The following is a 288,358-nucleotide window of genomic DNA, read 5'->3' as shown; positions in this document are numbered from 1 at the left end:
AATGAGGGATTTACCATATCCTTGGCTTGAGCAGTTAAAGTCTGGAGTGATGAGCTCATTTGTACCATTAGAAACCTGAACTCCAAATAGTGCCTCCTCCCATAAATGGCTCACAGACCTCCTCATTGGCTGCCTTTCATTCTTATTCTAAAGCTCCGGTTTACCCTCCTACTTATGTTTAAGACCATTGCTAGGGGCAGACTTCCATCATGTTTCTCTCATAAAGAAGGGAAATATTTGCCTCTCAAACAAATCATAGATTTAGTCAACCTGGGTGACTTAACCACAGCTATTTCTAGGTCTTCAGAAGTCATCATTATCATCATACAAGCCAATTCTCCCCTCAGGGAACTAGGAGTAAGAATTGGGAGAATACATCTAAAGAACATTTGTGATGACCAAAAACTTCAACTTTGTACCACCCTAGAATGAGTTTCCTAACCCTCCTACACACACAAAAATAAATAAATAAATAAATAAATAAATAAATAAATAAATAAATAAATAAATCCAAGGAGAACTTAGTGCAGCTTTCTCTCTGTCTTGGTCCTTGATGTCACTCTTTCAGGAGGTTGTAAGGCTCTCATATGACTAGAACTGAAGGCTTGTTCAGAAAGCCCAGATGCTGTGTGTGTGTCCACACACAGAATCCAGAGGCTAACCTCTGAAAAACCATCCACCATATTTTGATGTATGTTCTTTCTTTTGCCTGGGGCTTTTATGCATTAGTCTAAACTAGTAGGCCGATGAGGCCCAGGGATCCACCTGTCTCTGTCTTCCCAGTACTGAGATTACAGGAGCACACTCCATGCCTGACTCTTGTATATGGGCTCTGGGGATCAAACTGAGGTTCTTGTGAGCACAAGGCAAGCACTTTATTGACTGAGCCACCCCCCCCAGCCCCAGGAAGCCAGGATTTTTGAAGGTATATAGTAAATTAGATTCTTTGCAAACACATCAGGGAAGCTGAAAGCTGTTAAAATCCATTGGCTTTATTATTTAGAAAATATTTGAATTACTCTAGTTTTTTTCCTTCATTAGATTTCATAATAGTGGACACATTTGTGTTCTGTCCCACATTATTTGCTTTTTCTAAATACACTTTTTATAGTAAATTAAGAAGTATTTTATTCAATAGAATACTTTCTGCATTTCTAATGTGAGTATTTTTCCTAAGGGAAAGTAGTATTGTCAAAGTTGTCTTCATGAATTGTGCTTACAGTCAAATTAAAAATGGCACTTGGAGCTCAATTACAAAATTATGGAAATCAGAGACTTTGAAGGAAAAATAGTTCCTAGGACAAAAAAAAAAGTCATGGGAACCTATAGAGTTTGGACTACATGAGAACTATGAAAAAGATATTTCTTCTTCCTCTTATTCAAAGGCTGAAATGAACTCAATGCAAAAGTTGATCCATCTGGTGACAAGATGCTGTGCCTACATAAGTGCTGTGGGGGAGACAAAAGAAGCAGAAATCCCAGTGCGTGTCCACCAAGACCCTTGATGCCCTACCTGGGAAGCAACCAGGAAAAAGACGAGGCTGCATAATGTGATCCAGTCTTGAGCTTCTTAAACTTCAGTGAACTTACAAATCACATCTGGATTTTGAATTCTGGGGCAGGGCCTGAAAGGCTGAATGTCTAGCAAGCTCATAGTTCATGCTAAGTCTCACACTTTGAATAAGAAAGTCCTAGCTGTGGAACATGCTGGGATTCTATATACGAAGCTAAATATGATGGACAGAATAGAGGTGAGCATGTTGAGGGGTATGGAGATCTGGAAAAACGTTCATCTAGCAGAGCCAAATTCCAGAAAGAAAGAACTATCAATTATAAAGGGCTCATGTATATGCATATATATGCATATATACATATGCATGCAATAACAATTAGGGGAAAAAGAGGCCATGAATTTGAAAGAGAGTGGGGAGGAGCAGATGGGAGGGCTTAGAGGAGGAAAGAGAATGGGGAAATGTAATTATAATGGCAAAAAATAAAGGCCTCATTGGAGGAGCCAGAAAGAATTCTGGTGTGGGATAGGAATATAGTGTCCTTTGATTTAGTTTTGTCCATGAAATTCTGACCAAATCTGTGAAATGTAAATGGTTTCTGTTCCCACTTAACTAGTGAGGGTCCTAATAATATGTGTGCATCATCATAGGGATGTTAGGCAATACAATCATCTCTCAGTACACACAGCGATTGATTCTGGGATCACCCACTTAAATATCAAAATCTGTTCATGAGTCAGACCATTATGGGTAGGTGTAATAATGACATAGTATTTATATATACATATCCTTCTATATACTTTAAAGCGTGTTAGATTATATATAATACCTAATATGGTACAAATACTGTATAACATAAAGAAATAATTACAAGAAAAGCATTAGTATATGTTTAATACAGATGTGATCATAGTGTCACTACACGGTACAGGTCAATAATAACAGTAATTCTCTTTTCAGTGCTAGAAAATAATTTAATTCCAGGGCTTCTTGCAAACTTGGATCATGTTCTACCACTAAGGTACATCCCTAGCCCAAATTTTTATTTTTATGGGTACCTCCAGTCTGTAGTTAATGTAATGAATGTGTTGGAAACCTTCAATAGGCTCCTGCGGGCGCGCGCGCGCGCACACACACACACACACACACACACACACACACACACACACGTTGAATGCTTTGCAACACAAATACAGAAGTATTACCACAGGCCTTACTACCCAATGGAGACTAGTTATAATTAAATGAACTTCTGAACCCAAATAATATTTGGTGGGGAAACGTTTACCAGGAAAGATAGTTTTAATAAGCTGCATTTCAACTTTATAATACACTTTCAAAAAAGTTATGTGACTTGGGAAATTATAAAAGAGAACCAAAGAGAGAGCAAAAATTACTTAAAAGACAGAAAACCTTTGCTGCCTTTTTTTCATAACTGTGCCTCTATTCAGCCCTTGAATAGGAATTTGAAAGCGAATTTGTTTCTTTATGTTTATTAATGGGAAAACTAACTTTTTCCTCCAGCACACATACTTAAAAATGTTGAGTAAAGGTGTGGAAAAAATACTTTTCCAAATTATTACCCTGTGGTGTTCACCAACCTACTCCAAAGGGGAAGGGTTTACAATGGTTGAAAAACAGTGTTTTAGGCAGGAAGAGGGTTCGAGCAATAGCTATGGTGCTATTTGCTTAGAGTTGGAAAAGGCTTGTGGAAAACCAGGTTGCCAGGGCAGGTTGCAGCCAGATGGTAGAGAATCAACTGAATGCCTAACTGGACATCTGGAGAGCCCTCTGTAGGTAAGCATATTTTTGACTCATTGATGAAATAAAATGTGAAAAGGGCTGTATTGAAATAAATAATTGGTAGTTGGCACTTGTTGATGCTGGCTGTGAATCATTCACCCACTTGACAGCTTCTCAGGCATTTCAAAGGGTGGTTCAGTGGAAAAGGCTGTCCAAGTTCAAGGTAAATGTTAGAACTGCTTGTTGAAGAGAAAGCCCGGCTCATCCCCAGGACTTTGGGACAATCCCCAAACCACAGATTTCTCAGAGTGCCCAAATGTCTCAGAGAGTAAATGGTGCTCCAAGGAGCAAAATGCCTAGTGGGTCCCCCTCCCCAGAGATGGTGGGTGTCCATATTTTTCTCATTAACTTATTCATGACACAAAGTATTATGTCTTGCTGAGAATGGTGGAAAATATTTTACTGAAGTCTTAAGTTGGAAAAAAATTAAGAGACTTTTATTCCCTCTTTATGACCCCAAGCCAAAGAAAAAGTTTGTCACTCTGAATGTTTATGAGATGGGCAAGCCAGAAGAGCAGACACAGCCAAATCCCTCTGACTCATTACTGAGCTGTAGGAATAGCATGCTCAATTAGTGGGTAATATAATTTACCCAACCCCCAGGGTAGAGGGGAAAGTGAGGTGGACACAAACATTTTCAAAGTTATAGATTTACTCAAGAGAGCAAGATAACCCTGTGAATGAAGCCTGGTCTACACGGCCATCAGTCACTTCTGAGATCCAATAGGTCACTTGTTTGACCCTACTGTCTATATAACTAAGATGAGTAATGTGTTAGCGATGTGGGAAGCCTCGGATCATAAAACCAAAGGGGAATAAATCACCCATGATTGTCAGGATATGCAAGACATGGAGATTTAGAGCTGGGATCCCACTAGGCTGGTTATTGCTCTTATTCCTTGAAGACATCCATTTTTCTTTGTGTGCTCAGGGTAATTTCAGTTTTATGCAATATGAACACCAGTCCTGGACTGATTTTTATCTGTTCCTTCTGAGGTCAGGGCTATTAGTGATGGGTACCATCCCCATGTACATTGAGATGAGATTGACTATTGCCTTCTTCCTGTCTGTTTAGATTTGGAATTCTTTAGTATATAAATTGGGCAAAAATCACAGAGATTTGCATGCTAAACCTCTTGTCTTCACCCATGCAAACCTCTTCCATCACCAACATCCTGCATCACAGTAGGACATTTTTACTAAATGTAAATTTTGATAAATTTACATTGACATACCATCATTAAGAGTCTGTAAAGGTGTTGCACACTCTCTGTTTTGACAAATATATAAGCACAGTTGCAGCACTATATAGAATAGTTTCACTACCCTAAAACTATCTGTGCTCTACCTAGTCTGTTTTAATACTTGAACAATTCTGCTGTTTAACTCTAACTTGTTCATTCCTGATTTTCTTCATGTATTTCTTAATTCAAGGATGTTTGCACACACTCTTTGTGCCAAAAGATGTGTAAAGCATAGAAGAATATCTTGTTTTTCAAGACTCTGGCTTACCCTCAACAGGCTTTCAGTACAGTCAGTGTAGGAACAATCTGAACAATGTTGGGTTCTAGATTATTCCACAATTTCCCCACACAAGAGTGTATTATAGGGCCTGAAGAGATGATTCAATGATTATAAGCACTTGTTACTCTTGCAGAGGACCCAGGATCAGTTTCCAGCACCCACATGGTGACTCACAATCTTCTGTAGCTCTAGTTATGGAGTATATGACACCCTATTCTGGTCTGCATGGGCACTAGGCACACACATGGTACATATAAACTCATACAGACACACATATACACATAAAATAAAACAAAAATAAATAACTCATTTTAAAAGTGTATTATGGGCTACAGGATGGTATAAATCCTCTTCAGGGAAAATTGAATCTCTCTTTCAGTCTGGACTGCACAAAAGCTTCTTGACTACTATATGGTGTGAGGGAGGAGTAAATCTGGTGGAAATTAGTTTAGACAGTTCTTTTCCTTGTCATTCTTCAGGAGAGATAAGATTTATGTCTCTCTATAATGGCTTCACTGAATCAACATTAGGCTATTATATGTGTAGCTTGGCCAGACTACACAAATGATGGAGGAACTGGAAGAATCATGCTATCTAATATGGTAGAGCCAGTATTCACTTTAGACAGAACTGCCAATGTAGGACAAGAACAGCTCTGAATGTGAACTTGAGTTTGGGGTTGGGATATATATTGCTCAGAGGAAATGAAAATGATAGACTAACTCATGCCTAAAAAGAAATGAAATATGCTTAGTACTATATCCTTGAACAGGTATGTATCTTCCAGTTTTTTATAGTTCTACCTTAATGTGACAGAATAATAAAAGGCACTGGTTTTTGTACTCTATCTTATCATGTGTTTTTCTCTGTTCATTTTCCTATTTCCTCCCCTCTGAGAAAATCATGTGTCCCCTTGATTTGGAAAGCAGGAGAGCAACTCAAGCTCATTGTATGGTATGTCACTGAAACACTGGAAAAGAGAGAGGAGTGATGTCTGCTATTGTGTGGGTGATTGAATGTCATTATCCTATACATATAAGTTTGTCTTTGCAGTGGTGGTATTGAGAGGTATTAGAGGAAATACAGAAGATATGCCCTAGTGGGAACTCCTTAGGTCACTGGAGACATGCTCCCAAAGGAGACTGGGATACTCTCACCTGTTTCTCTCTTCCTCTTTCCTGGCTTCTGAAATGACTACTTCCTCTGACATGTGCTCCTACCATAGTCCTCCATCACCTTCATCAGAGGCCTAATTAATAGGCCATACCATCATTCATTTTATTCCTCTAAACCATGAGTTAAATAAACCTTTTCCTTACATAAGTTATTTTCCTAAGGTGTTTTGTTATAGTAACAGTAAAAATTTAGTCAAGGATGGTGAATATAATGTTATAAGATCTTTGCATTTGGAAGAGAAAGACCCACTGAAACCTAGAAGAGAGTCACATTTTGTGGCCTCTGACAACAGAGAAGACTTACTGTATTGGTTACTAATGTCAGCTTGACAGGATCTAGAATTACATAGGAGACAAACCTCTGGGCATTGCTGTGAGTGAGTCTCTGGGTCGGACTCATCGAAGTGGGATGACCTACCCTAACTGTGAGTGGCACCGTTCCATGGGTTACAATCCTAGACTGAAGAAAAAGGAGAAAGTGAGATGGAAGTCAGCATTCATCTCGCTCTACTTCCTGACGATAGATACAATGAAAGCCAGTGCCTCAAGCTCCTTCCATCATGCATTCTCCTACATGGCAGCCAAAAAAAAAAAAAAAAAAAAAAAAAAAAAAGAAAAGAAAAACAAAACAAAACAAAACAAAACCAGAAAACAGAAAGATATGTAAAATACCTGTACTGTGGGAAAGGCTCCATTCAAGCTACAAATAAAAAAGACTGTGGTATTATGCCCCTAAGAAAGTTTCCACTTGCCACAAAGGCTTCCTTTCCAAACTGCTATACTGCAAGCATATGTGATGTGAGGAGAGGCCAGGGGAAGCATGAAAGCTAAGAGGAATGATCCTCAACTGTGTTTTTCAACATAATGGGGACAACAGGAAGACTGATGATTGTCACAGGCTTAAGGAAGGATGAGTGGAAGTGACCATAAAAGAAGTAGAGAGCTTCTTTATAAGGTGATAGAAGTATTCTGCAACTAGATAGATTGGTCTTTATACAAAGTTGCAAAAATAAACTATACTATTGTACACTTAAAATGATTAAATGGTAAATTTTGTTATCGGATTTTGTCCCACTTAGAATAAACATTTTTATTTTAAAATGGGATAGCCTGAGCAGTATTGCTTGCCTTGCTACCTGTTTATTAAAAGTGATTGTATGTTACTGGGTTTGTTTTTGAAAACATCTATTTGTGTGTGTGTGAGAGAGAGAGATGAGGGGGCATCTTAGTTACTTTGTTGTTGCTGCAAAGAGACACCATGACTAAAGCAATTTATAAAAGAAGGCATTCAACTGGGGGCTTACTTACAATTACTGAGGGTAAATCCATGACCATTATGGTGGGGAGCATGGCAGCAGGCAGGGGCTATAGCAGTAGCTGAGAGCTCGTGTCCATATCATCAAGTAGGAGGCAGAGGCAGAGCTAACTGGGAATGGCATGGGCTTTTGAAACCTCTAAGCCCAACCCCAGTGACACATGACCTTAAAAAAGTCCACACTTCCTAATCCTTCCCAAATAGTTCCACCAACTGAGGACCAGGCATTCAAATAAATGAGCCAGTGAAGGGGGTCATTCTCATTCAAACCACCACAGGTGGTTCTCTACTCTCTTCATGTGGGTCCTGGGTATCCAACTCAGGACATCATGATTGGCAACAAGGGTCTCCACTTACTGCATCACTTTACCAGCTCCAGATTGCACAAGTCTTTTATATTAAATTAAGGTTTCAAATTGCTGATCTTGAGATCAGCAAGTAATCTTAACTTTTTTATTTAGAATAAACTTTTTGTAAATTCACATAATAGCTTTCTTTGGGAAAATAGGTGGATATTTTTTAGAGGGAGTAAGAAACATAGAGAGTTCTATGGAGTGGAAAAATCATCATGTTTGAAATTTTCCATTATTGTGTTACTTTTGTTGCAGAAAATAATGCACATGTGAGAGTGTGTGACACTTTGAATGTGCATTTCTGCATACTTATAAAAAACAAAGAAATGTTTAAGGCTAAAGATAAAGTTCAGTGGTGAGAGAGAAACCCTGTCTCAGAAAACCAAAGAAAGAGAGAGAGAGAGAGAGAGAGAGAGAGAGAGAGAGAGAGAGAGAGAGAGAGAGATTACCTAGTCCTAGGTTCTCTCCATAGTGTGCCCCCTCTACTCACAAATAAGTCCAGTTAAGTATCTTCTAAATGAAGAGAGCTTCAAAATGCTCTTTTCCTTGGATTTTTTCCAGAATATCTTAATATTAAAAGATGATAAGGTAGCCGGGCTGTGGTGGCACACGCCTTTAATCCCAGCACTCAGGAGGCAGAGCCAGGCGGATCTCTGTGAGTTCGAGGCCAGCCTGGGCTACCAAGTGAGTTCCAGGAAAAGGCGCAAAGCTACACAGAGAAACCCTGTCTTAAAAAACCAAAAAAAAGATGATAAGGAAAATGTCAACAAAAATCTTCATACAATTGACACAATAGTTGGTTTTATGTGTCAGCCAGGATATAGGATGCCATTTCTTATGAAATGTTGGTGAGGCTGTATCTGGATTAGTATTTAATTGGTGGGCTCTGTAAAGTGATTTGCATTCCCCAGTGAGGAGATCACCCAATCCAATGAGAAGTTAAGTGGAGTTAATTGAAGGAAAGGAGAATTTGGCCACTTTCTGTATGTTTGGTTAAGCTTTCACATCAGTTTTCTTTTGGCTTTGAACAGGAATTTACACCTCAGTTCTACTAGATTTCAAACTCATGTTAGAACTACACCATAGGCTCCCCTAGGCCTCTGGTTTATAGACAGAGCATGGGGCTGCTCATCTTCCATTTTAGCTGGAGAATTTCTCTCCAGCTCCCACCAAGTCCCACCAGTCCCAGAGCCCACTTATAAAATAAACACACAAACTCTTACATTATTCAAACTGCTTGGCCATTAGCTCAGGCCTATCATTGTCTAGCCCTTACTCTTATATTTAGCCCATTTCTATTAATCTATACTTTGCCACGTGGCACGTGGCTTATTGGTACCTTACATCTTCCTTGTCCTGGCGGTGGCTCCAGGCAGTCTCCCCCTCTGCCTTCCTGTTTCCTCTTTTCTCCTTTCTGCTAGTCCTGCCTATACTTCCTGCCTGGCCACTGGCCAATCAGTGTTTATTTATACAGAGTGATATCCACAGCACTTACCCTTTTCTTCTTTTTTAAAAAGGAAGGTTTTAACTTTAACATAGTAAAATTACATATAACAAAACAATTATCGAGCAAGAATTACAGTTACAATATTAAAGAAGATAGCCTATCTACCTTATATGTAAGTTTAAGGTTTTATATCTAACTTACCTTTTATCATAACTAAGGAAAATTGTAACTATCTAGCTTTAACTACATCAAAGACATCAGAAGGATATAATATTACCTGAGAACTGGGAGAAGGGTGTAAGCAACTTTTGGGAGTCTTGTAGGGTAAACAGAGATAGCTGGCAGCCTGGACAGTCACCTCATGTTCCTTTGTAAAGTTGGGGCATCTGTCTTTAGCCCACAGGGCTAGAGGCTCTCAGTCATTCCTTTTAGTGTCCTATAGAATGTCTGGAAGTCTCCTCTGCAAAGCAGGAACCTGAAGGACCATCTTGTCAAGCAAAGTTCAGTGGTCATCCTTCCATGGGTCTTGTATGTCCAGTCTATCAAGCAGTGCAGGCAAGAACAGTTTCTTGCCCAAATGGCTATCTTTGCCAAGGTGAAGATAAACTCCATATGGAGTGTCTTTGATGCCCATCCTCCTCTCTGAAGTAAATCCGGTGTTGCCAGGAGCAGTCATGTCTCACTGTACAGAAAGTCTAAATTTTTAAAAATATTTTAAATGCCATATTCTGTAGGTCTTTGAAATATTTGAAGATTACTTACCTATCTGAAATATATCTATGTATACCTAGAAGACAACTAACATGGCCATAAGTATGATTATCATAGATGACTAATTATTAATCTACTTAATTATCCATTCTAATCTAAATGAGTTACACAAACATAATACCTCAAATGAGAATAGAAATATATATAGTATAACAAAATTAAGTTTAAACTTATATCAATAAACTAAAATCTATACCAATATAAAACATTTTAAACAAGTTGTTGTTCTTTAATAGTAGGTTTATTAATCTACCCTTTTATTCTATCATATCTATATCCTATATATCTATATCATATCCCCTTTTCTTTATAAAGAGATTGTATTTATAATCAACCTGTTTTAAATAAAAATATTGTTTTTTCTCTGTCCCTCAACAGAGGGCTCTTTTGATATTTTGATATGGGACAAAAGAATCTTTTAACTATTTATTTTAGGAATATGTCTGGGTTTAGAGAGGGAGTGAGCCGATTCCATCTGCAAAGCCAGCTTGGTATATTTGGGAATTTGGGCGTAGCTTTTCTTACTACTTCCTGCTGGAAGAGGGCACTATACCTTATGGGGACACGAAGAAAATTTTAGGACTATGGAGTATAGTCCGTGAGGGTGTATTGTCTGGGCCAGTCGCCTTGAAATGGTTCTGGATGTTGGATCATCTGGGCCATGGTGTCATCGGAGACCTTTCAGGTGGTCTTGGCTGGTCAAACCTGATATATCTTAATCTGGAACAAATCCATAGCCTCTGGCTTTCTGTGGAAACAAAAGCAGAGCCTCCTTTCCAAAGCAACATATCCTTACATCCAAATTTTCAAGTCAAGGTACCTTTAAAGTATACATTTTGGCTTAACTCAACAGCTTTTATAATCAAATGTTTTTCTTCAGTGAGGAATATCAAAGACAACATAATCCAGATTCTTTTTGTGATAGTCATCTTTACGTGGCTTATTACCTTTACTGTTTTTTAAAGATTTTATTGTTAAAAACTATTTGTTTATATAACTATATATATTTATTTTTCTCTCTCTTTCAAGCCTATGTACGTTTTTTACATACGTTGTAAACTATTCCATCTGAATCAGTTTTATTGTGAACCTATTGCTTTAAACTGCAGCATTCTAGACTGCTGGCCCCACCCACTTCAGCTTCCCAACTTGGTGGTGGTATGTTTTCCGCCAGCTCTGGGAGCCATCAACTCTCAGAAATAGTGGGTCTATGCTTCTATCAAAGCAGTATGTGCCGGGCGTTGGTGGCACACGCCTTTAATCCCAGCACTCGGGAGGCAGAACTCTGTGAGTTCGAGGCCAGCCTGGGCTACCAAGTGAGCTCCAGGAAAGGCGCAAAGCTACACAGAGAAACCCTGTCTCGAAAAACCAAAAAAAAAAAAAAAAGCAGTATGTAGCCCAGAAACCTCTTTTTGTTTTGTACTAGCAAAGGCTAAATCCACCATGCAGCTTAATGTGCCACTTGCAGAGGCCTCATTCCTGCCATAGAGCAGGTTGAGTGCACAGGCCAGGAACCCGCCATAGTAGATAGTAGGTCAAACACACAGGCTGTCGCTAACTTGAAAGAGACAACTAGGAACTGTTTTTAGCTCCATTTTAGTATCTTTTTACTCAGGTTTTAGGTGGAAACTCTTGCCAACAGGTTGCATGCCATTTTTATCTGGAGAATTTCTCTCCAGCTCCCACCAAGTCCCACCAGTCCCAGAGCCCACTTATAAAATAAACACACAAACTCTTACATTATTCAAACTGCTTGGCCATTAGCTCAGGCCTATCATTGTCTAGCCCTTACTCTTATATTTAGCCCATTTCTATTAATCTATACTTTGCCATGCGGCACGTGGCTTATTGGTACCTTACATCTTCCTTGTCCTGACGGTGGCTCCAGGCAGTCTCTCCCTCTGCCTTCCTGTTTCCTCTTTTCTCTTCTCTGCTAGTCCTGCCTATACTTCCTGCCTGGCCACTGACCAATCAGTGTTTATTTATACAGAGCAATATCCACAGCATTCCACTATCACATGAGTCAATTCCTTGCAATGGGAGATATAGACATCTTTTTTTATGAAGGTACCTATATATGTGTCTATCTATCTATCTATCATCTATCTATCTATCTATCTATCTATCTATCTATCTATCTATCTATCTATGTATCTATCTATTTGCCTACTGCTCATTTACCTTCTTATTCTTGGTTTGTATCTCTAAAGAACTCTGATACAATTGATACATGGTACTAAAAATGTACAGTTGAGTATTCAATGCAGCCAATAATACACTTCTTTTTTAAATCTACATACTTCTATCAGTTACATTAATAGGCATACCCAGCCATTCACAAGTATTTTAAATGTTGTATGTATACGAACATTTGCCTGAATGTGTAAGTCTGTGCACCACATGCATGTATTGCCTATGGAGGTTACAAGAGGGTGTAAGATCCTCTAGAACTAGAATTACAGACAGTTGTGAGCCATCATGTGGGTGCTGGAAATCAAACCCAGGTTTTCTGGAATAGTAGCCAGTACTCCTATCCACTTAGCCATCTCTCCAACCCTCAAAATAAGTTTTAACAAAATTAACTGAATCTGGAAACAGACTTTCAAAGCATATTTTGACCAAGTGTTAAACCGGAATTTTCCAAAATGCAAAATATTCAATCATGTTTGTAGCTAGAGTTTTTCTACCTTGCCCACAGTCAGGACAAATCTGTCACCCGCCAGTCCCACAGCTGCTCAGACCCAACCAAATAAACACAGAGACTTATATTGCTTACAAACTGTATGGCCATGGCAGGCTTCTTGCTAACTGTTCTTATAGCTTAAATTAATCCATTTCTATAAATCTATACCTTGTCATGTGGTTTGTGGCTTACTGGCATCTTCACATGCTGTTTGTCATGGCGGCGGCTGGCAGTGACTCCCTTTCCCTTCCTGTTCCCTTAATTCTCCTTTCTGTTAGTCCCACCTATACTTCCTGCCTGGCCATCAGTGTTTAATTTATTGACCAATAAGAGCAATAGATTTGACATACAGACCATCCCACAGCACATGTTTTTCTCACAAAGTTAAATAGGATGATGCTGCTGGTGGTATTTCTTCAGCTAGTAATAATAAGGTTTTTTTTTTTTCCAAATGGAGTTTATTTCAGGTATGCAACATTCAGAATCAATCAATGTAATGCTTATAAGTAGGTAGGTAGATAGATAGATAGATAGATAGATAGATAAATAGATAGATAGATAGATAGATAGATAGATAGATAGATAGATAGACAGATAGATAGCTGGGTAGACACATATATAGGTACCTTCATAAAACAGATGTCTATATCTCCCATTGTAAGGAATTGACTCATGTGATTGTGGAAGATGATCAGCCCCACACTCTGTCTATAAGGTTATAACTAACATAAGAAAAACTACATACAAAAGTACAATAACTATATACCATATATACAGGTAATAAATACCTAGACAATGTCTAGTCCATTTGTATTTGACAAATTCAGAGAAAATAATTCCATTATCTATCCTATTTTGGTAAGACCAAAATGTACCTAATTCACTTTCTATCCTAACTAATCTTCAACCATAAGTAACTAATCTTCAACTTTAACTAACTAATCTTCAACTCCCTCAGAGACCCAAGAATATTACCTAAAAAAAAAATCAATAAGCTGAAGCATAAAAATCACATGAATATATCAACAGGTGCAGAAAAATCAACTGACAAAATCCATCACCTCTTCATAATTACAAGCTTCTATCTGGGGCTGGAGAGTGGCACAGCAGTTGGGAATACCTGTTGATCTTGTAGAGAAACCAAATTTGGTACCCTGAATCAACATGGCAACTCACAAACATTTGTGCCTCCAATTCCATGTAATTCAAACCTGTCTTCTGGTCTCTAAGGCTGACAGGCACATATGTGGTGCACAGATATGTATATGGGAAAACACTCATGAAATACAATAAAAATAAATAAATATAAAAGTTCAGTAATCTAGGAATAGAACATAATTTCCTCAACTTGACTTTTTCAAAAAAAAAGTCTACAAAGAAAACTGCTGCTAACAGCATCCTTAACAGTGGGAAATTCAAAGCTGTGTTGCTAAAATCAGGAATAAGACAAGGAGGTACCTCCTCACACTCAAGTTCCATATAATTCTGGATGTCCTCGCTGATGAAATGTTATAAAGAAAATAATGAAAAGACACAGAGTTAGAAGGAAGAAATTAAACTGTTTTCAGAAGACACTTGTCTATATAGAAAATCAAAGGAACTAAAATAAATAAATATTCCCAGAACTGTGTTATTTTAGCAGGGCTTAGCCATATAAGGTAAACATACAAAAGTCAATCCCTTTTCTTTATCCCAGACAAGAAAAAATAGAATTTAAGTTTAAAAGCACAAAATAATTTATATTAACATCTCAGAAATGAAATACTTAGGTATAAATCTAACAAAATATATAAAAGATCTAAATAAACAGACATAATTATAAAATACAAAACAATGAAATGCCTAGAACAGCACAGGAGAAAATCTAAATGACTTGGTACTTGGTGGTGACTATTTAGGAACAACATCAAAAGCATGATCTCAGAAATAAATAATTGATACACCAGTCTTCATTAAAATGAAAAATCACTGCCCTGTCAATGATACTTCAAGAGAACAAGAAGATAAGTCATAGACTGGGTGAAATATTTTTGAAAAAATACATAGCTGGTAAAGTACAGTTATCTAAGTATTTTGTGATTTTCCTTGGGAAGATAAAAACAAGGGTGTATTAATACTAAGTAGGTCACAAATGGTACCTCAGATAGGGCACTAAGGATAGATTAAAGAAATGATCCCATTCAAGTGAAATTAGATAAAAAAAATGATTTTAATTGGATTTGCTTACAGGATCATGAGTTTACTTACAGGAGCATGGGCAGCTACAAAGAAGAGTATCCTCCCACTCCCAGAAATTGTTAACTATTTATACACTCTCAAGGTGAGGTGGTACCACTACATTCCCCTTCCATTCTATGAATGAATGTTACTGGACCCATCTTGTTAGAGTCTATGTAGGCAATCACAGCTGCTCTAATTTCAGGATGCTAATGGCTACATCATTCCTATATGAAAGAGTTCTACAACACTCTACTTTTCCCTTTGTTCTTACATTCTTCTGTGATGTCCCCTGAACCTTGAAGAGGCTGATATAGATGTATAGGTATTTTCTCCTATGTAGATCTAAGCTTTGGGCCAATATGACGCCTCATTAGTCACTTCTTCTCAACACTGTGATGCATTATGAGTCTGCAGAGTACCACCCACTGCAGAAAGCTTTTCTAAATAAGGCTGACAGCAGTAATGATCTATAAGTATAAGTATAAATGCTTAGAAAGCAATTTGGTAGGCATATCATATCCACTTAACAAAACAATGGTGGTAGTTTTCCCCACTAGGATCTATGATCTCCCCAGCAACAGGTGTTTGTTTGTTTGTTTTTTACCTAGTTTATAGTACCAAATGTGGGTTCCTTCCCATTAAGCTGGCCGGAAATTGAATTAAAAAGCAGTTGGGTACACCTGTAACAGTTTTGTCATTTCTGCATTAGTGATCACATCGTTCCTGTCATGTTAGCAGTGTGCACAGAAGATCCCTAACTGAGCAGGCCTGCTGGTGGTCAGTCTCCCCTAGCAGCCTTCAGAGTGATTCCAGCACTACATAAGCCAGCCAGCAGATAAGCTTCCAAATTATTCCCAGCTTGATTTATTTATGTTCTGCAACCAAAGTGTGTGGTGGTGTCTTCAGCAATAAGGTCTTATCATATCATATGTTTCCGGAATGCAACCAAGAGCAGTGGCAACAGCCTGAATTGTTTGGGGAACCTCTGGGGTTTCTCAACTAAAAACAGCTCACTGGTGGGTGGCCCACCCCTTGCATTTGAATTTTTGTTTAATAACCTTATAACCTCTGAGAGTGTATTTTTCCTCTCATAAGAGATATCTTCATTCAAACTCTTTAGTCATTGGTTCAATGTTTATAGCCACAGGTTGCTGTAAGATTTTTGTCAGTCCCCTTGTCTGGTGTCATCGGCATCTCACACAGCCATAACTCTCCTAAGAAGTTCTCGGCAGTGCCCGGTGCTTGCACTTAGTGCAGATTGAGCTCCCCTCTGCACTCCTTTAGGTGTGTGTACTTGTACCTTTTTAGATGCTTTCCTAAATCTGTGAGAACACTTAGATATTAGGAGATTATGAAGCCTTCTCTACAGAAATAGAAGGATCCCCGAAGTGCCAACTCCTTTTGGCTTCAGTAGCTAAGGATCCGGATACTGAAAAAAAATTACCAGGGTCCAATACATCATGAAAAGATCTCATTGCTTCTAACAATTGTTTCCCCAAAGGTGCCATGTGCAGCATGTACAGGAGGCCCAACTTATTCAGTTCTCTATAATTCACGATTATTCTCCATGAGGTGTTTGGTTGCCTTATCCTGGAGCACTGCTACAGGGTTGCTGCACACCACACCACACACACACACACACACACACACACACACACACACACACACAAACACACACACACACAGCTCTTTTGCTACACAGAGCCTATGTGTGCTGCTCAGCATGGTCTGGGGTCAGAGGGAACGGGGTACCGATTTGCCTGACATGCTGGCTTCAGTTCCTAGGTTGTCCCTGGGCCAGGCTGCTGCTTCTCCACTACTTACATCTACCAGATAAAAAGGTCATAGTCAGGATGAAAAAATCTCTACCCCTGGTGTATACAGCATACTGTAGTTGAATAATTGCCTACCACTAGAACAGGCTTAATCAAGCACACATACTGCTCTATCTCTACATCCATCTAACTGATGTCCATTGCCCCTGATGTTCCAGGAGGCCATCTGGAACCAAGGTACCTGGCCTTGGTATTCACCCAAACTCAAATGTTTTACATCTCAATAGGGTTCAGTGAGTCCACAATTGAACGTAGGAGCCTATCTGCAGGAAAACTTGGTCATCCTATGAGGCTGAGGCAATTCCCACAACACAGGATCTTTTGCTTCCACAGTGTAAGACAAAAATGGGGGCTAGCTGTACCTACTTCTTTGGTGAACTAGCTTTCAAGCTTTAAAGCCTTTCTGAGGCCCACAAACAAAGCTTTTGGCATTTTGTCAGTGTTTTTCACTGGGAACTCTAGCCTGGTACAAGCTTTACATCATTTGCTTTTTAATGGCTGAGACAGGCTTCTCTAGCTGTTGCTGTTATTTTGTTTTCTCTTTCCCTCTTGGTTGTGTTAGCACTCCATGAAATCAATTTACATTTCAGTCTGTCACTCAATTTTACATAGACTTTTCTATTTCTTAAAGATCATGACCCACCATGGGGCTCAGCAAAGTCATTAAAGCTTCATATCCATCCCTAGGTCCCAGAAAAATGAACTTTCTCTTTGCTCTCTGGTGAACATAGTCTCACCTGATCTGGTGAACTGGCATCATACACCAGCTCTCTCACCCCATTCACTCACTATCATTTCCATGTAGTTTTTCCCCTTCAATACTCAATTTTTCCTATGAGTTCCAAGCTTTTGTATTCCAGGAAGGGATATTTTGCACAGGTCTAATCTGTATTCCCTTTTCCTTATGCTTCCCCCATGCCGAGAGACACACAAAATGGTGGGCTGGAAAAATAAAAGCACTTAGTCCTCTTCCAGAGGACTTGAGTTCAGTTCCTACCACCTATGACAATTGTCTCACAGCCACCCGTAACTCCAGTTCCAGGGTATCTAACACCTCTGGCCTCTATGGACACTTACATTCATATCCACATATCCACACACAGACACACATACATTAATGTAATTAAAAGTAATAAAAATTTCCTTAAAAGAGAGAGGGGGAACTACTATAAGGCTAGGTGTAGCTAGAGTTTTCTTGCCTGGCCCACAGTCAGGACAAATCTTTGTCACCCGCCAGTCCCACAGACACTCAGACCCAACCAAGTAAACACAGAGACTTATATTGCTTACAAAATGTATGGCTGTGTCAGGCTTCTTGCTAACTGTTCCTATATCTTAAATTTAAAAATTTCCATAAATCTATACCTTGCCATGTGGCTCGAGGCTTACCGGCATCTTTACATGTTGCTTGTCCTGGCAGCTGCTGGCAGTGACTCCTTCCGCCTTCCTGTTCTTTTTTTTCTCCTCTCTGTTAGTCCCGCCTATACTCCCTGCCTAGCCACTGGCCAATCAGTGTTTTATTTATTGACCAATGAGAGTAATTTGACATACAGACCATCCCAGAGCAGCTGGGATGTTCCTCTTGTAGAGGAACCAGGTTCAGTTCCCATCGTCCACAGGGTGGCTCACAACCATCTGTAACTATAGTTCCAGGGGATCATATTCCTCTTCTAATCTCCACTGGTACCAGACACACACATGGTGCACATACATATATTCAGACAAAAAAAAACTCACATGCATAAAATAATCTAAAAAGGGAAGCCAGTACCTCCATCATTTCCTTTTCTTTATCCAATTTACATAAACAAATCAGAGAGTAAGTTGGAGAATGCTACCTGAATGTTCTTTTTTTAATCATAATTCCTCCCTTATGTAGACAAGTTCTTTCTGAACAGAGAGCTGAGCCTCAGTTGCATGTCTTATCAACTAAAGCAAGGGCAATGCAACTTCTGCAATAGCTTTCTTATAATTCTATTCCATACATGCTGTGCTGGCTAGTCTTAGGTCAACTTCATAAATGAACTAGAGTTATCTGAAAGGAGGGAATTTTAATTGAGAAAATCCCTCCATAAGATCTGGCTATAAGGTATTTTCTTAATTAGTGATTGATAGTGAAGGGCCCAGCCTATTGTGGGTGGTGCCATCCCTGGGCTAGTGGTTCTGGGTTCTACAAGCATGGAGAGCATGCCAGTAAGCAGCACCCCTCTATGGCCTCTGCATCAGCTCTTAACTCCAGGTTTCTGCCTTGTTTGATTTTCTGATCTGACTTCCTTCAAAAATGAATAGTGATAGAGAAGTTTAAGCCAAGTAAACCCTTTCCTCCCCAACTTGCTTTTTGGCCATTATGTTTCATTGCAGCAATAGAAAACCTAACTAAGACATATGCTATTTTCAAGGATTGCAGCATGTTCTCTGGTCCTCAAGTCATCATTGAATTATACCTGCATTCTTTTTGTGTGTTACATCACCTATTAACTGCTTACATACCCTTACAGAAGGATACTACTGCCTCATAATCTCTCTCCCACTTCCATGAAAGAATGTTAGCAGACCTGATCATGTGACAGTCTTATGCAGGTAATCATAGCCACTCTGCTTTCAAAATGATGATAGCCACATCATGCTCAGAGGAAAAACTCCCACAACACCAAACTATACAAAGAGCTCTTAAAGCTCAATAGTAACAAAATTAAGAGCAGGGTGGTGGTGGCATATACCTTTAATCCCAGTACTCAGGACGCAGAGGCAGGTGGATCTCTGTACATTCAAAGCCAGCCTGGTCTACAGAATGAGTTCCAGGACAGCCAAGACTACACAGAGAAACCCTGTCTTAAAAGAAAGAAAGAAAGAGAGAGAGAGAGAGAGAGAGAGAGAGAGAGAGAGAGAGAGAGAGAGAAAGAAAGAAAGAAAGAAAGAAAGAAAGAAAGAAAGAAAGAAAAAGAAAGAAAGAAAGAAAGAAAGAAAGAAAGAAAGAAAGAAAGAAAGAAAGAAAGAAAGAAAGAAAGAAAGAAAAAATTAACCATTTGGAGGAAAGATATGAACAGTAATCTTAACAAATCTAACAAATAAAATATACCAGTGGCAAAGTAACATATAAGAAAATGCTCAATGTCATGTATCATTTGGGAATTGCAAATTAAAACAAAATGAGGTACTAATGCATCTCAGTAAGAATGGCAAAAATCACAAATATTGACCACAACACCAAATGCAACAGTGCATACTGACTGCTGTTGAAAATATAAAATGATACAGCCACATTAGAAGACATTCCATATTATACAGTAATTGCAGATGAGTATGTCTTTATATTTATCTAGATCAGTTTTCTCAATCTTCTTAATGTTGTGACCCTTTCCTCATATTCTGGTGACTCCCAACCATAAAATTATTTTTGTTGCTATGCTAACTGTAATTTTGCTACTCTTATGAATCATGATGTAAATATCTGATATGCAGATGGTCTTAGGCAACCCCTGTGAAAGGGTCATTTGACCCCCAAAGGGTTCATGACTCACAGGTTGAGACTCATTAATCTAGACTCATAGACTGTATGCCATCAAGAGTGAACCCAAGAGTAAACTATGGACTATTGATAGCATGTCAATGTGGGTTCATTGGAAGTTTACAAATATTTCATTCTGTTATAGAATATCCAAAGTAGAGAGGCTGTCTGGAGGTAGGAGGTAGGAGGTAGGACCAAGGGGTACATGAGTTCAAAGGTAGTCTGAGTTACACAGTGAGATCCCATCTCAAAAAAAGAAAAGAAAATCAAAAATTAAAATTTGTTTTGAAAAAGTCTATATATAGTAGCTGGAAAGACAGCTCAAAAGTTTTGCAGAGGACCCAATTCATTTCCTAGCACCCTGTTCAGGAAACTTACAACCACCTGCAACTCCCACTTACTGGTCCTTCCCTCTTACTTCTAGAATCATCTGCCACAAGGAGCCCTTATGTCCAGGCTCTTGCCTCAGCCCTGATTCTGGAAAAACCTTTTATTTTTATTTTTCAATTTTGTTGTGATCTTAAATCTTCTCTACAAAGTAATTTTTTAAAGAAACATAATGACTATAGACAGAAATCTGAGGAAGTAATATCTCATATTTATGTATAAATCATCAACAAAGTATTTAAAAAATGATCTTTATCTTTCATGAATTTTGTACGTTTTGAACATAACTACACTATCCTATTATGTATATTATAATAAACCTGAAATAAAATGATTAATAATTTTTATTTATGTCTATGTCACCCCTTTAGACTTTCTTTATGTTATATAGTCTATATAATTAAGCAGTCATGTAAACTGAAATATCAGAGGAATGGAACAAGCCACAGCCAACCTCACTTTACCAACTCCTCAGCCACCAGAGAGAGCTACTTCCTATATACTCACACCTATATACCTTTCTGTGCCCTGCCATCTTACTTCCTCTCTCCACCCAGCTACATCACTTCCTCTTTCCACCCAGTTCTATCACTTCCTGTCTGTCTGTACAGACCTCCAGACCTCTATGACTAGCTAGCACTGGAATTAAAGGCATGTGTCACCATGCCTGTCTCTGTTCCCAGTGTGGCCTTGAACTCACAGAGATCCAGATGAATCTCTGCCTCCCAAGTGATAGGATTAAAAGATGTGTGCTAATTTAGAAGTAAATAAATATACATGCATTTGGCATGGACTCAAGATTCTTTGAGAAAGTTTCAAGTTCTACCAGAAGCAGAGCTGAGGCAAAAAACTGGGTGTAAGGATTTCTTTTGGCAGATGATTCTAGAGAGTGAAGTACCGGTGAGTGTGAGAAGGAAAACAGAAAAGCCAATGAATTGTTGAGTTGTTTACCACCATGAGCAACTAAAAAGTGCCTGCTCTTACTAAAGATGCTCTGATGGACAAACAAAAATACCTCATGAGTATATCTTGAAATTATGAGAACTATTGGTGTCAAATGAAAGGTGAAAATGTTACCTCTACCATTGCCCCCACATCCAGTCTGCCCTGTGTGGAAGAAGTTCCAGAAAGCAGGTGAAAGCTGCTTGTCCTCTGAACAGGGACTTTCTTAGTGTACATGGAAAATTTCTATTGCAATGGATGTGATACAAAGCATTTAAGGTGTTTACTATGAAAAGTCTGTTTAAACAGACATTTGGAGATGACTAGTTTGTAGCATAAATGAAATCTGAAGTTTCTCTACTTGTTAATGGCAGTATATTCATGCAAATATCAAGTATAGGATCACACTAATAATTGCATGCTTTTTATTCATATTTATCCTTCTATTTTCTAGTGGCTTTGGGGTGTTTTCACAACAAACTGAACTAGGTAAAGATCTCATATCCTTTTCTTCCTGGATGAGCAAGTGATTTGACTCTTTTCAGTCTCAGTCATCTGTATATTGTGGATAATAATGATCTCATGGTCTAAAGATTAAAATGAAAACTGGATGTGGAGGCACACGACTGTCATCCTAGAATTTGGGAAGTAGAAGCAGTAGGGTCAGAAGTTCAAGGCCAGCCTCAGCTGGTATCTAAATAAAGTCAACATATTGTACTGAGTAATTTGCCTTTTAACATTTTAAAGTTTCAAAGTTCCTCATGTGTTTTTTCCTTTCAGCTTTCAAATATATGTGACTGTTTATTCTGGAAAATCCCTGTGTTCTGGATTTTGCTGTTTGTTCCTCCATGGTGTCCTTTAAGATGTGCTCTTCTTATTTTGTATGATGGATAGCAGGTCTTAAGGGTTTTTTTTTGATAAGTCTTTCATAAGTGGAAATGTGAATAATGTAATATCTGTTGTCTCTTTGTGATGTCAATAGACAATGATGATCAAAGCTTAGATCCATTCATTGATTATCTGAGACTCACGCTCTGGACCACTCATAAAAATGCAACATAAGTGCTCATCTTATGTTGCTTATAAGTTGACTCTTTTAGATACTCATTTTACAGATTGGGAATCCACTAAAGGGTGAGTTAAAGCAGGACATTTTTCCTTATCCCAATAGCCTTTTGGTCAAGACATTTCAATCTGTTCGAATTCATTGGAACATCCTCCAACTCCAAATTCAAACCAAATTTAGCTTGTTGTACACAAACATTCCCTTGGGATCTGGAACAAATCATTAAAAGTTAAGTATGTAGCATGTTTTCTAGACTATTTATATACATTACTGACAAGGTAGCATAAAATGTTGCCGCTTTCCCACCCATTTCATAGCTTTCTAACGGAGCTATTGTTGAGGGGCAAGAGCTTCACTGTTGGGTAAGTCCTTATTTCATGTCTTGATTAATAATCTAACAGTAAATTAAACTAAATACAAGTGTGTGGTCACTGAACTAAAAATAAAGGCAGGTTACACAAAATGAAGACAGTAGTAGAGACATGTTCTAGTATTGTGGGCAAACTCATTGCACAATGATCTGGTACCAAAAGCATAAGCCAGAGGAACATGTAGAAAAATACCTGGCCCATTACATGGAATAATATCTGGGCTATGGAAGCTATGTGTATAAATATCATATAACAAAAAAGTGAGAAGAGATGGTTCTATAAATGAAAGAACTATACATGTCTCATGCCATTATTTTAAAATACAAGAATAAAAGGAGAGCAAGATAAACTAAATTATAAGAAAATAGATACAAGAAAGTAAGCTTCAAAGCTTTGTAAAGAATTAACAGAATTTCCATTGTAAAATTTCTCATAGACAATGTGTGAGTAACTGCTGTTAACTTTAAAGAGTGTTTGATTAGTTTTGTTGTTTTTTCTGTTGTTTTATAAAAATATTCTTTAGTTACCTGGAAAAATCTTACTCTAAACCACAGATTTGTAAGAGGTACAAGCTTAGAACTCACACCCAGAGAAGGAGTAGGAACTGAGTGGTCACCAAACAGGGGTATTTCAGAGATGACAAGCATTTACAAACTCCATTAATCCTGGCAATTTAGTGAATTGCAATTAGAATCTCCATTTTGTTGATGAGGAAACTGAAATTCAAAGAAGCTAAATGGCTTACCCAAGGTCCTTTGGCTAGTAAGTGGCAGAGTCTGCTTTTAAACCATGTCTGCCATCCAAGCACTGATATTATTATACTCATGTAATTTTGGAACTAGCCAAGGGTATGGCATTTACAGAGCAATTTCCTCTAAAAGGCCATCAAAAGCCACCATAGATCTTGCTCAAAGCTCAGAAAATAAGCCAAGTGCTCTTAGCAGCTATATTCTACCTGCCTATGGCAGATAGTATAAGCATTATATTTGAATGATGGCTTTGCAGTTCGGTTTCAGATCTATTCACTTTCCATTTGTGACCTAGGAAACACAATACTAAGTCTACTTAATATTTTCCACAAAACATTTTAGATATGATAGAAACCAAATACAAAGCTGCTATAGAAGATGAGGACCATGGCATTAAAATCTCCCAATAAAACCAGGGGTAAAGCTAGAAATCAGGCAGAAAGAGATTAGAAAAGATAGTTATACAGACTCGATACAACAAAATTGATGCAATAAACTGAAAGATGGCATGATTGTCTTGCACATGACTAAAATATTTGTAAACTCTCTCATATGTTAGCCAGGTAGCTCTGTCATTTAGTCAAGGTCCAAGGGAGACCATATGTTTGAATGAGAAATGGTCCCCAAAGGCACATCTGTTTGAATATTTGGACCCCAGTTAATGGAGCTGTTTGTGGAGGTCATGGAACCTTTAGATAATGTAGCCTTGGTGGAGGAAGTACATCACTAAGGGTGGGCTTTGAAGGTTTTTAGCCTCACCCAGTTCCTGTTCACTCTTTATCCTGTGTGTGGATGAAAACATGATTAGCCAGCTTCCTGCTTCTGCTGCCATGCCGTGCCTTTTCTAGTTTGGTGGACTTTATCCCTCTGAAACCATAGGCCAAAGTAAACCCTTCCTTAAGTTGCTTTTAGGCTATGGTATTTTATTGTAGTATCAGAGAAGTAACTAATATACCATAGAATCGGGTATCTTTTCTGTTCTCCATCATGGGGCAGAGTCAGGGGAAAAATGGAGATCTCATGAAGGAACTCATTTGTACTCTCTGTCTCAATATCTATATGGGGAAAAATGGACAGACTAACCTAGGCAGCCAAGGTTTAGGAGCAGCTCACAGTGAAGATGCATTACATTTTCCAAAGCTATATACACTGTCAGGTCCTTTGGCATCAGGAGAAAAGAAAAGATTGCCATTCACAGTATAGTCCTTAGGATCAAGGCTGAAGAAATCCTGGAGAAAGATCCTGAAGGGCAGGATGATGAGTTATGAAAATAAAAACTCAGATACTGGAAATTTTGGTTTTGGAGTCCAGGAACACATTGATCTTGGCAACAAATATGCCCTGAGCATCAGTTTCTACAGGCTGAACTTCTATATGATATGTCAGGTTTTAGCATTGCTGGGAAGAAGCACAAGACAGGCTACATTGGGGCCAAACACAGATTCAGCAGACAGAAGAGCCATGTACTGGGTCCAGCAACAGTATAATGGTATCATCAGGAGAGCCATGTACTGGGTCCAGCAACAGTATAATGGTATCATCTTCCTGTCAAATAAATTCTGTCCAAAAGGCCAATAAAGCTCTCTCAAAGAAGTATAAAAAAATTTCCGAAAGCCTACATAAAGTAATACATGGATGACTGAATAGTTTTACTATAAAATCTATGAAGGAATATGGACAAAATTGGGGGTGTGCCTTTAATCCCAGCACTTAGGAGGCAGAGGCAGGTAGATTCCTTTGAATTCAAGGTCAGGCTGGTCTATGTGGTGAGTTTCCTGCCAGCCAGGGCTACATACTGATACCCTGTCTCAAAGATGACAACAACAACAAAGCACTATTTCCAGACCCACAACCCTTAAAGTACCCAGTTAAGCTGCCTATTTCCTCTCTTCCCTTCCTCCAACTTGCTCCCCTCTGCAAATTCTCTTTGTGTACCAGGCACCTTTCCTGAAAGTTGTTTTCCTACTTTCCAGCACTTATCCCAACCCATGCCAATTTGCAAACCCAGTTGCCTAGTTCCAGACCTGTGACTTGAGTCTTCTTCATTTGTGAATTCTTTTTGCCTGGCCTATCTCTAGACTTATCGTTTGGAATCCATATTTCCCTGGGTCAGTTTTACCTGGCCTAGTGCAAGTCTCACATCTCCTGCACTGGCCCAATCTAAGGAAGTCCAGATCATCAGACAGACAACAAAGTCCACAAGCACAGGTCAAACCACAAAAAAAAAATGAGTGGCCAAAACAACATCTCTCTAATCAAACCCACTAGTCTTATAGATGCATTTTCTAGTAAGGACATATCTTTAAAATAAAAAACAAAACATTATCAAAGAATAAAGGAATTTAAAATATATACAAATAAACACTTCATTGAACCCAAAGGTGATAACAATAAATGCTAAGTGATGTCCAAGAATACACAAATGCATGCCTGAATTCAAATACCAAAGATAATTCAGGATTAGAAACCTGAATTCCATGAACATAGAGGAACACTGAAAAAAACACAAGCTGAAATGAAGATGGAGTTGGAAAACTCCATATCCCATTTACGAGTAGAATAAATCAAGCAGAAGATAAAAGAGCAAGATTTGAAGATAAAGTAGAGAATCTAGATGAAAGAGAAGAAAACAAAAATATTGAAGAGCACAGCATAGGGACATCCAAGACATATGGGACACCATGAAGAGACCAAACTTTTGAACAGTAAGTATAGAAGAGGAAGAAGAACCTTAAGTCAATGGCAAGAAACAGTTCTTCAATAATATTATAGAGAAAATATCCCCAGACTAAGGAAAGATCCATACAAATACAGAAAGGGAAACAGAAAAGAAAATCCCCACAGCATATCATAGTTAAAAGACTAAGTATATAGAACAATGAAAGTGTATTGGAAGTTCCAAGATAAAAATCACAAATCACAATGCTTCTAACTGAAGAGAGTATAAGCACAATAGAGAGATTCTAGAAAGAAAATAAATGAAGGTACAATGTAAGGAAAAACAAACCAGAACTAAGAAAACAAGCCACCACAAAATATCCAAATGACAGCAATCTACAGAAACTTCTCAGTAAGTTTAAATTTGTTTTGTTTTATTTTTCAAGATAGGGTTTCTCTGTATAGCTTTAGAGCCTGTCCTGGAACTCACTCTGTAGACCAGGCTGGCCTCAAACTGAGAGATCTGCCTGTCTTTGCCTCCCAAGTGCTGGGATTAAAGGGGTGCACCACCAAATGCAGATATAAGTTTAGATATTAACAGCCTCAACTCTCCAATCAAAAGACATGAACTATATGAACATATGAAGAAACAAAATCCATGTATCTGTTGTGTACAAGTAACACAGTTTAGCTTTAAATCTAGGTACCACCTTAAAGTGAAAAGATGGTAAAAAGTATTCCAAGCAAGTGGGATTAAAAAATCCAGCAGGTATTGCCATCTAAATATCTGGCAAAATGGCTTCAAATTAAAACTAATCAGAAGAGACAAAGAAGGATACTTTATTCTAATCAAGGGATCAATCAATGAGGAAGATACCACAATACTAAACATATATACACAAAATTCTGGTGCACCTAATTTCATCAAAAGAATACTAATGGAATTAGACATACAGATTAACACAAACCCAATATTTGTTGATTTCAAAAAGTCCTCTGAACAAAAAGTAAAAAGAGAAACTTCTGAATTATGTGACACATTTCACCAAATGGACCTAACAGACATCTTCAGAATATTCCATCCAAATACCAAAGAATTTGCATTCTACTCAGCAGCACATGGAAGCTCTAAAATAGACCATATGCTGGGACACAAAGCAAACCTTAACGAATAGAGAAAAATTGAGACAATCTCATGTTCCTATCTGAGCATTATTCAATAAAACTTAAAATTGACAGAAACAAAATTCTAGTAAGTGTATACATGCATGGATATTAAACAACACATTACCGAATGGTGAATGTGTCAAAGAAGAAATCAAGAAAGAAATCAAAATATTACTGGAACTAGATACAAAGGAAAACACAACAAAACCTCTGGGGCACATTAAAAGCAGTTCTAAGAGGGAAGTTTATAGCCCTATGGGCCTACATTTAAAAAAAACAGAAAATACAAATAAATGACTTAATGATGCAACTCAAGACTTTGGAAAAACAAGAATAAACCAAAACCAAACCACAGCAGAAACTAATGAAATAGAAACAATGAAAACAATACAAGAAACCAAGGAATATCAGATCTGGTTCTTTGAGAAGATAAACACAATTGGAAGACCCTTGGCCCAACTAACCAAAAGAAAATCAGAGTACCCAAATCAACAGAGTCAGAAATAAACAGGGTAATGTTACAACAGACACCAAAGAAATTCAGAATCGTATAAGGGACTATTTTTTGAACATACTTCATTAAGTTGGAAAATCTAAAAGAAATGGATGATTTTCTAGATTTAGCTAAATCTCCAAAATTAAAAAATAAACAATTCAATAAACTAAACAGACCCATAGCAGGTGGGGAGATTGTAACAATAATAAAAAGCCTTCCATCTTAAAAAAAAAAAAAAAAAAAGTCAGGGCCGGATAGACTCACAGCAGAATTCTGCCAGACTTTCAAAGATCTTCAGTCAATTCTCCAATTCTCCTTAAACTATAAAAAAGAAAAAGAAAAAGAAAATAGAAACCCTAGTGACTTAACAGCACACCTGAAAGCTCTAAAACAAGAAGAAGCAAAATCTCCCAGGAAGAATAGACGCCAGGAAATTGTCAAAGTGAGAGGTGAAATTAATAAATTAGAAACTAAGAGAATAATACAAAAAAATTAATGAAACAAAGAGTTGGTTCTTTGAGAAAATCAACAAGATAGACAAGCCCTTATCCAAACTAACCAAAAGACAGAGAGAGAGAATCCAAATAAACAAAATCAGAAATGAAAAGGGGGACATAACAACAGACATTGAGGAAATCCAGAGAATTATAAGGTCATATTTCAAAAACCTCTACTCCACAAAACTGGAAAACCTAAAAGAAATGGACATTTTTCTGGATAGGTACCACATACCTAAGTTAAATCAAGACCAGATAAACTATTTAAATAGTCCAATAACCCCTAAGGAAATAGAAACAGTCATTAAAAGTCTCCCAACCAAAAAAAGCCCAGGACCAGATGGTTTCAGCTCAGAATTCTACCAGATCTTCAAAGAAGAGTTAATACCAATACTCTCTAAATTGTTCCACATAATAGAAACAGAAGGAACATTACCAAACTTCTTCTATGAGTCTACAATTACCCTGATTCCTAAACCAAACAAGGATGCAACAAAGAAAGAGAACTACAGACCCATCTCCCTCATGAACATTGATGCAAAAATACTGGCAAACAGACTCCAAGAACACATCAGACCAATTATCCACCATGATCAAGTAGACTTCATCCCAGGGATGCAAGGGTGGTTCAACATACAAAAGTCCATCAATGTAATACACCATATAAACAAACTCAAAGAAAAAAACCACATGATCATCTCACTAGATGCAGAAAGGGCATTTAACAAAATCCAACACCCCTTCATGATAAAAGTCTTGGAGCAATCAGGAATACAGGGAACATACCTAAACATAATAAAGGCAATTTACAGCAAGCCAACAGCCAACATCAAATTAAATGGAGAGAAACTCAAAGCAATTTCACTAAAATCAGGAACGAGGCAAGGCTGTCCACTCTCCCCATACTTATTCAATATAGTACTTGAAGTTTTAGCCAGAGCAATAAGACAACACAAGGAAATTAAGGGGATACAAATTGGAAAGGAAGAAGTCAAGCTTTCCCTATTTGCAGATGACATGATAGTATACTTGAGTGACCCCAAAGATTCCACCCAGGAATTGATAAAGCTTATAAACACCTTCAGCACCATAGCAGGATACAAGATCAACTCAAAAAAATCAGTAGCCCTCCTATATACAATGGACAAAGAAGCTGAGAAGGCAATTAGAGATACATCACCTTTTACAATAGCCACAAATGACATAAAATACCTTGGGGTAACACTAACCAAGCAAGTGAAGGACTTATATGACAAGAACTTTAAGTCCCTGAAAAAAGAAATTGAAGATGTCAGAAAATGGAAAGATCTCCCATGCTCATGGATAGGCATAGTAAAAATGGCAATCTTACCAAAAGCAATCTACAGATTCAATGCAATCCCCATCAAAATACCAACACAATTCTTCACAGAACTGAAAAGAATAATACTCAACTTCATATGGAAAAACAAAAAACCCAGGATAGCCAAAAGAATCCTGTACAATAAAACAACATCTGGAGGCATCACAATCCCTGACTTCAAGCTCTACTATAGAGCTACAGTAACAGCTTGGTATTGGCATAAAAATTGACATGTGGACCAATGGAATCAAATTGAAGACCCTGACATTAACCCACACATCTATGAACATACAATTTTTGACAAAGAAGCCAAAAGTGTACAATGGAAAAAAGAAAGCATCTTCAACAAATGGTGCTGGCATAACTGGATATCAACGTGTAGAAGGCTGCAAATAGATCCATATCTGTCACCGTGCACAAAACTTAAGTCCAAGTGGATCAAGGACCTCAACATAAATCCAGCTACTCTGAACCTGCTAGAAGAGAAAGTAGGAAGTAGTCTTGAATGCATTGGCATAGGAGATCACTTCCTAAATATAACACCAGTAGCACAGACACAGACAAACAATCAATCAATGGGACCTCTTGAAACTGAGAAGCTTTTGTAGAGCAAAGGATACAGTCAACAAGGCAAAGCGACAGCCTACAGAATGGGAAAAGATCTTCACCAACCCCACATGTGACAGAGGACTGATATCCAGAATATATAAGGAACTCAAGAAATTAGACATTAAAACGACCAACAGTCCAATTGAGAAATGGGCTTTAGAACTAAACAGAGAATTCTCAACAGAGGAAACTCAAATGGTTGAAAGACATTTAAGGAATTGCTCAACATCCCTAATCATCAGGGAAATACAAATCAAAACAACTCTGAGATACCGCCTTACGCCTGTCAGAATGGCTAAGATCAAAAACACTGAAGACACTTTGTGCTGGAGAGGATGTGGAACTAGGGGAACTCTCCTCCACTGCTGGTGTTAATGCAAGCTTGTACAACCACTTTGGAAATCAATATGGTGCTTTCTTAGAAAACTGGGAATCAATCTCCCCCAAGATCCAGCTATACCACTCCTGGACATACAACCAAGAAATGCTCAATCATACCACAAGAGCACTTGCTCAGCTATGTTCATATCAGCATTGTTTGTAATAGCCAAAACCTGGAAACAACCTAGATGCCCTTCAACGGAAGAATGGATAAATAAATAAACAATGGAATACTACTCAGCAGAGAAAAACAATGACATCATGAGGTTTGCAGGCAAATGGATAGATCTAGAAAAAAATCATCCTGAGTGAGGTAACCCAGACTCAGAAAGACAAATACGGTATGTACTCACTCATAGGAAGATGCTAGATGTGGAACAAGGATGACTGGACTGTTACTCACATCACCAGTGAGGCTATCTGGAAAACGGGACCCCAAGAAAGACACGGAGAAATGGATGAGATCTATACGAACAGCCTGGACATGAGTGGGAGCAATGAAGGGCGAGGGTTGAGGGAAAGAGAGCGGGAGATCCTAGCTGGATCAAGAAGAGAGAGGGAGAACAAGGAATAGGAGACCATGGTAAATGAAGACCACATGAGAAAAGGAAGAAACAAAGAGCTAAAGAGGCCCACAGAAATCCACAAAGATACCCCCACAAAAGACTGCTGGTCGAGAGACAGCCGGGACTGACCTACTCTAGTGATGGGATGGCCAAACACCCTAATGGTTGTGCCATAAACCCCATCCAAGGACTGAGGAATCTGGATGCAGACATCCATGGCTAGGCCCCGGGTGGAGCGCTGGGAGTCCAGTTAGTGAGAAAGAGGAGGGTTTATATGAGTGAGAATTGTTGAAACCAAGGTTGGATAAAGCACAGGGACAAATAACCAAATGAATGGAAACACATGAACTATGAACCAAAGGCTGAGGGGCCCCAACTGGATAAGGCCCTCTGAATAGGTGAGACAGTTGATTGGCTTGATCTGTTTGGGAGGCATCTAGGCAGTGGGACCGGGTCCTGTGCTCATTGCATGAGTTGGCTGTTTGAAACCTGGGACTTATGCAGGGACGCTTGTCTCAATCTGGGAGGAGGGGACTGGACCTGCCTGGACTGAGTCTATCAGGTCGATCCCAGTCCTTGGGGGAGACCTTGATCTGGAGGAGGTGGGAATGGGGGATGGGATGGGGGGAAGGGGAGGGGGCAGGAAGGGAGAGAACAAGGGAATCTGTGGCTATTATGTAGAACTGAATAGTATTTTAAAATAAATTTAAAAAATATGATAAAAAAAGAAAGAAAATAGAAACCAAAGTAGCACTCCCAAACTCTTTCTACAAAACCAGTATCATTCTAATACTAAATTCAAGTGAAGAGATAACAAAAAAGAATGTTTTTTATTTAAAAGAATATGTCTTTTAAAAACAATTAAAATTTTGAAAAGTTTCAGAGTACAAAATCAGCTTACAAAATTCAGTAGCCTTTCTATAAGCCAACAACAAACACACTGAAAAAGAGATCATGAACACACTCTCAACGACAACAAAATATCTTGAAATGAACTTTCTTGAAATGATGAAGGAGGTGAAAGATCTCTATGGTAAAAATGTCAAATATTTGAATAAAGAGACTGAGAAAGACACAAGAAAATGGAAAGACCTCTCATGCTCATAGATCAGTATAATTAATAATATGGAAATAGCTACCCTACCAAATGCTATTTACAGATTCAATGCAATTCCAATGAAAATATCTACAATATTCAAGTAAACAAGAAAAAATTCTTAAAAATTTGTAAGGAACCAGAAAAGATCCCAGATAGCTAAATCAATCACAAGCAAGTGAATAATACTGAGATAGTGTTATTACAGACTTCAAGATATATTGTATATTATATAAAGCTGAGATTATAAAAAATACTATGGTCTGGGCACAAAAACAGATATGTAAACCAATTAAACAAAATCGAAAACTCAAACTTGTAACTATAGCCATCTGATATTTGACAACGATGCTAAAAATCATACACTAGAGAAAAGATAGCATTTTCAAGAAAGGGTGCTAAGAAAAACTGCATCCCACATGCAAAAGAATGAAGTTAGGCCTATATCTACCATCGTGAACAAACAATACTTAGATTCAAGAGGATCAAGGACTTCAATTTGAAATCTGAAACATTAAAACTTCCAAAGGAAAGTGCCCTACAAGATATAAATGCAGGAAAAAAAATTGGAATAGGACTTTATTTGCCCAGGAAATAAGGTGAACAATTAATAAGTGAGATATCATAAAATTAATCAGCTTCTGTCAGCTAAGGAAAAAAGGTAGTGAAGAATGAACCCACAGAATTGGGGAAAATCTTTGTCACCTATAAATCTAACAGAGACTTAATTTCCCTTAGTTGCTTATCAGGGGCTCAGAGTGGGCCCCTATTGCTGAAAATACCACACACTTAGGACCCAGGATTTGGATTACTCAAGCTGCATCTGGCCTGAAAGCCTCTTTCCTATGGTTTAGCTTTGATGGTTCCAGAAAATACTGTGTAAGCTGCCAAGGAAGGGAAGGAATTAAACAGCTACAACACCCATGAATCAGGACAATTATAATTATAGCAAGATATTCATAAAGGTGTAATGAGTGGCATGTGTATATAGCAACCAATAGCTGTCTACTTGGATTTTACGTCCACCCATCAGGAGGAAAATCATGCCTGGGACTGGCATCCTAGTCAACACCTCAATTTCTTACTATAGTCTAAATGTTATTCTCACAGGTAAATGTAGCTACCACCTCCTCATCCAAGAAACCTCTCCTTATTACAAATAGAAACCATCACAGGAAACCACAACTATGCACAATACAAAGATGAACAGATCCAGCTCCAATGGATGCATCCACGTCACAGTCCCTGCATGTGTGGCTTCAGGAATTGTCTCAGAAGAGGGTGTAGAAACATTGTAAGAGCCAGAATATCAGGGAGACTGCTGTGAAAATCTCTCCTAGAAATGGCTACATAAAGAAGACTGGAACAATGGCTGGATCAATGGACATGTTAAAGTGGAAAGGGGAAGGCTTTTGTGGGGTCTACCCTTACACAAAGAACTATAGGAAACTATTGGTAGCTGGGAGAAGGATAATTGGCCTCTCCCAAGATAAGCCCTTTGATTGTTTATCCAAGGCAGAGCCATCAGCCTTGAAACCATACACACTCAAACAACAAAACTGGACTATATGTATGTATGTATGTATGTATGTATATAATTTAAATAAAACAAAAACATTTAAAATAAACACTCAACAATATGAAAGTAGGAGTTTTAAAACAGTTAAGAACAAAACTAGGAGTAATTTAGTAATGGTTCTTAGAAAACGTTAAAGTTTAATTTTATAAAAGATGAATTGAAAAAATTTGTCAAGCCTTTTCCTAATATTAATCCATTCTAATGAAATAATTAGCTTTGACAAGCAAGTTTTTCTTCTACTCAACTCTACTCAATTCTAGATTTTTCTTTTTTGTTTCTTTCTGGAGTGGTATAAGAGAGCAACTCTTTTGCATAACTAATTGTATAACTATTTTAATTATTTGGTATTTCAATTTCATGTTGAATATTCAAAGTAAAACAGAATGAAACAAACTGGCAGCTAGGCTATCATGAGAAAAATTCTTGTAGGAGTTCAAAGTAATCATATAGAACATATTTATACCATAAAAGGAAGTCCCATGAGGAAAAAAATTATAACATAGAAGCAGCATTACAGTCAAATTGTTCTTTCCAGATGTGCAATTGGAATTTTATTCTTTTGGCTGAAGTTGCACATTGAAGCAACCAGAACCCAAGAGTGAGGAACTGGAACAAAATAGTTTCACAGAACACTTTACAGTTTACAAGTCATTTTGCACTCTACCATTTGATCAGCCTGTGAACTCAGAGGGACATGATGAGGAAACTGGTTGTATGGAGGATGAAGGATCTCTCTTCTCAGAAATTTTAGCAAACTGATTGGGATATTATTAATAGGACTTTTAAAATGTCCTCTATGTTAGTTAGCTAGTTAGGGTTCTTTAGAGAAACAAAACCAATAGTGTGTGAGGGGGCATTGGATGACGAGGAATTGGTTCATTGGGTTATGGAAGCTGAAAAGTCCCATAATCTGCCAGCTACAAGCAGGAGACCTAGAAAATCCCATGGTATAGTTCTAGTCTGAGTCCAAAGGCCTAAAAACCAGGGGAGCTAGTGGTCTCAGTCCAATAAGAGAGCTGGAAAAGACTGTAGACCCAGCTTAAGCAGCAAGGCAGAGAGCAACTTCTCTCTCCCTTGACCTTTTTGTTATTTGGGGACCCTCAACAGATGGTCCAAAATGCACATTGGGGACAATATTCTGCTTTGGTCAATGTCATCTAGAAACACCTTCAGAGGTATACTCTGAAATTATGCTTAACCAAGTATTTGAATACCTGATGATCCAGTGAAGTTGACCCACAAAATTAACCATTCCTTCCCTGAATCAGACCCAAAGGGGGAAGTTTTCATTTTTTTCTGTTCCCCAGAAGTGGGTTCCACCTTTATTCTGTCTTAGACTCTACTTTGGTGGTTACTTTAAGACACACTCACTCTCCCTTCGGATGAAAAACTCATGCTCAGAAGCCAGGGCAGAGAAGCCAGCAGGGCTAATGGAAGATAATCTTCAAATGCAGAGAATGATACCACAGAATCCACTGAGAAACACACAATTTCAAATGCTTGCTGCAATCCACCCTGAAGGGGAGTTAAAGACAGCTTTTGAGTCTAAATGACATAAATTCTAATATGAGCCCTTCTCATATGGTCAAGGCAAGTTAGACAGCATTCCTATCTCCCATTCACTACATGTAACATGAAAGTTAAAATATCTCTTCAGGTACTACCGACCCTTATGACAACATAGAAGCCTCTCACAATCATTGTGAATGAAAGAAGCTGGACACAAAGTAGTATCACACCATATGTATGATTCCATTTACATGTACCTGCAGCCCAGCTAGAATGAATCTATGAGAGAAGAAGTCAGAATAATAGTAGCCTCTGCAGTGTCAGAAACAGACTGAAAGGAAGCACAAGGAGAGATAAAAATGTTCAGAATCCTAACTGTGGAGTGGGTTACACCAGTGGACATGGATCCAACTCATATAATTGGACCCTTGATATATGGCATTGTATTGGACAATATATCTTAACAGTTTCAAAGATGTGTCTTTCTGTTTTTTTTGTGAATAATAATTGAGATAATATGTGTATCTAGTGGAGAAACAACATAGAGAAGGTACTCAAGAGGTGATGACCAGACATCTTTCTTAAAAGTGACCAACTTCAAGCCATGCATGGTGGCACAGACAGGCTATCCCAGCACTTGAGAGGCAGAGGCAAAGATTGTAAATGACAGACCGTTCTGGGATATACAATGAGTTGTTGCAGTTTGAATCAGAAACGCCTCCCACAGGAGGAGAGAAGGACTGATGGGTAAAAGTAGGTCACTAGGGGTGAGCCTTTGAAGGCTGTAACTGTTCCTGGTCTATCAAGGTGTGAAATAACTCTGCTACATGCTCCTACAGCCACATACTGAGATACCTCACAATATCACTCTGCCATGATTGGCCTATACTCTCTGAAACCATAAGCAAAAATGAATCATACCTCCCTTAAGTTACTTCTGTCAGGTAATTTGTTATAATGATGAGAAAAGAAACTAAAAGACCAAACAAGAACCAAGTATCTGGAACAATGACAACCAAACAAAAGAATTAATAACAGAAATAATTGACTTCAGAAATCTTAATGACTTTGAATTATTCAGAAACCCAAGAGGAATCTAGAGCAGGGGCAGATGACACAAACCATCCAATCCCACTTCAATAGTTTACTTCTGGGCTCTCACCAGTGTAGAGCCTTTGGCATCACCCAACAGGCAGGTAGTCAATAGCAGGGAAGAACCCACTGGTACACAGATCTGAGGAGGTCTGCAGATAAGATAGCTAAGGTACTCAGGAGGCCTAGTCAGGGATTGCCACTCTAGAGGAAATGGGCCCTGGGCTACAGACCCAGAGAGTAGCTGAAATGGGGAGTAAGAGTTGTCGGGCAAAACAAGGACCTGACTTCTGGAACTCTCGATGCAAGGCATGAGAAGGAGCTAGAGGCCAGTTGCTGATATAAGGTAAGATGAAAATGAAGGTCTGCCTCAGTATGTAGTTGTAGTATTGATTTATCCCAAAGCCTTGGAATAAATCAATCCTGGGTGAATCCAGCTATTTCTGTCATCACACAAGTCTAGAATTGTCCTCGATTGGACACTGGAGCACTTCTTAAAGGCAAACACAAGGATCCCCAGGGATCTGGCTAAAATGAAGATTTTGGCACAGCAGATCTCAGATGAAGCCCAAAATTCTGCATCTCAAACATTCTCAGGTAATGACTCTGCTTTTTTGGCCCATGGATCACATTGGAGCTCACAAACACCCTCTAAAAGATACACTTTCTAGTAGTAGCCAGGTGACTGGGAGGGTCCTTTGGATCTCTTTAAATGAGTATATTCTCTAACTGAGCTTACATGGAGACAGGGGGATAAACAACCCCTCCCAATGTTAAAACCATGAAAGTCAATATTCTATGAGGCATTCTAAGGATCTTACTTCTATTTATTCTGGTTTTAAAACACTGCTATAGATGGTGTTGTGAGGAGATTTATAGTTTTTAATCTTCTCATATAGCACAACTGCTAAATACAGTATAATATATGTGACAAGAATTAGTCCAGAATTTATTTAAGACTTTTCCTCCTCAGTTCATATGTCAAAAAATTGCCATTTCCAATTATTTATTAGGAGTGTGATGTTTTTCAAGGTAGATGCATTACTCTTGTTATCTGCTTTCAATTAGCTGAGAATTTACTATTCTTAACCAAATGTCCATTCATCAGCAAATTCCACATTCCTGGCAGTCTGATTACCTTCCCAGGGCTCTTCCTTTATACTTAAAATAAATGAGGCTGTCCGTGTTTCGTGTTTGTTTGCTTATGGAAGGAAACACAATAGGTTTAGGTGGAAAAGAAAAGAAAGTAGTAGTAGTGGGAAGAGGAAAGAGATGAGAAGGAGAAGGAAAATTGGAGGAGGAGGAGTAGAATTGGAGGAGGAAGAAGAGGAGGCTAAAAGAAGAAAAAGCCCCAAACAACAGAAACTAAGATGGAAATAAATACCTGACCATACACAAAAAGCTACTTCCCACTAGAGCATATTCAGCCACATTGAAAATCCAGCACTCAGGAAATGTAGCTCCATCAGCAAGAGGTTGGAAGACTTGAACTTGACCCTTTATGCCTTGCTGTGGGGCCTGTGGGAGAAGTATAAGCTTTGGAAGCAATGGAGCCTAGATCTCAATTCCACAGCCACTGAAAATCAGAATGTCTTGGGTAAATTATCCAACCTCCATTTTAAACCCTCTTATGTTTCTCCCTCTGGAAAATGATAACAGCAATGACTAAGTTGCATATTTGCCATGGATTTAAGTGAGACTGTTTATGTAACAATGACATCAACTAAAATAACCCTGCCCTTGAGTTTCAAATAGCATCTGTTCAAATGTTACCCAATGTGCGCAGAAGATCTCACATCCACTCCAGCCATGCTGGAGCCTTGTCTAAGTAGGAAGAGAAGGATAAGATAGTGGATGAATTCTTCTCAGTCCTCTTCTAATCCCTGCTGTGTGACATAGAGCATCTCTATTCCTCCCTCTGTATTTACTCATATCTAAATATCAACTGACAGTGGTACCACATACTTAGGAAGCTTAAGCAGGAGTATCACCTTAGTTTGAGAGTTCAAGCCCAGCCTTGACAACGTAGTGAGAACCCCCTCCAACATACACCCCTATCCATAAAAGAAGAATCAGCCCAGTTGCACCAAGTCATATGCAATGGCTGAATTTATTACCAACAGTGTGAGGAGAAAGGAAGTTTGCCTTACAGCAGCTCACTAGAACTGAGTCAAATACGTGGTGTAGCCCCCTTCTGCCTTTGCTCTGTTTGTTGTGCTGTCTCCCTTTGTCTTGAATGTGTGTGTGGGCAGGGCAATAAAACAAGCCTTTGCTTTGCCTTACTCAGATTAGTTTATTGCTCTCTTGGATCTGACCTCTCTTTAGGAACCCAATTTAAATTTGGATCTTGACAGCCCAATAGCTCTTCAATGTGTTCAGCTATGGAACCTCTTCTCTACTCCTGGGACCCAGATACTTCATTAGAGTTCACATCAGTGAGATATACATGGTGCCAGGTTCTCTACATAACATAGATGAGTTATGCATGAACGGAGTATCTACCTTAATAGTTGCTGAATTTTACTCTGAGGCCTAGCTTAGAGTAAGGGAAGTGGTGAGATGTATGAAATGCGCCTTTTACCAACTTCTCTTATTTTTCTCTCCTGTGTTCCATTCTTCAATATTTTTGATATATTTTATTGAGAGAATATTTCCAACTTTATCTTGCATACCCACCCTTTGTACACTGAAGATAGAAGCCAGGGCCTTTCAGATAGTAAGCAAACACTCTGCTATTGAACTACATCACAACATGCCACCAACATTTCTAAGCACCCTATTTTGTGCTCCAATGGCTTGTAATTCTCTGGTTAAGCCATGCTCATGTCTCATGAAGTCAGTGCCTTCTCTTAAAAGTAGTTATACTTTGGAATTTTTTTGTTGCCCTTTATAATAGTTGTGACTCCCAAATATTCTGCTCCCTCCAGTTGTCTGGATTCTGTGGGTTCACTTGTTTGCTCTCTGCCTCCTATGTGCTGATTTTCTCTAAATGTCTGCTAATTGCTGGCCATCTATTTTACAAAAGTGGAGACAAAGCTGATTAGAAGTGCTGGGTAAAATGTAAACACTTGTCAACTGGTGACTGTTGTTGCAGGGAAACCCAATAAAACCAAGGTGTTTCATTAGAGGGAATGGGGTGAAGATAACGCTGATTTAAAACACTGTGGGCTGTGGATGAAGCTCAGTACTAGAGCACTTGCTTAGTATGTTGGTTAGTTTTGTGTCAACTTGACACAAGCTAGCTGCATTTGGGAAGAGAAGACCTCAACTAAGAAAATGCCTCCATCAGATTGGTAGGTAGATAAGTCTCTGGAGGATTTTCTTGATTAATGATTGATGTGGGAGTGTTCATTCCACTGTGGGCATTACCACTCCTTACCAGGTGGTCCTAGATGGTATATATAAGAAAACAAGCTTAAAGAGAACAGGGGAGCAAGCCAGTATGCAGTGTTCCTGCATGGCCTGTGCTTCAGTTCCTTCCTTCAGGTTCCAAGTTCCTGCTCTGACTTCCCTTCACAATGGACTATATAGTGTAAGCTGAAATAAACCCTTTCTTGCTCAGCTTGTTGTTGGTCACAGTGTTTATCACAGCAATAGAACACTCTAACTAAGACACCTTAAATACACAAGGCCCTGGCTTTATCCCAGGACTACAAAAAATTAATAATTGTAATAATTACAATAATGATATAATGCATCTAACCTCTTAATTAAGAAAAAGGCTGGAAGGGTGTAGCTCAATGAGAACACCGAGGAAAAGGAAGCGTGAGCAAAAACAGGAGGAGGAAGAGGATGAGGAGGTGGAGGAAGAAGCAGAGGAAGAGGAGAAGTGGGAGGAGGGGCTTTTTTCTTTAGTATCACTCAGACCCAGTTTTTCATGGCAAGAATCCTCTGAGATTCTCCCCGAGAGCACAGCAAAGGGCAGGGTGATACTTGGAAGGCTCTTAAGACAAAAAGCAAGGTTCTCACAATGTAGCATGAAGTCTTCCATTCCTCAGCCTCTTTTGGGTTCTCAAAGTCCAACTCACATAGAAATTATTCACTGTGCCCAAAGGGCTTATTAAACACAGATAGCTAGTTCTCACACCCAGAGTTCTGGCTCACCTGAGAAAATAAAATATTTTTCCATCCCCCACTTGTCAAAATCATTGCCCAATTGAAAGCAGTCTTTGGCTATAAAACACTGAAAAAAATAAAGTAAAAAAGAAAGGGAAAAATCTCTATCAACTGTAAAAGAAAATGGATGTCCAGGGATAAAAAAAAAATCATTCTTCTTAATTAACATATTTCCATTTATTAACTGTCATTACCTCTGGAATGAAACCCACTGAGGCAGGCTGGGGATGGTTTATATCCACAGTTAGCTGGAAATAGGACTGAGTAATGTGTAACTTTGGGTCCTAGAAGACCAAGGTGAGTTCTCTTTAGTTTTGAGAACTGTTCACTCTTTAATGACCCTGTTGAGATGTGTGTCATGCACTTCAGCTGCCCAGCTCTAAAAAGCTCAAGTCATATAAAGAGGTCATATATGTAGCCAGAAATGTCTTGGTCCTGCCTAGCCCTGTGGTCCAAACGACTCTCTCCCACCAAGCTCCAGCAGTCTCTTATAAAATAATCACTCATAGGCTTGTATTAATTATAAATTGTATGGCATAATGGCTAAGGCTTCTCTCTAGCTAGCTCTTCCAAGTTAACTCAGCCCATTTCTATCAATCTGTATGTTGCCACAAGACTGTGGCTTTACCGGTCTGCTGGCATCTTGTTGCTCCTTGGGCAGCAGCTGGTGTCTCTCTCAACTCTGCCCCTCTTCTCTCTGTATCTCTGCTTGGATTTCCCACCTGACTGTAAACTTTCTTGGCATAGGCCATAACAGCTTTATTTATTATCCAATGAGAGCCACACATATTCACAGCATACAGAAAGACATCCCATAGCACATATATACATGCTTCAGTTAAAAAGCCCAGCTAACACCCAGATATCATGGAGCCATCTTGATGGTGACCTATATGTACCAGACTCCCTGCAGTATATGTATTCAAAGTAGTACTACCCAGAGATGTAAATTTATGTGAATGCATGTATTGATGTAGTTCATGACTCTTTAAGGGTTTCCTCAAGGCCAGAGACATGCTACTTTCTTGCTTGCCTATACTCAGCCTAAAACAATGCTGTGTATATAGTATAAATTCAATGGATTCCCAGCTTTTACTGATGAAAGGACCATGCTAAGCAAAGCCTCTTGTTTACTTTCTTGGTAAATCAATCATTTGTTTTCTCAGAACAAATCTTCCATGACACAAGGCTCAGTGGTCACACTTTTAGGCTTTGCATGTGGCTTGCCTGAAAGTTAAACCTCAACTTGGTTTTCTTCTGCTTGTGTCACCTAGCTGTGTTTCTGTGCCTTAGTTTCCTCATCTGTGAATTGCATAGAATTGTATCAACCGTTCAAAATTTCTGGGAGCTTTAGATACCTGTCAGTGCTCAGAACAGACACCATTTAACATTTAATAAGCATTCAGTGGCTGATAGATATTTCATCTTTGTGCTGTTATTATTCAATTATTATTACAAGGCAATGCCTCCAAGAACCAAATTGTAAGTACCCCCTTCTCATAAAAGCAGCCTCCAAAGGATTCTTCTGGCTCTGGGCCAACTGTTGTCCCCAGTTGACCATTTTATTTGTTGGCCTTAGAGATTAAGGGGGCTTATTGAATTTGTCACTCTTCACACATCTGCATGTAGCATGCAGTGGCATTGGAGACTTATAAAAGCAAAGTTCCTTTTTAACACAATGAATCTTGGGTGCCTAAGAATTATCAGGGAAAACTGATTAAAATGTGCATTCTATGATTCTGCTCAAGCCAGTCTGGAATAGGGCCCAGAAATGTGCTCTTTTAATAAGTCTCCCCAGGTTACTCCAATGCAGGAGTCCTTGAAAATTCTGCTTCAGCAGATGGTCTCCTTAAAGCAAGAGCCACCCAAGCCTTAACGTTACCAATTACTCAAGTAAATGGATTTTCCCTAAAGCCTTTAGCACAGAATATCCAAAAAGTGAAGAACTGCAGCATAAGCAGGATAAATGTATATTGATGCAATCTCTCAATTCTTATTCAAATAATATGCTCATTACATTTTTCTTCAAACACCAGAAATCTTCTAAAATAAAGTACTATGAAATTTAAACAATGGATCCAATAGCTAATCTATGAAAGGCCATATACTCTAAGTATATGACAAAAGCTATGGTATAAGAGAAATAGTGAACTTATAAACAAATGCTTACAAATTTGCTTATGATATAAATTAAACGATAAATAAATATAGAAACTCTAAAAGCTGAGATCTTGGTAGAATCACTCACTATTAAGACATATCAGGGCCCACAGCATGTTTTTCTCCATCCCTCCCTTCTTTCCTCCCTTAATTTCTTTATTTTTCTACCTCAAATCATTTTCTCGGTGCCTACTACACTCAAGCGCTCTCTTTCTCTCTCTCTCTCTCTCTCTCTCTCTCTCTCTCTCTCTCTCTCTGTGTGTGTGTGTGTGTGTGTGTGTGTTTGTGTGTGTTTGTGTGATGTATATATTCCTGTTCATAAGGATCATTCTCCTTGGGAGTAAACATTAAATTATTAAAATTTTATTCTAAGCCAGCATCTGAGATGAGTGATTCAGAAAGCATGTATTACAAAATTCTGGGGTGCAGGTGTCAAGCTACTTAGGACATTTCATACAAAAAGGTTGCTTTTGAGGGTTTTCATAGTACTGTGTGAAAATATTCTTTGACATTCTTTCCATCTAGGACATAATCACATATTAGCCTATGCTGGTTAGCTGTTTTTTGTCTACTTGACATGAGGTAGAGTTGTCTGAAAGGAGGGAGCCTCCATTGAGGCTTTCCTGTAGGCAAGTCTATGGGGCATCTTCTTGACGAATTATTGATGTGAGGGTGGGCCGGTCATACTGGATAGTATAAGAGAGCAGGCTGAGGAAGCCATGAGGAGCAAGCTAGTAAGCAGCACACCTCCATGGCCTCTGCATCAGCTACTGACTCCAGGTTCCTGCCCTGAGTTCCTGCCTTGGCTTCCCCTGATGATGGACTGTCCAATTAAACCCTTTCCTCCCCAGGTTGTTTTTGATCATGGTGATTTATCACAGTAATAGGAACCCTAACAAAGATAGGGACCTATTGAGAATGTTTTTTAAAACTTTGCAAATTTCAAATGAGAAAGGTCTTTTGATTCAAGGTGATTTTATTTAATTCTCCACCCTATGGGACTTGGACCCAAATCAGAGATGCCCCAGTTTCTGATACAGGCTGGATACTGTTATAGGTGGAAGGGCAGATGTTTGTATTTAATTTCTACAAGTTCTTTTCATAGAAATTACTCCTTCTGGGTAGTGAAATGGGGGAAAATGGAAACTTTGGCCTTCAGAGGGCAGAAGAGAGGAGAAACTGTATTGTACAAATTCTAACTCAACATCCAATTCAAGGGAGCCTGCTGGAACAGCAATTTGGGATTTTAAAGACCCCATTCTCATTAGGAATTTGGCTACAGCAGGATTTCTCAATGTTTATACCATCACCAGCTTGGACTTAAGGTTATTTGATAGAGAACAAAAAATTTGATAGAGAACAAGAAAAGAAATTTAGAAAAAGGAAAAAAAAAACTATTCCCAAGTGGAAAGAGGGAATGTTCCAATGTCATTCTGCTGCTGTGATAAAACACTCTGACCAAAAGCAGCATGAGGGGGGGCGGGGAGGAAAGGGTTCATTTCATCTTACACTCAGCAGTCACACAGTCCACCATGAAGGGAAGTCAGGGCAGGACCTCAAGTGGAAACCATGGAGGACACTGCTTACTGAATCACACTCAGGGCATGTTCAGCTACCTTTCTTATGCAACACAATCCCAACTACCGAATGATGGTGCTACCCTCAGTAGGCTGGGCCCTGAACTATCACATTAATTATGACTGTCTCTCACAGATATGACTGCAGTCCACTCTGATATAGGCATTACTTTAACTGAGGTTCCCTCTTCCCAGATTACTTGAGGTTATAAGGGTTTGATCTCAAATTTGCCTCTCAATTCTGATCCTGCTAGAGAGCTCCATTCAGATTTAAATATTGATGCCATATTAACCTAGTAATCATTCCAGCCTGCATCCACTTGCCATTATTGGCTTGAGGCTCTTTTCTATCCCATGAACCCAGTACCTTACTGCAGATCATCACACTTCAATATTTCAAGTCAGATCCTTACATTTCTCAGAACTATTTGTCATTAACTAATAAGATGTGGTGGGACCTTTAAATAATGAAGCCTGCTGTGGATATTGATCACTCTGTGTGCTGTGAATGTGTTGCTCTGATTTGGTTGATAAATAAAATGCTGATTGGCCAGTAGCCAGACAGGAAGTATAGTATAGGTAGGACAAGCAGAGAGGAAAATGCTGGAAACAGGAAGGCTGAGACACTGCCAGCCGCTGCTATGAGAAGCAAGATGTAAAGGCAGAACTGGGAAAATGTACCAAGCCACCTAGCTAAACATAAACAAGAATTATGGGTTAGTTTAAATGTAAGAGCTAGTCAGTGTTAGGCCTGAGCTAATGGCCAAAGAGTTTTAATTAATATAAGCCTCTGTGTGTGTACTTGGGTCCAAGCAGCCATAAGGCTGAGTGAGCCAGGCAGGAATAGGATAACTCCAACTACAGAAGCCTACTTGGAGGCTGTTGGATTATTAAGAAATACCCTTGGAAGAGATTAATCCAGTTCTTGTGAGACCTCAGTCTCCTCAGCTTTCTGCCTCACCTTGTCATCACACACACGCGCACACCCCCCCACACACACACACACATGCACGCACTCACACACACATTATTGTGATACCATCTGCTATGAGTTTCTCACCAGAGTTGATCTATAACTTCGAATCTCTTGGTCTATGAGTTAAACATCTTTTCTTTCTAAATCATCCAGACTCAGGTATTTTGTTATTATAATGGAAAACAGAATTATAGAGAAGATTTCTTGCAATCCTTGTATCTGACAGTAAAGGTGATGTGTGTGAAATGTGTCTCTAAGGTATGTGTTCAAGATAAAGCACTGAGAAGTAAAGCTAAGGAGAAAAGCCTACACTAGTTCAGCTTTGCTCACTGAAATTTCCTTGGACTAGTTCTGGGATGGCAGCTTGCCAAGATAAGGAGTGTCTAGGCTACCACTTCCTTAACTACAATTCCCTTGAATTGCAACAACCACAACCTACAAGAATTTTTGGTCCAGTCAGTATTTAGCTCTACACCCAACAGAAATAATCTGCTTATATTATCAAAAGGTAAGAGGTAGAATACTCACACCAGTACTTCCTATAATAGGCAAAACTAGGAATTAGCCAAATGCCAACAATAGCAGAATGGATAAATAAATCATAATAGATTCTCACAAGGGAATTCAGTCATGAGAATGATCATACAACATCTCCATAAATTTCACAGATACTGAATCAAGCAAACAGAAACCAGATTCAAAATTGAATTAACATAATCTTCCAAATAGGCAAAACATATTGATACACTTGGATATCAGAGTAGAAGTGAGCCTAGGGGATAAGGACAAAGACTGGGGAGCAAAGGGGGACTTCTGGGATGTTGCAGGTCTTATTTTGCTTCTTTTAAAAGGGTTTAATTACGCCGGGCGGTGGTGGCACACGCCTTTAATCCCAGCACTCGGGAGGCAGAGCCAGGCGGATCGCTGTGAGTTCGAGGCCAGCCTGGGCTACCAAGTGAGCTCCAGGAAAGGCGCAAAACTACGCAGAGAAACCCTGTCTCGAAAAAACCAAAAAAAATAAATAAATAAATAAAAGGGTTTAATGTTTATTTTCTATTTTGTGTGTGTGTGTGTGTGTGTGTGTGTGTGTGTGTGTGTGTGTGTATATAGGAGGGCATGCCATGTGCATGTGGGTTCCCACAGAGGCCAGAAGAGGGCATTGGATCCTCCTGGAGCTGGCATTACAGTTTGTTGTGTGTTGCCTGACCTGGGTACCAGAAACTTAACTTGGGTCTCCACAAGAGCAGTATTCATTTTTAACCTCTGAGCCATCTCTACAACCCCCACGCTTTACTCCTTGATCTGGTTACTGTTTCTATGTATGTATTCTGTTTAAGAAAGCTGATTGAAATATACATTGGTAAATTGCGTAATCTGTACATGAATAAAATATTTGAAACTTAAAAATGACCTTCTCTTTTTCATCTACTACATACTCACTCCCAAGTTAAGAGATTTGCTGCCCATGTTCCATCACTATAACTCCCAGCATCACAAAATGGAAGCAACCAGATCAGAATGAAGGGACTTGCTGTCCCAGGGACTAGGACAATCTCATTAACCCCTGACATCCTGATGCTGCAAAGTCTAACTCTGAACTAGGCAGAGAGCTGTTTTTCCCTTTATTTTTTTAATCTAGATTGTCCCCCTCCCAATCAACAATGTTCCTGCAATGACAGAGTCAAGCCAAGGTTCAATGATGATGGAATCCGCTGGTATAGCCTGTTGGCATCTACCACCCCAGAATGTCTCACTGTGGGTTGCACATCATCTCTGTCAAGGGCTTCTGCTCATGATAGTAGCTTGTGTGGCTTTCCCACAGTTGATCCCATGGTATTCCTCCCAACATCTGGGTAATATTCTGGATCACACACAAATGTGAGCAGCGTGTTTATTTTACTAGTGTAGTACACCTGCAGCTTAACTAGTAGAAAACAATCCAATGTGATGACTACAAATGGAGATCTGAGTGAGGAGCTATAAACCCTGGAGGTTCATCTTTCAGCAAAAATGATTCATGACTTTCAAATTCAATCAATCTGAACATGATGGAAAAAAGAGAGACATCATTATAGACAGATAATGGTTTGAAATCTCAGCCTGTGATGATTGGAGAAGCAGATGTAAGGCAAGATGATTTTTATATGTTTCGATAGCCCCTGCAGGGTGGGAGATTAAATAAGCAAAAGGTCTAATTGGTAACCACATTTGGGCCACTGAGCAATTGCAGAAATGTAGAAGCAATCACACAGCCTGTGCTTGCCAGAGGAAAGAAACAGGGTTAAGCTGCTGAAGGCAATCTGTTTTGTCACATTGCTTTATTCACACAGATATTGTAAAGCCCAGTTATATAAAGTTATATAATTCACCTAATGCGCTGCCCATTTTGGATGCCCACTGCTTGCTCCTCAACGTACCAATTGTTCAGCCAATCATTTCCACATTTAAAACACCCTCTGAAGAATATTTATGTGTGAAATGTTGGGAATGGAAAAGAAAAGACACTACCTCTGTCTTCAAGAGTTAACTATCCAGTTGTCCTGGTTTGTATTGCTACAGGACAAACTGCCTCATATCTTATCATCTCAGTACAAGAAGAAGTATAGCTGTCTTAGATAGTTCAAGCTGCTATAACAAGTAACACGGCTGTGAGAGAGCAATTGCAAGGCCCTGAGTTCCATGCCAGCACTGGAGGAAACATCACACACACACACACACACACACACACACACACACACACACACACTCGGAGTATAGACTGAGTGGCTTAAATTAAAACACATTTACTTGTTAAAATTCCAAGGCATTGTGCTAGGCATTATAGTACATGCCTGTAATGTAAGCACCCTTACATTAATGTAATGTAATAATGTAAGATCTCAAGTTCAAGTAAAGCCTGGACTACAAAGTGAAACTGTCTCAAAAAAGAAAAAAAAGAAAAAAGAAAAGAAAAGAAAAAAATCTGAAGCTAAGCTATTGATGAGTAGGGTGTGAGCAAACGTGGTCATGATGAGGTCTCTCTTCTTGGCTTGTAGATGGCAGTGTTCTCATTGAGTCCTCACATGGCCTCTTGATCTCCACCTCGTAAAGGCACAAATCCTATTATGAGGTTCCCACCCTCATGACCTCATCTAAACCTAATCACTTCCCAAAGTCTCCACCTCAAAATATCATCATAATGGGGGATAGGACTTCATTATGAATTTTGAGGGAACACAAACATTCAATCCACAACAGTGACCAACTCTGTGAGTCAGTTTGTGCTACCATAACAAACACCACAGACTAGTTGGTTTAATAACAGAAATTGATTTTCCCATAGTTCCAGGAACTGGAAGTCCATGATCCAGTCATCAGCAGGACTGGTTTCTTCTGAACCTCTTTTCGTGGTTTAAAGATGGTCACTGTCTTGCTCTGTGTTCACATTGTTGCCCCCCTATCTATATGTAGCCTGTACTCAAATCTCTTCTTTAAAGGAAGGACTTTGGTGATGCTTGATCAGGGTTCACCCTACAAACTCCCTTGTAGCTTAATTCCCTCTTTAGAGTCCCTACCTACAAAAATAAATCAAATTTTGAGGGACTTTGGGTCAAGATTTTAGTAAGTGGATACAGGGCACAATCTCCAACAATTCCACAGCCCTAGTTTGCCTAGAACTGAAGAGATGCCAGAGATATAGAATCTTTGGTATTAAAATAGGGGGAAAAACCTAGATAAATCAAGACAAATTTATCCCCATACTAACATTTATTGTGCTCAAAAATCTCTGATCTGGTCGGGGCATAGAGGAGGCAGCTAACAATCTCTACTCACTATCAATTGGGGCAATTTGAAGGCTGGGACTAGAGTCAGCCAGGTCTGGGGACTGGTTCTGACAAGACTCAAACAGCTGAGTAAAAAGCTGAAGCATCTTACATAAATCTTTAGTTCTACATCATTGGTCTCTCCATGTGGCCTCTGTAGCATAGTGATTTCCTGGTAGTCAGATTTTATACATGGGGATTGCAGGATGCTAAGGGAGCAAGAGCCTGGTCTTGCTGTGTCATCATTATGACTCAGCCATAATGTATTCTTTCTTGCATGCATTGTAAATAGGCCTTTTGGATACAATTCATTATAGTAGAGAACAACCTACTTAGGACGAAGATGTAAGTACTGCCAGCAGAACACTGCAGGGATGCTTCAAGGGCTCACTTCTTGGAGGAGGTGACAAGTTATTATGATAAGGCAGGTATTATGAACTACATCTCCCAGGCATAACAAATAGTTAGCATAAATGACTTTATAGGCAAGAATGAGCAAGGCATTGGTCATTGCTGCTGGAATGTACACACATGCAACACACACTGAGATAGCATCTTTCTGTACAACTGAGGCTAGCTTCAAACTCATGATCCTCTTTTCACTGTCTCCTAAGTACTGAGATTAGTGGCACATAACACAATGTGAGGCTACAATGGACTTTGGAGCTACAGGAGACACCACTTAGTTAAAGATTCTTCTCCTTTCTTCACCTGAGACTGTCTTAAATGCAGTTCCTCCTTGACTTTTTGATGGTAGTCAGCTTTCTGCCAGGGTGACAAAATAGCTAAGAAAGTCAACTGAAATAGGGAAAGGTTGGTTTGGATTTATGGTTTCGGTCTGTGATCACTAGGCCCCATTACTATGCACCTGAGATGAGATTGATCATGGCCATGGGAAAATTAATCAGAGGCGGCTGCTCACCTCATGGGCTTTAACTCAGATCTGTTCTCTAGGGGAAATCTGGAGCTTAAGTAAGACATATTTAGAACTCCCCTTCAAGTTTCCCTGGCTTCTGGTAGTTGATTACATAGAGCCAAGTGTGGAAATTGGGATAGGCACAGGAAGAGATCCTTGTAGCTGTCCATATCAGAGATGATAGAGGATGAGAGGATGGTAGTGGAGAAGGAGTAGATAGAATAATATGTATTGGAGGCAGAGGTTACAAGAATAGCTAATTGATTTGGATGTGCCTCAAGAAAGAAATCAAGACTAACTCCCAATGGTGGTGTGTTTGCTTAAGAAGGAGGATTCTGGAATAAGAGAAAGTGTGGTTCTTAGACTGAGGTTGATTGAGGTGACATGAAAATGAGGAGGACTGAAACTGACCTCAACAGAAACAAATAGCACTTCATTGCTTTCCATGGGAATGAAGGTTGTTCACTGTGGGGATGAAAGAACCAGGGTTTTATAAGAGACGAGAGTAGGGGTGAAGGAAGGAACTTTTGCAGTTTTTTTCTGAGAATGGATGGTTCAATAGACACATGGCATTATTCCAGGATGGAAAGTTCAGCTTGGCTTGAGGTTGTTTTTTTGTTTTGTTTTTGTTGTTGTTGTTGTTGTTGTTTTATATCAGGAGGGGCAGATGTTGTTCTCCAGGAAGGAGAGATTCCTTAGGTTAGGAGGTCACAACATCTTTCAATGGTATTCTTCGTATGTTCATTAAATGTTTTCTGTAGCATCTACTACATGCTAGAAAAGAGATCCAAAATATATTACCGGGCATACCAATTATTTTAAGCTAAAGATATTTCATCAGCTGCAGGAAGAGGCCTTTTCTCTGAACTCCACTTAGGTTTCTAAAAGTAAACTCTTCCTGGAACGATTCAACTGTTAAAACTGCTTTCCCCTAGAGTTTTCCAACCTGGAAATATGGGCTCATCACCAAAGAGAGGTCATCATTAGTAAGGAAAAGAAGTAACCTACATAGAGTCTGGAGAGATGGCTCAGAGGTCAGATTACTTACTGCTCTTGCTCCAAATCAGGTTCCCAGCACCTGTGACAGAACTGACTGAAACTCCTACTCCAGATAATCCAACACCTCCTTCTGGACTCTGGACGCTGCACACATGTGCTTAAGTGTGCATGCATTTATATGTGCTTGTGTGAGCGTGTGATCATGCACACACACAAACATACACTAATAAATGTTTACAAAAAGAAATAGCCTAGAAGTTATCATAAAACTACCCCATATCCCACCTATTCTTGTAACAGTTCATTTATTTTTCCTAAAGTCATTTGCTCTCCCTGAAGTACCTTCTGCTCCTCTGCATCCCTTAGTAAAATGGTATACCCTCAAATTCTAACGCCTCTTTGAGTGATATTTATTTGGGAACTGCCAGGATGAATGCATGCTGTTAAATCTGTTTTCTGCTCTTTTTAATCTTCATTTTGTTTTGCCCTTTTAATTTTCAGTCCCCTTCATATTAAACCTAAGAGGACAGAGGGTAAGACTTTCCTCTCCACCATTAATCAGCTTCTTAGGCACTTTGGAAATAAAGCTGAGAGACTTTATCCCCGTTTAAAAACTAAAAAATAATTCAAAATGAGCGCAAATTGACAATACTGTGCAGCTGCATACACCGGTGTACAGGGGCCAGTGAAAATACCATGAGGAACACTGACTGTCATATGTGGGGAGAATGGACTCAGAAAGAGTAGAAAAGCTTAACTGAAATTGTGAAGAATGGAAGAAAAAGAGCTGGAGAAAGGTGATTCAGGTAGCCAATGTAAACATGCAGGAATGTGAGAAGGCTGGGCCCTTACTATTAAGAACATCTGTGCTAAAGGTCAAGCGCAAGGAGAACAATGAGAGCAGAATCTTGAGGCAAGAGATACCAGCCAAGTGCAGAGCTCTCTGGGCATGTTGAGGCATTTACACTTTGGCATGATAGCCAAGGGGATGGTTTCCAAAGCCATACACACACCTACCTTTTTTTTTGTTTGTTGTTGTGGTTTTTTTTTTGTTTGTTTTTTTGTTTGTTTGTTTTTTTTGAGATGGGGTCTTACTACGTAGCTCAGGCTGTTGGCCTTGTACTTGTGATCCTCCTGCATCTGCCTCCTTATGCACTGGGATTACAGGTATGCAGAGTCATGCCTGGATTTCACTCAAGATGTTTGCTAAGCCTGGTTTAGACTCCCCCACCACATACCCACATCTTTTATGTTTGTGTGTCAAGTTGACCTAAGACCAGCCAGCACACCCAGGAATCTTGTACTGAGAGAAGGAAAGAGATTTCAGTTCTAACAACTTGTCAGACCACCTAATAGGGTGAGACCCAAACCCAGACAAGGAGGGGTTCATGGTAGGTGGGACCACATCTTGACCCTTGCTTAAATGTGCACATCCTTGGCCCTCTATTCTTCGGTCTCACTTCAGGACCCCAAAGACGGACTTGGCAGAGTTGCTGGATCTCCTTGTCCCTCTTCCCAACGTGGCCACATTGAATAAATCACCTCTTCTTTCTGCTTTCCACCACTAATTTAGCCCTTTTAATTGCTTTATTAAGAACCTATGGATAAGCCTAGCTTGGGACACAGGCTGTGACATCCAGAGTTCCAAGTTCCAAAACAGAGTCATCAAGAGTAGTTGTGTCTCTGTTCAGCCCTGAATCTGGGATCTAGGATCTACTTTGCCTTTTAAGTCCAAGCACTTTCAAGCTAGAGGTGCTGGCAGTTGCCCCTCTGGACCTACCAGAGGAAGACCACCAGTGTTTTTAGCACAGCACAAGAAACGTCCTTCACTGAAAGGCTGGTATGTTCTGCCAGTGCAGACCCTGGCTGGCTCCCAACTAATGGCTGGAGGGGGAAGGTGAAAGTTTCCATGAGCTCGTTTGCTGCTCTTACTCCCTCTTGCACATGTGGGATTTATTCTTTGCAGGTTTAAAAGTTACATTGACAATAAACTCCAACAACCAAAGCCTTCCACCAAACAATCCATAAGAAAGATAAAAGCACCTGCATGGGCAGGCAGGGGACGGGGAGGTGCTACAGCCAATTCTAAATTGCTCAATGTTTGGAACTTCCTGAGTGGAATTCTCAAGCACTTGCCCAACAATTTAAAGAGCTCGTCTGTTCAGGGTTGATGAGAACTGTCCATAAATGGGGTCACCTTGTTTCAATCAAACTAAACCCTAAAAGACAAAAATAAATGAAATAAAACCAACTTACAGCATGAAGCTTATTTTTATGCAGATGGTGAGGTGGTATATATATATATATATATATATTCACAGACATACACACAGTTTCCCATTTAGTCCATTATGGAATTCTAGCTTATGAGTATGACCCTCAGAAAGAATAACAAAGTGACTGAGAGACTTTTATGGTCATCTCTATAGTGGGATTGACCTCATAAAATACTTCAAGTTGTATACATGCATGTACACAGATTCCCAACTTACGTAATTCTATGGGAATTCACAGAGTTATATTCGTTGAGAATTTGGCTTAAGTTTCTCTTAGAGAAATTCCCATCGCCTAGAATGAGAGAAGCCTCCACACACATTGCCATGGAGCTTCCTGGGCTGAGAATCTGGCCCTTAGAGCACATAGTAATGTCCATCCAAACAACGGCTTTTTTGTTGTTGTTGTTGTTGTTGTTTGTTTAAGTCTGGCTTTGCTTTTTAGCACACACTGGAATGAGCAAATGCCTCTGGCTTCTGGAGCTCTGTGAATCAGTGTGACCTATATGGAAAGGCCTAGGCTCTCTGTCCATCCCAGAGGAGCACAATCCCTGCTCACCTCAGCCTCCTTGCCAGGAAATGGATGGGACTTTTACCTGCCTTTCCCTTGTCTCTGGAGTATTCACCGCTGTTTGTAAATGGGATGCCCAGAAAGCAGGCCTTAAGATCTATAACTGGGGCATTGCTTGCCAGGGAAAAGCACTTATTTGCTAGATTTTTAAGTGTCAACACTACTAATTGAATTTGTTCCAAAACATGCATTTAAAAAAATGTTGCTCTTTTCCATTCATTATTTATAGAATATCACCTAAGGGCAGTGCATGCTACAAGCCAAAAATCTCATCCTGCATCTTATCAGAAACCCATTGCAGGGAAAGAGAGACAGGAGAGGGAGGAAGAGAACAAAATGAGACTTCGGGAAAATGCTGAAGGAGCTTGGCTAGAGTGTTTTGTCTGTACCTACAATGCCCATGGGGTAATCTCCAAATGAAAGGGGTCTGGAGAGAGTTGCTCTACTCTTCTGCCACTCAGAACAAAGAAGGTGGTGGGCATCTGTTAGAGCATGAGACTCAAAAGATAGGCTCATGTCCTAATCCCCAGAATATATAAATGTGACTTTATTTTGAGAAAAAGTTTTTGAGGGAAGGTACAATTAAGTTAGAGATGAAATCATTAGAGCATTCTGGATTATCTGTGTATATCCTAAATCCAACAGCAGATGCCCTTATATGACACAGAGGAGGAAAACACAGACATAGAGAAAGTCATGCGACAAACCGAGACATTAGAGTGACTTAACTACAAACCAAGGATATCTGGAAGCATTCAAGGCTGGTGAAAGCAAAGGATTCTCTCCTCTAGCTTCAGAGGGTATGGTCCTGTGACACCTCCATTTCACACTTTGGGCTTCCAGAACTATTGCAGAATTTCTTTTATTTTAAGTGACTAATCTTGTGACCTTCATTGTAACAGCTCTAGAAGACTACTAAGAGTACTTAGGTGAAGGAAAGCTAAGCAGGAAAAATGACAATAGAAAGGTACAGGCAGGTCTTTTGCCTGCTTCCTTGGGAGAGGGCAAGAAGACCTCCAAGAGTTGGGTGGAGGAAGCCAGTGATTGGCTTCCAGTAGCTGAAACAGACTTCAGACAACACTTCCCATAGCCTGGCAAGTCCTTTCTGAAATAGACACTAGGAGGCAGATCTCCATGTCTGGTTTGGACCAAGTTAATAGGACTGGCCATCTGACATTTGATTATGTTTCAGAAGCATAAAAATGACTGGCTTCTGACAGATGTGGTAGCATACACCTTTTATCCCAACAGAAGCAGAGGTAGGTGGATTTCTGTGCGTTCAAGGCCAGCCTGGTCTACACAGTGAATTCCAGGACAGTCAAGGCTAAACAGAGAGACGGTCTCTCGAAAAAACAAACAATAACAACAATAAAAAGATGACTAGCTTCCTTGTGGGTTGGCAGATAAAGAGGGAGATGAAAGATGACCGGGGACTGTGGCCTGAGCAACTGCAACCTGTCCACGGATATGCAAAAGGCTGGAGATGGGGCAGGTTTGGGGACAAAGCTCAGGACTTTGCTTTGTAGGAAGTTAGGTTTAAGATCCTCATTAAACAGCCAAAGGCAGTTATCAGGCTATCAGCCCAAAAGCTATCTCAAGGGGAGAGTCTGATGTGGAAATGGTAATCCAGAGGAATTTTTAAATTTATTGATAGACTTACAACAAAAATCTTCTTTTGTTACACAGTTCTATCACTTTTCAAAGTTTTTCCTCATGCTCCCTTAGTAACCAAAGCTTCTCCCAAACCCAGGCCCTTGGCAACCCTGTTCAAAATGTCCCAGAAACAAGTATGGGGCATACTTCACTGATATAAGTGCTTGCCTGGAGTAGTGTGCATACAGCCATGGTACTGAAACTCAGCATACACACACACACACACACACACACACACACACACACACACACACACTAACCTGTTGAGAAATAAAATAATATATCCCATAGCATTTCAAATCTAACTTTTCACTCAGCACAACACATTTGAGATGTCGTCGTGTTGCATTTACTAGTATTTATTTTACTAGTTTTTTATTTGACTGATATTCCACTATGTGGAAGGACCAGATTTGGTTCATCCATACACCCTTGAAGGACATGTGTGTAGTCTCCACATACTAGTACTTACAATAAAACTGGTGTCAATATCATGTGCAACTTTCTGTGTGGACAAGTGTTTTCAGTTTGAATGGGTGTGTAGCCAGGAGTAGGATTGCTGGCTTAAATGATGAGTGTATACTTAAATCTCTAAGATATTCGTAAGCTCTTTTCCCAAGTAGCAGCATCATTTTGCATCTCTAACAGCAATACTTACTGTTCTCCTAGGTATGTAGTGACTAACAATGTCCATTGTCTTATGATGTGCATATTTTCTTTCCAAAGATATTCTTTGGTGACATTTCCATTCAAGTCTTTGTCCATTTTTAATTGGGTTATTTGCTCTTATACGGTTTATGGTGGAAAATCTTCATGGCCTGCTTGAAAGTCTTTTGTCAGTTCTGTGATTTGTAAATACATTTTCCAAGCCTGCACTTTGTCTTTTTATTCCTTTAAAAGTATTTTTGGCAGAGCAAAAGTTTTAAATTTTTATGAGGCCCAGTTTATCTTTTTTTTTTTTTTAATTCTTTATAGATAATGCTTTTGGTATCATAGCCAAGAACTCATTGCCTAATTCAAGGTCACAAAGATCTTTATTTTCTTTTGAAAGTCATATTCACTGAAGTTTTACATTTAGGTCTATGAACCATCATGAGTTAAGTTTTCTGTAAGGTGAGGTATAGCTGAGCCACTTCTTGCCTTTATCTGTAACAAAATACTGTAAACCAGATTTCTTACAAACAACAGCAATATATTCCTCAAGCCTGTCAACTTGACACTGATCAATTTATTGCCTAGTGAGTTCTGTGTCTCCAGTCTCACTAAACCTTCCTATGGAGGAAGGGACAAGGTAGCTCTTAGAGGGTCTTTTTCATAAGAACACTTATAATCACCTCCCCAATGCTCAGGATTCCCGATACTATCTCTGTGGCGATTATGATAGTTTCCTGCTAAGAGACTACTTCCCAGCTTCCTTTGCAATTTTTAGAAGTCTTTTCCACCCCTTTAAGGGGCCACATCCCATCTTCTCCTGTAGACAAATTGGCTATCTGCACATGGGAGACAAAATGCTTCTTCACCATGAATAAACATTGTCCAGCCTAAGGTTAAGCCAAGCCTCTCTTTCTTGCCAACTTTCTACTCTCTATAGTTGCCTTTAAATAATCTAACATATGGTGCTGAAGACTGGGGATGGGAAATCTGAGCCTATTAGCAGCTCAGGCCTACTCAAGGACAAATGACCATGGCTCTCATATGATTCTTAGCCTAGGGTGAGAGGGCCAAGCAGGAACACTGGCTTCTCTCAGGCAGACTTTTCTTTTCACTCTCTGTCTCCACTCTTTCTCTACTATCTTACTATCTCACCTGACACAATCTGACCTTATAGATAGGAGGCCATACTGCATTCAACCAAAATACCCATACAACACAGTAAACTGCTGGGACAAGGTAACCCATTGGACCTAACTCAGAGGTGCCCTAGTTAGGTCTGGAAGCTCACTGGAACTTTTTTCTACCTGTCTTCAGACCCATTTGGTTAAAAGCACTTGAGGCTTTCCACTGGTTGAAAAGTTTGGCTGAGATTCCAGGAATTCTCCACTGGCCTACCACTTGATCAGCCAAAAGCCCTGAGAACCTTCCACTGGCCCTGTGGTTTCTTAACCCTGGAATTTTATAGGTTGGGCATGCCACTTTCCAGGTACATTTGGTCATTTCAAGACTTAGAGGATGCTCTAAGCTGCTGGATATTGACCTCTGTTTTTACCTTGATCCTGGACCCCATCATGGATTCCAAACTCTCCATTCCAAAGACACACCCTCAAAGCTCCATTTGTGAGTCCTCATGCCAAGTTTACTTGTTCAGCTCTTGGTCCGAATCATGCTTCAATATACATTAGACAAATGGCCACTGATTGCTCAAATTCACATCTTTCAATTTCTAATACCTAAAGTGATTTAGGTAACTCCACCAGACAGAATGCCTCACTCCCAGATACCTCACAGTTTGAATCTTTCTCAAGGCCCTGGCTTACAACCAAAGTCACAATGCCCACTGCCATTTCTTCTGGGCCTCCAAATGTGTATCTATTCCTGAGATATCATATAACTCTTTTGCCTTATGCTTTTGATCTATTTGTGGTCCTATCTCCCAAACCCTGGAAAATCTTGGATATGGATACTATTGAAAAATTGTTTCCTGCTGTTCTACTTTACTGAGAAGACAGCTCTGGAATTAGATTTTGGCCCATCTGCTCCAGAGTCACGGATGTTTCTTTTAAAGTTTTGTCCAAAATCTCTGTCCTGGTCATGCAGGCCACCTGATTCAGTGACAGGGAAGAGAACAAAACAGAACAACATGAAAAAAGACACTTTGTGCTTGAAAACAACTAAGGAGTAAACTGTTTTCCATAGAGGTTACAAATGGTAGGGTGTCTAACTCCCTTGGATGGAGCACCATCCCACTGGAGTAAGTTGAATATAGCCTCATTACAGAACAAGGATGCATGGGAATAAGACCTGCCAGAAATCTACTACTTCTGCCTCTGGTTACATGTGTTTCCCAGCTCCTGCTGCATAGGTCTGACCAGCTCTGATTGTGTAGGCCTGACCAGCTTCAGCCATGTAGGCCAAACCACTGAACAAGACAAAACAACCCTCCTGTTTATCTAAAGATAATTACTCCGCATGTCTCACATAACAGGGGGATATATTTTGTTGCCCAGTGGAGGACCTCAGATTCTGTACCCACATCCTAAATATCTGAAACAACAGAGATGCAAATAGCATTACTCTGCCCTCAATGTCTCCTGTGTGAACAGGCAAACCTTGTAACTAAGACTTCACCCAACTGGTATGGGACCTGCATGCTAGTTCAATTGGCCATGACCTTTACCCTGGCATTCAATTTTCTTAGTAAAAGCTAATTCCAGGGTCTATATATACTCTAACTACCCATGTTCCCTCATTAAAGGAGGATGCCAGACACTCATCTTCAAACTCACAGCCTTGGAAAGTTATCCAGAATATCCAATATCCATTGACAGTTCATTTTATATCTGTAGAGTCCATAGCTGATTTTTTTATCCACAGAGTCAGTGAATGATTCTATTAAGCGATATCCCAAGCACTCAGATTCTTTAGGAGTAGATGATTTAAATGAAAGAGTTCTCTCCAACCTGAACTCACTTGTGGTGCTTTGAGAAAATAATCTAGTCTCTACGCAGACTGAGAGCTCCAGGGCCAATGCCTTTGCTCTCACCTTGAAGCCTACAAGGAGTATAAGGGTTTTCTTTGCCAGTGGTGCTTGTGGGAAACATCCTAAGAAATTCCAGAAGCCAAAGTTCATTTAATTTGGCTATCTTGCTTTACAAATTATGCCTCTAAACAACCATTTATTTTTATAAAATGATGTTAAGAAACATGCTTACTGCTGTCAGAATGTGGTAACCTAGAGATTTGTCCATCAGCAGGAGGAGTAAAGAGCTGGCTTAGCCTTCTTTGTCAAATCAGTCCATGTTACAGTATTTATTACAGATTTGACATGACTGGCTGCTTTCATCTTTCATCTTTTAGTTAAGTATATGGAATGAAAATGTTTTAGAGAATTTTTAAAATGGGGTTAATGGGGTTAATTTTAGAAAACTTTATATAATGAGTCATTTACTCTTGACAAGGCAGTCATTGTTTCTGGGACTATACTTTTTAATTGGAAATTGAAAAATCATTTCTTTTGGGGGAATACAACTTAGAACTAAATTGTCTCTCCACACAGCCTGATATTTACTGGAATATATGTATAATAATTTGATGTTAACAAAAATATGTATTGTCATGTTTTCAAATATAAAACATGATAATTTAAGGTAATAGGCCCAATATTTAAAAATTTACTTGATCAAATTATTTCTAATCAAAAATTCATTTTACTTAAAATATTCTGGTTTTGTTCATTAAATAATATCTGGTATTATTAATATTTTAATAAAATATACAAATTTGGCTTATCATATGTGGAAGCAAGGAATACCACTTAGACACTTTCTGTTCAGATTCGTTCCTTGGATGCTGACTTTAACTGACTTCTTTTTCAAAGCTTCCAGGTACTTGTCCCTTATGCAAGAGTCTGATGTAAACAAACAGCTAATTACAGTCACCTTATCCTTCTATAGAGCTCTGGTACATGGTCCAGCCAGTTGTACAATTGCACTTAATTCATGTTAATCTTGATGTAAGATTTTTTTCCTGTGATGTTCCCCACAAAGTTGTACAGTTATTACCTCCTGACTTATGTTTTGGAACTTTGCCAACTGTCAAGTTTCCTCATGGCCCTTTGGATGGACCCTCTTCTGAGGTACTCTAATTGCTGCTCCCCTCATTACCCTCTGTCAGCCTTGAAGCAGTTACCAAGAGATTAGCCCCCCAAACCCCTAAAATCAGTTCGGGTTACCTCTAAAAGGGGACTAATGGGCCAGGTGCCATCAGCTCACCACTTTTCTTGCCACTCTGGATGTTGTTTTTAGGACTCAGAACTGAAACAGCTGGACTGAAGACCTCTTTGCATCAATTATCCCCTCTGTCTCACCAGCTCTTAAACACCTTAAAGAAATCTCAGATTAGCTTAACATCTTCACCAACTTGACTTCTTGACTGCTGCAGTACTCCACAATTAAAAAGGATTAGATCTGACTACTGCTAAGGATGGGGTTTGAGCACAAACAATACTGCTTCCATGTCAACAAATCCTAACTGGTTTGACATGCTGCTTAGAGATAGGGCCAGACAAAAATTCAACCACAAGCTTCCTCCTACGGATGGGCTTCTGGTTCCCTCCTACTCTGTATCCTTTCCTTGGATCACTCCTTCCTCCTTATTACCTTCATACTTATGTTTTACTCCATCTTTTAAGTGTTTTACTTATGGAACTTCACCCTAAACCCAAACAAAATGTTCTACACAAGCTCTCCCAACAACTTTCACCTTATAACAGCTCCATTTGCTCCTGATACATCTGGAAAAAGACCCTTTAGATGCTGTGAAAAAAAACTCTGGTAAAACTAACCTTCATCCCTTTCACACCAGGCCAGATACAATCCTTTACATTAGTCCCCTTCTTTTGATGCTCTTCTGCTGCTTCCGCTAGCTCATTCTGGTGCAACAGTCCTGGCAATGAGACTAGTCAATGTCACCCTGAGTCAGCTTTCTGCCCACTTCCTCCCACCAGCCCACTCTGTCTCTCCTTCCTCTGCTCCTCCCCTACCCCAACCTTCACAGAAAATCTCTCAGCTCTACTCTATAACCAAATCATCTGCCTATAGCCCTCTAATAATTATTTTCCAAATCTCTTCAGGAATACAAAATGGCAATCAAGTTTAGACTCTCACTCTGCTACATGACCAGAGGACTCCCTCTTCAATGGGTCCAAACTATCCCCTCTGACGAAGACCATCCTCATCACAAAATAACTATAACACCTCCACCCTGCATTTTTATATCCTTGCAGAGTTAGTAATGACAGTTTCCTGCTGAAAGACTATACTTCCCAGCTTCCTTTGCAGGCTACAGAAGTAATTTCCACCCCTAAAAGGCATTTTGGCCGTCCACACATGTGGATGACAAAATGTTCCCTCCCTGGGACTAAACATGGTTCTGTCTAAGATCAGACCAAGCCTCTCTTTCCATCTTATGTCTCTCTACAGCTGCCTTTAAATAATCTAACATATGGTGCAGAAGACCCAGAATGGGAAATCTGAGTTCATTTGCATGACATTTGAACTTTGAACCTCCAGAACTGGGAACTGAATAAACCTCTATATAAGTAGTCGGACAAGTATTACATTATAGTCACAAAAACTGACTAATGAAGATGGTTTTGATTGAGTTAATAAATCACCACATCCTTCCTGCCTCTACTTGCTCTTCAAAATAAGGAAGCAGAGTACTGGATAGATAGGTGTCTTAATTAGAGTTCCTGTTGCTATGATAAAGACCATAACCAAAAGCAATTTTGGAAAGGAAGGATTTATTTTATCTTATACATCCAGGTAACAATCTGTCACTGAAGGGAGTCAAGGCAGGAACTGAAGCAGAAGCCATAGGGGAAAATGCTGCTTATTGGCGTGGAAGAGGAACAGAAGAAAATGATGTCATTCAGTAGTCATTGTTCTAAGGGCAGGCCATGATTCTATTAAATTCTTTATTTTTTTTTCAAGTAATCCAAGGAAATAACCTATCAGTCAAGGTTCTTTCCTCTTTCAACTAGTCTTCCTATATCATAGGTGGTCTGGTGAATGATCAAACGCAAAAAGAGAATTTAACAGCATTCAGGATCAGCAAGATGGCTCAGCAGCTAAAGGCACTTTCTGTCAAGCTTGATGACCTGAATTTACTCTCCAGAACACACATAGTGGATGGAGAAAACTAACTTCTGCAAGTTGTCCTCTGGCCTTCACACACATGCCATGGTACACACACACACACACACACACACACACACACACACACACACACACACACTATATATATATATATATATATATATACTTTAAAAAATTTAGAAAGAAATTGGCTTTTTTTGCTTGTTCTTTCTCTCTCTTGAAGATAACTATAGTCCATATTAAGTTGCTCCCCCCCCCCAACACACCAGGTCTGTTTCTTCAGGCTATCAGTGGGTAAGTCACCAGCTTCCTTATGTCCCAATCACATTTTCTGACCCATAGTAATGATTTTTAAAAATTCTTCAGGGAGAAATTGGCCTTTTTTTTTTTAAGAGAAAAACTAATTTATAGTAAATCAATTTTATGCTTTGTTTCTGTTCTACATCAGCTTCACCTCTGGACAGAACCAAGCTTGGGTCTACTGGACTATTACTGTGATTTATCATGAGCTGATTCTCTGGTCTATGGTTCTCTAACTGAAATAGAATGAGAATAATCAAACCCTCCATTCCATTCAGTGGCTGCTACTTCATGCTGGTACAGAGACTGGGTGGCCCAGATGATTGTTTTGTGAGATGTGATACCCACAGCTACCTAGATGTCACAATACCCCTCTCCAAGGGGGCTTCCATTTCTAATCTTTTATTGCTTCTCTTCAGCTGTGCCATGTGTGACAGGCAATGGTGGTGTCTGGGAGCACAGGGGTTGCTGGCATAAATCAGAATCACTAATGCATGGTGCACACTCATCCTTCTCTGTTAATTTACTGTGGTCTAATTTTTAGCATTCACATAAAGAGACACTACATTTATGTTTCCTGGGTGAGGAAAGACAAGATTGGACATTTAACTCTCTTAGGAAAAAACGGCCTAAGGAAACTGAAGTCCACAATGGCAGTGAAAGAAGAGGGAATGGAAGTAGGGAGGGGAGCTTTGAAGTGAACAGCTCACCCAGGTATGGCTTGCCTAGAGATTGCATAAATATCTGGAGAAAAACAGTACCCATCTACGTCCTTGGACATACTCATCTTGATTTTGTGAATTCAGATCAATTTCAGTGTCTTAAGTCTTGGACTTAGTATTTCTGTCTCAAAGTGGCTATACAGTTTTGATCAGAAATCTGCAGGGCATAAGACTTGTCTTTTATTTTAGCCACCTCTAGTGAGTTACTAATCTCCTTCAAGTCTTTCTCAGCAACTTATATGCCACCACCGCCCCACCATGGGTACAAAACCTTTCTGATACACTGTTTCATTCAATAACTGTTTTCCTCACGCCTTCTATATTTAACCTTGTTACACTGGAAACTAGGAAGAAGTTGACACTTCCTTAGTTTCTGGAGGGGAAGGATTTGGATACATGGATAATGGACAACCAGCCTGTAGATATGTTAGCTTTTCTCTTCATTAGCACATATTCTCAACTGTGAACTTGCACTTTCTATGAAGGAGAAGCCAAGTATTTATGTGAAGTATTCATGCAAATCAGCTTTAAATGAATCTGCAGGACCCTGGGAATAGCTCACTCAGCTGGTAAAGGTGTTTGCCGACAAGCCTGAGGAACTGAGTTCAATCCCCAGGACCGACATGGTGAAAGGAACCTTCTCCTGCAAGTTGTTCTCGGACCTCCATACTTATCCCCAACTGCCATAGTACATGAGTGTGCATGTACACACATACAAAATAAATGAATGAATGAATTAATGTAAATTCAAAACATGAACCTATCACACCTCTTTAACACCTAAACCCATTTGCCCTATTTGTCATTTTCTTTGTCGCTGTGATCAAAACCCCTGATAGAAATAACTTAGAGGAGAAAGGAGTTTCGGAAGATACAGCCTGTTACAGCAGAGAGTACATGGCAGCAGGAGCAGCCCATCTGTAGCAGCTATAGCAGGCAGTGGCAGCTTGTTCACATCGTGGCAGCAGGAAGCAGAATATGTAATGTGGGACTACGAGCAGAGATGGAATATAACTCTCAAGGCCTGACCCCAGTGACCTCCCTCTACTCCACAGTGCCCACATCCCAAAGGTTCCACAATTCCCAAAACAGCACTACTAGTTGGGGACCAAGCAACCAAATAAACGAGCCTGTGGGGGGACATTTCACATTCAAACTTCCCTGGCCTGGAACATTGTGGCAAATACAATTATTGAGTATTCTGGTTGCTGCTTCTATAAGGGACAAGTCTGTAGGCAGTGTTCCTTCATCATCATCTCTGCTTCAATTCCTGCTTCTGGGTTCCTGCCTTGAGTTCTTACCCTGACTTCCCTTCATGATAGAGTGTGACCTGAGAACTATAAGATGAAATAAACCCTTTCCTTGCCAAGCTGCTTTTGGTCACAGTGTTTAATCACAGCCATAGAAACCTAAGACACAGAGAAAAGAAAAATAATGTGGCTGGTTTATTAGGAATTAATATGCCTCTTTGGGGACCAGTTTTCTGACAAGTTGTATCATTTGTAGGAATAGTTGGAAGTATGTACACTGCAGCCGTTCATTTTCTCAGGTGCTGTGATTCCCCATGAGAAAGTCTTCATCCACCATTAGTCTCATCCCTGATGGCCTATATTAATTTATAACTGAAGGGAATTGCAAAAATGCACCATGTTTCACAGAGTCAAGGCAAGCTGGAACAACCCTTTTAAAGTCCTAATAAATTAAGCTGTAAAGAATGCCAGTATTTATCTTCCATCAATTTTATAGTTATTGCTGCTATTTTTCTTATGCTGAGTTAATTAAGATACATCTTTAGGGAATTAAAGTCTGTTGGCAAAGAGCAGAATGTTTTTAAGTGGCTTTGGTTGATTTCTGTGAATCAAGTAGGTGCTGTACATTGACCAGATGGTAGAAAGAACCAGAGAATATGGCTTGGGGGTTTCACTGGAGTTTCACCACACACCAGTGACTTGGGTGCTACTGTCTCCCTCTGAGCCTCAGATCTGGGGAAAGAAGTCACAAGAGTCAATATCTGTTTGTTTCAGGGTTTTTGTTTGTTTGTTTGTTTGTTTTCCCACCATCCTCGTGTTGATAACTAAACCATCAAGCAAGCCATGCAATCATTAAAGCCTGTGTCAGCTTTTAACTGCTGAACTGGTAGGCTGCTCAGTAACCACATTAATCATTCCACAGCTGGTTGCTATGGCAACCAGATACATCACTGCTGAAGCCAAGAACTCAGTGGAGAGAAATGGATGTGTCCAGGGGCCCCTGTGCTGTGGGAGCTTTGACGATATTGGATTTGCCCTGTGGATTTGTTCTCTCCGGCCCAGTGCTGACATTGGCCCCATTAGTCTTTCTATCTGACATGAGATTTGTGTGCTTATTCATTTTATGACAGTTTACTATTTAATCTACAAAGAAACCCTGGTTGTCTTGAAAAGTCTCTTGGTGTAGCCAACCATAGCCTATTCTTCAAAGTATACTAATGATTTCTTTGTTTATGAAAAATTTCCATATGCCTAGTGAATGCTTGTGCACATACATCTATCTTTATTTTCATATTAATTTTGTATGACACAGCTCAAGCAATCCCTCAGTCCAGCTGGGTAAGAAGGACACACAGTGCCTTTTCAAGGCTTTGCGGTCACAGAACATTTGTCCTCTTTAGTTCCTCTTGAAAAGACCTACTTTGTTTTTCCTGGTCAAAGATAACTAATACAGCAATCACTCCAGCCAGGCTCTCCTTCCACAGGCCACATTCCACCAGGCAGAACACTGGCTGCCACCACTCACAAGAAATCACCAGACAGTGGAGCCGTCTTTGCCAGTCTCCAGTAGTTCCGCTCTACTCTAGTGCCCCGTGATTGGTTATGGCTTTATGTCGTTCCTGGCTCAGGGAAAGTCTTCTCCTCCTCTGCCAGGTTTCCTTCAGACTTCCTACAGCCTCATCCTGGTTTCAAGTCTGGCTCAGAAATCAGCGCACAAAACTACCTTTGCAATTGCTCCTTTTGGCCTAGAGAATGTGGTCCAGTTTTCTGCACAGGCCTCAAAGACTTTCTTGTTCCTAGAGTTCATTGTCAACCATGTCTCCCTCACCCACCCCAGCCCTGGGGACTATTGGGAGACTTCAGTTTCCCAGAGGCCCACAGGCAGGCCCTTAGAGTCTAGATGCTAATGGAAGAGGTTGTGAAGAATAATTATGGGATCCCAAAACTGGTGACAGAAAGTAGACCCTGGACAAGCTGTGTTTGAACACAAAAAAGAAAAGCTTCTCAACAACAACAATACATGATGTGGATTAAGTCTCAAATTAAGACAATGTAATTTGAGATTTTAGGACACTTAGCCATCACCCTCTATCTTCCCCAAACCTACCCCTCCCTGTCCACATACATACCTTTCCTTTTCTCAGGAAATATTTCTGTTAAAGATCTTTTATTGCTTACTTTATGGATATTTCATTCTGAGATTTATAATACATTTTGGGCTTCATGTACATGAGCCATGGGATCTTGATTTCTGAAGAGAGAGAGTATCTGCTGTTTAGTCAAAAGGAGACATCAGAATTCACTAAACTGGAGCATTACTCCAATTTCCCCAGGGACTCTGAGAGGGGGACAATGTTTTCAAAACCATGTGGTCAGTGCTTGAATCTCATATGAACAATTTTCTCCTCCTTACTCCATTGTTCCTCCTCTCTGGCCATTCAATTACAGCTCTCACATCAGGGCACAGTATTTATTAAGCACAGTGCATGATGAGCATGGTCCAAGACAAAAAGAAATGGGAGACAGTAATCCAACACAATTGCTCAGGTTCTTACAGTCTTTCACCAGGGCTCTTACTATATAGCCTGGTAAATATTCTCTAGGTAGCTGGTTTCCTCTACTTTTGAGGCATTGGAATTCCTTGGGGACCTTGTTAAAACACAGGGTTTCAGGTCTCATTCCCAAATTGTCCCGTTTAGTAAGCCTGAGGGAAAAGACAAAATTTTGCATTTTTGAGGTCTCCAAAGTCAGGTATGGTGGCTCAGGGCATGGTGATGCAGCTCCTCTGTAATGTAATCCTAGCTACTCTGTAGGCTGAGGCAAGAGGATGAGAAATGCAATGAAAGCCTTGTCTCAAAACCAAACATTTCCCAGGTTATTCTTATGTTCATGTTACCACTTGGAGGACCATTGCTCTAATCCATTCTTCCCCGTTTTCCCAAATTATTACCTCTACTGCAGAACTACTAAATCCAGTCACCAACATGGCATCAACAGCCCCTCTAATGTGGTCCCGTCTGGTGTGAGCAGCTACAACTTCATCCATCCCACACTCTAACTCTTAATGCCTGGAGCTCTCAGAAACAAAGGCTGTGACAAGTATATGAAAGGTATACCAGGAAGAAGCGGTTTAGAAGGAGATAGGAAGGAGAGAATCTAGTTCATGGTAAGACAATAAGCAGATTACTGCTGTGCCAGCTGGAGTTCATTCCTAGGGAGTCTCACACATGGAGCACACCTCAAAGTTGTCCTTCTTGCAGGAATGAGGACTGTAGGGGATCTCCCACCAACTTATGCTAGCCACTTGCTGAAAATTACTCCATTCATTAACTCAACATCACTTCCACTATGCCCTGTGTTTAAACGCACCTCACTCTAGTGGCCAAGAAAAGCCCCCAGGAGAAGTGCCAGGCACTAGAAATAAGAAGTTATCAGATCTAGGTATGTGGGAATGCTGAGAGTTGATGATTTTTGATGAGGTACCAGCAACTTCTGCTCCACCAGTCTAACTCTTACACTTCACACCCAGCTTTTATTCACAGATGCTCCTCCAAACAGGCAGGCTCCAAGCTAGCTTCACCTATTCTGGCTCTGGAAGATAGCTTTGGATTCAGCTGAGCCGACTCTTTGAGACTGAGAGGAGTATCATCCTGAGTAGACAGATGAAATGAAATAATTTTGGAGAGAGGCAGTGGGTAGAAACAGAGATCCTCAAGAGGACCACAGGTCTTAGAGGAAGGTGGTGCTACTGGATGCATTCTGGTCTTGGGTGCTGACGGAACAGCCTGGTTCTCCAAATAGTCTTTGGAGATTATCAGCTGGGGAGAAACTTTTATTTCCTTTGCCTTGTGACCTAATCAGTGGCAACCCCCTGGCCTGCAGTGGCTTGGGAAAGAAATTGAATATAGGAGAAAGCAGTGAGATGAGAGCAGCCCATTACTCAAATGAGATGTCTCAAGGAGTAGTAGGCTGAGCTGGTTTCTAAATATCATTAAGTGATAAAAATGTCCATCAAAACAAACTATCTGACATTCCAGAACTCTGCATCCAAAATTGAGATGCTAATTTCAAATGTTAATTTTAAAAACTTTTTTAAATTTCCATACATGAATACCATATTTATATCATTTGTTCCCCTTCTCTCTCCCCCCTCCTATGCCTCCTATGCTTCCTACCCCCACTAAATTCATGACTTCCTTAAACCTACTGGCTGCAGCCACTGTGACAGGACCCTGGTACTTAGGGCGGGTGCTACCCCTTCCAAATGCTGATAGAACCCTTTTGCTTCTGGCCTCAGAAACAGATAGCACAAAGCACCTGAACCAGAAAATTACAGGCATGCTTACGATTTTGCTACTGGAAGTTCCAGAATCATAGTTTGTTCAAAGTGACTTAAAGTAGCAAATGTGTGTGACGTTGGTTGTGTGGGTGGACAAGAAACACAAAAATAGGAAAACTGAAAATTCCTGTTTAATGTTATATGGTAACATAGCATTCACTATATCAAAAAATAAAGTATCTTTTCTTAAAAACATATGACATTTTTCCTCAGGAATTTCTGAGCAAAATAATTTTAGGCTCATAAAATATAGCTGGTTCATATTCTTTTTCTTAAAATTGCCTTATCCTTTTTATTCATGGTTGAAGTGATATATGCATGAACTTTGCAAGGCATAAGAAAATATAATTTACTTGACATTATTTGGGGAGAGAAAACTAAAATATATTAAACAAGCCTCAACTACATTATTTAGAAAGAAGAAAATTGGAGACACTAATTGCCCACGATGACTATTTATACAATGTACCACTACAGTGAAGGGATGCTGGCTATTCTTGAAATTTGATCCCAAAGGCAACAGTGGAACCAGTAAGGACACATAATCCAGGAGGTGACATATGCCCACCATCCTGATGTTGCTTCCTAAACATCCAGAACTCAACTGAATAAAGACTTGTGCCCTACAGGCTTTTCTCCACATCAACTAGAATATATCTGTCCTGTGCAGGTTTTGTTTTTCTTTGTTTGGGGGAATGTGTGTCATGGATGGGAACATGTACAAGTGTCTTGCTGGAGATTTACACATGCTATATTGTTCTGTGTCTTAATTATCAAGTTTGTTTTATGATGACAAATGGGCTTGCATGAAATTAAAAGCTTTTGTCCAGCAAAGCAAACAAAAGAGTAAATAGACAGCTTATAGAACAGGAGAGAAATCTTTTCCAGCTATACATCTCACAGAAGATTAATATCTAGAATATACAAATAACTCAAAAAATCAAATACCCAATAAAAAGCAAACAATTCAGTCAACAAATGGGCTAATGGAATGAACACAAAATTCTCAAAAGTTTAAATACAAATAGCCAATAAACATGAAAAACTGTTCAACTCCTTAGCCATCATGGAAACATAAATTAAAACTATACTTTGATTGCATCTCACCTCAGTCAAAATAGCTATCATTAAGAAAAATAATAAATGTTAATTGAGGGTGCAGGATAAAGGAACCCTTATAATACTGCTGGCGAGAATGTAAAATAGTCAGTTGTAATGCTGGTTCATCAAAAAATTAAACATGAAATGACCAGGTATACTACCTCTGGGTATATACCAAGAGATTGTAAGTCAAAATATTGTAGAGATACTTTCACACTCTTATTTATTGCTAAACTATTCTGAATAGCAAAGTTATGGAATCATCTTAGGTGTTCTTAAACAGATGAATGAATTTTTAAAAAAATGAAGTATATGTTCACAATGAAATGCATAGTTTGCTAGAAAATGGATACAACTGGAATCATCATTTTAAACACAATGAACCAGGCTCAGAAAAACAAATATTACATGTTTCCTCTCTTTTGTGGATTCTATTATTGTAAAACCATATATTAGCACACAGAGGGAGCAAGAGGAAGACTGGGTAAGGAAGGAGACTAGTGGAGACCATCTGAAGATGGGAAGAGGTCAAAGGAGGAAAAGAAGGGCATGAGAATACTTCAAAATACATTTCATAGTTGAAAGAAATTGTCTTTATGAAACCGACAATGTACAATTAATATACTCCAATACAAATTTTGCTATGTAATTAGCTGCCAGCCATAGCCATATTGGAGTCAAGTACTAGTGGCAAGAAGACAATTTCCCAAGTTAATTTGGGGATCTTATAAGAAGTTGTGATGGGACAACAGGCTCAGTTGCCAAATCATTCTGTTCATAGTTTTTGTTTTTCTGTCAGCTTAGCAACTGCGCAAGAATCTACTGATATTGTAATTATTGTCTGCCACTCCTCAGCCCTCAGTCAGTGCCCTACTGGCCACTCAGGCTGCAGCCTGCTAGGGCTTCCACCAGGTTTAAATTAAGTTTCTAACGTTCTATTTATCAATAAGACTCAGAAGTCAAAGGCTGGGGTGAAAACATGCTAACTCAGAAAGGCTGAGTAGCAACTAGCTGACCTCACTTTTTGGCCAGAGACACAGCAAGAGCCATGTATCTTCCATCATCTCAGAAGCAAGAAGAAGCTCACACTCTAGTCCCCGCCTTTTCTTTCCTATGTGTCTTCTCTATCCAAATTGCTTCATCTCTACAGCCAATTCCAGTCAGCTAGTCACTGGCTCTTCCCCTGATTCAAGGTATAACTTTATTATTGGGCAGTCTTGGGAGTGTCAGAGTGTGATCAAAATATCCCACAACACATGGTATTTAATAATTAAGGAACTGCTATTATAGAAAAGGCAAATATCTATGCCCATATTCTTCTAAATACATTGAGTTGCTTTGGTTTCTTAGAAAAGAAAAAACAAGTCTAAGAAAGTTCCATTAAATGAGATTTTTTAAAAATAATTTTTAGTTAGTGGAAGGCAGATTTCACTTTCCATTTCTCAAATCATCTCTTTACATGATGTACTTGGAATGACACTGGTCTTTCCCTAACCTTTAAGATACCACTGTTTTTACTCACTGCAAGGGAACATGAACTGTCATCAGGAGTAAAAAATGGGCCAGCACAACCCATGCAAGAAACACTATATACTATGAGTCAATAATATAGAAGGTTTACCTGAAGTTTCCCAAAACAGTCCTGAGCCTACTCTCAAGTGACCTTTACATAAATAACACCATCCCTTTCACTCATACAGAACTACAGAGCACCAGGCAGAATACAAAGGGGCTTCTTAACATCTTGTAAGATGGCTATTGTCATTCTGTGTTTCTTCAAGAGAACCATAAAAAAGAAAATTAAGTTAAAAAGTGAAAAGTGAAAGGAACCCAAATTGGCTTCAAGACCTACATGATTTTCTCAACAATGATTGGTTCTCCACATGGGATTCTCAAACCAGCAGCCTCAGCATAAGCTGGGAACTTTCTAGAAATGCATTCCTGAGCCTCATTTCCAACTAATCAGATGAAAAGTTCAAAATAGCTCCATTTAGAGAGGACTGTTTTAATAATAAGCTCTCCTGATAATGCCAATATTTCTTAAACTTCAAGGCCTCCTGTCTCTTAGCACTTTGCAGCACATATCCACAACCATATCCAGAGATGAGCTGGCTTTTAATTTTCCAAGTCCACGGACAGGTTTATGCCTCTGGAACAACTGTTGCCAGATGAGCTTTCCTCTCTGAGCAGACATAGCTATCATCCACATAATCCTTTTACTGTTTATCACTCATGTCTTATGACAGTGCTTCCACTGGAGTCTGAAACTCTTAGATCTTAGCAATGATCGGATTTTTTACCTTTGTCTCCCACTGAAAAGTACCTGGTAACAGTATAAATAATAGTTTCCACAGTGGATGATTATATATATATGAAGTTCTAACCATTGCTTTTTATGCCACAGGAACATTGGGATAATCTTACATTCAGAGAGCACCCACTATGTGACATGTTGACATATAAGAATGTGCCCCCCTCAAGGGAAGTGTTTCTAAAAGTCTGATGTACACACAACTTATCTGAAGATCTTGCTAAATGTCAATCTCATTTAGGTCTGGGGTGGAGCCTGAGACTCTAAACAAGCTCCTACCAGATGTGAATGCTACTAGCCTAGATATTTATACTGTAAGTGGTATAGTTAAGGATACCAAAATCTAAGGATCTGAAAACTAGGACACTAGAAGAATATCCTGAAGTGGGAACCTATATGACTGTTTTCAGATAACTGAAGGCAAGAAACCATTCATACTGAGCTATTTAGACAGCAATGGGGGAGACTTAGTACTTTGACAAGACTCACTAGTGAAGAACTTTCAAATAATCAAATATATAATATTAAAATAATACAGTAAATGGGTCACTTCAAATTGTTGGTGCACTGGCTCCTGTTCCCATTCCTGGAAGTCTTTATTCAGATGAGGATGCAGTGGAAAGGGGCACCTTGGGAGGAAATCCTGAATGAGACTGATAGATGAGATAGTATCAGAAGCCAAAGCAACATCAATATTAAATACAGAGTTGAGGGTGTGGCTCAGTGGTACAGTATATGCATGAGGCCCTGTGTTCCCTTTTCAGCACCTTAAAGATGGAAAACAATAGATTTTTCCAAAATATTAGCAACTCATATGTTAACGTGTATTGGCATATATTCTATATTTTTATAGTTCATGTCTCTATATTATTGCAAGCATGATTCTCCACCTCATGTGAAAAGACGTTTATTTTGTAAGTCTTAGATGTGACTCATAAATTTAATTGGAAAATTCTAGTGATTGATTTCTCTCATTCGAAAACTGTGACTTTCTTTTTCCAAATTTTGGGCTTTGTTCATACAATTTTATAAATAATTCTAAGGCTATAAATTTGCTCAAAATAAATGTATGAAATACAAATAAATTTGTATAGGATTTTGTTTTGATTTTGAGACACAGTCTCACTAAGTAGCCCAACTGGACTAAAATTCCTGGGTGTCCGTGATTTCATTCTAGCCTCTGCCTCCTAAGTATCTAGTACTATAGGCATATATCACTGTGAAGGGCTATCTTTTTAAAGCTTGTTGAGGTGAAATCAGTACATAGCAAATGCCATTAGTGCACATTCTGTAAATATAGATAATTTTGCACTCTTGGAAATTCATGTAAATGGAATCATATAAATTATATGCATTTATTTCTGGATTTTTTTTCTCTCAACACATTTCTTTGAGATTCACCCACACTAAATGTGGCAATAGCACTTTGTTTCTGGATTAACTACAACTTTTCATTTACTTATATTAATAAATGGAAATTTGAGATGCTTCTGAATTTTGGCTATTATAAATAAAGCTGCTTTGATAATAGTATGCAGACCTCTGAGTGAAAATATGCTTTTTCATTTCTCTTCAGTAAATAAATACCTTACAATATTATGGCTGTGGGGATATATGTTGAATTCCCTTCACTCCCCTAATTTTGGAGACAGGGTTTCACTATATAAACCAACCTGGCCTTGAACCTTTACATCAGCTTTCTGAGTGCAAGAATCCCAAGCACACATCACTCTGTATGTCACAGGTTGACAGGTTTTTTTTTTTTTGTGTGTGTGTGTGTGTGTGTGTGTGTGTGTGTGTGTGTTTACCTGTTCTGTTCCCTGCAGTCATATTGGCCCGCTCACAACTGCCTGAAACTCCAGTTCCAGGGGATTCTCTGACATCTGCAGGCACCTGCACTCATATGCACAAACCCACAGAGACACACAAATATACAACAGAATTAAAAATAAAGTGTTTTTTTTTTTTTTTTTTTTTTTTTTTTTTTGTTTTTTTGAGACAGGGTTTCTCTGTGTAGCTTTGCACCTTTCCTGGAGCTCACTTGGTAGCCCAGGCTGGCCTCGAACTCACAGAGATCCACCTGCCTCTGCCTCCCGAGTGCTGGGATTAAAGGCGTGCGCCACCACCGCCTGAAAATGTGCTTTTAAAGAAACCACTGAATTATTTTCCAAGGTTGTTGCCCCAACCTACAGGCCTACCAGCAATGTTCAGCATCCTTGCCAAAACTGAATGAGATGGAATTCTAGGTATTCTACTAAGTATCTATAGGTGTTGATCTAATTTTTAATTTCCCCCAAACTACTCATGTTAAACATCTTTTCCTAGACAAATCTGCAATCTGTATACCGTACAGCACAATGGTGAACAGAATTGGTGGGCACCTCCCAGTCCTTTCATGATCTTATAAAGAAAATAGCCTTTCACTTGATGAAGTTAGCTGTAAGGGTTTGACTTTTTTCCCCAGAAATGCCTTTTTATTCTAAGGGAAGAGTTTCCTTCTACTCCTTCTTTGCTAACACTTTAAAATCCAAACTTTTGGATTTTTGCCAAGTTATTTTATTAAAAACACTATTACAGCTATCTTTTTTTTTAGTCTACTAGTAACCAGGACTGATTTTTGAATATCAAACTAAGTTTACACACCTGAGGTAATTCTATTTGGTCATAATACAGCATCGTTTATTAATGATACTGGGTTTTTCTAAAATTTTGTAAGGCAAGTTTTCATCTGTGCTTATGAGGGCTTTTATTTTGCGATTGCTTTTCCTCTAGTTATTTTTTTCCCACCATTTTGTATCAGTGATTCTCAAATCACAGAATGAATTAGGAAGCACACTTTACTTTTCTAGAAGAGTTTCTATAGGACTACTGTGAGGAGAGAGAGAGAGAGAGAGAGAGAGAGAGAGAGAGAGAGAGAGAGAGAGAGAGAGAGAGAGAGAGAGAGAGAGAGGCTATGACTGCTCCCGGGTGTGGTGGAGGAGAAAGTTTATTATAGAATATAGTCAGGGGCAGAGACATCTGAGAGAGTCCAGAGTGGACATGACCAGACTGAGCTGGGCCATGTGAGGAGAGGAGAGAGGGCAGGGGAAGGGAGAGGGGACAGAGGGGAACCAGGTGCAACAACCAGAAGGCCCAAAAGTGAAGGAATAACCAAAATGGCTGAACTATACAGGGAAGAGCAGCTGGGGTAAGGCAGCCCAGCCTCTGGGCTGGAGAAGTTTAGGGGAGGGACTGGGTATGCCAGCCAGAAGGGCCCTGTAACATGTAGAGACTGAGGGATGCAGAGAGAATCTAGAGGACTGTGTCTGCTTTGATACGTTAAATAGGTACCTTAGCCTTTTGTCCCAGGATTTGAGATTTAACACACTGTTACTTTGTTGAATGATTGGTATTTCTTTGGGGAAACTAATTTCCTTTTGATTGAAAGGCTAACCTAGAATTAGTTAGTCAATTTCTACAAAAATGTAGTCACAGTGTGACTAGGATTATACAGCCACTGGAAGAGAATTGCTGTTGAAGAATGCTTTATTTTTTTCTCTATTTAAAGTCTTTATCTTGCCTTCTTTTAAAAATATTTATTTTTAAAATTTTTAATTATATTTATTTATTGTGTATGTTGTGTATGTTTGTGTGCACACACATGTGTGAGCAAGCTTGTGTCATGGCATGCATGAAGAGTTCAGAAGATAACTTGTGGAAATCAGTTCGCTCTTCTACCAAGTGGGTCCTAAGAATTGAATTCAGGTTCTTGGGTTGATTGTTAAGCATCTTTACCCACTGAACCATCTTGCTGTCCCTTTAAATAATTTACTTGCATATAATTGTAGACTGACATTCCATTATAAGAACTATTACAAAGAGGAGTAATGGATGGGGGTGGGGTACATGGAGGAGGAGAGGGAGAGGAGGCTGTGGTCAGGATCTATTGTATGAGAGAAGAAAAAAAGAAAAAAGAAATCTTTTGTATCCTTTACTCAGTCCTCCCAATGGTAAGTAACACTTTAAAAAAAATGTAATACTGTATCACAACTAGAACATTTACAGTGAAGACACCAGACATTTTCATGAGCACAAGTACTGATGCTTTGTAGCCATACCCACTTGCCTTCCTCTCATTCTCCACACTGCCTCTGTAACCTCTGACAACCACTGATATGCTGTTGATTTCTATTATTATATCATTTCAAGAATGTTATGTAAGTGGAATAATGCAGTGGGTAACCTTGTGGGGCTGTGTTTTTCCCCACAGCTTAATTTTCTGCAGCTCATCCAAGTTGTCAGATAATATAAGTGAGTCAATTCCTTCTACTGATGAATAATATTAGAGGTGCCACAGCTTAATGATTAACCTACTTCAGGACAGCAGGGTTGTTTGAGCTATTCTAAATAAAGCAGCTAGAAACATTTCTGTATAGCTTTCATGCCCTGGAAGGAAATGGTGGGGAAACTATCTCTCAGCTATTCTCTGTAGGGCCCATTTATCTTTGTGAAACATTATTTGTTTCTCAGTAAATAACCTTCCTTCCTCCCTTTTAATAAATGTTGTTTACTCAGACATGCTCTGTTCCTCCTTATTTTTTATAAAGGTGGGATATCACTCCAAATTCTAATTGTCTCCTTCAGTCTTATTTTCCTGTGAACTCCTGTGTGTGTGCATAATTAGAGCTATTGTTTTCTCCTGTGAACCTGTCCCTTTGGGTTTAATTTTCAGGGCCCCAATAACTAAGAATAAAAGGATAGAAGAAAACATTTCCTCTCAACAACAGCTAATAATATAAAGAAGATAAAATGGAATTTGACCAATCCTACAAAAAGGAATGAAAATAGAAAAGGAAGAACAAAAATATGGATAAATAAAAAGTAAATAGCATCACAGTAAGTTTTAAATTAACCATATTAATAATTGCACTAAACAAGAATGGTATAAATCTAACAATTAAAAGGCAGTAATCAAGGGGCTGGAGAGAAAGTTCAATAGTTAAGAGCACTGACTAATCTTCCAGAGGACCCAGGTTCAATTCCCAACACCAACATGGCAGCTCACAAACATCCAAAACTCCAGTTCCAGGGACTCCAATGCCTTCTTTTGGCCTGTGCAGGAAGTAGGCATGCACATGATGTACATGAATATATGCAGGCAAAACAACCATACACATAAAATGATAATTATTTTTAAAAATAATATAAAATATTTTAAAGGCAGTGATTATCAAATGGATTAAAAACCAATACTAAGCTACATGTGGCCTATAAGTAAAGTACTTCAAATATGCAATATTCTGCTATACTCATAGATTAGCATCTTGCTCAGCACATCATCAGAGAAGTTTCTTCCCACAATAGATGGGAATAAATACAGAGACTCACAGCTGGGCAATGTGCAGAGAGTGAGAGACCTTGAAACACTCAGTCCCAAGTGGGATGTCTCTATCAATTCCTCCCTTCAGGAATTAGGGAACTGCTGAAGAGGAAGCAAATTATTAAGAGCCAAAGGGGATGGAGGACACCAAAGAAACAAGGTCTTCTAAATACAGTAGGAAAAATGTGTATATGAATTCACAGAGACTGTAGCAGCATGCACAGGGACTGCACAGGTCTAGGCCAGATGGGATCCTAGAACTGAGAAGGGAAGGGGACACAAGCCCAAATCCCTAACACAGAAGTTATCTCCAATTAGCAATTGTTGGCCAGGGCCCATGCCCAGCAGTAGATGGTCAACACAAAATGAACTCAATGGCATTTTTGGAGGTTCTTCGTCTCATTATGCTTTGTCAGCACTTAAAAAAAAAAAAAACTTACTGGTCTCTTTTAGAGTTTCTATTGCTGTGAAAAGACACCATAACCATGGCAACTCTCATAAAGGAAAACATTTAACTGAGGTAATGGCTTACACTTTCAGAGGTTTAGTCCATTATTATCATGGTGGGAAACAAGGCAGCATGCAGGCAGACATGGTGCTGGAGAGGCAGCTGAGAGTTTTTACATCTTGATCCACAGGCAACAGGAAATGAACTGTGTCCCACACTGGGCATAGCTTGACCATATGAAACCTCAAAGCCTGCCCCCACAGTGACACATTTCCTCCAACAAGGCCACACCTACTCCAACAAAGCCACACCTCCTAATAGTGCCACTCCCTATAATGGCAAGCAATCAAACACATGAGTCAGTCTATGGGGGCCGTTCCTGTTCAAACTACGACATGGACGTTTGCATATACATTGTGCTTTCTAGATTTGTGTTTTCATGGGAATTTTGCATGTGTGAATGGGTGTGTTTCTGCATCTATATGTGTTTCTTTAGCTTCTCTCTGGCTCTTTTTGTTTGTTTGTTTGTTCATTTATTTTGTCCTATTCTCATTTATTTGTTTTTATTTTATCTAATTTTATTATTATTTTTAGATATCTTTTGTATCCTAATGAGAGCAAAAGAATACGTGTGGATTTGGGTGGTTGAGGAAATGGGAGGGTCTGGGAGGACTTAGGGATATATATATATATATATATATATATATATATATATATATATATGTCTTATAATCAGACATAATCAGAATATACTGTATGAAAAGAAATCTATTTTCAACAACAACAAAATAAACTTGAAAACAAATGGGGAGGAAAAGGACAGAGTTAGTATAGGTATTCAGTTGGTGAAGTACTTGCTTATCATGTAAGAAGTTCTATGTTAAATTTCTACCACAAGACAGGAAAAAATGTATACTAAGATGTGGAATATTATTTTAAGATATGTTACATTAGTTTATGCTATGGAACATTTGTTTAATGATGCAAAGATGTGTTGCATTCTTTCATATTGCATTTGCTTAACTCTGTGAAGCTGTGTTACTATATCTGTCTAAAACACCTGATGGTTTAGTAAAGAGATAAACAGCCAATAGCCAGGCAGGAGAAAGGATAGGAAGGGCTGGCAAACAAAGAATAAATAGAAGGTGGAATCTGGGAGGAAAAGAAGAAGGAACCAGAGACAAAGGAAGAAGACACTAGGGGCCAGCCACCCAGCCACTCAGCCAGCCATGGAGTGAGAGTGAAAGTAAGGTATACAGAAGTAAGAAAAGGAAAAGGCCCAGAGGCAAAAGGTAGATATGATAATTTAAAGTTAACAAAAGCTGGCTAGCAACAAGCCAAGCTAAGGATAGGCATTTGTAAGTAAGAATAAGTCTCCATGTATAATTTATTTAGGAGCTGGGTGGTAGGCCCCCAAAAGGGCAAAAACAACCAACTACAGTGGAGCAAGAGGAACATTCCTCCACTGCTGGTGGGAGTTCAAACTTGTATAGCCACTTTGTAAATCAACAAGGCTGTTTCTCAGAAAACTGGGAATTGATCTAACCCAAGATATACCTATACCACTCCTGGTTGTATACTCAAAGGATGCTCCAACCTATCACAAGGATACTTGCTCAACTTTATTCATAGCAGCTTTATTCATAATAGCCAGACACTGGAAACAACCTATATGTTCCTCAACCAAAGAATTGTTAAAGAAAATGTGGTATATTACACAATGGAGTATTACTCAACTGTTTTAAAAAAATAACTGTAACCAGATAGTTTTCTCCTATCTGCCAGTTCCCGAATAACCATTCAGAGGCTTAGTATTATTTATAAATGTTTGGCCATTAACTCAGGCTTGTTTCTATCTAGCTCTTTCATTTACATTGACCCAGTTCTATTAATCTATTTATTGCCACATGGTCCATGGCTTACCGGTTCTCTGGCATCTTTTTCCGTGGGTGGCTGGCTGGCATCTCCTAACTCTGCCCTTCTTCATCCCAGTCCTCAGCTTGATTTTTTGCCTAACTTTATCTTGCATGGCTACTGGCAAAACAGCTTTATTTATCAACCAATGAGAGCAATACATTCACAGCATACAGAAAGACCATCCCACAGCAAATGATGTCATGAAAATTGCAGGCAAATGGATGGAACTAGAAAAAAAAATCTTCCTGAGTGAGGTAACACAGATCCAGAAAGGCAAACATGGTATGTTCTCACTTATAAATGGATATTAACTCTTAGATAAAGGACAGTCATACTACAATTCACAGACCTAGTTAGGCTAAGTAACAAGGAGAGCTTAAGGGGAGAGGGCATTCTCTCTTTCTCTGGGAAGCAGAAATAGAAAAGATACTGAAGATGGACTAGGGGCAGGTGCAGATGGGAACAGGAAGGATTCTGGAGGTGGATGAGGAGAGTATTGGGAGAGGAGGGAGAGAGCACTGGAAGACATGACCAGAACTGGGGAACACTTTGGGGGTAAGGGAGAAACTGAATGCAACGGAAACTCCCAGGAATCCAAAAGGGTGACCCTAGCAAACACTTGTAGTAATGGGGGATACAGAACTTAAACTGATCATCTTATGCTGATCATCTTATGTAACCAAACCAGTGTTCAGAATTGTCATCAGAGAGATTTCATGTAGCCACTGATGGGAACTGGTGCAGAGAACCACAACAAATCATTAGGTGGAGTTTAGGGAATCCTGCAGAAGAGAGTGGGGGAAGAACTATGAGAGCCAGAGAGGTCAAGACACCACAAGAAAACAGCATACAGAAACACCTAACCAGGGCTCATAGGGCTCACAAAGACAGAACTGACAATCAGGGAGCCTGTATGGGGTCTGACCTACATCCTCTGCATATATGTTATGTTTGTGTAGCTTGATGTTCCTATGGTACTACTAACAGTGGGAACACGAGCTGTCTCTGACTCTATTGCCTTTTTTTTGGGATCCTTTTCCTCCTACTGGGTTGCCTTGTCCAGTCTTGATATGCCTAGTCTTATTGTAAATTGTTATGCCATGTGTGGTTGATATCCCTGGGAGGCCTGCCCTTTTATGAAGAGAAAGGAGGTGGAATGGAGGGATGGAGGGGGGTAAGAGGAGAGAAGGGCTAAGAAACTGCAGTCAGGATATAATATATGAGAGAAAAATAAAAAATAAAATATAAGCCCCACAAAACAAAATGCATTTATATCATGAAGAGATGTGCCAATATCATTAATCATTAGGAAAGTACAAATTGAAACACAAATGAAATTCAGTCCAAACCCACCAACACTCTTACAAAAAAAATGTTGTCCAGAAGGTGGAGACACTGAAACCCTAATATATTGCTAGTGGGAAAATGCCTCAACCATTCAACCACTGTGAAAAATGTTTTAGCAGTTCTTCAAAAAGTTGAATGTAGAATAATCATTTGTTCTGATGATTTCACTACTAAGGTATATACTCAAAATATGGAAAACTAATACTGAAGAAAATACACATGAAACACAGTAATGGCATTATTTTTCACAATATGCAACTTGTATTAGTCAGGGTGCTTTAGACTCTAGAACTTATAGAATGAATCTCTCATATTTTATATGTATATTATTTATTATTATTTGATATTTTAATCACATTTTATTTTATAATTTATATTTTATTAATTTACAATTTATAATGAACACAATATAATTGTATTTCTTAATTATTAATAATACTATATTGATAATAATTATTTGTATATTATATAATATACATTATATATATATGAATGGGCTCTACTAGAATGACTTACAGGCTGTGGCCCAACTATTCCAACAATGGCTGGGTATTAATGAAAAGTCCAAGAATCCAGACAGCAGTTGCTTATTCCACAAGGCTGGATGTCTCATCTCATCTTCAGTCTAGGCTGGAATCCCAAAGAAGTAGGCTCTAATGCCAGTGAAGAAATGGATCTGATGACAAGACGAGGGTAAAAAAAAAAGCAAAAGCTTCTTCCTTCCATGTTCTTATATAGGCCTCTAACAAGATGGTATGGCCCATACTAGATCTGGATTAAAGATCTAGAATAAAGGTGTGTCTTCCCACCTCAAAGATCCAGATTAGAATCTTCCTACTTCCTACTTCAAATTAAGCAGAAACCCCTCACAGGTGTGCCTTCCATTTGAGGGTTTTGGTTAACCCAAGATGTAGTCAAGTTGACAACCAAGATTAGTCATCACAAGCCTACCTTTTGTCAACTTGACATACAATCATATCTCCTTAATTTGTGATTAATTTCCATATGAAAACAATAACCAGGTCATAATTATGCCTAACATTATATAACTATCTTTTGTACAGTCACAAATACATTATTAATTTAGGATAGGTGGCAGTGTCCCTTGGGGGATCAGCATCATTTTGGTATCTCAAACTTAAATATGATAACAATGGATATTATCTTAATTGATGTTACAACATATGATAAAGAAATGAGCCGGGCGGTGGTGGCGCATGCCTTTAATCCCAGCACTCGGGAGGCAGAGCCAGACGGATCTCTGTGAGTTCGAGGCCAGCCTGGGCTACCAAGTGAGCTCCAGGAAAGGCACAAAGCTACGCAGAGAAACCCTGTCTCGAAAAAAAAAACCAAAAAAAAAAGAAAGAAATGAAAGAAAACACAAATATCTGCACAAATGCATTCTTAACAAAATATGACAGAAACACTCATATCAATTATAATCCTCATTTTTGTAACTGGTCTCATGGCCTTAGTTGGTATTTAGAACTACCTTCTTCTACTACCCATTCTGTATTTCCTCCATGCTGTGCAAGAACCTCAGCAGATCTTGGCTCAAAATACAACAGAAGTACTCATGTCAACTTAACCCTCATTTCTGCAACTGGTCACGTGGCCTTAGCTGGCATTTGTAACTACCTTCTTCTACTACCCATTCTGTATTTCCTCCACCCTTGGTAAGAACCTCAGCAGGCCTTGGCTCTTCCTGGAGGAGTGACCCATATCTTCATTCCTGAGGGGTCTGTGCCCTTTGTCATCCTGCCTGGATTAGGCTATTGTAGTTTCTCACTGACTTAAATCATAGGACATGGTAGCACCAAGAGAAGCCCTAAAGGATCTCCTGCACTCCAGACATAAACTTTTTTACCTCCATTGTGGAGAGGCAATCCAATTTCTGCATCATAATTTGGATCAATTACCCCTCCTGATACTGTTATTCCTTTCTTAACCTGTTGACTTAAGGGCATCAGAAGCCCAAAGTGACCAGGGGGAAGTTGGTTTCCAATTCAATGGAATGTTTGTTATGGCTCCTGGCAGGAATGCTCCTCCTTCTGGAACCAAAACTTCTAGACCAGCAGAACTTATGGTCACAGGATCAGGAAGCAAAAAAATTCCTAGTAGGTCACTAGGGGTGATAGAGAGTGGAACTATTTCCTTTTCCACCCTTGGATTCCTGAACTATGGGTCCCAAATATGAATTCTGGCTATGGGAGAATCTACCATACATTAGATGCTGATTCAAAGCATATACCTATACCTAGAGCCCTGCCCTAGTCTAAGACAAGTTGGTAGAAGGATAGTAGAGTATTGCTGTGAGAAACTTGACAATGTTGTTTTGGGGAGGATTGTGGAAGGACTTTGGAATTTTGGGTGAGAAAAGCTATTGGGTGTTCAAAGCTTGGTGAGCTATTCTTTGAAGCTTGGAAAATAAGAATGTTAAGAGCAGTGCAGATAATGGAGGCCTGGCTAGTGAAATTTCAGAGGGAAGTTTAAAGGCTCTATCAGGGATATTTGCTATTTTGATTTGAGAATCTGTGGTTCTGGTTAGATCGGGCTGAAGAATCAACTGTGATAAACAAGAACTACTAAAATGAAAACTTGGCTTTGTTGTGATACTCAATGCTGGTTAGCTGGAGCTGAGAAATTATCAGTAATGAAGAAGAGATCAGCATCATTGAGGTGAAATCTTCTGGGAAGTGTTTCCTTAGAGTCAGCACATAGAAGCTGTATTCCAGAGGCAGTCAAGGTTGTATCTCATGCTAGCAGCTGAACTAGGTAGTGTAAGAGTCACCCAGTTGGTACTGGTTTTAAAGGCATGAAGGGGTCATGAAGAGCAGCTGAGGCTTGGCACTATGAGAGGCCAGGATAGGTCACTCACTGGTAAAGGCACAGCCTCAGTAACAGTTGAAGGCCCAGGACTGAAGGGGTCAGGAAGAAAAGTTGAAGCTTGGCACCATGAAGAAAGCCTGGGAGAGGCTATTGGTGAAAGCGCATCCCAGTTGCTGCAGAAGACCCCAGCATTTTGGAGGTGCCAGTACCATGGAATGACCACCAAGAAGAGCAGCAGCAGTGGAGTGACGTCAGCGGAGCCTAGAAGACAGCTATGTGTGCTACAGAGGGTGGAGCTGGAAAAGTGACCCAAGCCCTTGGAGGAGCCCAGAAGATCATGAGTGAATCCCAGATAATTGAAAATTGAATTACTTACACTTTTGAAGTTTGGCTTTACTTTGATTTGATTGCTACTGTGCCTTGGTTCTTCCCTTTCGAAGTAAGAGGTTTAATTTATCTTTTTTTTTATAGGAGCCCATAGTTGAGAGACTTTAAACTTTTAAAGAAATTTTTGAGTTTTAAAGACCGTATTTTAAAAGAAAATTTGGATATATATTCCATATATAAGTATATATGTGTATAAGTATATATATGTGTGTGTGTGGAGAGAGAGAGAGAGAGAGAGAGAGAGAGAGAGAGAGAGAGAGAGAGAGAGAGAGAGAGAGAGAGAGAGAGAGAGACTTGGAACTTTTAAGTTCTTGAATTAAAAGACTGGGATGTTTAAAATTTGGAATATGTTGTATTGTGATGTTTCTATTAATGTGGGATCTTGGGGATGAATAAAAATATATTGTGGCTTAATAATGATGTGTTTGTGTGTCAAGTTGGCAAGGGGTCAGTTGTGCTGGCTAATTTTATGTCAAGTTAACACAAGCTAGAGTCACTGGAGAGGAGGAAGCCTTAATTGAGAAAATGCCTCCATAATATTGGGATGTAGACAAGCCTGTTGGGCATATTCTTAATTAGTGATTAATGTGGGAGGGCTATGCCCATTGTGGGTGGGGCCATGCCCATGCTGGTGGTCCTGGGTTCTATAAGAAAGAAGGTTGAGCAGCTAGTAAGTAGCACCCCTCCATGGCTACTGCATCAGCTCCTGCCTCCAGGTTCCTCCCTGTTTGAGTTCCTGTGCTGGCTTTCTTCAGTGGTGGACTACAATGTAGAAATGTAAGCCAAATAAACCCTTTTCTCTCCAGCTTTCTTTTGGTCATGGTGTTCCATTGGAGCAATAGTAACCCTAAGACACAAGCCAAATGTCTATCAATGCATGAATGAATAAACAAATTGTGAAATTGTGGAATAGCCAATAAGGAAAATAATATACAGTCATAAAGTGAAATAACACTATCACAAAATAGGAATAAAGTGTCAATGTATACTGTAACAGGGATAGCATAAAAAACATTGGCAAGGGTGTAGATCAGTGGTAGTTTTCATTTCTGTCTCTATCATTATTTAAAACAACAAAAACAAAACCAAGTTATGATAACTGAAAGAAGCCAGAATGAAAGGTCCTAGTCTAATCTTATTTATACCAACTATTTAAAATAGATGAATTAGTAGAGGCAAAAATAAGATTGGTAGTAGGCAGAGGCTAGATGAAGAGGTTATCACTTAGCTTAATGGATATGAGATTTATGGTTTTGTTTTTTGTTTGTATGAGACAGGTTCTCATTATGTAGCCCTCGATGTCCTGGATCTCAATATGTACCCCAGCCTAGCCTCAAACTCACAGATATCTGCCTACCACTGTCTCCCAAGTTCTTGGATTAAAATGATTGAGCTACAATGACTGGCAGCATTTCTATTTTGAGGCAATAAAAATGTTTTGAAACTAGAGGCAGTGGTTGTGTGACTTTCCAGTGGATTTTGCAATTTAAAATGGCATTTTTATATTATGTGAATCTCATCTTAATAATACACTCTAAAAATCACTGTAATTTACTATATTATTTCAATAAAAATAAAAACCATACAATAACAACAAAGGAAGCAAAAGCTTGTATCCCATATGTGTAATACCTATATACTAAAGTCTATAAAACACTACCAAGATAAAGAAGCCTTAGGTAAATGAGATGCTATACTGTATTCATAAGTCAGAAGACTCAGAGTTTTGAAAATATTGATCCTCTCCAAGTTGATCTATTGATTCCTGCAATTCTAAACTAAATCCTACCAAGATTTTTAAATTGAGAAATTGATACCAACATTCAGATGGAAACACAAATGGGGCCTACAAGAGTCAAAACTATTCTTCAAAGAACCAAGTTACAAAGAAGAATAAAGTTAAAGAATTAACAATAGTGTTGTCCAGATTTATTACAAAGCTACATTAAATAAGACAGTCTGGTACTACTGTAAAAATAGATGTATTATTCAGTGGAATAGAATAGAAAGTCCAGAACAGACACATGCATATACTGACAACTGATTCCAGCAAAGGTACTTCACTGAAGGACATTTTCTTTTCAACAAATGGTACCATGACAATTAAATTTGAATATACAAAAGAGAAATTAGAAATATTAGAAGAAATAGGGTTTTATGTGGCAGACTTTTCCTGGGATCATCCTACCAAAGTATGGATGCACCAAAGTCTACCTTGATGAACCATTGAGTTTTGTTGGTGTTTGTGGTGGTTTGAATAAGAATGGCCACTATAGGCTCATATATATGAATGCTTAGTCTTCATGGAGTGGCACTATTTGAGAAGGATTAGAAGATTAGGAGGTTGTGACCTTATTGTAGTAGGTGTGACCTTGTTGGAGGAAGTGTGTCACTGGGGGTGGGCTTTAAGGTTTCAAAAGCCCCTGAGTCTCTCAGTCTCTCTCTCTCTCTCTTCCTCTTCCTATCCGAGCTTTCTCTGTCTCCCTCCTTCCCTTCCTCCCTATCCCCTTAGGATCATACCTATGAATCTATAATAATTTTCTCTCTAAACTAACCCTATGCGGTATGCAAAATTCATTCTTTGAATTTCAACACAAGAAAGAGAAAGGGAGTTTTGTTGGCAGTTTCTTGAGAAAGGCTCTGTTATTCTCAAAGACACCCCAATATTCTTGTATCAAAAATGCAGAGGAAGTGGAACTTCATATAACACTTTAAATATGTAAGTATGTGCAATTCCTTGTATTTCAATGACTGATTTTTTTTTTTAAAAAAATGATTTGGTACCATTGTTTTCCAGCAATATGCTCTGTGAGTGACCTTAGTTCACAATTATCACCCACAGTTTTGTGAATGAAAGTTTCTGGAAGGCCAGGTATGTGGTGGAACACACCTTTAATCCCAGCACTTGGGAGACAGGCAGACTGGAACCCTGGAAACAGCAGTGGTCTCACTACTACAGAAAAATGACTTTTTCTGCCCCAGCTATCATCAACTGCCAACATCTCTGTGTGAATTCCAGACCAGCCAGAGCTAAGTAGTGAGGCTGTGTCTTAAAAAAAGTTATTTCCAAGGTCCCCCATTAATTCTCCCTCCCAACCTCCATATCTTCTAATAACTATTCATTTTGACTCACCAAGTCAAATTAGTGTTGACCATGTGCATATTGGCATGGGGTCATTTACTGGAACATGGGGGACATACCAGTGGCCTCATTCCCCAAGAAAAATGACTTTTCCTGCCCCAGCAGTCATCAACTGCCAATACTCCCTTGTTAGGGATAAGGCCTTGGTAGCTTGCTTCCCTTTAATGTTCAGATTTTTAACTCTCTTGATCATGTGCAGGTCTTTCTTATGTAGGTAACCGCAGTTGCTATGACTTCATATGTGCAACAGCTGCCATGTCACATCCAGAGACAGCAGGTCACAACACTTCTTGCTTCCTGTGGTTCTTCCATCCCTTTTGTCCCCTCATCTATGTTGCCTGAGCCTGGAGAGAGTGTTGAAATCGATGTACCATCTATGGCTGAGCTCTCACAATCACTTCTTCTGGGTTAATATATTTCTGGGTTAACTCGAACCATCGCAATAAGAAGCTTCTCTGGCCAAGGCTGGGGGTAGGTAGCACAAACCTATAGCTAGAAACAAATATTTAGAAGACAGTTTGTCAACATGACCATTCAGCAAAACAACATCAAAAGTTTCTCCCCGGAGGCCTTTGATTTCCCTATTCCTGGTTTTTGACCATGTTTACAGTACTAGGCATGAATTCCCTCCTGAGGTACAGTCCTTAAATCCAGTGAAGAAAACAGCTGGTCACCCCATATATAGTCTTGCACCAGTGGGCACATCTTGCCTAATAGACCAGTATTGCATACAGGGTCCAGTGCTAGATTATACCATTGATGCCTTTCTCCCCAGCAACCTGCATAGCACCTTCCAGCATTATAAAGCTACCCAGCCACGAGAATTCTCTGGTCAATTCAAGATTTCCTTTTTAATGTTCTGAAACCAAAGTGTGTGGTGTCTTTAGCAATAATAGGCTTACCATATAGTTATGGTAGTTAACCAAGGGCAATGGAAAAAACCTGTATTATTTTGGGAGACTCTAAGGCCTGTCTACCCAACACGTGGCCTCGGAGATGAGATTTTTATTTAATAACCCCCTTAAGATGAGAGCTGTGCTTCTTTTATCAACTCTCTGATAACTCAAATAATGCATTCCCATACCATACTATTTTGTAAAAAGAAAAGAAAATCAGACCTGTTTACCTAGTTACCTTATCAAAACTCTCATTTTTCCTGTTCTCCAAGTTACCCAGACTTAATATGCTTAAAATAGAATCTCTGTTTTTGTTGTGTTGTTGGCTTTTCAAGACAGAATTTTATTTCATATGCCAAGCTGGCCTTCAACTCACTGGTGTGGAAATTATTGTGTATGTCAGCACATCTGGTTTCAAACAAAATTCCTTATTTCTTTATAAACTCTTTTGTGTGCACATGTGTGTGCATGCATGGGCATATGTGGAAGTCAGAGGACAACTTTCAAAAGTTGCTTCTCTCCTTCCACCATGTAGGTTCCAGGGATCAAACTTGGGGCACTGGGGCTTGGTGGCAAGTGTCTTTATGCACTGAACCATCTTGCCAGTCCCAGGCGAAATTCTTGATTTCTTTCAATCCAATTTTTCTCTGATGTAACCCAGTTCACTGAACAGCAACACCATCTACCCAGCTGTCAAAACACCTCAATCATAACTGTGATTTCACCTCTTTCATCTCCAACATCCCAAATGTGTCATAAATTTCTCCAGTTCTCAATGATCTTACCATCATTGATCCAAGCCATCCATCAAGTCTCCAGCAATAGTCAACTAATCAAGGCTTTTCACCTCCCAAACTCAGTCCTACAAGTTCACACACACAGAATAGCTAACAGTTTTCAAATCCAGGCATGATTTTTTCAGGCTGGAGATTCAAATCTTCCAGTAACATGTCATCCTTCAGGATGAAGGTCAAATTCCGTAAGGTGAGTCACACATACAAGGTGGTCCTCATTCTACTCCAGACTCCCCTCCTGCAACTGTTTCTTGCTGCCTCTCTCCTTCCCCCTGCAGGGTCTGGTCATAGTTAAAACTGGTGATATTTTCAGCTCCTGTTCCCTATTCCATGGGTGGCCTCACAGTAATAATGAAGAGCCAGAGTGGTATGGGAGAAAAAGAAAAAGCCTGCAAAAGTAATTTCTATCAAGTCCCTATGGCAGTCAGTTGTTCTTGTATAGGCAATGTAGGAAAAAGGAAACACAAAGATGACTTTGGTAGACTGATTATAAAGGAGAATGCATTTTTTGTGTTTTCACCACACTATGGGCTCCTCTGGATTTTAATATTATAGTGGGGTCAACACAAGAATTTCCTCTATTGTTGGCTTTACACAGATGCAAAGCGGTGCTCAGGAAGCTGGGAGATTGATGAATAGTTGGTTTGATGTATTTGATCCATTCAGCACTTTGAGTTAAATGTGCATACTCTGTTCAGAATAGACAATAGGGAGGGGCGGTTCCCCTTTCCCTCTCTAACTTGCATAACATCAGGCCTCACTGCTTTAACTAATGAGTGTTTAGAAGTCAAAGCTCCTACTGATTCCAGGGAGCCATTAATTCTTCGCTTGCAGAGCCACTGTGGAGTTTTTCATAGGCCACATTTCTTAGCTATTATCATTTAGTTCTGAGCAGCAGAGCTGACCCCTGGGTTCCTGTGTGTGTCACACACCAGTCATACAATAGGTTCTAAAGTTCCCTTGGAAGGAATTTTACTGAGGACCAGGAAACAGATGCAAAAAATGTACCATGCTGGCTACTCTGCGGCAGAGGTGTCTCGGAATTGTTACTTTGGGGGGACTTAATTGACACGGAGTAAGAATGCATATTTAAACCAACATATAAGCTGGTAGAAGGCGAGCAGAGGCAAGCTGCAAGATTCTCTTAAACTAATTGCACAGTCAGTGCTACCCTTTGTAATAATGATGTTTGCTCCATTATTGCTCCAGGTTGATTATTTGCTCAATAGCCTCATTGATCTTGCCTCAGTAGGCTTTCCAGGTTTTACACATTACATTCTCTTGGGAATTGAAAAGCACTGTGTGTCTGAAGATGCTCAGTCAACTTGAAAAGACTCGTTTTTGAAAAGGCCTTAACCTGCTTTCAGCTTAAAGCAATTCATTCAGTCTTTGGCCAAGCAAACATGAGGGCTGAGATGGATGTATCACTGGGATCTGCAGGTTTTACCATTACTTGGAAGCTGTTCGTCTGAAAGGTCATTTACAGAACAAAGTTGAAGGATATTCAAAATGCAGAGATCTATACTAACAACTAAAGAGAATATACATACCATTAAGACCATGGCATTTTATTATTGGATGGATTCTACATTATTGAATATCATAAATATTTTGTGGGGAACCTGACTAGTTCATTAAGACTCCAGGCACTGAACACATAACTAAAAAATTTATAATGCATGGAAGAAGGGCAAGGTGAAAGAAGAAAGCAGCTGAAAAGAAAGTAGCTGAAAAGGTTAGGAAAGCTGTTCTCGTTCGAATTGAGATAAATTCAAGTTGGAAAGGCAAGATTTTTTTCTTTTCTATTTTTTTGCATTTTGTTTGTTTTGTTTTTGAAAAACTTGAGGTCTCATTCATTTTACTCATCAATCATTCCCTGCTATTTAAAGGAAGGAAGGGCAATTTAATTATTCGAAGCTTGTGACTAAGGCATCCTGAAAGCCTAGAAGCTCTACAACTTCAAGAAAATAAATTCAGCAGCATTGTATAAAAATACCAATAACATTATATATGACATTAATTGAATCAAAGGCAATATATAGAAAAAAACAGTTTCAACTAGTATATGTTCAAAAGTTATAGTGCTCTTCACTTGCTCTCTATTGTCTAAAATCTTAACCATTTTAGTAATTGCTAGGCCAACCAGTAGTTATGGTTATATAATAGATAAAAAATGACAATGAAAAGGCCAATTAATACTGCAAATTAGTCATCTTCTGGCAATAATCATACTTCACACAGTGACTCAGCAAGACATTAGTGTGAAATTCAACAGCTTTTAATGATTTGTACAAAGAGGCATGACTTGATTTGGGCTTCCAAATGACTTTATCAATCATTCCCAAGACTCCAAGAATACTAATAAACAATTAGTTCATAGGACAAAAGGTTTGCCTATATTAACCTTCCATTCACCCTGACATCCACAAGTAACACTTGCTTTCCATGACAGGAAAGAAAATGTTAGGAGTTAAAAATAGGTCTATACAAAGGTTGAAAAACTTTAAAAGTAGTACCTTAGAACAATGACATTAGCTAGAGTTTTTCTTTGCCAGAAGGAAAGATGAGAGGTAGAAAGCCCAGTCCTCCTCTCCATTTGCCCTAAAGATTTGAGTCACAGCGTTTATTTGTGTTGAAATTGGTTATCTACTGCTTGAAACCTAAGCAGAATACATCAGCATTTTGGGACCACCTGGGACCAAGGGGAGCTGGGAAATTTCCAACTCGAGTGTAAGACTATTCATTGATATTTACATAATGAGAATAAATGTTTTTCCTAAGATAGCATTTCCCTTTAGTGTCTTCAGACCACCAGCAAGAGAGGGAGGCACAGAAATTCTATTACATTAATAGTCTTTGTTTTTATGGCTTTGGCATTTATTAACTACTGGGAGCTGTTTATTGGGTCATAAACTTTACTAATGGGGATATTATCTCTAAATTATAAATCTCCTTCGGTATATGGCTTAGTTATAAAACGAATAATTATTTAAAGTGTCTGTATAGCTGCAATGTATCATGTTTATTGGCATGATTCCTATAATGGCAATTTTATTGTTAATTGTGAGCTTGAACCAGGAACCACCAGGGCAGGAACACAGATCCTTGAAATAGAATGAATAGTCGTCACCCCATGAACTCAGGAACACTATCATTGGTTTACTTCCTTTTCTTCCTGCTTGTCAATTGAATTATATTACAAGCCTGTACAAGGGCTAAATTATCTATACAGTTAAACTCAAGAGAAAGACAATTGAGTGAAGGGTTGAATAGGTAGGTGACAGATATGTCAGCTTGAAAATTTCTAGGCAAGTGTCATACCTACTAAAAGCTTGCTCTCTATAAAGTAGAAAAATCTTAAAATGACAAAATAGCTTGGCATTGTTGGTTGCCTTTTTTTAAAAACTGGGACAAAAATCAAGCCATAAAATTTATCATTTTATGGGCCCACTGTTCTAGTATCTAACTTGTGAATACTAGTTTAATGCAAAGCTCTATGGGGTCAGTTTTAATGGTGCACATGAAATTGTCCTAGATTTATGGAGAGACGTAGTTTACTGACTAGTTTAGATGAAAAGAAAATGAAAGAGCCATTATTGTCAAGTAAACTGGACCATATAAGAAGCCAACTCATTTTGGGACAAGGAGGTGCTACAAATGTAGAATGAAGGAATAAAGAGATAGGAGGGGACCCTGAAATGTCCTTGACTCCTCTTCTCCTCAAGATGACCCCTGACAGGCACAGTCTCTTTTTGACAGACTCCTACTGCCTCTGAGACAAACAGATTTATGATATCTAGCACCCAGCACTAGGGTCTGGCATGGCCTAGAGAAGACTTCTGGACACTGAAGCTCCATGGTGATAGGCTGTAATCAGATAAACGCTATATGATAAGAATTCTGCTGTGTGGTGACAAAAATCAGAGTACAGAAATTTAGGAGAGATCCATTGTAATTTTAAGCTACTTAAACCTTTGGGCTGGAGAGGCTAGTAGTATGTATGTGAACCAAACCAAAACAAACCCTTGAAACCTTCCACAATCACATCCCTAAATATTTTAGGCATATTTAGGCATAATACATTTTTGATCATGCTCTATTATATACACATGCATATATTCCTAAGCTAAGAAGCTGATTTTAGATATAAAAAGGCACTAAAAATATAAACACAGCATATGCTTCAATTTCTCTCTCTCTCTCTCACTTGTATGTGTGTGTGTGTATGTTTTGGCAGAGAGAAGGGTTTTTTTTCCCATAACTTCACTAACTTCAGAAAATAAACACACTCACTCTAGAGAGGTTTAAGAATTATTTTTGATGAGGTGTGTTGCTACAAAAGTTAATTATGTAAGTAATAAACATGTGTCAAAAGGATTTCAAAAATGCTTAACAGAATCATAACTTATTGGTCTGACATAATTTGATTTTATATTGTCATGCACAGCTGTCAAAAATCATTTTCTTTTCGCATTGCAATGAATCAAATTATATTAGATGGAAATTATTGTAAGAGTCTTTGGTATTCATAAATAATGCATACAACAAAAATTGTCAACATTGTTTTAAATGGTATTTTTAATAGTGCTGGTACATCAGCAGTGTAACAGGCTGTTTGTTCTGAAGAACTACAGCGACAAAAGAAGATTAAATGTGGTTTATGGATTTCCATTTAATACAAACCTTGTTTCTTTTTTGTTTTTAATGAAATTATATCTATTAAAATAAACATGGCAAAATGAGAGCAGTAAATCAAAGAGAGTCAATCGAAACTTTCACAGTCCGTTCTCCTCTAAGCCATACACTTCCTTCAAAAAGTCTAAGTATCTAATGTATTTTGCAGGAATCGGTGATGGCATTCCCATCCAAACATCTTCACATTTCTGGGAAGAAAACAAAGAGGGACACGATTAGAGCCACATTTCAAAGTTCAGTTTTGAAATTTCAGTGCTAGATTGTTTTGGTTTTGTTGGTTTTGAGTCTTCCAATAAACTTTTGGTGAAGTCATTTCAGGGCTATATAGATGGATGGTGCAGTGGGCAAGAACACTTATACTGTTCTTGCAGAGCACCCATGTTTGGTTCCCAGCATACATACATGATAGCTTACAACTGCCTGTAACTCTAGCTCCAGAGGACCCAACACTTTCTGACCTTCATGGACCCATGCGTACATATGGTACACATACTTACCCTAGATACACACTCATACACACACACACACACACACACACACACACACACACACACACACACAGAGAGAGAGAGAGAGAGAGAGAGAGAGAGAGAGAGAGAGAGAGAGAGAGAGTATTCATTTAAAAATAAAAGAGTAGAGATTTGTACATTCTACTTAGGTATCAGAAGGACTTTGAGGAAGAACATATTCTTATTCTTAATTGTTTCCTTCCTGTATTGGAGTTCTATGTTCCCAATCTTTACCATGTAACTGTAGCCCCTTCCATGGAGAAAGAAGAGGAAGAAAGGATGGATGAGTGAAGGAGGAAGGGAAAGGAAAAGAAGAGAAGAAGAGGGGGGAGAGAAAGAGGAAATAGGAAAAGGAGTATTGTCCTATCCCTCTAAGAGGAACTCGACCACACGAATGGCGATGGCTTATGCATGGAAAATAGATGTGCTGGTTCCAGAATGACAAAAATGGAGAAGATCCAGCTCAATTTACAGCCATGAGCAAGGCCCAGCTGGCTGCCCTACAGACCCATAGACAAGAAAAATCACCTTGTCTTGTGAAACACTGAAATTCTGGGAGCTAGACAGCACTAATGCAGTGGCAGGTCCTTTCACACAGTATCGAGAAATCAAGTTTTTATAGCCAAGATGGTATTTCTATCAGCTACTTGGTTACTGTTTCTTCAAAACCATTAACAGTAGTAGGTTACTCACGGTAAGCTTAGGCCTAAGCTATTGTATATATACTTGATTGCTACAAAATACTGCTTTGTGTCAATAATGTACTGCATAAATGACAGGGGTCCCATAAAATTATGATGGCAGCCAGGATTGGTGCTACATACTTCTAACCTCAGTGCCTAGGAGGCTTAGGCAGATAGCTTGTGATTCTGAGATCAGCTAGTGCTACAGAGTGAGTTTCAGGCTAGCCTGAGCTATCTATCTATAGTGAAATATAAACAACAACAAAAACAAACAAATAAACAAAAATCCTTCTAAAACCTACACTCTCCTCAAATAAATCTAACAAAACAAGCAACAAGCCTTGGAGGATCATGACAAAGCTGATAAATTCTTACAGCTTAGTGCTAGTGTAGCACAAGACATAATTCACATGTGTACAGTAAGCAAATCAGACCCCTCTGCCAGTCAGATAAAAGTACAGCACAACTGCCTATCAATAAACGAGTTCTTGCTTGACTTGAAAAAAAAGTACAATACAATATAATTCACTTTTAAAAGATTTATTGAATTTATTTGTGAGTCACATACACATATCCATGACATGGAATACTTGTGAAGGTCAGAGGACAACTTGGGAAAATTGGTTTTCTCCTTCTATCATGTGGTTTCTGAGGATTGAACTCAGGTTGTCAGGCTTGCAGCAGCCCCATAATTTTGTGTTTATATGTCTTGACTGCATAACTTTCTCTTATGTTTGATCTTGTGTTATTTTATTCATTGTGGCCCTAGAACAACAGGCTATACCATATGTACTCAAATATAAATGTACCATGTAGTCTAGTATGTGCTATATTGCAACATTTCAGTTCATGTAAAGCTTACTCCAGGTATTTACAACAATGCAATCACTAATGGCATTAGTCAGAACATCACTTGTTCTTAAGTGATACTAAGTTTGTGTATATACACATACATACACACACAAACTTTTTGCATAAGCTGTAATGGTCAACTGTTAGTTCTAGCCATCGAGAAAGCCTACAACTGGTTCTACTGTCAAGGCTGTTCTATATACAATGTTCTATTTCATCATTTTACTTTTTCTTTTTTCAATGCTGGATTTCACCTTTGAGCCTCAAGCATGCTAGATAAGCACTAACTTATACCCATGGCTATAGGAAAGGTTCTAACCCTTCATTAGCACTCCATTAATATCCAGGTCACAAAGTGTCGCAGAAACATGGGGAATGGCTAGATGATACTATGTGATCATGTTCTAGAGGTAGACTGACACAGTGCAGCTAGAGCTTAGGATTATGGCAGCAGTTTAGCAGAGAGTTGAATCACCAAAGGGTGTTGTATACATAGTCAAAAGTATAAGTAAAGACCCAGAGACCTTAAAACCTCCTTGCAAGAAAGCGTGAGTAGCCCAGTTTGGTCCAGGGCATATAATGCAAAGTGGCAACAGGTGGTTGGAAATAGAAGCTAGGGTCAAACTTTAAGCCTTCTGCACTAGTTCATACCTGAGGGTATCATGAGAGGACGCTGCTGGTCAGTCATGGCCAGAATAACAACACTATTGTGATTGGAAATTGATTAGATAATTTGCTGGATGTTAGGAGAATGAAGTGTTAAATATACAAATCAGTTCTGTGGTAACTACAATAATCCTGGGGAGAGATGACTACGCCACAACCAGGAGGGCTGAAGCTGGGCTGCAAATCAGGAGTTATCTCAAAACAACTCTGAGCAGAATACCTACAAATCCAAGACTTGAAACTTGAAATGGTGGGAAAAGGAAGAGGGCAATGCTAGGCTTGAACTTAACCCTCTACACCTCAGAAGGTGACTACAAATATAAATAGATAAGTCGAAAATGATGAAGTCATACTGGTATAAGTTAAGCCCCAAATCCAGTATGACTGGTGTCCTTATACAAGGACGGTCATGGGAAAACTGACCTGTTGGAGACAAAGGCATGTTATGACAAAGGATGGTGTTACACAACTGTAAACCAAGAAACACCAAAAATGGATGGCAAACTGCCAAGAGCCAGGAGGACCTGTGGAAGGAGTCTGGTGAAGGCTTCAGAGGACCTGAAGCCTTGCCGCACATTGATTTTATACTATTGGTGTCCATGATTAGGGGATTATACACTCCATTGTGTGGAACCACCTAGTTTGTGGTACCTTGGGTACTTTGTTAGGTCAGCCCTGACAAACTAATGCAGGCAGAGGGGCTTTAAGAATTCTAAATTTAATATCTGACAATCTCAAATGACCACAACCCAGGTGGCTTTAAACAAGAGGAATGGATTCATACACAGTTTAGGAGTCCAGGAGTCCATAATCAAACTGTCAGCAGCACTGACTCATGTAACCATCTGACTGCTTCAGCTTCAAGCGATGCCACTGTCCTTTCAGTCCTTGCCTCTGCGTGGTGTTCTCTGTGTGTCTCTGAGTCTTCACATAACCATCTTCTTAGGATAGCAATCACTGAGTTTGGGATCTAATCCAATCTTCTATTGCCTCATTTTACCTCATGCAAATACCCTATTTCCAAATCAGGTCATATTCCAAGATTCTGGATAGACATCATTTTGAGGATTAGTAATTGTCAAGTTCATGTAATGTCAATAAGCAAAATAAGTAAAGTAGGATAGAAGGGATTTTTTTTAGTTATTTTAGGTGAATAACTTAATAACAAAATTGAACTTTATTTCATGTGCTCATGGGACATCAAGATAGAGTCTATGCTCAACCCTAAAGGGGACACCCATATTACACCCCTTCCTCTTATTACTGAGAGATCATTGAAGAAGAGGGGATGGAAAGACTGTAAGAATCAGAGGCAGCAGATGACTACAAGGAAATAGTGTTTTTCACAAACAATGGGGCACATTGTGCACATGAATGCACAGTGGTTGTGATAGCATGCACAAGACCTGGGCAAACTCAAGCCAGGCAGAATCTCAGCATGGAGAGGAGAGGTCAGCACAAAGTCTTACTCCTAGTTGAGGAGCTATTGACTGCTGACAGCTACTGGTAGCAAAAGAGTCTGTTTTCATTAAGGGTGTGGCCCCTGGTAGGTGGATTGCTCCAGGGAAGGCTACACATCCAAGAGTACATGGGCAATACAAATTTGACTTAATGATTTAAAAGAAGAAGACACATAGTTGAATGGACAGGGAAAAGAGGTAGATCTGGGAGGAGCTGGGGAAAGGATGAATATGATGAAAATACATTCTACAAAATTCTCAAAGACCTAATAAAAAATGCACACCAAAAAGAGAGGTCCTTGTAAATCCTGGGAAAATGGTTCCATGTAGCACAGAGTTAGAGTTCAGAACTATGTGAAAATTCCAGTGTCACTGGAATGTGGGTGATCTATCAAGCTATACCAATCAATAATTCTAATAATACTAATATAGAATCAGAAGAGCATCAAGTACTTGCATCTTTAACTAGGATACAAATCTGAATCTAAAAGATGAGTTATGAAAGTGAATTGCTTGCAGTTTTTGCAGGGTTGTGTCTCATACATACTTAGTGTTAGAGTAGTACCAGGGAATGTATTACATATTTATTACATGATAATAACTATTAAGTGTTTTATATGTATTACATTACTTGTCACAGAAAATCCCTAAGAGGTAGGTGTTACTGCGACACATGTTCACAGAAAAGGTAATTGAGGTATAGGATTAAGTAACTCCTCTGCAACCAAATCACCAGTCAGCAGGGGAAGAACTGAACTGTCTTTCAGCAATGAAGCTCTACTGGTATGCTTATGTATCATGCTACCTTCAAAACCATGCAATAGAGTGGGCCTATTCACAAGCAGCTGGTTCTCATCCTACATAGTGACTTTTGGTCCTACCATTTTCACTAAGAAAAGTTAAGTAGAAAACAATATAGTTCTTAAACAAAACAAAAACAACTTCATTTTAATTAAGTATGGGGCTGGGGTTAGGTGCACAGGAGTGCAGGCACCTTAGGAGGCCAGAGGGCATTGGATCTCCTGGAGCTGTAGTTATAGGCAGGGGTCAACTGACTTCCATGGGTGCTGTGAATCAACTTGGGTCCACTGTAAGAGCAATATATGCAGTTAAATTCTGAACTATCTCTCTGGCCCCTAATAATGTGGCTCTCAAAGTGATACTTCTGCCTCAAAAATGCCACCTGTGAGGTAGAGCCCAATCCACCAAATGGCAGTCTGAAGGAAGTTGATACTTCAGAGAGATAATGGTAACACTGATTCAAAAGGGTCTTCTGTATAGTCCATACCACATGGACTTTGGTGACATGTCTTTCCTCATACCAAAAATTAGGAAGTCATTCTAGATATAGTGAACATGGTATTTTAATCAATGAAAGCTGAGCTCAATAAGCCATTCAACTCCAATATTCAATACATTCTCAAAAGTTTCTTAAAATTCAAACCAATGTCTGTTCTTAGGTGGCATTTTAGAATTTAATCTAAGCACAGAGAAATGGTAAAAACATATATATTCAAAATCATTATCCCCTCATGGGATTTTTTTAAAATAACAATTTAATAAAAAAATAAAACACATTATGTCACTCATGTAACTATGATGGGCTTACTACAGGAACACTCATAAAACAGGTCAGTATTAATGATCCTCATCTTTTAAATTTTATTTATTTTTATTCTTATGTGCATTGGTGCTTTGCCTGCATGTATGTCTGTGTGAGGGTACTGTGTGTCACTGCCAGATCCCCTGGAAGTGACAATTGCGAGCTGCCATGTGGGTGCTAGGGATTGAACCCTGGTCCTCTGGGAGAACAGTTCTTAACTGCTGAACCATCTCTCCAGCCCCCTCTCTCATCTTTATTAGGTACAAAAAGTGACTGTTGTTTATATTGTTTTAGCATGGAATTATGATTTATATGCTACAAATAAAAGAGAAAATGATAAGAATTTATACTGGAATAATAACTCAAAAATTTAGATATGAGAACCAAATTTATTAGCAACAGGATGTCAGGCAAAATGAAACAAGTAAATAGCCAGATTTCAAAGAGGGGTAATTTAAGGCAAAAAGGTAACAGCAGTCCATTTCTTTACATCTTGACCACTTTGAACCCTAAGACCTCCTGCAGTGCTTTTCGGACTTTTGCCATCATGCTGCATTCTTTGTTTCCGTTCAACACCATTTCCCACCATCATCATTTCTTTTTGTCCTTTGTTAGCTATCCCTAGGTTCCTGGTTGGAGTGACTTCTACTAAATGCCACAGAGACATATGCAGTGTCCAATGGAGTAGGATCCATCCACTGCCACCCACCAATTTTAGGGAGATTTTTTTCAGGTGTCATTTGAAAATGGACTAAGGGATCAAATTTGGGATGGAAAGAGGGTTGGATGCAGGGATGTTTTCAAATACCCAGGCAATGGGATTGGGGTTATCAAAGCAGCAGAAGGACAGGCATCTCTTCCTTTATAATTTTGTCTACACTCAGGCACATGGCTGCTCCTGTTTTTTGTTTTGATTTTTTTCCTTGAAGAAGAGGTTTAGGAGTATCTAAGAAACCCCCAAACTAGCACTGACCTATTGTTCTCCTATTGTTCTTCCTAATAAATTTGCAAGCATTCCAAACATAGGAGTTTTATGAAAATCTAGGTATTGAGTTAAAATATTGACTTTATATTCACTCTAAATTAGTCAGTGCAAACTACAGATTGCACAGTAAACTTTTAATGTTGTTTATTGCCCGCAGAGGATGGGACCCTGGCCTTGCACATGTTACAAAAGTGCTCTATACCATGGAGCCACACTCCCAGCCCATGCAAGTGAACTGAACAGGGGAATAACTGTATGCAAGTGGTAATCCTATGACAGAAAGAGGGCTCATCTGCAGACAATGGTGCCTCCCATTCCAGATGAGGACATGTCTGCTTGTGTCTCTGGAAGACAGGATCCTGACAGCACATGTTTAGAATCTTAAGTATGTGTCACAGGCTTTGCCAATGCCCCTTTCTTGCCTCTTACCCTTTCCAATCTGGCTCCCACCAGCCTGACTTCCAACTGCCAGCATCTCTATTCCTTTGACCCAAGCTTCTTATTGGCTTCGGAGGCTTACTTTGGCTGCCCCTGTGGCAAGCAGCAAGTGCCAGGGAATTATTTCCTTTCCTTTATGTTCAAGAGCTGCCCTCAAGTAATGACTGTCTAAAGGAGACTGACAGAGTAATACTGTAGCTTCCTTGCACTTTAGGCAGGATAATTCTGAGGTATATGTTTCTGTTAGATCCTAGCATTTCCCAGTAGCATTAAGCAATAGCCATCTCTATATGTAACTGGTTTAATAATACACTTTTAAATAATTCCTTCTCTTCCTTTGTCACTCTAATTCTTTCTGGGTATTTAATTCCGCGCTCCTGCCCCAACTACTTAACAGCCAAATCCTTATCTCCACCTCTGCTTCTAAATGCAAAAAGCAGTTTTATGTTTATCAGAGTTAAGAACATGTATATGAGAGTCTCCAACACATCTTGAAATAAAGCAACTTCCAGGAAAACAGTGGATGAATCCAGTCTCCAAGGTGATTTACAGACAAAATGAGAGACAACGCTCAAATCTCACAATGAAACTTAATGTAATCTGGAACATTCAATAGTATGTGCCATATAGCATTTTCTGCTAGAAGGAAGAGCTATGGAACACAAAGTGAAACTCGGTGACAGAAAAATCACAAATCTAAAATGGCTGAGAATCACTGTCTCTAAGAGAGCCCTATAACATATTCCAAGCTGGCTGTCACTAGAGCCACTTAGGATGTCAAAGAAGTTAGCAGGAAATTACTTATTCATCAATGGTGAAAACTGTAGCTGCTGAGATCTCTCTCTCTCTCTCTCTCTTCTCTCTCTCTCTCTCTCTCTCTCAGTGTGTGGTGTGTGTGTGTGTGTGTGGTGTGTGTGTCTGACATATATCACAACACCCTGAAATGAGAAATGGAGATGGCAATAGATGAAAACCCAGTAAACAGCAGCTGCCCAGTGGGAAGAACAAAGCTGTATGTGAACTAATAGGCCCTGGATGAATTTGCTTTGACATTTTTAAAGGAAATTTAATTGGATTATGTTGTCTTCTTCTATCTTCAAAATGTCTCCTCCAGTAGTGGCCGCCAGATGCACGAGGGGAAAAGATTGGGAGCCAATTAAACCCCATGCTTCACTGCAGTGGGGTTATTTGATTCTTCCCAAATGTGAGGCGGAGAGAGTCACGTGAGTGTTTTACCATGTTACTCCCCTGCAGTGTCTTAGAAAAGCATAGTTTCCTTTTCCTTTTCAGATATGGTACATATCTACAAATATGTAGACAGCCCAGTACCATACATAATAATTTTTTTTTCCTTTCCTTCTCCCCCTTTTCTCTTTCTTTCTTTTCTTTTGGATTATCTGCCCTCTAATAAGTGCTACACAGCCTTAGAAATAATCACATTAGGTACAAAACCATAAAAGCAATTAAATTTTAGCAAATCAAATGGAAGTTCATTTTGAAAAGAAGATTTTCTAAGTACTTCTTGAGCCAATCAAGAGCATCCTGACAACAAGAGAAAAAGTTCATGTATGAAGTTAGATTCACTAATAGTCCTCTCCCTTTGGGTCTCCTTAATGCCAGTATCTTATAACTGCTTCCCTTTGACTGAGCTGTATCTATATCTGAGCTGCACATGGGTGTGGCTGCCTTCCAAGCAGCGACACTTTCCTTGAAAATGCATTCAAGGCAAAATGAGACATGGGCTCTTTGCAAAGTTTAGTGATGGGTTTGCTATGCATAACTACTATCTGAGAGCAAGCACAATAGAATTCAAGTAAATGTCATTCAACACTTTATATCATATCATAGCAAATTTCACAAAATATCATTTCCTACTAGGCTATTGTTGGGTGTTAGACAATTAGCATGTTTTTACTAGTTATTTTTAACATAATGAGAACAGATATTAACCCTATATTTCAATTGTTAAATTTTAACACAAGCATTAGAAATGACGTTGAAAATGTTATCAAAAAAAGAGAGAAAAACATGCCAGGCATGGTGGTGTATACTTTTAATCCCAGCACTCAGGAGGCAGAGGCTGACTATGAGTTCTGAGGTCAGCCTAATCTGAATAGGGAAACCCTCTTTAAAGCAAAAAACAACACAAAACAAAACAAAACAAAAAACAGTTGGAGCCATCCTCTGACAATATATTCTTTATTTTTAGGAATCTCTAAATCTTAGTTATCTACAAAATAGTAATGATACTTATCTGGCAAGGTTTGGGGGGGGGGACAATAAAATGTCACAGAAGACGCCAAAAGGAGATCCTTAACAAGTGGGATATCCAAAGACATATTCCAAGGTACACCCAACCTCTTACTTCCTATTGTCAAGATCATACATCATCCTGCCATGGGGGGGGGGCGTGCTTTGAGTGAACTGCTAATGTTTCCGCTGTTACAATACTTATAAAATGAACCCGTGTCCAACATTTCTCACAAATGTCAAAAGATAAGACACCAATTACATTATGCAGGTAACAAAATTTATACAAGAACTGATTGAGTGTCATCGTATAAAATGTGACTTATGAGATTAATCAGACAGGCTCTAAATTATGAGAGCTAGACTGCTAGTTTCTAACTACTATCTGAAAGCAAGCACAATAGAATAGAAAGCGGGGCCTCCAGGCTATGATAGCACTTTGGGCAACATTTGGGCCATAGTCAGTCACCACTGAGTGGCTAGGCAGAAGAATAATAAAGGGAGCAGTACTCCCCTCTCCCAACCAGGCTACAGGCAAGTGGCTGTGGGCCACAGCCAGCAGTCATGATGGTTGATGATACTCAACTTGCATCTATCCAAGCAGGAACAGCTTCTCACTATAGGAGATTAGAGCTAATCATAGCTCAACTAGCTATAATAAGGTTTGCTTATTTGTTGCTGGGCCCTACTTGTATTAACTGAGGCCACTTGATTATCATGTGTAGAGAGGGCAAATCTGACTCCGGAGGACTGGTCTTGACACCCAATATGACCAAGCTACAGAAGCCATTAGTCTAGAATAAAGCTTTAGATCTGGCTAAGAGGCTTGCTCTCCTAAGCAAAACTCTTTATTCTGGTAACAGGCTGGACTGGGTCATCCTCCATTTGCCCCTAAGACCTTACATTCACCCGACTCTGCCCTGGGAGGCAGAGACATAAGGATCACACCACTGAGCTCTTACGTTCTTTGGCTTCAAGGTGGGGTCTGCCAATGAGAGGTGGTGTCAGATGGTGGGAAAGTAAGTTGACAGAGGTCAGCATGGTGATTTCCTCCCCTTGTCCTTCCTCTGTCTGTTGGACCATGGTTTGGTGGTGCCTACAGTGGGATAGTGCATATACCTCTCTTCCTGAAGCTCTAGTTCTAGCTGTCCTCAAGTAACACTGGTTCCTGCATGCTTCTCTACGCCTAGGCATGATGACGCCTTTGCCCTCTTGCTAGTACCAAACTCGCTTGTTTGCGTCCTTTGACCCTATCTATACTTCTGTCAATAGTCCCTATGTTAAATCAACCCCAAAGAAGCTTGCGAGCTAGTCAAAATGGGTCCTTCTGATTGCTGACTGCTGCTAACTTCTGGATGCCTTGTTGGAATTCCTAGATACCTCATCTGTCCAATCCTATATCTTAGGTACCAGATCATGTACTATTCAGGCTCTAGTTAGCTACAGCTACTAGTCTTGTGTTTGCCCTTTGTCCCCTCTCTGTCTATCCCATGCACTGAAGTTAATCAGGCAAGAATAAAGAAGTGTCCCAAACTCCTATCCAAACCGTCATTGTGATGGCTAGTGTTAAGGACTTGATGGAATGTAGGCATGGGCCCCTGGGCATGCCTATGGTGGAAAACTTGATTAATTTACTAAGGAATGAAGACCTACCCACTCTGAGTGATACCATCCTCTGGCTTGGATCTTAGTTCTGTATAAGTGGAGAGAGGTAGAGCTGAGCAGCAGAGAGAGGAAACAGGTGCAGCAGTATTTGGTCATCACTATGCTTTGGTTTGTGGATGTGATCTGACCAGCTGTTTCAAGCACATGCTGCTTTGATTTCCTCTACAATCCAGAATAAGTCTTTTCTAACTGAAATTACTTTTATCAGAGTATTTTGTCACAGTAACAAGAGAGACACCTAAGACATCATATCAATCAACAATGATACCATTTAACAATACAGACATTAAGACTTACTCAGCTTCCATCGGTCAAGAAGACATTTTTTTTTAAAAAAAAAAATATGATGTTCTTGCAGGGAAGAAATAATGCTGAGGAAAACACTCAACTTAGGATAAAAACAGCTAGATTCTGAATGGTGGTTGGTCTGATAACCTCTCAAGAGCTATCCACATCATTCTCTGGAAGTTAGCAAAAGCCAGCTAACTGCCCAGCTCATATACTAGAGGAAGTGAGCAGTTTCTTGACCCCAGGAGTCCACCCAGACCCTATTTCCACACAAGTGCTCAGCCTACCATTAGTTGATTTAAACCTCATCACTTCAAACTCAACTGGGATACAACCTCCATTTTATTTTATTTTGTTTTATTTTTTTACTTTAAAAAAATATTCATTTTACATACCAACCACAGATCCCTCTCTCATCTCTCCTCCTACTACCCCCAGCCTCCCCTGCTCCTCTCCTCCTACTACTCCCATCCCCTCCTCCAAAAAGGGTAAGGCCTGCCATGGGGAGTCAGTAAAAGCCTGGGACATTCAGTTGAGGCAGGACCCAGTCCCCCACCCCCTCCTGCATCAAAGGTTAGCAAGGTGTCCTACCATAATGGGCTCTAGAAAGCCAGCTCATACACCAGGAATAGATCCTGATCCCACTGCCAGGGGCCCCTCAAACAGATCAAGCTATACACAACTGTCTCCTGTATGCAGAGGGCCTAGTCCAGTCTCATGCAAGTTCCACAGCTGTCCACAGTCCACATTTTATAAACAAAAGCAACACCTAACATTTAAGCTCTCACTAATGTTGCAAGCACCCAATGCATACCAACATAATCCTCACAACAACCTTAATGGAAGGAATACTTTTATCTCCTTTTTCTTTGAAATGGAAAAAAGGTTGAAAAACTTGTACACAGTCACTAAGATGAAGGTGGAACAAAAATTTGAACTCAAGTCTATGGCATCTTACTTTCTATCCTATCTAAAGCCCTTTAGATCCAGGGCTCAGAAACAGTGCCAGGTGACAGAGCTTGTAAGTGATGACATCGTGGGGGCATAACTAAGGAACCTACACATTTTTGGTCTTCCCATACAGGGTGGTGGTCCTCCTGTGGGGAATGAAATCAATTTAATGACTCAGGAACAACATTCAAACAGGAGAAAAAAGAGATGGGGGAGGGAGAAGAGAAAAGAAAAAAGAAAGAGGGAGAGGAGAAAATTAAGAAAGGAAAAGATGATCTACCATATGTAGTTAAAATAGTATGCTTCCATGAAACTTTTGTTCCATTATAATGTGCATGCTAAGTTGTTGTGGAAAAATGTCTTTCTAACCAGATTATAGCACAAAAGGTGATTAAATTATATCCCAGCTTAATAATCATCAGGAAAATAAAAATTAAAGGTAACAAGATATCACATTTTCAGAGGCAAAAATGTGTAGAAACAATCTGTATGCCTATAAACAGGGAAATGATTGAATCAATTGTTATATATGCATACTATACCTATTAAAGAATGACTTAGGTCTATCCATACTTAACTGGAGTAATTCTCCATGATTAAATAGGAAAAGCACTGCAGATAAATAAATACATGTGGTATGACCACATTTCTGAATCATCAATGATGAAATATCTAACACAGTTGATTGGGTGGCAGACTGGAAGGACGAAGGAAAAAAAGAAGAGTAGACAGTAAGAAAAGAACAAGAAAATTTGTCAATCAGGAAAAATAGGGACACATACCATTTGGAAGTCCTTAGGAAAAAGAATATTTGCACAACCAAAGTAAGTGGCAAATAATCCAATAAAGTGACTACCTCATCCCTCAGAATCTCAAATAGATGGGTTACAGGATACCCCACCCATAACACAGAAATCCATGAATGCCTAAGTCCCTTATATAGAGAGTGGTATGGTGTTTACATAGAACCTACACACACACACACACACACACACACACACACACACACACACACACACACACTTACACACACATTCAAGATTTTTAAAAAATGATTTATTTTTATGTGTATGGGTGTTTTGCCTGTGTGTATGCATGTATGTGTACCACATGTGGGCCTGGTACCCAGGGATGTCAGCAGAGAACTGGAGTTACAGATGGTTGTGAACTACCAGCTGGATGCTGAGAACCAAACCTAGGTCCACTGCAAGAGCTGCAAGTGAGCTTAACCACTAAGCCATCTGTCCGGTTCCCTCCCATACACTTAGATACCTTATCCCTAATCAAATGTAAATTCAATGAAAAACAATTGCATTATACTTAGAAAAAACTGACAAGGGAAAATTATTTGCTAATGTTCAATGTAGACACAATTTTTTTCTTTATTATTTTTTTTCAGGTGTAATTGGTTGAGGCTACAGATGTAGAATATGTGGGTATGGGGGATTGACTATTTACAATTGTGGGGTAGATTTAGGAACTCCCATTCCCCCTCCCCCTGAAAAAAAACAAAGAAACAGGAAATCTTCCAGTTTCCATAGAGTGTTAATAGCAAAGGACCAGTGCAAACCACTGAGTTGAAGAAGCACGCGAGAACAGTTACTGCAACCAGGAGTGGGCAGTTATAGTAACCTCTGAGAAGGTGCTATGCATCTAGAGGATGTGACTGGCAGGGAGGGAGATGATTTCCCCACCTCTCACCCTTCCCTTCCTTGCCAGTGCATCTCTCTGGCTATGCAACTGAAGGTGCTTAAGGGCAAGGGGACCAATGGATACAGCCTAAGGTCAGGCCCAGGGACGACTAAGTAGGCTCAGTATAATGGAAGCTGTCTTAGTGAGACAAATGCATGATAGCCAACACAGAATAGGAAAATATTTTATGGAAAGGTAGAATACTGACCACACCCCTCATTATTCCAGGTTACCAGGGCAAATGACAGTACTGATTTCCTTAGACTGGTTGACTTATTACAGTATCTCCAACAATACTTATATTAAAAAGACAAATTTTCTTTTTATGGGATGTGGCCACATGTAAAAGACACTAAGGAACAAACTCAGCACCTTGTGATTTCTCAACACATATTCTGCCACTGTGCTATACCCTCAGCCAATGTTTTTCACATTTATTCTTTGCAGTAGAACAGATCTAAATTAAAATTATGGCTTTACCATATACTTGCTGTTTCCAAACATCCTCATCTCTGAAATAGGAATGAAAGTATCTACCTCCTCAAGTTTCTAGAAGGAGTAGACAAGCTAAGAGCTTTTGAGATCTCAGACTAGTAGTTGGTATATAGTAATGGGACAACAAGAGCTTCCTAGTGGACCTACCTGCCAATGGGACATCAAAGAACTTCACAGTTGGTTTGCCTGTCTCCACCCCTAGCTCCATGAAAGGGGCACACCTGATCATGCTGTTTTCTTACTTATAATTTTTTAATAGTACATCTTAAAATGTGTTTTAAATGAGGCTAGAGTTATAGCTTAGTGTTTGCCTAGTATGATTGACTTGAACTCAATCTCCAGCCCTGGGTTTGATCCCAGGTTACTGAAAAAAGTAACAAATAGTTAAGAAAAATTTAGTGAGCCCAGTGTGTGTGGTGGTGCATGACTATAATCCCAGCACTTGGGAGGTGGAAGCAGGAAGATCAGGAGTTCAAGGCCATTCTCAGATACATATTGAGCTTGGGTTACATGGCAGCCTGATTTTTTTCTTCTTAATTTAATGCTTGTATTGGAAATACTAATTGTCATTATTCAATTACTGTACACATATATCAAATTACCATACCATATTGCATAAATGAGTACAATTAAAATATTTTTAAAAACAGAAATAAAAATACTTATTAGTGGCCTCCAGTTGTTCCAGAATAATATTCAAACATCACCCACCCTTGCAGGCACCTCCAACCTTATCCTTCTCCACTCTTCCCCACGGGCCTTTACTCCAACCACAGCAACTCCTCCAGTGTCAAGCTGCCCCAGGTCCCAGAGCACTCTTAGTAATGTCTTTGCCATACTGCCATGTCATATTACTTTCCTACTTTACTAACTCTCACTATTCATCTCTGAAATATCAAATGAGACCTTCTCAAGACTATGCGTTATTCCTCTTCCTGATTTAGAAGTAGCTATTTTCATTTCACAGTATCCTATGCAAGCCATATGCATCAAGTCAAACCCCAAATCATGAGTGTACTGATTCCACATCAGGAATAGGCTCCTTCAAAGGAAGCAGTTATCCTTGAATGCCAGCACAAAGCCGAGAACATGCTGAGAATGGATCCTTAACCTTCATTTATCTGAAGGTTATGTCTATGAGTGAATGAGGTTTGAAACTTAATTCACATGATGTCATTCAGATAAGTAAGCAGAAGAGCCAGATTTCAATACCGCCTCTGTTGACCACAATGGCCAATACTGTCCCTCAATCAACTGGAAGTTCTAAGGTTTTCCCTGACACTCCAGAGAAGCTGTATGCTTGAGAGGCCTACTGCCAGAGGCACTAGGCAAGCTCAGGCCAGAATGCGCTGGTCAGCAGAGACAGAATAAATCCTTCTTTCCTGGGATTATCAACCATATGACATTTGCTTTATCAAGGGGCTTTCCCAAGAAAATAAATTTCTGGAGCATGTTACAAGCTACCATGCACCCACACACTCCTTAAAAACAATTGAGGTGATCTTAGAGAATGCAGATAATTCCACAATGCTGAGGCCCCCATCTGAGCACAGGAACTTTGTTTCTCCTAACCAAGCATTTTTCTATTGAATTTTTCTTTTCAAATTGGTTCCACCAGAAAATGAATCTCCATACACTATTGTTTCACACATGGTAAACCTGCACACAAAGCCACAGATATACTGAGGGTTCCTGACATAGATACCATCTAAGATTTGCCACTATGGATTAGGATGATATTACCAGAATCCCATGATAAGAGTGTTTATATCTATTTATAATTGTAACCTATTATCCTATTTTCTATATAATTGGATGCAATTGAGGCTAAAAACTATTCAACTGCAAAAGAAAAGTCCTGTTCTTCTAGAGCAGATGTTTGCTCAACATGGAAAGTGAATTAGCCTTCAACAGAAATACCCCAAAAAATACTTTTTCCAAAAACAATGATATTGCTACATTCCACTGGAAAATAATTTAAAGATATAACATGTTAAAAATATAAAGGAGGTATCCCTAGCTGATTTCTAAAATAAGCATAAAATTTACCTCTTTAAGGTATGGTGGGGATTGCATTTCAGGTGTTGGATTCATTCTCCAGTTCAGGATAGAAAAAAATAACTCGTAATTTATTTGTTGTTCTTTGTCTTCAAACCTGAAAGCATATAATTTGACTCAATCTGCAGAATTTAGAACCACAATTCCAGCTTATATTGTACCTTAAAACATATTATCATGTACGCTTCAGTAGCTAATGTTATCATCATTACCTATTAGTTGATTATCTACTTCTGACCCTCTCAGAATAGTTCTTTGAAAGCAAAAATCTCACCTATCTGATTTTTCAGTGGTAGTGGTTGGCAGAAGTTCAATAAACATCCTATGTGCTGCCGGGCGGTGGTGGCGCACGCCTTTAATCCCAGCACTCGGGAGGCAGAGCCAGGTGGATCATTGTGAGTTCGAGGCCAACCTGGACTACCAAGTGAGTTCCAGGAAAGGCGCAAAGCTACACAGAGAAACCCTGTCTCGAAAAAACAAAAAACAAAAACAAAAACATCCTATGTGCTTACCAAACAAAATTTGGTAGCTAAGACCACCACTGCCTTTTGTTCAGAATATTTGAAGGCCTTTTTATTTTAGTGGTTGATATATGTCAACAAAATAAAATGCTCTTGTTGTTCTTAAATTATATACCATTTAAATGTTTAAGACAAGCCTGGATTAATTTTGTCTACTAGTATATTTTAAAGAAAAGTAAAAAGCATCTTTATTACTATCATGTAGCCATTAAAAGACATCATTTAGGTCCATATTAGAAGTGACAGAATTCATCCTCAACTTTACATAACAGAATTTTGATCACTGAGAGGATAATTTCAACATAATTGTTGTAATGACTCAAATAGTAACTACTTCTTGATGTAATACCTCAAGCCATTTTTCCTGAATTTGGCCATATCCTAACAAATTTTCAGGCAAATTCATCTCCTTATACCAATATTTAGGGAAATTACAAAGGTATCAAAAAATATTATTCCAAGCACCCTGCTCCAGGATTCCAGCCTTAAAATACATGTGTACAATTAGTCAAAAGATGTTTCTCTTTTCTTTCCAAAGTGTTAAGAAAATAATAGCTAGTATTTACAAATTCATAAAAATTCACAGAACCCAAAAGATCATAAGCTGGAGTAATATAGATTTCATCCATCTAAACAGAGTGGAATAAACAAAGTTATCAGAACACAGGAAATGGAATTCTGTAATTCTTTTGTGTACATTTTCTTTGGCCAAGAATTCTGGGATACAACTCCAATATGTTGCCCCCTACCACTGTTTATCCTTTGAATTTTGGCTCACTTATCAGTTCAACTCTTTTAAAGGACAGTCTCTGTTTATGAGCATATTTATAGTCAAAATGTGGGACCATTATGTCTTTTGTTTGTGTCTGTTTCTGGGGAACAACGAAAACTCAACTAAAGATGTTTGGTGAGAAGTGTTCCATTATTAGCAGAGAGTCTTAAAGAATACATTTCTTAATATTCTGAGTGGGACTGGAGGTCAGAGAAGGAGAACATACAGAATCTTTGACTTTTATTCTGAGGAAATATAAGAGCTACTGGAGTATATTCTACAAAAAAGTTACTTATAGGACCTGCAATATTCTGAATGATCAGGTCCTTCCCAAATTTGTACTCTGAAACTTAAGCATCAAGGTAATGATATTAGGAAGTAAGATGTGTATAGATCATAGGGCAAAGCCTTCCTGAAATCAGTCTACAAGAGCACATCATGGTAGCACGTCTGTAATTTCAGCACTCAAAAGGGAAATAATGGTGATAGAGTTTGGAGTTTGAGGCAATCTTGGGCTACATAGTAACACCCTGTCTTGAACTACCAGAAATAGATATGAAAATAGGATAGAAGGGAAGAAACCACAGAGAACTTCCTTGCTCCTGCCATGTGTGGGCACAGCATGAAGAAGCCATTCAAAAAGCAGGTGAGGGTTCTCAACCAGACATTCAATGTGTTAGCATTTTTCTTTTCTTTTCTTTTCTTTTAATTTCTCACCTGCCAGAATTGTAAGAAGTAGTTTTAGTCTATGGTGTATTTTTGTAGTAGCCTAACAAGACGAAAAATAGGCCATAACATATATTCAAAGCTTATTCTAATTGTCTAACAGATATGAGTAAAACACTGGGAGCACCATAGAAGTGGCAGGAGTAGTTAGTGATCTCTTTCAAGTAGTCCAGATAGGTATGATGGTAGTTTAGACAAAGGTGGTAACAGTGAGGAACTGTCAATCCTGAATGCATTTCAAAAGTAGACTTCCTGAAAGACTACACACATGCACATACACACACATAATATTTGAGAGTATAGACACAAACACACACATACACTATAGTGATGGGGAGGTAGGTTTGAAGATTATTTGAAGCCTTCTGATTGAGCAACTGGCTAGACAGGGCTACAAGAGGGAGGCAAGACCCAGAGTTTAGTTTTAGATATGCTGCTCTATTTAGAGAAGATTTTTTTAAACTTCTTTTATTTATGTGCATGTGTGTATGTGTGTGCCTGTGTGACAGTGTAACACATGTATGTGTATCCATGGATGCCAAAAGAGGGTATCAGATTCTCTGGAACTAGAGCTATAAGCAGATGTGAGCTCCCCAACATGAATGTTGATAAACAAACTCAGGTCCTCTGGAAGAGCAGCAAGTACTCTCAACTGCTGAGCTATGGCTCAGATTAGATACAATACTTTTCAATGAGAAGTGAGAAACAGAGACAATGAGTCTGAAGATCAAAGAGGAGGTCTCTTTGATATGGGAGTCATTTGCTATATAGATGATATTTCAAAGGTACAAGACTGGGAAACCGGATGAAATCATCAATGAAATAATTGTTTCTATTTGTTCTTACAGATGAGAGTGTGATTGTCAGGAAATGCCCACAACATGAATTCCAGAGGACACTTATTCAACCCTAGAGTTTAGAATCATAGTAGTTCACTAATTTTGGAACCAGTCAATATCCTTACCAAATAGATCTAGGGTCACATCCAACTTCACTCCTCACATACATAATCTACTGAGCAGTCCTGTGAGTTAAATCTACCTCAGCATATTACAAATCTACCTAATCTCTGACGATCTCTTTCACTCCTCTTCAATCTAAACCACTTTCACCACTCACTAAAATTATAGCAACTGTTTCTCATCTTGCGCTTATTCCTCCTATCTACTCTTCCATTGCACCCTCCCTCAGAGAACTCACTCTGAAATATAGAGCCATTCTGTTACTTCCTTGCTTGAAATCCTCCAGTGGCTTCCCATTGGATTCAGAATACAACCTAAGATCTTTAGCCAGGTATACAAGAACCAACTTAATTTGGCCATTGCTGGCATTTCTGATCACAAATGTCACCTGAAAACTCGCTCCCTGTCTGGTATTTTAGGTCTGCTGGCCTTCTGCTTCGCTGATCATGCTAAGATTGCCCCCCAGAAATGCAAGGCATTTGTAACTTCTGCTTTTTTTTGTCTGTGTAAATTCAGTTCAAATAACTGCTTCCATAGGAAAGTCTTTCTGAAATGTATCTTAGCTGAAGCCCTTTTCCTGAATTTGCATTTACCTTGGATTTGCATTTGCACTTAGAAAATTTTTGAGAAGTTACTATGCGAAGATCTATTAGATTTTTGCATAACTAATTTTGATATTTGTTCATGTTTCCTGTTCATCTCCTAACTGCACCCCTCCTTTCCAGCCCACCTCTTATGTAAGACTCAACACATCTAATTATTTACCTATTTAGAAGGATATTTGTGAAGGGTATTTTTGAATCAAGTGATAATAAGGATCAAAAATGATAATAAATAAAAGTGTACACATCTCAGATACATATGAAAAAAATTGTAAAGAAATGAAAAGCTTCATCTTTCCCAAGTCCCAGAGCCAGGCGTAAAGACAGAGTTAGTTAATGTGGTAAAATACTCCAAGGTTTCCTTTCTAGTTCTTTCTCAGAAGACCTTTGTGTATGTGAGAATACCCCAAAGGGTTGAAGGGGGAAAAACAAACTTTCAATTTAAAGAGATAAGGCTGGCTGAAGCTACTGGGAAGAATATTTTGTTCTTGGGAAGTATTCAGTGAATAAGGCTGGATCAACACATTTTTTTCTCTCTCTTATATACTAATTCTCCCCTTTTACCTATAAGGAAATAAAAACAGGAATACAAAAGGAATATAGGCAACAATGACAGAGACAGCTGGGGACCAGGGGAGAAGACAATGGAAAAGGGATTTCAAAATGTGCTGCAAGATGAAAAGCAGATCCTGGATTAATATCAGACTTGGAAGAGCAGAGGAATGGAAGCTGAGCACTTTGTGACCATGGAAGGGAGCTCAGCTATTTACTGACCCACAGAAGTCCCAAGAGGCTCTGGGAATAAACACTCTATGTATCAATCAAGCAGAAATAAAGTGTGGTACTGAACCAAGGATTAGTTGAAGGCACAAGTGGTTTAACCACTAAGTAACTTTCTTTATACACTCACTAGTGGTGAAAGGGTTAGCTCCAGAGAAATTAAAGCTAAGGAAGTACCAGTCCTAGGGAGGTAGAGCATTATGGAGGCAGAGGAGAACATTACATCCTCAATTTAAGGATGATCAACTCCTTTCCTGCTCTTCCCCCATTTCTAGAACATCAATGACCATATTGAAATGCTCCTCCCCTCTCCCAATGCATCCTCTCTCTTACTGCAACAGAAAGAAAAAAAAAAAGAATGTTCTCTCAATACAAGGAATGGTTCTGTTGAAACCTCCAGATTCTAATTTCTAGTTTTTCCCTATTGGAGCTGAAGCTGCAGGAATTAATTTGTGCAGTGAAGCTCATTGTCAACAAGACATTCCCTGTCCCCACCAAACACCCACCATTAAGGGCAGAAGTAAAAAGATGACAAGGGAAAACAAAAGCAGCAGAAGCAGAGAAACAGAAACTATTCAGGAAGTAGATAGCAAGATGTGAAACGGGCAAATATATTGCCTTCCTGAAAAGAAAACAGAAGATAAGAAAGGAACATGTGATCTGAAAACATGTTCTTGGAATTAAAAATATGATAGTAATAAGATGACTCCAAGCCGGGCGATGGTGGCGCACGCCTTTAATCCCAGCACTCGGGAGGCAGAGCCAGGCGGATCTCTGTGAGTTCGAGGCCAGCCTGGACTACCAAGTGAGTCCCAGGAAAGGCGCAAAGCTACACAGAGAAACCCTGTCTCGAAAAACCAAAAAAAAAAAAAAAAAAAAAGATGACTCCATAGAAAGGTTGAAATATAAAATGAAAGAACTCCCTTATAATAATAAAAAATAACAATTAAAATGAGAAAACTGAGACAAAATGTCCAAACTTGACCGACTTAAATTCTTCATAGCAGTAACGGAGGAAAGTATTAGTAGATAATTGATCAGTAACAACAAAGGGAAATATCCCAAAGCTAGAAGACCCCAAAAGGTAGTAAACATATTAAACATATACATACTAAGCCCTACCATAAACTTCCAGAACACCAGGGATAAAGAGAAGATCCTCAGAACTTATAGAAATAAAAATAGCAAAGGAATCACAATTACACTAACTTCTCAGTCATCATCAAAATAGTAGGCTAGTAGGTACTATTGACAAATTTGATAAATCAAAATATAATGGTGTATGCATGCTGCTCTATCAATTGCAGAAGCAGTTAGAAAGGTTGAACATGGCTGCCAATGCAGCCAGTGAGTACGGTTGTTTTTTGTTTTTTGTTTTTTTTAAAAAAAAGTCCCATTAACGGTTGTGTTACTTTGTGAGCATGTAACAATTTTATACAAATAAAAATTTAAAGAGCGTTAAGAACAGACAAAAAGCCCCTAAAGCATGCTTATCTCAGGAGTAAACTTGGAAAGAAAGGAACACTCCCAGTTGGGATCCTGTTCACTTGGCATTAGTCTCTCAGTGTTAGTCCCTACTCCTAACTTCTGCACACACATAGCTTCTTCCTTAGACCACTGATGTGGTGAGATTGTTTTTCATGCCGTCGTTTGTTAATATAGTATATACTTCCATTCAAGATTTATCATGTTTGTTATACAAGAATGGAAGAGAAAATCCAGAGATGAGGCCCCTTTCATCATTAAAACCAGGGCAGGTTGGAGAGGGAGACAGGAAACAAACAGTTCAGAAATGGGGAAAGATTTGAGTATCAGGGGAGTGAATGCCAAGCAGGTCAATCAGAACCAAAGAGTTACCCCTGAAAGTTATTGGTTCTGTACACTCATCATGGAAGCTTCTTTTCTTGATAACTAATGGAACCACTTTCCAAGACTCAAACATCCTTTCAAAGTAGCTGGGAAAAGCCTCTGAACCTTATAGAAAATAGATCTCATTTTACAGTCACACCAGGTTTTCTATCCAAAACATGGTCCAGATTCTCCACCTGAGTTTTCTACTTCACCCCTCACCAAAGGACATTTGGCTTTTGCTAAAACTCTGATCTACAGTCAAAGGATGGAGATTTGCCACTCAGGAAGAAACTCATTTGAAAGGGCTTTGAAGCCAATTCCAAAGAAGAACTTTCTATGGCAACATTGTTGAAATCAGTGCACAGCCTTCCAGGGTGACTGCCCTAAAGGGCAAGGCTAATTCTGGCTTTTAAGTGTTTCTATGCTTGTTAAAAAGTCAGCCTCCTTACTTTCAAGTGCCAGCTCACAGTGCTAAAGTGTTTTCCTAAAGCCTCCATAAATTCTTCTTTCCCTTTGATGCCCCAGCAATCCACCATTTCCTTCCCTACACAAACTAAGAGACATGTTTGTAAAGGAAGGGGGAGGGAAGGCAACCTCTCTGGTTCCTCTCTAAATCCTAATGGGCCCCAAACATGCCTCTTGAGGCATTGCAAGGTGGGAGTTCTCAGAAGCGAGTCTAATATGACAGATGACTGATGTTCATGGTCCCCTTCCCAAGAATGATGAACAGCTCAAAAAGTGCAGAAGCCAGCCACCCCCTCGCCACAGGGAATAACTCTGGGCTGCTTTATTTCCACCCTCCACAGAGGTGTAAGGCTTAGTGGAGGCTGTATTTTGTTGAAGAGGAACCTGCCCCTCCTCTGCTGTACTAGCTACCTCAGTGCTTAGGAAATGGTCCAGAAGGGAAGGAAAGGCACTGAAGCCCCATATTGACTCTTAGTTGTACTTGGTTTGTGTTCATTATCACAGAATCTAAGAAATATACTCTGAAACACCTGGCGGAAGTCTGTGAGGCCAGACGCACAAGGAAACAGAAGCTCCGGACCCCTGTGGGGGGTGCAGTTGACAAGCCAGAATCACTCAGGCTGACAGTAAGCAACTGGTTATTTCTAAGTAGCCAGGTCTCGACATTGAAAACTTGATTCCAGCATAGAGGTGCCTGGTGAGGGGGGAACGGCTGCCAAATAAGGACAGTACAGAGATAGTCAGTTCTCTGGTGATCGACTCTACAAGGTATGGGAGTCTTTTACATTTTTTTCAACCTCAAATCACTCTATTTGAACCTGCAGGAAGCCCCTGGGTGGCTGTGCATGTGTAACGCCATGAGGATGAAGGTAAGGAGTGACTGGGACAGAGGGAAGGGAGTTGTAGGAGAAACAGAGAAAACAAGCGCTCCACTATGAAACCCTCACAAGCACACCAAACATAACAAAACAATAGCCACATGGCTCAATGCTTGCCTTTCAGTCTCACTGCCAGGTATTGCTGGGTAAAATTGCATGAGACTAAGTCCTGCCTCTAAGAGGGGGCAGGGCGGGCAAAGCATAATGAGATGATTTTAAAGCCCTGTTAACTTTTTCCATTTTAACTGATCTTTCTGGATGAGGCACCAGCTCTCTTGGGAGGCCAGTTCTAAGGCATTCCATGGGACCCAAAGCCAGCCATAAAAGACTAGCTTGAGGCAGAGCTGCTGGGAGAAGATTGCATTTGAATTCCCCATCTAGTTTCAGAAGGTTAGAATTAGAGAAGGTACCTTTCTACTCTCTAGTTTTACAAAGGACATAAGATGGAATGACCTCAGATTTCCATCCATCTTTTGAGATTTAAGAAGCAAAATACCTTGCTCAGAGGTACTAAAGGATATCCACATCTAAACATAGACTCACAGGGGTTAAATAAGCAAAGACCACATAGCCAGGGAGCAGCTGAGTTGGATTTTAGAGACAGGTATGGTGGTTTCCAGACACATACAATGTAGCAGCAAGACCAAGGCTTTAAAGATGAGGGGCCAGAGTCCTATCTCTAGGAGCTTGGATGGAAGCAAAGGTGTAGGCTATCATATTGAGCTGCAACTCTGTTTGAAATTTACCTTGGCATTGAGCACCCTTTTTCAGTGACTCTCCTTGTATCTCAAAGCTTGGACTTATGAAATAATGAATAATGCCTTCATCAATTAAAATATACCTTTTAACATGCTCTTCACAAAGTATTGTCGGTTCTTAACACTACGTCAATCCAGTGTCACTATGGTTATTAATGGGTACTAACCACCACTACATACAGCTGAAATCTAATACTGTGTGCATTAGTGAAATGAACTTGGGTAGTAACTAAGATGAGTTTATACCAGCTCTTACAACAAAAGCTGCTGGGGCCTGAAGCGAATGCCTATGAGAAGACTGTGAAGTCCACATTGCAGCTTTGGTTGTACTTAAAAGGAAAAGGCCTAGCTGAGTTCTAAGGACAAAGGGAATGAAACAGAAGAGAAATCTTACCATCAAACACAGTGGTAGGAAAAATGCCTGGATAGCTGTCACTAGGTAGAAAGAAGCACCCTATCCTGTAGCCATAGTGCTTTTCAGTTTGTGATCTGAATTCACAGAGCTCAGCAGCTACCCAGCCTCATCATAATGCAGGTAAATCTCCCTCCCCCACCCTGGGCACAGTGTGCATCGAATGAAAACAACAAGCTCCATGCCTTCCTCCCATGGGAGACTGCAGACGTCAAAGGAGGCTCTGGTTTAGTGTGCCATGAGGAGGGCTGTGCAGACAGAGACTCTTGTCAAGGCTCTGTAAAGCCTTATGCAGTCTGTGGGGAACAATAAGAATGCAGAATCTAAATGTAAGCTGCAGGCTGATGGGCCCATTAGGAATTAGGGCAGTCTTTGAAAGAAATCTGCGGAGATGACGCAAAACACCAAGCATGTGACCCAAATCATGGCAGGGCACATTGGATGGAGAGGGGAATGGGAATGAGCCATTTTCTAATCTGATTAGTCTGAAGTTTCCCTTGAGTATGGAGAAGGGTCACTGCACAATTACAGGCAAAGTAAGACTGAACATGGGCTGCTCAGCAGCAGAGAGGCATGACCTCCTCAAAGCTAAGCCAGGCTTGGAGGCAGTCATACAGAGATTGAGACAGATTCCAAAACAAGTTGCAGAACAGTCTTTTTAAATTTAATGTCAAATCATAAAGGCAAAGACAAAATAGTCTGATGAGAAAATGGGAGGATGATGGGTTAGTGGCCTTAGCATTGGGTAAGAACTCTGAGTCCTCCAAGGCCAGGCTCCCACATCACTGAACTTTCCAGAAGAACTCATCCTCAAGCTTATCAAGAGATAATCTAATAAAGATCTGCAGCTTCCTGACTAGAAGACAGCTTAATGTATGAAAGGCATCCAGATCCAACTGTCACAAAACATGACTCCCTCCATAAAAGACACAGGCTCCTTCTGGTTCAGTTTGGAGGTTCACCATATGAACTGTGACCTCTGGCTCAGCTTTGCTCTGTTCCCAGCTGAGAGATAGTTCCAGGTACTGTGCCACATGCTTTCTGTATGTTACCTCAGTGACTCCTCAGAACTCAGAGGACATAAATACTAGGAAGTAAATTGGTTATCTATTTTTAGAGGAAAGGGATTTGATATTCAGACAAGTCAACTCTTGGATAAGATTGCACAGCTTTAAATGGGTTCAAAGAACATAAGAGACAATGTTGGGTGCCCAAAGATTCGGCAGCTTGTTGTTTGTTCACAGGTGGTAAATCAAATACATCAGGAGTAGTGTCAGCATGCGAATGGACCAAGGGTCAAGTCACAACTCTTTATTACTATGTAAGGGACAAAAGGAAAAACACAGAATTTTAAGAATTCTTAGGAGAAAATCACTGCAATCATCAGCTAAGCATGTATAAGATAACTTGATGTATGTGCTGATGCTTGAAGGGAGTATTGAAGAGGTAGCTTTCAGAGAGGGAAGACAATTGGAAGCAATTTCCTACTGAAAAAGTAGCCAGAGAAAACCAAAAGTGCTGGAAGGTAGGGGATGTTTATGCAAAATGTCAGATGACTCATTTCTCTGGATTATGGGATAGGAAGTAGAGGCCTCAGGAGCATGATAACTATAGAGAATCTGGAGTCTTAGGCTTGCTTCTATATTTCAGCTATTTTACACCAGGAGGACCAACTTCCCCTCCACAGTGCCACTAGCAAATAAAAGCAAATTGACCTAAACAAGCAAGCAATCAAAAAAGGAAAGAAAAAAATAAAAGGAGATGATTCTTTAGAGAATCTCTCTAGGTCAGTTCACTGAACTCATTCATCTGTCTGGACTAGCTTCCTCTAGGTTCCTCTCCTGACACCTTAGATTATAGATCTCCAGCATGGGAATTATCTTTATCTTTCCTTTCCTTTGGATTTTTGTCTCGGATGAAGATTCCAAGAAAAAGTTATGAGTAAAGGACAAAAGAATCTATCTTCCTGTACACAACAATGAAATAGCACAGGTACATAAAAAGAGAACCACAGGACATTTTTGCTCTTACAAGGTATTTAGCTGCCATATGTAAAGCCAGATCTGAAACTCCAGAGATCAGTAGAAGATCAATATGGAAACTCTGTACTTGTTAGGAAGGAATGTGGGTCAGTACAAAAGTGGTCATAGTGGCAATGGAGGAGAATGTGTAGGGGCAGGCAGTGGAAGGATACAGAACTGTCAAGGCATCCTAATATGCTGGTTATTTGCAGACAATAATACAAAACTATTAGAAACAAGGGGTGAAAACTGGAAGGTTCAATGGTCAGGTTATAGATCTTCTTCTAGAATATTGTGACCTTGAGCAAAATACCATTTTTCTCTAAACCTCAACATCTCATATACATGGTAATAGTTCCGTCCACTCTAAGTTGCTCTCACAACGTACATGAAATAATGCATTTAAGGCAATTATCATACCTGGCACAAAGAAAAAATACCATAATTATCAAGATATGTAAGTCAGAGGGCAAGAGGAGCTCAGACTAACAGCGTAGGAAGCATAAATGACCAAAATATGGTGACAGTATGGATGGTGTCTTTCATGGCACCATCATCTCTGTTTCATGCCTGGCTCCAGAGGAGCCAAACAAGTAAGTGCTCATAACCCAAGGTCTTCTTACTGTACATCTTTAGCTACCAGGCACTACTGCTTTGAAAAGCCTGACCTAAATTTTACAGTAATATCATAACCAATAAAGGTATACATTTCACTTTGCCTCAGGAACCCATGTGTATACACACATTAATGCCCAAAAGATAAAACAATAATTCATAACAGGTATGATAAGAATTAAATTAATTAAAAGAATGAAAATCATGACTAAATTTTTCTTTCATAATACTTCAAAGATAATTAGATAGTCTCCCAAATTGATCTAGAAAAAGAAAATTCCGATGAAACAATTATGCATGGACTGCCTCAGTGACAGTAACTGAGGAACACAGCCCTTCTTTGTTCAAACCGAAGCTCTTGCCATGTGTCATAGGTGCTTCCTAGGAGTCATCTTCACCCTTACAATGTTTGCCCATCACTGGTGACAGCCATGGGCAAAAGATGCATTTTAAAGAAAGATGATACAGTTTTAATAAAGCCATGAGTGTATGCTTGATAAACAGCACAGTGACTGTTTGGTACAAGAAGGAGCTGGAAGGACTTTCTGGGCATATTATCTGATATTAGGTCTAGAAGGATTAATGCAGACCTTTTTGGTATGTCATGTACATTTTTTTATTACAGTGATTAGAACCATGATTAAATGACCCCATACAAAGCCACCAGAAGAAAAAGAGAGCTTGCCCTCTGATTCTCATTTCCCCTGCTGTTGAGTTTCTATTCTTTAAATGTGCATGCCTGTCATAAAGATTTTCAGCCATCAGAATCATCTGTCAAAAATTTATTAATATATTTTACTTATTTCATATGCTCAACTATGTACTCAGCACAAAGGACTCTTATGTAAAAATTATTTAGTAGACAAATGGATCCAAAAATTATTTTCCAAAGGCAATAATTTTGCTTGGTATAATATATGTGAAAGTGACTTTAAAATAGTTAGTTATAGTAAGCTTTAAATAAACAATCAAAAAAAATCTCCGAAATAAAACCATGAAAATCAGTCTTCCTCAAAGGGTGACCTCTCACTTACCTGGACAGTAAGCTATCCAGAAGGTCATCACTCAAAGGTAACCTGGAGGACTTGCACATTCTTTTGATGTCTTTGGTGGGTAATACACCTTTTCTGTATTCAAAGAAAGTAAATGGGTTTTTATGTGCTATATATTCTGATAACAACAATTGCATGCTATAAAAAGGAAAATATATATGAGATATATCCTAAAATAAAAGTATGAAAACTGGCATTGAAACTGAAAGTAAGGAAAAATAGTAACCATATTGCATTTCACCATTGTTTTACACTTCAGGGGGACCAGACTGTGCTTAGAAAAGCCTTTTAAGACTCAGATTCCAATTCTTGGTTGATGATAGTACAGCATATTAAAGCTGTAGCCATGAGTGTTGCTCTAAGTAATTGATCTGCATTCTTGACCACTAGTCAAAAATGGTTTTGATATTTGAAAACATCTCCTAATTTGACAGGCATTTAGAGCCTCCAACACAAGTATAATATGACTTGGGGGTATTTTTACGGACTTTTCCTTGGACCCAAACCCAACTAGAATCTTCATTTTGATTTTCTCAGAATCAAGTCATGTTCTCTACAGGAGGCCCAAAGGTTACTTCTTAATTTCTTCTGTGTTCTCAGTCAACCAGTGTTCTTTCATGAACACACAAAATTAGAACCCAAAAGGAAAAAGTAAGGTCTTTCTTTGCATTAAAGATGTTGAGATCAAAACAGAATAAGATCACTATGTCAAGTTGTGTATGAAAAATGACCTGGAGCTGAAGAGATGGCTCAGTGATTAAAAGTGTTTGCTGTTCTTTCAGAGGTTCCCAGTACCCATGCCAGTGACTCATGACCACCTGTAACTCCAGCTCCAGGGAATTCAGCACCCTCTTCCGACCTCCACAGGCACTGCAGTGATATGCATATGCACACAGAGAAACAACGTACATATACATATAAATAAAAATAAAAATCCGTTTTAAAAAGGAAAAGGTTTTTTAATGACCTAATGAAACTGAACACACATGAGCTTCACATTAGAAATATATCACACAGACCTTCATTGTTTTTAAGAAGAAATAGCTCCCCACTAGATCTGTAGAAAGTCTATTTATAAGTTCTTTGCCCTGTGTATTATAAAAGCCACAGTTTAAAAATCCTAGTTAGTATCAAAATAATATAAAGATGACACCTCATCATTAAACCCTGTAACATCTTCATTTACTCTATTTTAGTCAAAAGCACCTAGAAACAAATGAAAATTTAAGAGGGCAGCCTATTCTTTTTAAGATAGAGGATCTCCCCTATAGCCCCCCTATCTCCTATGATTTAACATAGTTTTACTAAAAATATTCAGTATGATGAGACATGTCAACTTTCTTTTTGCCACTTGCATAATTAAAAAATACATATATTCCTCTACTACTTAAGTTCACATAAACTTTAATGATTTATTAGAATCAATAAAACAAAGCTTACTTTTCTCTGTCTTCGTACACACAGTTATAAATGAATGTGTCAAAATTCTCAAACATATTTTTCTTGAACTTTTCATGGGCCTGTGCAATTAAGCAAGTTATATCTGGATCCCTGATTTCAGGCACACAGTAGTGACGTGCAATGGTTATGAATTCCTGCTCTATGAGCTTCCCCATAGTTATGTTCATTAGGATTTCTCTGCAAAATAAAGTAGAACAACACTCACAAAATGACATAGAAGAATATTTTCTCTCCATATTAAGCAAGTTCAAATTCTACTTTATAAAACTGTCACTGGCTCAGGAAACAATGATTATTGTTAGTTATTTTGATATTTTTTTCCTTCCTTTCCAGCACTAGAGATTGAATCCAGGCCTCTCACACGTGAGACAAACCCTTTACTATTGGGCTATAACTCTAGTCCTTTTGTTACTGTTATCATTATTTTTATTTCAGGATGGGGGAACTCATTAATTTACCTAGGGTATCCTTGAATTCACTCTGTAGCCTAGGTAGGCCTTGAACTTGAGATTCTCCTGCCTCAGCTCCCAATTAGGTGGAATTACAGACCTGTGCTACCCAACCCAGCAATTGTTTGCTTTAACTTAATTCATATACTTAATTTAGGGGCAGCAAGAAGACACCAATGCTAGGATGGAAAATAATAAGCATCACAGCTTATAAATGAAATAATATTTTGTCCACTTTGAGAATAATCTGCAATGAGGAAGTTAGTTGTTAAGTCCTTAGAAGGTTAAAACATTTGTCACTAAGTACAAGACTTGGTTTAATGCCTATTCATCTTCCTTAAATGAAATAGTAACTGATTTAGGTTTCTGTTTTCTCAGGGCATGGGATTTACAAGTCAATAAACTAGAAGGGTATTTTGTAGACAAGAAAAGAAGTTGTTCACATTTCTGTTGCCAAAATTAAAAAAAAAGATACACCCTGGCAATGAGAAAAAAAACTTAGAAGAGTCATGAAAGAGTCCAGCTGTCTGAGTGTTTAGAAGACAAATGGCATTGGGATTATTTGACAATGCTGAAACTCTAAGCAACAACAACATATTAATGATGATGAGGATGCAAAGCCTAATACACTGTCTGTACTGTTTTCAATATATCATCTGTATGAAAGCTATAAATTGTGCAGCCTACATTAGCAAGAACTACATCAAAATCATTAAAATGAAAAATGTCATGGAGGTTACATGAATAAACTTCCACAAGAAAATTGAGTTACTGGAAATAATTCAGTTTTCAAGAATCCCAAATAAACAAGGGAAAATGAGATTTTATTTGTTCTTCTACTATAGTTGGATCTTTCAGATTAGTAGCCTTTAGTTCTTTTGACTATTTCTGATCATTATCACTATCATTTAGGGATCTCAGAAAGATATCTATGGTGGTGCACTTGGAAGGCTTGGGAGGCCGAGGCAGGAGAATTGCTAGGAATTCAAAGCCAACCTGGGCTACATAGAGAGACCCCATATCAAACACACATGCATACACATGGGGGAGGGATTGGGGATATGAATGAGAATATATGAATGAATGAGTGAATGACAGGTTATCCTGACTAGGAATTTCCTATTCTGGAATCCATGATCTTGTCCCTATCCAAAGGAAGTTCATTTTGCATACAGCTCAGGCTATTGAGATTTTCTGCTTTGCTTTTGTATTTTGAATGAAGGCCAAATTCAACAAAAGGAATCTCTCAGTGACAGTAATTTAGGCCAATCAGTATTGGCAAGGGATATACTTTGTGGAAAACCCTATGAAAGGCACACTGGCATCTGAATTTCTCAGACTTTATACTGTAGTTTGGCTGTCCAAGCATGAGATGAGCACTCAAGGCCACAAGCTAGCAGGACCAAATGAATAAAACAATAGCAACAATAACTTTTACCACTTGCTGAAGACTAGCTATAAGCCAGGTCCTATGTTACAGATACTTTTGGTGTGGATTATTTCACCTGACCTAAAAGGTTGGTACTCATTTTACAGATGAGAATATGGAGGCACCAAAATGTTAAGTAATACATTCAGTTTTTCAAAAGCTCGAATATGAACCTAACCATCCAGCCTCAAGGCCTATGCTTCTGTATATTAGTCAATGCACTCTTGATCTAGGACAGAAGATAGAACGGCTAGAAGAGAGGCTTAGAAACAACTTCCTTGGAGAACATGAGATTTGAACTGAACTTTATGTGTCTGCAGAGCTAGGGATCAAAGCCAGTTCCTTATATATGCTAGGCAAGAACTCTACAAATGATTCCCAGCCTTGAGCTGAGTTTGTATGTACCTCTTCTCTCTTTGCAGCCCATGCTATGGTTTGTAAATTCATGGGTTGAAAATTTAAATCTCCAAATTTAAGCTACTGGTATTTGGAGAGGGAATTAAGGTAAGATAATCTCATGAGGATGGGCTACCAAGAAGACATTATTGGCTTCATAAAAAGGAGGAACAAAACCCTGAGCTAGCATGGTTGCTCTGCCATGTTGTGGTACTATCTGCCATATTATGATATAATAAAAGAAAGCCTTTATCACATAGCAGCATCACATTCTTAGACTTCCCAGCATCCAGAAGTCTGAGCAAAACATGCTTCTTTGTAAACTACTAAGTCTCAGGTATTTTGTTATAAAACAGAAAAATGGACTAAGACATTTCATCAACCTCCATTTGGAAAACTGAAATTAGTCAACACAATTTTAGAAACTCTGAGTCACTAAGCATCCCTGACAAAGGACTAACTGAACATAGGAAAGAGCTTGCAAGGAGAGACCTGGATAATTTACTGTACTAGTAATGGAATAATGACCACACATAAAATGAAATACCATTAATAATTACCAGTAGCCGTGATACTAGTGTTGACGCTCTGTTGATGAGCATACAATGATCCCAATAAAACTCAAGATATAGATTAATATATAATAATGGGACACATACATGCCAAAAATTCAAGTACATTATCTCTGATTTCTTCCTTTTTATAAAATATATTTTTAATTTTTCTGGGTTTCTGCAATGAGAAAATGTCCCTTTCACTATCTAAAATTCAACGTATTTGAAAGTAGAACACAGCATGAAAAGGAGTAAGTGACATACTCCCACAACAGAAAGGAAGGAAGCAAGGAAGGAAGGAAGGAAGGAAGGAAGGAAGGAAGGAAGCAAGGAAGCAAGGAAGCAAGGAAGCAAGGAAGCAAGGAAAAACATGCATAGCAGTAGCTAGAAACTTCCCATATACCTTTAACTAAACTTATTATAGCACCTCCAGATCATAAAAGTTTATTTCCTTTTCACTGCATAAACTGAAATTATCCTGGCTTCACTGCAACTCAAATTTATATCTGTTGGGTTCCTTCTATGCTTGTTTTAAATAGCTCAGTATCCCACGGCATTCCATGGCTTTATGTGAGGGCTTCACAACCAAGTCACCCTACAGCAGAAACAGAGGCCCGCCCGGCCCAGAACCCTGCAGTATGGCCTGTGTGGCTGCTGTAGAGTGAGAAGTGGGTCTTCGCCCTAGGATCTCTTCCCAGAAGCTCACCACTCAGATGTCTAAATGATGGCTGCTACTATTTTGCCCTGCATTTCTCGTGTTCTTTAAGATTTGAATCATCTTACCAAACTTCAATATACTTCACAAGAAAAATTAGGAAATCTTTGCAAAATTAGTACATTCTATTTTTATATTGTGGAACAGTAGAAACAGCATGAAATTTACTATTACTGACATTTAAGAGGTGATAACACTATACAACTACTTTTATCTAGTTCCAAAACATTAGATCACCTCAATGAAAACCATACCCATTAAGTACCCCTCCAACCAGCCTTCTCTCCCACATGGCAGCCCTTAATCTGCTTTCAGTTTTTTCAGATTTGCCAATTTCATATTTGGATATTTCATATAAATGGAGTAATATGTGGTCTTCTGTTATTGGGTTATCTCATGTAACACAATGTTCATCCACATGGTAGCATGTTTAAGTACTTTATTCCTTTTTATGGTGGAATAATATCTCATTGTGTGAATATACTATATTTTTCTTATCTGTGTAGTCATAGATATCTAGATTGCTGCCACCCTTTGCTATGATAAACAGTGCTGCCATTAATATTTGTCTACAAGGTTTTATTTGAATACTTTCTTTGTTTTTTCTTACTTTCTTTGAGATAGAGTTTTGCTACTTAACCCAGGCTAGCCTTGAATCTACTTTGTAGTCCAAGCTATTCTCTAACTCATGCTAATCCTACTACCTCAGCTTTCCAAGTACTGGGATTACAGATATATGGCACTATGCCAATCTGGGCACCTGGTTTCAGCTTGTACTCAGGAATACAATGTCTTGGCTACATAGTAATCAATTTTTAACCTATTAAAGAACTGCCAATCTACTTCTGCACACTCCACTTTGGTTTTGCATAGCCACAGAAACAAATGTCTAGTTTCCACCAATCACAGCCAGTCCTCACATAAAATTCCAGAGAACCTAAAATGAGACCTTATACAACATCTCACCTCATCACTTCCTGTCCAGTCACTAAGGAGAAATGATAATATACTTTAAAAACTACCAACCCGGGAGTTCATCAGTTAAAAGCATGTACTGCTCTTGCAGGGGAACCAAATGTAGTTCCTAGCACCCATGAAGCTGCCTATTAACTCCAGCTCCATGTGATCTGATGCCCTCTTCTGGCTTCCATGAGCACTGCACTCATGCACACAAACACACACAAGCACACATAATTACAAAAAATAAAATAATCTTAAAAAATTACCTACTAACTATATTGTTCTTTATCTCACTGATGAATTTCAACTATCTTAAATATTCCAATGTCAAGTTACCTTTGTCTTTACCAACACTTTATTACATTCATAGCACTACCATTTTCTATAGTTTAATATTGTGTTAATAACAGTATGATTATTTAATATTAGAAAGAATACTGAAGCTGGGAGGTGGTGTCATATGCCTTTAATCCCAGCACTGGAGAAACAGAGGCAGGCAGGTTTCTGTGAGTTCGAAGCCAGCTTGGTCTACAAAGAGAGTTTCCAGACAGCCAGAACTATTACACAGAGAAACTGTATCAAAAAACAAAAACAAACAAACAAAAACAAAGAAAGGATACTGATTCTGGTTTTGTAACTAGCATCATAAGACTAAAAGAAGGAATGACATGCTGTTCTAGGGTAGTGAAGTACCTGTGCAGAATTCTGAGACATGCAATGGGAAGCAGCTTGACAAACTTTCCTTTCATTAGAGTTATCTAGTCAAGTTATGATAAATCAAAATGTCATTTTAAAGCTTGGGATCTCAGGCTATTCTCTTACATATCAAATCATTGAAGTCTAAGTAATGTCTTTCAAATAAACTCTTTAAAATGAGTTTCAGCATACACAAGGCCTCAAGAGCATAAGCCTTAGGCTCTAAGGCTTACAAACAAAACAAAACAAAAATAAAAAAATTAAAATTGAAAAAAAAAACAGTTGAGCCTAAATTAAACCAAGCAGCAGTTTCGATGACTGTGAAACCCTTTCTCATTTCTTTCCATTTGATATTCATCAAATAAAATGTGATTTTCTTCCTCTAATCAGAAGTCATGCATGGCTGCTCACATCCTGCACTCCCTCAGGCTTCCTCTCATACCTGAGGACCAAAGAAATCTCCACCTGATTGTCACTTACATCCCAGCATGGAATACTGTTGCACTAAGACGTTGACAGACAGGAGAGGGTAGCAGAGGTAGCTGATAGAATATATGTCAGGGGTAAGGGAAATGGAAACATACATCAAAATGGGGCTAGTACAAATACATGGCCAGAGATTCTGCTAAGGCTGTAGTTCAAAGCCATCTACAAAGCTCTTCAGCCTCATTAGAGAGCTAGGACATTAGATATGGCCACCTGGCTAGACAGTAACATCTTCACAGACTACATTTATGAACATATGCTACAAGTGGTTTCCTCAAGAGCTACGCAACATGGTGACTTTGCCACCAAGGTCAAAGAACTCCAGAGGAGAGTTGAAAGGAAAAGGGTCACTTAGGACTATAAGAAAGTCACCTTTGCTTTCCAAGGCCAGAACCTGTTTTGAACTGTGAAATCATGTAGTTAAGTTGGGGGGGGTGCAGTGCACAAACTGTAAAATTTCTCAGACCTGCACTAAAATTTCAGTCCTAATAACTCATAAGTAAATGGTAAATCAATCCTCGCCTCTGAACCTGTTTCTTTTAGTGAAACTGGGCAAGAGCATTCGTATCAGAGAAGTTTGTTTTGCTTCAGGATCTTTTCAAGATATTAGTATGACCATACCACTATCCTGTGAAATCTTCCCAGGGCTTATCATCTCTCTCAAAGTAAGAAGCTGAAAGCTTCCTGATAGCCTCAATGGCTAAAGTGATCTGGTCCTTCTACTCTGCTGCCTCTTAGAACTCATCCCCTATGACTCTAATTCTTTCCCCTTGTCCTTGCCCTACTCTGCTTCTTGATCAGCTTCAGAGAAGCCAGGCATGGGCCTTGGCAGTTGTCTTTCCTTCTAATCACAATGCTCTTCTCCCAGAAAATTCCAACAGCTTTGACCTTAGGCATCTTCTCATCTGTTCACACGTCATCTCCTCTAGAAGGCTTTCCCTAATTAACCCTGTTAAAAGCTTGACGACTCCTTCCTAATGTCTTCTGCTGCTGCCATCCACCACATTGTAGCCTATGTATTATTTTCTTAGTGACTTTGCATACCATCTAGAATGCATGGTATACAAGGGCCAGGGGCTACTTCAATGTGCTAAATCTGCAATACTTTACCTAGTCTCAAGTATGCTCTAAGCCCTGAATAATAAATTGTTTACTAAAGACATGAAAACCTAGGATTAAGTTAGCAAGCTATGAAAAGCAGTTAGCATAGTGACTGAACTCCAAACGATAAATGAGAGCAAACTTTTAGTATTCACGTCTTATAATGGAGATTGTTTCAACCTGTATTAAATGGGACAAGTGAATTCTCTTAAATAAATTTATCTTAGAGGACAGAGAATTATTTTTAATGACTGAAATCTCAGAACTTGTCAGCATAATGGCTAGGGAAAATGGTCTGCTTGTTTTAAATAGTCATATTCATAGAATAAGTATAAAGGGATAAACTAACAAGCTCCAGGTGGGCCTTCTTTTATCTACTGGCTAGATCTCAAAATATAGCCAATAAGGAATTTTTAGAAATCAAATTAGATGCCCTCTTTCATTTCTTGTTACACATAAAAACAAGCTATCTTCATTTTGGTCAGCTGTAATTGGCAATGGCACCCAATATCTTAGCTGTAAATTCCTCCAATTTATGTCAAGATCTTAACAGCAATAAGCACACTGAACCTTGAAATGCATCCTTTTGAAACTAAAGAATCTTATGACAGTATAATTACTGCCAAATACATCTGCTTTGTAAATCTCGTTTTTGGACATATTTCCTAAAAGAGAGGTACATCTGTACTGAAAATCATTGACCCTGATTTCTTATTCCAAATAACTGTAAGCAGCTTCTTGTTTTCTCTTTATTACCATTCTCATCTTACTTCACATCAAATGCTATGGCTTTTCCTGTTTTGACATGCAGTGGAATGTACATGGTAATTTTAATTTATTTAGTTTGAAATTCACTATGTCATGGTGCACTCAACTCAAGAGCTGTTTGGGTGTAGCCAAACAAAAAGATATTTTCATGCAGTTAAGAGCAATTGCTGTACATTATTAACAGTCTATTTTTCACAAAGGCATAATTTGAGACAGCTTTAAAACATTCAGGTATAATTGCACCATTTGGGACAATGCATTTAAATGAACTGACATGACAGTGATTTTTGTTGTTATTATTTCTTAAACTGTGTGAACATTTCTTTTTTAGAAAAGCAAATAGAAATCTGGGGGATGGTGATTAACTTGCAATGTGGATAGAAAGGGATAAATAGGCATTTCATTTTGTAGCTAAGGTCTTCATTTTCTGCTACCTCACTTTACACTGAGACTATTCTGCTGTTCAGAGATCATTCATTGCCAGGTAAACCCCACTTACTTGGATTTAGGGGAACAAGAGTCTCACTGTATAGCCCAGGCTGGCTCCCACTTCCTAGTGCTCCTATGCTCCTATTTCTACTTCTCAAAGAGCTGAGGTGCCACCCTGCTTGTCTTGTGACTGGTTCACACTTTATTGCTAGCTGTATTAAAGGCTTTTAAAATAACCAGCACAAGTTATGTGGAGGGTGACCCTACATAAGCCCTGTAGTACTGACTGGTCACACACAGGCTGAAGACAGAATGGGGGCCTGTACCCTCTATGTGCTTATAAGCAACTCAGAAATTCAACTTACTCCTATCAAACAACTATGACTCCTGTAATCAGAATCCTCATTCTAAAGACTCTATCCACTATTAAATGATAAATTTGCAAATGTGAAGAATTTGAACAATATATAATAATATATAAAAACAAGACTTATACTCAGCAGAAGGGCAAGTGCTTAGTCTACGTGATGTCCTCATTGTTGGAAGAACAGAGGGAAGAAGGGATGGAGAAAGGAATGGGAGGAAGGAGGAAAGGGAAGAGAGACATACACACTCCTCCTGTCACTTCATTACAACCAAATAAACACTGCTTTGCAATCTGTTCTCTATAAAGGGTTTTGCTCATTAATCTCTAAATAGTTGTGAATATATTTCATAATCTGCTTTTATCCTCACTCTCAAATTCCTGGCCTGTTTTTCTTTCATCATTGTTACATAAGAACAATTCAAAGGTCCTGGGCTTCAACCATAGCAACCCCGCCAAATCCCAATTCAACATGCAAGACAATATCATTTAATGACTAATTGATAAATAAGCTTAGCTATATCTTCCTATATTTTTAGAAAATTATATTTATTCTGGTGTGCTCTGGGTGCATGTATTCTTTATTATATATTCATTTCATTAATAAATATTAAATACCAAACTTCATGCAACTGATAGAGTAAAAGAAAGGAATGGAACAGACTTAACTCCTAGCTCTCCCTACCTGCATCCCAGAGTTGGCCACAGCCCAGAAGAAAAGCCAAATAGAAGAAACAAAAACAAACTGGCTACAATAAAAGCATGACCAGAAGCTCAGAGAGGGCATCCAGCATCTGGTCTGGCACATGTATGGACACAGGGAAATTCAGAAAGACACAACAGCAGAGGTCCTAGGTGAGCAGACCTTGGGGGTGAATGGCAATTTGCTAACCAGGGAAATAGAAGGGGAGACAGGAATGATGTTGGGAGGAAAAAGGACAAAGAACCATATTCTCCAAGACCGAAAGACAGCAAGAAGATGGCACACTAGAGGAGTTGGGTTAAGAATCCTCGACAGATGCTTTCTCAAGTGAGTCACCAGCACGGATTCATTTATGGCTCACCCAAATCCTCTCAGACTTTGAATAGCCTCATCTCATCAATGAGGAAATGAAGCCCGGGAAGCTTCAGTAAGTTGTTCAAGGACACACATAGTTGGTAGAGACAAGATTTGAACCAAGATAGAGTTTTTCAGATGACCAGGCCATAGAAGAAGCAAAGCAAGAGATGAATTCAGAGAACTGACAAATGAGTCCAAATCAGGAAAGGCATGTATGTGGACCATGATAGAACATCTCAGTTTTCTTCTGCTGATGAAAAAACCTTCTTGAAGAGTACTGAACAAGACAATAATGAGAACAGAGCTAGACATCAGACCACATATGCAAGAAATCATAGGAAGGAAGACATACCATTGAGCACTGCTTGGACAGAGAGAAGAGGCTGAGAAAGAAAAGTTGAAACACATCAACTAGAGCTACACGTGTTTGGCCTAGGAAAGATAAGGGAAATGGAAGAAAAGGAAGAAAAAATACACATGGTAATTTGTAAAGAAAAATTCTTGATACATATTGAACATCCATAATTGGAAAATCCCAAATCAGAAGTACTCCAAAATCCAAAATTTTATCTATCTATCTATCTATCTATCTATCTATCTATCTATCTATCTATCTATCTATCTATCTGTTTATTTATGTGTTTATTTATTTAATTTTGTTTTTATAAGACAGAGTTTCTCCATGTAGCCTGGCTGTCCTGGAACTTTCTCTGTAAACCAGGCCGGCCTTGAACTCACAGATATCTGCCTACCTCTGCCTCCTGAGTGTTAGAATTCAAGGCATGTGCCACCACTGCCCAGCAAAATCCAAAAAATTTACAATCATCCATTCAAAAAGTTCAGATTGTTGAACACTTCTGATTTGGGGTTTGAGAATTAGATATGGTCTATATTCCCTGATATAAATAAATAACTTCAAAATCTGAAATGCTTTCTGGTCCCAAATACTTTAGGGCCAATAGGGGCTCAAGGAATTAAATGAGGAGAAATGATGGTGGCTGACTGAAGACAGGTAGAATGTGTCATGATAGTCCCAGTGGAAAGCAGGGAGTTGACATTTATGATCACAACTTCTAATTTTTTTTCTTTCTGTCACTTTGTGTTGTTTCAATTTTTCATGAGTTGACTGTATCTCCTAATATTGCTCAGCTTTTCCAAAAGACTATAATATAAATTAGTGGTTTGCTCATAAAATCTGTAGCTCTATTTGAATTTGACTGTGTATTAACTTGAAATTGTCTTAAAATATCACATATCATTATTTACCTACTTATCAAAGTGAAAAATATTTTTACACACAGATGGCATGGGAGAAATTCAGTTGTCTCTTTATCTTGGTAATTTTATTTGCGGTATAAACCACATCGTCTACTTTTAACTGTTTTAATGGCATTATTCACCTCTCTGAAATGTTTTAGCTTTCCACTTTCATGTATAAGTATACATGTGTCTATGAAACCTATGTGAATGGTCAGTGTTGCTCCATTTAAGAGGTCCTCTTGAGTTCTTTTCATTTTTCTCTTAGTGACCTCTACCAACTTACTAATTTGTTACTTTGAACAATTGTCGAAGAAGTTGTTTTTACTTTTCTTGAAGTTTGAAAGCATTTCTTTTGACCCATGTACAAAAAAGCAACTTGCCCCTACTTTTTTTTTAACTTCAGAGCACTGAAGATTTGATCTAGCGCATCCTTGCATTACCTGAAGCCACAGCTTTCTGGTTTCTAGGTCAATGGTTCTGCTGCTGGGTGCTGCTTTTACGCCCATCTTGCTTTGATGTTTGTTAGAGTCTTTTCTGGGTCCTTTTAAGCCCCTACCAAGGTAGAGTGATCTCTTTTCTTATATTTTGCCTGGATGGTGAATTCTTCTGATTTCCAGATACAACCAGCCCCCCCACCCCCACCACCACTTTTCAGTTTCGAAAAGGAATTCTTGGGAACAGGAGGTATGCTCTATAGCACAGCATATGCTATGCACATACCAAGTACTAGATTCTATTCCCCACCACTCCCCTACAAAAAAAGAGGAAGGAATAAAAAAGAAAGAGGATAGATAAAAGATGATTTGCCATTACTTTTTTTTTTTGGTTGCCTCTGACTTTACCTCCATCTCTGCTTTCCTCATCGTTTCCATGCATGTAGGAAATGTTCATGAAGCTAATTCCCTGATTTACTACCACATTTCCTCTATTGTCCAATTTCCCATTATGATATCCTGTTTAGTTTTTAATTTAAAAATATGTACTTTGTAGGCTTTAAATAAGTCTTTTACTTATTTTAGTCTATTTGCTTCTCAAATTTGTCAGTTCTTCCTGAGACTGTATTTTATTATGAACACAAACACACACCAAATTTGCATCCAACAAATCACTTTAGAGTCTGCATAAGAATCCAGGTTTCATTTTCATTTTTTATTGTATGTACAACTTTACAAAGAAGCCTATAGAATAGTCTGGGTGCTCATGGTTCACAAAATCCCATAGGTTCTATCATAGATGGTGCCTCTGCATGTATGTGTGTGTGTGTGTGTGTGTGTGTGTGTGTGTGTGTGTGTGCATGTTTGTGTATATGTGTGAATATGTGTGTGTGAATATGCATGTATGTCTATATATGAATGCACAGTTGGAGTGGTTAAGGAAAGGAAGGATTCAATCAATTCTGGCTTAAATAAAAATGTCAAGTCAGTAGGAAAAGAAATTACATATACTTGTGGAAAGGAGGGAGAGATGGAGATATTCTAAACTTGGAGACCATGAAGCCACATTTGGGATGGACGTGCAGAAAGGAAAGAGAGTGAGTAGCAGCATAAATGTGAAGAGCCTTGCCCAAATACCTTAACTACTTTAAAGTCTACAGAACTCTTAGCAGTGACACTATGCTAGGATCATGTAGCAGACTAGGGATTATGCTGAGTTGATGACTAGTCATCAAAGCAACTAGGTCTCCCATACCAACATACAGATCCAAAAGAGTACTAGAAACAAAAGAATCTATATCATAAGACTAGAGAGATGGCTTCACTGGTTAAGCATGCTCGCTATTCTTGTAGAGGATCTGAGTTCAAATGCCAGCATCTACATTAGACAGCTCACAACTGCCTATAACTCCAGCTCCAAAGGATCTGATACCCTCTTTGGTCTTTATGGACACCAGAACACATGTACACATAAATGTAAAGCACACATGCACACTTGCATTTTTTAAAATTACTTTAATTTTTTATTTTATAATTTAATTCAATTTTACATATCAGCCACAGATTCCCCTGTCCTCCCTCCTCCCACCCGCCCCACCCTCGCCCAACCCACCCCCCATTCCTATCACCTCCAGGGCAAGGACTCCCCTGGGGATTCAACTCAGCCTGGTAGATTCAGTCAAGGCAGGTCCAGTCCCCTCCTCCCTTCATCCAGGCTGAGCAAAGTGTCCCTGCATAGGCCCCAGGCTCCAAACAGCCAGCTCATGCACTAAGAACCTGTCCTTACTTAATTTTTTATCTAAGTATCAGTAGAAAAATTTCTTAAAATTTTCATTACAGCCAACTTTAAGATTTGAGTCTTGTATGAAGACTCTGAGCTTCAGAGAAGGCAGTACTAGGCTTCAGACTCAATTATTTGAATCAAGAGTTACAGATACAATGGAGGCCAACCACCTATATTTTGCTGGAACTTTTTAAACTTTGCAACATTATAAGAAATAACTTTTAGTCCACATAATATAATAAGAACTTGTTCCTGGCTTGTTTTCAACACACTGTGCTTAAAGACTATGTAACAAACCCTATTATGTAACCACAAAAGGTATCAGTCCTAAATATAGTAGTTTTTAAAAGTAACAGAAGACATTCATATGTCAATAGCATCCTCTCTAAAGCATGCAAGGCTCTGTATCAAATGTAAAACAAATGATTACCTATTAGGTATTTTACATTTTTATTTATAAAAATAAATAAGAAAGGGGCTGGTGAGACAGGTCAGCAGTAAAAGCACTTACTGTGCAAGCCTGACAACCTGGGTTCACTCTTTAGATCCCACAATAGGGGAGAATCAACTCCTGAAACTTGTCCTCTGAACTCTACATTCATGCCATAGCACATTTACATCCACACTTCTACACATGCACACACACAATAATAACAAACGTTGTTTAAACAAGGTCTCACTACATCCCTGGCTAACTTGTCTCTGCTCCCAGTAACTTGTACTGGGATTCAAGACTTGCACCACTGTGCTCAGCCACAATAATAATTTTTTTTATTAAAAAGTAAAGAAAATTAACAGCATGGGTGAATTAAAATAAAAACAAAATGGGGAATCTGGTTACAGTGACTTTTTTGTTTTGTTTTTGTTTTTCAAGACAGGGTTTCTCTGTGTAGCTTTGGAGCCTCTCTTGGATCTCTTGGACCAGGCTGGCCTCGAACTCACAGAGATCCGCCTGCCTCTGCCTCCTGAGTGCTGAGATTAAAGGCATGCGTCACTGCTGCCAGGCAATTTTTTTAAATTAAAAAGTAAAGAAAAATAAGAGCATGAGTGAATTAAAATAAAACAAAATGCAGAATGTGGTTGTCAGTCATAGCCTTAACTTCTTTCCCATTTCAGGGCCCAGCCTTATTCCCAGGAGTAAGCAGCTTTGGCAAGTACTACCCCTATAGTTCTTCCCAGGCCACAGAACTGTCACTCAGAGTCTCCAATTTGTATAAAGTTTATTTGTTGCAACAGTGACTAGCTATAGCGATAGCTGTGTGATCACAAATCTACTGTAGAGGCAAACGGAGCCTGCAGAACAGGAGTGTGTACCTGGTAGTATGTATATGTATGTGGGTGGTGGTGGTGGTGAACCTTGTCTACAGTCAATAATACTTCACGCTCCTTGTATCTGTGCCCTTGCCTGTATGTGCTATCCCAACCTCTAAAGTGGTTCAATCTCATTTCCTCACCTTGACAATGGAATTGGTCATGGAACATGTTTTGGCCAATAGGATAATGTAGAACTCAAGGTATACCCAAGTCTTTAAGAAGGCATCCATGTTTCTCATTCTCTGATGGTCCTTTTGGCATCATGACAAGAATCCATGTCTATTAACCTGCTGCTCTTCAGAGAAGAATGACAAAGGGATTCAGCAGGACCTGGCTACAACCATCTTGAGCATAACTACCATGACTGCCTCTGAGCAACCCTAGTCTGTTTTCTCCACATAGTTTCCCAGAACACTATAAATAGACACAATCATTGGAGTGGTATGAGGAGCTTTACGATCCAGACTGCAGCACCACAAATATGCCTGACATCCATGACATGAGCTTGAGATAAAGCAGGTACATTCTGGTTTATATGAAATCACTTGTGTCCTGGTCATTATATAAGCCCATGACTACTAATTCATAATGCAGGGATCTACCTGTCATGCTGCTGGCCAAGATATCTTCCTGTACAAAAGTCCTCCAATAAATTGCACTTGACAATCTTGGATATGTCTTTCTCTTTCTTTGGTCTCATGGAATCCTACAGTTGGTTCTCATACATTGGGACCATATGGAACAAGGTGATGTTAGCTGGGCCTAGCTCAAACTACCTGACACCCAGCCAACCCACAGAGCTGTGAGCTAAGAGAATACATATCTGGAACAACACTGATGTTTTAAGACGATTTGTTACACATTGGAATTGTGACTATGAATTATTGATCCAATCTACTATGTGTCACAGTCTGTATTCTTCACTCATATGAAGCTGGGTCTCAGGACATTGGGAAGCTGGCAGAGCTACTTTGACTGAACAGCATTCTGGTAAGAAGCCATTGATTTCTTCAAAGTAATAAGATGAGAAATAGCTAATTAGAGCTCATCTTTAAGTGCCTAGCAGGCAAGCCACTAAAACAACCACTCACCCACCACCTACCTCTGTGTGTGTGCACTAAGGAGAATGTCTTACTTGGATTCTACATTAGGATTATTTTCCTCAGTGACTTATTGTTCCTTTAGAAACCTCAGGCATCATGTAAGTACTCCCAGTCTCCTGTTTTACACTATTTCCTAAGAAGCTCAGAGCCCAACCTATGGCTCATTGATAGCTAAAAAGAGTGATTTTAGAGTCGAGATAGATTCTGTGCATCAGCCAATTTCTGGATCCATTGTTGTTTCCTAGCTTCATTTTTTTTTCTTTAAAAAATATAAGAATCTAGCTGGGCGGTGGTGGTGCACACCTTTAATCCCAGCACTTGGGAGGCAGAGGCAGGTGGATCTCTGTGAGTTCGAGGCCAGCCTGGGCTACAGAGTGAGTTCCAGGAAAAGCGCAAAGCTACACAGCGAAATCCTGTCTCAACGCCCCCCAAATGTGTATATATATAAGAATCTTTCTATTTTATTTCATCTCATTTTATGTATTTTGTCTACATGTTTATAGGTGCTCCCTGTATATGTTTTGTACCTGGGGAGGCCTAAAGAGAGTGGAAATGGAGTTATAGACTGCTGTTAAGCTGTCATGTGGTACTGGGAACCACATAAACAAGAGCATCAAGGGTACTTAACCTGAGTCATCTCTCCATCCCCTTTTCTTTTATTTTTATTACTGGTGTATCTGCTTTATGGTATAAAGTTGCTTATATATTTGTAACACACTTTAATTTTTAAAATAAAGCAAAATAATAGCTGAAGAAATGGCTCAGTGGTTAAAAGCACTTGCTGTTGTTATAGAAGACTTGTATTCAGTTTCCAGCACTCACATGGTGGCTCACAACCATCCATAACTCCAGTTCCAAGGGATCTGATGCCCTCTTCTGATCTCCATGAGCACTAGGCATGCTCATAGTACATATATACATTCATTCAGGTAAATACTCAGTTTCAAATTTCAAAAGCAAGGCAAAGTAGAAATAAATATAAAAATAAATACAATAACAATAAAAGTGGAAGGGACATATACTCGGGCAGCATTAAAAATCCTAGCTGTATTCTAAACAACAGACTTCCAGAAAAGACAAAATCCAGCAAAATGATAGCAGGAAAAGCTTTCTACATCTAGAGAGTAATTTTCATGTGACCAGTGAAAATGGGAGGTAAATGAAACTAATGCCATTTTCTAGCTTGGTGGTTAACATACGTTAATTTATATAATGGGTTCAGTAACCTATCATTTCACAGATGAAGAATTAAGGCACTACAAATAAGAACCTTAGATAGCATCTAAATGTCAGCATATAAAGGAATTGCTAAATTCTAGGCTTATAAATGAATGTGATCCTATGTAGCATCCTTAACCCTTTTGTCTTTTTCTTGGTTTTCTTATCTTTGAAATAGGTAATAATCATACTAATTTTGTTGGAGTGCTATGTTTAATGAATCTACACAAAAATGTATAAGTGTTTGTTACATAGTAAAGACCAATTTTTATAAGTGTTAGCTACTATTAGTAGTAAGTGATAGAATGAGTTGTCCTTCAACAAAGGCCAAAATAAGTGTAGGCATGGCAGCACACACTTGTAATTCTAGGATTTAGGAGGCTGAGACAGGAAGATGGTAAGTTCTTGGCCAGCTTCAGCTACATAGTGAGACCTCATCTCAAAAAGAAAAGAAAGAGCCATTATAAATTTTAGAATATTCTATTAACATGAGTATAACAAGGGCCAAGGAGATGATTCACTGGCTAAGGATGATTAATATGCAAGCATATGGGATTGAGTTCAAATCATTAGCACTCATGTAAAAAGTCAAGCCTGGCCAGGCGGTGGTGGCGCATGCCTTTAATCCCAGCACTCCGGAGGCAGAGTCAGGCAGATCTCTGTGAGTTCAAGGCCAGCCTGGGCTACCAAGTGAGTTCCAGGAAAGGCGCAAAGCTACACAGAGAAACCCTGTCTCAAAAAAACAAAAAAACAAAAGTCAAGCATGGCTAAAACACAGTTGTAACCCCAGCATTGGGGTGTTGAAGACAGATCCCAATATCTTACAGGCCAGTCAGTCTAGCCAAAATAATAAACTTCTGGTTTGATGAGAGACTCTTTTCTCAAAACAGAAAGACAGAGAGAGATAGTGGAGGACACAATGTCCTACTCTGCTCTCCCATGGACACACACAAGCATTCACACTAGCACACTGACATGCATACACCAAGTGCGTGTGTGTGTGCTCACGCACACACACACACACATAGAATTACAACTACTAAGTGTGTGAAAACAATTCAAACGATACCACCAAAGAGATATCCACTCCAAAATACTATGGAAATATCCAGATTTGAAGCCCCCAAACTAGCAATCTAAGACCACAAGTGAGGCTGAAACTTCTCAAAGACAGCATACTTAAAACTCTGAACTTGTCTCACTCACCATGTAGTCTGTTATGCATAACTCATAAACAGCCATGGTTCAGCACAACATTGGGAGGCATGCCTTCACACCCAGTACTTTTGAGTGTAAAATTTACTTGCATATAAGGCAGCCAGGCAAATCCTGCCCTAAGGTGGCCCTTTTGCCCTAAATAGCCTCTTATTTTATACCCTCAATTTTGCATCATAATTCTCTGTCTGAGGAACTACAAATTAGCATTTGCTTACTGTTTAAAATTTTTAAAACATAAGTTGGACTCTAATTAAAGAGGGAAGCATGGGTGGCACTAACTGGGTCATTTGCTAGCAACTATGTGGCCACATAGCTGCCTTGCTTTTAAATCACAGAAACTTCATTTTGAAAACAGACCATTAGCACATTGTAATTCCCGATAAAACAGTAGTTGCACTGTTAATGACTTACCCATTCCCACCAGACATAATCATGGAAAAAAGAAATAAAATAAATATAATATAAATGTATATGTCCACATACAACCTAGCAAAAGAGCTGGTCCTTTTTCCACTCTTTAGAAACATAAGAAAAGCCCTATCTGTTTTGGCACAACATTATGTGGTTTATTTATTCTAAAATGACAAGTATTTTTTTCTACCATCCCATGAAACTCAACTTGATAAGAATGGACAGTCTTTTTAAAAAGAAGTAAAAATGTCTGAGCGTGATTATGATTTTTAAATGGAGGTGCTCATTTTAATCAGGCCTATATGATCATTACTAAATCTACTTCAGCATCCATATTAATAATAATATTCTAGTCCCTAAGAATAATGTGCCTAAGTCAGTATTTTTCCATATGTGATTTTAGAGAGCACTAGAGATTGTGTGTGGTAAAAATTATGGAGTAGGCAGCAGTTCAAACTCCTAGCTGAGCTTGAAAGAAAACAGAAATCACCCTAGGTATTAAGGCAAAGGGGAATCTGACAGCCAGAGAGGAAGATGTGTGACTTAATAAGTGGCAGCTAGGGCCAGATGTGGAACCAAATGCCCTGAATGTAAGAGCTTGTGTTTTAATGGTCACTCAGGCATGTGAGACAAGGCCTTTGGGCATGGAGAACACCAATCTGTAACTCCCACTTATGGAATCTGTGCAGAAAGCTACAACTGCAAAGGGCCATAACTGAAGTCAAAGAAGGCTTAGGAGGATTAGTAAACTCAACCCACTGGCCTAGAAATCTAACAAGGAAGTATTTGTAGCTGTTTGTGCATGTAAAATACACACACACACACACACACACACACACACACACACACACGAGTATGCATTGCTTTTACATAATATATATTTATATATGTAGAAATATATAATCTACTAGAAATCAAAGCCATTGTTTTGGATATTCAGAATTTTGAGTACTAATTTATTTTTAGCCACTACTGAGTAAAGCTCCATAGCAATAAATTAATAATAAAATTAAGGTCAAATCTAACCAGTGTATAAGCCAGCTTAGAGAGGAAAAAGCAAAGCCACTCTGAAAATTCTTATTCTTGATACTGAAACTAGGTGAGTTTGAGAAAATATAAGATTTGCATAGATAGTCTCCAAGTAGTTGTCTTGAGGTATCTATTAGTCACAAAGAGAATGATAAAAAGACAGTCATTTTACAATGAAGAAATTTGGCAGGCTCTACTTTAATCAAGTGTTCATCAACATCACCAGTAGTTGACACCAGGAACTCTTTGTCATACTGAAAATGAGAAGACTTCATTTCTGTGGTATAATCTCAATCCAACCATGAGAAAACATCACTCTATCATAAACTGAGGGACATTTGTGCCAAGGTGCTATGTAGCAGTTTCTTCCAAATTTAAAACCTTCCATCTTAGAGGAAACTCATTAAGACACAGGATATCCACAAGGAGGAAAAACAGCAGAAGGTCCTAAGGAGGTGAAACATCCCATCCTGTAGGTAAACTCCTTAAGCTCAGGAAGTAAACAACCAAAATGGCTTCAGGAAGTACCTGACACTGACCAGAGTCCCTGTCCAAGTGTATATGAGCAGTAAGGACTGCTGAAGAACATTTAGTAACCTGAGCTTCCAGGAAGAAGCAGAGAACAGGTGCATTCCCTGGAATCAGGTTAAACCAATTGAACTACGTGCAAGTTTTGTAATGCATGCCAGGGTTCCAACTTTCAGGAGCTTTTACCATGTTGGGGTGGGCTTTGGTGATATAGCTGTCTGTGAGTTATTTCAGCTCCTATATGTAACTCCTAACCCATATTCCTGTAAGTAATCCAATAGAGCTTTGGGCTTCAGTGGTATATCTATCTGCATTTTGGTCTGCCACTGGTTCCCTATCTGCGGTGAAGAGACAGTTGTTCACATCTCCCCAGTAATAGTGCCATACAACATAATGTCATAAAAACAAGGAAAGGCCAAAGAGTTGTTACAGCCTGCAGAATACTAAGAGTAAACAATGACTAAATACAGAGTGGGATCCTGGAAAGGATCTTGGAACAGAAAAAAAGGACTTAGTGGAGGGGGAAAACAGCATTGATCTTCAAATAAGGCTTTTGGTTTATAGTACTATCCCAAAGTCAGTTTTCCTTGTTTTGATAATTATGCCATGCAAGATGTTAATATTAGGGGAAGCTTGGGGAAGGGTATATGGAAGTTCTTTACAGCATTTTGAAAACTTTTCTGTAAATCTACAATTAGTTCAAAATAAAAAGCTTTTAAAAACTACTCTTGTAGAGCCAATCCAAGCAACAAAGAACACCACAGTGGAAGAAGAAAGTAGTTTCAGATGAACTCATAAAACATAAAAGGAAATAAACCTTCATGAGTAAGTCAGCAGATGTAATGGAAGAATTAGTATCCCCTAAATGGGGGCCAAAAGAAGAAAAATAAGCAATGGCCCCTAACATTATGCTTTTAAACTTATCCAAATGTAAGACATAGAGAAACCATAAGAAAAGCACGAGGCAGTGGAGAGGTGGCTCAGTACTTGAGAGCACATGCTGCTTTTTTAGAGGATCCTGGTTTGATTGCCAGCACTCAATTCCAGAAGATCTGGTAGAGTCTTCTGGCTTTCTTGGGCACTGCATCCGTGTGTTACACAGACAAAACACTCCACATGTAAAATAAAAACGAGTCTTTAAGAAAAAGAAAATGAAATGCGGAAAGTGACATAAAAAAGAACAGTGATAGCAAATAGACAACAGACAGATGATAGACTGAATGCACTTAAGGACCTAGAAAGGACAGTCACTGAAACAGTAGAAGACTTCAGGAAGACGCCAAGAGTGCAGCCCAGAAGGAAAACCTATATGAATAAATGCATGACCAGAGAGAAATTAAGGCAATGACAAAAGAGTGACAGCTTGAGAAGCAAGACAGAAAATAAACAAGAGAAGCTATTTGAAGAGATATATGACATGGATTAAAATTATTCTCAAGCCCCCAAATTAAAAATAGCTCCAAGCCAGGCATGGTGGCATGTACGTTTATTACCACCCTCCAGAAGCAGAGGCAGATAAATCTCTGTGAGTTCAAGGCCAGCCTACATAATGAGTTCCAGAACAGACAGGGCTACAGAGTAAGACTGTGTCTCATGTTAAATACGCCCAAGATATGTTCTAATTAAACTACAGAAAGCTAAAGACAGAAAAAGGCAACCAGAGAAAAGATAAAAAGCAGCAAAAAAACATTTCTGGGAACTAGTCATAGACAAACCTCCACGGTGCAGGACAGAAGATGATAACACAGTATCTTCAAAACCTCAAAGGAAAATAACTGTAAATCTAGAATTACTCAAAGTTAAAAAGAAAAAATAAATATATTTCAGAAAATAAGGGATCTCAATATAAAGAATCAGTATCATAAAAAATGTTTTTCCAACTAAATGCCATAAAAGGAAATCAAGAACTAAAAGCAAGAAAACCTCATACACATTTATAAATTATAAAAATCCCTTTCATTGATTGGCTAAGGTACTAGAGAATATTTATGACAAATGTTTAGCATATGAAAGCTAATGTAGTACTTAAAAGGAAAATTAAAATCTTAAGTGTTTTCTTAGAAAACATTAAAAATCAGTAAAAACAAATATTCAAGCTGGGTGAGGTGGCATATGTCTATAATCTCAACACTCTGAAGGTTGAGGCAGAGGATCCACCAAAAGTTTAAGGCCAGCCTAGTCTACACAGTGAGTTCCAAGCCAGCCTGCACTGAGTAAGACCTTGTCTTTTTTTTTAAAAAAAAAAAGTAGCAACAACAACAAAATCCCTGAAAAAAAATAGATGCTCACTATTCTGAAATGAGCAAAGAAAAGATAAAGAAAGGAAGGAAGGAAGAGAGACAGACAGACAGAGACAGAGACAGAGAGGAAAATAGGCCGTTAAAAAAGAATAGGAATGAGTGAAATAAAGAACAGAGTTTTAAAGGAAGACAAACAGGATGAAATCTAGTTCTTCTAAAAAGCTAGTAAACAATAATGATAAAATTGATTTAAAAACAAGAAGCATAAATCAATAGTATCAGGGCTTAAAAGATGATAACTGTAAGATTAGAATAAGTGGAAGTTCTGGAAGCTAATTTTCTAAATAATCTCAAGAAGAAATAGAAAGCTGAAATGAGATATAACACACTTACAGAGTGAATTATTAGCTAATCTACCCTCTGATAAAAGGAAGCACCATATGGTTTGACAGACTACTTAAATAAACCTTCAAAGAACTGACAAATATCTTTTACAAATACCTTTTACAAACTGCTATACGAAACCAAGAGTAGATGTTCTGAAACTGAGGTTACCAAGCTATTATAAAGCACTGTCATTTGAAGTAGACAAAAATCTGTACAAGAAAATAAAGAGATAGGCCTCTCTTTTTTGTGAGCAAAGATGTGAAAATCCTACATAAAATCTGCATGTACCAAAAATCCATACAAGGCAAGCACTCAATAATGAAAAAAAATTATTACATGTTGCATTGGAGGCACAAGCCAATATAATAAGAGAAATATATAATAATAAGATATATATATATATATATATATATGGGTTAGAAAGTAGCAAATCTGTTTTTACACTTTATATGATGTCTCAAATTAAAATCTAAGATAACCTACAGAATACACTAACTCAAAAAAGACATAAAAGACAGGTGCAAAAATAAGTTCCCTTTTGTGACCTAGAAACTCATTCAGTTTGAGTTTTGAGTCCATATAAAAAAGAAATATGATTTCAAGACAGCTCAAAGCAATGATGATACTGATGTGGAGACTGATTGTGAAGAATAAAGAGCCAATAATGTAAAAGCAAAAGGTCCCTCTGTCCTGTAATATAAAAACTTTAAATAAGTACATTAAGATTATCTGATTCTAATCAATAACCAGAGGAGAATATTGACCAGAAAAACATGTACCTAGCTCTGTGATTCTGAAATCCTTGACTTTTGCTCTGAGCATTCTGTCAGCATCTACCATTAATACTTTCTGGAAACTGTAAACAAGAAATAATCTCCTATTGCTTTAACTCCCTGGCATTGTGGAGCTGTTTACTACTACAGCTTTACTCAGTCAACCCTGGGATACTAATAATTTCTTCAGGTGTACATATCTGGCCTATGTCAGTCTTTTTAATGACTAAGGAATACAAATGCAATAGACTGTACCTAACTAGTCTACAATTGAAGTTCTGATTTTTCCATTTGTTATTATAGTTTGCTGCAATTAAGTTCATGTACATCTACATGAATGCAAACAAATGTGTATACTCAATCCTGTATTAGTCCATTTGTCAAAAGCTTCCATATGAAAAAATCCCTAAAGTCTAAATACTAGGTAAAAGGTCCAAATATCAGACAGATCCTGCCAACCAGCCTCCAGAATGGTGAACTAATTTATACCTCAAATGTTAGAACATTTGCTCCCTAGCATACCTATCTGGAGTTAGCAAAATAAACTATTTTAAACAGTGGGAATAATCTGGATATAGTGGTATACACCTGAGTTCCAGCCACTTGAAATGTTGAAGCAAGAAGATCATTGGAGTCAAAGAGCCAAAGCCAGTCTGGGCTACATGGCAAGACCTTGTCTTAAAAAAATTAAAATTAAAATGATGCTAACATTGATGGGATATCTTATTATTGTTTCATCTTTCATCAATATTAGGCATCTTTGCATAGGTTTAAAGACTATGTGTATTTCTTCTGTGAATGGCCTCTTCTTGTCTTTAAACTGTTTTTGTCTCTTAGTTTAGAGGGTTTTTTAATAAGCCCCTGATATCAATCTCTTGGTTCTTATACAAATTATAAATATGTTCTCTCAGTTTTTCTCTTGTTTTTTATAATTGCTTTTGGTATCTTCTGCAATTAAAACATATATAAATAAAAATTTCCTACAGTTAATCTTCCCTAGTTTGGTTTTTAGAAATTGTCACCTACTACAAAAGAAAAATAATGATGCTTTCTAATGAACTGTCACCAAAATCTCTACTCCTAACACTTTTCCCCACTTATGTGAAATATGCTTCCTCTCCTATGTTTAAGACCATAAACATAAGTCTTTCATAGTCTTGGTACTCTATTTCACTGGCACTCAGTTTATTCCTCTGCTAGAAAACTGTTTCAAAATACCTGTAAATTATGTAAACTCCCAGTATCTAGACTTTAATGTTTTTATCAACACTCCACTTTTGGCTGTTCTTGGTATCTTATTCTTCCTAATCAATGAGCCAATTTCTTCTCATTAATCCTGAGAAATGAAATCAAACTCAACAACAGCAACAACAAAGACTTATTTTGTAATTCTGATTAGAAGTGCTTAAAATTTACAAATTACTCCAAACAGACTAGAATTTATACATTATCTTAGAGATAGCATACAGTACAAAAGAATGTATTTCTTTTAGTCTTTTTTTTTTTTGGTTCAATGTATTCCTAAGATTTCATAATTTCTTTTGCTATAATGAATAGCATTCCTGTGACCATTCCCTAGCTTATTATTGCTGGTATAAAGTAAAGCTACTGTTTTGTGACCAATATTCCTATATTTAGCTACTTCCCTGGATATTCTTAAGCATTACATTTTTATATTAATTACTGAGAGATTTTCAAGTATTTAATAATATTCACTTTATTTGAAAATTAGTCTTTGCTGTGTATGGTGGTATACACCTTTAATCTCAGAACTCAGAGGCAGAAGCAGGGAATTCTCTGAGTTCAAGGCCATGCTGGCCTACATAGCTAGTGCCAGGCCAGCCAGAGCTACATAGTAAGACCTTGGCTCAAAAGAATAATAGCCTTTAAGTGCGCAAGTAGTGGACATAATCAAAATATATTGTGTTCATGTATGACATCACAAAACTGAACAACAACCAAACCTAAGGAGAACTGGTGGCACCTGATTACTGTATAATGTCTATTTCTCAATGGGTATCAGATACATAGATTTTGATGTCTATCGTCTATCTTTATAATCTTGTAATTTTAAAGCATTAAACAAAGCAAGCAAACACCTAACCCAAAAATAAAATCAACCAAAATAATTGCCAGCTTTAATATTTGAGCTTGGATCTAATATAATACTATCGTTTTAGATAATTGAAACTTAGGTTCTCAAACACTGAAAAAGAAGTAAAACACAGGGGAAGACTTTGTGTCCTATTTAGTTAGTATGCCCAAACAGAATTCTCAAGCACTGAAACAAGGTGTTCTCATTGGTTTGCTTAGTGTAGTTTATTCCCTAATGTTAACATAGATTTGCGTTGCCTGTTTAGCTCATGTTGGCTTGGATTTTCAGTCCTTGCAGTGTGCATGGCAATGAGTAAGATGTTGTCTCTGTAGTGTTCATTTATCTAGCTGTGTTAAAGTATAATTGAAAATAAAAACATATATAGTTATATAATATGCACTGTAAAATAATTTAAATGAAGCTAATTAATCATTTACTACTTCACAGTTACCTGTGTAAGTGTGTGCATACGTGTGTGTGTGTGTGTGTGTGTGTGTGTGTGTGTGTGTGTGTGCATGTATTGAGAATATTTAAAATCTTCTCAGCAGTTTTCAAGGACATAATAGATTACAATTCATTATAGTCACCATGCTATACAACATATCTCCAGAATTTACTCATTCAACTAAAACTTCGGACAAAGGGTAGCCTTTTAAGTAACCTTTCTGCATTTAGGAAAATTCCCACATTCTGTTTCCTGTCATAGGCAACACGCAAGTCAGAGCCCAGTTTTCCAGCCTTCTGAGCAATTAGAAGTGTGCAGGTGACCCACATTCTACCAATCAAGAAGCTTACAAAATATTTGGCTCAGAAGAGAGTAACATGAGAAACTAGCTCAGTGAAAGCCACACTTAGTGTTAGAGGGGGCTGATTCTTGACACTGACAAAGAACTCAAGGTAGTGAAAAGTAGTGTGGTAAAATCTACTACTTGGCAGGAACGCAAAATGTAGCAATGACCCATGGATGGTGTCAGTAGTAACAGAGGCCATTTTCCCACCAGACAAGTTCTGCAGCTTGGTACTGGGCACTGTTCCTAAAATTTAGCCCCAAGCTTGTTTTTCCAGTCTTTCTGAAGATACTATGAACCACCCAGGATCTTTTTAATAAATTCTCTTTCTGTTTAACTGGCCAGAGAGGAGTTTGCTTTATAAAAGTAAGCCCTCCCCAACACAAACAACACCATCAGGCAATGACAGAATTAAATCAAGTTCTTCAATTTTTCAATTCCCAGGCCAGCATTTTTCTAACCTATCACACATATATTTAATGCTTTCAGGAAGGTTTAAAATGTTATTTTCAAAACTGCATGCCAAAGTCCCCATCTCGAAGATATGCTATAAATTAAGGACAAATTACCTAATTCAAAATAGCTCATGTTTACATGCACAGACTAATGGCTTCCTTAAAAGATATCAGTTCACAATAAAAACCAATAGAAAGTAGCTGCTCATAGTGGCATGTGCCTGTATACAATTTTGGCACTTGGAGGGGAGGGATGAAACAGAAAGAGCATGAAGCCAAGGTTACCCTGTGCTCCACAGAAAAAATGATATCTCAAAAGGGAAAGAAGTGATGGCTCAGGGGATATGAGTGCTTGCCACGCATGCATGAGGACCCAAGTTCAAATTCCCAGTGCCTATGAAAAAAAGCCAGACATAGCTGCTCCCATGCCTATAACTCTAGTACTATGGAGGGTAGAGATGAAAAGATTCTTGGGACTTGCTGTCTTCCAGCCTAGCTCCAGGTTCAGTAAAAAAGACTATAAATAAATAAATAAATAAATAAATAAATAAATAAATAAATAAATAAATAAAAAAAATAGAGCAAGTGTTAGAGGAAGCCATCCAATGTCCTCTTCTGGCCTTTGCACACACAAGGGTATGCATGCATGCACATGTACTCAACTACCACACACACACACACACACACACACACACACACACCATTTAAATACAACACACACATACATGTACCCCAAAGCAATAAAACAAACCAAAACTCATGTAATCAAACTAGTCCAAATAAAAATAGATCAAAAGCAAATAAAGGGAGAAATAACTATCTTAGAAAATCAGGATGAAATCATTGCCATGTTCAAAGCACTACATTTACAATCTATTTCCTTAAAGTAAAAACCACTAAAAGCATAGGCTATAATAATGTTCCCATCCTACATCCACAAATGATGATGTTCATTATTTTCTACCTTCATGGACTCAAGAGTCTTTTAAGATTTCCATTTCAACCTCCCTTCAGAATGTTTTGAATGAGGTCATCATGAGTAAAAGGACAGTTTACCAAAATATGGAAACTATTATACAGTTTATATAGATTACTGCTACTACCAGAACAACAGGTTGCAATTATGAGAATGAAGGTTTTCACTGTGTTGAATATCCACCATACAATAGTTGGTGTGCTACAATAAGAACTTTACAAACAGTGACAAATCTATCCTTAATCACAAGAGTTCTATGTAATGAGCATTGCTATACCTATTTTATAGATGAAAAATATTCAGTAATTTACCCAAGGCCACCAGGCTTGTAAATGAAAGAGCTTAGGTTTGGATCTGGGTCTGCCAACTCCAAAATCAGTGGTCTGGTCTATTTATAGCATACTACCTCCTGGAGGATAAATTTCAGTTTTATAAGTGAGAATATTTACTCAAGGCTCTAAATCTTAGAAGAATTATATTATACAATGTTCACAAAAGAACTACTAGCCTTTCAATCAATAACAGGAGTCTAAGGAAGAGCTGTGTAATAATTTCCTGCATTTATAGAGGCCTCATGCACAAGTTTCTAAAGGGATCTGGGAAGACACAAGAGGAAACGGCATGAACCCAGCCTGCACCTTGAGAGCTTTCACCTAAGTAGTGAGAAAACAGTAGCATGCACAGTATCAAAAATCTATACAGCTACAAAGGATCAGGTGTCATCTGTGGTGGCTAGCTAGCACAAGGCTCAGACAGGTGGCTAGGAGAGATGAGCTGTAAATTCCCTGGTATGGAGCTCTTACTGCTGCTGCCACCTGTGCTTGGGAGACTACTCTGGAAAGGTTCCCCCTGCCTATGTTCCCAACTACATGAAACCTTATGCCTGCTAAGCCTAGACCTGGCCCTGCTTCCTGCTGATATCTGCCTTCCCTCTGAGAATGGCCCTCTGTACTCTCTCTGATAACAATCAGTAGGTCTTACAGGTGAATCTCTCAGAGAATAAAGGGTCACAGAGAAACAGGTACAGTGTAGAGGCAGAATTGGTGATTTCCATAGGGCAAAAGAGAAATGTCCACCACTTGAAGAAAATAAAGAGAGAGAACCATAGGACTGGGAAGATGGCTCAGCAGTTAAGAGCACTGAGTGCTCTTGCAAAGGACCCAGGTTCGGTTCCCAGAACTCACATGGTGGCTAACAATCACCTGTAACTACAGTTCCAGGGGATTGGATACCTTTTTCTGACTTCCTGGGGCACCAAGCATATATATAGTGCATACACATACATGTGGGCAAAATACTCATGCATGTAAAATAAACTAATACAAAAAATTATTTTTAAAAGAGAATTATTACCTATGACTTCTTGACCTGTCCCCACATGCTATCATATATATACTGAGACAAATTCTCAGGGATACCTGCAGCTGATTCTATGACCAACCATAGTGCAGGGTGTGGTTTATTAGCTGAACCCAAGAAGAAAAGACACTTGGACAACACAACAGGTATAGGCCCTCAGGTCCTAGGTACATAGCAGGTAGGTGTCTATGCCAGAGTACTGGGGCCACATAAGTGAAGAAAGTCTCTATTGTGTTCTATCATTTCTGTGCATGAACCAGAGAAGGGAACATTTGGAAAGTTCATTATAAACCTACAATGTAAGAGTTTTCAGAATGTCAAAATACAGAAAGAACCTAAGAGACCAAAGTATGGATGTAAGAAGAGATACAAGGAGGTGGCTTTTCTGCTGAGGGCTAGGCCTAGCTTTTCCTATTGTCAACAAGCCAGAGACAGATGTCTCTTCCATGATGTCAATTATTTATCTAATAATCCTCAAGATTTAGACTTAACATTGATAGAGAAATGGAATCATTCATTAAATTATTCAGCAAACATCTATTGTACTTGGCAGGACTGTGGAGGAAGGAAAGTAAATAAGGGACAACAGAGACCCCCCAGTATAAAGTAAATTTAAAACATTTTAGCACACCTATTAGCCCACATTAAGTACTCAATAAATGATGGCTTCTAGAAAATTTTATGCTAGCAAGTTGGAAATAAAGTAGTAAGCAAAGAACAGACTGTGACCAAATTCACATAATACACTGAGAGGCTAGGATTTGTCCAAGAGAAAACAGGCTTTAAAGAGAGGAGAGAACTAATCAGATTAGAAGAGGGTCATTTGGGAAAAACTTTGCAGGATGAAACTTTTAAATGGAAGATCACTTACTCAGTTCTCAAAACTTCAGGACAAGGGTGGAAAGCTTAACAGCAAAAAAAATAGAGATTAGGGAGCCTTTCTAGAAAGGAAGAAATGCAATTCCAAAGATTGGTGGGAGACACAGGAATTAGATGGAGAAAAGAAACAAGGCAGAACCCTTGCCTGGTCCTAGAACACATAAGGTGACCTTTACTAGAATATAGTCCTCAGGTGCAATTTAACTAGAGAAAAAGAAATGAAGTCAAGGGGTTGTAGAGATGGCTGAGCGGTCAAGAGCACTTACTGCTTTTGTAGAAGACCTGGGTTCAGTTCCCAGCACCCACAAGTCAGCTTTACAACACCCAATAAGTACAGTTCTAAGGGACCGTATGCCCTCTTCTGGCTTCCACAGGCTTCTGCATGCACATAGTACACATAAACTCATTCACATACAGAGAGAAAGAGAGAGAGAGAGAGAGAGAGAGAGAGAGAGAGAGAGAGAGAGAGAGAGAGAGAGAGAGAGAATTTTGTTTTAAAAAAAAGAAGGTAACCTACAGATACCTAAGGGACATCCAATATGGAGAGGGTCCAAAGATACTCATATTTCCAGGTCTCTACACTTAAAGAGAACAATAAGTTTGAGGAATTAATACAGATATGTCAACTGAAACATCTCTATGTCAGAACCAAAATAGTCATGGCTAGATAAGAGGCAGCCACTTAACATTTATGAACTCCTTACTATTTTCGCTCAACACTATAACAAATGCCATGGCTAAAGTAGAAGGCAAGAAAGCAAAGGTCCCTACTCTCCGTGAGGTTAACTAAAAGAGAGAGGATCCAGAATATATACAAGTGCATACACACATAAAAAAAAATACTAGCTAGTAAAAGCATAGAGAAAAACATTTAATTAAGATAGGATATGATAATGACTGGCTACAGAGTTCCTTTGTCATTGCCCATTCTAGAATGTGGGAAGCAAAAGAAGAGACTGGGGAAGAAGGGCAGAGACCTACAATTGTAAACCAAGTACTGATGGAGAGTTCCAAACCAGGAACTCAGGATCTAACCTAAAGATGTAACATGGATCAGAACATCTTGACTCCCAGTCTATGTTCTATTTTGGAAACCGTCATGGTTTAGATGCGGTTTTCTCCACGTTGGAAGTTTGATTAGTTTCCAAGTGCAATGATGTGAGAGGTAGTAAGAATCTTTAAGAGATGAGACCTAATAGGAGGTGGTTAGGTCATTGAGGGCACTGCCTGTGGAAGAGATGCATATGGTTTTCATGGATTTCTCATAAGCTCCTTTAAGGGGGTTGTTTCTTAAATAGAAGACTAGCTTCTCCACTGTCCTACATACATTCCTATCACAATGTCCTGTGCCATATCAAAGGCTCACCAGAGTAGAGCTTATCCTGAGGCTACAACCTTGAACCTCAAAAACTGGAAGCTAAATAAATCTCTTTCTTCATATATTACTCAGCATCAGGTATTATGTTGTAGCAATAACAGATTGACTAATATAAAGATTGTGGAGCCACCTCCAAACTAGAGCATCTAGGAATAATACTAGTGGCTCATTTCATTCAGTGACTATGTCTACATCCAGCTTAACACTAGAAGCCCAGAGATTCTGTAGTGAACAAGATCATCAAGGTTCTTACCCTCAGAAAGTTTACATTTTCTATTAGAAGAAAAAAGAACACCCAAGTCCACAGATATCATCATTCCTCAAAGTAAACAAGTCTCTAAGTAAAACAATTACAAACTGTGTTATATGTTGTGAAGAAATAGAAACAAAGGTCTAAGAATAACAGTGGGTATTTACTTAGGGTTGTCAGACAGAAACAAATATTCTGGCAATAAAAGGTCCTAGAATTTTCCCTGGAAAGGAAAGTGGTAAGGATCTCCCAGGCAGAGAGAACTGTGTGTATAGGCTTGGAATCAGAGAAGAGCTTGATGTGCTTGAAAAACTGAAAGGTGACCAGTAGGGCCAACAGACAGGCCCAGAGAAAAAGAACTGCTGGCATGGAGATATAAACAGTTCCATCACTCAAGGCCCTGTTGGCTTCAGTCAAGGCAAGTCACTGGAACAGGTTTTCAAGACAGGGGTAACCTGAGGCTGGGTTTCAATGCTATGGAACTTCTGGGATGGAGAGGTTGTTTGTTTGTTTTCTATAAGCCCACAGTGTCTGGTGGCCATCATTCTAATCATACAGTGTGGTGTGCCTTTATCACGTCTACAAATAGGGTGAGGCCTCCATTTGCAGACCAATTTCTCTTCCTTGGAGATCCTTCCTGGCCAAAGTGCTTCCCAAAAGGCCCTGTGAACTCGCTAAAGTATTTCCAGTAGTCTTTGTGAGAGTACTGGGAGGACCGATGCTTTTGTAAAGGACACAAAATAATAAAACAAAACCACTCCCTCATTTCTGATGGAAATTTCTTGTTTTCTCCTCCAGTGCCTCCCATTTGTTCACAGTCTAAGTAATTATCTTTGCTGCTTACTTTGTCTCCATTTCTATTCCAGAATACCACAAACATATGTATATGATGATGCATAATAACAAAGAACCATAAATTCTTATTGATCCCAGAAATTTGGCAATTCTAAACAATAAAAATATGTCCTCTGCCAGCTCCTCTCAAAGAACACTTTAAAAACACAAACAAGCATCATTATAACAAATGAACTCCTAGAAAACATGAGGCCTCTTCATGGGCTCCAAACTACCAGGTAGTGATGGCAACAGGCAACTGTAAATACAAATTTGCAAAGTCCCCATTGCCACTCTCACCTGGGCTTCTATCTTCATTTCCCAGCCTACATCTTGACTGCATCAAGCCCAATATACTATATTGCTTTTAGCTACTATTCTTTTCAGAAGCCAGAATTCTCAGGCTAAAGAGAAAGTCCCCTTTGTCCTCCACCAGTGATTTAATTTACATTCTCCTAAATACTCCATTCACTTTGTTATCAAGCAAAAAGGTCTCACAATTGTACTAGACCCTGAACTTGAATTTCCCTGTGTTTCTGTTCTTTGGGAATTTGCCTAGGTCAGCTACTGGGAAGTCCCAGAATTCAACTTTACCTTTGAGAAAATGTTGCTCATGATTTTATATGATTCTTCTCACTACTATTGCATATAACATGACAGGGAAAATTGAGGGGAATTGAGACAAAGTCTTTGATGCCTGTCTTTTGTCTTTCAGAATATAGATGCATATAAACATACAGACACACTGAAGTATACATATGACCTTTTCTCTGATTATCGGGAACTGGCTTTTATCTCTATCCTACCTCTAAAGGTCTTATATATAATTACTAGGATATAACAGCCAAATCTTGAATACAAAATAGTACAAAGGCAAAGAAATGCCAATTCCTAATAAAATCCATGTAGCCAACTGATAGGGAAGCATTAGGAATGAAATGGTTCTTTCTATTCTTTGGGAAAACAAATTAATGCCAACAGGATATGGCTTACCTGAATGTATTATAAGGCACCACTTTCGTGTGATTACTGTCAACAGATGAAAATATCTGCGTGATCTCTCTTAATTTAGACTTTTCTTGTTTCAGTTTTTGTACAGCAAAGTCAAGGCTGCTATATGGAAACTTGAAGGAGTAAAAATAAGACATATACATGAGACTTCAGGAGGCCATTATCATCATCATCATCATTCTTATTATTAGTTCTTTGAGAATTTCCTATGCTGTGCTTTGATCACCTTCGCCAACTCTTCTCAAGTCCTCCTGTCTTCCCTACTCATGCAACTGTGTTCTTTTTCTTGTTGTTAACCCACCGAGACCAATTTGTTCTACTCATGTAATTTTGGATGTGTGGTCTTACAATGGAGTGTGGTTGACTTACCAGAGACTACACTCTTAAAGAAAACTGGTTCTCCTCCTAGCAGCTAACCACTATCAATAGCTCTAGGACTATTGGTGGGATTTCATGCCCAACTCCACCTTCTGTGCTAGAATTTGGTCTGCTTTGGGCTTGTACAGGTCTTATGCATGCTATCCCAACCATTGTGAGCTCATATGTGCAGCTTCCCTGTTGTGCCCAGAAGACACTGGTTCCCAGTCATCCACTGCCTCTGTCGGACAATCTTCCTGACTCCTTCTTCCACAATAATCCCAGAGCCTTAAGGAAATAATGTGGTATTTATGTTCCATTCAGGGCTGATCATTCTGCAGTTTCTTATTTCCTATACCTTAGGAGGGTAATGGAGACCAAAAAGACTACATGGTGAACCCAAAGTAGATGATACATATCTTTACCTAGAAACAAATCTGAAGAAAAAAAATGACTATCTTTCTTATCTTTTGAATGAAAGATTTAGGACAAGGACTGACATTAACCCAGGTCCTAGATCTCAACTGAACTTAAGGGAAAGCAGGTGACAAAGCTTACTAAGTCTTAGTCTTTTTGTAACTCTCACACATAGCCCTGATATTTTAGCAGACCCTGATGGAAAGAATAAAGATTTATAGTTGGCTAAATGCACACCTACCTTCTCTAGATCATTAGGATGGACCCCTTGAAATTACTGGCCACCAGGCAAAGCACCAATCATAGCAAAGCTGGGTGTCAAAGTTCTACAAAAGCATTGTAACCCACATACATTTGTTTTCTGGGCAACCCACTGTTTCTGTTTCCTACTTTGTGATTAGCTTTTTTACTTAGAAAGAATACTCCTTATTTAATACAGTAAAGCATAAGGTTGTAAATAATTACAACCAAGTGATCAAAAGTTAGAAGATGAAATTTTAGAACAAAAACACTGATGCTATTTTGGTATAAAGCTGCCTCTATTCCACCATCAAATGATCCAGGTGGTTTGGCACCTACTGAGCCCCCCTCCTTTTTTGCATTTCCTTTCATGTATTTCCATGATAGCATCTATTAGTTCCTTTGAAAGACTCCTGAGACTGGTAATAAGGAGTGTATTAATCGTTGTCTTCATACAATGTCCTTGTTAAGAGCATTTTTTAAAATAATATAATTTTCACTTGAAATGCTGATACTAGGTAATGTCTTATCCTGCTTTATCATACTGAAAGAAGAAAATCCCTTTATACCTTAAAACTATATATTATGTTTTGGCTGGATGTATAACTGAATTGGAAAGTACTAGTTTAGCATATTCAAGGTCCTGGGTTCAATTCCTATCACTGAAAACAAAACAAAACAAAGCAAAAGACACCTGCATGGTTTAATATACACAGTACACAGATAATCCTCAATTTACAGTGATTTGTGTGTTAATAAACCCACGTAAGTTGAAACTGTACCAATTGCAACTAACTTATAGAACATTTCAAGTTTAGCAATACAACACCCTGGAGAGTATTTCTCTTCATGATCACAGTGCATATTTGAGGTCTGTAGCTCACTGCTGATGCCCAATATCATGTAAGAAGATTGAACTACACAGTGCTTACTAGCCTGGGTTGGAAGGGAATCAAAACTCAGAATTTTAGTTTCTATTAGAAAGCACATCACTTTTGCATGACAGTGAAGTCAAAATACAATGCCAAGCAATTCTAAGAACTGTATGTTTTATGTTAAGATAGAGGTTCTGTTCAGAACAAGAACCTTGGTTTATAACACCTACATTGACTAAGCCAGCCATGGGTCCTATAGGGCTAAGGCCTTCATACAAATTATCACATTTAATATCTGCAGCAACTTTATCAAACAAGCATTATTGTTACTCTCATTTCAAAAACTAGGAGACTGAAGCTCACAGATCATACATAACTAAAAAGCCTGTCAGCTATTACTGTGGAGCCCAGTTTCCAACCCAGGCCTGATGGTTTCTGGAAATCTAACTGCTTAATCATCATGTTTCTCACCTGAGTTTAGAGTTGTCATATAGTATAGGTTTGTAGTTTTAGAATAACCTAGATTTCTAAAACTATAAATGGAGAGGTGGTAGAGTAACTATGGAAGCTGCAGCACTCAGGAGAGATACTGAGAAGAGCACTGAGAACTACCAGCCTTCAACTGGCACTTCTGTATGACTCTGAACTTCTCTGATAAGCAGGCTGTTCTAGGGTCCCCGTCTCCCTGGCTAAGCTTTTCTCCAAATTGTACTACCTAGTTGTGTTTTTTTTAAGATTTATTTATTATGTTCACAGTGCCTGCATGTATGCCTGCATGTGGGAAGAGGGCATCAGATCTCATTAAAGATGGCTATGAGCCACCATGTGGGAATTGAACTCAGGCCCTCTGGAAGAGCAGCCAGTGCTCCTAACCTCTGAGTCATCTCTCCAGCCCTGTACTAACTAGGTAAAGTTCTTCCTAGCCAGAGCTCCTTCCTTGCCTTCTCATTTCACAGGGATCAGACCTGACCTGCACAATACTCTGATGGTAGCAGGCATTACCTGTGTCTTCTTGATCCTTCTCCTTTCATCCCACAGAGGTCTTTCCTCTAATATACCTGTTGGAGGTCTAATTCTGTCTTGACACCTAGCAATTCAACTTTGAGCATTTTCTTTATAAATGAGATAAAGCATTCACTGTGTGAGTATAAATAGTGCATAATTATTAAAACAACTTTAAAATAAATTTTTCCAGACGGATTTTTTTCAAAATTACAAGCATTGAGCTCCAGGTATGAATAGTTTATATGCTGAACAAGTTTACTTTTAAAGCCTGAGATTCTTAACCATGGTATTTTTATTGAACAATATTATCAGCGTAACACTTTTAGTAACAGTAATCATTTACCATTGCAGTATTTCAATTAAACAAATAAATTGTGGCTGGGTGTGTACATACCTATAATCTCAACACTCAGGGAAGAGAAAGACACGAGGACAGTGAGTTCAAAGCCACCCTGGGCTATCTGGCTAGACATGTCTCAAAAAATTAAATTAAAATTAATTCAAGAAATAAAACACGACAACAAGAAGACACTTCTCTGAGCTCACTGCAGCAAATTTCTCCTTCAATTCTAATTTCAGTCTCATGTGTCACTGTTAAGGGGACCAGCAACCTCAGCAACTACTCAGTTCCCCTGGGGTTTTTGTCTGTTCTAGTCATAGCCTCCTTTGCTCCCAATTCCAATTAATTGGAATAGCACAGTATCTGCCATCAGATTTTCTTCCTTTCCTATAGTTATTGCACTGCCTTCTAAAAACATTGTTGGTGTCAGCAAAAAACAGGAAACTTGATTCAGCCCTAGGCCTGCCTTCCATTGGTGTCTGGAACCTGTGATGCTGGGCAGTGGAGAGCTAAGCATATAAATAGAGGAGACAAGGGCTGGGCCTCTGTGATGGGACCTGTGGCCAAGTCGAACAGATCCATTATTCATGCCCACATGTGTGAATGTGCAATGTAAACCAGTGGCTAGATGTAGAAGAAAATACTCCAGAGGAAGGGAAATACACACTGCAGAAAGTGGAAAGCCAAGAAGTATACAATGTATTCACCTTGTCTGTGTTATTCTCCATGTACCTCAAGGTGTACTCATCAGCATTAAGCAGAATAAACAGGTAGCCATTTATATTCACTGTGGTTCCAATATAGAGCTCCTCAGCCTTGATGTATTCTGAAAATTCACTTTTAAAGACTTCTTGACCAGGCTTTTTCACGCGACTTCTTTTCAAGAACATCCCACCAGTGTTTCCTAAAGCAACATGGAAAAGAAGAGTCCATGGGTTGCTTCATTCTTAGAAGAACCACAACTTGCCTTTAGTTACTTTCTCTTCCAACACAGATGGTACAAATTATCTGTAAAGTCATGTTGCACACTGTGGGAGGGAAGAATAGGGCAGTGGGCAAAGAAACAACATTTTTTCTTGGGTAACTCTTGAACACTGTTGGAGAGAATGTAAATTAGTGTAACAACTGTAGACATTATAAGATAATTCCTCAAGAAATTAAAAATAGAACTTGCACATCATCTAGGTTTATAACAAGCCTGAGTATAGATCTATAAGGCTCAAAGGCAGATTACTACAAAGATGCCTGTGTACTCGGATATGTCACAGTGGCCAAGTTATGGAATCAGCCATAGGTGTTCACCTACTACTTTCTCCCTTTCCTCTGTCCTTCATAGGAGTTAGAAAGTATGATAGCCAGGTGTGGTATTAGACATAATTCTAACACTTGGGAGGTTGAAGCAGGAGATAATGAGTTTTAGTCCTTGCCTGAGCTACATAGTGAGACTATGGAGAAAGCGACAAGAGGAGAGGAGATTGGAGGAGCGGTGGGGTGGGAGTAAGTGGGAGAGAGAGAGAGAGAACCTACTGCAGTCTGATAGTTCTCTAGGCTTCTTCTGGTTCCTTCCATATTTTGTTGTTGATGTTTTGTTTGTTTGTGTTGTTGTTGTTTAAATAAATCTCTTCCACATTAACCCTGTCTCTGAATCTGCTTTTTAAAGGACCTAACCTATTGTGAAACTTAAGAATGATAGTAAGTCCTCAGTGATGGTCATGATTTATAAGCCTTCTATTTTACAAATGCAATTTGCTTGGCCCCATCATTACTTTTCTAAGTGTACAAAATTGATATCTTTGACCATTCAGAACATGTCATATGCTCATCCTTGGTTTCATATTTTAAGATTTTTCTATTATTCAAATCATGCTGGGGCCTGACTTAGCTCTACAAATAATTCATTATTTATCAGCATGCTAAATGACTAAAGAAGCTTGAGTATATGACCTGACTGTTACATTTTTAGACTTTTGCATGCCATTTTTTAAAAACTTGTTGGTTTCTTGAAACAGGCCTTGATCAGGATATTCACAACACATAAATTGGCAAATGGTACAAACCAAAGTTTTTACTTATTTTTTTTTCTGAAAGAGCCAGTTGAGCTGGTTATTCTTCTCAAACATATGTCTTCAGTACAGATAAAAGTTGTAAACATGTTGAAACAAAGAACAGAGCCCTACATTTCCAAATTTGTAAGTCAATGGCTGTCCTCAGCAATAGCCACGAGATTAACAGACTGGAGAACATTCCACAGGCCTGGGGGCAGGACCTTTGGCAATAGCCAGAACAAACAGAAGTACCACAGAAAGATGGATTCTGAAGATTAAATTTGTATATCTTGTATTCTTTTCTTAACTAGGCAATGATTTTTTAAGCGGGACAATAGAACACTCTCTTGGCTCTCTGGCTGTGAATGTGACTGGTGGCAGTCAAACCATGACTTTGAAGCCCCAAGGTTCCATAAGAGTACCTCAGAAAAAAAATGATAGGGGATTTCCCCTGGGTAACTGACCACAGCTGTTCTTTGTTTATCATTTTATATATTTGGGTTCACGTTTAAGACAGTGTTGTAAGAAGAAATTTATTGGTTAGAAAATCATCATCACAGATCTTCTAGGCAATCAAATCAGATTATATTCTCTAATTTCGAAAGAAAAAGGCAGCTGAGTGTTCTGAGAAAATGCTGAGTAAGAGAAGTCTCTTACCTGAATTCCTCTCTATAGGTTCAAATACTGAAATTGTGTCATCACCGAGATAAAACGCAATAACAAACATCCTGTCCGCATCAGCACATTTGTCTGTGACTAGTTTTGCAAAATACCGGAGTGTATTACTTATGTTTCCATAGCTAAAAAGAAGAGACATGAAAGTAAGAGCATTATACCAGTAATCCTCTATACATCATAAATAGTGCAAAAGGTGTGCCATGGCTTTAATATAGAAGTTTATGCCTTTCTAAACAGTCTACACATCTTATCTAAACACTGAAGGATTTTTCTCAGTAGATGAAAAATCTTTCCTGTTCTTTATTATGTCTGATAAATATACTGAAAACTAGGCCTGGTGGCACATGCTTGAGATCCCAGCATTGGAAGGGAGAGACAGGCAGTTCTTTGAGGCATACTGGTCAGCCAACTGAGCCTAATCCTTAGGCCAATGAGAGACTCTATCTTAAAAAACAAGCTAGGTGGCTCCTGGAAAGCACCAAAGTTGATCTCTGGCCTCTATGTGCACGCACACAGACATGAACCCTCACGAATGTGTACACAACCAAAAAATTCATAACCACCTGCTCAAAGCAGGTGAATTAATCAGCTGTTCTCTGATCATGAAGCTGGTCAACAATCACAGTAATTCTGTCAGGTAGATGTAGCTGGAAGTTTTCCTGTGTCCTGCCTAGTCCCACAGATGCTCAGACCCAAATAAATACACAGAGGCTTATATTAATTACAAACTGTATGGCCATGGCCGATGGCTCAAGCTTTTTGCTAGCTAGCTGTTATAACTAAACTTATCCCATTTCTATTAGTCTATATGTCACCATGTGTTCTGTGGCTTTACCTGTGTGCCATTACATGCTGCTCCCTGGATGGCGGGATTGCATCTCTCTCCCCTCTCTTTTCTTTTTCCTGTCTCCCTCTTCAATTTCCCACCTAGCTATAATCTGACTTTCCATAGGCCAAATGGCTTTATTTATCAACCAATCAGAGCAACACATATTCACAGCATACAGAAAGATATCCTACAGCAGGTAGAGGCATAAACATTGGCCTAAGGCAATCCAGATGACATACTCTACTGGGCTCCTGGGACACCTGTCTCAAGTCCAGGACTTTTCTGCCTTGCACCTCACATATACCCCTCTCTATCACTCCATCTCTCTAGGATCATTCCCAACTCCTTTCAAGGAAAACATTAACTTTTCCCCTTCATAAACATCATGACTATGTCTCCATTTTAATGTACTTATTATTTGTATTGTATGTAGTCATTACATGTCTGTTTTCAAAGGGAAATGCTGTCTTATTTTAACCATTATCTGCTATAACATTTTTATATTATATTATACTAAATGTTTTCAGAAAATTATACCCATAAAGATAAAATTAGAACTATGTGAATGAATAGGTGAGTAAAGATGGATGAAATAAAATTTAAACATTTTCTCAGGTAAGCAATGGTAACACACACCTGTAGCCCCAGCACTGGGGAGGCGGAGTTCATGAGTCTAAAGCCTGCCTGGGCTACACAGTAAGACCTTATCTTAAAAATAAAAGAAATAGTTCCCAAAGTTGGTTGCATGAGCAGTGAACTAAGTAACTCATGGTCTCTCAGTAAAAAAAATACATCTGCAGTTACTAGCCAGTGAAAGTCAGCCCTTCAACAAAAAGTAAGCCCTTGGGGAGGTCTCTGATAATCAAAAGCATTACCCTTACAAGTATCCATTCCCTTCATCACTTCCCTATCACTTTCAGATTCTCCTATCCTGAAATCCATTCTTTGTGTTCACAGTGATACAAACCACAACAAAGTATTTCTAATTTGCAAAGGCATAACATGCTCTTCTTCTGCCCCTTCTTGAACTGTATAGGAAGGTGGCCTGGGAAAGTACAGTGGCAAGATTGCCAACTTGAGGCCTTGTGTGAGACAGAGCACAACAGTTTGTAAAGCTCATCTCAGACAGCCTGGGCAAAACCACCAGTGGGGTCACAATTTGGATTTTCCAAAGTGCCTAGTTCCAAAGGTTCAGATGGACCTTATAAACTATTTGGGCCAGTTATACTATATCAGTTACCTTCTCTGGTACCTATTTGAATTCACAAGTAAGAAATATTTAACAGCATCCTCTTCTAAAAGACTCATATATATTTATGAGTCTAAAACATCAATAAACAATTGAATGAGTTCTAATCAAAGTCCAAATGAATACTATTTTAAATTTAACTTCTTAGGACTTCAGTTTATAAGTGCATATGTTTACTGTGAATATTTGAATATGCCACTCATTTCCACCCCCCTTAATTCTAGTATTCTGGATATCTCATCAATTGGTAACATAAACCTACTCAATAAAATTGAGTCATTCATGAAGTCTGATATACATAAAAGTCACCTGGAAAACTTGTTACATATGCAGAATCCATAATCTCACCACCAGAGATACGAACTCACAAGTGAGCTTATATTTGCAGAAAACTGCATTATTAATGTGTTATCAGGGGAGTCTGACAAGATAGTTCCCCAGAGGAAATTGTAAGAAAGCTCTAAATATTTAAAAATATTTTCTTCATATAAGCCAATTAACAAATTCCTGTACACTTTTGATCACAGTCTCTACCCTCCCAAGTGATCAACTACTCATATCGCTTGCATCAACCATGATGTCACATTTAGAAATTTAGCACTATACAGTCCTGTACTCTTGGCTGGTTGTCTTAAAATGTGTTTATTCCCATTGTCCCAAAACAAATTATAAATTCCTAGATTTAGGATGCATGTCTTAATGTTTTAGACATACAGTTCAATGTTACCTACCTTTACTGCATTGAATTCTCCCCACCGTCCCTTTCCTGCTATCTTCCCCATGCTGGGGATTGCACCCAAGGCCTGAAGTATGCCAGTAAGTCTTATCCACTGCCCCTTCTCATTTCATTTAAATCCATTTCTATTGGTAAAGGGTAGTTTTAGCTAAACTGCTCTTACAAAATTAACAATCATCTCCACAATGCCAAATCCAGTTCTTAGTCCTTTTTTGCATCTAATTTTACTAATCAGCAACTTCTTCTATGACACTCTCAATCACGTGACTCAAAGCATTATGCAATTATGCATTTTTAAGCTTTATGTCATTCTTATATCTTTGTTTGTCCAATGCCATCCTCCTTCAGTGGTTCCTTCTCTTTTCTCCAAATGCTTAATTTGGGATGTCCCAAGGTTTCTTGACATCTATTCATCCTTGGTGATCTAACACAGTCTAAAAGCTTTAGTACAATTTGGCATCATGAACAAAAATGCTAATTACATGCTGATGACTTCAAAATTTACACCTCCAGCTTAGACCTGCCTCCTGAATACCCTCAATACATACCATACCCATCTTCACTTGGTATCTAATTGCCATCTCAACTTGTTCTAAAACTGAACTTGTGTTCTTGCCCCCAAACCCATTCTACCTATGGCACCATTCCAATTACTCAGGTCTAAACACTGAGACATCTGTAGCTCTTCTTTCACACCTCATATCTAATCTGTCAGGAAATCCTATTAGCTCTACATTCAAAACATGTCCAGAATCTGCATTTCATTTCATCCCTCCAGTAGTACTCATCCAGATGTGATAACTTTTCTGTTGGACTATTAAAGCAATCTTATAGGTTGTCTTCAATCTACTACCATCTTTGTATAGTCCATTCTTAACACTTCATAGGAAAGATTCTTCCAATAGGCCAGCCCAATCAAGTCATTTCTCTAGTCAAATCTCCTAATGCTTCTTCCTTATCTTTCTAAATATCAAGAGTCCTTATGATTGCCTGCAAAACCTTATATGATCTCACATTTTGTTACTTTTACCTCGTGTTTATGAGGTACATTCTGCCTTTTCCTCATCTTCTCTATCCACGTTGGTCTCCTGGAGAGTTTCTACATACTCCATGCATATGCATTGTTCAGAGCGTTTACACTGATTCTGCCTTCTGCTTGGACTATGTCTCTTTGCCTCAGAAAGGTCTATCAGAGCACAATTGAAAATTGCAACTAGGGACAGTCATCATTCATATACTCCTAGATCCTTCACGTGGAAAATTAATGTTTTCTTTTTTTAATGTGATACTTAACACATTCTATGTACTATTTGATATACTTGAGTACCTTTACTTTCTGGCATATCTCCATCAATAAGAAAGAAGTTTTATGAGAGAAGGTGGGCTTATATGGCTGTTTTTTTCATTGATATATCACAAACACCTAAGTAAATGCCTGTCACACAGGAGGTCCTTGGGACATATTTGTTGACCACCCTACCCCAAGTTCACCTATAACTAAGAACAAACAAACAAGAACAAAAGCTCTAGAGAAATAGTTCTCAACCTTCCAACTACTGTGACCCTTTAATATAGTTCCTCATGTTGTGGTGACCCCCAACCATATAATGATTTTCATTGATACTTCATAACAATCATTTTGCTACTGTTATGAATGGTAATGTGTTTTCCAATGGTCTTAGATGAACCCTGTAAAATGGTTGTTCAACTCCAAAGGGGTTGACCCACAGTTTGAGGACCACTGCTCTAGAGATAAATAAGTCTTCATATTGGAAAGCATATGAAGACCTTATTTTAGATAATGGTAGAAAAAAATAAGGGGAGTTGGTGGCAACAAAAGATGGAAAAGACCTGAAACCAGTGAAAGATTAATATAAATATTAAAAACCATAACTTTTTGGAATCTATATGGTTAGAATAGCAGAAGTAAGAGATGATAACTTTCCTGTTAAGAAGCTATCTGCTTTTATTTTGATCCATCATTAAAAACTGGATTAGTGGGCCTGGAGAGATAGCTAAGCAGTTAAGGGCACTTGTTGCTTTGGAAGAGGACCCAAGTTCAGTTCCCAGCATCCACATAGCAGCTCACAACCACCCATAACTTCAGTTCCAGAAGATCTGATGGCCTCCTCTGACCTCCAGAAGCACTATGCATGAATGTGGTAGACATACATACATGCAGACAAAACACTTATACAATAGACATAATTTTTTAAAAAGAACAGGACTAGCAAACATGTTGTCAACTACTGTACTTATTTATCTGCACCTTTTCTTATTGGATGACACATTTGCTGGCATTCTTCAAACTCTCAGGTAAACAATAAAACCAGTCTCTTACTCCAAGGAACTCTTAGTCTGGGGGAGCCCAGAAATTACATATGTGAGTAGTCCCCAAGTCATGTGGTAAGTACAGATTCTATGGCAAGGAAGATAAATTCCAGAAATGAAATTTCCCTGGATTCACTCCCTAGTTTAACTAAAAATTAGCTGTGAGTTTGGACAAGCTGCAGAACTTCTTAGAGTCTTGTTTTCCTCATTTGAAAAAATAAGTGTAAGACTATAATCTGTTGTCTTCTAAGGCTGCTTTAAAGATTAGATGATATCAGATTTTATAAAGTAGTTAATTCAAAACAAACTACTAACTGCTTCTTATCACTAGTGCTATTATTATTAGAAGTATGATCAGCAGAGTATTGTGTGTACAAAGAGAACAAAGTACTTCAGTCCTGTTCAGCCAGTTTGTGCCAGTTACTATGGAAACAAGTTCACTGTGTAGGAGGAGCTTGAAGGAAGTATATTCCTGACACAAAACAAGCACTGGACAAAGAGAAATGAAATTAGAGACATTTGTGTCTATATCTATCCCCATTCTCCAGCCCACTAAAGTATGACTTACATGTACAATCCTATCTGTAGTTAGGGGCCTCAGGGCAGTTTTACAGGGCAGACAGAAAGTGAAGTATCCACAAAGAACTATTTTTACCTGGCTTTAGAAGCAACACCCTAGATAATATTTCATATTATTTAGTTTTAAGAAAACTTCCCTGTTCTTTTACAATAGGGATATTCTTCTCTTCCATATCCTCCAGGTGGCTGCCCTTAAAAACAGTAGTTACTGAAAAAAAAGTCCATCAAAGTCTACCCTGGAATCTAGCCATAATAATGTTGCCAACAAGAGAACATGGATATGTTGACGTCCCTCTTATGTGTAAAAATCACTTGATTCTCAAACACTGATGCGCCTCAGGATCCCCCAGGGTGCCTGTGTAAAGAGATTGTTGGGCCCCACCCCAGCATTTCTTTCTCACTCCATCCAGAAGTAAGCGCAAGAGTTAACATTCTACCAAGTATGGGAACCACACTTTGAGAAGTAGAGTTTGAAATTTAAATAAAACTCTAAAGTTCTTAAAAATAAACAGTAATTTCTTGAAAGACAAATGACATCATATCACAGCAAAGGCATAACTTCCCACATTCCATACAATTTACAGCCAGACAGTTAAACCATTTTTATAGATATAGCATAACATTTTATTCTCTTTCTTTCAAATTTTGACAACAGCATGGGATCTCATTCAGTTTGACTTAATTCCAGGTGCCTTTTCTTCTTCAAATCTTAAGACATGTTCCCTTTATCATTTTTCTCCCAGAATCTCCCAACCCATTATCTCCCTCACACAAAGCCACAATTTTTAATTTATATCCTATTCAAGCATCTGCAACATTTCTCCACAATTTTTCCCTGACTTTTTTCTCCAAGGCCTGCTCATCCTGAAGAACCAAAAGGTAGACATAACCAGTGCTCATATTCTACGTGAACAATTCAGGAGCAGCTTGTGCCTCATGTGTATTAGGGATACTTTGGAAAATCTATCTTTTGAAATTACATTCAGCAATATAAGCAGTCTATTCCCACTGAACTCAAACCAAACCTCTCAAGTCAAAGCAACATGAATTTTCTAAAATTACATGTTGAAAAACACTAACAAATCACTGAAATCTCTATATCAGGGGTTGGCAAACCATAGTCTGTGAGACAGATCCAGCTGGCCACCTGTGTTTGTAAGCCTTTGAGCTAAATGTTGTTTGTACACTTTTATGTGGTTGAAAAGAAAAATATCAGAATAATATATTGTGATATGTTAATGTTTTATGCAATTCAGATGTCAATGTCCATAAAATGTTTTATTGGAACACAGTTACACATGTGTTTACATTCTGTCCATGTAACTTTCATGCTATAATGGCATATCTGAGTGGCTGTGATGGAGGCTGTATGGCCCACAAATCCAAAGCCATGTACTCTCTGACCTTTGAAATCTGCTGACTCCTCCTCTACATTATTTCCTCAAGAGTGAGAAAGACAGATAGATATGGAAAGACATCAGGCAGGGGGTGATATGACTTTAGATGTCTCCAAATAACACATTAAAATATGAACTGTCAATAGGAAGAAGCTGTCAATACCTGTGCATTCATCAACCTCATTGGAAAGCTACAGTAACATGTCCCTGGGCTCAAACTCAAATGAGCTGTGTGACAAGGTTATGTCATAAATTCTAAACATCTTTGGGAAAGCTAGGACTATAATCAAGGTCCCCTCAGGCACCTGTCTAGTTCCACGAATTTTTTGAAGTTCCTCCGATGAGGTGTGGGCTTGAGGCCCACACAGGAGCGGAAAGAATCCTCTTCAGACCCAAAGCCAGTGTAAGGTGGGTACTTCCTTTCTATTTTTGGAAGAGGAGGAGGCTTGCATGAAATGGTGGTAAAATTATCTATAACAAAACACAGGCAAACAAAACATCAATATTTTTTTGCCCTGGTTATGGTTGTTTTTAAAGGTCTGTTATTATTTCAAGATGAACATGGAGATTTTGTACACTATTTTAAACTCTTTCAAACAAAACATGGTAAAATCCTATGAGAGTAGGTTTCAATCATGTTTATAAAAACCACAGAGCTCACTTAATAGTCATTGGTTCAAAAGAAAAAAGCAGAAATCTTTGTCAAATAACCTCTCACCCCCATTTCTGAATATTATTTTGCTCTTCTCTTGATTTTTCCAATGATATGAAAATTCAAACTTGAAACTTTATGCCATCAATTCCATATTTTAACCTGTAATTTGGCCCTCTCTTATCTTCAGTCAACACTCACTAATAAAAATTATTTTCCAAATAGGACTGACTCCTGACTGCTTCCCTTTTAACTTTACCCATTGGCCAGTTCCTCATCCTTGGATCCACTTTTTAAGTTCTCTTTTTTGCCTCCAATTCAACTCTAAGACACTGTACTTCACTGTCTATTAAAAAACAAATAGAAAAATAAAATCCCCTTCCTGTCACCAACCACTGTTCAAGGTCACTCATGTTATTGCTCAAGATAAGATTGCAACTATAACTGTAATGAAGCAAAAATGCAGTTAAGGATACCCCACCACCTACACTCTCAAATGGAATGTGACATGGTCAATACTGTTGACTTTATTTTTTACTTATCATGTGTAAAAACAGAAAGACTGGGGCAAGCTTATAATATCTCTTAGGTAATCATTATGGGGCTGTGTCATCTCTAAGAAGCAAGTGTGCGTTCTAGAACAAATAAGATACTGACCCAATCTATCCATGTCACTATGTTTGACCCACTACAAATGGCAAAGGAGATTCTAGAACATTTCTCAAAACAAAATTAAAACAGACTACTATCTTTGTCTTTCTTTCTTCCCTATGCTTGATAGGTATTTCAGTTGTGAACAAAAAGAGTTCTACAAATGTAATATTTCCTTCTCCATGGTCAAAATTCTAATAGAAGAAAGAATCCAGATTTTGATATATACCACCATTAGAAAAAAAATAAACACCAATTTGTCATCTAAAATTCTAAAAATTTAAGGGGATTTGTTAATTGATCAAAAGGCTAAAGGTATGAAGCCAATTGTAATTCTGATTTCAAAACATTTTTCAGCTTTCAACTTTTCTTAGATTTCCTAGCTGGTTTGTGTGAAATTTCCTGAGTCACAATCTCCAGAAAAGTATTGTTCCATCTTAACGGAAACTGCTCACAGCAGACATGCTGACAAAGGAATTGCCATCAACTATTTCTCACTGGCTCAGTGAAAAGATACAACCAGTGTGTCCTTATAGAAAATCTCATGAACCTTTCCTAATGTTCATTTTGTGATTAAAGAGACATTTTGGTAATAAGAGAAAAGCGCAAATCTTCAAGTTTGAACTGCAGTAGACTCTATCCTTGCTCACCATTACATCAAAAACACCACTGATTGCTACCTTTGTTCCAAGACAAGCACCATGGAAATGGCAGGAAAGCTTTTATGTAATTAGAAAATTGGGGCCTGAGCAGTTTCTTCCAACAGGGGGCATATACATACAGCTCTACCTACTAGTCAGAGTGCACTGACCAAAAGATTGCATTACACACTAATCTGAGTGCACTAACCAAAAATTTTGATTCTTAAGCATAAAGTCACTAAGAATATATTCTATAGCCTTCATTACAAGTCTTAAAACATGGGGTTGTTTTCTCAACTACCTAATTTTTGCAACAGATTTACGTAACAAAAGAACCAATTTAGAGCTTTCCTCTGCACCCACAGTGCCATCTAGTGTATAAAAAATGAGAATTGTTCCACTTCATCACCCTTGACTTTTATAACATCATATAGACCCTTTTAGAAACTCTGGATCAAGATTCAACTTTAAATCATATCTACTTGGTAGCTCACATAGGTTCACAAAACCACAGAATCATACAAGAATGAGAAGTTGGTTGTCATTGGGTTTTTATCACCCCATCTACCCTGCTTATTTCAGAAATGTTGAGCAAATGAAAGGGCACATACTTTTGTATAAGCATCTTCCCAAATATGTTCTATAACTAATATTTGGGTAGACACTGAAACACTCATGTCTTCCAAATACTTTGAGTCCTCTCATTCCAAATGACTTGTACATATGAATTGAATGCCTATCCATGACTGAATAGATTAAAACAAACTTCTGAGAGACTGTGTATAGAAATGGAGTCTAATGGTTCTCCATGCCATCTCAGGTGGAAGCATTATTGGGGAAAGACACTAAATTCCTCCAAAGTTTATCTCTTATGATCTAATAACCCAGACTTTAGGAAATCGGAAGCTTACATAATTTTGAAAAAGAATCTTCAAGCCAAAGAATGCCAGATTATTAAGGCAAAATTAGGCCAGGGCTTTGGACTAGGACCTCTATAAAGGAAGAACTTTGAAAACTAAGCAACCTTCCTTAGCTTCAAAGGAAATCCACCTCTGCTTATAGTCAATACCTAGGCTAAACAATTAGTGAATTATATAGTCAGAACTCAAAGTTCTATTCTCCAACATCCTTACTAAGTCTATAGAGGGAGTGAAGTAAGTAAACCTTGGAAGTCCATCACGGCCATGCGGTAAGCCAAAACCAGTCCTATGTCTGCTGCTAGAGTTTCCTCAAGTGATTACTGACTTGTCCTCTACCATGGCCCCCTCCTTCTAGTCCTGAGAGTCCAGAGATAGCCTGAATTGATCACAGAAAATGAAAGGTGCTTTAAAATTGTCTTCAACCTTATTCTCAACATAAGTACTCAAAACCATTGAGAATGAATGATTCTGTTACTGCTTTCGTTTTGCCAATAACCAAAATCAGTGGTTAGAAAATATTCCTATAAGCTCAGTATAGTGGTATAGGCCTGTAAATCCCATTAATGGGAGGCTGAGTCAGGAAGATTGCCATAAATATAGGGCCAGCTTGTGTTACATAGTGAGTACCAACTCAGCCAGGACTACACAGCAAGACAGTGTTAGAGGAAAGGAGACAGAAGAGAGAGGGTAAAGGAGGAAAGAGGAGAAAGTAGAGAAAAATCTTATTAATCAATAAACTAAGGCATAAATTCCTATATAAGAATAGTTAAAATTCAAATCTCTGTCTTTTCAGTGCCAAGAAGGACAAACTAGAACCCCTGGAACATTTTAAAGTCTTCATCTACAGGAAAGCCCAACAGACTTCTACCTGCCAATCTGATTTGTTCACATCAACAGTGAGGGAGTACTCCATCCTGGCAGGCAAGCCACCTGCAGCAGGAGGCCACACTGCTTGATGCAGGAGTTACAATGGACAAGACTGTGCAAAATATCTATGGAATTACTATCTCCTTGGAATCCTAAAATGAAGGAATCTCATCTTTCTAGGGGACTGCTTTGCATACAGAGGCTCAAATGTCTTTCAGAATTCTATCAAACCCTGTACTTCTTCTACACAAATAGAAAAGATATCCATACATCTTCCTTGGATTATGGCCAACTCCTTTTCTGCCATTTTTCCCCTAAAATAAATTGGAACTTTACAACATAAGACAAGGGTCTAAAGTACTAAGGCTGAATAATACATTAGAAATGGTCCCCGAGGACTAGGGAGATGGATCAGTTGGCAAAGTTGCTACACAAGCATGAATATCTAAATTCTATACCCAGAATCTATGTAAAAAATAGGCAGGCATGACAGCATGTGCCTATAATATCAGCAATAGGGAGATGGGGTTTACTGGCTAGCCAGTCTAGCAGAACTGATGAACTCTAAGTTCAGTGAGAGTCTATGTCTCAAAATTAAGGTAGAGAGGCATTGAGGAAGATCCAACATTGATCTCTTGCCACCACATACACACATATGCAGCCACCAACAGGAACACATATACACACATACACACGCACGAGAGAGAGAGAGAGAGAGAGAGAGAGAGAGAGAGAGAGAGAGAGAGAGAGAGAGAGAGAGAGAGAGAGAGAGAGAGAGCCTCTTCCTTCTTTCTTCCAGGACCACAGTTACTGGTGGCACTTTGTTCTGGTTTAGGCTTCAGTAACAACAAAACATAATATATAAGATTATATCTTATCAATTTTTAAGACCACATGAATTATGAACAAAATTATTACCCTTACCATCACATTAATACTATTCATTAAAATTGCTTGTTAATGTTTATGTTAACTGTTAAAGTACATGGAAAAGTTTCTCATCCTTATAAATATTTTTACCAACATGTCACAGTCACTAATGAAGAAAAATAAAGATCACTTCTCTATTTTTTTAAATGCCAGAAATAACCACATTTAAGTAACATGAAGTATATTAATTTAACTTTACAAAAGTTATCAAAAGCAAATGTAAAGATTATTAGAGAATGTGAATCCACTTCTCCAGATTCCACCATGCATATAATTTACAGTCATTTGTAACATTAAGTATGGTATTAAAACTCAAAAATTATTTTGTAGTAGTATTTGTTAAACAGGATTATTTTAACATGTGAGAAGTATTAAAAGTTGGCGTGACTATGAAATGCATCCTAAATTCGTATTTGCATAATTTTCTGCTTAAAAATACACTGTTAACTTTAAAGGCACATAGTACATTTTTTACATAATGTAGTATCAGTCTAGATGGAACAAAGGAAATGGACTAAAAGAAATTAAACACTAGGACAGATTCAACTGGAATGGACTACAAGGCATTTGAAGCTGATACATTTACCCAGAACAGCTAGGTTTGGGGCATACCAGAAAATTCATGCTATCTCATAAAATTCCCTGTAGAAGCTACTAAAGATGTGGATGAGTGACTGAGTCCCTTCACTACAGCATCCATTTTTCCTAATACAAATACTGTATTCTCAAAACCAAGCTGATGAACATCAGCCAAATTTGGAACTCTGTTTGGGAAATCATACACTATTTTGGAATTGTTATGGTAATCTGTAAATCTTCTACCACATCCTTTCATGAGAGTAATCTTCAGGAATCTTCAAGTGTATGTAATGGTTTTCAGTGAGCCATCATCAAATTCCCAAATCTTCATTGAAGGTGTACTGATTCTAAACAGGTATCTATATTTATTAAGGGCAAATTCTTTTCCCAGTGATTTAAGGGCCACTAGAACCTTCTCTAGAGCATCTGCTACCTATACAATCATTCCTACATGATTGTCTATAATCCTTGAAGTAAATATGTTCAGCTGTGTCCACTAAAGAGAACCAGTTCTAGACACAAAAGTGAGAGACCAGCCACCAAGTTGACTTATGTCTGACCCAGACATGTTCATGAATCTAGCATGCAGATGTGATAGAATAAATTCCCCTAATGAACCTAAAAGGGAAACCGGAAGTCCTTTGCATTCTACCCACTTTGTGTGCTTTATGCACCTTCCCCCAGAATTCACATTCCTAGGAAACACAATAATATACAGTGCAAACACCACACAAGGCCAGCAGGCCTTTTATTCTAGACACAAAGCATCTGGGTGGCTTTTTTTTTAGTTAAAATCTTTTCATACAATATATTTTGATCATGTTTTTTCACAGATCCTCACAGATCCTTCTCACCTCCCCACCCACTCAACTTTATATTCTAGCCCTCTCTCCCAAAACAACAAAACAAACCCCCCACAAAAACACAAAACGAAAATAAAAACAAGCAAAAGATCAATAAGACAAAAACATGTCAAAATGAAACAAAACATCCAAGCTACTTATTTTTAAGAAGCTACAGGTGTTCAACTTCATTTTACTCAGAGAGCATGCTTAAGTGAATACACCACAGTTTACAGAAATACGCATCAATCCTCCAGGTCAACATACTACACACGCTCTAATTCAGCCCACTGTATCAGTACTGATCAGGTATAGTTTCTTTTCCTATCATTCTCCCTTAAACAATAACAACTATTTACATAGTATTTATACTGAATTAGGTATCACAAGTAATATAATATTGATTTAAAGTAGCAAGGCACCTGTTTGTTACCCAAGTTACTTAGGAGGCTAAGGTATAAGTATTGCCAAGTTCAATACAAGACTGAGCAATATGACAAGACTCTGTCTCAAATTAAATGAATGAATGAATACATAAAAGAGTATATAGGAAGATTTGTGGTTCTTTGCAAATGCTATACCATTTTATCTTAGGCATCCCTCAGAGTTAGGTATAGAGGAAGGGCTAGAAACAATTCCCTGAAGATACTGAAGGAGGATTACTGAGAGTACAAGGCACTATCACAATTACAAACCCCACCCTGGTAGGTCAACAAATCCTATCAGTTCCAGCAGCAGTAGGTATGTGGACCATGAGTAGGGAGGGATAAGTTTTAGGAAATGGGTGGAAGTGGGAGTTTAAGATTTTGGATATTAGATTTTATAGCACATCCTCTGCCTGCTTCTCTCATAATATGGTGCAGTGTTCTGCAGGTCCCAGGTCCCCTCTTTTAGACTATAAACCTCCTCCATAACTCTGCATCACTTCTAGCCTACTGCATTGACCTACACATAGTAGGTACTTAGTAAATCACTAGTTTTCACTCAACTGAACTTACTTGCCTGGAATGGACTTGATACCCATGAAAAGAGAAATGGGAAACCCAGCTGGGCCTCACCAGGAAATACAAAGCTAACTGGCACAAGAGATTTCCCTAGAGAACTCAAGTGAATGTCATCCATTATGGTAAGCAAGGATTAAATGAAGAGAAGGGATTTAACATTTCGAGTTCAAGTGTCCTACCAGAATATAGTGCATTACAGTGAGAAAGAGACTTATAAGGGGAAACGGGAGCCCCTGGCATGAGGTAGACAAGTTTAATTCTTGGCTCTTTCTCTCTATCTTTTAACCTTGGACAACCGACCTTAAAGGGCCTCAGTTTCTTCACCTCTAACATGGAGACAATGAGCTTTTTCATAGAGGCCTGTTTTCAAGAATATGAAAAGAACAAAAGTAAATCTTAAGTGGGGCATAAAGTAATAAAATATTTTCTAACCAGCGTGAGTATCACTTACCAATTCCATACTTTGTCCTGTAATAGGTCTTGGTAAATTCATCACAGTCACAGAGGAGGACTTTCCTTCCCCACACATTGATGGTGGCACCTATAGCCAGGTCCTGGTCTGTGTAAAACTCTTGCTCTATTTTTCCTAGCTGATAAAACAGAGGAACATAGCATTGGCCCTATGTATCTATCCAAGAACTACATGCTTTTTCCCAAGAAAAGAATTTTAAAAAAATAACTTAATTGCATCATTTACAAATAAATTTTAAAATCAAATCAACTCTAAGAATTAATTTTTTATCTTTTGTACATATGTGTGTGATATGTGTTGTATATGTATGTGTGTATTCACTTGTATGATTCATGTTGAGTATAGATGTTCACATGCCACAGATCATGGAAGTTGGATGTTAATACTCACCTTCCATCTTCTTTGAGACAGTATCTCTTTGATGTTAGGCACTGTGTGTGCCAGACCAGCTAGTCTTTGAGCAGCTGAGGATTTCCCAGCTTCCCATATCACTCATAGGAGTGCTGGGATTACAGGTGAACTTTACCATTCCTGAATTTACGTATGTTCTTGGGGGGTGTTAGACTTAGGTCTTTACATTTGCACATCAAGCACCTTTCCCACTCAGCCATCTTCTCAGCCCATCTAAGCATTATTTTAACATTGTAGTGCTTGCAGAATCAATGCAATGCATATATTTCTCTATGCATTTACAATGCATATATTTCTATATGCATTTAAATATGCTTATTATTGACAAAGGGCAATAGAATGCATATGTTTATATATTTCTTAATTTCATTCACTAGCTCACAAGGCAAGAATATACAATTCACCCCAACATCCAGGTTCCACAGAAGTCACATAGGAATCAGTAATAAAACGCCAGGATCCTCACCTGGTATTTATCCAACAGGTAGCCATCTGCTCGCCATTCTGACAAGCCCCCATACACATTGAGGACTGCTCGATTTGTTATCTGGCCTGGTTGAAAGATTCCAGGTGGGCCATACTGTAAGATAAAACCCAAACATGGTACATGTCTCCAGACACAGAGATAGATGCAGTCCTAGGATATATGCTATAAATCGGCCTTGTATGGCTCTATTCTAACATCTGTAAGAAGCCAGTCTATCTACCTCATGTTCTGCTGCCACATGTCCTTCAGAGCCCTGATAAATATACATTTTTTCCTCAAACACTTCCATCCTATAGGTTTTTTTCCTTCTTTTGTCTTTGTTTTTGAGACAAGGTCTCATGCAGAAGAGGATGATGTCAAACTCATGTAGCTTAGGATGACCTTGAAGTCCTAATCTTCCTCTTCTACCTCCCACCTGCTAGGATTGTAGTCATATGTCACCACAGCCAGCCTTCCATCCTGCAAGTAGCGGTCTGCTTGGTTCCCCATTCAACTACCAGACACATGGAGAACAATTTAGTCCATTGTCTGCTTCCCTTTCTAGACTTCACCAAAACATACACCATGGGCTAAAGCCACTGTCTATATTTCTCCAACTGTTGTGCAGGCAGTTATCTTTTGTATCCCCTAAGTGCAAACATCTCCAAGGAAAAGTGACTGCTTCCTTTCCTCCTTTCTTTGTTCTGTCTACCAAGCAAGTTATCCAGTCCTGAGCACAGGAAATGGGCTACAGCTAGCAGCCTGAATGTTCTCAGAACTCCAGCTTCTTAACTCTCTCACTTCAGCAAGGTTACTTACTCCTTGCTTTGAGTGTCCAGGGTATCCCCATCTCTTCTGGATCTCACCCCAGTGATAATCTATACTCCACAAAACAGGACATAAGCCATTTTCTTTTTCATTACAGCCCAAGAGGTGGCACAGAGAACTCACTAAATATTTGTTGAATAAGTACATAAAATGAAGCTACTGATGGTAAGACATACTGTAAATGTCAGGTGCATCATTATTTCATATTTAACCTATTTTTCAAAGACATTCTAAAAACAGATTTCCCTGGCTCCTCCTGGAGGCCTGCTGTGCATATTCTAGAGCTCCCTCAGGGACAAACTCTACCTCCCCCCAGCCTTGAAGCAACACAGCAGGACTTCTGGCAGTAGGCACAGAGAATCTGGGAGAGCCTCCTGTGAGGATTGAATGGCCAGCGGTTGTTTGCATAAGAAATGAGTGCTCCTGGTAACCTTTTCAGAAATAGTAAGAATGAAGTTTAAATATTTTATCCAAATTAGAAATAAAATGCAACAAAGACCTGTGAAAAGTAAGTTTGGTTCTTATGACCTGATAGGTATTAATAAATGAGTCCTTAGACAGTGGCTCTTAATGTATCATCTTATTTAAGCTTTCTAGTTATGGAAGCTCTGTTAACTGCATTTTAAAGGTGTGGAAATAGGTGTTCAAAGAGGTTAAGTGGCTTGCCCATGCTCACATGGCTATCAAAAAACAAATCCACAATTCTAATCCGGGTCTGTCTCCATGTCATTCCTGCTGTGCCAGCTCACTTCCCTCTGAAATGCTGACAAGTGTTCGAGGAAACAAACTTGACAACTCTTCGTCATAGTAAAGAAAATGCCAATGTCGTTACTGAGGTGGTTACTGGCTAGTTGGTGACTAGTCGCTGTACTTAGAATTGTTATTCACTTTTTGCATATGTATGTTTGTATACACATGTGTATATTCACACCTTGATCGATACCATGAGGTTGGTAGGATGCAGGATGGTAGTGTCCCACTCAAAGCCAGTAAATTAATTCAAGAGAGTCCCATATTTCATAATAGTGATTGTTGTGAATTCAACCAAAACCAGTTTACTTCATATATATATATATATATATATATATATATATATATATATATATATATATTCCTTTCCTCGCCCTAAGTGTGCTGGCTAGTTTGTTTTTTTCCTTGGAGGTAGGGTTTATTTATTTTTGTTGTTGTTCCTTCATTTGTTTGATTTTGTCAATTTGGCATAAGCTAGAGTCATCTGAGAAGAGGAAATCTCAAGTGAGAAACTGCCTCCATGAAATGGGCCTGTGGGCAAGTCTGTAGGGCATTTCCTTAATTGATAATTGATGTGGGAGGGCCCAGCTCACTGTGGCCAGTGCCACCCTTGAGTAAGTGATCCTGGGTGATATAAGAAAGTAAGTTGAGCAAGCTATATAGAGCAAATTGAGTAAGCAGCACTCCTGTATGACTTCTGCATCAGCTCCTGCCTCCAGATACCTGCCCTTCATGAGTTCCTGCCCTGACTTCTCTCAGTGATGGGCTGTGATGTGGAACTGTTAAACTGGAAAAAAGTCCCTTCACCTATTAGTTGTTTTGGTCATGGTGTTTTAGCACAGCAACGGAAACCCTAACTTAGCAAAGTAGCATGAAGTAACTGTCTTTCACGGAGCTATCACACAACATTCCAAACAATGACTTAAGTCTCTTGGCCCACAAACATAGCCAAATACTTACCTTGGGAAGCTTACTCCTCCGAAGGAATGATGACATGGCATCCCGGCCTGAATTAAGTGGCAGTACTTCTCTGACTTCAACAGTACCATCAGACAGGAAGTAATGCAGGACAAGTTCTCTACGGTCCCCAAACAGTGAGGTTGAGTCATCCCACAGGCAGAAGAAACGCAAAACCTTCCCATCATACTGGAGGAACCGTTTCAGAGTGTCAAAATACTGATAGGGACGAAAAGGATCCACAAACTCTAATATCTGCAAATGGAGAAATTGTCAGAAACATTGCAGGTTTTATGTAGTCATTTCTGGGAGGCAAGCAAGCAATTAATATATAAAGATATTTTTTTTCTGTAGACTGTTCTGTCATACTTTTTAAAAGATTTCAACCAAATATTATGACATACAGATACATGGATCCAGGCATACAGATATATGAACTCACAGTCAGTTTTAACCTTAAGAATATAGGCAAACATCAGAAAGCTTTTCATATTTTGTTAAACATTATTTTAACATACTAAACTATATTTCTGGGATATGTTTGAAGTTGATTTCTTAAAGCCTTAGAACTTTATAACAAATGGACAAATCCAATCTATGGTGACAGAAACCAGAACAGTAATTGTTTCTATGTAGAGGCTATAAGAAAGGGCAACATCAGGAGATTTGACCAGAAAGGAAGGAAAGGGATTATTCTGAGGCTATAGGAAATAGCCTATATCTTTTTTTTTTTTTTTTTTTTTTTTTTTTTTTTTTTTTTTTTTTTTGGCCATGCTGATGATTGAACTCAGAGTCTTACAAATGCTGGGAAATGCTCTACTAGTAAGCTATAGCCCCAACCCCAAATAGTTTATGTCTTAAAATTTTCATATTGATTACTTTATTGTACACATTTTCCAAATAACTGACCTGCACTGATTTAAGATCTGTATGTTGAATCCAAAGCTGATTATATTTTAATTTTTAAAATGTGTATTTTCACCAGAAATTTCCCACGTGTTTGTGTGTATGTGTGTGTTTTTCTCACTTGTTTATATTTTTTGCAAAGATAAGAGGAAGAAATGTATCTACAGTTTAATTTTGTTCAAACAACTTCAGACATCCAGGAAATGGAAGCCCAGTGGAAAGAGGAGCAGAGCAAATGGAGACCTTCCAAGAGTCCACAAAGAAACCCTCTTTGGCTGAACTCTCCTCCATGGTCTTCTTGGTGCATCTTTCCTTCAATTTGACACCTCTTAGCCCTGTCTTAGAGTATAGCTGCCTCTATTCTATCTGATATAAGCAAATGATATTGTTATATAAGGAAGGATTCACTTGGGAAATGTTATTATATACAAAACATTTGAATTAAGTTATATAATTGTTCTATAAATTCCTGAAACACTGTGTCTATCTAGAGTGGTCTAGGTAGATGTTTATCTCAAGAGGAAAACACAACAGCTTTATAGAGGCTCTTCAAGCTTTATCTTTAATATTTAATTGAAATTATGAGACCTCTGTTTCCATTAATTAAAATGCTTTTAATGTATAAGACTGCTAAGAAATGCTTTATTGATTATATACCATTAAGATCCTGTTCAGTTTAAGCAAAGTAGTTTAAGTTTACATATCAAGGTAGCAAACACTTAAGAACTAAATCTAAATCCATAAAATTCTATGTAAAAGCCTCTTATTAAACTTTTAATTTCCCTAGATTCCTATATTTATTAATGAATTTTCTTTGCCCTAATGGAATGCTAAAATGGTTCTCACAGTCTGGAAGGAAATTATTTAAAATATTTGCCTGTCCTTGTTTTTATTTCCAATTCTTGGCACAAACATTTTCTTCTTTGAAAATCTATAAAATCTAACAGTAGTCTATGAAATATGAAGTATATGATGGTATAGTCATATACTATACCATCATTCACAATCACTACCTATAATAATAACTCTTAGTGAATGCATATAGCCATATGCAAGAAGCAGTAACTCTAGGGATCTTTTTCCTTCAGATTCTTCTGCGGCTTCTAAAGACTTTGTATTTATCATCCAGGACATATAAAAGATGTAAAAATGAGTCCAAACCTAAAAATCTCCTTTTACAGTGGTACAAAGTCATTTTACCTTAGATATTCCAGGATTAATAATACATATACTTCACAGGAAGATTGTATGCCTACAATATCAAAGAATAATTCTGCTGAGGCTAAGAGGCAGGTACAGGGGATGATCCTACACATAGTTTTTAATGAGAGATAAAAAACAGAATCATTTAAAATTTTGTTATTTTGAAAGGAAAGGAATTATAAGGTTTGAAAACAGTAAAAATTAGAGGAAACTAATTAATGGAGATAGCAGTGAGAAGAGTAGTTATCCTTGAGTGGAGAGAAGGACTGATTAGAAAAATTCATGAGGGGATTTTCTGGGAGGAGGGAGTAAGGAACTGCTCAATATCATAGTTTGAATGCAAGTTAAGACTCACTCCAAAGTATATTTAATGCCTGTATATTTGGCCATGTGCAGTTATATGTTAACAATAACAAAAAATAGTGAGGAATGATAGTACACATCTGCAATCTCAGCATTTAAGAATCAGGAGCACAGTAAGTTCAAGGTCAGCCTGAGTTACACAGTGAATTCAATACTAGTCTGTGCTATTATAGTGACTATCTGTCTCAAGAATCTATAAATGAATAAATAAAAAAACAAAAAAAAATAAAAAGGGAAACAAATGACAATAATGAAAATCAAGGTAAGAATCCAGAGATTTCTATTTTAGTCCCAATACAGAGCCTGGTTAGGTAGGCAATCTAACAAATGATACTTCTTCTTTTGGATATTTAACATCTTCTGGGTATGCAGAGCCTTCTAGGTATTCAGAGCCTTCTGGTAAATAGAAAACTAGGGTCAAGGAATCAGTTCAAAAAACTGCAGAACAATAACACTGACTCTTTGCGCCTTACAACAGCATCATATTTTAAATGCATTCTTGTTTTATTACTAGGAGAAATAAAAATCATGGCTACTTCACTCTTTGAGAATATTTCAGCATCCAGTCTCACAGAGTTCCAAGAAGGAAGAAAATGTTCAAGGTTTGGTTTATTTAATCAGTAGCACAGAAGAAAGATTTTTTTTCCAGCCAAATAAACCCAGAAAACATAAGCAGAAGAAATATGGGTTTAACTCACATACTATTGGTAGAAACAAAATTAATTATGGGCTCCTCAACATTATTTCACCTAAGCAGCTCACTAAATACTCCTATAGCTAAAAAGGAGGTTCCCAAAAAGAACTGAGGGTGAGGGTGACGGGAGCTTGCAAGGAGGGGTGTGGGAGGTCATTCCTGTTCTGTGGCTACCATTTAGTCTTCCCTTCTATCCAAAGAACATGACAGCTCTCATAAATATGGTTTCAAAAATCCTCTATATCTGCAGCAAGAGTGCCAGCATTGTTCACCAAGTCTCTGAATAAGAAGTCACAGATGTATCAATTCTCACCTCTCTCCGCATCTTCATGTAGGGATCTACTGGACGTGGTTCTGGAGGATTAAGTTTGATTCCTATTTTCTTTAGAAAATTTTTTGTGAATGTATCACAATCATAAATCTTGAACTTGCGCCCATAGAAGACAACAGCTGTGTTGATATTAAAGTGAAACACAGTATAAAACAGATCATCATCCGGAGGTGGGAGAGGAATCCGATGGCGCCTGATAGAAGTGCCTGAGGGATAAATAACATACAGTTTTTTTTAACCATGTGGCAAGCAAGAAGTTATAGTATATCTCAGCAACAACCTTCTGTGCTTCCCTGCAGTGGGGTAATGGGAAAGGGGTCATTTCTAGGAGGCAGCATTATACATTCACACTCAAGTAAAAGTGAACCAAGACTTCTTAGGTCTAGAGATCTCTGATTAGCCTGATAATGACATTTGAGTTTCCTAAGTGTTGCTAGGGAAGTATTTTTATAAACCACAAAGACTAGAAGACAGGAATGGACACAATGGAGTTAGCACAGTGAGCAAAAATGCCACTCTGTCACGTACTTTTCCTACAATAAATAGGCTTGCTTTAAGTTACTAGATGAAACTCAATGAATTCAACTAAACAAGGCATTAAGGCCCCAAAGTAAAGTGCTCATAAAAAGACATATGCTTGGCTCAAAAAGCCAATATATAAGTAAACAAACTAATAGCTTTAGTTTATATGTGCCAACACTGTGATTTACAGCCTCAATAAGCATGAATGACTTTACACTGCTTGGAAATGTCATAGAACCCTTTTTCATTTAGAAACTTATTCTTCCTTCCTCCATTACTTCTGCCTATCTTCACCCAACTACCTCCATCAAACAAGGATTGCTAGAGACTTCACAGTTTCAGCCAGTATTCTGATTTCATCACATCTTTCATAAACAACCCTATGTTGCTCGTTTTCTTCCTGGTACAGACAAAAGGATAGTTTGTTGTTCAACATAAGTGAACAGGAGCAAAAGAGGCCATCCCTTTTTGAGCCAGTTTCCTCAGTCTCAGTTCCCAAGTTCCCCTTGGGAGATAGAATGAGGATGAGATGACATGTGCAGACACAAGTGGCACAACAAGAGAGGAACCCTTACTTTAGGAAACCTAAACCTTCTGTGGGCAGTTAGTAGTCCTACTCGGCAGTTAGTAGTCCTACAATGAACATGTCTGCCCTTTGTGGCAGGGAAGCACTGCCTCTGTATTCCAAGGCTATAAGCCAACATGCACTAGAAAGCAAGGCCATCTGTGTCTTTCCAGAGCTGTCTATGTATATAAACAGTCTTGAAGAGCAAGCACTGAGCAAAGAGTAGTATATCAAGATACACAGAAATGAAAACTACTCACGCAGTGTCGTCTCTCAACATGTGTAACTGACTTAGGCCTGAGAATCTACCCTCAGAGCAAAGGAAGAAAGAACCAGACCATGCCAAGTTATTAATGATCCAGTAACACACGGCTTCTGTGACCTCAGTATGGATGCATTTTAATATAAAGATGTCAACTTACCTTCTTTGTATTGTATACAGTATTGAGAATCCTGCCTTTTCTCAAAATCTAGAAATACTTAAAACTTATTCATTCTTGTTCATTAAAGAACAGTTAATGAATAATCTTTATGTGCCAGGAACTGTGTTGGGCTCTGATCCATTACTCCACTTATCCTTTCAAGTTGTTGAGGAGAAATGAAGTAAAATCATTTTCATCTTTTCTACACAGCAATTTTTAATTACTTGGTACATTAAATTAAAATAATAAAACTATAAAATTAGAACTGGCATAGACTATTTTTAAATGTACTACATAAAAGATGATATAATTTTACTGCAAAGAATTATACTTCAATTAGCCTTTAATTCATGCCATTGAAAACAGTATGCAAATTATTTAATCATTCAAGATTAGACATTTAGAACAAATTGCATACTTAAAATCTATAAAAGGATGGGCATTTCAGATATTTCCAGGAACTATTGTATATCTCTTTAAAAATACTTGCATTGTGGCAGGTTATTAAATACTCAACTATCTGGAGCTTCTTCAAAACTTTCATTTATGGAACTAGGGAAAGAAATGTCTCAGTGAATAAAGCACTTGTTCCACAAATGTGAGGATCAGAGTCTGGATCCCTGAACCCACAAAATGGCTGGCAGGAGTGGCAGCTGCCTGTAATCCCAGAACTCTGGAAGCAGAGATGGGATACATAAAGCAAGCTGGCTAGATTAGACCAAATCTGTGAGCTGTGGGTTCAGTGAGAGAGCCTGTCTCAATAAACAGAGAGAGAACATGGAAGATAACTGGCATTGACCTCACCTACACATGCACACACATATGCACACATATGCACTTGCACATATATACTACATATACAAGTACAAAACTTACATCTATACTGTGATGATTTGAATAATATATGTCCCCCATAGTCTTGGGCATTTGAATACTTGGTCCCCAACTGATGGCACTATTTGGGAGATTTAGGAAGTATGGCCTTGTTGGAGGAAGTACGTTACTGGAGGCAGGTTTTGAATTAGTTCTGCTTTGTGCTTGTTGTTCAAGATATGAGCACTCAGCTTCCTTTCTGCTACCTTTTCTTCACTCCACCATCATGAACTCTAGCTCTCTGGAACTATAAGCTCAAATAAACCTTTCTTCTGTAGCTGCCTTGGTCATTGTGTTTTATCTCAGCAATAAAAAAATAAGTAATGCATATACTTACAATTTGTACTTCATTATAAAAATTCAAATGAGCTATGTTTTTTAAGTAAGACTCTGGATAGGAATATTATCACTTTCAAGGTATGAAGTAGACTACAGTGCATCTAAACAATAACCATAATCACCATAATAGCCCTTTCATTGATAGTTTCTTATCTAATCCTCTATAATACCTGAGACTGACAGTATACAAGGCATCAATGTTCACTTCATAGAAGAGAAATTAAAGCTAAGAATGTCTAAGTGTCTAGAATGTTATACCCTAACAAATGAGAGAAAAGCATTTTGAAGTTAGATATCAGACTGGCAAAACACCATTATTTTCCACAGTTTTCACTGAGTTATATCTCACTAAGCATCATCCAGAAAATACTTAAGTGAAGGAAAAGAGGAAGATCCACAGGCAAAATTGAATCAAAATGGACTAGAGAGATGCCAGCCACAAGGAAAAGAAGAGAAATTGATGATGGAGCTGCTCTTTCAAATCAGCCTGCCCCCTTTCTAAGGACTAATTTCCAGAACCAATCACCTGCCTAACTGCAACAATCCCTTCATCACAGCATTTCCATCCCTCCAGAGCCTGCATCTCAGACCTCACAGCTTCCTTATCTCAGCCTCCATTAGACGCTTTTGAAAATACCAGGAAAATAGTAACAGAAAATAGTCTTGATAATCTATGGGATGGAAACAGAAAGCAGGTCTATTAAAAAAACAAGAAAAATTTACTGACAAAAAAGCCTAATGTCACAATACTGTATGAATCAGAAACCCAATGTGGACCACTTGAAATGAGAGCTTTCAGTCATATATTCCTGTGATCTCTCAACTGTGTCCTCTAGGGATTATAACAACTATTTATTAGGATTTGCATGTTTATAGTTTTCCATGATAAATGGCAAGAACTCTAAAAGTAGGAGTTTGCTCTAGAATACCAAAGAAATGGGCAGGATGCCATGTCTTTGGCACACACTGAAGAGCATTTGAAGTCATTAATGTAAATAAATAAAAATGTCACCCACAAAAAAAGAAGAGATGAAAGCACCATGTCTGCCCTTTAACTTTTCAGGTGTTTATCTTCTCAGCTGTCCCATAAAGCTAGCTGGAATATACATCAAGTGCTTGTCTTCCAGTTTGTCCTCATCTCTCCCTTTTAATATTTTAAAAGCTATATCCCTGCTATCTGAGTATGCAAGCTATGCAAGCTTTAGTTTTCTAACTGTTCCCTTTGGTAGAGACCAAAGTGGCTATATATCCATTTATGTTTAACATGTTTCCATGGCATTCAGATAGGACCTGCCTTAAATTTTGCTCATAACACTAAATTCAGCTTTGTAGAATTCACCTTTCAGAATTAAAGGTCTGATATTTATTCCAATCACTCTTGTAAGTATATCTACTTTATTTCAGTAACATTGCATACCTAGAGTGAACAAGATAATATTTAAGTGAATGAATATAAAAATGGAATTGCTCTTGTCATTGTGTCTACTAAATTTATATCTAGTGATCAGATATGGCAGATCATCATTCCCTTCTCTTGTGTTTACTTTGTTCATCCACTAAAGTGACTATTCTAGTTTTACTGTTATTTTTCTAAAATATCACCTTTGGAGTATGAATTTTATAAGAATAACTTTTTCATATACTGATACTGACACATACCTAGCAATGAATGAACAAAATGTTAAATATCCTACATCTTTGAATAGAATGTGAAATAACTTAATAACCATATGCAAGTCTCCATTAACCACTTCATCAATACAAAAATACAGCCTAGTAAATTCTGTAACATCCTCTTGCATTGCTACCTTTGTGCCTAGTTTTCACCACCCATTCTATGATCTATTCCCAAATACCTCCCAGTTTCTTGTCCTACCACTTTCCCACATTTTAATTTCATGTTATCCCTCTAGGCTGTGCTCTCTTTCCCTTCCACCTTTAACTGAGGAAACTTTTGAAGCACCACTCAGGTTCTAAGTTCCTAAGTGGCTCCTGGCTTTCCCACTGTGATCCCTCAAGCATTTGGTACCACTGATGATACCTGCATTATGTAACAAGTATTATATACTACCTCCCATTCTTCCTTCCTTCATCTCTCATTGCTTCCACAATATTTATTGAATAGTCACTATGCAATAAACATATCTTTATTTGCCTCTGCTCATAAATTCTTTCTCAAAATTTTTTTTGTGTGTGTTGTATGCATGCACATATACCTGTGAGTACATGCTAGGTGTGTGTTGTGTGTGTGTGTGTGTGTGTGTGTGTGTGTGTGTGTGTGGGCCAAAGGTCAATATCAGATACCTTATTTTTTATTTTATGTTTTATTTAAGATTTTTTAATTGAATGTACATACTGTGGGGGCCTACAGAGGCTTTCTAGTAAGGCCTTACTAAAGGTCAGAAAGTCTGAGTTTGCTTTGCTCAGCAGGGCTGCATAATAGGATGATTTGACCAAAGGCATGGTTACCAGATGTTTTGAAGGGTCTATACTTGTTAGTACTTTATACCTCAACTTTGAAAGGCGGAAGTCTTTTGTCCCTCCCCTTGCTGATGTATAAAAAGCCCATCATTAACAAAATCAAGGCTGCTGGATATTGACCCAGGGCCCTCCCGAAGCTATCCTATGTCTCTATCTTTTTTCTTCATCTACATCTATATTTCTTTCTATTATTTCTCAATTTCTCACTTCCCCCTTCAAAGGACCCTTCAATAGGTCAGGGCTGAACCCCAACACTGAACCTCCCACTCATCCCTCTTCCCTCTCCCCCCAGCCTCCCCCCCCCCAGCTTACCCTCCTCCAAAAGGGTAAGGCCTCCCATGGGGTCTTAGCAAAGCCTGGTGCATTCAGTTGAAGCAGAATCAAGCCCCTCCCCCCTGCATCAAGGCTGAATAAGATGTAGTATCAGATATCTTTGTCTATTGCTTTCTAATTTTTTTAAGAACATGTCTCTCACTGAACCTGGAACTCACTGAACTGATAAGAAAAGCTGGCTAGCAAGATCCAGTGATATCTTTGTCTCTGCTTTCCCAGTGCTAGGATTACAGATGTGCACCTCCATGGCTGGCTTCTTGTATGGATTGATGGGGAATCCTTACTCACATCTTTGTGCTGCTGTAGCAAGCACTTTACTGACAGTGCTATCTCCTCAGCCCCTTTCACTTTTAATTCTATGTTGTTCCATTCATTTATAATTCCTGCCCCAGTGTTTACCCTCCTAGGATACCAGATTTAGCAAAATGAAATACAGAGTGCCCAATTAAATCTGAATTACAGAAAAACAATTATAGTATATTACATGCAGTATTTGGGATGTGGTTATACTAAAAATTTCACTCCTTATCTGAAATTCAAACTTAACTGTTCAGCTCACATTTTATCTGGTAATCCCACTGCTGTCCACCTCTATTTTATGGGATAAAATACTTAGATATAGAATATGCCTGATACAAATGCATAGCATACAAATGAGGAATTTAGTTTGTAAACACATTTGTTTCATTCAAGCAAATTACTGTTTTTAAAAAGTATAAGAAATACTACTCAGTTGAGGAACCAAAAGAAGTTATTAATATAGATCACTATTCTTAACCAAGGCTGTACTAACAACCACATAAAATCCAGTTCTCAACTGCAGGTCTGCAGTATCAAAACTTATGAGTCCCTAACTGAGACTGACTGGTCTGAAACATGCCAGAAATCATGCTATGTTTCTAACCATTGTCTTTTACTTTAACATAGATTAGTTTGGACATGATGGTACAGGACTGACAATTATTCTATTGGATGAGTAGGGTTAAGCTTCTGAGTTTACCTGACATTCCTGGCCTGATGTAAAATTGTTTTAGCTACATTCCAGCACAAAGGTAACAAATTCTATAAATATAATATTATATAACCTAAAAGAGGGATATGTCTTGACAAGAAATTCAAGCAAGTCTTAAACTGTGACAATCACTTATTTGACTCATAACATACACAAATTTCTTTGTCAACAAGAACTAATATATTACAATACACTATTTTGAATAGAAGCTGGAGGTAAACTGAATGCATATTTTTTAACCACCCTAATAGATGCCTCTTTTTGTTTCTAGGCTATCCCAACCTCCCTGCACTCTATAAAAGAAAAATAAAACATAGTAGAGACAACTAAAATGGTATGTATTTGGGAATTACAATATATCCAGCTGCACTGATTACTTAACTGTAAGGTCCACATGGAATAAGTGCATCTGGCCTCTCAGTAAATTGGAAAAATATGAAAACCATGTAGAGCAAACAGGAACACAATCAGTACATAACACCTAACCTTGACCCCAAGCCTCTTCTTCCTTAGGACCCGCAGGTGCATGAGAGGCAGGAGCAGGCAACTCAAGACACAATGACTACCTGCTCTAAGTCATTAGCTCATAAGCCATTAGCTCATCAAGTCTACTTTCTTTTCCTAGATTACTTAAGAAAGCCTGAAGAAGGCATTTAAATGAGTTTTCAAATTATTCACTGCCTAAGTAGACCTTGCTCAATGACAATCATATTAAATATTTCAAGAGAAATGGGTCTCTCTGTAAACAGAACCTGATGGCAGAGTGGTTATTTGAGCTTGCTTTTGATAGGATTTGTTACAGCCCACCAGGTTTCTCCACTCTGTTGACAAACTCAATATCATTAAACAGTGTGATTACTGTGTACACTGTCCACAACCTCTGAGCTGCATCTTCACCAACAAAATGTCACAATAAACCAACCAGAAGTACTGACTTTTTTCAGGGACATTTAAAATAGTCTTTTGCTCAGGGTTCTTTCCCCTAAGTCTTTATGAATAAGATTCCTTCCTCCTCACATAAAAATAATTTTCAAGTAAATCATTATGACTTGCCATGAGAATCTGCTTTTGTGAGCTTTGAAATTAAGAAAAATATAGTTTTCTAAAATCCTTGTAGAGGTTGCATTTGACAGTTCTTAGATAGTTTCATGAAATAAAAAAGTACTAGACAAGGGCCACTAAACTTCAAGAATGTAAGTTTTTATCTAAAATCTTAATAAAGAACAGGGTGGGGAGAAGGCTCAGTAGGTAAAAATCTTGTCATGCAAGCTTGAGGACCCAACTTCCAATCCTTAACAACCACATTCAAAACAAAACAAAAGAAAACTGGGCATGGTAGCACATGTCTAGATCCCAGAGCTATAGCGGTGATGACAGAAAGATCCCTGAGGCTTGCTGGCCAGCTAGCCTAGAACAGTGAGCTCCAGGTTCAATTAGAGAGCCTGTGTCAAAAAGTAAGGTGGCCAGGCATGGTGCCATACATCTTTAATTCCAAGACTCAGGAGGCAGAGGCAAGGGGGATCTCCATGAGTTCAGGACCACCCTGGTCTACATATCAACTTCCGGGCCATACCCACAGATACATAGTTAGACTATGTTTCAAAAAAGATAATAAAAAATAAGGAAAATATTGAAAGAAGAACTTGAAGTTTATCTGTGGCCTCCCTCCACAAACAAATATGCCTGCACACATGCACAAGTAATAATAAAATCAAACAATCCAAGCAAATAATCCAAGTTTGGGGTATATTGTAATGTCAAGTCCCCTATTTGTGCAAGTGTGTCACAGTAGGAAAGGTAATCCAAAAGTAAACAAAGCTTGGTTAGGGAACACCAGAGCAAAATATGTAAGGAAAGGCCTGGAAGAAAGAATATTTTAGAGCCAAAGACAGCTCAGCAGTTAAAAGCACATCATGCTATTGCAGAGGACACAAATTCATTTCCCAGCTCCCACATGGCAGCTCACAACTATTTGTAACTCCAATATTCAATTCCATGGGATTCAATGCTTTCTTTGGGCTACACAGGCTCTAGACATACATGTAGTACACATATATACATGCAGGCAAACACTAATGCAAATAAAAATAAATCTTTAGAAAGTATTTTTTGCTAAAGCAATAACTGTCCATGTACCTAATACTAACTAACACACGGTCACAAAAATAAAATGTTGTAATATTCTCTTTATGTTCAATATTTCAAACATTTCTAATATATATTTGCTGATTATTTTGTTGTTATTATTGGGTTTTTGTTTGGTTGTTTGAGACAAGGTCTCTCTACAGAGTCTTGGTTGTATTGAAGCTAACTACATAGACCAGGATAGCCTTGAACTCTGGCCTGCTTCTGTCTTGTGTGTGCACAACTACACCAGGCCTTGCCAATTTTTAAATACTTTTTTACATTTGAAAAAATGATCCCCAGTAGTCTAAAACTGCTTGTCCCTTCACAAAATAAAATGTCCCATGTTTACCCTTGAAGCCCGTGAAAACCTTCTTTAAATTTTATTTATTTATTTTTGGTTTTTTGAGACAGGGTTTTTCTGTATAACAGCTCTGGCTGTCCTGGATCTCACTCTGTAGGCCAGGTTGGCCTTGAACTCAGAGATCTGCCTGCGTCTGCCTCCCAAGTGCTGGGATTAAAGGCATGTGCCACCACTGCTTGACCCTTTTTTATTTTTAATGTATCTTTGTATTTTTTAAAATATTTACTGTACAATCATTAATATTGATCAGAGAATAGATAGTGTAGGAGCTGAGATGCAAAGTAATGGGGCTGCTCACTCTCAGAAAAAAAAGGAAACGGGCTGATTCTGGTTATAATCTGGGTGCTTGATTCCTAATCCTGGTTTCTAGTCTTGGTTTTATTTTTCCCTACAAGGTTCTAACTGCCTGGTGAGTATCATCATGTAGATGTCACAACAGTCCTTTGAAGGTGTAATGCCTCCCAACACACCACAGCAACAAACTTCATGTTCTATCCTCCATTCTTGGGCTTTACAAAGATAGGTATTCACCAAATACCTCTTGGCAGTCAGTGCTGACTGGCTCCAAATTCTTCATTCCATATACCAGACAATAAAGCTACACTATCAGGCAAAAAAAATCCTTGATTTTTTTCAGAAGCCTGAATACACTCCAATTTCCTCTTTAAATCACTATAGAGGAATTAATTAGGCCTAAATAAGTAGTTAGTAAGCAAAAATCTTACTCAACATGGGAAGAAGTCACAAGATATAACAAGTAGGAAATGTATGTATTAAATATAGAAAGGAAGGATGGAAAGACTAAAACAATGAACTTCCAGTAAATATTAAATATATATGAGGCACCTGGGCTCTAAATATTCATGTACACTAAATATACAAGTCACTAAATATTCATGAGTACTCAATATTCATGAGACCTTAATTCAGCCACTCATTCATTGGTGACATCCATTTTGGCTCCAAGTGTACTCTGCCCAAGAAACACAAAACCTATTACTAATCAGTAGGACTACTGGAGAGCTCATGCTGTGGTCAAGCATACACATCTTCATATTGATCCATCTGAGTAAGTGTGAACCTTTGGCCCAAAGCTCCTTCTGTCTGTAATTCTCCTTGTTTAACCCTCAATATTGGTCTGTAAGCCACACTACTTGCTAGCAAGGTTCATAGAGTGGAGGTGTGGGGGTTACTGTGTGCCCCAGTGCTCAGACAGAGTACACTTTTCTTCAATTTACACTTGGTCCCAAGTGTCTTTCCCCCGCTACTCACTGCATTTTCCCCCAATATCAGTCTGTTTGGTTAGTTGGTTTGATTTTGCAGTGTGGGAGATGGAACCCAGGGCCTTGCATGTGCTGGGCAAGGGCTTTATAACTAAGCTACATTCCCAGCCCTCACAATGCATTTTAAATTATTTTAATGTATTATGTGACTCACTCATTTAAATTTGGCCCATGATCCTTTTCTTTGTTGGTCTGTGGGAGAGTCTGTCTACATACTTCTTGGAGGCCAGCACTACTTCAAGGTACTATCTAAGCTGTCACATAAAGAACAGCTAATGAGTGAAATGGAAATTATAGACAGGGAGTCCATGGTAAGCCATTGTCCCATTCCCATAATCGAACAATGAGAACACCATTAAGTTTGAGTAACAGCAAAGAGAAAAGACATGGATGTGTATTTTGCTGAAAATCAAGAACAGGATAGTAGGTTAAGTATGAGGAAATGGGGAAAGGAAAAATGATAGAGATTGTAGTCAGAGAGGGAAGTTTCAAAGTCTGAAATATTGCAGGTGGCAATGCTCCACAAACATCTCTCTCTTCTCCTCTCTCTCTCTCTCTCTCTCTCTCTCTCTCTCTCTCTCTCTCTCTCTCTCTCTCTCTCAGTCAAAAATCATGGCTCTTTGGAGAATAAGAGACACTAGGAAGTCACCAAGACCAAATACTCAACTACCCATCTATATTCCTACTGTGCTCTTAGTGAAAAGCAACATCTAAATAATGCATTCACTTAGATATCAAAGACATTTATCAAGGACACTTGAGTCTTCCTATTACAAACATCCCTTTATACTGCTCTGTCTTATACTTGAAAAATTGTCGGTCCTGTCCCTGTCCTGGTTGCTACCCCTTGACAGTATCTTCACTCCAGAGAAAGAACCATAGCACTAAAAGAAATGTCACCTCCTTTGATCTCTAATATCAGCTTCTTTGTGGCCACAGGGTTAACTCTCATCTACAACAGAAGTGGGATACAGATAAAGACTACAGGCATGCATAGAGTAAAGGAACAGGGCTCTGTTGAGATACTATAGTAGCTAATCTTGCCCATTTGATTGGACTCAGAAACACCAGGAAACTGGAAAAACATATCATGGTTACATCTGTGAGGTTACATGCAGAATTATTAGATTAGAACAGTTTTGACCTAATAAATAGGATAACTGAGACCACAATGAAGGAACTAACCCATTAATGGATTCAAAACTTGAGTAGATCATTTTGGAGGATGTAGAACTGTAGCAAGTGGGGTCTAATTGAAGGAAGTAGGTCATTGGGCATATCATTGGCAGTCTTAGCTTGTCCTGGCCTCTGCTAGTTTTCTGCTCTGCTGGCTGATCATCATAATGTCAGCTGCTCCACTATGCTCCCTGCTCCCTGTGCCTCAATGCTGAGCTAAAACAATGAGCAATTGTGGTACATCCTCCCTTAAGTTGTTTCTATCAGAAATTGTTCACAGTAATGCTAAAACTAACTACCACAGTTAAACAAATATCAAGGTCATGATAATTACCATGAATAGTGTTAGTAAGCTACAGATAAGGAGAGCCAGGATGACACAAATGGCAGGCAGCAAATTCAAGAAAGAAGAAACAATAGCACCCTGAAATTTACAGGGAAGAAACTCTTTCTTTTCTCCCAAGAAAGGAGAAGCAATAGCATCCTGGATGATGTAGTGAAGTGATGAAGTAATGCCAAAGAAACCAAAAGGTTTGAAGACATGTTCACAGACACACAGGAGTTTGCTATATTAGCATAATACAGGCAGAGGAGAAAAATGGCCTATGTTGAGTTATAAGTAAGTTATAGGTAAAGAAATATGATACATTATTATCAGGAACTACAGGCTAACATCATGTTTATATTCATTGCTATGTATAACTGAGATGCCCAAGTATTAGCATTGGGGCCTTTCAAAAAGCTAAAGACAAACAATATATAAGGCATGAATTAGAAGCAAAAGAATCATAATGCTGTTTTAAATAGATACCTTGAGGCAGTCCACTATTTATCATTTCTGGTTCATTTACTTGAATGGTGTCATCTTCAGGGTAGAAATAGATTTTATAGTATCTTATTCTATACTTTTCTTGCCTTTTATCAGGCACTTCATCTTCCACATAGGCATCAAAAGATAATACCTGTTGAAATCATAATTAGAAACTGTGAAAAAGAATCAGCAAACTTAAAATCAATAAATCTATGCCCTGTATAATATTTTTTAAAGAAAAAAAAGGTGGTGTTTCCTAAGACACTCTATGCATCAGCTAAGAGAACAGATACACAATCTAGGTAATAGTATGTAAAGATAATTTGACTTTCAGCACCCTCTGGTTACAACAGAGAAACTATATTAAAGTAATAAGCCCATCTTTCTGTTCTACAATAAGTAAACATTTGCCTATCTTTAGAATCTCAAAATAGGATTCAAAATGTGTGTCAGAGGCATGAAATTCTTTTTCTTTCATGACAACAAAATCTATTTATTTTTCCCACTAAAAATAGCACAAAGCTACCTTGGTTCTGGGATAAAATTATCCTCTTAGTCTTACTGATTGCTTGCCTTGATATAGCTCAAAAAAGGCAGACCTGGGGCAGGTGGTGGTGATGCACACTTTTAATCCCAGCATTCAGGAGGCAAAGCCAGGTGGATCTCTGTGAATTCAAGGCCAGTGTGGTCTGCAGAGTGAGATCCAGGTCAGGCACCAAAACTACACAGAGAAACCTTGTCTTGAAAAACCAAAAAGAAAAAAGAAAAAAAAAGGCAGATATGGAAGCTTTCTAAAAGCATGCATACTCCACCTACTATTTCTCCAGGAAGCAAAATAATCTAGCTCCAACACGGCGATGTGCATGGAGAATGGAGTGGATTCTAAAGTAGTTAGGGTAAAGATAGTAAAAAAAAAAAAATTGAACAAAAATGAGGACATGACCACTCCAAGGCCTAATTGAGGAGACAGTTTTTATTGTAGATATGAGAGAGAGTACAGCCAGAAGCATCTGGAAGAATCCAGAGCAGGGAGAGAAAGTAGTCCACTAGACATGGCCAGCAGACAAAACAGGGAGAGAGATGGGGGAGAATGAGAAGAGAGAGAGGGGAGAAGGCCAAGGGAAACAAGAGGACAAAGAGATCTTGTGGCTGGAATGGTAGAGTTATATAGGAATCAGAAAATGGGGGGGAGGGAAGGGAAGCTCAGGCCATGGAGAGGTTAAGGGGAAGGAGAAGCAGGTGAGAAGTGTTGAAAGGAGCCAGGACTTTAACAAGTATGTGAACAGTAGAGAAAGCCTGAGGCCTGCATGCACTTTGTATGCTATTGGGCACCACAGTTAGCCATTTGCCCTGAGTTTCTTTGGGACCTGACAAAAATATTCCAGAAAAATTCTTTAACCACTTTTGAAAACCACCTCCCAACAAGAAAAAAACATCCTTTTTCACCACACATTGAAGTACATGCCTCTTCTGGAAAATCACTTTAATCGTTAGTTTTGTGCCATGTGGCATGAATTGCATGTGTCTTTAACCTTTGAAATCACTCTCGACAGGATGACCTGCTCATATAGAAGGACACAAAAATTGAGGACAATATTTCTATGATTTCAAGCGTAAGGTGGGCCAGATTCATTGAAATATTAAATATTCCCTTTGTCTCTTGCATTTAATTGGTTTTTGTTGTTTATGCGGTATATGTGCACAAGTGTGTACAACTACACATGACTGTGTATTCTCGAGGACAAAGAACTACATCAGATGTCCTGCTTTATCATTCTCTACTTTAAGACAGGGTCTGACACTGGAACCTGGAACTAGGCTGGCAGCCAAGAAGCCTCAGTAATTTTCCTGTCTCCGCCCCCATGAAGGACTGAGGTAATAGACACAAGTGTGGCCACACTCAGCTTTTAATGTGGGTGCTGGAGATTCAAAATCTGAGTGTGGCCACACTTGTGTCTGTAACACCAGTGATACTTTTGAAGTTTGTACTTCTCATAGAAATGAGCTCATTATTCTTGGAATGATTTAACATTGTGTTTTCTTTTACTGTTACAGTAAGAGTATATGTGTGTGTGTGTGTGTGTGTGTGTGTGTGTGTGTGTGTGTGTGTGTTGTAGTATGTACTTGAGGATATATATGTGTACCACTTGCATGCATGAGCCCACCAAGGTCAGAAAAAGGCATTGGATCTCCTGGAATTGGAGTTACAGGTGGTTGTGAACCACCATGTCAGTACTGCGACTAAACAAAGATCTTTTGCAAGAACAGTAAGTACTTTTAACCACAGAGCCATCTCTCCAGCCTACGGATGTATATTTTAATGAGGGTAACTGAAACTCCTAATGGATAAATTGATGTGCATTTTGTCGATGTTGAATAACCATGGCATTATATCATGCACACAATTAACATTTCAATTTCACTTATGAAAACCAAACAAGGGGCTCGTTTTAATGGTAAGTTGTTGTGCAGGCATGATGTGAGTGAAGAGACACCCAAAAGATTAAAAGTGATATCAAAGCCAATGAGGTTCAGTAGATAAAAGTACCTATGTACAAGCCTGATGATCTGAGTTCAATTCCTGAAACCCATGGAAAAAATTTTAAAAAGCAAGATGCACTAGTTCAGGTTTGCAAAAGTTGTACCCAAAGCCAAATAGGAAGCAAAGACAGTAGTGACAGAAACAAGAGCCCTTTCCTCAAAATTAAAGTGGAAACAGAGAACACATCCTCAAAAGTTGTCCTCTTAGCTCTAAATATGTGTCATGACACATGTGTACCCATACTCATACTCCATCTACACTAAAGATGTAAATATAAAAATAAGTGATTTCAAAGACAAATGAACTCCAGCTACCAGAGAATCCAGAAAAAGGAATTTAAAATCTGTTAAAAATGAAAATTTGTAGAAACATAACTATGAATCTAGTCTGGTGAGTAATGCCTATAATCCTAGCACTTGGGAGGCTAAAGCAAAAGGATTGCCACCATTTCATAGTAATAGTGAGTTCCATGTCAACCTAAGCTACAAAGTGGGAGTCTCAGAAAAAAAAAATAATGGAGATGATGATACAAAGTTTTATCATAATTTGCAAGTTTAACAGAGACTAGATTAAACTCAGAGGATATAATTGCTTGAAATTTTCGTGTGTGTGTGTGTGTGTGTGTGTGTGTGTGTGTGTGTGTGTGTGTGTGTGTGTGTGTGTGTGTGTGTGTACATGCATATATACTATGGTTCAAAATACAACTTGCAAGAACCAGTTCTCTTCTTACACCATGTGGGTCCTGGGGATCAAACTCAGGTCTGTAGGCTTGACAGCAAACACCTCTACCCACTGAGCAATTTGCCATTTCTCCCTTTTTAAAATGCAATTTTCTTGAAAACAGAACGTGAAATGTCATTTGGCAGAGTGTGTGAAGTTCAGTTCAACACATGCTTCCAAAGGCCCTGCAGTATTTATTATATGAGGTTACCTGCCGATCACCATGGAGAGTTTTGATCATAGAGATTACAGAATATGAAATCAGCTCTAAAAGATAGGTATATGAGGAAAAAATTGTTTTTGAAGGGAAAAAATTTAATGTTTATATTTCTGAATTCAAGACCATGTTATAATTAAAGTTGAGAAACTCAAAGCAGTCAAAAGCACATTTTGATGGGTAACTTGTTATAACATAACACAAATTTAGCTTTGAGTAGAAAAGTTAAACTTATTTTCATGCCAAATTAGTTATTTGCTTTTAACTGCATAGTCCAAGCTGGATTTTCACATTCGTTTAGATTCCTGTTTTACACTTAAATTATTATCAGATTATTGTCTAGTGTAGCACTGACACACAATAGAAGTCTGTCCATCATCCATAAAAGAGTAGGAGATATAATCATATGGCTAAAGCAATAGCCTAATCTCTTAGACCAAATCATGTAATTTTTAAACATGAAGAGATGTTTAAAATAAATCATAGGTCATAGGGACTATTACTCAGGAATCAAACATCTAAATGTAACACAGTTATAGTGTTTGCCACCTGTGTTTCCAGTGCTGAGGAGGAGAGGACCTAGGATACAGGAAAATTGGGAATCTGAACAACACAGTGAGACCCTGTCTCAAAGAAAAAAAAATCATGTCAAAATCTTACACATCAATTTCTAGAAAAGCTGTTAGGAAAGATAAAATACCAATAATGTCCAATAAGGTTCAACATTAAAAAAAAAAGAGATCAGCATCACAGCTCAGTTGAAATTTAAAATGTTTAGGAAGCTTGGCATACTGGCATGCACTTGTAGACCCAGGCACTCAAGAACCTGTGGTAGGAATATCCCTTGAGCACAGGAGTTCCAAGCCAACCTAGATAACATGGTAAGATCCTGTTTCCAAAGAAAGACAGGGAGATAAGGTAAGGAAGAAAATGGGAGGTGGCAGTGGGACAGAAAAGAGCAAGAGGGGTATCGTGGTTTGAAAGAAAATGGTCCCCAAAGGGAGTGGCAATATTAGGAGGTGTGGCTTTGTTGGAGTAGGTGTGGACTTATTAGAGGAAGTGTGTCACTCTGGGGTGGGCTTTGAGGTCTCCTTTGCTCAAGCTTTTCTCAGTGTGACACTCAGTTCACTTTCTGTAGTCTATGGATCATAGATGTAGACTTCTCAGCTCCTTCTCCAGCATCATGTCTGCCTGCATGTACCATGTCCCACCATGATGATAATGGATTGAACCTCTGAAACTGTAAGCCAGACTCAATGAAATGTCTTCCTTTATAAGAGTTGTCATGGTGTCTCTTCATAGCAATAGGAACCCTAACAAAGACAAGGGAGTACTGAGGCTATAACACAACTGACAAACACAAAGGCCTGAGTTTGATCCTATCCCTGCCAAAATGTATTTATTAATTAAAATAATTAGGCTCTATTTTATAAAAAAGACTCTGACCTAAATTATGAAATACTAAAGAAGGTATGAAATAATAATGTATCATAAAGAAAATTAGACTGAAAAAAAACCCAATACCACAGATAGATGAAATTGAAAGAAAAATAAAACCACAACAAATAATCCAAAAACGTCTTAAACAATTAAACTAGTTAAGAGTTTAGAATTGCTCAAGAGAGAATATAAATAAAATCAGAAATGAGACTGATCACAAGATCTAAAACTTGTAAGATAAATCATTATAATTATACACAGAAAAGTTTAAATTTGGTTTAAATTAAAACTAATTTGTGTAATTATGAGTTACCAAAAAACAACAAATAAGCTAATATAGCTCAGATGAGTGGTGATATTTTATTTGTGCACCCCAATAAAGCTTATCTGAGGATCAAAGGAAAAAGCCAGCCACTAGATTAAACATAGAAGTCAGACAGTGGTGGCACACACCCTTACTCCTAGCATTCAGGAGGCAAAGATTCATCTGGATCTCAGTGAGTTCAAGGCCACACTGGGAACAGAGCCAGGCATGGTGGCACAGGCCTTTAATTCCCAGCACTAGTTAGCCATAGGGTTCTGGATGTCTATGCAGATAGACAAAAAGCGATAGAGCTGGGCAGAAAGAGGAAGTGATGTAGCTGGGAGGAGAGAGGAAGTGAGATGGGAGGGAGAGAAAGGGCATATAGGCGTGAGTATACAGGAAGTAGCTCTCTCTTGGGCAGAGGATTTCCTAGCAGTAAGAACATGGCTGGCTTATTTCTGCTTCTCTGATCTCTCAGTTTTCACCCCAATATCTGGCTCCAGGTTTTTTTTTTATTAATAAAACTGTTTAGCAATTCATCTTACACAAATGTGAAAAAAATTCCTCCAAGTTTTCCCCCAAAATGTTCCAACCAAGGGAATTTACTAATGAATTCTTTCAAACTGTGAAAGAAAAGAAAAGGACTATATAATGTAATTAATTCCCTCAGGATACCAAAAAGATGAACAGCTTAAAAAGTGAATTCCAATGTTTGATAAACACACCATTTAAAAAACACAGTAAACTACAAAGCAATAATTCTTAAGCTGGCTGCACATTTGAATCATTTCTGAGCCTTTACACTCCTAATGATTCGGCCACCTCACACCCCCATCACCTCTACTTCCACCCCTACATACACACTCACACCATCCCCTTAACAAAAAAGTTATCTCAGAAATAATTGGATTTTAAGGGTCCCCAGTGCAAGCCACCATCAAGAAATACTGCTACAGAGAGATTTCATTACTTATGAATTACAGAAGAGCCTAACTAAAATGCAAGCAATTTATAGCACTCCATTAACAGTTATACAAAAAGCAGCATTTCCCTCAAAGGCATAAAAATGGTTTCAAATTAGGAAACATGTGCAAATATATGGTTTAAAATGTCAAGGTAATTCTTTAACAAGATTATAAAGTATCTGCTTTAAAACAAGCTTAATAGCCAACTTTATATTTATCTACCACTGTCAAGAACAGGACAATACATCCAAAAGCATCATTATTTAGTACTGTCTTTGGAAGTTCTGGACAATATAAAAAGAAATGAAATAAAAATATTAGGAAGAAATAAAACACATCACTATGGGCAGAGAAGCAAAAGTTAAATAGGTAAAAATTAAAATTTCATTATAACCACAACCAAATTAAAAATATTCTAGTTAGAAAATACAACAGGAGGAAGTATGTTCACAATAGAATGGAAAAAATTATACACAGGACCAGCGAGATGGCTCATCAGATAGAGACTCACCATCAATCCTGATGGCCTAAATTCAATTCCTGGAACCTGTTGTATTTTAAAAACAGCAAGAAGGAGTCACACCATACAACAGGGCCCATGTGGGAGGTTTATTGAGGGGAGGGGACAGAAGGGGCAGAGAAGGGGGCAGAGACTGGTCCCTGGGGATGAGAGTGAAAGAAGAGAAAGTCAGGGGAGGTGGGCAAGGCCCACCTTTTATAAGGAAACATAACTAATGCGCACAGGGGATGCTCTTAGTGGCTGCAGCTGAGGCATATCCTGTCAGGACCCTAAGGGCAGCACAGTACAAATGCCTAAATGCTAACATTCCTCCCTTTTGTTTATTATAAAACGTGAGGAATTAGAAAGGGGTAGCAGGTGAAGTGGGAATAAGGGCACCGTGTTCTCGAGACTGCTTCCTGCTGGCCTGGGGGATGTCGATCATCTCTGGGGGACCTGAGAGAGCTGGGATGCTGGCCATGTCCTGAGGGAGCTGGCTGTTTCACTTCACTGTCCAGGCTCTGTGATACCATTCAGTGCCTCTTGGACCTGGCAAGATACTGTTTGAGGTGGATCCAAATCAACTCCCTGGAGCTCACAAGAAATCATGATGAGGTCACAGCCAAGATGGAGGAGAGCCATGTGGTTGCTGTTAATAGTTACATGCACATACACACAGAATTAAACAGGAGTTGAGTAAATAGAAAGGGAGAACCAGTGTGTGCTGAGCAAGACGAAGCTGGCTTCTCCATCTCTGATTCACATGTTGCAGCAAACAGAACATTTAGGGCAGGAGAGCAGACAGACACAAGCAGGTCTTGAAGCAAAGAAAAAGAAAGTAGAGAATTCTTTTTCAGTTCCCCAACTGCCTGGCCCAAAGAATGGGAGCAAGGAGGTGTATGACACACTTCCCAAGGATGAGGTAGAGAGAAGGTCCAAAAGCCTGAATGTTCTGGCATCCCAGGAATCCAGGGAGGATCAGATTAAGTGGGCACAAGCTGGTACGTTGTCACACAAGAACAGGGGCTGAGGGCTGAGAGCCCAAAAGAGACACAGTCTCCTGGTATCAGGACTTTGAGAAAAGCCAGAAGGCAATGAGAGGACTGTGCTCGAGAAATGAAGCCTCGCATCTATGGAAATGGTCAGAAGTGAGTAGCCCCACCAAAGACCCAACTGTTGGTATTGAATGGGAGGCAAAGCTGTTGGTGAATGAGAAAGCACATTTGTTGCAGGTGGAAGAGAATAGATCTGCTTATGGGTGGAGCAATTGGTTAGGGTCCTAGCATGAAGTGGGTACCTTTGGTGGACCCTGACAAGGTATGCCACTAAGCAAACATGCCACATGCAACAGAGTTAGTGCAAGAGGTTTATTGGGAGGGGGAGTAGAAGAGTGGAAGAGTGAAAGGCTGCATCAGAGTGGGGACTTGAGAGAGGCAGGCAGACAAGAGGAAGAGAAGCAAAGAGAAAAGAAAAGGCAAGAGAGGGGATTAGAGGCAAGGGAAGGAGGAAGAAGCAGGAGTTGAGGCAAAGCGAATGAGCTCTGCCTGGCGGGCACTTTTAAAGGATGCACATGCCATGGAAAAGGACCTGAAGACAGTTGATGATGTAACTGCTTTGACAGAGGCTGGCCAGGGAAAATGCAGCTTAACAGGGAGGCACAGCAGCAGGCTTCATAGCTAGCAGGGGCTGAGTAGAGCAGGAAGAAAGAACAGAGTTTGGGAAAAGCTTGAAAACAGGGTACCTCCTTCCATGTACTGAATCTCTGGCAGAAGTTTCAAAGATCCCATGGTATACCAGTAAGCAGCCATTTGAATTGATATCTAAGGAGTATTGGCACAAAGGTGGATAAGTTTAGCCCTTAAGTCAGGTGGTAGGTATGGTGGTAGGCGCATTTTCCATGAGTGAGGTAGAGAAGATCCAATGACTGGAATCTCCAGCATCCCAGATATTCAGCAAGGACTGATACGGAGGCACAGGCTTCTCAGTGGATCATCATCCAAAAAATCAGGAGCTGATGGGCTAAGAGCCAAGTGAGACACAGACACCTTGTGCCAGGACTTTGAGAAAAGCCAGAAGGCAAGGACTGGCTCAAGAAACAAAGCCTCACTCATGGGAAATGGCCAGAAGTAAAGAAGAGGGAAGCCTACTGATTGTCAGTGTTGGATGGAGAGTCCCAGTGATCCGTTAGGTGGGAAAGTAGGGCTGTCGTGTGGGCAGACCAGATTCCAGAGTCCCGTCATGTCTCAGACTGCTGGGAGAGCCTATCCAAGTCACAGCACCAAATGTTTTATTTTAAAAGTGGCAAGGGCCCACACCATAGAACAGGGCCCACATGGAAGGTTTATTGAGGGGAGGGGAGTAGGAGGGGCAGAGGAGGGGGCAGAGACTGGTCCTGGGGATAGGGTGAAGGAATAGAAAGAAAGAAAAGAGACGGGAGGTGGACAAGCCTTTTATAAGGTAATGTAGTCAATACACACAGGGGGTGCTGTTAGTGGCTGCAGCTAAGGACATATCCTGTCAGGACCCTAAGGGTAGGCCAGTACAGATGCCTAAATGTTAATAGAACACACATGGTGGAAAGAGAATACTCATTTCTGCAAATTGTCCTCTGACATCCACATGCACACAGTAGCACACCTGCTTGCATACACAATTACACATACACTAAATAAATTAATAAATATAATAAAAATTTAAAATTATATAACCAAAGTAGTTTTAAATAAAACTTGAATCCATACAGAACTTAAAACATTTGCCAGATGATACAGAAGAATTTGACTACAAATGAATTATGGATATGCAGACTAAAATATTTCAGTTGGATATTTCATTGTTATTATGAATTAAATCATAATAATTCTAAGTAAACCTAATAATATAAGCTAGGTGACCTATTAAAGATAACAGTAAAAATTAAAGAGTAAAGAAGATCTAGCTCATCCAGATTTTATACCTGAATACCTTAATTACTAAAAGAGTACAAAACCAGATTGATGAGACCCATACTAGAGGGTAGGAAAGAATAGATTCTATTGCATACAGGAATTTAATACATAATAAAAGAATCACAAATCAACAAAATGACAAACTTAAGAAAGCTGGTTGTATATCCCCATCCAAATAAATTATAATCCCCAAATACAAATGAGATGAAGTATCAGCGTTAGCCTAACAAACCAACCCCTTTCAGCACCACACACACATAAAAATAGGGAGGTGGGGTGAAAGCACATGGGATGAAGGGCAGAAGGGTTGGGAGGCCACCACAGGACAGGAAGGTGGGATACCATAAGGAGTTTAAAAAAAAAGAAAAATATGAAAGGAAGCAAAATGGGGGTTTATTTTATAATATCTTTTCTACATTTTTTAAAAGGCTGTACAAAAGAAATTAGAAAAACAATTTGAGAAGGTTGACAAATAAAATATTCATTTTAAGAAATTATCAGATAAGCTGGACAGCTGTGGCTGATGCCTTTAATCCCAGCACTCAAGAGGCAGAGGCAGGTGGATCTCTGTGAGTTTGAGTCCAGCCTGGTCTACAGAGCTAGTTCCAGGACAGTCAGGGCTACACAGAGAAACCCTGTCTGGAAAAAAAAGAAAAAGAAAAATTATCATGTAAACCCAATTAAAACTGCAGTAAAGACATAGGTTTGTTCCTGTGCATTTCTTCTGTTAAATGAGCTGTTAATCATGGAGGGTTTGAAGTTATCCTAAAACAGATTATTGCTCTGTTCCTGGCTAGCCATGAACTCCTGGGTACCTGGTACTACAGTGCTACAGAAACACCACCAAGCCCCACTTCATATGGAATTTTTAATTACTGCAGTTGTTCTAAGACAATATGGAGCAATTTGGAAAATCCTATAGTACCTCTCAAGAAGTCTGGGTCCATAATCCAAAGGAAAAAAAATCAAACTGGAAAAACTTCAATGTAAGCCTTTAATCAAACCAGGACTTGGAGGCAGAGGCAGGTGGGTCGAGGCCACCCTGGTCTACAGAGTGAGTTCCAGGACAGCCAGGGCTACACAGAGAAACCCTGTCTTGAAAAACCAAAAACAAAAAAAAAGAAAGAAAAGAAAAAGAAAAACTTAAAAGTTGCAAAGATGTTCTTACTGCAATTTTTTTTAATTATAAAGGGAAAAGAGAATGAAGGGACCTAAAGAACTTGAAGAGGGAGAGTTTGCTTAATTAACTCTTGGTGTACAGTCCCTGGAATATTACAAACTCACTGGTACGTTTTTGAGAACCACATAGCAATAAGAAAACTACGTCAGACATGTAGGAATGTTATGTTAAAAATTAATAAAAAATGGCAATAGCTCATAATTGTTTTAAGAATTATGTAGGTTTAAATTATGCTTTTTAAAAACTACAACTATGAAAAAACTACAACTATGTTATTTGAAAAGAGGCGAAATGTGGGAAGGGGGACTAAATACTTGATGTCTTATCTGCTTTATGTTAATAAATCAACCTCTTTCAACTTTCTCCCACAAAAATGGGGAGAGGGTGGCCGTGCATGGTATAGGGAAAGATACGGATACTGCAGGAGGCCACAATGGGACAGGAAGCCAGAACACCAAAGGGCATTCCAGGATTTCATAAAAGGAAAAAACGTGTAGGGAGGAGGGTAGAGTGGGTGAGGATGGTGGTGTTAGAGAGTGGGGGAGGAGAGAAAGAGCATGGGGGGATGGAGTACATAGGTCTAAGGGGTAGAGGAGGAGAAAGGGGGTAGTACATAGCTTTAAACTATGCTTTCAAAGCCACAAGTGTACTATTCCTAATAGAGGCAGAGCAACAAAAGCTACAAGAAAGGAGAGAGCATAGTGGAAACTGGTAAGGCAATTGACCCAAATACATACAAAATGGTGGCAGTGATGGCTACAGCTTACCACTGGAGGTCTAGCTAGGACTATGTATCTAGCCGCAAGAAAGAAGGTTAAAGGACGTAACAGAAATGCAGTGAGAAGGGGTGGGGCTGAGGAGGTTGCTCTGGGCTTCCGGTCTATCCACTGTGAATAAGAGGAATGCTGGAGGCTGTGCTATTGTCCGGCTAGCCCTTAGAAGCAAGGCCTCCTTAATCAGGAGGAGGGGCCCTGAACCCCAAGCCAAATCGTACATTTTTGATGAACCGGAAGTACTTCAGCAAACAGGAAACAGGGTCTATAAAAAACGAAAGCGCTCCTCATTCTAGGAAGCTTGTTGCGGTGTTCAGTCGCTCTGTCACACCTCTCAAGAATCCTGGTTGCGAAGTTTTCCAAAGTACTTTGAAAGTGAGGTAGAAGGTCTTTGGCAATTTCTGAACAAACTTGAAATATGAAGAAAGGTTCCTGAGGCATCGCAGAAGAAACCGTGTGAGTTTTAGTACCGCTTGAGTGGTGCTGAGGTAAGAACCCCTCCCATAGCAAATTCGGTTGCCCCAGGGGCTTGGTGAAGTGATTTGGTGAGGGCTAGAGGCCCTAAAGGCCCAAGGGCTAAAAAGCCCAGAAGGAAGACTTTGTGAATTCTATTGTGAAACTTTTCCTGTGGCTCATCTCACAGCAAATTTTCTCCCCCTTAACTCCAGGTAGTAGAGCTGCCTCCGAAACTGCCTACCACCATCTAGTTTCTTAAAGATGGCTTCTCTAGAGGATGCCTACAGTCGTAACAAACATGGCTCCTGTAACTCTGAATTTACAGCAGAAGCCGAAGGTCGAAATAAGACTGAGGAACAAAAAAAGTCCCAGAAAAAGAGGGGCAGAGTTCAAGAACAAGGTTCTTCTGTGATTTACCAGAAAGCTATCCAGAGCATCCTGGGAAAATCAACACAAAAAGAAAGGGGGAGTGCTCTAAAAGGAAAAGAAATGGCTCCAAGGGCAAAAGGGCTGGCTGGTACCTCAAGAGGAAAAGGGGAGACTAGTGCCCCAAAGAGAAAGGGGGAGGCTGGTACCCCAAAAGGAAAGGGGGAAGCTGATGTCCCCAAAGGAAAGGAAGAAGCTGGTATTCTGAAAGAAAAGGAAGAGGTTGGTACCCTGAAAGAAAAGGGGGAAGGTGGTATCACGAAAGGAAAGGGGGAGGCTGGTGCCCCACAAAGAAAGGGGGAGGGTGGTGTTCTGAAAGGAAAGGGGGAAGCTGGTATCCCTAAAGTAAAGGAGGAGGCTGGTGCCCCAAAAGGAAAGGGGGAAGCTGGTGCCCCAAAAAGGAAGAGGAAAACTGATACCCCAACAGGAAAGGTGGCGCTTGGTACCCCAAAAGGAAAGGGGGAAGCTGGTACCCCGAGAGGAAAGGGGGAGCCTGGTGCTAGTATAAAATCCAGGCCAGGAGCTCCTCCTAACCCTGGGGTGGAGCTTCCTAAGACTGGAGCTGAGCATTTTAAAGCTGGAGCAAAGTCTGGAGTGGAGCACCCCAAGGCTGGAGGGGCTCATCTGAAGGCTGGAGTGGAGTTTAAGTCTGGAGCCTCTCCTAGGTTGGTAGCACAGCCTTCAATGCCTAGAAGGGAGCCTCTAAAACGTGGGGTAGAATCTCCAAAGCCTGGGGTGGAGCCTCCAAAGCTTGGAGAGCAGCCTGTAAAGCCCGAGGTGGAGCCTCCAAAGCTTGGAGGGCAGCCTCCAAAGCCTGGGGTGGAGCCTCCAAAGCTTGGAGAGCAGCCTGTAAAGCCCGAGGTGGAGCCTCCAAAGCTTGGAGGGCAGCCTCCAAAGCCTGGAGTGGAGCCTCCAAAGCTTGGAGGGCAGCCTCCAAAGCTTGGAGGGCAGCCTCCAAAGCCTGGAGTGGAGCCTCCAAAGCTTGGAGGGCAGCCTAGAGGGCAGCCTGCAAAGCCCGGGGTGGAACCTCCAAAACTTGGAGGGCAGCCTCTAAAGCCTGGAGTGGAGCCTCCAAAGCTTGGAGGGCAGCCTAGAGGGCAGCCTGCAAAGCCGGGTGGAACCTCCAAAACTTGGAGGGCAGCCTCTAAAGCCTGGAGTGGAGCCTCCAAAGTTTGGAGGGCAGCCTAGAGGCAGCCTGCAAAGCCCGGGTGGAACCTCCAAAGCTTGGAGAGCAGCCTGTAAAGCCCGAGGTGGAGCCTCCAAAGCTTGGAGGGCAGCCTCCAAAGCCTGGAGTGGAGCCTCCAAAGCTTGGAGAGCAGCCTGTAAAGCCCGGGGTGGAACCTCCAAAACTTGGAGGGCAGCCTGCAAAGCCCGGGGTGGAACTTCCAAAACTTGGAGGGCAGCCTCCAAAGCCTGGAGTGGATCCTCCAAAGCTTGGAGGGCAGCCTAGAGAGCAGCCTGCAAAGCCCAGGGTGGAACCTCCAAAACTTGGAGGGCAGCTCAAAGCCTGGAGTGGAGCCTCCAAAGCTTGGAGGGCAGCCTAGAGGCAGCCTGCAAAGCCCGGGGTGGAACCTCCAAAACTTGGAGAGCAGCCTGTAATGCCCGGAGCAGTCCTTCAAAACCCTGTAGCAGAGCCTACTGATTCCCAAATGGAGACCCCTAAAGTCCCAGTAGAGTTTACTGTGGCACAAGGGGCCAGAATGGAGCATCCTAAGGTGGGCAGAAGACCATACAGAAATGTTCCTTTTGCATCTCAGCCTCCAAAGATAGGCAGCTTTGGTGAGAGGAAGTGGCTTCTGAATCGTTATAAGAAGCCTAGTGAGGAGTTATTTGGTGGTAAAAATATATTTAGTAATGAAAAAAGCCTTTTACTCCCAGAATATCAGAGTGAGGATAACTCCTGTTCATTATTCCTAAAGCCTAAAGAAAGGGGGGTGATTAAGGCCTCTAACTCTTCAGGAAATGACAGGTCTAATGTTAATGAGTATACAGCCAGATTCATTCAGGATGAACCATCCTCACCAAGCCACCCAGCCATTTCACAGCCATCATCCTACAAGAATAAGAATGAACTCCCACAGTCTAATTCATACTATAGCTCCTGGAATGACTATGCAAGCTCTTGGGCAAGGAGTACCAAGATTTCTCAGTATCCCAACAACAGCAGAAGCAGCAGCACCACTACATCTGCATCCATGGATAAGACAGTCATAAAGGACATGCCAGTTGGTTATTCTTACTATACAATGGCCTCTGAAGAGATGATCAGTCGTATGCAGGGAGTAGATGATGAGGAATACTGGAATTCCCGCATAATTTCATCTTCCAGAGGTACAGAAGCACAGGCAAAGAACACATATCAAGAAGATGAGCTGCCATATATTCATGGAGCATGTGCATCTGATTTGCTACAAAGGAGCCGCTTATGTCCAAGCCAAATGGAAGGTTTCATCGATACTCATTGTCACTTGGACATGCTGTTTTCAAAGTTGTCCTTTCAAGGAAGCTTTGCTGAGTTCAGGAAAATTTATAGCTATACTTTTTCTAAGAAATTTCAGGGCTGCATTACTGATTTCTGTGATCCTCGTACCCTAAGAGATGGCCTATGGAAAGAGCTATTAAGTGAAGATCTGGTTTGGGGGGCCTTTGGATGTCACCCGCATTTTGCACGTTACTATAATGAGTATCAAGAAAGAAACATCTTGCATGCCTTACGCCACCCCAGGGCAGTGGCCTTTGGTGAAATGGGCTTGGATTACTCTTACAAATGCAGCACACCTGTGCAAGAGCAGGTCAAGGTATTTGAACGACAGTTACGGTTAGCTGTATCTCTGAAGAAGCCCTTGGTGATTCACTGCCGAGAGGCTGATGAAGATCTAACGGGCATCATGAAAAAATGTGTACCCTATGATTACAAGATCCACAGGCATTGCTTCACTGGCAGTTACCCACTCATTGAGCCCCTGCTAGAGCACTTTCCTAATATGTCTGTAGGCTTCACAGCAGTTCTTACTTACACTTCTGCCTGGCAGGCACGTGACGCTCTAAAGAAAATTCCTCTAGAGAGAATTCTCGTTGAAACTGATGCCCCTTACTTTCTACCTCGTGGGGTTCCCAAAAGCCTTTGCCAGTATGCCCACCCAGGCATGGGCCTGCATATTGTGCAAGAAATTGCCAGAATCAAAAATGAGCCACTGTCTCACACCTTAGTCACCTTGCGGGAGAATACCTGTCGCCTGTACAACATTTAAATCAGAAAGGACACAATCAAGAGTCTTGAAAAAAATGTTGACAGGAGAACAACAGCCTGACAAAAACAAAAGGATTTTGAACTCTACCCTTTATCTCAAATCAAGAATGTATTCAAAGTTCATAAAGGCAGAGGAAATCTGGAAAAGATGTTCCTCAAAATCTCTTAAGACATCTGCTTCGGACTAGTATGGTGGACTATAGTAAGATGGGAACGGGGACTCTGGAGGTGCAAGTGCTAAGAACCAAATAGGGCTGAGTATGAGCCAGTGCGAGAGTCTTGAATCTGAACTTAGCATGTAATTGGGAAGCTCTTCAGACACCAGTACGTCATCGCATAGCAGCTGTTCATTCAAGTCACAGACTTCTAAAGAAGATTTCAACATCAACATGCTAGAAATGGAAGAACTTCAGCTGCTCACTTAATAACGGCAGTCCTCCCAGACATTGAAAAGTAATTCAGATTTTAGAAAAACATATTTCTGTTAATGAAACTTCATATACTAAAGCAAAGTATACCCTCAAATCCAGGAACCCCATTATTTGACGAGAAATGGAAGATCTCTTTTACCCTGTAAAACTGCATTCAGAAAAGTCAGCTGGATCACCTCCATTTGGCTTTGAGCTCAGAAGTCACTTTCACAGAGAAGTTACCCTGACTACCAGTCTCAAGGGACAAATAATCCTTCTGTTTATTTGAATCATAGCACTTATTTGGCCTGTTTTTAGTATATTTGTGTATTTACCTGTTATCTTATACTATGTTGTAAGTTTTCAAGCTTTCCAGTCTTGTTATACTTAATCCTCAATTTTAGAATAATGGTTAGGGAGTCAGAAAAGACTTCTTGATATGTGAACCAATAACTAACTTCATTAGCACTCTGGGAAGTTAATTACAATATGTGTGATGGAAGGTGCTATTAGGAAAGTAATAGAGAATAAGCCATTATGCATGCCCCTCTTTGACTTATAGGCTAAGGCAAAAATTAAGGGCATTATATACTCTGCTTTTATGTACCAAATAGAAAGTATGGCAAACCTTACCAGAAAATTGGCATACCATACTTTGTATAAATAACAGAATGTATCATAGATTTCCCCTTTGTTTGAGAATTCAGTCTTTTGAAGAAAAAGTTTCAAGTGTAAATAAGCTATATTTTAATAGAACCAAAGAAGTTATTAGAATGCAAACAGCTTAGTTTTATTACAGTTTTCAGGACACAAACTTGAAAATCTTTTGAACTGTGTATCCCCCCCCCCATTTAATGTATAAGCTAGACATTGCTTTAAGTATTCTTCAACCTATTAAGGCCTGAGTTTCTTTTAGAAGATGGAACAAAATAGGGTTTTATATAAGTACATACATTTTAGGAAAATACTAAGTTGTATAAAGTACTATGTAGTTTTTTTCATCTGTTTTAAATCTTAAGGTTTCATGTGTCCTTTGATATATTAGCATACACCATAAATACCCAAGAGACAGTTCTTATTTTCTTAGAGATTAATATGATGTGCAACTCAACCACTAATTCTCCAGAAATACCAGCTTGGAAAATGCTACCTTAGTCATACTCTGTGGGTGAGTATGCCCTTAATTACATTTTGCAAAACTATATACTCACTCTATTTCAGTATCCTCTTACCTTTCTTGTTACCTAAGCTTCACAAAAGAGGAAAATTTATGGTGCTTTGCAAAGTGACACTGTCGAGTGAGCATTTCAAAGATAAGTGTTAATGAAAAATTGTATCTTGAGCTAAGGGTATCGTTCAGTAGTACGGAGCACTTGCCTAATACTGAAAGACCCTGGGTTCTGTCCTCAGCACCCACAAGGCAAGTGCATACCACCTGCATTTGTAAGTACACATTCAGCCAGATAAATGGGGTCTACAAATAAGGAAAATGTTTTTCCTTTCCAAAAGAATGCTATTTTACAGGAAAATTATTTTTCTAACTTGTTTTATTCTCTACATTTTCTTTGGTGAATGACTGTAGCATATTCTGTACTTTCTTAACATGCAGGAGAACACTTCACCATGGTTTAATTTTTTTTTTTTTAAGAATGAGAGTCCCATCTGAATGACCTAAATCAAAAATGCCAATATTCATTTACAGAGACCATGAACAGGGGTAAGGAATCCTTAAAAATATATATTCTGTAAATGTGTGAGATATGAGGCACTTTGTAAATATTTTTGTTGTTGTTGTTCTCTGTGGGGTTTTTCCCCCTTTGATACAGGATTTCACTATGTAGCCTTTGTTGGTCTAGAACTCACGAGATCCATGTGCTCCTTGCTTCCTCAAAAGCTCAGGGATTAAAGGTGAGCACTATCACACCCAGCCTTTTTTTAATGTGAAGAAGGTATGTGCATGTGAGTGCAGGTGCCTGCAGAGACCAGGGCAAGGTGTCAGATCTGCTGGAGCTGGAGTCACAAGCAGCTATGAGCCACCCAGTTTGGGTGCTGGGACCTGAACTCTGCCCTTTGTAAGATTAGTTTATGCTCTTAACTGCTAAAGCATCTCTCTGGCTCCCTGTAAATAATTTTCTACTTAACCAATAGGCATCCTTTAAACTTCAAAGAATTATTATTTACCCTTTATTTCTTTGTATGGCACTTACTATATCCATTGTCCTGTTTGAGGTATCAGATCCATCAGGGCTGCTGGTGGTATAGAAATTTAATTTACTGTTAGTGATTCCTAGGCCATTAGTTAAGTTAGCCCAGAATCACAGGGCCCCCTCAAGCCTATTAACAGGCACCCTGAACCTTGGTATTCCTTTTAGGGGATGCCAATATTTTGCCTCACTTAAATTTTTAAAAGGCAGCAGTGTGGTGTGGGTATAGCCCTCTGGAACAGTGTATATTTAGCATGCAGGTGACCCCTGGTTCAATCAGCTGCACTTAACAAAAATGTAAAACAAAAAAAAATTAATGTCCACTATATTTATAATTAAAACTCAAAGGGATAAAATAGGCCCCTTTGTTTAAGAGACAAAAGGATTTTGTTCTTGCGGTGGTTTTTATTCATATCTAACTTTGAGATTCATACCTGATTACTGTTAAATTTTCAGGATTCTTAATGAAAAAAAAAACAAGAGGGAGAAACAGTAAACTGTGAGACTGTAATCCTACCACTTAGAGACAGTCATGTTAGTTTTAGAGTGATTTTGCTTTCCAGGTCTCTAGCATTTCCATAATTATTGGCCAGTTCACTAAGAAACATAAACTATACATCTTCCCCTGAATTTGTGATTTAAATCCATTATTTTCTGTATTTTTGTTTTCCTTAACAAACAAGTGTGAAATGTGTTGTGTTTGTTTTAAACAATCAATTCTTGGGCTGCCTATGCCCAAGCAAATTCCTTTTGTTTGCTGATTTGTACAAGTGGGCTTTTAAACTTACATTTTTTGCTTTGCACTCTGATGTTTTGTTTTGCTTCCTCTGATGTCTTAAGCTAAATGGTCCATTAATTTTTCCCTGGAATTATAACTCTGCTGCATTTGTGTGTTTTATTTTCAGAGTGTCCCTTCTGTAAAGATACATGATGCATTCCAAACACTATGACAGGAAGGAATAGAGAAATATATAGCCTATTCCTGTTACCTAAAACCCACTATTGATAGTGTCTTTTATGCACGTGTTCTCATACAGCTATGTTAACTTATTTTTCAGTAACTCATTTTTTTCGATTTTAAAAGGAATTCATTCTCATACTTAAGATTTATATCCCCCCGGGCGTTGGTGGCGCACGCCTTTAATCCCAGCACTCGGACAGAGCACATCTCTGTGAGTTCGACCAGTGGCTACAAGTGAGCTCCAGGAAAGCGCAAAGCTACACAGAAACTGTCTCGAAAAAAAAAAAAAAAAAAAAAAAAAAAAAAAAAAAAAAAAAAAAAAAAAAAGATTTATATCCCACAAAAATGTCATCCATAATCAAAAGGGGATTTTAATATTCTGGTGAATTTTTATTTAAAGTCTCCCCCCCTTTTTTTTTACTTTAAATAAGGCTTGCTATATAGCCCAGGCTGGCCTTAAACTCTAGATCCTTTTGTCTCAGCTTCCCAAGAGTATGCTACAAGCATGTGCCCCCAACACTTACTTATGATCTTTTTATTTTTTTTTAACTACAAACCATGTATATTTTTAAAGCAGAGTTAAAAACATTTAGAGGCCAAAAAGGGTGACAGAAAAAGATGATATACAGACAAGGTTGATTTTTTTTCTCCTCCCGGTTGACAGGAGGAGACTACTATTACTGTAATTTTTAAAAGAACAAGTTCAAGCATTCCAAAAATTAGTAACTGCTGAAACTGAAGAAAACCAGCATGCTATTTTCTGTTCCTATCTTCCATATGGAGTCTATTGAATTGTTATCCTTCTGTTTTTCAATAAATAATTAAAATGTTTAATTGTGTTTTCATTTTTATTTCTGTGTCCTAATTACCTATTATATGTTCCCCTATGGCTGAACTATGGTTTAATTTATTAAATTTCTTTTTTTTTTTTGAGACAGGGTTTCTCTGTGTAGCCCTTCTATTCTGGAACTTGTTTTAATAGGCCAAGCTGGCCTTGAACTCAGAGATTCACCTGCTCCTGCCTCCTTAGTGATGGGATTAAAGGTGTGCACCACCATGCCCGGCTTGATTTATTTAATTTTTTAATTGGCTGCTGTATACTTCCAAGTGGAGTGGATGATTATAGAATATCTGGGTCACAAACTTGTTCCCCTAAAAGTTGTACACATTACTCTGTAGTGGTTCTCAACCTGTCAGTTGCAACCCTCTTGGGGGAGTCACATATCAGATTTCCTGCATATCATATATTTACATTAAAATTCATAACAGTAGCAAAATTACAGTTCTGAAGTAGCAACAAAACAGTTTTATGGTTGGGGGGGTCACCACAGCATGAGGACCTACATTAAAGTGTTGTAGCAATAGGAATGTTGAAAAATAATGTTTTAGGGTGTAAAATACCTTTTAGCAGTGTTTTTCATCATTTCTTTGCATTGATGTAGTATAAAAACTGTCAGGCAGGATATGTGTAATTGTTTTGTTTTTCTCCCTCAGAAACTTGGTACAGAGTAAATACTCACTTTGCAGGTCTAAGTATTTCTGTAGTTCAAAACTGGAATTTTTATTGTTTTCTGATGGCATGCTTCATCAGCTTGGTTTTGAGTCCCCATCTGTCTATACTGTTATCTTGTCATTAGACCTGACTTTTAAGAGATTTTTATCATTTTTCTTCCTAATAGTCTATTCCCCCAATTTTTCTTCACATGATGCAATCTGTATTTTGCTTACATTTGTATTTCATTCTGCAGCAACCTACAATTCTTATCCAGCAATATTTTTAACTTGTTCTTTCTGTTGTTTTCTCTTTCAGCTCTTCACAGGTTTTTCACTGTTTATTTTGTATCACTCCCATTTGTTCAATAGAAAACACAACATACATGGTGACCAAAAATAGTCGTTTCCTAGAGAAAACATACTATTTGTTTGTTTGAGGCAGTGTCTCATTATGTAGTCCTGACTGGCCTCAAACTCAGAGTCCACCTCCCTCTGCCTCCCCCAGCCCCCACCAAGTGATGAGATTAAAGACATGCACCTGGCCCTATTATGTTTTTTTTAATTACATAAGTATGAAGGTTGTGAGTTTATGCACATGAGTGCAAATGCCCTAGAAATCCAGAAGAGAGTGTCAGATCCCTTGGAGCTGGAGTACTGGAGTACAGGTAGTTGTGAGCTGCTTTGATATGGTACCAAATGTGAGTCTTCTGTAAAAGTGGTATGTGCTCTTAACTGCTGAGCCATCTCTCCAGCCCCCAAAACATACTTCTGAAATAAAGAGATTCCTTCTTTTGCCTTTTGAACATTGTTCTCCATTTATGTTGTAATATCTTTTCAGAAGCCTCATATTGGGTTTCTTTGTTCATTCTTGAACAGTCTGTCAGGTTTGATTTTCTCCCAAATAGTGTAGTTTTTCCCATCCATCCTCATGTTCCTAAATTCCTCCTCTTGGAGTGTGACTAAATTCCTCCTCTTGGAGTGTGACTAATACAAATTAAGGTGTAATATGGTAAAAGAATTGGGGAGGGAACCATGGATTGTCCCGAGGAAAAAAACAATTCCTTTTAACTTTTCCATATAAACCTTTCATAGATTGACCTGCCCGCTATTCCAGGAAGAGTGGCCAGTTCTTCATGTGCCACTGCATTGTATTTCCAAAAGGCCCTAATTGCAAGCTCTGTTTTGATCTACACTTGAGTGTTTCTGTACTTCTGGTGGCTCTCTTAGGCCATCATCATTTGCAAACATAAACCAGGTTCAAAGTCCCATGTATATCATTCTGACCTTCAATTCAGTTCTTTTTAGACAGGAAGTGAAGTTCTATGTTAGTTTTGGTCTATTCTGTGAATGCAATCCCATCTACACTCAGTTGTCAAGGAGAGGTTCCTCAAAAGTTTGTCCCGTGAAGATGAACCCCTATACCTCCTCACCCTAGCTCCCGCCTCCAACACTGAAGTAGTTTCTTTTTTTAAAACTTTGCAGCCATTTCAGTTGGAATTGTGGAAGTGAGAGTACATATTAATATTAATGCTTAAGTCACAATTTCTAAATTCTAATTCTTTTCCTCCCCATTTTTGATAAATTTGTGTTTCTATGGATACTGTTTAAATATGCATATCTTAGGGAAACTCAGCTTATACAAACCCTGAATCTCATTTAGATTGTTGAACTAAGAGATGATCAATAAGTTAAATAAATGAACAACCAGAAGGATAAGTTATATGAATACCACAGGATTTCTTTACACTATAAAAACACTATAAACCTATAATTCACCTGCCAGTTTCCATTACTAAATCTCAGTTTAAGAAGAAATGCACCTGCACAGAAATCATAAGCATCCATGAACTTATTTTTTACCATACTTCAATATGGGATTTTACAATGAATAAAAGGGGAAAGGGAAGTAGCTCAAATGTTGGAATATTCTTGTATCGCAATCATCAATTCACTATATAACTGGTACAAACCACTGAAACTTTTTGTTCACCATTCAGCAACATTTAGAAAATCAGTACTAGCTAAGCATAGCATATTGCAGCAGTTTTTAAAGGATTAAGAAAAGTATGTACATATAATGTAGCTGTGAGGAGAATACAAAACTTATAAAAATACTAAATACTGAATAATATATATCAGTGTAGGATGCAAAGGTGGTAGCTTAAAATACAGTCAAAGCCATATAAAAATGGTCTTCACACCCTTGTGGAATATATGGAACAAAGCAATTAAAAAGCAGTTGCTATTAGTTGAAAAAAAAGAGGTTCAGAACTACTGTGGAAAGGAGATTTTCTAGCGCTGGTAAGATGGCTCTGGGGTTTAGATTATTTGCTGTTCTATCATGAGGACTGATATTCAGATCTTAGCCCATGCCAGGCTTCTCACAAACTTAACTCCAACTTCAGAGAGTCTGATGTCTTCTGACTTTCACAGGCATTCTTGCACATGGGTGCATAAATTCAGACACATAAAAAAATAATATCTTTCTCTGATATTCTACGTTTATTAGAATTACAACAAGGGAGCCAATCTATCCAAGAGAAATTATGTTACTAACCAACAAGCTTAAAAATTAGCATAGTCAATATGGTTATTTATTCTATGTTACCCAATAAAGCAGACCCCTTCGGCCCCCAGTACATTGGATTAGCCTAGTGTTCCCAAAGTATTTAATGCCCAGAAGTGCATCAACAACTAAGTCACAAAATAGGTATTTGTGGCTGAAAGTCTCCTTTGCTAAAACAATACAAACCAGCCAAGTTACAGAAAAACTGCTAAATTCAAAGGTTTGAAGTAGATAAAATACTCAGTAACAATCACTCCATGTATTCAAAGGAAATCACTCGCTAATTAACAAGTTTCAAAAGTAAAGTCCACTGGCCATAAGCCCATCATGCTACATGTACACCCATGCACAAGTATACAATAATCATTTTGGTTTTGTAAAGCAATGTGATTCAAACTCCACTAACCATATATTACTGAATACCTGTCATTTGTCAGGATTTATGCTAAGCACAACGAATTCAAAGCTAAATAAAAATAATCAACATTGATTAAGTATTTTTTTATTTGGGAATAGGGGCTTGAGATCCAGTCTCACTACAGAATCTAGCCTGCTTGAACTCATAATCCTCCTGCCTCACATTCCCAAGTGCTGAGATCATAGGCATGTGTTAGCATACCTGGCTGATTAGGTAGTTATAATAGACTATGCAGTGTGCTATTCTTTGATACTGCTTATCTCATTTACTCTTAAAAAGTAGATCAGACTGTGATCCTTTTCATATGGTGGTCAAGGTTGGGAAGTGAAGTAATTACCCAAGGTTTCAAAGTAAAAGAATGAGACAGTTGAGATGAAAACTCAAGCTTCCCAGTTTTAGAGACCACAAACTTAGCCATATCCCTTGAACTATCACAAAAGTTCTGCTTACACATGATCAGTGAAGAATACAAAAATTACTGGAGATTGTGAAAATGCTCTGATAGTATTAAGAAGGCCAGTGAAATAGCTAAGTGGGAAAAGATGCCTGTCACCAAGCTGATGACCTAAATTGAAATCTTGAGGCCCACACAGTGGAAGGAGATAACCCACTCCCACAAGTTGTCCTCTGACCTCCACACATGTACAGTGCGCACATACAAATTTTAAAATAATTTGATTTAAACAAATAAATATAATTTTAAAAGATAGTATGGGGAAGTGCTGCACCTAAAAGTATCAAGAACAAAGAACCACAATTAAAATGCATCTGCAAAAGGGACAGAAGATCAAGAAATAGCCTGGTAATGAAGGGCAGTCTGCAAAGGAAACAACGTGCAAGGTTCCAGGAGTGTGAACTTTTCTGTTACTGGGATACAAGTTGCAAGTAATTCTGTGCACCTAATGGCTGAATAGTGCTGTGGATATTGTTCTATATAAATAAAACACTGATGGCCAGTGACCAGGCAGGAAGTAGGTTGCCAGGCAGGAAGTAGGTGGGACAAGGAGAGAGGAGAATTCTGGGAGGTGAAGGCTGAGGGGAGAGACACTGCAGCCACCGCCAGGAGAAGCAGCATGTGAAGATGCCGGTAAGCCACCAGCCACGTGGCAAGGTATAGATTTATAAAAATGGGTTAATTTAAGATAAAAGAACAGTTAACAAGAAGCCTGCCACGGCCATACAGTTTATAAGTAATATAAGCGTCTGAGTGATTATTTTATACGTGGATTGTGGGACTGCGGGGCTTGGGGAACCTGGAGAGAAGCCCTCCAGCAACAGAATAGGGGCATGATAGCAGAGACAACTAGACTGGAAGGGCTAAAAGATGAGTGGTCTCTAGGCCATGCAAAGGGAGTTGAAGGCTTCCAAAGTTACCGCAGCAGATTATGGAATGGGAAGAGAGACAGTAGATGTCACTGAGCAGGCTAGTCTCAGTTGAAAGATGCATGGTGAAATAGAATGGTGGCAGTGGTCATAGAAAGACTAATGAAAGGGAACTTTGAGAGGAAGACAAGAGAGGACACAGGTCAACTGATGGCTAACAATGGTAATAGTTGATCTGTTAAAATATAAGCCTTATTATCTGCTTAAAAATAAGTCTTATTCACTGAGTTAGCACTCTGATGTAATTCAAGCCAATGTGGTTTAGTCTCATTGTGGCTTTATAGTGTCTCAGTAAAATGGCCTGACAACAGCAGTGGAAAAAGATGTCTTACTTTTCCTTAGACTGCTGAAAACCAAAATCTAAATTGCTGTTCCACATCTTCATCCCACTAAAAAGCCTTTCCTCTCTTTAAAAAATACTTCTTTTTATTTTATGTGTATGAGTCTTTGTTTTGCCTACATGTATGTATCTGCACTATGTGGGTGCCTGGTACACACAGAGGTTAGAAGGAGGGTGTGGATCCCCTGAAACTAGTTTGAAGCAGTTGTGAGCTACTTGATGCCAGTGCCAGGAACTGAATCCTGGTCTTCTGCAGGAACAGCAAATGCTCTTAACTACTACTATCAGGCCATTTCTCCAGCCCTTTACCCTCTTTGTTTTTGATTCTCATAAGTCTCATCACCATTTTTCTTTTCCCATATCTGCCATTCCTATGGTAATATTTTATTTGTACTGAAATGCGATTTTTATTTGTGTGTTAATAAATAAAGTTGCCTGAGGGTCAGAGCTAATAGCAAGCCATAGCAGAAGCCAGGTTGTGGTGGCACACACCTTTAATCCCAATCACATGACAGACAGATCTCTGTGTGTTCAAGGATACAGCCAGCATGGAGACACATGACTTTAATCTCAATACCAACCATAGAAGACCTGGAGGTCTGTATAGACAGGGAGTGACGAGGAGGTCATGTGGTTGGGTTTACAGCCAATGAGAAGGCAGAACAGAAAGTCAATAAAAAGACAGATACACAGGAAGTAGGAATCTTTCTGAGGGGAAGGACGACAGCGGCAGCAAAGGGTAAGAAAGGGATTTTAGTATCAGCTTTTAGCTACTGCTCTGACCTCTTGGGCTTTTAACTCTGCATTTGGCTCTGTGTTTCTTATTTAATAAGACTGTTACATCTACATTTGGTGCCCAATGTGGCAAGAATTCATTAAACAGCACCTGGCTTGGCTTGGTGGTGGGCCCGGTTTCCCATGGCGGTGGTCTGCCTCCTTAGCTTGGGCCCAGCTCAGCCTAGGCCCCAGGCCCGACTGACCATAGCTACAAGCAGTTACCCACAGCTGGAGCTACTTGCATAAAGCCAGTGGTATGAACAACTCAGGCCTGCCCTGCCGGAACTACAGCTAATTGCAGTAGCTACACACAACTGCAGATAGAGCTGTGTTCTGCTGAAATGCCAACGCACATGGTCGGGGCTTAAGGAAGCCGGAGCCCAGGCTCAACTCGGCTCAAGCGGGAACACATGGCTGGATTTAAGCTTTTAGCCAGAACTCACTCTCTCTCTCTTTCTCTTTCTCTTTCTCTTCTCTTCTCTTTCTCTTTCTCTTTCTCTCTCTCTCTCTCTCTCTCTCTCTCTCTCTCTCTCTCTCTCTCTCTCTCTCTGGATTCACACCTGGGACACTAGGTAGCTGTTTTGAAATTCCATCGGATTTCTACTGTTCTACGCAGACTTGGTAAATCAATTAAGATATCAGATATTTTAAAGGAAAAAACTATTTAAAAGAGAAAAATTTGCCACATTAAAAAAAATGGGGTTTATGTGTACATTGGAAGAAAATTGGGCTTTGTTTGATAAAATTTTAGGCAGTCTGAAAATGGAACAAATATATGAAAAGATTAATGTTGATGGGATTATGCACATAATTACTTTCCTTATCCTTATTTTACTATTTAAAAAGATAGCAAATTTAAGGGCCAGGATAAAAGCTTTAGAAAAACCCATTAAACCTGTTAAAATGAATTATAGAGAAATTCAGATTCAAACATGAAATTAACATTGAAATTTTTTCAGGATTGGATTATAAGGTTACAGAAAGAAAGCCTGTTTTCACACAATCACACTTAATTTATCTGGTAACCCTACAGCAGCTACCTGGTCAAGTGAATGCACAAAATATTTGAACTCCAATTGAATGTCAGATTTACAAAGGTTTAAGGAGGCAACAGTATCTTATGGCATGCATTCCCTATTTGTAAAGCAAATGTTAAACTCCTGGTCAACTTGTAATAAGATTATACCACAGGATTGGTGAGAGCTGTTAAATGCTGTTCTGGAACTTGGGGCACAGCTGCAGTGGCAAATTTGTTTCAAAGAGGAAGCTTAAAACATAGAAAATCAATGGAGGGCTAAAGGTATATAAATCTCCCAGGATCAGCTTGTTGGAGAAGGCCAACATGCTGCAATACAAACACAATGTTTATATGATATCCAAACCCTAATTCCATGTCGAATGGCAGCCTTGAATACATGGGACAGAGTTGAGGAACCAGGAAAGAAAACTGAGTCATTTACAAAGGTTATACAGGGCCCAAAAGAATCTTTCATAGATTTCTTACAAAGACTGACTTCAGCAGTAAAGAGAATGGTCCCGAATTCAGAAGCTAGCCAGATAATAATTGAATCTTTGGCTTTTGAGAATGTGAATGCAGCATGCGAGAGAATAATCAGGCTGTTAAAGGCAAGATCTTAACCCTTGGAAGATTGGATTAGAGACACGGTTAATGTTGAAGCTCATGACCATGATGATATGTGGATAGGAGAAGCAATCTCAAGAGGTTTGAGGAATGTCAGATGTTTTGGATGTGGAAAGCAAGGACATTTGAAAAGGGACTGTAAACAGGGCATTCCTAGAAACAATGTTTCTTCAAGGAACAATGACAACAGAATGCCCCTTCCTTATGGAGTATGCAGAAGGTATGTATGGTAAGGGAAAACACTGGACCAATGAATGTAGATCAACAAGGGACAGGCAAAGTAATACTTTGCCTTGGTCTTCAGGAAACACCCAGAGGGGCCTCAGGCAGGCCCCCACAGCAAATCCAGTTCAGACCTTTCCTGCCGTTGTAGAGGAAACCCCAACTCAGAGCAATTAAATAATCAAATGCCTATTGGAATAAACCAGACTGCTCAGGGTGATAAGACAGCTAAGACACAGAACAGAAAATTCAGGAGAAAACATAAAGAAAAATTTTTGGCAAACTTCTATAAATGAACAAAGACCAAAATTAACAATAAAAATAAATGGTGTTTTGTTGTCTGGTCTGGTAGACACAGATGCTGATGTGACCATAATTGCACCAGAATTTTGGCATCCAACTTGGCCTCTTCAGGAGGTAAACATTCAACTGTTAGGAATTGGAACATTATCTCAAGGGAAACAGAGTGCAAGGTGGCTTGAATGTATAGGTTCAGAAGGACAGAGAGGAAAATTAAAACCATATGTGGCTAACATAGCTATGAACCTGTGGAGTCGAGACCTGTTACAACAATGGAATACTCAGATTAACATCCCTCCAACCTTAGAAACAAATCATAAACTAGCACATGTTTCTGAGAGAAATATTAGAAGGTATTATTCTAATGAGTGGTCACCAGCCATCCATATTATACAAGAACAGGGCACAACAACTGATGATCTTCCAAAGACACCAACAGTTCTACCTTTAAAATGGTTAACAGACGAGCCTGTATGGGTTCAGCAATGGTGTTTAACAACAGAGAAACTCCAGGCTTTAGAAGAGCTGGTAGAAGAGCAGTTAAATGCTCAGCATATTGAAGAATCAACCAGTCCTTGGAATTCTCCTGTATTTGTTATTAGAAAGAAATCTGGTAAATGGAGAATGGTAACAGACCTTAGAGCAATTAACAAAGTAATTCAGCCAATGGGCTCTCTACAATCTGGAATTCCTTTGCCTACTCTGTTACCAAAAGAATGGCCTCTCATAGTTACTGATTTAAAAGGCTGTTTCTTTTCAATACCCTTACAAGAAAAAGACAGAGAAAGATTTGCCTTAATGGTACCTACTTACAGTAATTCTTAACTGGTTATGAGATATCAATAGAGGGTCCTCCCACAGGGAATGTTGAATAGCCCAACCCTGTGCCAATATTTTGTACAACAGCCATTGGAAATGATACATAAAAAATTTCCAAAATCTATAATTTATCATTGTATGGATGATATTTTATTAGCTGACTCAAATGCAGATACTTTAGAAAGAATGTTTGAAGAAGTAAAGAAAACTTTGCCTTGCTGGGGATTATAAATTGTTTTTGAAAAGATACAAAGAGGAGATTCTATTAATTATTTAGGATATAAAATAGGTCTACAAAAATTAGACCCCAAAAGGTGCAAATTAGGAGAGACTGACAACAGACCCTTAATGACTTTCAAAGACTATTTGGAGACATTTCTCATCTACAAACTATTATTGGGTAAAAAAATGATGAACTGAATAATTTGTTCAAAACCTTACAAGGTTATAAGGACTTAAACAGTCCAAGAGAATTATCACCTGAAGCTGAGAAAGAATTGGCCTTGGTAGAAAAGAAAGTACATGAAGATACCTTCGCCCATACCCAGCAGGAAGCAATTTTAAGAATATGACGCCCACATTCCCAAAGAGGTGGTGTGGGGCGGGTGTTTTTGTTTGTTTGGTTGGTTGGGTTTTTTTTTTTTCTTTGATCTTTTAATGGGTTTTGGGTCTGGGATAATTTTCATTGTTTAGGAGGGTTGGTTACAAGTTGTTAAGGGTTAGGAAAAGGGCTAAGCAAAGGAGATTAGATTTAAGGTTCTTGTTTAAAAAAAAGAAAAGAAAAAGACAATTACTAGTTTTAAATACTTTACATTGGATTGGATTGTTTTATATTGTAAACAAATTATATATATTGAGATTGATATTATTAGAAAATGCCATACATATATTTCTAATCTTGTTCAAGATATTATACTTGTACCATTCATTTAACAATGTAATGCAATTTGCTGATCCTTGAATGTTATTATTACCAACTATTAGGATATAAGTAAATAAAAGTTAATAATTAGACATTACAATAGAAATTGTAGTCATATTAGGTATGTTTTCAAGATTGAGCAGATATATTTTAGATAGACAGGTCATCTTCAAACCCTTCAGAGATCTACAGAATATGGCATTTAAAATGTTTTAATAAGTTAGAAAAATTTTCTTTTTTTGTTATGGCTATGAGACATGTTGGCTCCTAGCAGTACCAATCTACTTCAGAGAAAATATGGGCATTGAAGAAACTGCATATGTAACTTTCATTGTGGCAAAAGTTAGCCAGTGGACAACAAAATATCCTCGAATCAATTGCTGACAAACAGGACAAAATGTACACACAGGGCATGAAACAAAGGACTGCTGATTCTTGCCAAAACAAGTGTGGTTGTGGCTTTAACAAACGGCATCTTCTGAAGCCAGGACAATATGGCACCATCCCTGAAGTGGCCTTCGCAATTCAGAAAAGGTACAGTGTCCTTTTCTTCAAAGGCACCTGAACAGGCAGTGGGCTGGTGGCTTCTGATGTGCAGTGGAACAGCAGCTGAAACAGTTACTCTTGAAGTGTAACTAAGCTCACACCTCTCAATGGTAGACTGGCATTTAATAGAGGGATGTGGAGAAGAACGGGGTACTGAGATGAAGCCACACACACACAGCCAAGAAGAATGGACAGCTGAATTAAAAAAAAAAAACATCAACAATTTCCAGAATTTAGAATCCTGAATCATGACATGACACTAGTGGAATTCAGGTGTTTCTGGTACATGGACTGCTCTCACCAAATGTGAGATCGAACTGTTAACCTTGGGTATTGGGTACATCCTACTTCACAAATGAGTATGTCAGATATGCTAAGACTATAGGCTGAAGATGATGACCCAACACTACAGAGAAACCTCAGGTGATAGTCCAGGCAGCTGGCTGTTTCTGTCAACTCACATTTTTTTTTTTTGTAAGCTGCTTGCATGCTTCCTGTTTTTATTTTTATTAGGTAATATTATTTCCTTCTTGGGTCTCTGGGGGAGTTGAAGAGTAGTTAGTTATAGATGAAGATTAGGTAGTTATAGTTATAGTTTTCCTTGTTAAGAATTTTAGAAAAGAAACTCACTAAAGAGTAAGTGTATAAATTTGAAAGATGTTATAAGATAGTTCTGTTAGTAATATAAGTTAGGATAGAAAGTAAATCAGGTACATTTTGTACTTACCAAAATAGGATAGATAATGGAATTATTTTCTCTGAATTTGTCAAATGCAAATGGACTAGACATTGGTTGGGTAATATATAGTTATTGTACTTTTGTGTATAGTTTTTCTTATATTAGTTATAACTTTTTTCCTTTTTCTTTTTATTAAAATAGAAAAGGGAAAATATGGTGATATTTTATTTGTACTGAAATGTGATTTTATTTGTGTGTTAATAAATAAAGTTGCCTGAGGGTCAGAGCTAATAGCAAGCCATAGCAGAAGCCAGGTTGTGGTGGTACATACCTTTAATCCCAATCACATGACAGACAGATCTCTGTGTGTTCAAGGATACAGCCAGCATGGAGACACATGACTTTAATCTCAATACCAACCATAGAAGACCTGGAGGTCTGTATAGACAGGCAGTGATGAGGAGGTCATGTGGTTGGGTTTACAACCAATAAGAAGGCAGAACAGGAAGTCAATAAAAAGACAGATACACAGGAAGTAGGTCTCTTTCTGAGGGGAAGGACGACAGCGGCAGCAAAGGGTAAGAAAGGTTTTTTTTAGTATCAGCTTTTAGCTACTACTTTGACCTCTTGGGCTTTTAACTCTGCATTTGGCTCTGTGTTTCTTATTTAATAAGACTGTTACGCCTACAAATTCCATCTGAAAAACTCAGAGGAACCATTAGGGGATAGAGAAGGGGACAATAAGCAAAGGCAAATTTTTGCTGCACAGGTGATATACAGGAAAAAGAAAGCTAGGACCACACAGTAATATCCCTGTTGCATGTCATGGAGAAGCAAAACTTTAATAAAGAACAACTAGACTAGAGTGGAACGTACAGTTTTTATTTACTTTTGAAACATAAATGCCAAAGTAACTGCCCTGAAAAGTCAGGTGGAAAAAAATCACCAAGTAGAAGCAAAGGTAGACAGAATAAATCCCCTTGGAAAAGATGTCATGGCAAGAGCAGGAAGGAAAAACCAGGATGAGTGGCAAAAGAAACAGAATTCCAATTAAACATAAAATATTTACATTAATTTGCCTTAACCTAGACAAATGACCATGCTATGAAACCTGTACAAGTTCTGCACACTCAGAAGGTTAGCATAGTTGTCAGTCTATTACTGGTTGCTCTTACTTCAGAATAATAAAAACAGGCAGGTATTGCCATTCCTCCTAAAAGACCATTAATTTGCTAAAATGAGACATCACAAACCCTCCTGTTTAAATACTAGAAGACCTTTAAAACTATCTGTAGTATCCCAAGATAAAATGCACATAGAGGAATAATTGGAAAGGGCAACACATAGATGGCTTAATATTTCCTTGGTAGAACACAATGATAACATTGGCAAAATCTGCAGGCTTGTTTTGCAATACACTGTAATTGATTTCAAAGAAAAACACAAGAAATCCTGCAACATGGGTGATAACCTGGGATAGTCACAGTTTATGCTTACTCTCCCTAGAAACACTGTCCTCCTGACACTTTAAAGAAACAAAACACAGGCCTGAAGCAAATGATGGGCATTAATTCTGCATGACAAGCACTATGGGCTGGATGCCTGGTATGCATTATCCATTTGATGTCCAGGGAAACTCAAAAGTATGTTCTGTCATTTCCAACAAACAGATGAGGAAACAGGACAACAGATGTTTAAAATATGGCCAAGATGAAATGGGTAATAAATGGTAAATTTAGGCTCCAAAATTCAGTCTGGCTGACTGAGAGTCATGAAGGGTCAAGCTTTCAAAGAATGTCCCTCCCAAACCACTGAATATGGAGTTCATTTCTAGTAATTCTCTAGTGCAGGAGACATTTAACCAAGCTCCAAAGCTGGGGATAAAGGAAAGGGAGATAACTTTGATAATATTGATGGTAATGATGGTGATGTTCTCCAAAGAACCAGTCAGCCACTGCAAGGCTTCCAACAGGAAAACAAAGTAGGAAAAGGGAAGAAAGCTAAATAGAGCATTCAAGGTTAGGAGATAAAAAGAAGAGGATGAAAATAAATATTAATAGAATGAATACAAACAGACAGAAAAAATACCAATAAATGAGAAAAGAAACTAGAAAAAAAAAGACCAGAGGTGGGAGGGACAAAGAAATAAGAACATTGGGACAAAAAACAAGGTAGTTTTGAGTAATGTGGCAGTCATCTCCTTGCCTACCATTTTCCCATTTCATATGTTCCAGAATGAAAAGTATTACTCCTTTATATTTTTATACCTTTGCTAAAAAGTTTACAAAAGTGTTACATGGTCTTTATCCACACTCAAAGGAAACTAGAAAGGGGCCCATGAAGGAGTGAAGAGGAGGCATTAAGGCAAGGAATGAGGAAGGTAATACATATGATATGTAAGTAGAAGGGGGAACAGTGGGGTGAGAGAATGTACAACAGAAAAGAAATCAGAATTGCAGAAGAGAGGAAAATTAAAAACCCATGATAATGCAATTTATCCTTTCTATGTAAGGAGGCAGGGAGAGTAAATGATATGTGTCCCTAGAGAATACTCTTTATCAAAAGACCTATTGTCACACAAAAAAAGCACAGTGAATATCCTAGTCAAAGGTACTTTTCATTTTTTATTAAAAAATGTTTTCATATAATATATTTTGATCATGTTTTCCCTCTCTTGAATCTTCTCAGATCCTCCCCCACCTCCCACTCTACTCAACCTTATGTCCTCTTGTTCCCATTTTCTCCCTCTCTCAGGAAAAAAATCTCAAAAGAACAAATTTCAAAAACAACAAAAACAAAAATAAGACAGTGCAAAAACAAGTTAAATAGAAGAACACAAAGTAAATTGAAAGATGTGGACAGTTTTGATACCTTCAAATGTTTTCAAAAAAACCTCTGAAGTAAATAAGAGCAATGTATTTTGGGGGAAACATAATTACATGTTTTAAAATGAGGTTATCAATTCAGAAGACTAAATACCAATGTACAAATGCCAAGAAATCTTTCATGGTAGACTATCATGTGAATTTGATCTATTTGCCTTCTATACATATTGTCAAAGTTATATCTCACATCTTATAAGTCAGACTCCAGAGTGGACACACTATAAGGTTCTATTTATATGAAATCTAAGAAAAGACAAAACTAAACAATGGTGAAGGAACTCAGAAAAAAATTGGAGGTGAGGAATAGAGATATGGCTCAGCAGTTAAGAGCATTGCTTGTGCAGATGTTGGATCATAGTACTGATATTAGATGGCTCACAACAACTTGTAAGTCCAACTCCAGGGGGTCCAAAGTCCTCTTCTGGCCTCGACAAGCACCTGCACTCATGTGCACATACCCACACACAAATACATAATTAAAAATAATAAAAATAAATCTTGTGGGCTGAAGAAATAGATCAACAGTTAAGAGTACTGGCTGCTGTTCCAAGAGGACCCAAGTTCAATCTCCAGAACCCATGTGGTAGCTCACAATCATCTGTCACTTCTGGTCTCTGTAGATACTAAGCATAGAAGTGCTACAAAGACACACACACAAGCAGAACATCCATACACATAAAAAACAAAATCGGGGACTAAAGAGATGACTTGGCAGCTAAGAGCCCTTGTTCCTCTTGCAGAGGACCTGTGTTTGACTCAAAACAATTGGTAACTCCAGTTCCAGGTGAATGAATGCCCTCCTACTTCTGTAGATACCAGGTAAGCACATGCTGTATATATGTGTATGCAGGGAAAACACACATATAAATCTTAAAAGTGAAAATTGAAAAGTTGTAAAATAAATGAATAAAACTTTTAAAAATAGGAGAACTAAATGAAGAGGACACAAATGGACTATCTAAGAGAATTGGGGTGTTTTTATCTCTTATTATGGTTAAATGAAATGTCACTGTTGGGGAAATTGGAAGAAAGGGCACATAAGAACTCACTGTACCATTTTTCTTATTTTTTGTGAGTCCCAAGTTATTTCAAATGTATTTTTAAAAACAATATGGTTAGAATTCACAGTTAGTATTTGTAATATTTCCCACTATCAATATTCGAATAGAAAATCAAAAGTAATCAATAATTTTTAATGTTTCAGATAAACCTGCAGCTGCTTTAAAATCAGAAGTGGAAAATATGTAAGCAGCCATGATTTCTATACATTACAAGCACAGAACAAAATATTAATTAGCCTAAAGTTTAAGTTAACAAATGGCATGGTTTTATGTTTTAAAAAAAGAAAGAAAAGTCCATGGGCACAGTGGATGACAGTTTAAGAAGCAGCAGGAGGGTGGTGATCTGTCAGCCACAGAGACAAGTCTCAAGAGACTCCAACTCTGCCTTTACTTTGACCTTGCTTCCAACTTCCAGAATTGAGGAGAAAATACATTTTGCTTTTCAGCCACCTAGTACATGGTATTTTCTCGTGGGACAATAATACAAACCTATATATTAAACTGCCATTTCTATACCATAAAATTTACCCCTTACAATTACAGGGGTCAGTGGTGTTTTATAACTTTATAGTGCTGTCTAATGATTAGTACAATCTAGTTTAGAACATTTCTATCACCCTTGAAATGATCCCTCTGCATGCCCCAAGCAAGGACTGATTTGATTTTTATTATATATTTTCTTTTCTAGAATTTCATGTAGGTGGACTCATACAGTACAAAGACTTCTATGTCTGGTTCATTTCATTTAGTATGCCTTTATGGTTCACCTATGTCTTAGCATTCTTTAGGAGTTTATAGCGCTGAATAATTTTGTTTGTCCAATATAAGTGAATATACATTTGGGCAATTGCCTGGTTGGGGCTATTGTGAATAATGCAGCTATAAAAATTCATAAGTAGAGGCTACAGAAATGACTCAGTCTTTGAAGTACTTGCTGTGCAAGCATGAAGAGCTGAGTTCAACCCCCAGCACCCACATAAAAAGTCAGGCATGTAAAGTATTTGTCATTCCAAAGTTGGGCAAGTGGTGCCAAGAAAATCCCTTGGGCTCACTGGCCAGCCAGTCTAGATAAATAGGTGAGCTCCAGGTTCCAATGAGAGACCCTATCTCAAAAAATGTGGATGGCTCTTGAGAAATGATGCCAGAGACTTCCACATGCACATGCACACATGTACACATTCACTTGCACAAACTCATGTACTCCCACATATATACACATGCATGTACACAAAATGTGTTAAAATTCACATGCAAAAAGTATAAAGGGGGGCTGGAGAAATGGCTCTGCAGTTAAGAGTACTTGCCGTCCTTGTAGAAAGGATCTGGGTTTAGTTTTCAGCACCAGCATGAGGATCATGACCATGTGTAATAAATTCCAGAGACTCTGACTCCCTCTTCTGGCCTCTGAGGGTGCTAAGAATATACATGGTACACATGCATATAGGCAGGCAAACACTCACATACATAAAATAAATGTTTTAAAAAATAAAAATAAAATGTATATGCATGTTTTAGGTATGTAGGAGTGAAATTATTGGGTTATGTGTTAAGTATATGCCTATTTAAGGAGCTAGCAAACTGTCTTTTAAAATGGTAGAACCATACCAGGAATGCATTGTCATTTTTCTTAAATTATAGTCATTCTGATAGAATTATACTAATAGCTACTAAACTTTTAGCTTAAAAGGCTTGAAAGAACTTTGGGATAATGAGAATAAGCCATGGTCTATTTATTGCTTAAAAACAGAAACAAACAAACAGAAACTGGAACTGGAGAGATGGCTCAGTGATTAAGAACTTGCTCTTGACCTGAGTTTGCTTTGTAGAGCATCTATTTCAGGCATTAAGCCACCTTGACTTCTAGCTCCAGGTAAAGACACCTTCTTCTGCCTCCTTTATGGGGACCTGAAGTCACATGCAGTACCCCACAAATAATTAAAAAGAAAATAAACCATTTTTTAAGTGTAGGCCTATGGTGAAGGTCTTGAAATTTTGTCAAGAAGTTAAATTGTAGTTTATTTTAAAAAAGAGGGAAAAACAAAGTCTCCTTTAGTAAAACACTCACTTATGACTCTCATTCTTTTAATTCCAAAAACATTTATTTCAGGGTTCAGGATATTTTGTAATTAAATGGCTTCTGAATTTCAAAAGAAGTTTAAAGAAACCCATATTATTTAATAGGATTGGAAATTCTCATTTTAACATAAATTTAAAGACTGTAATTGTGTGCTTTACTCTTAATGATAAATGTAGAATACATAGTTGAGAATTTGGGGTATGACATGTTTGATTTCAGACAAGCCTTTTGATTTCTTCTCTAAAGCTAAATAGCTAAAGATTTATATAATTGTGAGTAAAACATGGGAATTAGATGGCAATGTACTGCAATTACACTGTTATAATTATACATGTTGGGCTCTTATAAAATGTTTCTGGCAGGAATTGAATAATTTAAAAATTACATAAACCTATGGAAAAGTTTCCATTTGCAATTTGAGGTACAGCTTAAAGGTATAGTATCTGACAATTTTCAAAGTATAACTGTCTTTTAATTTGGTATAATAGTTACATTTTATAATATACCTACCTAATTGACTTTAGGCAAGATTTATACAATCTGTATTTTATGCATTGTTCTTTGTTAGTCATGTGAAATTTTAATATAGTTAACAAGTCAGTCCTAAATCCCCCTGCAGAAAAATTTGAAATTTTGACTGGTACTAGACCAAAAAAGGAAATCAGCCCCTGAGGCCTAGTCACCTAATACTGTCACTGGGCCTGCTGTTCCCCTGGGGAACAAGAATACTTTCAATTGACACCACCAGATATGGCCACTCTGTGACTATGATGGATAAAGAAAAAAAAACAAGACAACTCCAATAACCATGTGTGAATACAGACAGAAAACGAATGATATCCAAGACCAAAAAAAAAAAAAAAAGTCAAACTCCTTTCTTTCCTAGTTCATAGGGGTGGTAGCTGCTTTTCTCCCTGTTACAGCAATTGCTTCTGTCTAGTCTGCTCTCTTTGTCAAAGAGACTCATTAAAATGCCCACTCAGAAAAGCACTCCTCTTCCTGATAATATCTAATCCAGAACAAATCACTAACATAAGCCCTTCCACAATGTCCCCAACACAATCTCCAATCTTACCGTCTTTTCTGACACCTGCTAAGAAAGCAGTGCATAAGAAACCAGCTTGCTCTTTTTTTTAGGTCAAGGGGCTCAATGAACAAAATGGTTGTCATGCATGAGAACCTTAGATCTATCTCCAGCATAAAAAGCCAGGCATGGCGGCACACACTGGAGACAGAAGTAGGGAGCACTGAGGCTCGAAGGCTAGCTGGCCAAACCTACTTGGTGAACTCCAGATCCCAGTGAGAGACTATTTCAAAACACAAGGTGGATGGCTCCTAAGGAACCATACCCAAGGTTGACCCCTAACCTTCACACACATGTGCACTCCTGTGCACACACACACATACACACACACACACACACACACACACACACACACACATGCGCTCGCGTACTCCTGCACATACACACGCACACAAAGAAAATCAAGGTGACCTGAGACTGAATTAGTTTTATATTGTTCAAAATAGAAAGATTCATAAAATACTATATAATTCGCTCACTATAGACTCAATTCATGTGAAGTTATTAAAATTCTAATTCTTTGGTCAGTAGTTTTAATTATAATTATATTTTAATAAATGGAAAAAATGAAATAGTACTTTGAAATGCATGTATACCCCCATAAGATCAACCTTTATCCTAGCACTTTCTATAATAGTCGTTTATGAAATAGCAAACAAATTATGCTAACTAGCTGCCATTGAAAAATGAAAAGAAATGAGAGCATAATTGTAGAGTCTATGTAAATGGTGCTTAACATCCAGATAAAAGTCATAAAAACATTTAGTCATCTACACATTTCTAAATATTTTGACTTTCTATAAAAGTAGCTAACTGCTGTGGGGATGTTCCGTATGTCAAATGTGTTGCTCTGATTGGTTAATAAATAAAACACTGATTGGCCAGTAGCCAGGCAGGAAGTATAGGCGAGACAAGCAGAGAAGAGAATTCTGGGAAGTGGAAGGCTGAGGCAGAGGGACGCTGCCAGCTGCCGCCATGAGAAGATGTTAAGATACCAGTAAGCTATGAGCCACGTGGCAACTTATAGATTAATAGAAATGGGTTAATTTAAGATATAAGATGAGCTAGCTAGAAGCCTGCCATGGCCATACAGTTTATAAATAATATAAGTCTCTGTGTGTTTACTTGGTTCTGTCTGAGTAGCTGTGGGACTGGCGGGTAAAAGAGATTTGTCCTGACTGTGGGCCAGCCAGGACCAGAAAAACTCTAGCTACAGCTAACCATAAGATTATATATAATAGTAACCAATCATCGCATATCACAAACTGCTAAATGCCAAATCTCAGCCTGATATAATTAAAACCATAGGCCCAGTTCTAGGATGAACAAGCATCCTAGGTGACCAGAGGCAAAAAGCTCTTGGAAATTATCTAGTCAAGCCCTAAGTTACATGAAGTCAAGGCAAATAATGCTCAGAGAGGTAAAGTGACTAAGCTACAGCCACACAGAGAGTTAATGGTCCATATCACTAGAACTAGCATCTCTAATACATACTCAGATCCTAGCTCCTACTGCACTTATTGTGAATATATGATTCCTTATTTTCCCATGGACTACAATTATCTCTGTTTCCTCTTAATGAAGGTACTGGAGTGATTGCTAGGAACCATTAAGAGTGAATGATGCATTTTGTGGTTTGGACAACATTCTCTTCTTGTTTGTATTTGTTTCTAGTACTGAGCATTGAACCTAGAGACTCACTCGTGCTAGAAAAGTATTCTACTACTAAGCTACATCCCTAGCCCTGGTTTTTGTTTTCTTTTCTGCTTTCTTTTTTCATTTTGAGATAGGGTCTCAGGAAGTTGCCCAAGCTGGCCTTGAACTCTCTCCATTTCTGAGAGGCCATGAATTTATTGCCTTCCTGCCTTATCCACCTGAGTGGCTGAGACTGCAAGCCCTAGCCACTAAGCTTAGCTGTGTTCATGTTCTGTGTTCCATCATGACTCTGGAGTAGTCACTTAGCTTGGCCTATGATGGCCTTCTTTTACTTAGCTGAGGTCAACAATATCAACAGCCTTTTCAGAGGTGGGAAGTATCAAGTAAAATTGTTTTAGTTAGTTGTATCAATCACCACAATCCTAAGGGTTTTAAGCAAACATGACTTTCTCAACAAGAGTATGACTGGCATTTTAGGGGAGTGATTCTATGCAGTACAGGGTGCCTGCTTCACATGGCAAAGATGTGCAATGCTCCTTTGGCACCCAGATAATCACTGTTAGCAGACCTCCAAGTAAGTATTAGTCTATGAATGAGGCAGTTAAAAACATCAAAATTAATGTCAAAAAATCATAGTAAACAAAATGTCAAAACACTAAAGATGGGGGAAAAATCAATACTGCTAAATCTTTCACCTCAGGCTTAGTGTGAATCGAATGGCACAGTTACTGATCCTGTCATTATTTAAAATGTTACTTTATTTTATTTTTTTTTTTTTTTGGTTTTTTTTTCGAGACAGGGTTTCTCTGTGTAGCTTTGTGCCTTTCCTGGAACTCACTTGGTAGACCAGGCTGGCCTCGAACTCACAGAGATCCGCCTGGCTCTGCCTCCCGAGTGCTGGGATTAAAGGCGTGCGCCACCACCGCCCGGCAAAATGTTACTTTATTAATCATGACATTTTTGCATTAACTTTTAAATAAATTAAAACAAATATTATCAAGAATGATTGCTAAATTTCAGGTTTCCCTTAAATGGAGAACCCAAGAGAAGTACCTTTCTCACCTTGCCATGGTCCAACCTTACTTCTCAAGCTTTGTGGCAAACTGGAACACCTTCACCACATTTCCAAATGTCTGTATGGGCTGAGAACTTCTGAAATTGAAGCTGATTTTTCTCATATAAGAAATCTAGAGAAAGTCAGTCTGGGCCTGAAGTGGTAGCTCTATGACACCAAAAGGGATGCCAGGCCCATTTGTCTCTACTGTATTCAGAGGATGGCTACCAGAGCTGAAGCATTATGTACTAATTACAGACAAGAAAATAGAGGGTGAGGAACAGGAAAATCACACCAGCTGAGCCTGACTCTTTTCATTAGGAAAACATAACTGTCCCAGGAGCCCACCCAATAAAGCTTAACACATATCATTAGCAAGGAGTATAATATATATCATTAACAGGAAGTGAGTTGCATGGACAACGCTAGCTACAAGAAACCTGGGAGGTGAACAGTTTTAAATAGGCACATTTCCAGCTTGAATAGAGCTGATAGTTCATCTGTAAAAAAAATAATAAGTGCAAACGAATGAAGGGTGACTGGCAAGGTGTGTTCACTGCAGAGACCATGCACACACTGGCTATTTTGGGTGATTGCAAATATAACTCTCTATTAGTCAGGTGACAGTTATGTAACCGGAGTGTTTTGATGGTCACTTTTAGAATCACAGATATAAGCTGTAATATTATCCTAGGTTGGGACCGACAAAAGTAGAGCCTGAAACGGGGTAGGCACACATGATTTATCTTGAGAGAAATTTGTAAGGAAAGGACAAAAGCAGCAAAGGATAGGGAAATAAGCCAAGCAAGCATGCTTTCACAGATCAGGTTAAACACTGGCCTGATGCACAAGGGAGCCTGGATCACAGCGTAGAGTTAGTTGTCTCACCATGAGGGAACGGAGCAGAGCCCCTTGGCTTTGGTTAATCTTATCAGCTCCTAGAGAAGGGCTGGGGTATGTCTGGGTGCTTCAACTTCCATCAGCCAGGGGCAAATCTCCAGAGAGGATTACAAGTATGAGCTGCTTAGGAAAGCAGTCATTGCAGCTAGGAAATGGAGCACACCCCCTAATGTGGAACTGGGTAGGCACAATAACATTTACTACCGATACTCATTTGAATATGGTCTCCCAGGAATTGCCTTCATTTTTATTTTATATTACCTGAGAGTATAACCTTACATACATCCCTGGGATTAGAGGTATTGGAAAAGCTGGCAACAAGTTGAAAGTGTTTCATCTGAAGAAAACAAATGATTAACAGGTGTTGACTTGTTTTGCTGAACCCTAATGAAGGAAGCACTTTATGATTTGCTCTGGGTATTAACTAGAATCTGCTGTGTCGCTCACGATCTTGTCAGGGCACATTAATATCTCATAGTCTTAGGGTCTCATTTAAATCTCAATGAATATTTAATTGATGTTGACCAGCAAAATAAGCAAAAGAATTATGTTGCATTTAGTCAGATTTGAAATGAGCAAGCTCTTCATTTTCTCAAGCAGTCTGAGGCTAATATAATTCACCTTCATGAAATATTCTACATAATTTTATAAGTACTTACAGGGCTTCAAAATCATCTTGAAAGGCATATATTAAACATTGAGAAAATATGAAATGAATTTTCAAAGTTACAAGCAAGAGAATGGTATAGGCTATATTACTTTTCCATAGTGAATTAAAAATATCAATATCCTCTTTTTTACTTAAGAAGTAAAAACAGAATCTTTTATTTGGCCCTTACAACTTATATATTCTATAAAATACAGAATTACAGGAATCCATGCATAATTGCTCCAAGTCAGTCAGCCCAGAAATTGTTTTTGAGCTTTAAGTCCAACACAGAGCCAAACATGAAAAAACAATTTTTAAAGAAATATTGGTCCATGTTGAAAATGGAGCTGCTTTCCCAGGGAAGAAGCCTCCCTGTGGTCTGTTTGATCTCTTATAAGTATCAGAACTGGGCTTAAAATAACGTTTGCACTAATTAATGTACCATATCACAGATGTAATGGGGATATGTCACTTCTACCATATTTCAGGACATTGTCAACCAACCCATGCTAAAACCTACTAAAAGAAAATCACTGGATAAATTGAGCATATTGTGATTTGAATTCTTTATCTAGTCCTGAATTCTTTTCTCTTTTGTTTATAAGACCTATAAAAATATACCAGATTCTTCTTAAAGAACAAAACATGAAGCTGTAATTCAAGATTGTTGTAAACATGGCACATCAATATGCTGCCCTATAGAAAATAACTGCTCACCTTGGGTTTCTTTCCTTTGATCTTTGTCCCTGCTGTAGATACGAAAAGGTTGGGGGTTTAGTCAGTGGCAGAGTGCTTGCCTAACAAGTTTGAGAGCCTGGGTTTAATCCCCAGTATTCAAGTGAGGGAGAAAAAAACAGAAAACACAAAACTGCACTCGCCCTTCCAACTACTGGTTGTATCTCTGTGCATATTCTTTGCAAACATATACCTTAAAAATTCACAAGCCATTTGTAATGGCACACACATGTAATCTCATCACTCCGAAGACAGAGGCAGGAAGATCAGGAGTACAAGCCAGCCTTGGCTGTATAAATGAGTTTGAGGCCATCTTAGACTACATTAGACGCCCCCATCTTAAAGGAAATTTTAGACTCTTGCCTAATACCTCTTCCCTTCACATCAAAAATTCTCATCATCTCACACTATGGTACTTAGCAATGGGTAACCACAATCAGTATGCAGCAAAAAAAAGCATTTTTATTGCTATTTAATGCCACATTTAGACCATGCAAAAGTAGTTAATGGCAATTCACCAGGCAAAAGTGACACAGTGACCTGGCTCTTAGTATCTAGAGAAAGACAGATTATCCTGTCCAGAGAAAGAGATGAAAGCTTGAGAACTATTAGTTAGGAAAGATAAGCATTTGATACCATGTAACAAAAACACCCTGTCTGAAACAACAGAGCAAGGATAATTTTTGTTGTTGTTTAGCTCTGTGTGCATGTGTCTGTCTGCCTGTCTGCCTGCCTGTCTGTCTGTCTATAAGGCTACGGAGGAAGTAGCCTTGGTTAAAGGATACAAAATTAAAGTTGGATGGAAAAGAGTAAGTTCCAGAGATGTATCACATGGCACAGCAAGAGTAAATTTTAAGCATTCTTAGCTGAGCATGGCAGCTCACACCTCTGATCTAGCAGTATGGAGGTAAAGGCAGGCCAATCTGACCTACATGGTGTTCAAGGCCAACCTTAGTCTAGGCCAGTCAGGACAACATAGGGAAACAAATTTGTTTCTGTCTTTAGAAACAAAACAAACAAACAAAACATAAACATCTTCTCATCACAGAAAATCCTGAAGTAATACACATGTTAATTTGCTTTACTTAGACATTCTACAATGTGTACATATTTAAAAAACACGCTTTACATCCTAAATATATAGTCATCCACTTGTATCTGCAGGGAATTTGTTCCAGAGATTCACAAGAATCTTTGAGTCCATTGCATATATGGTGTAATATTGGCATAAAACCTTCACACAGCCTCTAGTATTCGAACTTACCTCTGGATGAACTATGATACCTAGTGCAATGTAATGCTATGTAAGTAGATCCCAAAGGAGAGTGGTTAGAGAATAACACCAAACAAGAAGTCCATACATATTCAGCACAGATGTACCCCATGCCAAATAGCTTGGATTGCAAGTTGGTTGAATTCATATCTATGGATCCTGCTGACACAGAAGTCCAACCGCACACATTTCTATTTGTCAACTTACAAAAAATAAATTGGGAGAAATACCATGCACAAATGCAGTATGTGTAAAAGCAAAAAATGAAAACAACCTTAATATATATATATATTGAAGATGCTTATTTTCTCATATCTACGTGTAAAACTTGAATGTCTCTCCAATGTCATGTGACTTACCTGTTTATCAAAAGCTACCCAGGATGGTGCATCGGCTCCATCTCCTTTGGGATATACAGTGTTTTTAGGCCTTATCTTTTGCCCAGGTAGCAGCTCTCCACCTATTCCAGGCTTCTCATCACTCACCAGCATCCTGACATTGTTACAAAAGCCCCAGTGTTGGGATTTATGGAATTTCTCCTTTCCTGCCTGTGAGTACAAAAGACAATAATAAAAAAAAGTGGCCAAAGTTAATATTTCTGATTTTTCTTACAGTAAAGGCTTTTCCACCATAAATACATTTCCCCATCACAAAATGCATATGAAGTGTCAAGTAACTGTGAGCAATATTTATCCATTTGTGTTACATTTTAAATTCAGTTTCTTTTAACTAATTTAAAACTTTGAAAAGCATTAAGAATAAAGCTAATAGTTCACGCTATTTATAATATTTCAAAATAAATATTACTGCAAGTAAACATTTGAACACTGGTTTGCTAATTAGTCTATTTTACTTATTTGCAAAGAATGCCAAGCAGATAAAACTTACTTACTTCAGAGAAGAAAGCCACTGTTTTTCACAGAAGCCTAAGCATTACATTCATCGAAACAGAAAACAAAATCTTGTACTCATCAACATTAATATAAAGGGAAATTCCTCACAATTCTCCTAATTATGAGACCTTGTCTACCACCAGTTTTGGTGATATGGACAGAAAGAAGCCACAAGTAGTACCAGAGGTTGAAAAGGATGAAGGCTAGATTCAACCCACAGGTCAAGGACCACCAATGGAAACACAGAGGTAGCAACTCCTAGCAAGGTGAAAAGTATGTATGTTCCATGGCCTGGCAAAGCCTCTCCTGAGAGTCTCTTGCCTATAAGCACAAGGGGCTGGATAACAGATGTCCTTCAATGTTATAAGAATGATAAATGGCAGCAATCTCAGTACCTGCTAGTTGTAAAAAAAAAAAAGCCTCAATTGTGTTTGCTTTATATTAAAAGTCTACAATAACATGTATTAATATAGTCAAGTGTTAAAATATGTCACACACACACACACACACACACACACATACACACACACAATTGGCAAGTAGTAAAAGGGCTGTTATGTGACTTTTCCTGGGGATATACATAGAGACATCTATTTTCTTGGATAGGGCACTGACAGACCAAAGAAATTTGTCCATCTAAGTACAACTTGATGAACCAATGAGTTTGATGGGGTTACATATAAGAGCAACTGCATCTCCAAGAAGCCCCATCCTAATAAGAGTGATGATTCATGGAAGCTGCATCCCCGGAGTGGAGTTGTTTCCACAATCAACCTTAATTTCCTAAACAACCAATACTCTAGCATTTCCCAAGATCACATGCAGCTGAGGCAGGGTTCTATGCAGCTGTGGGGAGTCAGAAGGTTGGAATCTCAGGTACAGGTTTCTCATCCCATCCTGCACCCTTTAAAGAAGAACTGTTAATAGGCCTGATCTTCTTAGGGTCTCTGCTGGTAATCACTGCCTCTCTGATTCTGAGACAAAAGTGGCCATATCATGACCAGAGGACAGAGTTCTGAAACAAGGGCATATAAAAAGTGATACTTCATATATATGAACACCTGAAAATAGTAAAACTCATAGCATTAACTATGGATAAAATATAGACAGAAATAATATGCAGAAAATTCAAAATTATATAATATCCACAATAATATGCAATGCAAAATCATATGTGATATAAAAATAAATGTCTACATGCAACATGACTTTATATAAACAAGAAACATTTCAAGTACAATTAATCGAAATTTCATGTGAGTTCCTGGCCTTTGTCAGGGCAGTAGATAGGAGTCAAAAGAACCCTATTCTTCTTATGGTGCAGATCACTCCAGCCTTCCGACTCCCCACAGCTGCATATAACCCTGCCTCGGCTGCATGCGATCTTGGGAAATGCTCGAGTATTGTTTAGGAAATTAAGGTTGACTGTAGAAAGGACTCCACTCCAGGGATGCAAGGACTCTCTGAGTCATGACTTGGAAGAATTTAGAAAGGCCTGGGCAGTCCTAGAAGGGGAACCAAGGACCATGACAGCTGCCCTGAGAAGGTAACATCTCTGCTCTAAAGCTGGGGAAGGAAACTTATGAGCAATAATGACTCAGATTGTTAACTACATGTATGCAGCCTGGCTCTGTTCTTTAGAGAATCAATTGCCAACACCTCTATTTTACTTCCTCCATCACAATACATTTACACTCACACAATCAGGTTATGTCAAGTCATTCTCAAATCACCAAAGAGCCAGGTAGAAACTGTGTCTGCCAAAATGATGGGTAGAATAGTAGACTTTCATAACTATGTTCCCTGTTCTAAAGCAATTAATTTCAAGTCATCGTGAACACTATTGACAACACATTGTTTCTTGTTCTTTGTTTACTTGTTCTGTTTTTGTGGAGAGTTGTTTGGTTATGTTTTGGTTTTGTTCTGAGGTAAAATCTGACCCAAGATGGCATCAAATCAACAATCCTTCTGTCTCAACCTCCTGGGTACTGGGATTACAGAAAAGCAACACTCCAACAAATATTTAAGAATTCCTATAGTACTAGTTTTGTGCCAGACACGGGAAGTTAAAATAAGCCTAGGACTCAGTCTCTTTCTTGAGGAAACTCAGTCTTCCTGATAAGATTTAGACAGAAAATAAACAGAAAGCTAGAAAACAGTGCAGTTTCCATTTTTGAGCCTATGAGCTGGACCATTTCTTAAGGTTTTACTATAGATTACTGTCTCATTTCCCTGTATCAAAACCATTATTAGATCAGTCTCATTACTATCATGTTCCCTGGAGGAAAGCAGGCAGAAAGCAAAAGACTCCAGGTTGCACAGTAACATGGCACCAGCATCTGAGCTTACATTTATGTAGCATTCCACTCTGGTAAGCTTGTCTAGCCACAGCTGAATTGGGCTAGACAAGGGCTGACGTAGTAGGGCTGGGATTCCATGAGTAACTGACTGCTGCTCTGGGGTCAGAGGATGGGATGAATCAGGCAAAGAAGAGATAGGAGGATATATCCCAGCAGGGCAATGAGAAGCACAGGAGATAGACTGGCAGTTCTGAGTGTGAGGACCAATAGATTGGAAAGTCTAGTAAAAAAAAAAAGTCAAATTTGAAAGGAAGGTACACTACAGTAGAATATCCAAGACGGTCCATAATATGGAGAGTCATACAAACTGAAATACCTAAATAGTCTCTTTCACCATGCTCCTGGAATAGTCAATGAACCAGACTCTATTCTTAGTAATATATCATAAAGGTTAAGTGACAGTCAGCCTCCTATCCCCTGAAGGGCTTTTCTTAGTGAATCATAAGTCTCCTTCATGGATCCAGGTCTCCATAATCCAAAAAGCCCTTGACATTGTTGGAAGGCTTCATTCATTGGCTTGACCCACAGAACTTTACAGAGTGACCTATATATCCCCCACTTTGGTCTGATCATTATCAGCTTATAAGGCACCTTGAGGTCCACTCAGAGTCATGCCCCTGGTCAGGTTCTACATAAAGCCTACTTTCCGCAAGAATCAACTAATGCTCTATTATATTGTCATCTTTCCCATAAACATCAGGTGAACATCCACTTGGTGCTGAGTTATGTAGACTCTAGAGACATGGCTTTCAGCAAATCTCAGCTATCAGTCATATACTAGAAGCCAGCCATAGCCTTAGATTTAGCAACAGCTTCTTAGCTATGACATCAAAAGCAACAAGGAAAAACATAAATTGAACTTCATCAAAATCAACAGTGTAGATGCATTAAACTATACTATCGGCTACTGGCAGCCAACTTGATTCACCCTCAGATTGTGTCTGTCTCCTCCCTCTCTCCTCCTTCCAACTCCACACATCCTCTTTGGGACCTGAACCACCCTACAGAAGCAGGTCTCCAGCATCTGGCAGCTGAACAGCAGACCTAAAGAGGTAACTCCCATTTTCAGTGTGGCTAGGACTTCACCTTGGGTATTCCAAAGCCCTTTAGCAGAGAAAGGCTAAAAGAGTAAGGTGAAAAGTAAGAACATATACTTGAGAAGTCATGGGCCATAAGGAGTCTAAAGAAAGAAGACTCTTTATTCATTCTATGCAGCATACTCTTAAGAAAAAATGGAGTTAAGGTTTCTTCTCAGCTAAATACCTTCTTATAATTTGTACAATGTAGTCCTTGGTTACCAGAATAGGGAACCCCAGACTTGGAGAATGGGATAAGATGGGTAGAGGTATTCAACAAAGTACACCTCTAGAGAGTCTGAGAACATACCAGTGGAAATTTTTTTCTCTCTAGAATATGCTATGCCAAGCCCTTGACACTAAATTGGAAATTTCACCTGGCGATCCCCTGCCTTCTGCTCCTCCACCACATAATGGGATACTTTTGTTAAAATATCATGGATCAAAGCAAAATATCTTTCATATCTTCCAGAATCCTATAGTCTCCATAGTTTAAAGTTTAAGAAAGTGATAAAAAAAAATTTTTAAAAATTGTAAGTCATTCATTGGGCATGGTTTAAAATCTATATAATTTGTAACAAAATTTGGCTTCAAACATATAACAAAAGGCTTAAAATTAAAATTCTATATGGTTAAAATCTGTAAAATCTATTTTAAAAAAGACTAAAACAGTAACATTGAGGGTTGATCTTTACTACGCATAGGTAATCTTAAAAGACCCTAAAAGCCATCTTTAGGCTGCCAGTGGCTGCTCACTATATTTGCTATTGTTGGAGAAGATGGATGTTACGTGATTTCACTGCCATCTTAATTAAAAGTGACCATGTGGAGTGGGTCTACCAAGGAGGCAGCAACAGGTCTCCAAGATACTTTCAATTAGGATAGATTTTTTAAAATAATTCCTGTCCTGCAAACAAGGTTTATGAATGATAGGATTTACAAACAATATTTGTTTAATAAGGTATTAAAATTACACCTCCATGCATTCATATGCAAGAATGTATCTTTCCTTGGCAGTCAAACTATGTAACATTAAGAGTTATCCAGGTGAAATTGCTTCTAAGATATGACGGAGTCATAGGAAACACCTGAGGTTTACTAATATGTGACAGAGTTAGAGTTCCTAAAGAGAGACAAGTTACAGTGGTGCATCCTAGCAGTTTTGAAGATGCTGATGCCATATGAGTGCCATTGGAAATCCCAGTCACAGTTAAATGGAGCAGGCTGGGACCTAGAAGGCAGCCTGATTAATGCTGCCAATGCTGGGGCCAAAGAGATGACCTGAGCCCCTTGGGAAAGACTGTTTCCACTGTTGGAGCTTGGATTTGCCTAGTGTGGATTACGATTAAGCCCTGTGCTTTCCTCTTGAAACACTTAAAAACACTTAAAAACATGTACTGTATTTTTGAAAGATTTTAAACTTATAAGAGGAAATGTTGGAGTTTTACAAAACATTTAAATTACAAAAAAAACCTGGAAAAATACTTAAATAAATTATACTGTCAAGAAAATGATAAAGCCAACAGATTGGAAGAAAATATTTGGAAGTCATCTTGAGTGTCTAGAACCCAAAATATATGAAGAATCCTTACAAATCAGCAATAGTGAAAGAACCCAATTTAAAAATGAGTAAAAGACTTAAATAAATATTTCTCTTAGGAAAATATTTCTGATGGTCAACACATACATGGAAGGATGTTGTCCAGACCAACCTGAAATTCAAGAGCTCCTCTTGCCTCAGCTGCTCAAGTAGCAAGGATAGAGGTGCATTCCACCAAACACAGCTTAGATGATAAAATTTTTTAACTCTGGTACTATGGTATATATACTTAATACACTACTGCTGCAGATTTAGGGAGTACAAAAACCTTGAGTGATACATTAAATGGCTGTCCAAACTAAAACTTTGATCTGGGTAAAACAATCAGGAAGGAGCCATTAAAGATTTTCTAAACACTTCAGGCTATCCTAGTTTTCTTTCTGTTCCAATAAAATAAAATGCTCTGACCAAACACAAACTATGGGAGGAAAGGGTTTACTTGGCTTACATTTTTAGGTCACAGTCCATATGAGGAAAGTTAGGACAGGAACTCAAGCAGGAACTTGAAGGCATAAGCCATCAACATGGCTTGCTGACTTGTTCAGTTGCTGTGGGCCACAGGAACATATCATAAGAACTTAGCTGGTTATGGCAAAGTCACTACCTGGAAGGATTAGGGAATTCCTCCAGAGGAAGCCAAATTCCAAGGAGCTTTTGGTGTTACTTCACTTGTTATCTATCAATATAGTGATATTTTATTTGTACTGAAATGTGATTTTTATTTTATGTTAATAAATAAAGTTGCCCTGGGGTCAGAGCTATTAGAGCCATAGCAAGAGCGTGGTGGGTAGAAGAGCTAGGTAGATTTCTGTGTGTTCAGGGATACAGCCAGTATTGGAGACATACGCCTTTAAGACCTGGAGGGCGGTACTTACAGGCAGTGATGAGGCAGTCATGTGGTTAAGTTTAGAACCAATGAGAAGGCAGAACAGAAAGACTATTTTAAACACAGACAAACAGGAAGTAGCTCTCTCTCGGGGAAGTTAGGAGCACTGTCAGGAGGTAAGATTTTATCTCTGAGCTCTGACCTCTCGGCTTTCTCTCTTTTACATTGGCTCTGTGTTTTTTATTTTAAAAAGACGATTGGATACATCTACATCTCAGCTCTCATGAAAATCATGTGTGCCTTCATAGTTTTCGCAATTGACTTTTCCCTAAGAAAGGCTAACAGTGTGGACTGATCATTCTCTGGACATACACATTCCAGGTATTTGGAGAACAGCCTCAGGAAAGGCTTTCTCTGGAATCAGATATCTCTCTTAGCCACTTTCAAGGACTAACAACAATAACAGTCCACATGAAAGTCTCCTGATTTAAGGTAAATTCCACAGTGAGACACCACCTAGGTCAGGTGGACTTTAAGTAGTAGTTTTACACAATTTAACTTGGACCCTCCTTTCTTTCAGCCTTACTAACTTTATAGGACCTTTAACTCCTTACCTAACCACTTCTAGGAATATTTAGATAACTTTCTGTGCTGATAGCTATGCTCAGCCAGAACCCCAGTTCAAGCTTCCCTGTAATTATCATCATTGGCAGCATCTGACCAGGTCCATCCCCAGATGGAGGAAAGTACCTTATCAGAGATACCTCTGTACTCTCTAAGAACAGACTTAAGCATCCAGGCTACCTGTTTGAGAAGGCCTGGCGGATGTGCCAATTAAGTTTAACTTCCTCCTTTCCCAAATCTTACTTCTAGTTCCAGATCTCCCTTTAACTATCACCAGAGGCATCTAGCTGTCTGTACACAGGTTGCCTAGCGACTGAGCACACTTTCCCCCACCCCGCAGAAAAACGGCAGGCAGATAGCTTGGATAGATAGGAGCCACAGGAAAAAAAGAAGGAAGTTTTATTTTCTCCCATTGACCTAGCAACTTATAGATTCTTAACATTTTCTACCAATCATGTTTGAGGTTATAGTTCAGCACATAAGATCCCTCTTCTTAGATATTACCCAAATTTAGCCTTTAGTTATTTCATTCCCCATTGGTCACTTCCCTTTGGAGTTGCAAATGATGATTAATGGTTATTGCCCCTCTATATGATTCTTATCACCCCTCCATTTGACCCTGGAAGCCTGGCTTTGCACTGCCAAGGGATTACTGCTTGTAAGTATATATATACCATATATACCAAGACTCCCAGGACCGGGGGGGGGGGAGAATTTGAAGAACTAGATGGGCAAGAAATTGAGAGGAACAAACTGAGATGAGGAAGAACTAGATTGAAGGGCTAGAAGAGAGAATTAGAGGGATGAGATGGAAGATGAGGAAGAGTCAGATGGGGAAGTACTAGCTGGGTAAGAACAAGATGAAAAGGACCTAGATGAGGCAGAGTTAAGACAAGAGACTTAAGATAGAACTTAGAGAGAAGAGTAGAAAATATAGAGAGAAATCGGGTAAGAAAAGAGCTAGAAATGAGAACAGAACTGAAGCTGTGTATATAGGATGTTATGCCAGAGGAATTAAAGCAAGTGGACTATAGAGCTCGGTGTGCTGAGATTCTATTTCCCGAAAATAGTCCTTGCCATTAGTAGTTCTCTCTCCTGAGCCCTTGGGATGTATAATATTAAGGCTGGTCCCTCTAATATTATACAAGACTCAGTCACTGGCTCATGTTTAGCTAGATTTCCTATTAAAGCCCAAGACTACCAACCTAGGTGCTGCCCACAGTAGTCTGGGATCTCCCATATCAACTAAGGCAAACCAGATAATCCCACACAGATGTGCCCACATGCCAAGCTGATTTAGAAAGTCTCTTAATTAAGACTCCTTTTTTAGGTGACTCTAGTCTGTGTCAAGTTGACAGTTAAAGCCACACACAGGGGCCAGATAAGGTAACACATCTGAAGACAGATTGGCAGGATAGACTCAAAAGCAGACAATCATCTTAAGATAAAAGATATATAAAAGATGTAGTCACCATTTTGGTTATGTGAAGCTCTTGAGGCAGATTAAATCCTAGCTTGTCTACCTGAACTAAGAAGTCTTCCTCCCAAGCACTTATATCCCGTGGTTAACCAACAGTCACCTAACTGGACGTAATGTCCACTCAATAGGAGAAAGTCATACCTAAGACTACTGACCCTAAAGGAGAACCTACTATTGCCATCTCACTAAACCAGTATAAATTCTAACTACATTCTAAATACTTATTCTTATACCCACATATAAATGAAGCTCCACCCCTCATCAAAGAAGCTTCTTTCTGCAGCAGACAGAGATTGTCACAGAAAGCCATAACTGGTCAAAATGCACAGATAGATTGATCATGGGTGCCTGTCCCAAGTTAATACATTTACACTTAAGGCTCAGGCAACATCAAGGAAGAGGAGGCAGAAGGATTGTAAGAGCCAGAGGACCAGGACATCTGCTTCTAGACAGAATCTTCTTTAAAAACAAAAAGGACATGAAGGGAGGGATAAGTAGTGGATCTCAGAGGATTTAGGGGGAGGAGTTAGGGGTTAATGTAATCAAAATATTTTGTATGAAATTCTCTAAGAATAAAAATATATTATTAAAGTTATTTTAAAATTAAAAAAATCTATGCACCTCAGAAAACTGAGAATAGATCCACCTCAAGATCCAGCAATACCACTCTTGGGCATATACCTAAGGATACTCAATCATACCACAAGGATACTTGCTCAGCTATGTTCATACCAGGTTTATTTGTAATAACCAGAACCTAGAAACAACCTAGATGTCCCTCAACTAAAGAACGGATAAAGAAAATGTGGTACATTTACAAGATGGATTATTACTTAGCTATTAAAAACAATGACACCAGGAAATCTTTGTTTGTTTGTTTGTTTGTTTGTTTGTTTGGTTGGTTGGTTGGTTGGTTTGGTTTTTCAAGACAGGGTTTCTCTGTGTAGCTTTGTGACTTTCCTGGAACTCACTTGGTAACCCATGCTGGCCTCGAACTCACAGAGATCTGCCTGGCTCTGCCTCCAGAGTGCTGGGATTAAAGGCATGAACCACCACTGCCCGGCCAACATCAGGAAATCTTAAGGCAAATGGATGAAACTAGAAATCATCCTGAAGGAGGTAACCCAGCACCAGAAAGACAAGCATAGTATGTACTCAATTATAAGTGGATATTAGCTGTAAAGTAAAGGATAAACATGCTACAATCCACTGTGGTGATATTTTGTTGTACTCTAATAAAAACATGCCTGAAGATCAGAGGACAGAGCCAGCCACAGAGGTTAGGCAGTAGAGGCACACACCTTTAATCCTAGCACTCAGGAGGCAGAGATCTGTCTGGATCTCTGTGAGTTCAAAACCACCCCAGACTATACAAGATTAATCTAGTTTAAAAGAGAAACAGCCAGGCAGTAGTGGCACACACCTTTAATCCCAGTACTTCGGAGTCACATGTCTTTAATCCTAACACTAGGAAAGTTGAGACTTGGTAGAGAAAAAAATATAAGGTGCCCCAAGATACAAGAATATATTATAGAGATTCAGTTGTATATAATAAAGCTATACCTAGAAAGGTCAAGGAATATTTCTAGAGGGAAGCCATATATCAGGGAATATTTAGTGTTACTCATCTTTTAATATTCAGTTATTTCTTACTATGAATTTCTTGTGCTCATAATTTCCCCAAGAACAGTATGTATAGAAATATACACCCAAAGTATTTTGATAAGGTCATGTAGACAAGGCTTTCTGCCTCCAGACTTCCTGCTCCCTTTTCAGCATTTGAATTGGGTATCTGCCTTTTGCAAATATCTCCTTTAGTTACATCCAAAGATAAGGCCAGATCCAAACAAAGCATCCAAGGACAAGTGAGGAACAGAATAGCTGGCCAGATCACCCACTAGATGCCTGAAGGCCCTGAATTAAGGTAAAACATCCTTTTGGAGACACAGCCTGACTCCTAGACCAAGTGCCTGGCTCCTAGGTGCATAGCTTTGTTTCTTGTGCAAATGAATCCCAGACCTTCCCCAGACAGGCCAAATGGCATTCCAGAACAATTGACTCAGAAAAGGGTTGTTTGCATAACCAGGTGCAGGGAAGGCTGGGGCAGATTTCCTGGTCAGAGCATAGTCCTGTGGCCAGAGAAGGGAGAATTAGTAGGGACTGGGGCAGATCAGGAGAAGAGGAAGGAAAGATGGAGGACGGAGGAACGGAAAGTGAGGATGAGGTAGAGAGCATAAGAGCTTAGTTATTACTAGGTCTATGACAGGACAAAAAAAAGGAACAGAGAGGAACTGAGTGTCAGAACAGAACTGAAACTATATAAATAGAATTTTGTCATAGAGAAATAAAGTGGATGGACAAAAGAGCCTGGTGTACTTAGATTCTGTTTCCTCAGATTACCCCCATCTCCAGCCTTAGCGTCTTCCCCAGGACTCTGGGAGAAATCTTCTCAGGGCAGTCCCCAGGAAAATTTCATTAATAAGGTGGGAGGAGATAGGAATTAGGGCTTTCAGCTGAGGACTCAGGGGCATTCAGTAAGAGGATTCGTGGAGTTGGCAAGGGGAAAAGTGGCCGGGGTTTGTTCCTTTGTCTCTCTGATCTTTCAGCATTTACCTCAATATCTGGCTTCAAGTTTTTATTATAGGACCATTCAGGATTCATGCAACAATCCACAGACCCAGAGAGGCTAGGTAACAAAGAGGGCTCAAGGGTGAATGCTCAGATCTCCCTGGGAAGGGGAAATAGAAGAGACCTCCTGGGTAGAGTGGGGATGGAAACATGAGGGAGGGATCAGGTTGGGGGTGGATGAAGAGGGAGAGTACTGACAGAGATGACTGGAAAGGGGGTGGCATTTCAGGGTCAAGTAGAAACGTGGTGCAAGGAAAACTCCCAGGAATCTACAAGGATGAGTCCAGCTAAGAATCTAGCAATAGTGGATATGTAGCCTGAACTGACTATCTCTTTTGACCAGGCAATACTTCCAGTAGAGGGACTGGGACAACAATCCAGCCACATAACCTTTGGCCTACAGTCTGTCCTGCCTATGGGATGTGCTGGGATAAGGGTGACACAGAGATTATGAGAGTGGCCAAACAAAGATTGATCCAGCCTCAGACCCATGCTACCCCTGACACCACCAGGAGTGCCAGAACCTGGAGGCTGGGTGGCCCAGAGACCTAGGATAGAACCAAACATGACTGGCAATATATATATATATATATATATATATATATATATATATATATATATGTAATGATGCGTAATATTCTGATATACTCATATATTGATACCTATCCATAGATTGGTTCCATCCAGCAACTGATGGAAACAGATGCAGAGACCCACAGCCAAACACTAGATGGAGCTCCTGGAATCCTATAGAGAAGGGGGAGGAAGGATTGTAGGACCCAGGGGGGTTGAGGGCACCACAAGAAAACCCACAAAATCAACTAACCTGGGCTTATAGTAGCTCAAAGAGTCTGAAATGATAACCAGAGAGCCTGCATGGGACTGACGTAGGCCCTCTACATAAGTGACAGTTGTGTAGCTTGGTCTTCTTGTGGGACTCCTAACAGTGGGAGCAGGGGCTGTCTCTGACTCTTTTGCTAGCTTCTGGGAACCTGGTCCTCATACTGAGTCACCTTGCCTAGCCTTAACACAAGGGGAAGTGCTTAGTCTTACCAAAATTTGACATGTTTTGTTGATATCCATGGAAGGTCTGCCCTTTTATGAACAGAAACAGAGGAGTGGATGGGGAGACGGGGAAGGAATGGGAGGAGAGGAGGGGAGGCAAACTTCATCTGGGATGTAAAATAAATAAATTTAATTTTAAAAGGGTACCATTAAAAAGAAATCCCTGCCCACAAACATTGAGGTCCTATTTCCAAGTATGATGACAGAGACTTCCATTCTATCTTCTCCCTTTCTGTAAATGGAGAATCTCAGTTTGACAGCATAACACTGACTTCATTGTGGGCTTCTGAAACACTAATTACAACAATAAAAAGAAGGCCTTAGACTCAGCATGAAGTTTAAAGACACTGTTTTGTTTAATCTTTTTTCTTACTATGATCTTCCACTTTTATCAAGTGGATCTAAAATGTTTAGCTTTATTGGGATTCAATTGGCAGAGAGTTGTTAAGTACATAATGGATTTGTTGGAATGCATATGGCTTTATTTTTAATTCTGAAAGTGAATTACATGACGTCAAAGTTTGGCAATCCCTGACTCCATGGGACAAGTGCTACAGAGATAGGTAAGATGAAGAAGCTAAGAGAAGCTGGACATGGTATGTCACATCTGTAATGCTAGCATTTGAAAGGCTAGAGTTTAGGACTATATGAGCTACAATAGCAACTTCCAGATCAACCTAAGCTGCAGAGTGAGATTCTGTCATAATAAAGAAAAGAGCCCAAAAGAAGGAAAGTAGTTTGGAGAGAGAAAACCGTTATCTTGGCAGCAATGTAACCCTCAGAAGCTGTGTCATGCCATGCATGTGTCAGCATAATTAAGGTACTAGGAAAGATATAATGAGGATGCTGAGAAGACACTGTCTAGAAGATGGATTAAGTGGTGAAAAACCACACAGCTGAGGAAGCAAGAGTGTCTATAGCCAATTAGAAGTTTCCACACTCAGTACCTAACTGCCTCTCCTCGAATTTTGGGTTCATTTGTGTCTTCCAACAGCTTTATCCCCTCCCTCCTGTGGATTCCTATGGACACAGCATCCCTAAGGCACATAAAGATACTCAAATGATAGACATCACAGACAGGCAAAGCCTCTTCTGACCAAAAATCTTCCTTCTGTCACAGTCTTCACACCCTCCTACCTTCCACCTTCAAGTATCTCAAATAGCAATCTGCCCTCACCAACAGTGCTTTCTCCCACAATTCCCTCCTGTACTCTAGATCTCCATGCTCCTTACCTCCCTGTTTGGCCTTACCTTGCCAGATACCATGCAAATCTAGCTTTATATAAGCCTAGAGAACACTAACTGAACACATGAGGTGAAGATAATAAATAGGGGCTAGTGATATGGCTTAGAGGCTAAAGGTACTTGCCACCATGCCTGAAGACTTGAGTTCAGTCCTCAGGCCATGCATGGTTGAAGTAGAGAACTGACTCCTGCAAGTTGTTCTCTGACTTTCAGACATGTGCCATGGCATACATATACCCCCTATAAGTAAATAAATAAATAATAAAGCTGTGATCGGCTGTGGAACAGTCTTTGTACACTGTAAAAATGTATTACTTTCATTGGTTAATAAAGAGCTAACTGGCCTATTACTGGGCAGGAAGGGATTAGGCAGGAGAGACAGACTAAGAGGATGCTGGGAAGAAGAAGGGTGAGTCTCAGGAGTCTCAAGCAAGATGCAGAGAAAGGAGGAGATAAACATGCCATAATGAGATAAGGTACCGAGCCACATGGTAGATTATAGATAGAAATATGGGTTAAAGTTGTAAGAGCTAGTCAGTAATAAGCCGAAGCTATCGACCAAGCATTTATAATTAATATTAAATCTCTGTGTGGTTATTTGGGAGCCTGCTGATGGGACAGAGCTGACCTGCATTCCTGATGAAAAACTCTGCCTACAGTGAGTTCCACTAAATGGACTTCAGAAGCTATGAGCCAAAATAAATATGCCCCCCCCCCTTATATTAGGTATAGGCACAGAAATACAAAAGTACTATACTGGGTATATTGTGACAGTCCAGGCAAGAGGTGATGATGACCCAAAGCTGATGCCTGAAAGTAGAGACAGTGAAAATATAAAACATAAAAGGTTTGTGGATAGATTAAATATGGGGTACAGAAAAACAGGCTAATAACTGCAAATATTTTGGCCTGGGAAAATGGACAGATAGAGCTTTACTTACTGGGATATGAAACAGAGCCCAACTGTCACACAGTAATCCAGAATCCTATTTTGCCCATATTAAGTTTGAGACAGGCATATAGAAATGTTGATTAGTAGGTGATGCTGTGAGTCTGAAGTCTAGAGAAGTGTTTAAAGCTAGATATAGAAATATGACACATGATAGCTGGTGGTTAATATTTAATGCAATCTAATAGTGGATTGAGTGATCCTGCAATAAAGGAATCCAAGTTTAAAGTTTAAAATATCCCCATGTTACAATTCAGGAATATGGTATAGAATTAACAAAGACGACGAAAAAGAACTATCTGTCAAGAAAGGAAGAAACCTGGAGGATTCAGTGTCATGGAAACTGTAAAGCAAGCATTTGAAGGAGGGCATGATTAACTGGGTTAAATGCCAATGATAAACCAAGTGAAGATGAGCCTTGAGACTTCATCCTGAATTTGTCAACAAAGGGACAGTTATAACCCTGATGAGAATGCTTTTGGCAGAGTCTCAAAGACAGAAATATCCTGTGAGCCATATGTTTTTTTTTAATTGTTCTAGGTAAGATATTGCAAATCAAAACTCTTGAGTTTCTAGTGTTTATACTTTCCTTAAAATAACCTGAGCTCAGAAGAATGTAAGAAACAAATAAAAGATTGTCAAAATGTCATCTCTTCTTGAAGTCTTTCCTGGCTGCTAGAAGCAGAACATTCTGCAGGGCATAGATTTTCTACTGATGTCATGAAGGTCACCCTGTCTTTAATCATTTTACATACTTACCCATTGCATCCTGCTAGTATGGTAAGGATCAGAAAACATATCATGAGGCTCTTTGTTTTCTTTCTTTTTTTTTTTTAATAACAGATGAGGCCCTTGAAAGCATTACTGGTACTGTGACAGGACAAGACAGTGCAGTTTCCTCCATCTTGTATTCTTGCCAAAGCCATTCCAGATTTAACTAGAATCTGAGCTCCTTGATGGAGAATTCTCTGGAAAACTACCCAACCCTCTTCTAAGAACCAAAGGTCCGGATGTCTAATCTAACTTACCTTAGTTTCTGTTAAACCCCATTTGGACAGAATCCCTTCCAGCTAACTGCTTATCTTAGCTTCTGTTAAAACTGCTTGATTCAAGCTGCTTACTTCTGTGCACCCCCCTAGAGCTGCCTTTGAAATTCTGCTGGTGGGAGTACAAACATTTACAGCCACTTTGGAAATCAACACGTTGGTTTCTTAGAAAACTGGCAATCAATCTACCTTAATATCCAGCTATACCACTCCTGGGCATATAACCAAAGAATGCTCAACCATACCACAAGGACACTTGCTCAACTATGTTCATAGAAGCTTTATTCATAATGGCCAGAAACTGGAAACAACCTAGATGTTCTTCAACCAAAGAATGGATAAAGAAAATGTGGCACATTTACAAATGGAGTATTACTCAGCTGTTAAAAACAATGACATCAGGAAATCTGCAGGCAAATGAATGGATCTTGAAAAAATCATCCTGAGTGAGGTAACCCAGACTCAGAAAAACAAACATGGCATGCACTCACTTACAAGTGGATATAAGCTGTAAAGTAAAACATAACCATGCTACGGTCCACAGACCCAGAGAGGCTAAGTAACAAGGAAGGTATAAAGGGGGGATGCAAGGATCTCCCTGAAAAGGGGAAATAGATTTCACATGTGGTCTGGCGGTGGGTGGAGTTGGAAACAGGAGGCATCAAGTGCAGGGTGAAGGGAGTAAATACTTGGAGAAATGACTAGAATTGGGGACATTTGGGGGGCGGGCAAGGTGGAAACCTAGTGCAAAGGAAACCCCATGGAATCTATGAGAGTAACCCTAGCAAGGACTCCTAGTAATGGGGGACATGGAGCCTGAACTGGCCATCTTCTGTAACCAGGCAAGGCCTCAGGTAGAGGGACTGGAAACCAATCCAGCCACCTAAGCTTCGACCTACAGTTTTTCCTGACTACAGAGTATTCTGGGACCAGCACCTAGCAGAATCATCATCAAAGAGACCAGGGAGACTTCATCCAGCAATTGACGGGAGCAGATACAGAGTCCCACAGCCAAACATTAGGCAAAGCTAGGGGAGTCCTGCAGAGGAGGAGGGGGGAAGGGATCAGAGGAACTAGAGGGGTCTGGGACACCACCCACAGAACAGCTGACCCAGACTCATAGGAGCTCACAGAGGTCAGGGACCTTCTAGGGGTCTGATGAAGATTTTCTACATAAAGATAATGGCTGAGTGGCTTGGTATTCTTGTGGGACTCCTAACAGTGGGAGCAGGGGCTGTCTCCGACTCTTTCATCTGCTCTTAGGACCCTTTTCCTCCTACTGGGTTGTCTCATCCAGCCTTGATGTGATAGTATATGCCTGATCTATTATAGCTTGTTATGCAGTGTTTGGTTTATGTCCCTTGAAAGCTTGCTCTTTTCTGAAGGGAGGAAGGGTGGATCTGAGGGAGAGGGGAAGTGTGGAGGGTAGACTAGGGGTAGAGAAAGGAGAAGAAACTGCAGTTGAGATGTAATATATGAGATAAGAATAAAAAAAAGAAAATATAAAATGTAAATAAAATTAAGTATACATGAAAAACAAACAAACCCCATGTTCTGGATACTCAAGGCTACATCTAGTTTCTGGAACACTTGGGTCTGGTCCTAGCCAGCTGGAATAAAGACTTTCAGTTGGCTATAAACTGTATCAGACTGGTCATCTCTGGTGGGTTACCATAAGCAATACAAAGAGAAAGAATCGCACAAGATTTCTACCAGATCCATCCACTCAACAAATGAACCACAGCTTCATGACCATAATTTCTAGACAGCCATCCATGTACTTAGCATATTGTATTATAGTTGACTATTGGTGTACTTATGTTTGATACTAAACTTAATTCCTAAAAATAAGGATAATAGGGCCTGCCACAGATTCAACAAAAATCTGTTAAGTGAATAGAACGTAAGTTGTGGCTTATTTTCAGATGATTAAATATTATCACCTGTTCTCTAAAGTGTGTACACACATTAAAGTGGCTGAGACCACTTTGGATTGAACATAAACATTGGGAATTCTTGGAAACTGAAAGCAGAAGCAGGATCTGAAGGCATAAACTTGGCAGTATAAAGAATAGAACAGAAAACAAGCATTGGATGCTTGCCATTCCCATTCAAGCATGCCCATGGATGCACCATGTCTTCCAAAAGAAGTCCCTCTTCTCTAGAGGCCTTTGCTTTTGCCATCTCTAAATTGAGAACAGCAAAAGACTCTTTATAGGACTATGTTTAGGGCTGAGAGAATATCTGAGATTGTGGCTATTAGCATTTATTTTGTTTTGTTTCAATTTTTATTAATTTTTTCATTTATTTTATATTCCAATTGTAGTTTCCCCTCCCTCCTCTCCTCCCACTCCCTCCCACCACCTCCCTTTATCACCCCCATCTGCTCCTCCTGTTTCTGTTCAGAAAGGAACAGGCCTCCCATGGGTATCAACAAAGCTTGGCATATCAAGTTGAGGTAGGACTAAACACCTCACCTTGTATTAAGGCTGGGCAAGGTGACCCAGTATGAGGAATAGGTTCCCAAAAGTCAATCAAAGTGTTAGGAACAGGCCCTGATCTCACTGCTAGGAGTCCCACAGGCAGACCAAGCTACACAACTGTCACACATGTGGACAAAAGGCTAACTATAGTCCCTATTAGCGTACCAGAGAGCACGCTGGCCACCAAACTCACTCAGTACCTGTGGCTCTTCTCTACTCTTCTCACCCCTGCCCCCTACCCAAAACCTCTTCAGCCCAGGGACTTAGCTTACTTTCCCCCAGGTTCTCTTTCCTATATAACCCTGTCATTTTAATTATGAGCTCTCTTGGTTCTCTTTGCTCTCTCCTCTCTTGGTGCTGTGCTCTTGGCTCTTGGTCCCCATTTCTTTTCTCTTCCTCTCTTGCTCTCCCTATCCCCACGCATCTCTAGGCCCAGTTCAGTCCACTGGCCATGCTTAGCTTCTTTCTTTCTTGATTGCTTGCTTTCTCCCCCTCCTTCTTATCTTCTTTTGCTGTGCATGGGGAGTATATGTTTATATGTAAATTAGAGGTGTGAGTCAGATGTCTTCCTCAATGGCTTTTCCAAAAAACACAGAGATCTTCCTTTCTCTACTCCCTCAGCACTAGGATTACAGGCATGCAGCATTCTGGGGATTTGAACTCACATCTTCATGTTCATATGGCAAAGCATTTTACCAACTAAGCCAGCACCAGTTCTCATATTCTTTGGTGCCTTGTCACAGAAAAGGAATAACTCTTCCTTTGTTTACCTCATTGGAGTTGAATTGTCATTTTTGGTTTTGACAAGTGCTTTTGACGTTTTGACAAAATGACTCATACAATCTTAAAAACAGGGGATAGGTCAGTCAAGTAACAGAATCTGGAGTCGAATGCTTAAAAGTTTGGCAGATATGAGACGATAGTTCTAGAGAATCCCTTCTACAGCATCCAGTTATAGAAATGTGGGTACTGAAGAGAACCAGAAAATATTTAGTATTTCAGGGGCTAGACGTACCTCAGGGAAATAGCTTTTGCCTGACAATCACTAGGCCCTGATTCAATTGCCAGAACCCACCATGGTAGAAAATAAAAAAAATAATCATTTTGTAATAAATATTAATGATACCCTTCTAGAATTTGTGTCTGTGTCTGTGTGTGTGTGTGTGTGTGTGTTGTGTGTGTGTGTGTGTGTGTGTGTGTGTGTGTGTGTGTGTGTGTACAAAAGCACAGTTAGGAGACACACCACTACTCATGCCACAGCCAGTACACATGTCCAGTAACAACTTTGGGGACCAAGAACAGGCTTGGTGGCAAGCACTTTACCCACTAAGCCATATTGCTGTCACAAAAATGCTTTTTTAAAAACTACTTTCCATTGCTTGAAGATAGGGTCTTCCTGAGAATCTAGGCTGGCCTGGAATTCAGGATGTGCCTGGCCTTGGCCCCATAAGTACTGGGATTATAGGCCTGAGACACTGCATGACAGCATCTAATTAATTTCTGATGTAGCATTATCTAAAAACTATTAATCTTAAGTATACCTGCCTCATCATATTCTGGACTAGTTTGCTTCTATTCCAAGAAGACTGGGTTTTTTCCCTGCGTTCATATCATATTTATTTTAGAAGTTCATTTTCTGTTTTTCTCATTCTTTTATGGAGAAGTAATTCCACAAATAAATATTTTGAATCATCTAGAGAAAATAACAAGAAAATTGTCTTGGATAGAGTGGAATGTTAGAACTCAGGACCATAAGCGTGGAAGTTATCACTAATTAATAAACTCAAATCACTGGAGAAGTAAGCCCAAACATGAAAATAAAAAAGCATGTAAAAAAAATCCTCCAACATTCTTCAGCTAATTATCCTCTCTTTGCAAACCTAACTTAGAAAAATGTGCATGTGATCCTTAGCTATCAACTCAATATAGCAATAAAACTGTTTTATATAGTTAATGATGTATTTCGATCAGGAAAGTACAAAACAAAATTTAAGTCAAGATTGGGAGAGATGCATAGCATCTTCCCCAATGTACTGATTTTTTTCTCTAAATAACTCAAGGCACTAGCCAATAAAGAGAATAATTCCAAAGCTTTCTCCTAAAGTCAGTTAAAATCGAAGGTTCATTGTAGTTGATTAGTGCCTCCACCTCTAAATTCCTTTTCCTGTGACAATCTCCATTTAAAAATTCTCCCAAATGGGAACAATGCACTTGTTTACCTATCCCCGCTCTCAGAAGTTTGTTTTGGGATTCTAGAATACGTTTTTGCTTTCTGGAGCCAAGGACCTTATATATACTAGGCAAGTGCTGCACCACTGAGCAACATGCCCAGCCATTATTTTGACAGAATAAGATTATTATGTGCTCTGAATGATGATTTTCTTTATACTTTGGAAAAAGTAAGGAAGGCAGAAAAAAATCTTAACAAAGATAAAGTAGGAGCAATCACTGACCATGACATTAAACTTTGCTAAGTAGCAACAGCAATAAAAACAGTATGGGAATGGGAGATGGGAGGACATAGGTCAACAGAACAGAAATAAGTGCCCAGAAGACCTACACACTTATGCTCAACTGAATTGTTACAAAGATGCAAAAGCAATTCAGGCCTTTTTGCCAATAGTTCTGGGCAACTGAGCATCCCTAGGCCAAAGTAATTAACCAGGACCTAAATACTATACGAAAATTAACTAAGTGTATCATAAACATTTATTAAAAATGTAATGCTATTAGAAAAGAAAAGAGATCTTTAGGCAGATAGGGCTGAGCAGAAAGTTCTTAGTATAGCCAGGCCAGTGAGCTTCTTCAGGGGCTTGCTACCAAGCATGATGACTTGCATTTGATCTCCAGGATCCACATGGGAAAAGGAGAGAATGATTCCTACAAGTTGTCTTTTGACCTCCATGCATGCCCACACCCATATATGCACACACAATAAATAAATAAATAAATAAATAAATAAATAAATAAATATAAGCCGGCGGTGGGCGACGCCTTAATCCCAGCACTCGGAGGCAGAGCAGGAGATCGCTGTGAGTTCGAGGCAGCTTGCTACCAAGTTAGCTCCAGGAAAGGCCAAAACTATGCAGAAAAAAAAAAAAAAAAAAAATAAATAAATAAATAAATAAATATGTTAAAAGTTTTAAAAAGCACAGTCCAGCCGGGCAGTGGTGGCGCATGCCTTTAATCCCAGCACTTGGGAGGCAGAGGCAGGCGGATCTCTGTGAGTTTGAGGCCAGCCTGGTCTACAAAGCGAGTTCCAGGAAAGGCGCAAAGCTACACAGAGAAACCCTGTCTCAAAAAACTAAAAAAAAAAAAAAAAAAAGCACAGTCCATAAAAAGCAAAAGTGATGTGTTTGGCCTCATTAGAATGAGAAATTTGGGGCTGGGGTACAGTTCATTAATAAAACACTTGCCTACCATACATAAGGACCTGAAATCCATACATAGTACCCAAAAATTAATTAATTAATTCAAGGTAGAATTTGAGACATCTGCCCTTCCAAACACAATGTTATAGCCAGGATTGAAAAAACAAGTTTTAGACTGAGAGAAGATATGTGCAAACCACATTTCATCCAAAGAATTAGTATCTAAAGTATATAAAGAATTCTCAAAACTCAACAGTTAAAAAAAATCTAATTAGGAATAAGCAAAACACAGGATGACACTTTAAAATGGTAAAGCTACAAATGGCAATAAGTATATTAAAACATGCTGAACTCATTAACCACCAGAGCAATGCCAGTTAAATCCAGACTGAGATGTCACCCCATATGTCCCAGTTTGCTTTCTGTTGCTGTAATAAAATATTCTGACCAAAAGCAACTTGGGTGGTAAAGGGCTCATTTGGCTTGCATGTCTTAATCATAGTCTATCATGAAGGGGGGATAGGTAGGTGCTCAAGGCAGGAACCTGGAGGCAGGAACTAAAGCAGAGAGCATATAGGAATGCTGCTTACTGGCTTGCTCCCCGTGGTTTGCTCAGCTTGTTGGGTTCTTGTTTGTTTGTTTGTTTGTTTTTCAATAACCCAGGGATGGCACTTCCCACAGTGGGCTGGGTCCTTCCCACATCAATCATCAGTCAAGAAAGTATCTCACAAACTTGCCTACATGCCAATCTGTTGGTGCTATATGTCTCAATTGAAGTTACCTCTTTCTAGATGACTCAGGAGAGTGTCTAGTTGACAAAAACAAAAACCAAGAAAGCAAAAGAAATTACATCATCAGTAACACTATGCCTATAGGTCAGCTAATGCAGATGGCAACACTAAATGTTAACCTGGTTATGGGGGAAGTAGATAACATATACATTTCCACTGGGCATGTAACATGGTATCTGATCTAAAAAATGGCTTGACAGTATTGCTATAAAATTAATCATTATTATATGACCCAACAATTGTACATTTGGTTCGTTATTCCAGAGAAATGAAAACTTATATTCACAGGAGCTGGTGACATGGCTCAGTGGGTAACAGTATTTGCCACCAAGTTGAGAACATGAGTTGGATTCCCAGGACACACAGGGTGAAAGGAGAGAACCAACTTCTGAAAGTTGTCCTCTACCAACTTATGTGCTGTGCCATGTATGCACCCACACTTGTATATATACACAATAAAAATATATTTAAAAAACATGTTTACACAAATCCCTGTACAAGAAATTCATAGAAGCTTTATTCCTAATAGCCAAAAGCTAAAACTGCTCCATGTACCCTTCAACAGGCAAATGATTAGAGAAATTATGGTATATATACAGAATACTACTCATCAGGAAACATGAATAAACAATCGATACAAAAATCAACTTGGATAAACCTCCAGGGAATTATGCCAAGTTGAAATAAAACTAGAGTCAGATTAACAGATGCTATCAATGTCAGCATACTGGCTGGGATATAATACCATCATTTTTCAGGTTGTTATCATTGGAGGAAACAGGGCAAAGGGCACTTACAACCTCTATATATTATTTCTTCTATGGCTCTACCTAGAAACCTACAATTATTTCAATAAAAAATTCAATCATATACAAAAAGGAAAGCCCTTTTCAATAAAGGTAAGGCTGTTGGGTATTGACCCAGGCTCTCCTGAAGCTATCCTGTGTTTCTATCTTTTTCGTCATCGGCTAGGTCTCTCTATCTATCAGTTTTTAATTCCTCTCTCCTCCACCTAAGACCCCTTCAAAAGGTAAGAGCTGGACTCCTACACATAGAGAGATCCTGTCTCAAAACAAACAATAACAACAACAAGAAAAAGAGAGGTGACTTAGACCAAAATGATAAAATGTCAATGGCTACTGGGAACAAAGTGATACAATTAAATCAGAACCATCCTGTAAGGGGGTAGGGAGATAGCTCAATGGGTAAAGAGGTTCCTGTACAAGCATCATGACCTGAGTTCAAATCTGCAGCACCCATGTAGAAAGCTGGATGCAGCAGTATGTGCCTGTAATTCCACAAGAGGATCTCTGGGCCTTTGGGGCCAGTTACTCTTGCTCAAGCAGTGAACTCCAGGCTCAATGAGAAACCTAACTCAAAAAAATAAGATGGAGAAGTTTTGAGGAAGAAATCCAGTGTTGACCTGTGGCCTCCATACATCATGTGCATGCACACTCACAAGTACACACAGACAAACACAACACACAAACATATACACATATACATGCACAAAATTAAATAATTTGATAATTAAAAAGCACACCCTGTACCATGGTATATCATAGACCCTTATTGTTTCATCTTCCCAGCAATGTCCTTCCACCAACTCCATCTAATAACTATTTATAACCATGTTTATCAGCCTTCTGTTACAATATCAAGTATTGAGATAATCAACTTATAAGAACAAATGCTTGCAGTTTTAGAGGTTTCAGTCTATGGGTGGTTGACCCCATTGTGTTAGGGCCTGAGATGATGACAAACATCATGGTAGGAGGATGTGGAGAAAAATTGCTCATCTGTGGCAGCCAGGAAGCAAGGAGATGAAGAAAAAGAGGCAGGAGTCCTAATATCCCCTGGGGATATGTTCTCCCAGTGACTTAACTGCTGTCCACTGGGCCTTATCCCACCACCTCTGTGTAGCACCATAGTCTGGATACCAAACCTTTATAACACATGTACCTTTGGAGAACATTTATCCAAACCATTGTAACAGCTTTATTTTGTATTATAAAGTATCATCAAATTAACCCACTCAAAATGAACAATTCAATGTGCTTTGATAAAATGATAGTTGTGCATCATCATGAGAATCTGATTTTAGAACACTTTTATCATCCTCAAAGGAAATTTCATTACCCCTCTTACCCCACATAGCCTTGGGTAAACACTCATCTACTTGTTCCTCCTATATATCAGCCCACTCACATCTTACACAAGCAGGATCATATAATACAGTATCTTTTGCATATTGTTCTTTAATGGTTTAGCTATGCTGTAACATGTATGAGTACTTCATTTCTTTCTATAGCTGAATAGTATTCTAGCACAAAGCATGATAGCACATGCCTGTAAACCTAACAAAAGGATTGCAAGTTTGGGGTCAACCTGGATTACAAATTAAGTGTGAGGATAACCTGAGCTACGTTGAGACCCTATCTCTAAAATCCAAGTGAAAAAAATGTAAAATAATTTGATTTTGTGTAGAAACCATATTTTCATTTTCTGCCAACCACTGTCAACCAATAAGTTGACAGCCATTCAGGCTATTTCTATTTTTAGCCATTACAAAGGATGCCAGACTGGAGCTACTGCTTATGTGAACTTTGCTTAGCATGTACAAGGACTGAAGGCCAATCTGAAGCACCAAAATAATAATCATAATAATAAAATTTATAAAATGATATACAATTCTCTCATAAACTCATGTGCATGTGTTTCCTTAGGTAGATACTTAGGAGTGTTGTGTCACACAGTGACTCTATGTCCTTGCCAACACTTACCTTTTTTTTTTTTTTTGCTACAGTCACTCTATGGTCTGAAATGGTATCTTATTTTGTTTTTAATAATTTACATGCCTCTACTAAGTAAAGTTATTAAACTTCTTTTCACGTGCATATTTGCTATTTCTATATTTTCATTAGAGAAATGTTTATTCTAACCATTTTCCAATTTTAATTGGATTATTGCCTTAGTTGTTGAGTTCTGAGGATTCCTTTTATATTCTCATTCTAGCTCCCTTATCAGATATATGGTTTGCAAACATTTTCTCCACATTATGTACTGGCTTTCTTTTCAGTTTTCTGATGGCCTCTTTTAAGGCATAACTTTGGTGATGTATTATAGTATTATTTGTAACAGCAAAAGGCAGAAAATACCAAGTTGATGGGCTGAATAAACTATTGTTAGTACACACAATGGGGTAGCTCTATAGCTATGAAAAGCAATGAGGCCTAACTGTATATCCTATTAAGTGACTTTCAAGATATGCCATTAAATGAAATTAAAAAAAAAAAAAAGATTCGAGAGAATAAGCAGAGGCTACTATCTATTTAATAAAGTGAAAGAAATAAATACTTTTAAGAAATTGTTATTTTAAAAACAGACTGAAGAGAGACAGAGTCAAAAAGGAAAAAAGAGAGAAGCAAGGAAGGGAGAGAAGTGGTGGGGAGAGAGAAATCATTTTTTAAGTTTTTCTTAGAAAAAAGGAGGAAGAAAAGTTCTGAGGTCATGAGCCCAGTCTCATTTGGTAAATTTGACTTTGAAACCATGCAGTGTTTTTACATTATAATGAAACAACAAGACAAGAATTCAAAGCACAATGAAAATATTGAAGCTAATTGGGTATGGAGCTGATGACAAAACTCTACTCACAGCAATTATATAAGTGAAATTGAAAACTAATAATTTAGAGCATTTATTTAGTAGAGGCAATGTACTGGGTTCAAGCCATAATATTGCCAAATACTACATGCTCCACAGATGTATTACTACATATTTACTCAACTTACTCAATTACTACAAATTACTCACCTAGTAATTTGGAAATACATTCTTAGTGAAAGATATCCTTAAAACACAGAAAGCTATGCTACTAAGAACTCTTTAGAAACCTAAATAGTCAATATTCAATAGTCATTGTTATTTGTGTTAGAAATTCTAAGGATATATATTTGTGGTGAGACTAGCAAGTAACTATTTATTAACAATTTAAGTAAACTAAAGAAAAATCCTAAAACTCTTAATTTGCATTGGAAATACCAGTTTGAATGTATCTTGTATTTTTTCTTTAAAATATATGCATATTTCCTAACCTTGTTTTAAGAACAATAAAATTCAAGCTGCAAATTGGGAGAAAATATTAGAAGCCCACATAGCAACAACAGATGTTTATTCAACAACAACAAAAGTAAGGTATCGATCCAATTAAAACAAGTAAAAGACTGATGGACATTTTTCAAAGGAGATTACAAGTGGTTAACAGTCTATCAACATCCCAGACATTAGGGAAATTAAAATTAAAATGAAATATACTATATGTCCATTAAAATGGCTAAATCCCCCCACCCATCACAGCCCCACCTGCTGGTCATCAGACAAGTCTCCTGTGAGCAGGCCACTCCACCACTATCCCCAATGGCATCAAAGGGACCTGGAGGCACAACCTATACCTACACCTACACCTATGGGAGGAAGAGATGAGTGGCTGCTCTCCCAGCTGGGCAGCCCTGCTTTCTAGGCCCTAGGTCCCAAGGCACTTCCTGTGCTCCTCCCCCACCCATCAAAACCACAGCAGGGGGTCAGCAGGCTAGTCTCCTCTGACCAGGTTGTTCTACCTCCATCGCTAGTAGTGGCTCAGAGGCCCCAGGAGGCACAGCCACCACCTGCACTGATTGGAGGAAGAGCCCCAACAGCCAGTCAGCAGGCACTCCACCACCAGCACCAGTGGTATCAGAGGCCCCCTGAAGGCACAGATATCACCTGCACTGATTAGAGGAAGAGCAGCCCCAGAGGCACAAGGACTACCTGCACCAATTGGAGGAAGAATCAACACCTGTACCTATAATTACCCCAACCCCAGATGGGAAGACAGCAGTTTAAGAATACATTCAACAACATAAAGAGTAAAATGTCAACACCAGAGCCTAGTGGTTCTACAACATCAAGACCTGTACATCACAACACAGATGAAGCAGAAGAAAACGACCTTAAAAATACTTTATGAAGATGATAGAAGCCCTTAAAGAGGAGGCTGCAGCATCTCTGGTCATGGTGGCGGCTGCAGCCTCTCTGTTAGTCCCGCCTATCTTTCCTGCCTAGCCACGGCCGATCAGGTTTTATTTATTAACCAATCAGAACAACTTGACATACAGACCATCCCCCAGCACAGCCAAGTGCAGACCATCTCAAACACCTGCACTCAGGCCCATGGTCCTAATCATCCTCTATACGGACCTGCTGGGTAACGCCACAAGGAACCCAAGAAGGACTCCCACAGGACATACAGAACATCCCACAGCAAGAGGAAATGAAAAATTCCCTTAAAGAAATGGAGAAAAAGACAAACAAAAAATTGAAAGAAATCAATAAATCCCTTAAAGAAAGCCAAGAAAAAAAAAAATCAAACAGGTGAAGGAAACAGTTCAACACTTGAAAACTGAAATAGAGGCAATAAAGAAAACACAAGCTGAGGGAATTCTAGAAATGGAAAATCTGGGTAAAGGAACAGGAACTACAGATGCAAGCATAACCAACAGAATACAAGAGATGGAAGAGAGATCTCAGCCGTTGAAGATATGATAGAGGAAATAGATTCATCGGTCAAAGAAAATGTTAAATCCAACGAATTCTTAACACAAAACATCCAGGAAATCTGGGACACCATGAAAAGACCAAACCTAAGAATAATAGGGATAGAAGTAGGAGAAGAATTCCTGCTCAACGGCACAGAAAAATATATTCAACAAAATCATAGAAGAAAACTTTCCAGATGTAAAGAAGGACATTACATGAAGGTACAAGAAGCTTACAGAACACCAAATAGACTGGACCAAAAAAAAGTCCCCTCGCCATATAATAATCAAAACACTAAGAGCTGCAAAGGAAAAAGGCCAAGTAACATATAAAGGCAAACCTATCAGAATTACACCCGACTTCTCAATGGAGACTATGAAAGCCAGAAACTCCTGGACAGCCACTAAGAGACCATGGATGCCAACCAGACTACTATATCCAGCAAAACTTTTAATCACCATAGATGGAGAAAACAAGATATTCCATGACAAAACCAGATTTAAACAATACTTATCAACAAACTCTCTCAATATTCTTAGGAAATGGAGGCAGGAGGATCAGTAGTTCAAGGTCATCCTTGGCTAAATAGTAAATTCCAACTGAGGCCAGACTGGGATACATAAGACCCTGTCTCATGGTACGGAGTCAATTTCTTATCAAGTTAAATATACATACACCATATGACCAGTTGGGAATTTATATGAAATTCAAGTGTACCACCACTCATAAGAAATGACCATTTTGCTGCATTTTTTGAGACAGCATCTCTCTGCAGCCCTGGCTGTTTTTGAACTCACTAAGGCTGTCCTGAAACTCAGTATGTAGACCATGCTGGCCTTAAATTCACAGAGATTTGCCTGCTTCTACCTCTAAGTACAGGAATTAAAGGCATGTAAAAATGAATGTTCAACTTCACTAGGAAGTGCAGATTAAAACAACAAAAGTAGAGGTGGGATAGACTGGAGAGATGGGTATATAGTTAAGAGTGCTTGCTGCTCTTCCAGAGGGCCCAAGTTTGGTTCCCAGAAGCCTCAACAACTCAACAATTCTCCTTTAACTCCAGCTCCCTCTTCTGATGCCCTCTTCTGCCTTCTAAAGACCTTTGAACACACATGGCAAATACACTTGTACACACGTAAATAAATCAAAAACTAAAAATAAATCTTTATGACTGCAAAGAATTCAGTACATCTACTGACCAAATCTGTAATATTTAAAAAGACTAAACAATACGAACATTTAGAAGTAAAAATATATAAATAAAAAATGCTGATGGAAATGAAAATTATCACTTTGCAGAGTCCACTAAAGCTCCCATATCAGTGCCATACAATCCAGCAATCATCCTGAAAGAAATGAACAAGAGAATCATAGCAAGAGCATTTGTAAAAGCCCCAAAGAAGCTGTCTATCAAGAGTAAAATATACAGAGGGATCTAGATACAGGATATATTCATACAATGGAACATTATCCACATGGACAAATCTCGAAAGCATAATGCAGAACTAAAAAAGTCACAAAACAAAAAGCACAGGACATTTCCACATACAAAAAGGTTCAAAACCAGGCCAAAGGTAAAAAACAAATCTTATTTTTTTATATTGACAAAAGTCAAAATAGTGGTTACATTTGGAGAATGGCGTAATGGTTAAAAGGGAAAAAAGAGCCATAGAGTTCCATACAAGATGCTCAGTTAAATTTGAATTCGAAACAAGTAATATTTTAATTTAAATAGGTCCCAGGCAATATTCAGAATATTTATTTTTACCTGCTAAAAATGGCAACCATAGTCAAGGGGCTGCTTTGAGAGTAGGGGTAGTATTCCATTTCTTGACGTTCATTTCACAACCATCCATTGTGCATTTTTCTGCACATGTGTTATATTTCCCAATAAAAAAGTTTTAAAAAAAGCAAAGTACACTCAGTACTATGTTGCTGATTTTAAAATATCTCATCCAAGCACTCTTTTTTCCTTCCCACCCTTAATCATTGCATGTGAGAGTTGAGATTCTTCTGCAGGCAGTGGGCAACAGTAATCAGCATAGCAGAGCCAAAAGCTGTAGGCTCTGCTTACATTTTTTATTAAAATTACTTTTGCACAGCATGCTTCTTTATTTCTGGAATCTTTTTTCATGCCCTCCTTCTTGGAGCCTTTCTTATTTGGCTGACTTAATCTTACCAAAGAGCAGTGCTATGCTTCAGAGGCCAGTCTCTAACTTACATTAGCCAAGAAATAAAAGGCACAAAGCAATGTTCGAAGTTGAACCAACTAACTGATGTGAGGGGTTAAAAATCAAACTCAGACGAAAAGTCTACAAATAATACTGGTACTCTAGGGCCAGCAACTCAGATACAAACACTGCTCAGAATTTGTAGTCAATTCGGTGCACTGAATGCTTTGTAAACTCTGATCAGAGGTTTACAAACACCTTGAGTGGCTCCATGTGAATTCCTTTTTATCATTTTTTAATACCTTCTCCTAAATGGCACTGGCAAACCCAAGTAAAGGGCAGTAACTCCTAGAGAACAAAAGTCTGACTAGTTTTCCTCCTGTTAGGTATATTGCTACATTGCTGAGTTCTTTAATGTTCTGGAGGGGGTGTTGTGGTGTTTGGGGGGGTGTTTGTTTTGTTTTGTGTGTTTGTACTTCCATCTTGTACTCCAGGTTTAGGTACCTGTCTTCATAGTGTGGTACTAAACTTTATAGGCAAATAGAAGGCTTCCCTATCTGCCATGCCTCCTGCCGGATTTCCTCTATTTAATAACAAAATCTGTTTTTTTTTTTCCCACCCAGTGTACTAAAAATAATAATTAAATTCATGGGCTGTAAAGACTAGCTGCCTGAAAGAAAATCAGCATCACCACGAAGACCAGCTCTGGGCCTCAGTTTCTTCAACTGTAAATGGGAACAAAAATGGTTATCTAATTCAAACAGCTGTTGGGAATACCCAAGGCGATTAAAGCACATCACCGAACACACTTTAAACACTCCGTGGTTTTTATCATTACTGTCACCAGCTACTTTGGACGGCCCTGCTACCTGTACTTAGATGTCACCTAAGAAAAACATTTAGATGCACTTTGAGAGGAAGTGAGGAGGGAGCACGAAGTTTGGTTTTAGGTGTACTCAGCGCACAGGAGGAAAGGGAAGAAGCTAGCTCTCCCATAAGATCTAGGGAGCTGAACACTCCCGGATCCTGTCTGAACCCCAGGATCTGGCCAGGACCTCGGGCGTCCTGCCTACTCACATTGCGGTTAAAGCTGTTGCCAGGCAGAAGTGGCAGAGCCATGCCTGTCAGCGTCCGATGAGGATCGAGGATCTGACCAGAGAAATCTGACCAGGCAAAGGCCTCAACGGCCGCTTGTTTGACCCCTGCGTTACCAGGAGACGGGAGGTAGCGTCACGGAGGGAGGAGGGGCTATGATTGGCGGGGTAGGGGGCCTGGGGCGGGGCTTAGGGCAGAGCCAGGCCTGGGAAGGGGTGGGGCGAAGCAGAGGCCAGAGGCGGTGGCGAGGCCAAGACCAGAGGGCCCCTCCTGTCCCTGGTCTCCCTGCCCAACCCACCCGCACAAGCAGCCTAGTCTTGGCCTCACTGGTCCCCGCCCACACAGTGAACTGCTGGGTTTCCACCAATGTCGCTTTCAGCTTTCACTCCTTTTTCCTAGAGCTCAAATCCTCCCGTGACCTTCAGCTCACAAATTCTTGCCACAACATTGTTTGCCATTTTGTTATTAAATTTAATTAAAATGCCCAGAAAAGTGCAGAAATAAGACGGACGCCTATGAGGTCACAGAGCTGTGTTGCAATTACACATTGTAATTAAAACTTTCAAGATGAATCTAAAATCACTCACAACCTACAGGGAAACCCATTCCAGCAGTAACCATGACCTTCAATCCTTCCTCTTGATCCTTTCATATATGAACTAAACATGGAAGATATAAGGTCCAATCAGAAGTGGCCAGAGCAGGGTCAGGTGGCATAAAATGAGACTCTAACCCAGCATGGTGTCATGCACCTGTAATTCTAGTACTCAGGAGGCTAAGATAAAAGGATTACCTGAGTTCCAAGCCAACCTGGGCAACATTGTGAGATTATGTCCAAAGCCAAAAACAAGCAAACAAACACCAGACGCCTAGAACGAAAATCTACAGTTAATTGCCCACAGCTCTGCTGGCTGGACGCCCTACTATATTTATTGCTCCCTCTGTTACTTCTGTTGAGACCTCTCCCCCCATTTACGGCTTGCCTTATTCTCTTCCTTAGAAGTGGCAGTGGGAATAACTGGTCATCTTACAGAGCCTTCATTTGTGAAATTCAAAACGCAGTTGTTACTCTCTTCTTCAGGAAGCTGATCTGCCTTCCCCTTCAGACCATCAAACTCCTTAGCTAGGTCTAGAGCCCTTGTCAAATGGACTTTTCAACTGTTTCGTCTGCTGCTTTACCTCTCCCCTCCTCTGCCCCAGCTCCAAGAAACCTCTCTAGCTGTTTGCACCAGGCTCTCCTGGTAGAAATCACACTGTCTTCTTGAAACATGCCTTTCTTCCTATGCTTTATTGAGGTAAGCCTTTCTTGTCTTCTGGGACTTGGTTTAGTGAGAGAGAGAGACAGGTTTTGCCACTGCAGGGAAATGAATGTTCTCTCAGGTCCCTTCCTACCCCTCCTCTATCTGCATTAAGCATAATACACACTAATTGCTGCCTTCCTCCTGCTGCATTGTAATCATGTGTTTGCTTGAATTTTCTTCAAATGCCTGAAAAAAAAATTCTTCAAAGACAGAGATTGTTTTTCCGCAATCTCCGTCTTTATTTTCTGTGTTTATAGAGTTTACATTTTGACTTGCCTCCCACACAAGCTATTTGCCATGGGCATGCCCTCGAAGCCCTTAGTAAGCCACTGCTCTTTTCACCTATGGATTTTATATTTGAGATCTCTACATTTTGACAGGTCTATTAGACGGAGTTCATCCATCTAATGTGCATTCTGTGATTTGAACGTCAATTAGTTACCCATCTGGGGTCATCTACTGATGACAATTACTGTTTTCAATGTTTTACTAATCACCAACAATAAATAAAGCAGTGAGTGACCTAAACCTCTTCTTTTTGTTTTGTTTGGGGTGTTTTCTTTTGAGACAGTCTCACCATGTAGCTCAGGCTGGGCTCAAACTGACAAACTGGTAGTTCTCCTGCCCCTTTCTGATGATTTTAAAAATACTTCCTTTTTGTTACTTTCTAAAGTGAACTAATTTCAAAGTACTAGAAAAGTTGCAACAATAGAAACTCAGCCCGGTGGCAAAGGCCTGTGATACCAGCTACTTGGGAGACTAAGGCAAGAGAATCACAAGTTCAAGGGAGCTCAAGGTCAATCTAGACTATTTATAGAGCCCTTAACTCAAAATAAAAGTAAAAATATTAAAAAAAAACCAATCAAACAAAAAACAACAACAAAACAGACTAGGGATGTGGTTCAATGGAGAGTGCTTGCCTAGAAAACACAGGACCACCCATTAGAAAACAGTACAACTAACTCCCATTTACACTTCATCCAAATTCGATTGTTTTGTCTTAGTACACTGGTTTTACTATTCTCTCTATATTAGGACTTTGTTATTGTACAACAGCAGACATAACATGTCTTTGTCCCTGAATACTTCAGCATTACCTCCTAAAAACAATGATAGTCTCTTACTTAACTGAAGTACAGCTGAAAATCAGAAAATTAGTATGAATACCATTATCTTATCTAAAATTTAAATCTTGTCAACTCTCCCAATAATGCTTTTTTGTCCAGAATCTGATCCAATATCATATGTGGCTCTTAGTTTTCATGGCTTGCTGTTCTCCTTTAATCTGGAATAGCTCTTCCATCTTTTTTTCCTGACCTGACCTGACATTGAGAGGATAAAGCTCAATGTCAGGGGAAATAATTCCTCAAGTTTATGATAACTAATGTGTCCTTTGGGTTATAGCTTGGGACAGAAATGCCACAAAGAGGAAGGCTATGTTCTCTTAGTTCAGCAAAGGAGCAAACACGACACTGTAATCTTACCATAACTGGTGATGGTCACTTAGGATTAGATGCAGTGTACCAACTTTTTGTTCAATAGACAAGAAAACAGATATAGATATGCACAGAAAGAAATATGTCACAAGCTAGGAGTCTCCACCAATAATTCCACTTTCAATTAGCACAGTAGAATGCCTGCTCTTGTTTCCCCCTTTGCATATGTATATGTGTGTGGTATATTCATACATGTTCACATATGTATGGATGCATGTGCACAAGTATGTAGAGGTGAGAAGTTGGTGTCTGTTTTCTTCCTGGATCATTCTCCACTTTATATTCTGAGTCAGAGTCTCTCACAAAAGTAAGAACTCACTGTTGGGGCTAGTCTAGCTAGCCAGCTTGCCCTGGGGATCCCATCTCTACCTCCTGAGGGTTATTGTTGTGGAATAATCTTTTTGTACTCTGTGAAGATGTGTCACTCTGATTGGTTTAATAAAAAGCTGAATGGCCAATAGCTAGGCAGGATTTCCAGGCAGAGAGGACATTGGGAAGAAGGGTGGAGACACCAGGAGACAGAGAGGACACAGAGTAAAGGTAAGCAAGTCATGTAAAAGAACATAGATTAAAAGATATGGGTTAAGTTATAAGAGCTAGTTAGAAACAAGCCTAAGCTATCGACCAAGCTTTTATAATTAATAATAAGTCTCCATGTCCTTATTGGGTAGCTGACGGTCTGACAAAAAAAAGTCTTACTACAGGTTATGATTACAGGTTTCACAGGTTCTATCCAGCTTTTTACATGGGTATTGGAATCCAAACTCTAGTCCTTAGCCTTCTGTAGCAAGGATTTTATCTACTGAGCCATGTCCCCAGCTCTGGTGTTCCCCTTTCTGCATCTCAAACCTTAGAAACCTGGTTCAAATGAGCATCAAAACATTTACTTATTTGTCCAAGACAACACCACAAAAGCAATTTTAGGCCATCCAACTGGGCGATGAGTAGCTTTGTGGCAGAATACCTGCTTAGTGTACAGGGGGGCCTAAGCTTCTTCCTAGCCCCATGAGAGTAAAAAGCACCTAACAGGTCTGTGTAAAAATCAAACCTACCATGTGCTCCACTATTTGTTCACAGAACTTTCCTTTAGACTTAATGCTTATAGTCAAAATACCAAGCTCCAAACTTTCTTGGGTTTGTTTCCCTCTCTGTGTTTGTGGTACTTATATTATTCATTTGTAAGTCAGTTTGGTTCATTCATCTATTGATAGTCCACATTATTTATTCACTGTCTTATTGTATATAATTTGTATCTGTCTTATTTTGATCTGGTTAGTTGGCAAATTATTTATTTATTCTTCTTTCATCAATTCAGCTCATTTTCTTTTCTACATCATTATTGCTTTTCTGCAACCACACTTATTATTTTATTACTTATGATTTCTTTGAGCACATTTGCTTTTGTGACTTTCAAAGTTAACACAATTTATGCATTTTATTTATGTTTATTTTAAACTACATATTTTCTTGCAATCTCTAAATATATCCAATATTCTCTGCTATCTAGTATTTTTATTTCTTTTTTTTTTTGCTATTTGTTTGTTTTGTTTTGTTTTTAACCTTAGTGTTGTTTAATACATTTTCAATTTCTAGTTGGAATGAATGTATGAAAAACTTCATATTTGGTTTTATTATAGCTTGATGGCATTGTGCTAAGAAAGGGGCTCGAATCTTTCAAATGGTATAGGACTTCCTGATGTTTTCTTTGGGATGTAATATTTGTGCAGTTGAGAAGGAAGGTCTCTAATGGGTTCTAAAGTTCAATGTGTCTAGTTATCATGTTACTCACTATTTCTGTATTATTACTGTGTCTGACACTTGATCTGCTTTGTGCTGAAAGGCTTCTACTAGCCTGTGTTTCCATCTGTATCTTCTTGGAACTGTAGCTATTGCTTTTAAAAGATGATTAGGGAGAGGGATGTGCATGAATACTACAGCTCTTGCTTAGAATGCATGAGGCCCAAGTTCCATACCCCCAAAATAAGTCAATGATGATTACTAAGTGGTATAGATTTTTATAACAATTACAATTACATTGTAAAATGGTTTTCATGGCTCAGCAGTTAAGAACACATACTACTCTTACAGAGAACTTGAGCTTAGTTCCCTACACTCATAGCCAGTGCCAGTGACTAATAACTGTCTGTAACTCAAGGTCCATGAGAACTATTTACTCTTTTAAGAGCCAAGATATATGATTGTGCTCCACTTTCCAAATAATATAATATTATGAAATTTCTTTTCTCTTACAGTACAAGGGATGGAACCCAAGACCTTGAAAGTGCTGGGCAAACATAATATACCACTGAGATGAAGTTTCAGTCCTTAAAATTTCTTTTAAAGTGACTACATATGAAACACAGAAAATTGTATATCACTGTGCATAATTGTATTTACAAAAGACTTTAATTCTTTTTGGATGAATATGTTCTTATTAAAAATTAAGATAATGTTATACCCACTGGTACAATAGTATGGCATCATGAGGCTAGTTACCTCATTGTTATTTCTGGTTGGATTTGAGGCTAGCTTTGTGGGGAGGGAGAGATTTCATGTCTGAGACTATAATTCTGGTGAAAATCCCATGATTTGGGAGGTCATAAGTCCTAGAGTAGAACTCACTGTTATTTTCTTCAATGGTTGTCTTACTACTCTACTGCTGTGATAGGATACAATGCTGACCAATGCAGCTTATAGAAGAGTTTATTGGGGGCTTGCTTATAGTTTCAAGGTTTAAAGTCCATGACCATTGTGATAGGGAACACAGCAGCAGGCAGTCAGATAAGTGCTGGAGCAATAGCTGAAAACTTACATCCTGATCCACAAGTAGGAGGCATAACAGGCCAACTGGAAAAGGCATTGGCTTTTGAAACTTCAAATCCCACCCCCAATGACAAACCCTCTCCAACTAGGCTACACCTCCTAGTCTTTCCCAAACAGTTCTACCAAATGGGACCAAACATTCAAATACATAAGCCTATGGAGAGCATTCTCATTCAAATCAGCACATGGCCATGTTGTCAAATTGTCTTCTTTTAGAAGTTATGTTTTTACTGTAGGTCAGAGAAGCTTCTTTTGCAGTGGGCAGGAGTTAATGCAGAAAGGAATAATTAGTTAAAATGCTGAGAATAAGAGACTGAGTACTCAGCTCTAAATTGGTCATCTATATCAACCTCTCCACCCCCAAGGCTCAGAGAACACTATGGAAGAGGAGATGGAAAGAATATAAAAGCCTGGGGATGGGGAGGAACACTATAAAATACTGTCTTCTGGACTTGGCATAGCTATCACATTCATGAACTCAGAAGCTGTGGTTACCTACACAAGTTCAAGATAGCCATCCTGCATAGATGAGGGAGGTGCTGTCCAGGCCCCACTCCTTACTGAGGAGCTATTTGACACTGATAGAGACTGGGGTTCTTTATTCCTTTCAAATAGATGCCACCAGTGACATCTGACTTCCAACTATACCCCAACTTCTAAGGGCAACTGTCTTCCAAAAGCGTCAAGCTGGGGACAAGGAACAAAGATTAAACATATAAGTCTTTGGAGAATATCCTAAAGTCAAACTATAGTATAATTTCATACATACTTTTATTACTGAAGCTTATTTTCTTACACTGGTCAACATGGTTCTTTCTAAAGAGTAAGTATTAGAATGTTTCCCTTAAAAATAGTACCAAAACCTCTATGGGTACTCAAAACACTTCTATAAAGTAGCACAACATTTTCATAGACTGATCTACTTCTAGTTTAGCTATTGTGCTGGTTAGCTATCCATTTGACACAGCTGGGGTTAACAGGGAAGAGGGAATCTCAACTGAGAAAATATATCTGTCAGAGTGCCTATAGCAAGCCTGTGGAACATTTTCTTGATTCATTATTGTGTAGGAATGGCACAGCCCATTATGGGTGGTGCTAACCCTAGGCAGGTGGCTCTGGGTTATATAAGGAAGTAAGCTGAGCAAGCCATGGAAAGGGGTTGAACCTCTAGGTTCCTGCCTTGAGTTTTTATCCTGACTTCCCTTCCTGATGGACTGCAATTGGGACATAGAAGCCAAATAAATCCCTTCTTCCCCAAGTTGTTTTTGGTCAGTGTTTTATCATAGCAATTGAAAGCAAAGTGAAACATCCATGATACTTAATACAATATAAAGACTATATAAATAACTGTTATACCCTTCTAATGTTCAATGATAGGGTAGGATAACTATGGCTAACAAAAATTATATGTTTCACACAAGTTGCCAAAGGACTCTGAATGGTCACAACATGAAGACATGATAAATGTCTTAGGTGGTGGATACGCCAATTACCTAAAATGATTATTATACATAAGATATGTATATTGAAATACCATGTGGTATGTTCTTAACATATCCAATTATTATTTTCTAGTTAAAAAATACATTTAAAACAGTTATACTGAAGCACTTAGGTGATAATGGCAAGGTATAGAGTCTATCCATGTTTAGTGTAGATGCCATTTTAAAAATCTTTTTGGTTGAATGTTGGGTACAGAGGGCAGATTGTTGGTCATCTAATCAACAATTTTAATTAATCTCTTGTGTTCATGGGGCACCACTTTTCTTTCTTGTGCTGGTTGACTTTCCTTCATAGTGGATTTTTTTTTCTCATGTGTCTACTAATGTTTATGGTGATCCCACTTATGGTAACTCAACAAAGCTGCAACTAACTCCTGCTTATATGGAGTGTTTTCTCTACTATGCCATAGTCCATGTAAACTATCCACCATTTTGTCACAACCATATTCTATACACACAGACCTATTTTTTCTATGTAGATACTTTTTAAAAAGCAGTTCTAAAATGAGACATGGTCATAAGAGAGTAGAGATTGCCTAAAATCTAGGCCATAAAACTGCCACACAACATCATCTATCACCTTGTATGTTCATACCCACCATCTCTTTAGGGCCTATTATTATATCCACCTTTGTGGTTATCCCCTACATACTGTCTGTTCTCTCATATGCACAAAGATTTATTGATTCCATGGTTGTATTGAAATCAGTGTTTATTGAACAACTATTCTAATGTAATAGGACCTTTCCCAAACTTGTAATAAGTGAGTAGGATTCTTGGTTAGCCTCATCCCAGTTAAGGGAACATTGTAGCAGGAATCTTAGAAGTTCTTATTAATAAAATCAAACCCGAGGCCAGTTATTGCGGTCAATGCTGGTAGATCAGAGAGACAGAACAAACCACAGCTAACCTCACCGGGCCAACTTCTCAGCTGATCCTGTTTCCTCAGACTTGAAGCCTCTGAGTCCTCATCCCAATGACTCTCAGCTCAACTGCTGCTAGAAAGCCTGAATGCTTAACCAGCCAAATACTTAACCAGCCAAATGCTTCTAGTTTCTGGTCCTTACACCTTATATACCTTTCTGCCTTCTACCACCACTCCCTGGGATTAAAGGCTCACTTTCTGAGATTAAATGTGTGTGTCACCATGCCTGGCTGTTTCCAGTGTGGCCTTGAACTCACAGAGATCCAGAGGGATTTCTGTCTCTGGAATGCTAGGATTAAAGGCGTGAGTGCCACCATTTTCTAGCCTCTGTATCTAGTGGCTGTCTGTTCTCTGACCCCAGATAAATTTATTAGGGTACACAATATTTTGGGGAATACAATACCACCACAGACCATTGCTAGGCAAGCACTCCATTAGGTACAGTGACACTTCTAGATACCTATAACCCAAGATTCTCAGGTGTTTATAGGTTAGAAATTGTTGCTTCTTATTCTTTTCATTCTGGGCACATATCTTCCTTTTCTGTCTCCCTGATGCATGTACCACTAAGCATCTTCTAAAATGACATATAATTCTTCCCTGAAAGAAAATTAAAGTGAACTAGTTTGGAGAATTATAAGACACCCCCTGAAATAACCAAAGAAATCTTGGGGCATGCCAAGACCAGTGCTAGGCAACACTGTTATTGATGTTCAAAGAGCCTGTTACACACCCACATAGGAAAAAAAAGTGCAGGGGAGGCCAACAGCTCTAACACTTCTGAGCAAGCTTCAACTGGCCTAGAAGCAAAGAAAAATTTGCCCAGGTGGAGAATTTCTTTTGAGGAATGAGGTCATCCTACAAGCTGGGTCCTGTCTACAAGACACAGCATGAGGGAGTACCTTTGATGGATAGCCTATGAAAACTTCCTTTTCTCCTCTAGGGCAAACCTGCCTGTCAGTTCCTCTGGAGCTAAATGTTCTCATCAATACTCTTTTCTGTTCTCCTCAGCTCCTAAAACCCAACCATTCTTCCTTACTATTGTGTGCTTGAAAGGGTTATATCCACATTTCAATTTCTCATCCTGAACATCTAAAGAATTAATACCACTTCTTCACACACACACACACACACACACACACACACACACACACACACACACAAATAATAATAATAAAATAAAATAAAATAAAATGGGGACACTAAGTAACTCTTTCTGTTAGGACAGTATTTCCTTGGCACCAAAACCAGACAAAGCTCTCATCAGAAAAGGAAACTGCAGTATCTCTTACCAATAAAGACTCAGAAAGAAACAAGAGGCTGGAGTGCATTTTAGTGGTAGAGCACAGGCCTGGCATGTACAAAGTCCCAGATTACACCCTCAGCTACAATGAAAAAGAAACAGAAATCCTCAATAAAACACTCGCAAAGCAAATCCAGCAACATAGAAAAAGGATTATAGAGCAAAGAACAAGTGGGATTTGTTCCAAGATTTCAAAATTGGCTTAGCATCTTAAAAGAAAATGATGTAATGCACCACATTAACTGAACGCGGGGGTGGCAAGAATATTGGCAGCTGTCAAAGGTTTCTGAACATACAGTGACCAAAAATTAACTCAAAATCAAATGGATCCTGAATCCAAGCTGTTTCTGGCAGAGTGTCTGTCTATGACATCACGACTTCACTGTTGCCTTAGTTATGAACGTACAGCAGCACTGTGAACACCGCCACACCACACAACACTAATCAGCACTGGACTCAGATACGAGGTTACTGTATGAGTTGTGTATTTTTCTTTTAGTTTTCTGCTTTTTTAAAAAAAATATGCTTTTCATATTTATCTCCCCAAAAGAAAGTACAGATAATGTAAATTGAAATGAACTTTACTCACAGAAAATGTTTCTGTCCTATTATTCTCATTTCTATTATATATCACATTTTAAGGCTAGGTATGTAGCTCAATGGTAGTGTACCATTGAGTATATGTAGGTCCTAGAATGTGTAGGACCCCAAGGTTGATCTCCAGCACCACAAAAAATCATGTTTAGGTGGGCCAAAATAAACTATTGGGCAATTTTTTTTTTTTTTTTTTTTTTTGGTTTTTCGAGACAGGGTTTCTCTGTGTTGCACCTTTCCTGGAACTCACTTGGTAGCCCAGGCTGGCCTCGAACTCACAGAGATCCGCCTGGCTCTGCCTCCCGAGTGCTGGGATTAAAGGCGTGCGCCACCACCGCCCGGCTAACTATTGGGCAATTTTAATGCATTATTATTGATACTAAACATTTATTTATTTATTTATTTTTTTTCCATCACAGGCAATTTATTTTGTTCTATTCATTCACAGTTAATACAGAAAATACTTGGAAACATTTCCATATAATGTTTGACACAGAAATCATCAAATAGAAGTATACAATGTTGACAGGAGGCAGTACATTTATAATTTATAACCCCAAATGTATTTATAAATTAGAAATGGAAAGATCTACAAATGAAATTATGAAGGTTCACCAAAGTCATTTAATCTGTCAGTTTCTCATTCATTTTTATGTCTTAATAGTATTCTATTGTATGAATAAGCCACATTTTATTTCTCTCCAGTATTTGATAGCTATTTGTGTTGTTTTAACTTTTTTACTATTAGCAACACACTGCTGTAAACCTTCATGTACATGTTTCATAGGTGCACATTTTCAGTAGTTTGAGGATATATTCCTAAGGGTAGAATTGTTGAGTAACAGAGTAACAATGTTTTGCATTTTGACCAACCACCAAACTGTTTTGCCAAAGTGGCACACCATTTTACAATCTCACCAAATCCTTGTTTTTAAGGTTCTGATTTTTGTACAAACCAAACCAGGACCAAACCAGGAAAAGTAAGCTATAGTTCAGAGCTGTTCTATTCTATTTACTATGCAAAGCCATTCTTGGCGTTTGCAACTCTCAGCCCTTTTGAGTATTCTTGCAGTGTTCACCTTTTCCTCCACCACTTTTTTTTCTTCTTTTTTTCTGGTTTATTCCTATCTATTACAAATGTATAAAAAATCCTCCATCAACGCTGCTGATAGCAGCAGAACCTTGAGAAATATGCCTTTGGTTTGCCTCAGAAAAGGAACACATATTGTACTGTAAAGTTTATAAAATTGGCGCAAAACATTGTGATAATGTTACAATACCAGTTTTAAGAGTTCAGTGACTAATGGGGAGCCGATGGGATACATGCAGAACTGTGAAAGCGATCTCACTTAGCCAGCTGTACACGTAGACTGTAAATCTACATTCAGATCATTTCTGATCTAAGACTATCATCTCAGTTTATCTGTTGAGGTCAACCAGGAAACCCTAGAATATACCTTGATTTTTGCAAAAAACAAAATAGGGGGAGGGGTTTCTTCAGCATTTCAGTCTACGAGTAACAGTATCCTAACAGGCAAAGTGTTCTCTCACTGTCAACATAGAATGAACTGCTGCTGGAGGTCAACTTGGGCTTTAATTTGCATTAGCGCTTACATGCATAGTAGTCCAAGTTGTTGACCTCATGACTTTAAAAAGTAACTCTAAAAAAGTAAAATGGCCCTTCTTGGAAGACTAAAGAAAGACATCCAGCCATAGTTGTAAAAAGTCTCAGCAAAACAATATACCCTTTTATGAATTATACCCCAATTAAAAAAAAAAAGTAGCCCCAAATAAGAAGCAGCTCTGAAAAAGAAAATATAACTTAAGATATTTGAAAAAAACAAGGTGAATACAGGTTCAAAAATAATTAAGATACATTTTCTTAAGGCTACCTAGAATTAGGCTTTAAAGAATTCTACCATTTCAAGTTTACCACTAGTTACTAGATACCTATTTACAAAGAAGATGTTCACCTTTTTTGTTCCTTTATCAAGAGAAAAATCTACCTTCAGATTATGAGGGTGGTGATGGGGAGGGACTAGAAAACAATATTCAAACAATCCCATGTAAATATCACATTTTTCAAATGGAAGAACTCCAAACTGCACTAGAAGATCCAATCACTAAGACACTTTCCATTGAAATGATTTAAGTACAACTGCATGGCACCAAGGTTTAGGCCTAATATAGGCCTGACAACCAAGTCCTTGTTTTCTGGAAGAAAGGCCTCAAAAGTCCCACTCAATTCCACATAACAATACTTCAAAGATCAATTAAGTTTTCCTTTCCTTAATATTTTTGTTTTTGACTTCTAATCTTAAAGACTAAATTAAAATTTAGCTCATTTCCCAGAAGGCATTGCTTCCCTTTGCTCTATGAAAGAGTCCACCAAGACCTCTTCCTCAAAACCATCTAGCCCCCAGCCTCCAGCCTGTGCTTTCTCAACATCCTGAAAAAGTAATGTAGGTAAAATATGCTCATGAACATTAAAACTAGTTGTTAGAAAGACGTAACTAGCTTTATAATTTAAGTTTTAGAACATAAATACTTGCAGCTTAATCTGCACTGACAATGATTGTCGAAGCCTAGAATTCAACATTTACAAATTCTCATTCACATACACAAACCACACTATTATCACACAACTTATGTCTTGAGAGAATCTTCTGCTTTTTAAATCTTTGGCCTCCCAGTCAATCCCAAGTTCAACCAACTTTTCCGAGTTCTGGTAGTTACCTGGACCACTGAGGCATTGCCACAAGACTTCTTCTCTTTTGAAACATCCTTTTTCTCTAGATATTAGGATAGCTACGCCAGCTTGTTTCTTCTGTGGTATATGTTGGTGTGGGATTATCTATTGCTTGATTTTTCATGGATGTGTTTAGCTTCTTTGGGTTGAATTTTCCCTTCTAGTGCTTTCTGTAGGGCTGGGTTTGTAGACAGGTATTGATTAAATCTGGTTTTATCCTGGAATATTTTGTTTACTCCGCCTATGGTGATTAAGAGTTTTGCTGGGTATAATAGTCTGGGTTGGCATCCGTGGTCTCTTAGTATCTGCATGAGATTTGTCCATGATCTTCTAGCTTTCATAGTCTCTATTGAGTAGTCTGGTGTTATTCTGATGGGTTTACCTTTATATGTTACTTGGTCTTTTTCCTTTGCGGCTCTTAATATTTTTTCTTTGTTCTGTGTGTTTAGTGTTTTGATTATTATGTGGCGAGGGGACTTTTTTTTTGGATCCAGCCTATTCGGTGTTCTGTAAGCTTCTTGTATCTTCATAGGTATTTCTTTCTTTAGGTTAGGAAAGTTTTCTTCTATGATTTTGTTGAATATATTTTCTGTGCCTTTGAGTTGGTATTCTTCTCCTTCTTCTATTCCTATTATTCTTAGGTTTGGTCTTTTCATGGTGTCCCAAATTTCCTGGACGTTTTGTGTTACAACTTTTTTGTCTTTAGTATTTTCTTTGACTGACGAATCTATTTTCTCTATCATCTCTTCAGTGTCAGAGATTCTCTGTTCCATCTCTTGCAATGGGTTGGTTATGCTTGTTTCTATAGCTCCTGTTCGTTTTGTCAGGATTTCTATTTCCAGCATTCCCTCAGCATGTGCTTTCTTTATTGTCTCAAATTCATTTTTCAGATCTTGGAATGTTTCTTTCATCTGTTTAATTGCTTTTTCTTGGCTTGATTTGATTTCTTCCCATTTTTTGTTCGTTTTTTCTTCCATTTCTTTAAGGGAGTTTTTTATTTCCTCTTTAATGGAGTTTTTCATTTCCTCTTTAAGGGAAGTTCTTATTTCCTCTTTAAGAGAGTGTTTCATTTCCTCTTTAAGGAAAGTTTTTATTTCCTCTTTAAGGTAGATTTTCATTTCCTCTTTAAGGAAAGTTTTTATTTCCTCATTGAGGAATGTTTTATTTCTTCTTTAAGGGCCTCTATCATCTTCTTAAAGTCATTTTTAGGGTTGATCTCTTCTGTTTCTTCTGTCATGGTATGTTTAGGTCTTGCAGGTGTAGAATCACTAAGTTCTGATGTTGCCATATAGGTCTTTATGTTGTTGCCTGTATTTTTGCACTGGCGTCTACTCATATTTTCCTCTGTGCGGTGCAGGTGGTGTCTGTGTCTGAGAGTGCCTCTCTTGTTCTAATTTTTAGTCTTGGTTTAGTAGGGGTTCTTGGTTAAATTGGTGCTATTGAGCTGTTTCTTCAGGGACAGCTGATTTCAGTCAGTGAATTATATACTTATGATTCTGGTGATCTGGTTTGGTGGCTGGGTAGCGCCTTCTTCTGTGTTCCCAGGTCACGTTTTGTTCATTTGTCAACTCCTCAGCTGATCTTGTTTCTTCAGACTTCAAACTGTAGGCATCTGAATCCTCTCCCAGATGGGTTTCAGCTGAGCAGGGTAGTCTCACCAACACCTCCAAGTTGTTGGGTTTCACAGGATCAGCAGTTGGGCCCTGGGTTGTCCCCAAACGGAGTGCCCAGACTTGCCCCGGCTCTGACCCACGGAGACAACCTCCTCCCCAGGCATCGGGGCTAGGGGCGTCCCCGTTCCAAGCTGCATCC

At 38.8% G+C, this 288,358-nt stretch overlaps 1 protein-coding gene and 1 pseudogene across 1 annotated transcript; one reads left to right on the top strand and one right to left on the bottom strand.

Annotated features, from left to right (window-relative positions):
* Positions 1-24,647: 24,647 nt before the first annotated feature.
* LOC114697619 lies at positions 24,648-25,238 on the top strand (annotated as a pseudogene).
* A 68,724-nt stretch (positions 25,239-93,962) lies between these two features.
* On the bottom strand, positions 93,963-273,976 carry Efhc2 (EF-hand domain containing 2). Its single transcript, XM_028875896.2, has 15 exons — positions 273,836-273,976; positions 242,936-243,124; positions 197,800-197,950; positions 185,477-185,700; positions 182,001-182,252; positions 179,463-179,576; positions 178,565-178,703; positions 171,333-171,498; positions 163,886-164,028; positions 161,891-162,087; positions 157,932-158,062; positions 124,799-124,996; positions 123,341-123,433; positions 110,935-111,040; positions 93,963-94,536 (listed from the first exon to the last, which is right to left on the bottom strand). The coding sequence occupies exons 1-15, from the start codon at positions 273,875-273,877 to the stop codon at positions 94,429-94,431; spliced, it is 2,253 nt and encodes a 750-aa protein (XP_028731729.1). The 5' UTR covers positions 273,878-273,976; the 3' UTR covers positions 93,963-94,428.
* Positions 273,977-288,358: the final 14,382 nt, after the last annotated feature.

Source organism: Peromyscus leucopus, chromosome X, assembly GCF_004664715.2.
Source record: "Peromyscus leucopus breed LL Stock chromosome X, UCI_PerLeu_2.1, whole genome shotgun sequence".
Lineage (NCBI taxonomy): Eukaryota > Metazoa > Chordata > Mammalia > Rodentia > Cricetidae > Peromyscus > Peromyscus leucopus.
This window is presented reverse-complemented; position numbering and strand designations above follow the sequence as displayed.

Excerpts from the sequence above, each read along its gene's own strand:
- Efhc2 (XM_028875896.2), bottom strand. The coding sequence starts at position 273,877 with ATGGCTCTGCCACTTCTGCCTGGCAACAGCTTTAACCGCAAT. Across the intron at positions 179,577-182,000 it reads GGAGGAGTAAGCTTCCCAAG|TATGGCCCACCTGGAATCTT; the intron begins GTAAGTATTTGG and ends TTTATCTTACAG. Across the intron at positions 162,088-163,885 it reads ACCTATAGAGAGGAATTCAG|GAAACACTGGTGGGATGTTC; the intron begins GTAAGAGACTTC and ends ATGTTGCTTTAG.